Source organism: Oncorhynchus tshawytscha, unplaced genomic scaffold, assembly GCF_018296145.1.
Source record: "Oncorhynchus tshawytscha isolate Ot180627B unplaced genomic scaffold, Otsh_v2.0 Un_contig_1775_pilon_pilon, whole genome shotgun sequence".
NCBI lineage: Eukaryota > Metazoa > Chordata > Actinopteri > Salmoniformes > Salmonidae > Oncorhynchus > Oncorhynchus tshawytscha.
Genome location: NW_024609693.1, coordinates 1 through 230,000, shown reverse-complemented (window position 1 = coordinate 230,000; position 230,000 = coordinate 1). Strand labels below are relative to the sequence as shown.

General features: G+C 46.8%; 3 protein-coding genes across 3 annotated transcripts; 2 read left to right on the top strand and 1 right to left on the bottom strand.

Moving 5' to 3' along the window:
* The first annotated feature begins 8,970 nt into the window (after positions 1 to 8,970).
* On the top strand, positions 8,971 to 55,953 carry hgfa (hepatocyte growth factor a). The gene is made up of 18 exons (XM_042316984.1): positions 8,971 to 9,473; positions 13,182 to 13,335; positions 13,627 to 13,739; positions 14,323 to 14,437; positions 23,901 to 24,043; positions 24,693 to 24,813; positions 25,170 to 25,288; positions 30,911 to 31,076; positions 31,241 to 31,374; positions 34,159 to 34,252; positions 35,493 to 35,614; positions 37,373 to 37,408; positions 37,681 to 37,795; positions 45,040 to 45,114; positions 50,427 to 50,564; positions 50,745 to 50,851; positions 51,808 to 51,950; positions 52,110 to 55,953. The coding sequence occupies exons 1-18, from the start codon at positions 9,410 to 9,412 to the stop codon at positions 52,335 to 52,337; spliced, it is 2,187 nt and encodes a 728-aa protein (XP_042172918.1). The 5' UTR covers positions 8,971 to 9,409; the 3' UTR covers positions 52,338 to 55,953.
* A 2,772-nt stretch (positions 55,954 to 58,725) lies between these two features.
* On the bottom strand, positions 58,726 to 63,798 carry pax4 (paired box 4). The gene is made up of 10 exons (XM_042316985.1): positions 63,318 to 63,798; positions 63,017 to 63,147; positions 62,574 to 62,789; positions 62,376 to 62,466; positions 62,135 to 62,281; positions 61,807 to 61,889; positions 61,635 to 61,707; positions 60,031 to 60,110; positions 59,732 to 59,828; positions 58,726 to 59,444 (listed from the first exon to the last, which is right to left on the bottom strand). The coding sequence occupies exons 1-10, from the start codon at positions 63,349 to 63,351 to the stop codon at positions 59,104 to 59,106; spliced, it is 1,293 nt and encodes a 430-aa protein (XP_042172919.1). The 5' UTR covers positions 63,352 to 63,798; the 3' UTR covers positions 58,726 to 59,103.
* Positions 63,799 to 74,254: 10,456 nt separating this feature from the next.
* Positions 74,255 to 190,152, top strand: LOC112239099 (staphylococcal nuclease domain-containing protein 1). Its single transcript, XM_042316983.1, has 16 exons — positions 74,255 to 74,503; positions 80,751 to 80,900; positions 82,725 to 82,845; positions 83,133 to 83,214; positions 86,203 to 86,363; positions 87,266 to 87,357; positions 88,267 to 88,425; positions 88,731 to 88,837; positions 91,647 to 91,737; positions 103,935 to 104,039; positions 125,641 to 125,742; positions 136,707 to 136,813; positions 144,252 to 144,362; positions 144,975 to 145,047; positions 147,420 to 147,561; positions 189,905 to 190,152. The coding sequence occupies exons 1-16, from the start codon at positions 74,291 to 74,293 to the stop codon at positions 190,135 to 190,137; spliced, it is 2,049 nt and encodes a 682-aa protein (XP_042172917.1). The 5' UTR covers positions 74,255 to 74,290; the 3' UTR covers positions 190,138 to 190,152.
* The last annotated feature ends 39,848 nt before the right edge of the window (positions 190,153 to 230,000 follow it).

Below are 230,000 nucleotides of genomic sequence, written 5' to 3'. Positions count from 1 at the left end.
ACAGAGTGGGAGGGTCGTCACACAAATCAAAAGATATTTTATATTTGAGATTCTTCCAATAGCCACCCTTTGCCTTGACGACAGCTTTGCTCAGCCCGGCTCCTCGTTCAGCCCGGCTCCATGGCCGGATCCGTGTTCTGGGCGGAGCCGCCACCGACGCTAGTCACCCACCCTAACCCTCCCCATCTGGTTTCAGGTTTTGCGGCCAGAGTCCGCACCTTTGGGGGGGGGGGGTACTGTCACGCCCTGGTGTTTTAGGTCAGGGCGTGACTAGGGGTATTTCTATGTTGGTGTATTTTGTATGGTTCCCAATTAGAGGCAGCTGATTATCGTTGTCTCTAATTGGGGATCATACTTAAGGTGTCATTTGTTCCCACCTGCTTTGTGGGATATTGTTTGTTAGTGCATTGTGCCCTGTGGTTTCACATTTTTTATTCTTTGTTGTTTTGTGTAGTTTCACTTAAATAAATATGTGGAACTCTAATCATGCTGCGCCTTGTCCGTCCTTGTAAACAATCTGACAGCACACTTGGAATTCTCTCAACCAGCTTCATGAGGTAGTCACCTGGAATACATTTCACCTCAGATTACAGCCCAAATAAATGTTTCACAGAGTCCAAGTAACATACACATCTCAACAACTGTTCAGAGGAGACTGTGTGGATCAGGCCTTCATGATCGAATTGCTGCAAAGAAACCACTACTAAAGGACACCAATAAGAAGAAGAGACTTGATTGGGCCAATAAACATAAGCAATGGACATTAGACCGGTGGAAATCTGTCCTTTGGTCTAATGAGTCCAAATATGAGATGTTTGTGTGGATCCCACCGTGAAGCATGGAGGAGATTTAATGGTGTGGGGGTGCTTTGCTGGTGACACTCAGTGATTTATTTAGAATTCAAGGCACACTTAACCATCATGGAGATACGCCATCCCATCTGGTTTGCGCTTAGTGGGACAATCATTTGTTTTTCAAGAGGACCATGACCCAAAACACACCTCCAGGCTGTGTAAGGGCTATTTGACCAAGAAGGAGAATGATGGTACTGCATCAGATAACCTGGCCTCCACAATTACCTGACCTCAACCTAATTGAGATGGTTTGGGATGAGTTGGACTGCAGAGTGAAGGGAAAAAAGCCAACAAGAGCTCAGCATATGGGAAACTCCTTCAAGACTGTTGTAAAAGTATTCCTCATGAAGCTGGTTGAGAGAATGCCAAGCTGTCATAAAGACAAAGGGTGGCTACTTTGAAGAATCTAAAATCTAAAATATATTTTTATTTGTTTAACACGTTTTTGGTTACTACATGATTCCAGAAGTGTTATTTCATAGTTTTGATGTCTTCACTATTATTCTACAATGTAGAACATAGTAAAAATAAAGAAAAACCCTGGAATGAGTAGGTGTGTCCAAACTTTTGACTGGTAGTGTATATGGTCATTTCAGGGGAGAATGACTGCTCCCTAGTATTGAAGCCACAGATGTTCAAGACAGAAAACAGGATCCCCATTATAATGACTGGAAAAATGGCAATCTTTTTACCAATCATTTATTCTAATACACCAGATATATGTCCTTGAAGCGACTATTAAAAAATCAGACAAAGAAGTTATCAGGATAATTTACTGTATTTGCTAATGGCAGCCTGCAGTACCCCGGCCGGCCTTCAACTTGAGTTACACAATGAGAGGGTACAGCACTGAGCTCGCCTGCAACATCACCTCCTGGAGTAGCTCAAATTGATCATGTTGTCTCTATGAGACGCCCTCTTAACCAACTCCATTTGGCTTCAATGCTCACATAGGAATGAATGGGGTCACGTGATCAATGGCTTTGTCTGGCTGGTGCTGACAAGGTCTGTCCTTGTGGAGTCCAAGGTCCACCCTCCTTTTATCCGCCTGGTGAGGAACACCACCCATCCCTCCGGCTCTCTCCCTTCCTCCTCTCCTCACCTCTCCTGTCCACACCTCTCTGCTTAGCTCAGCACTCCTGGGCACTGTGTGTGTTGGTGAATGTCAGAGAGTGAGGGGGAGATGAATAGAGAGAGAAAGGGAGTAAAAGAGATAGCAGCAGGAAGGATATAGACAGTGTCGTCAGAAAGAGAAAGGAAGGAAGTGGAAAGGGAAGATGGGGGGGCGAGAGATAGAAAGAAAGGGGAAAGATGTGGAGAGAATCGGAGCGAGAGGTGAGTAGATGTGGGTAGAATGAGAGAAATATTAACGGAAGTTGTTTTCCAGCCAGACAACCCACTGGGCACAGATGTCAGTTCAACGTCTAGGTGAAAACATTGTTATAATCATTTTCGGAACTCAGTCATGGTCTCAACTTGGTCGTTAGCTGGCTAGACTATCTATACTTGTAGTAATCATGGCTGAATACCGATTGGGCATGCAGGGCATGTGCCCAGAGGCCCTGACCTCCAGGGGGGCTCATTGATTTTGTTAGTCTTTCTCACGCAGATATCATAATTTCATGGCATAAATTACTACAAAATGTGTAGAATGGCATGAAATGATCTGTAAAACTGCAACAAAAAATATCTCTGCCTCATAAAAATGCAGTTTTCTCTCCGCTCTACGGCAAAATGTGTAGAACTGCAGAAAACTTGCTTTAAAGGTTATCTTAATCTTAATATCAAATCATTTCTGGGTAACAGAATGTTTTCAATTCAAATCGTCAAAAAGAAACAAAAATTGGCAAAATTGGCAAAATTTGTAGAATTGCAGAAAATTCACTTTAAAACATACATTTTTCTCTCCACCATCAAGAGGGGGCCACTAAAATGTTTTTCTGTGAGGTGGGGGGGGGGCTCAAACAAATCTCTCTTAGGGCCCCCAAAAGGCTACAGTCTGCCCTGTCTCCATTTCTCATTTGACAGGTCCACTCATTATGTTGTATTGCATTTTAATGTTTTGAGCTTTTAGCCTCCCTCTCCGGGCCTAGAACACACGGACACTGTCACTGACTATGTCCTGATGAGGGGAGAGTGAGCCTAGGCAGTGGTAGGTGGGCCTATAGCAGGGAGAGCTTTGGCTCTGGGGCTGAGAGAGTTAGCTATGGGAGGGGAGTGAAGGACTGACTGATGGGGTTTTAATGGGGTGGTATATAACAGAACCTGATCTCGCGAGCTGGAAGGAGATCACACACATGGTCCCGGTCTAGCTCTTCCCGCCAAATGAACCGTAGTGTATCATAGCCAGGAGGCCGCATCTAACCGTGAGGTCATCCCAATTTAGGGAAATGGAGTGCGGAATGATGCTTTGTTTTCAGATGTTGATGTGATTCCGAAACCTGGCCCTATTCCAATTTATGTGGAGTAGGTAGCCTACAGAAGTGGATACTGGAACATACTATTAGAGGTCGACCGACTAATCGGAATGGCCGATTAATTAGGGAAGATTTCAAGTTTTCATAACAATTGGTAATCTGTATTTTTGGACACAGATTGTGTCCGATTTATTTTTATTTATTTATTTAATATCTTTATTTTATTTTATTTTACATCGTTATTTAACTAGGCGAGTCAGTTAAGAACACCTTCTTATTTTCAATGACGGCCTAGGAACGGTGGGTTAACTGCCTCGTTCAGGGGCAGAACGACAGATTTTTACCTTGCCTGCTCGGGGATTCATTTTTGTAACCTTCCGGTTACTAGTCCAACCATCTAACCACCTGCCTTACATTGCACTCCACGAGGAGACTGCGTGGCAGGCTGACTACCTGTTACACAAGGGCAGCAAGAAGCCAAGGTAAGTTGCTAGCTAGCATTAAACTTATCTTATCAAAAACAATCAATCGTAACATAATCACTAGTTAACTACACATGGTTGATGACATTACTAGCTTATCTAGCGTGTCCTGCGTTGCATATAATCAATGCGGTGCCTGTTAATTTCTCATCGAATCACAGCCTACTTTGCCAAACGGGTGATGATTTAATAAGCGCATTCGTGAAAAAAGCACTGTCGTTGCACCAATGTGTACCCAACCATAATCATCAATGCCTTTCTTTAAAATCAATACACAAGTATATCTTTTTAAACCTGCATATTTAGTTAATATTGCCTGCTAACATGAATTTCTTTTAACTAGGGAAATTGTGTCACTTCTCTTGCTTTCCGTTCAAGCAGTCAGGGTATATGCAGCAGTTTGGGCCGCCTGGCTCGTTGCGAACTGTGTGAAGACCATTTATTCCTAACAAAGACCATAATTAATTTGCCAGAATTGTACATCATTATGTCATAGCATTGAAGGTTGTACAATGTAACAGCAATATTTAGACTTAGGGATGCCACCCGTTAGATAAAATATGTAACGGTTCTGTATTTCACTGAAAGAATAAACATCTTGTTTTCGAAATGATCGTTTCCGGATTTGACCATATTAATGACCAAAGGCTAGTATTTCTGTGTGTTATTATGTTATAATTAAGTCTATGATTTGATATTTGATAGAGCAGTCTGACTGAGCGATGGTAGGCAGCAGCAGGCTTGTAAGGATTCATTCAAACAGCACTTTCGTGCGTTTGCCAGCACCTCTTTGCTATGCTTCAAGCCTATCAACTCCGAGATTAGGCTCGTGTAACCGATGTGAAATGGCTAGCTAGTTAGCGGGGTGCACGCTAATAGCGTTTCGATCGGTGACGTCACTCGCTCTGAGACCTTGAAGTAGTTGTTCCCCTTGCTCTGCAAGGGCCGCGGCTTTTTTGGAGCGATGGGTAACGATGCTTCAAGGGTGGCTGTTGTCGATGTGTTCCTGGTTCGAGCCCAGGTAGGGGCGAGGAGAGGGACGGAAGCTATACTGTTACACTGGCAATACACTGGCCTATTAGAACATCCAATAGTCAAAGGTATATGAAATACAAATGGTATTGAGAGAAATAGTGCTATAATTCCTATAATAACTACAACCTAAAACGTCTTACCTGGGAATATTGAAGACTCATGTTAAAAGGAACCAGCAGCTTTCATATGTTCTCATGTTCTGAGAAAGGAACTTAAATGTTAGCTTTTTTAAATGGCACATATTGCACTTTTACTTTCTTCTCCAACACTTTGTTTTTGCATTATTTAAACCAAATTGAACATGTTTCATTATTTATTTGAGGCAAATTGATTTTATTGATGTATTATATTAAGTTAAAATAAGTGTTCATTCAGTATTGTTGTAATTGTCATTATTACAAATACATTTTAAAAATCGGCCGATTAATCAGTATCAACTTCTTTGGTCCTCCAATAATCGGTATCGGCGTTGAAAAATCATAATCGGTCGACCTCTACATACTATAGTAATGATAGACCTAAAGTGTTTCAAATGTGTTTTGGGAAAATGTTGCTCTGACAGCAGGCTGAGTGAAAGAAGAGTTTGACTTGCAAGCTCACCTGCCTCCACCCATAATGAGATGTCAAAACGAACTTGAGGCAAAGTGTATGAAATCATTGGAGACAAGGCTGCCAGTGCTTCAAATATACCAACCTACAGCAATTTGCTCCCTGGCATGTTTTCAGAGCATTTCAGGAATCTGGATTTCTCCTTTTTCTGACATTGATTGACCTTGCCAGTGTGACATGTGCCCTTAAAGGCACACCTCCACTCCTGGCCTCCCCAGATCCCCCTGGCTAAGGTGCACGCATGCACACACACACACACACACACACACACACACACACACACACACACACACACACACACACACACACACATACCTGCTGGCGCTTTTCAGTGCTGCATTAAACAAACGCATACAGTAAGTCCACAGGCACCAAGAAATGGGACCCCAAAAAAGAATGAACCTGCACATGACTTAATGAGAGCAGACCAGGCTTCTGGCTTTTACCTAAGCCCCTTAATCCTTCTCTCTCTCACTCTCTCCCCACTTCCTTCCATTCTGCTAGCAAATGTGCAATCTATGGAGAATAAAATCGATGACCTAAACTCAAGATTAATCTACCAATGGGACATTCAAAACTGTAATATTGTCACAACTTCCGCAGAAGTTGTTCCCTCTCCTTGTTCGCGCGGCATTCGGAGGTCGAAGTCACCGGTCTTCTAGCCATCTGCTCCATCTTTCATTTTTCCATTTGCTTTGTCTTGTTTTCCCCACACCTGGTTTACATCTCATGATTACTATGTGTATTTAGCCCTCTGTTCCCTCCATGTCTGTGTGGGGTATTGTTTATTGTCGAGGTTGGCACGCTTCCGGCTGGGTTGCGCCGGGTTTCATTTGTACCTGTGATTTGTGACAGCCGGTACTTTGTACTTGGTTGATGTACTTTGTGGTGCCTCACTTGTTCTTTGGGCATTTGTTTTTGTGACACGGTTGAGTTCTGTTCTTTCAATTGCCTCAGTAAAGTGCTTCTTTGTTCACTCATCTCTGCTCTCCTGCGCCTGACTTCCATGCACCAGCTACACCCACCGTATGACAAATATCTCATGCTTCACGGCATTGTGGCTGAACCACGACACTATCAACATACAGCTGGCTGGTTATACGCTGTACCGGATAGAACAGCGGTGTCTGGTAAGACAAGGGGTGGCGGACTATGTATTTTTGTAAATAACAGCTGGTGCACGATATCTAAGGAAGTCTCAAGCTATTGCTCGCCTGAGGTAGACACTTCGCTGACAACTGGCAAGTGTCTTCACTGACATTTTCAACCTCTCCCTGTCCCGGGCTGTAATACCAACATGTTTTAAGCAGACCACCATAGTGCCTGTGCCCAAGAACACTAAGGTAACCTGCCTAAATGACTACCGACCCGTAGCACTCACGTTTGTAGCCATGAAGTGCTTTGAAAGGCTGGTCATGGCTCATATCAACACAATCATCCCAGAAACTCTAGACCCACTCCAGAAACCCTAGACCCACTCCAATGATGCAATCTCTGTCGCACTCCACACTGCCCTTTCCCACCTGGACAAAAGGAACACCTATGTGAGAATGCTATTCATTGACTACAACTCAGCATTCAACACCATAGAGCCCTCAAAGCTCATCAATAAGCTAAGGACCCTGGGACTAAACATCTCCCTCTGCAATTGGATCCTGGACTTCCTGACGGGCCACCCCCAGGTGGTGAGGGTAGGTAACAACACATTCACCACGCTGATCCTCAACACAGGGGCCCCTCAGGGATCTGTGCTCAGTCTCCTCCTGTACTCCCGGTTCACTCATGACTGCACGGTCAGGCATGACTCCAACACCATCAATAAGTTGGGGCGGCAGGTAGCCTAGTGGTTAGAGCGTTGGGCCAGTAACCAAAAAGTTGTTAGATCGAATCCCCGGTAAAAATCTATTGTTCTACCCCTGAACAAGGCAGTTAACCCACTGTTCCTAGGCCATTATTGTAAATAAGAATGTGTTCTTATGTGACACATATTAATGCCAAAATAACATGCAAAACAGGCTAAACTGGCGGGGCTAAACAGGTGGGGCTCTGCCCCACTTGCCCTGAATGGGGGGTTGCCAGTACCTCTCTCCTTCTCTCTCTAGAGCTCTTTCTTACGGGCTGCCCATTAATGGTCGAAGTATGGATTAAAGAAGGCGCCCCCCTCCACGGGTTTGTTTTGTGTCCAAAACTCAGGAACACTTACTGGTTAAACAAAATGCCCGGCTGGCTGGTACCTAAAAATGGAAAGGTTTCCAGCTGTGTTTGCCCCCCTCCCACTCGCTCGCCACACCAAGAGCAAAACGCCTTACTGTAAGACTGTAGATCCTATCACTGTCACCCAAAAGCGCTCCCGATGGGATGCCGCCATGAAACCCGAAAGGCAGCCTGAAGCTACTGTCTATGATGTGGGTCTGGGACCGAAATAACTGGCATGGCATTTTATTACTGTCCCAGAAATCTGATGGCAAGCCATTGCTTTGGGGGCAGCGTTCCAAGTTAAAGGTGGCCTGCCTCCAACATTCCTGCGTTCTCAACTTCTCAGTTCTTACTATGTTCAGTTTTTTTCGTATTTTGGAGCATTTCTGCTGATTATTTTAGTACATGCTGCGATTTAGAATGTAAGCAAGTAAACTAAATGATTATTTTAGTACATGCTGTGATTTAGAATGTAAGCAAGTAAACTAAATGATTATTTTAGTACATGCTGTGATTTAGAATGTAAGCAAGTAAACTAAATGATTATTTTAGTACATGCTGTGATTTAGAATGTAAGCAAGTAAACTAAATGATTATTTTAGTACATGCTGTGATTTAGAATGTAAGCAAGTAAACTAAATGATTATTTTAGTACATGCTGTGATTTAGAATGTAAGCAAGTAAACTAAATGATTATTTTAGTACATGCTGTTATTTAGAATGTAAGCAAGTAAACTAAATGATTATTTTCCCCCACTCATATTTTGTCTAAAATATTGCTTTAGCTTGGACATATATAAATATATATATTTGTCTCGTGGCATCTGTGGCATTTGCTGCAATATTCTCCAGTAGGCCTATATTTTGTTTCTCTCGTTTTTGAATTATCACTCATCTGTACCATTCATGAGCCTACCCTATGAGCAGACTTTAAAAAACGTCGAAAACAGGTTAAATACTTTGAAAATACATATTTCAACCAATTTTGCTCACTGGGTACATTCATTTAACACAAGCTATAGCCAACTACTTTATGGAACTTGCATTCCACAAATTCTCAATTTCATTTTGGGGAAGATAACTGAATCCATGTGTTCAGGAATTTAAAAAAATGCACTGTCTTTGTTATGGGTCACAGGAGTTACCTAGGCTAATCCCGATGCGTTTACGTGCCAGGCGGTTTTTTGCGCATTTTGCCAGCATTTAGGTCATTAGGGGCTGAATCAATGCGCTGCGTAAAGTTTCAACATGCATGTGCAAATCATCCCAGTTTCTTCTGCAACTGGGGGACACACACAAAGGGGAGGATCAAGCCTAGTTCTCAAACGTTTTTTCATATTTTATCATCAACCCAGTCCCGCTGAAGCATTGGACCCGGACACGTTCTGACCAGCTGTATTCAAATGTGCCAAATGAAACCAAAATGCATAAACTTCTACATATTAGCTCTCAGTCTATTACAAGGGAAATTACATGTATCCGGTTTGGCATCACCCCCAGCTGCTTAAGATAAACAAATTGACAAACGTACTTTGCGTGAGGCTGTGGAAACTGGCTGAAGAAGGGACGAGAGTGCGGTTAAAGTGCTGGTTAATTGCCGCGCAGCTGGGGGAGGGGAACCAGTTTGATAAAGCGGACTGGGGGGGTTGAACCAGGGACGGCGCTTTCCAGTAAAGGGGGGCATCGCTGGCTGCACTGTGGGCTCTTCCTGTTAATCCCAGATCGGACCATATAAACAGGTATAACGCGGAGAGGACGTTCAATCAATCCACGCCGCAAACCTTGGATTAGGATAATACACTCTACTCCATCAAAAATGAAGGCAGACATCATCTGGATTTACAAACTTCTCTTGTGTGTTGTGCTCGCTGTGAATTCAGGTAAATCTTACTAGGCAATATGACCTAACGGTAAACTATGTATAGCCTACATAGCCCGTCATTGATATTCGTGGTGGCTGTGCGTATAGGCTATATCATTTTCATAGGCGTGAAAGGGAACGATTCTCTAAATATATCACACAGATCCAAAGACTTGTAAGTGAAATGGATTGAAGTGTAGCACTTCCATAGACCAATCATTTATAACCTACGTTTAACTGGCCTGCAGACTTTTACTTTTGCGCAGAAATATTGCATATGTCATGAAGACCAAAATGTTTATTTGTATTGGTAGCCTAAACGTAAAACATTATTAAATTAGTGGTTGATACATTGATACGCTGCAACATCTATCAAAATCCACAGTGGTGATCAATGGCCTGAATTATTTCGAGGAATTTGATAATGGTTGATATTGTAATTGGAATGTGGCGAGGTGGCCATGTCTTTAGTTTGTCCCTATGTGTGCATTAGCTGGCTGGTGCGGCATGGAATGTGCCTGGCGCTTTGGCATGTAGGCTAAGGTAACACGATGATGCTGCTTAGTAGAGAGGATCATTTGTGAAACACTGATTTTTGGTCAAAATTTAACAGATATTCTCAGTTTCAAAGATTTTCTTTAAAAAAAGAGGCATATGTTGAATTTAACAGATATTCTCGGTTTCAAATAGTATTATTTTTTTTAAAAGAGGCCTATATTGATCGTTGCCTATATCAGTGTTAGGCTATATTCATGAATTGGGCCGAGTGGTTGAATTGACTCGTAAGAAAATGTGCATGTCAGTGAGAAATTACTTTATGTTTTCACTGTCATAAATACCTAATGTATGTAGGCCTAATGCACGCGTTACGCGCGGCCATCTGCGTAAAGGTAACTATAGTACACATCATAGATCCTCTGCGCTGCAGTCATGTTTTTGAAGTGCGTCTGCTGGCGATATAACTGCTTTGTCATTAACATTTTTTATAAGTCAAGTTCATTCATGTAATAGGCCCTTTACTGTCCCTGGAACGATAAATGCATAGCTACTGAAATAATTTCGTGCAGTTATCCACGCAACTGATATGTTGATATAATCAAGCTAGATTGAAAACGCCTAAATAGACCTATAACTAACTGCTCAGGGAAAATTACAAATGAACTTAATTTTAATTCCTGAGCTCAGTCAAGGTATATTTAATTGCTCTGGTTAAACCCAGTGGATGTTGTGCGCATGCCCGAATAGTCAGATTGTGAATCCTGCGTGTGCGCGCAGAGGTGAGCTGCGCTATAGCCACATCTGGACGCAGAGCCGAGTTCCATTAACTCCCTCGCAAATTTTCACTTACACAGATTGAATGCGTATGCAAATTCGATAACGAGACGAGACGCACCTTTAACCGGTTCCTTTGCTGTTTAAAGAGGAGATGCGTTTTATTGGATACAGGTCCTCTCCACTTTGGAAAAAGGAACGGTACCCGTTTTCCCACATTGACATGTTTAACGTTAATGCCAAGATAGTGGACTAAAACCTAATCCGCTAATACCAAACCGAAGTTTGTCTTTTGGCATCACTCCAAAAAAAAACTCGGACTATATCTGACCAACGTTGGTCAACTTTAAAAAACGAATACGCCTAAATCTAATATTGCGTCGGTGAGATAACGGTCTCTGTCTGAGGGAGAGGAAGAGTCTGAGTGAAGTGTAATTGCGCGGCGTGAGGAGTGATGCATGTTAGAACAGGGTGATGAGTCCCAGATCTAGTACTAATGCCGCCCAGGCATTGTGTCCTCCCAGAAACCATTCCCGACCACGGAGAGTCTCACAGACATCACAGTGAGCTGCAGAGTACAGACAGAACGAATTGTCTCTGATGTGGGCGCGTTAACATGTTTCTTACATTCAAAACTCCTAAGCACTTTTCAATTGGGAATTTTTCACTCTGGTCACAAATGATGAAGGAAAGACGGCACCACTAAAGTATATGCTCTTTAAATACTTTATTTATGGATTTTCAATAAGGAGAACTCTGAGAGACCATGTGATAACAAGTTTAATATCTTCAGTCCTATAAACCCCTTCACACCAAAAGTATGTCTAGTTGTAATTTCTCACATGTTCAATTGAGGTCCCTGTAGCTTTCTTATAGGTAACTTAATATCTGCCAGGAGACACTAACAACCCTTAAAAGTCTATGCCGTTGGGGAGGTCTACGAAGCTAACATATGGAATTGTTTTAAGATGGTCATACCATGGATCATTTAGCTATTTGATTTACAGTTTTAGGACCCCTGTAGGTATCAACAACATATCTTCAAATATTTAATTTGGCCTCTACTACTATAGCCAATAGAAACACATTGAATAACACATTCATAAATGGCAAAACCAACAGTCAGATAATACAAACAATGATGGTTCATTGGTTCTTGACCTATAAACAGCTGACTTCACTGTTTTAACGTTTAATGATGGGGCAGCTCTGGGCTTCATACACATTGATTGAGGGAAGCGGAGTTAGTGTTGTGTGTGTGTGTGTGAGATTGATAGCCGAGATTCTGTGTGTGCATGTCTGTCTACTCTCTTTCTGTTCACCGTCTGTCGGTCTGTTCCATCGGTCTGTTCACCGTCTAACTGGCCTGCAGACTTTTACTTTTGCGCAGAAATATTGCATATGTCATGAAGACTAAAATCTTTAATGGTATTGGTAGCCTAAACGTAAAACATTATTAAATGAGTGGTTGATACATTGATACGCTGCAACATCTATCAAAATCCACAGTGGTGATCAATGGCCTGAATTATTTTGAGGAATTTGATAATGGTTGATATTGTAATTGGAATGTGGCGAGGTGGCCATGTCTTTAGTTTGTCCCTATGTGTGCATTAGCTGGCTGGTGCGGCAGGGAATGTGCCTGGCGCTTTGGCATGTAGGCTAAGGTAACACGATGATGCTGCTTAGTAGAGAGGATAATTTGTGAAACACTGATTTTTGGTCAAAATTTAACAGATATTCTCAGTTTCAAAGATTTTCTTTAAAAAAAGAGGCATATGTAGACAGACATGCACACACAGAATCTCGGCTATCAATCTCACACACACACACGCACGCACACACACAACACTAACTCCGCTTCCCTCAATCAATGTGTATGAAGCTGTCCTGTCTCAGAGTGCAGGAAGCAGTCATTACAGAAGTATCATCTCTGTCCTGTCTCAGAGTGCAGGAAGCAGTCGTTACAGAAGTATCAGTCTCTGTCCTGTCTCAGAGTGCAGGAAGCAGTCGTTACAGAAGTATCATCTCTGTCTCTGTCCTGTCTCAGAGTGCAGGAAGCAGTCCTGTCTCAGAGTGCAGAAGTCATTACAGAAGTATCATCTCTGTCCTGTCTCAGAGTGCAGGAAGCAGTCGTTACAGAAGTATCATCTCTGTCCTGTCTCAGAGTGCAGGAAGCAGTCGTTACAGAAGTACAGTCTCTGTCCTGTCTCAGAGTGCAGGAAGCAGTCGTTACAGAAGTATCATCTCTGTCCTGTCTCAGAGTGCAGGAAGCAGTCGTTACAGAAGTATCATCTCTGTCCTGTCTCAGAGTGCAGGAAGCAGTCGTTACAGAAGTATCATCTCTGTCCTGTATCAGAGTGCAGGAAGCAGTCGTTACAGAAGTATCATCTCTGTCCTGTCTCAGAGTGCAGGAAGCAGTCGTTACAGAAGTATCATCTCTGTCCTGTCTCAGAGTGCAGGAAGCAGTTGTTGCAGCAGTACCAGAAGAGTGAGGACACCAGGCTGCTGTGTCCAGATTGCCCCCAGCCCTCCATGGTCAAGAACAGCCGCTCGCTGGAGCACTGTGCTCGCAAGTGCAGCAAGAACAAGAAAAACTTCACCTGCAGGTGCATCTCACACAAACAAAAAAGATGTTCATAGAGACAGATGCATGCAAAATTCACAACTGTTTCACACACGTTTCTCTCACTCACTCACTCACTCACTCACTCACTCACTCACTCACTCACTCACTCACTCACTCACTCACTCACTCACTCACTCACTCACTGTTTCTCCATCTTTCTCTCTCTCCAGTGACCTACATTTCCCTCTTTCCCCCTCCTCCCTTCATACAGCCTTCATATTTCTTATCACCCAGTGCTCATCTCTCAACTACTTCCTGTCTGTTCTTACAGGGCATTCTACTTTGACCATCAAAACAGGAAATGCCACTTGCTTCCCTTTGACCGCTTCATGGACAGTGCTCACAGGGAACACAGGGTGAACTTTGACCTTTATGAGAAAAAAGGTAAATATAACTGTTGACTTACACTGTCGCTTTTCCCCCTCCAAAGCCTGGTAAAATGTTGTCTTGGAAAAAACGCTGGATAACCGTTAATGTTGACTTAGCGAGATCTGTCTCAAACATGGCATTATACACTCTCTCTCTTTTCTCCGAAACGTTCTGAAATGTCAGTGGAAAGTTTATAGACGTTTATAGCAATGCAGATATGTTGTTTGTCTAGAGTGATGGTTCTTGTGGTGTGACGGATCCTTCGAGCTTGACTTTCTAAGGTTTAAGAGCTCTCGATGTCTGTTGACAGAACAACTGCCTTCCCGCTCTAGTTATGTAACTCCAGTGGCCAGAGATGTGCACACAAACATGTGGTGAACCAACCAGAGCATAAACAACATGGCCGCTGTTTACAGTTTGGACCCAAGGGATTGTTTAAGCTGTGGAGTCTCGCGCTTGAGAATTGACGAAACGCCCCAAAGTGACATTTAATTAACTTTAGGGAGCTATATCTTCCATGCAAATAATGACAGTGTTTTGCTAACTCTGACATGAATGTTTGTGTCTCTGTCTTTCTCTCTCGTCTTGGCATTTTTAGATTATGTGAGGGAGTGTATCATCGGTTCCGGGGTGAACTACAAAGGCAGGAGGGCGGTAACCAAGGCCAAGATTCCCTGTCAGTCATGGACTGAATCCTTCCCTCACGAACACACGTAATTTTCTCTATTTTACCAAATTTTTAAATGTTATTTTTCTGTGGGATATGCAGATTTGTCAGTCTGTGGTATTTCTAAGGCTTTTGTTAGAGTGTTGGGCCTTGTAGGCTAAAGTGGGATTGTTGGGTGACATACTCAGATGGTTAATGAGTTGAGCTCCTTCTGTGTAAAACTCTTTGAGACAGAATGTCTCCCCCTCTTCTCACAGCAGTGAATGGAAGAGCCAAACACTTATACATCACTTAACCACTGTAGAGTTATGACACACACACACACACACACACACACATACACACCTAACACACACCCACACCCACATCCAACCCCCCCTAGACCTATCCCGTCTTACATCGCTCTAGTTAAACAAAAAACAAACTGTCAGAGAGGGAGGGAGGGTTGGCAGAAAGGAAAGAGGAAAGGTCATCAAGTACAGTAGGTACAGCAGGAAAAGCTCTCAGGTTAAGCTAAGCGAGACCAGTGAATATCTAATGATGGTTTGGAGCCAGGTTCTTGTTAGCACTGCTCGTTAGCCACAAGACATTTTAACAGCAATGTTTGGGGTCGGAGAGGAAGGAGAGAGGAGATAATGGAGATGAAGTTAAAGAAGAGTGGAGAGAGAAAGAGGGAGGGAGGGAGTGAACGAAAGAGAGAAAGCAGGCAGGGAAAGAGGGGGAGATAGAGAAACAGATGGATAGAGAGAGAAAAAGAAAGAAACATAAGGAAGGAGAGAGAGTGAAGGGAGAGAGAGTAGAGAAAGAGAGTGTAGAGAGAGAGAGAAAGAGAGTGTAGAGAGAGAGAGAGTGTAGAGAGAGTGTAGAGAGAGAGAAAGAAAGAAAGTGTAGAGAGAGAGAGAAGAGAGAGAGAGTGTAGAGATGTATAGACAGAGGTAATGTGCTATGTGCTCTCCAGCTGAGCTCACTAAGCCACAGACATGAGAAAAATGCAAGCCTCTGACCCAGATGAAAATACAGGGCCCACTCTCACCTCCCCCAGGACACCTTGACTCTCCCCCTCCTCCCCTCCCCCTTGATCAGCTGCCGGATTATTCATGCAAACTGTCTGACTGATTGAATGAATCACATATGCACAGACAGACAGAGAGATGGATATGCACACAGACCCCAGCACAAATGGACAGATGTACAGACCTCTAAATATTCCTGCGTTTGATATACAGCCTAGTTCAGCGACCTTTTCTGACGAGTAACTGAATGCATCGTAGCACCCTCCAGTTGAACCACAACACAAGTTTGTTCCTCTCTCCTTAAGGGGTGAGAGTTGCAGCTGGTTAGCATGAGACTGTCCCGGTGTGTGAGAATAACACATAATGAAGCATGCATCATTTGGGTTTCATGTACCTATTATTGGAATGCTTGACTGATCACTGATTGCAGGTGTGACTTTTCAGGGCTTACATCTGCTGTCTGATGTTAGGACTTGGATTGTAATATCACTAAAGGAGTGTTTTGAAGTTGGTATAGTAGCTTGTTAGGTAAAGGTTGTGTAGTCAGTTGTATTAAAGTGTATTTGGAGGTTGCTCTATTGCAGGGTACTCAAGTCTTACCCTACGAGGTCCAGAGCCTGCTGCTTTTCTCTTCTACATGATCATGAATTGCACACACCTGGTGTCCCAGGTATAAATCAGTCGCTGATTAGAGGGGAATCACACACCTGGTATGTCAGGTATAAATCAGTCCCTGATTAGAGGGGAATCACACACCTGGTGTCCCAGTCCCTGATTAATCAGTCCCACACACCTGGTATTCAGGTGATTAAAATCACACACCTGGTGTCCCTGATTAATCAGTCCCTGATTAGAGGGGAATCACACACCTGGTGTGTCAGGTATAAATCAGTCCCTGATTAGAGGGGAATCACACACCTGGTGTCCCTGGTATAAATCAGTCCCTGATTAGAGGGGAATCACACACCTGGTGTCCCAGGTATAATTCAGTCCCTGATTAGAGGGGAATCACACACCTGGTGTCCCAGGTATAAATCAGTCCCTGATTAGAGGAGAATCACACACCTGGTGTCCCAGGTATAAATCAGTCCCTGATTAGAGGAGAATCACACACCTGGTGTCCCAGGTATAATTCAGTCGCTGATTAGAGGGGAATCACACACCTGGTGTCCCTGGTATAAATCAGTCCCTGATTAGAGGAGAATCACACACCTGGTGTCCCAGGTATAAATCAGTCCCTGATTAGAGGAGAATCACACACCTGGTGTCCCAGGTATAATTCAGTCCCTGATTAGAGGAGAATCACACACCTGGTGTCCCAGGTATAAATCAGTCCCTGATTAGAGGAGAATCACACACCTGGTGTCCCAGGTATAATTCAGTCCCTGATTAGAGGGGAATCACACACCTGGTGTCCCAGGTATAATTCAGTCCCTGATTAGAGGAGAATCACACACCTGGTGTGTCAGGTATAATTCAGTCCCTGATTAGAGGAGAATCACACACCTGGTGTCCCAGGTATAATTCAGTCCCTGATTAGAGGGGAATCACACACCTGGTGTCCCAGGTATAATTCAGTCCCTGATTAGAGGAGAATCACACACCTGGTGTCCCAGGTATAATTCAGTCCCTGATTAGAGGAGAATCACACACCTGGTATGTCAGGTATAAATCAGTCCCTGATTAGAGGAGAATCACACACCTGGTATGTCAGGTATAAATCAGTCCCTGATTAGAGGAGAATCACACACCTGGTGTGTCAGGTATAATTCAGTCCCTGATTAGAGGGGAATCACACACCTGGTGTCCCAGGTATAATTCAGTCCCTGATTAGAGGAGAATCACACACCTGGTGTCCCAGGTATAATTCAGTCCCTGATTAGAGGAGAATCACACACCTGGTGTCCCAGGTATAAATCAGTCCCTGATTAGAGGAGAATCACACACCTGGTGTGTCAGGTATAAATCAGTCCCTGATTAGAGGGGAATCACACACCTGGTGTCCCAGGTATAATTCAGTCCCTGATTAGAGGGGAATCACACACCTGGTGTCCCAGGTATAATTCAGTCCCTGATTAGAGGGGAATCACACACCTGGTGTCCCAGGTATAAATCAGTCCCTGATTAGAGGGGAATCACACACCTGGTGTCCCAGGTATAATTCAGTCCCTGATTAGAGGGGAACAATGGAAAAAAGAGGTCCAGAATTGAGTTTGAGGGCTGTTTTTATCTGGTTCCAGAGTTCTTCATTGTAACATTTTGAACTTGTTGTATCATTTCCCGCTGGATCATAATGCTGTCATTTCAGCATGCAGTTTTCCAGTTTCCAGTTTACTGGGGCTAAATCTAAAGACAAGCTGGTGTGTTTATCCTTGTCCAGAGAACGATATGGGGAGAGAGAGACACACACACAGAAAGAGAGAGAGAGAGAGAGATACACACACACACACACACACAGAGAGAGAAAAGACACATGAGAGACCCAGAGAGAGACAAAGAGAGGGAGACACAGTGAGAGAGACACACAGTGAGAGAGACGTAGCGAGACAGTGAAAGCGACACAGTGAGAGAGACACAGTGATGGATGTGGAGAAAAAGAGGGAGAGGTCCAAATAGAGAGCCAGACCTATGTGCATAGTGTTTGCCTGCAACACCATAGGGACCCCTCCTCGACAAGGAGATGAATAGTTGGCTAACATCTGTTAGCCCAACATCATTACTTTCTTTCCTCCTCTATACTGTATATACAGACAGACAGACAGGCAGGCAGTAAATCTTCTTACTGGCTCCACTCTCCTCATGTGGAGGTGGGGGTGCAGCTCACCAGATAAAGTGAAATCCTGTATTTTTTTTAATGACATTCTGATAGACTTTTATGACGTTAAAGGAACGTGTTGATATGTTAATAAGTAGGACTCAGCTCATTATGTTTTTTTGGCTGTTGGCAGGCAGTCGGTCAGGTCCAAGTTGAAGTCTGGCCCTGTCCAAAATAAGCTCCTAGATCCTTGGAACTACATGTGGATGCAACTTAATGGTATAGGTGCAAGTAATATGGTCAGATCTACACTAGTGTCTAGGGGGCTTATGGGCTTGTGGTTGTCTCTGGACTGGGCATTAGACTACCACGTGGATGGAAGGGTTTTGGTTCATAGCAGACTGGACTCCCACTATTTCACTGAAGACTCTCTCGTGGTCTAAGTTAGATCTCTGCGTTTCCTCTGGCAATGGGATGAGTGATGTTGTGCATTAGTGGAGTTCTATGGAGGTCGGAGGGCACAGGGGGGAGTGCCGAGCCGGCTCTCCCCCAAGAAAGGGCCCTGGCTTTGGGGTTGAGGGCTGAGCCGAGCTGCTGATAGGAAGGCGTTGGGGTTGAGGGCTGAGCCGAGCTGCTGATAGGAAGGGGTTGGGGTTGAGGGCTGAGCCGAGCTGCTGATAGGAAAGCCTTGGGGTTGAGGGCTGAGCCGAGCTGCTGATAGGAAGGCGTTCGGGGTTGAGGGCTGAGCCGAGCTGCTGATAGGAAGGCGTTGGGGTTGAGGGCTGAGCCGAGCTGCTGATAGGAAGGCGTTGGGGTTGAGGGCTGAGCCGAGCTGCTGATAGGAAAGCCTTGGGGTTGAGGGCTGAGCCGAGCTGCTGATAGGAAGGCGTTGGGGTTGAGGGCTGAGCCGAGCTGCTGATAGGAAGGCGTTGGGGTTGAGGGCTGAGCCGAGCTGCTGATAGGAAGGTGTTGGGGTTGAGGGCTGAGCCGAGCTGCTGATAGGAAGGCGTTGGGGTTGAGGGCTGAGCCGAGCTGCTGATAGGAAGGCGTTGGGGTTGAGGGCTGAGCCGAGCTGCTGATAGGAAGGCGTTGGGGTTGAGGGCTGAGCCGAGCTGCTGATAGGAAGGTGTTGGGGTTGAGGGCTGAGCCGAGCTGCTGATAGGAAGGCGTTGGGGTTGAGGGCTGAGCCGAGCTGCTGATAGGAAGGCCCCTCTGGTTTTCTTTATCTTCATTTTTTTATTCTCCATCTCTCTTTCCATGTCTCAGCATCTCTTCTGTTGTTCTCTTTCCATGTCTCAGCATCTCTTCTGGTTCTCTTGATATCTCCAGCAGCATCTCTTCTGTTGTCTCTTTCCATGTCTCAGCATCTCTTCTGTTGCTCTCAACATCTCTTCTGATGTTCTCTTTCCATGTCTCAATCTCTTCTGGTTCTCTTTCCATGTCTCAGCATCTCTTCTGAGGTTCTCTTTCCATGTTTCAGCATCTCTTCTGATGTTCTCTTTCCATGTCTCAGCATCTCTTCTGTTGTTCTCTTTCCATGTCTCAGCATCTCTTCTGTTGTTCTCTTTCCATGTCTCAGCATCTCTTCTGATGTTCTCTTTCCATGTCTCAACATCTCTTCTGTTGTTCTCTTTCCATGTCTCAGCATCTCTTCTGTTGTTCTCTTTCCATGTCTCAGCATCTCTTCTGTTGTTCTCTTTCCATGTCTCAGCATCTCTTCTGTTGCTCTCTTTCCATGTCTCAGCATCTTTCTGTTGCTCTCTTTCCATGTCTCAGCATCTCTTCTGTTGCTCTCTTTCCATGTCTCAGCATCTCTTCTGTTGTTCTCTTTCCATGTCTCAGCATCTCTTCTGTTGTTCTCTTTCCATGTCTCAGCATCTCTTCTGTTGTTCTCTTTCCATGTCTCAGCATCTCTTCTGTTGCTCTCTTTCCATGTCTCAGCATCTCTTCTGTTGCTCTCTTTCCATGTCTCAGCATCTCTTCTGTTGCTCTCTTTCCATGTCTCAGCATCTCTTCTGTTGCTCTCTTTCCATGTCTCAGCATCTCTTCTGTTGCTCTCTTTCCATGTCTCAGCATCTCTTCTGTTGTTCTCTTTCCATGTCTCAGCATCTCTTCTGTTGCTCTCTTTCCATGTCTCAGCATCTTTCTGTTGCATGTCTCAGCATCTCTTCTGTTCTCTTTCCATGTCTCAGCATCTCTTCTGTTGTTCTCTTTCCATGTCTCAGCATCTCTTCTGTTGTTCTTTCCATGTCTCCATCTCTTCTGTCTCATGTCTCAGCATCTCTTCTGTTGTTCTCTTTCCATGTCTCAGCATCTCTTCTGTTGCTCTCTTTCCATGTCTCAGCATCTCTTCTGTTGCTCTCTTTCCATGTCTCAGCATCTCTTCTGTTGTTCTCTTTCCATGTCTCAGCATCTCTTCTGTTGCTCTCTTTCCATGTCTCAGCATCTCTTCTGTTGTTCTCTTTCCATGTCTCAGCATCTCTTCTGTTGCTCTCTTTCCATGTCTCAGCATCTCTTCTGTTGCTCTCTTTCCATGTCTCAGCATCTCTTTTTTGTATTTTTGTTTCTCCATCATCAAATCAAATCACATTTATTTATATAGCCCTTCGTACATCAGCTGATATCTCAAAGTGCTGGACAGAAACCCAGCCTAAAACCCCAAACAGCAAGCAATGCAGGTGTTGAAGCACGTTGGCTAGGAAAAACTCCCTAGAAAGGCCAAAACCTAGGAAGAAACCTAGAGAGGAACCAGGCTATGAGGGGTGGCCAGTCCTCTTCTGGCTGTGCCGATTGGAGATTATAACAGAACATGGCCAAGATGTTCAAATGTTTATAAATGACCAGCATTGTCAAATAATAGGTCTGGGACAGGTAGCACATCCGGTGACCAGGTCAGGATTCCATAGCCGCAGGCAGAACAGTTGAAACTGGAGCAGCAGCACGGCCAGGTGGACTGGGGACAGCAAGGAGATCATGCCAGGTAGTCCTGAGGCATGGTCCTACGGCTCAGGTCCTCCGAGAGAGAGACAGAAAGAGAGAATGAGAGAATTAGAGAGAACATACTTAAATTCACACAGGACACCGGATAAGACAGGAGAAGTACTCCAGATATAACAAACTGACCCTAGCCCCCGACACATAAACTACTGCAGCATAAATAATGGAGGCTGAGACAGGAGGGGTCAGGAGACACTGTGGCCCCATCCGATGATACCCCCGGACAGGGCCAAACAGGAAGGATATAACCCCACCCACTTTGCCAAAGCACAGTCCCACACCACTAGAGGGATATCTTCAACCACCAACTTACCATCCTGAGACAAGGCCGAGTATAGCCTCATCTGTTTCATTCTCTTTCTTTCCCTCCATTATCCATCTGTTTCTCTATATTTTTTTCTCTCTTTCTCCCTCTCTCTCTCTCTCGCTCTCTCTCTCTCCTTTCCCCTCTCTCTCAGTTGGTGGGAAGGCAGGGGCTGTGGTAGGGCTGAATACGGAGGTTTTTAAAAGCCAGCTTTTCAGAAGATGAATATTACAGTGTCCATTTATCTGGCATGGCCCCATTGTTACAGGCTATATGCTTCACATGGGGATTTTACTCCCAAAAGGTGTGTGTGTGTGTGTGTGTCCATGTGTGTCTCCCCTGACCCTTCCGCTGAACTAATGTACACTGCTCAAAAAAATAAAGGGAACACTTAAACAACACAATGTAACTCCAAGTCAATCACACTTCTGTGAAATCAAACTGTCCACTTAGGAAGCAACACTGATTGCCAATAAATTTCACATGCTGTTGTGAAAATGGAATAGACAACAGGTGGAAATTATAGGCAATTAGCAGGACATCCCCCAATAAAGGAGTGGTTCTGCAGGTGATAACCACAGACCACTTCTCAGTTCCTATGCTTCCTGGCTGATGTTTTGGTCACTTTTGAATGCTGGCGGTGCTTTCACTCTAGTAGTAGCATGAGACGGAGTCTACAACCCACACAAGTGGCTCAGGTAGTGCAGCTCATCCAGGATGGCACATCAATGCGAGCTGTGGCAAGAAGGTTTGCTGTGTCTGTCAGCGTAGTGTCCAGAGCATGGAGGCGCTACCAGGAGACAGGCCAGTACATCAGGAGACGTGGAGGAGGCCGTAGGAGGGCAACATCCCAGCAGCAGGACCGTTACCTCCGCCTTTGTGCAAGGAGGAGCAGGAGGAGCACTGCCAGAGCCCTGCAAAATGACCTCCAGCAGGCCACAAATGTGCATGTGAAACAGACTCCATGAGGGTGGTATGAGGGCCCGACGTCCACATGTGGGGGTTGTGCTTACAGCCCAACACCGTGCAAGACGTTTGGCATTTGCCAGAGAACACCAAGATTGGCAAATTCGCCACTGGCACCCTGTGCTCTTCACAGAGGAAAGCAGGTTCACACTGAGCACATGTGACAGACGTGACAGAGTCTGGAGAGGCCGTGGAGAACGTTCTGCTGCCTGCAACATCCTCAAGCATGACCGGTTTGGCGGTGGGTCAGTCATGGTTTGGGGTGGCATTTCTTTGGGGGGCCGCACAGCCCTCCATGTGCTCGCCAGAGGTAGCCTGACTGCCATTAGGTACCGAGATGAGATCCTCAGACCCCTTGTGAGACCATATGCTGGTGCGGTTGGCCCTGGGTTCCTCCTAATGCAAGACAATGCTAGACCTCATGTGGCTGGAGTGTGTCAACAGTTCCTGCAAGAGGAAGCCATTGATGCTATGGACTGGCCCGCCCGTTCCCCAGACCTGAATCCAATTGAGCACATCTGGGACATCATGTCTCTCTCCATCCACCAATGGATGCTTTAGTCCAGGTCTGGGAGGAGATCCCTCGGGAGACCATCCGCCACCTCATCAGGAGCATGCCCAGGCATTGTAGGGACGTCATACAGGCACGTGGAGGCCACACACACTACTGAGCCTCATTTTGACTTGTTTTAAGGACATTACATCAAAGTTGGATCAGCCTGTAGTGTGGTTTTCCACTTTAATTTTGAGTGTGACTCCAAATCCAGACCTCCATGGGTTGATTCATTTGATTTCCATTGATCATTTTTGTGTGATTTTGTTGTCAGCACATTCAACTATGTAAAGAAAAAAGTATTTAACAAGAATATTTCATTCATTCAGATCTAGGATGTGTTATTTTAGTGTATCCTTTATTTTTGTTGAGCAGTGTACAATGCAGAAGAAATAGATTATGTTTCAATTTGCGAAGTTGGCGAAAACAAGAAATGCTTGAGCTGCTGTTTCTGATTCATAGTTGTGTGGTGAAATCCATGTTGTGAGACTGTGCATGTGTAGCAGTAACTGGCTGATTTACAGGTCAGACTGGAAGCATTTACTGGTAGATTAGCCTGAGGGCATGGAAAGAATGTGAAGGGAGGATGTACTAGAAGATAATATTTTCCATTTTCTATACATTTTTATTACACTTTGTCTATATTACTATGGTCCAAGATAATGTAGCGATGTAGCTAAGTTAGCATGTTGCGACTCTACCAACTGTCTTTGTTTTTGGCTCAGTTTTTAGCGTGCTAGCCTTCGGAGCTAAGGGCCCCCAATTCACGTCAATATCTAAGAGAAACCTACAGAAATCCCATCTTAAACAAAATGAAGTCCTACAACTTTATGAGTCCTAAAACAGAAACTCGTGCTTGTCACACACATTTGGTCATTCCCACTTTATGCTTAGTAGTGTTTTCTCCACATTTTCCCACAGTTTCCAGCCGGCGAGACTAGGCAAGAAGGACCTGAACGGGAACTTCTGCCGTAACCCCAAGAACGAGAGCAGTGGGCCCTGGTGTTTCACTACAGACCCAGAGGTCAGGCACCAAGAGTGTGGCCTGCCTCAGTGCTCCCAAGGTAACACCTCAACCAGCAGTGTCCAATTACACGTTGGGGCCAGTTTCCCAGACACAGGTTAAGCCTAGTGCTGGAATTAAGAGCACTTTCAATTGAGATTATCTTTAGTCTAGGACTAGGCTTAATCTGTGCTTGGAAAAATGGCCCTTTGGTTTGCCCAACATAGACATCTTTGAAATGTCAATGATATGTCATTTACTGGAGTGAAGCTGATTTGTTGTCGAAAAGCAGCCATGTTTTTGGAAGGTTTTTTCAACTGAACTCTGCTTGCTAATAGTGTACCACTACAGTCTGATAACAACCCTCTGTTATCCCAATAACAACCTAGAAAAACATATCTTGTGCTCTTGTACCCGAACAAGAATGTTGTTTTTGACGCACCAGGGAATACCAATTCACTACCGTGTCAAGAAATGTTTAGTATGCTAGTATCTTAGTTCTCATTGAATATTGTACAAAGATTGAGAGATAAGCATGTTGCTAACATTATTAAAGTGATCAACTTTACAATAAGATAAAAGTCAGACTATTATGTAGTCATCTTTAATCGTGTTTCCCTTTTTAATATAGTGTCAAAATATGCCATTTTGGGAAGGTTGTTCTATGCCATTTTGGGAAGGTTGTGCTAACGTTGTTTTTGCGTTTACAGTGGAGTGTATGAGGTGTAACGGGGAAGACTACAAAGGGCCGATGGATCACACAGAGAGTGGGAAGGAGTGTCAGAGATGGGATTCATCCAAGCCCCACAGACACCCCTACCAACCTAAAAAGTGAGTAAGGAAACCCATAGCCTTATGTATTTATAGCACAGTAAGTTATGGCTAACGTTACTTACTTTTAAATGAATTACTCCTTTTTATTACTTCAAAGTAAGTTGTTTGTGATCTTTGGATTAGCCCACTGCTGTTAGTTAGTCAACCTTCTGTATGCAGTGAATGTGGTGAAGGTCTGTGGATGAATGTATACTCAGACCAACCACACTGCAGTCCCTCATCAAGTTCTACACACACACACACACACACACACAGCTGCACAAACGCTCCCTCTATCCTAATACACAGGAGATGAACCCATGTAGCATAACTCTCTCTGTCTCTTTCATATTTTTTCCCGTCTTTCTTCACAGGTACCCTGATAAAGGGCTGAATGACAACTACTGTCGGAATCCGGACAACCGTTTGCGTCCGTGGTGTTACACCATGGACCCACAAACACCCTGGGAGTACTGCAACATCAGTGTGTGTGGTGAGTGTGGGCACTTTCTACTGTCTTCCTCTTTATCCCAAATAGTGAAAACTGTCTAATGATACTGGTATGGCATACCAACGCTTAGAGTGTGGAAGGACATCATAGTTCATCACAGACATGTTAGATAATCAGTCTGGTTTTGTGGTCTCAGCATATTGTTCTGTTGGGTTCTGTTGTGTTCTGTTGGGTTGGGTTGTGTTGTGTTGGGTCGAGGTGGAGCAGGAAGCACTCACAAAGTAAAGAAGAATAGTGGATGGTACACATTTTCCTACACACACACACACACACACACACACACACACACACACACACACACACACACACACACACACACACACACACACACACACACACACACACACCTCGTCCGGATCCTCATTAATGCAATGTCACAGCTCCCTCTATGGGAGAGGGGCCCCCTGTCCCTCCCAATACTTTACCATTCTCTCACACACATTCCCTATTCCCTTTCAATAAACTGTATATGCCCATACAACTTCACTAAACAAACCATCATCTCCCCATTAGTCCTTCCTAGCAGTGGAATAGAATACGAGACTCCCACAGAATTCAATAGAACTCTTCAATATTTCAATGTATTTATCTGTATGGGGATTCTACTGTGATCAGAGGGGAAGAGAGTGGACCACACTGAGTCTGTAGAGGGGCTTTCTAACTTTATTTAACCAGGAAAGAGCCTTGAGGTTAGAAACCTCTTTTGCGAGGGCAACCACTGTGATTGAAGTAGTGGTTTTAGGGAGGACCGAGTTGTGGTTTTGAGAGTGCCAAAGTTTTTTTTGATAGAGGGGCCACAATGGTGGTTTGGGGGGATAACGAGATAAGTATAGGAGCCTTCCAAAGGAGACTGGGAGAGGCTTTGTTTGGGATATTTAGTGTTTCATGTGTCTCTAAGCTGAAAGCTATTTACCTCAGAGTGAGGACAAGTGGGCTGTATTTGTCAACTGCAGAGGAGGGAGAGTTTAACGGTTTAAAACGCTTAATTCAGACCACTCAAACACAACAAAGCATTATGAAACTTTTATTATTGGTCAAATCCTAACTTCCACTTCAAATTTATACTGAGGCTGGGTTTACACAGGCAGCTTAATTCTGATCTTTTTCCACTAATTGGTATTTTCACCAGTCAGATCAGCTCCTTTTGCCAATAATTGGGCAAAAGATCACAATTGGGTTGCTTGTGTAAACTCATCCTTAGTCATGCATTGATGTCAATGGAAGACTAACTAGAAATGTCACTTTAAGTGGAAATTATGATTCACCCTTATGAAATATATTAACTGTATGGCTCAATAGCTACTGACACAGATAGTTCCAATAGATTGGGAGGCATTGGGAGTAATGTTCATCATCGTTATCAACAGAACACACAGACGCCACAGTTGTAACACCATGGATGCTGAAACCATAACAGATTGTCAGAAGTGTTGTAGAAAGCAAGGTCCACTGAAACCCTGGCACTACAACTGAGGACTTGACTAGATGGGGGGGGATGAGAGGGCGTGCTAGTGTGTTGGGGGGTTGGCTGTTTGTGTGTGTGCCTGCATACTTGCATGTGCGTGACATGACATCGTGTGTGTGTGTATATGTGTGTTTGTGTGTGTGTGTGTGTGATGAGAAAGAGGATAGAAACCACTTTTAGACAGTTTGATATTCTTCATCCAAAGGGATGTTCAACACTGACCTTGAGCCCACGGCCCCGCCCGGCTGAGGGCCGTGATTTACAACCGGGGAGTAAAAAATAATTTGTCCAGATGGATTCTGCGCTGCCTAACCTGTAGATAACAAAGGTGACCCGACGTTAGATGCCGGCATGCATTACATCAAGCCAAAAGAACATCCTCCTTCTGTCCTCCTCTCCAAACATTCCCTTCCTTTTTTTTCTGTTCGCGGCTCATTTCTCAAACAGTATGGAAGCACAAATCCCACAAATCCGGAGGGGTTGCAGAAATTCCGACAAATCCGTCCCTGTACACTGTAACATGAAAAAGCGGAGTTCAGAGATTTTTCAGGATCGTTTTTTGGAGGCCAGAGGGCCAGGAAGCCTTGTTAAGCAGGCTGAATGCAGGGTTGTTTGGCTTGGCGGTGAGTACCACATCCATCAGCCCTTCGTTACAGTAACCATCCTTACAGTCACACATGTAAGAGGCCAAGCTACCCAAGCAATAGGGATCTAGCTAGGCTCAACCCACACATGCATGTTCCTCCTGCCAAAATCTGGTATGGTACACTGTACACCATGAAGGAGGCCAGTACAGTATAGGATAGAGGGGATTCGCAGATGCTAGATAGTAGATATTCCCTTTTTGTAGCCTTTTGTAGAGCTTTGAGCGCTATGTTTGAAAAGTACTTTAGTACTTAACGGAGAAAGATATTAGATACCCAAACTAAACCTGTCTAAACTCTCCCAAAAATCTGTTGGATATCAGAAACTCAGATTTTCAGATACCCTTCATCTGTTTTTATAACCACTTTGTCCTGACACTCAGATATGTGATACCCTATAACCTACCCTGGCTGTCCAGTCTGTTTGTGCAATTAGCCTAGTACTCTATGTGTTCGTTTATTGAATGGCATGACAGAGATAGAGTTGGCTACAGCCCATTCCCATTAGTCTCATAATGTCAGTCTGTGGTCTGTGGTCTGTTGTAGTGTTGGTTTCAGTATGTCTCGTGGTGGGGCACCACTGTTTTGGATAAATAGACAGATTATAGACCATACAGTACTACAGATGTAGGCTGTTAATTTGATCACTCTTATTTGACTTATGTAAATCACAAACCTCTGCATTTTCCTGCACCGTGGAAAATGCAGAGGTTTGTGATTTACATAAGTTCAATGAAATCTTGCACACACAGTATATTAACAGTATTGCATTTTTCATCTTTTTTCAGCAAACGTTTACCCAACTAATAGCCTAACCACCGATCAAGCAACATTATGGACTAAACAGGATTATTTTGCTTCGATAATGCTGGTCAAATTAAGATCCAACATCTGTACTGGCTGTTTATGATCATTTGTCTCTAGGCTAAACATGACCCATTCTCTGAGATTCATCTTTCTTTTCCCTCTCTCCCTCTTTTCTTTATCCCTCCTTCCTGCCTCTCTCTCTCCCTCCTGCCTTCTTTGTCTGGTTTCTCTCTCTCTCTCCCTGCTGCCTTCTCTGTCTGGTTTCTCTCTCTCTCTCCCTGCTGCCTTCTCTGTCTGGTTTCTCTCTCTCTCTCCCTGCTGCCTTCTCTGTCTGGTTTCTCTCTCCCCCTCCTGCCTTCTCTGTCTGGTTTCTCTCTCTCCCCCCTCCTGCCCTCTCTGTCTGGTTTCTCTCTCTCCCTCCTGCCTTCTATGTCTGGTTTCTCTCTCTCCCTCCTGCCTTCTCTGTCTGGTTTCTCTCTCTCTCCCCTCCTGTATTCTCTGTCTGGTTTCTCTCTCTCCCCCTCCTGTATTCTCTGTCTGGTTTCTCTCTCCCCTGTCTTCCTGTCTTTCTCTGTCTGGTCTCTCTCTCCCCTCCTGCTGCCTTCTCTGTCTGGTTTCTCTCTCCCTCCTGCCTTCTCTGTCTGGTTTCTCTCCCCCTCCTGTCTTCTCTGTCTGGTTTCTCTCTCTCCCTCCTGTCTTCTCTGTCTGGTTTCTCTCTCTCCCTCCTGTCTTCTCTGTCTGGTTTCTCTCTCCCCTCCTGTCTTCTCTGTCTGGTCTCTCTCCCTGCTGCCTTCTCTGTCTGTTTCTCTCCCTCCTGTCTTCTGTCTTCTCTGTCTGGTTTCTCTCTCCCTCCTGCCTTCTCTGTCTGGTTTCTCTCTCTCCCCCTGTCTTCTCTGTCTGGTTTCTCTCTCCCCTCCTGTCTTCTCTGTCTGGTTTCTCTCTCCCCTGTCTTCTCTGTCTGGTTTCTCTCTCCCCCTCCTGCCTTCTCTGTCTGGTTTCTCTCTCTCCCTCCTGTCTTCTCTGTCTGGTTTCTCTCTCTCCCCTCCTGCCTTCTCTGTCTGGTTTCTTCTCTCCCCCTCCTGTCTTCTGTCTGGTCTCTCTCTCCTTCCTGCCTTCTCTGTCTGGTCTTCTCTCCCTGCTGCCTTCTCTCTGTCTGTTTCTGTCTGGTTTCTCTCTGGTTTCTCTCTCCCTCCTGCCTTCTCTGTCTGGTTTCTTCTCCCTCCTCTCTGTCTGGTTTCTCTCTCCCTCCTGTCTTCTCTGTCTGGTTTCTCTCTCTCCCTCCTGTCTTCTCTGTCTGGTTTCTCTCTCTCCCTCCTGCCTTCTCTGTCTGGTTTCTCTCTCTCTCTCCCTCCTGTCTTCTCTGTCTGGTCTCTCTCTCCTTCCTGCCCTCTCTGTCTGGTCTCTCTCTCCCTGCTGCCTTCTCTGTCTGTTTCACTCTCTCCCTCCTGTCTTCTCTGTCTGGTTTCTCTCTCTGTCTGGTTTCTCTCTCCCTCCTGCCTTCTCTGTCTGGTTTCTCTCTCTCCCTCCTGTCTTCTCTGTCTGGTTTCTCTCTCTCCCTCCTGTCCTCTCTGTCTGGTTTCTCTCTCTCCCTCCTGTCTTCTCTGTCTGGTTTCTCTCTCTCCCCCTCCTGCCTCTCTGTCTGGTTTCTCTCTCTCCCCCTCCTGCCTTCTCTGTCTGGTTTCTCTCTCTCCTGCCTTCTCTGTCTGGTTTCTCTCTCTCCCCCCCTCCTGCCTCTCTGTCTGGTTTCTCTCTCCCCCTCCTGCCTTCTCTGTCTGGTTTCTCTCTCTCCCCTCCTGCCTTCTCTGTCTGGTTTCTCTCTCTCCCTCCTGCCTTCTCTGTCTGGTTTCTCTCTCTGTCTGGTTTCTCTCTCTCTCCCTGCTGCCCTCTCTGTCTGGTTTCTCCATCTCTCTCCCTCCTGTCTTCTCTGTCTGGTCTCTCTCTCCTTCCTGCCTTCTCTGTCTGGTCTCTCTCTCCCTGCTGCCTTCTCTGTCTGTTTCACTCTCTCCCTCCTGCCTTCTCTGTCTGGTTTCTCTCTCTGTCTGGTTTCTCTCCCTCCTGCCTCTCTGTCTGGTTTCTCTCTCCCTCCTGCCTTCTCTGTCTGGTTTCTCTCTCTCCCTCCTGTCTTCTCTGTCTGGTTTCTCTCTCCCCCTCCTGCCTTCTCTGTCTGGTTTCTCTCTCCCCCTCCTGCCTTCTCTGTCTGGTTTCTCTCTCCCCCTCCTGCCTTCTCTGTCTGGTTTCTCTCTCCCCCTCCTGCCTTCTCTGTCTGGTTTCTCTCTCTCCCTGCTGTCTTCTCTGTCTGGTTTCTCTCTCTGCCTGGTTTGTCTCTCCCCCTCCTGTCTTCTCTGTCTGGTTTCTCTCTCTCCCTCCTGCCCTCTCTGTCTGTTTTCTCTCTCCCTCCTGCCTTCTCTGTCTGGTTTCTCTCTCTCCCTCCTGCCTTCTGTCTGGTTTCTCTCTCCCCTCCTGTCTTCTCTGTCTGGTCTCTCTCTCCCTCCTGCCTTCTCTGTCTGGTTTCTCTCCTGTCAACCTCTTTACATTCTACATTCTTCTTTCTGTCTATCATCTTATCTATCGCTCATCTCTCATCCTAAATCCTCTTTCTCTCTCTCTCTTGTCCCTATACCCACCCCCTCTCTCTGTTTTCATCCCTCTCTCTCAACTTCCTTCTTCTTCTCCCCCTCTCTGTCTCAGACCCAGGTAATGACTCTGATGTGGATGCTACATCGTCGTGTTTCAGGGAGCAGGGACAGAGTTACCACGGTACTGTGAGCGTCACCCCATCGGGCGTCACATGTCAACGCTGGGACTCCCAGTTCCCCCATAACCACACCTACAGCCCGCAGAACTACAAGTGCAAGTGAGTGATGTCATTCAATACCCACATGGGTTTTCTTTTGTGTCTGTCACTGGTACGAGAAATATAGGGAAACAGACACATACAGTCATATTATTACGTACAGTATGTCCACGTGGGAAGCAGCTATTTAACCGGTGTGTACGTATCTCTCTCTTACATCACAGAGACCTGAGAGAGAACTACTGTCGGAACCCAGATGGTGCAGAGATCCCATGGTGCTTCACTACAGATCCTAACCAGAGACTAGCCTTCTGCACCCATATACCCCGGTGTGAGACAGAGAACATCGACACAGAAGGTGAGACACAGTTTTGTTTTCCACATGCTCCTCCAACCCGGCACCGAAAGACTTTGATGAAGGACTATTGTGTTGAGCATACCAATTATTGATTCTACTGAGACACAACACCACACAGCAGACTGGCCCCATGCAATACATTAGAACCATCACCACCTTTATTCACTTAGTACACCCAGAATTACATGTTGTGTTATGGTTCTCCCACAGTAAACAGACTGAATAGACAGCAACATTTACATTAATAATAATATTGAATTTACAAAAATCCACATGCAGTGTGTACACATTAACCAGCAAAAAATGTATCCACATTTGAAGTCTGAAGTTTACATACACCTCAGCCAAATACATTTAAACTCAGTTTTTCACAATTCCTGACATTTCGTCCTAGTAAAATGTCCCTGTCTTAGGTCAGTTAGGATCACCACTTTATTTTAAGAATGTGAAATGTCAGAAAAATAGGAGAGAGAATGATTTATTTCAGCTTGTATTTCTTTCATCACATTCCCAGTGGGTCAGAAGTTTACATACACTCAAGTAGTATTTGGTAGCATTGCCTTTAAATTGTTTAACTTGGGTTAAATGTTTCGGATAGCCTTCCACAAGCTTCCCACAATAAGTTGGGTGAATTTGGGCCCATTCCTCCTGACAGAGCTGGTGTAACTGAGTCAGGTTTGTAGGCCTCCTTGCTCGCACACGCTTTTTCAGTTCTGCCCACAAATGTTCTATAGGATTGAGGTCAGGGCTTTGTGATGGCCATTCCAATACCTTGACTTTGTTGTCCTTAAGCCATTTTGACACAGCTTTGGAAGTATTTTTGGGGTCATTGTCCATTTGGAAGACCCATTTGCGACCAAGCTTTAACTTCCTGACTGATGTCTTGATATGTTGCTTCAATTTATCCACATAATTATCCTCCCTCATGATGCCATCTATTTTGTGAAGTGCACCAGTCCCTCTTGCAGCAAAGCACCACCACAACATGATGCTGCCACCCCCGTGCTTCACGGTTGGGATGGTGTTCTTCGGCTTGCAAGTCTCCCCCTTTTTCCTCTAAACATAACGATGGTCATTATGGCCAAACAGTTCTATTTTGTTTCATCAGACCAGAGGACATTTCTCCAAAAAGTATGATCTTTGTCCCCATGTGCAGTTGCAAACCGTAGTCTGGCTTTTTTGTGGCGGTTTTGGAGCAGTGGCTTCTTCCTTGCTGAGCGGCCTTTCAGGTTATGTCGATAGGTACAAAAGGATCTATATCCACAGTAAAACGAGTCCTATGTTTCCTCCAGCATCTTCACAAGGTCCTTTGCTGTTGTTCTGGGATTGATTTGCACCTTTCGTACCAAAGTACGTTCATCTCTAGGAGACAGAACGCATCTCCTTCCTGAGCGGTATGACGGCTGGTTGGTCTCATGGTGTTTATACTTGCGTACCATTGTTTGTAAAGATAAACGTGGTACATTCAGGCGTTTGCAAATTGCTCCCAAGGATCAACCAGACTTGAGGAGGTCTCTGAGGTCTTGGCTGATTTCTTTTAATTTTCCATTATGTCAAGCAAAGAGGCACTGAGTTTGAAGGTAGGCCTTGAAATATATCCACAGGTACACCTCCAATTGACTCAAAATTAGCCTATGAGAAGCTTCTAAAGCCATGACACCATTTTCTGGAATTTTCCAAGCTGTTTAAAGGCACAGTCAACTTAGTGTATGTAAACTTCTGACCCACTGGAATTGTGATACATTGAATTATAAGTGAAATAATCTGTTTGTAAACAATTTTTGGAAAAATTTCTTGTGCACAAAGTAAATGTCCTAACCAACTTGTCAAAACTATAGTTTGTTAACAAGACATATGTGGAGTGGTTGAAAAACGAGTTGTAATGACTCCAACCCTAGTAAACGTAAACTTCCGACTTCAACTGTATGTGCATGGCACGGATGTTTAAACAATATACTGTATGCTATGTGAATGACTAGATATGTGGTGTAATCGGGTGTATGGCTGCTATGTACTGAATTTGCAATTTACCTCTAAACTTCAGCTGCAATATATTGAGAATGAGCTGTGGTCGCTTACTGAAGCAGACGACTGGCATTCTTTTGGGCATGTTTGGTTTTGGTTTGTTTGCCCTACAAATTCATTTCCCTCAAATTACAAGAAGAAACAACAAATGGTCAGACAGCAATTCAACGTTTGCTGGAATTCTCTCTCACTCATACATGTCTATGCTTTGCATTTCAAAAGAGCTTTCTGGAGGAAAAGAGAGTGCTTTGGTCACTACAGGTACCTCTGGTTCCGCTTAGCAACAGCCGATATGGGGGAGAAATCTTCCTGGCTCTTTTATTCCATTTGGGAACCACCAATTATAGATTGGCACAACATGTTAAATAAATCCAAACCACAAATCAAGCCCGTTTCAACGTGATTTTTTTACGATGGCATCACTATCAGAATGTTGTCTCAGTGGACCTACGCACACAAAAACATGTTGATTCAATGTACAATTGTAAGGCAACCAGCTGCAATAGGATTGTGAGTTTTGCTCAACAACATTTCTGTTGAACAAACTAACAATCCTATTGCAGCTGGTAGCCTAACAATTTTACGTTGAATCAACACGTTTTGTTCTACACTGTGGGTATAGCTGTGTGTGTGCGTGCGTTCGTGTCTGTGGGAGAGAGCGAAAGAGACTGTAGATGGTCTCAATAAACCACATATAGGGTCGGTTTAAGACTACTCCGTGTTTTATCTTCTCCTTCTCTCTATCTCTGTCTGTCCCAGATTGTTATGAGGACAATGGAGGGAATTACACAGGCAATTTATCCAAGACCAGATCAGGAATTCCCTGCGGACACTGGGCAAATCATAGCAACAGGTACAGTAAACCTCATACATTACACACACTTACCAGCCACACACAACTGGAACTTACCTCTCAATCCATATTCACATGAGAAAAAGTAAAACTATGGGTTCAAGCAATGTATGGGAAGGTTTCGTTGACATTTTTTCAAATTCTCTGTCTTTTTCGATGAACTGTTTATTGACGAGGTATTTCCCGTTGCTTAGAGAAAATCCCCTTGTAAATGAATACATTTAAGCCGTGAAAACAAACAACGACAGGAAATCAGGGGCCCCACCCGGGTCAGTTCTGGGCCTGCTATTATTTTTCTAGCTGACAGAGAGGAAGCCTTACGGTGCTTCCAGAACATCCAGAACAAGCCACCCTGGAGGGGCGCATAGTCTTCCCCTCTCTCCACATCCGTGTGCCCCCCCATGCTAAAGTACCATAGCTAACGTTTGCCCTGGCTGTTAGAAATACTTAATTTAAAGGAATTTAAAAGCCAAAATGGCAGCGACAGATGGACATGTGCCAGAGCTGTCCTGTGACCCCAGGAAGTGCTTCCTCGGCCCGGCAGATCAAAGCCAATCAGCTTCCCTCCTGGGCCCGTAGCCAGCGAGTCTGCCCCTCGCACAAGGTCAAGGGGTCGGCGCAGAAAAATGGCGTAAAGGTCACAGCTTGTTTAACATTGGCGGGGGAAGTTAAATTATCTTCACACTGACTGACAAATCGGTTTCCCCCTCTCCTCACATTGTGTTTGTCTGAGGGTACCAGTCAATCCTGATCCAAGCCCTCCAACAAATTGATCACATCTAAAGATATTCCAATTATTTGAATGTATGAAACTGAAGGACTGGAATTGCTGTTTCAACAAGACTACCGAAGGCATCTGTTTAGGCTCGGTTTAGTCTATGTGCAGTGAAGTATACGACCAGATCGTGAGTCCACGTTTACAGTGTTTGGACTGTATCTTTGAGTTGAGTCTGTAGCGTCTTCCTTGTGATTGCTGGGATTACATACTTTAATATTCCCCGGAGCACTCTCCACAAAACTGCTTTGCTTCCTTGTAAGGCCTCTGCATAGCTGGAACTCTGAGGATTCACTGCCCCGAAAGTAACAGCTGAGTCAAAGTTTCCAACCTGAATGCAGTTATGGCGTCAGACTTTTCCATGTGTATGTGTGCGTGTCTACATACAGTATATGTGTATCTACAGTATGTGTCTCTGTGTGTATGTGCTTATGCATGTGTCCTCATATATGTTGTGTTTTCCAGTGGAGAATCCAGTGTGGGTCTGGAGAGGAACCTGTGCAGGAATCCAGACCAGGATATGCACGGTCCCTGGTGTCACACTACAGACCCCTCTATCCCATGGGACTACTGCAAGCTCAAACGCTGTAAGAATACAAAACACAGTCTTCATCCAATCTCTGTCTCATCCCCTATACACTCCTACATCGACCCTTCACCTACCCTACATCTACCCTACCATTCATCCAACCTACATCGACCATACATCTACCCTCAAACGCTGTAAGAATACAAAACACAGTCTTCATCCAATCTCTGTCTCATCCCCTATACACTCCTACATCTAACCTACATCGACCTTACATCTACCCTACCCTTCATCCAACCTACATCGACCATACATCTACCCTCAAACGCTGTAAGAATACAAAACACAGTCTTCATCCAATCTCTGTCTCATCCCCTATACACTCCTACATCTAACCTACATCGACCTTACATCTACCCTACCCTTCATCCAACCTACATCGACCCTACATCTACCCTCAAACGCTGTAAGAATACAAAACACAGTCTTCATCCCCTATACACTCCTACATCGACCCTTCATCTACCCTACATCGACTTGTCAAGTAATCAATAATGGAGATGGTTGAGTCAGCCATGCTCGTGTGGTGAGTAACATCGTCTTGTGTTTGCTTCCTGAGCTAGTGCCTAGGCTTTAGCTCAGACAGTTAAAAAAGTATTGTCGTGCACAGGAGACCTGAGTTCCGACCAGTAGGTCTCATCAGCGGCCCAATCATCAGATGATGCTTCGTCTTCAGTTAATGAATGTCATTTAAGAAAAGTCCAGTGAAAAGTCTAGCCACACTCATAACTCTGTGTTGTTCAATCAATCTTATGGGACATCAACACAGCAATGATCTTAGTTCCATGAGTGTTACACACGCCTCTAGGAAGAGGGAACGCAACACCCTGCTACAACTCCACTCCCCGTGGAGTGAAAGAGGTCTGGGACTGTAGGTGCGAGTAAGGATGACAAAGGCAGAGATCGGTACCATTTACAGGGAATTTATTCCATAACACGGATATTTTTGGGAAAAGGGGCTGGACAGAACCAAAGCAAAGGGGGGCGGGGTCATCTCTCCAATTAGCAATGGGGGCTGACCAATCAGCTGCTTGAGGGAATTTCAGGAAGCCATCCTGAAACACACACATACATACAAATACACAAACCACAACACAGAAACTGGGGAACATGACAATGAGTAATACAGCTATCACTTTGTTTGTGACGTTTCCGTTGACGTGACTATTGCACATTTGTAACACTACAATGAATTACATAGTCTAACGACTGAAATTTGCTGCAAAGCTTCACTTACTCACATCACTTGTTACAGTTATGTTATGGCTTAGTGCAGTGGTTTCACTTAGCTATCTGGCACAGAATGGACACACTCTAACTCCCAACAGATGTCGAATCTCATCCAGACCGCTTTTATTATTTGCAAAGCCATTCACTGATTCAGAGTTTAGTGATGTGTTTTTGTTGTACCCTATATCATCTTGGCGGACTGTAATCAGTTCACATTGATGGGGACCTTTTTCAAGTGGCCTCGCGGTTACATCTCTGTAATGTAAACATGTCGATCCGTGAAGTTTTTGGGAGCTTGACTGGAGGAAATGTATTTGCTGTGGGTTCAATTCAATATAGCCGCCCAACTGCAATGCAGATAGATGCAGAGATCATTTGAGCTAGGACTAAATGGTAGGAATAGTTTTGAAGAGGGGAGTTGAGGTTGCGTACTTTGTATGTTAATTTTGAGTGGGTTCATGTGAAATATGTCATGTCCTGTCTTTGTGAGGTCCGTGTGTTGAATTGTTGAATTGTTTTGTTTCAGGTGATAAGTCTCCGAACATCTCTGCCCACCCAAGAAGTGAGTGTCATATTAATGTAGCATTCTCTTGCTTACTATTCACCTTCTCTCTCTCTCTCTTTGTATATCTCCCTCTATTCCTAACTTTCTCTTGTAGCTGTACAGTTTATTTATTACCAGGGTTCATGCTTGGCTGGATAACTGATCACTCCCGCTGCCGTTCAATGTAGTTGAACCTGGACCAAGTATACTCTCTTCTTTAGTAATAATAGAAAGTTAAAATATTTCCCCAGAGTCTAACCCAGATGAGTTGTCTTCTCTCTTACCCCAAGGCATCTCTCTCGTGTCTAAGACATCCTGCTTCATCCACAAGACCACCCGGATTGTTGGAGGGGCCCAGGTCCACAAGGCTAAGGATGGTAGCTGGGTTGTCAGCATCCAGAAAGGGTAAGAGCCCTCCTCTACACAGGAACACCACAGCTGAATGCACAGGAACACCCCTACTAAGTTCACAGGAACACCCCTACTGAATGCACAGGAACACCCCTACTGAATGCACAGGAACACCCCTACTGAATGCACAGGAATACCACAACTGAATGCACAGGAACACCACTATTGAATGCACCGGAACATCACTACTGAATGCACAGGAACATCACTACTGAATGCACAGGAACATCACTACTGAATGCACAGGAACACCACTACGGAATACGTGACTAACCTGGGTTTGAACCCATGTCTCTTGCGCAGGACAGTGTTAGCCAATAGAGCTAAAAGGCATTAGCTAGGGGAGCTAACGTGTCTTAGGTTAGCCAGCTGAGCTGAAGTCTAGGCATTGAGGTCTCAGGCCAAGTGACTCATCACATAAGCATGGTACACCTAGTTTGAGTCTTCTGTCGGTTTGCAAGGCAAACAAGTGCTCCTTCTTTATCATTTTACGCTAAACACTTTTCAGCAAAGTGCCATTTTGTTATTGCTCTGAAGATGAAGTCCTTAAAGTGTATTAGTTTTGGCAGCCCTATGTTTGTGCTAGAACACAGCTGTACATCCTTAGAAAAAAGGGTTCCAAAAGGTTCTTCAGCTGTCCCCGTAGGAGCACCCTTTTTGGTCCCAGGTACAACCCCTTTGGGTTCCATGTAGAACCCTCTGTGGAAAGGGTTCTACATGGAACCCATAAGGATTCTACCCTGAACCAAAAGTGTTCTACCTGGAACCAAAAAGGGTTCTGCTTCTGAAGAACCCTTTTAGGTTTTAGATGGCACCTTTTTTTCTAAGAGTTTACTGAACTTTGTCGTATGAAAGACTGAACATGCCCATGTGTTTTATGTGCTGAATCTGCATCCTTCTGTTCAAAGACAAATAGAGGGAAGACATGAATGTAAAAACATTGATGGAAGTTGAAGACTCATGTAACATAGGCATGTTAAACTTGGACACTTGAAAAAAATGAAATAATAACAAAAAATAAACCACAGAGACAAAATGATTGGCTGCTGAGCATATGCATTCTTCCATGTTCAAACTACCCATGTTACCGGATACTTCAACATCAATCAATATAGTTCTGGTACTGTTGTTATTCGCTTTTTGCTCTGGAACACTTTTCCACCTCTCATTACTTAGAGTCAAACTCTATGTCAGTGGTGACCAAACCTTTTTGAGCCGAGATCACTTTCTGAGTCAAAATGCAGGCTGAGATCTACCCCTCAGATTCAGTTTTAAATATGACTTTAAAAAATAAAACCCTATTCAACGTGAACCTATTAAAAACAGTCCAAGGAATGCCTTGGAGATCGACTTGTCCAGGGCCATCTGGCAATTCTGGCAAATGCCACATGGGCTGGACCAGTTTTTGGTCGAAATGGACAAATATTATCAAAAATAAAAACAGAAAAAGTGACATGGCCATCGGCTCATGGGCCTGTTTAAAGATTTTTGTGCAATTTATTTTTTATACAGTGGCCTCTTTACCAAGATGGGCCAGCCCGGTTTTCTGATTGGCTGTGCTACGGTCACAAAAACTCATATTCAAAATCAAACGCGGCATCAACAAAGAGACCTGCTCCTCCCCGGGTGAACATGTTGGTTTTTGCCCTAGCACTACCAACTCATCATAAAACTGTGATTATTTCAACCAGCTGTGCAAAAACCAAAATGTGTCCCAGGACCGAGTTTGGGAAACCATGAGGTAGACAGCCAAGATCATGGATCATAAAAAACAAAAGGGTGCTTATGAACATAGAAAGAACATATTCTACATTGTCACCTTGCTCAAAATGTCCTATTTTGGGGGGGGCGTCTAAAACCAGGATTTGGTCAAACAGTAAAGTGCTTTACATTATCCTCATGATTCCTGTAGTGAAAGTGTCTGCCATGTGCCTGTTTTGCTGTGATGAGCGAGCCATCAGAGGAACAGTTATAGTGGTGAGTTGTATCTCCAGACAGAGGAACAGTTATAGTGGTGAGTTGTATCTCCAGACAGAGGAACAGTTATAGTGGTGAGTTGTATCTCCAGACAGAGGAACAGTTATAGTGGTGAGTTGTATCTCCAGACAGAGGAACAGTTATAGTGGTGAGTTGTATCTCCAGACAGAGGAACAGTTATAGTGGTGAGTTGTATCTCCAGACAGAGGAACAGTTATAGTGGTGAGTTGTATCTCCAGACAGAGGAACAGTTATAGTGGTGAGTTGTATCTCCAGACAGAGGAACAGTTATAGTGGTGAGTTGTATCTCCAGACAGAGGAACAGTTATAGTGGTGAGTTGTATCTCCAGACAGAGGAACAGACAGAGGAACAGTTATAGTGGTGAGTTGTATCTCCAGACAGAGGAACAGTTATAGTGGTGAGTTGTATCTCCAGACAGAGGAACAGTTATAGTGGTGAGTTGTACCTCCAGACAGAGGAACAGTTATAGTGGTGAGTTGTACCTCCAGACAGAGGAACAGTTATAGTGGTGAGTTGTACCTCCAGACAGAGGAACAGTTATAGTGGTGAGTTGTATCTCCAGACAGAGGAACAGTTATAGTGGTGAGTTGTATCTCCAGACAGAGGAACAGTTATAGTGGTGAGTTGTATCTCCAGACAGAAGAACAGTTATAGTGGTGAGTTGTATCTCCAGACAGAGGAACAGTTATAGTGGTGAGTTGTATCTCCAGACAGAGGAACAGTTATAGTGGTGAGTTGTATCTCCAGACAGAGGAACAGTTATGGTGGTGAGTTGTATCTCCAGACAGAGGGACAGTTATAGTGGTGAGTTTTATCTCCAGACAGAGGAACAGTTATAGTGGTGAGTTTTATCTCCAGTGCTATTTTTTACATACAGTTGAAGTCGGAGGTTTGCATACACTTAGGTTGGAGTCATTAAAAGTCATTTTTCAACCACTCCACACATTTCTTGTTAACAAACTATAGTTTTGTCAAGACGGTTATCTACTTTGTGGATGACACAAATAATTTTTCAAACAATTGTTTACAAACAGGTTATTTCACACTCAATTCACTGTATCACAATTCCAGTGGGTCAGAGGTTTACATACACTAAGTTGACTGTGCATTTAAACAGGTTGGAAAATTCCAGAAAATTATGTCATGGCATTAGAGGCTTCTGATAGGGTAATTGACATCATTTGAGTCAATTGGAGGTGTACCTGTGGATGTATTTCAAGGCCTACCTTCAAACTCAGTGCCTTTTTGCTTGACATAATGGAAAATCAAAAGAAATCAGCAAAGACCTCAGAAAAAAATTGGAAACCTCCACAAGTCTGGTTCATCCTTGGGAGCAATTTCCAAACGCCTGAATGTACCACGTTCATCTGTGCAAACAATGGTACGCAAGTATAAACACCATGGGACCACGCAGCCGTCATACCGCTCAGGAAGGAGACGCGTTCTGTCTCCTAGAGATGAACGTACTTTGGTGCAAAAAGTGCAGATCAATCCCAGAACAGCAGCAAAGGACCTTGTGAAGATGCTGGAGGAAACAGGTACAAAGTATCAATATCCACAGTAAAATGAGTCCTATATCGACATATCCTGAAAGGTCGCTCAGCAAGGAAGAGGCCACTGCTCCAAAACCGCCTCAAAAAAGCCAGACTACGGTTTGCAACTGCACATGGGGACAAAGATCGTACTTTTTGGAGAAATGTCCTCTGTTCTGATTAAACAAAAATAGAACTGTTTGGCCATGATGACCATTGTTATGTTTAGAGGAGAAAGGGGGAGGCTTGCAAGCCCAAGAAGACCATCCCAACCGTGAAGGATGGGGGTGGCAGCATCATGTTGTGGTGGTGCTTTGCTGCAGGAGAGACTGGTGCACTTCACAAAATAGAAAATTATGTGGATATATTCCCAAAGATTGGAAAGCTGCCGCGGTCATCCCCCTCTTCAACGTGGGTGACACTCTAGACCCAAACTGCTACAGACCTATATCTATCCTACCCTGTCTTTCTAAGGTCTTCGAAAGCCAAGTAAACAAACAGATTACCGACCATTTCGAATCCCACCGTACCTTCTCCGCTATGCAATCTGGTTTCAGAGCTGGTCATGGGTGCACCTCAGCCATGCTCAAGGTCCTAAACGACATCATAACCACCATCGATAAGAGACATTACTGTGCAGCCGTATTCATCGACCTGGCCAAGGCTTTCGACTCTGTCAATCACCACATTCTTATTGGCAGACTCGACGGCCTTGGTTTCTCAAATGATTTCCTCGCCTGGTTTACCAGCTACTACTCTGATAGAGTTCAGTGTGTCAAATCGGAGGGCCTGTTGTCCGGACCTCTGGCAATCTCTATGGGGTGCCACAGGGTTCAATCCTCGGGCCGACTCTCTTCTCTGTATACATCAATGATGTTGCTCTTACTGCTGGTGATTCTCTGGTACACCTCTAAAAATGACACCATTCTGTATACTTCTGGCCTCTCTTTGGACACTGTGTTAACTAACCTCCAGACGAGCTTCAATGCCATTCAACTCTCCTTCCGTGGCCTCCAACTGCTCTTAAACGCAAGTAAAACTAAATGCAAGCTATTCAACCGATCACTGCCCGCACCTGCTCGCCCGTCCAGCATCACTACTCTGGACGGCTCTGACTTAGAATACGTGGACAACTACAAATACCTAGGTGTCTGGGTAGACTGACTCTCCTTCCAGACTCACACTAAGCATCTTCAATCCAAAATTAAATCTAGAATTGGCTTCCTATATCGCAGCATCCTTCACTCATGCTGCCAAACATACCCTCGTAAAACTGACCATCCTACCAATCTTCGACTTCGGTGATGTCATCTATAAAATAGCCTCCAACACTCTACTCAACAAACTGGATGCAGTCTATCACTGTGGTAAAGGTGTGGCCCCGCCTTATCTCAGCTCACTGGTGGCCATGACAGCACCCACTCGTAGCACGCGCTCCAGCAGGTATATCTCACTGGTCACCCCCAAAGTCAATTCCTCCTTTGGTCGTCTTTCCTTCCAGTTCTCTGCTGCCAATGACTGGAACAAACAGCAAAAATCTCTGAAGCTAGAGACTCATATCTCCCTCACTAGCTTTAAGCACCAGCTGTCAGAGCAGCTTACAGATCACTGCACCTGTACATAGCCCATCTGTAAACAGCCCATCTATCTACCTACCTCATCCCCATACAGTGTTTATTTATTTATCTTGCTCCTTTGCACCCCAGTATCTCTACTTGCACATTCATTTCCTGCACATCTACCATTCCCGTGTTTAATTGCTATATTGTAATTACTTTGCCACCATGGCCTATTTATTGCCTTAACTCCCTTATTTTACCTCATTTGCACTCACTGTATATAGACTTTTTGTTTTCTTTTGTTCTACTGTATTATTGACTATGTTTTGTTTTCTCCATGTGTAACTTTGTGTTGTTGTTTGTGTCGAATTGCTATGCTTTATCTTGGCCAGTTCGCAGTTGCAAATGAGAATTTGTTCTCAACTAACCTACCTGGTTAAATAAAGGTTAAATAAAAAATAAAACAAATTACAAATTGAAGCAACATCTTAAGACATCAGTCAGGAAGTTAAAGCTTGGTCGCAAATGTGTCTTCCAAATGAACAATGACCCCAAGCATACTTCCAAAGTTGTGGCAAAATGGCTTAAGGACAACAAAGTCAAGGTATTGGAGTGGCCATCACAAAGCCCTGACCTCAATCCTATACATTTGTGGGCAGAACTGAAAAAGCGTGTGCGAGCAAGGAGGCCTACAAACCTGACTCAGTTACACCAGCTCTGTCAGAAGGAATGGGCCAAAATTCACCCAACTTATTGTGGGAAGCTTGTGCAAGGCTACCTGAAACATTTGACCCAAATTGAACAATTTAAAGACAATGCTACCAAATACTAATTGAGTGTATGTAAACTTCTGTCCCACTGGGAATGTGATGAAAGCTGAAAAAAATCATTCTCTCTACTATTATTCTGACATTTCACATTCTTAAAATAAAGTGGTGATCCTAACTGACCTACGACAGGGATATTTTACTAAGATTAAATGTCAGGAATTGTGAAAAACTGAGTTTAAATGTATTTGGCTGAGGTGTATGTAAACTTCTGACTTCAACTGTATGTGTCAGCACTACTGCCTGTGTCTGAGTAGGGTGTGTTGGGTCAGGGTGTAGGGGGTATGGTGTGTTGGGTCAGGGTGTATGGCGTGTTGGGTCAGGGGGTAGGGTGTTGGGTCAGGGGGGTAGGGTGTGTTGGGTCAGGGTGTGTTGGGGGGGTGTAGGGGTGGGTGTGTTGGGTCAGGGTGTGGGGTAGGGTGGGGGTCAGGGTGTGGGTAGGGTGTGTTGGGTCAGGGGGTAGGGGTAGGGTGTGTTGGGTCAGGGTCAGGGGGTGGATGTGTTGGGTCAGGGTGTAGGGGTAGGGTGTGTTGGGTCAGGGGTGGGTGTAAGGGGTAGGGTGTGTTGGGTCAGGGTGTAGGGGGTAGGGTGTGTTGGGTCAGGGTGTGTTGGGTCAGGGTGTAGGGGTAGGGTGTGTTGGGTCAGGGTGTAGGGGGTAGGGGTTGGGTCAGGGTGTAGGGGTAGGGTGTGTTGGGTCAGGGGTAGGGGTAGGGTGTGGGTGTGTTGGGTCAGGGGGTAGGGTGTGTTGGGTCAGGGTGTGGGGTATGGGTGTTTCTGCATAGCTGGTGGCCCGACGGGGAGGGGCTGAGTCGGGGGATGTGGGCTAATAAAATACTCAGAGACTAATTATTGTTTGACTGTATGATCTTGATGCATGGATGGAAGAGTTTCGGCGGCAGACAGCCTATTGGCCCTAATCAAAGGTAGTGCACTAAATAGGGAATGGGGTGCTGTTTGAGACAGATCCATACACATTATGAAAGAATGTCCAGATGTTGAGGAGGACCTCAAGGTTTGACTGTATGACTTGACATGGATGGAAGAGGGCGGCAGACAGCCTAGCAGTTAGAGCGTTGGGCCGGTAACCGAAAGGTCAAGGTGGAAAATCTGTCTGTGTCGTTAAGCAAGGCACCTAACCCTAATTTCTCTTGGGTGCTTTACTCCTTTGACTGACCCTGTAAAACAACACATTTCACTGCACCTGTGTGACTGTAAAACATATTTATTTTTCTGTATTTTTTTATTAAGAGTTGGATACAGTACAAACAGCATCTATAGAGCATGGGACTAAGCTCATCATGATGTCCTGTTCCCTACCCAGGAACACTCACTGGTGCGGGGGCTCGCTGATCCGAGAGGAATGGGTGCTGACGGATCAACAGTGCTTCTCCTCCTGGTAATCTCTCCATACATCTTTTTCTCACTTTCTTTTTCTCCCTCATTCAAAGCAGAGGTGAGAGACAGTAGGAGGCATAGGGAGAAGAAGAGAGAGAGAAGAGAGGTTGAATGGAAACAGAGTTAAAACAAAGACCTGGGGAGTCTGTATAATATGTTCTCTCTGCTTCTCTATCAGTTCTTTATTCTTCCTCTTCCTCCAACTCTGTCTCCGTCTTTCCCTCTCCCTACTACTCTCTCCATCCCTGTCTGTCTATCTCTATCTCCATCCCTCCCTCTTCCCTCTCCCTACTACTCTCTCCATCCCTCTGTCTGTCTATCACTATCTCCATCCCTCCCTCTTCCCTCTCCCTACTACTCTCTCCATCCCCCTGTCTGTCTATCTCCATCCCTCCCTCTTCCCTCTCCCTACTACTCTCTCCATCCCTGTCTGTCTATCTCTATCTCCATCCCTCCCTCTTCCCTCTCCCTACTACTCTCTCCATCCCTGTCTGTCTGTCTATCTCCATCCCTCCCTCTTCCCTCTCCCTACTACTCTCACCATCTGTCTGTCTGTCTATCTCTATCTCCATCCCTCTCTCCCTCTTCCCTTCCTCTCTTTTCCCCCAATCCAATTCTAAGTGAAGATGCAGCCTGCCCATATCCTGTTTATGATAAAGCTAGTGACAGACCCTCTGCCCCAGCAGAGCTGAGATATGGCCCAGGATGCTCCAGCCTCTACAGATCTGTTTAGCGTCTGCGCCCGGACCGTGTCACTGTGTCCAGATCTGCAATAGCAGTGTGAATGAAAAGCTCCTTGATCCATGTAGTGTATTAATGGATGTATGGGCTTTAGATTGTTTTTGCGTTTCACCCATTTTTTCAATATGTTTTTGTTACTTTTTGCCGTTGTCTCAATCATAGTACACCAGAAATATGAGGTTGGGCCAGGCTTTTCTTTTCATACAGTAGTCAGAATGTTTTTGAGCCCAAGTTATAGGCCATAACAAAGAATTGGCAGGTAATATTAATAGTTTTAAAAAACATGTGATTTGTATAGTGCTTTTCGAGAACCTAAAGACACTTTACAAAGGAACAGTGTCTGCGGTAAGTAATATTATGGTCAGGAAAACTCCTGTGCCTTGTAATGACACACTGTGATAAGAGGGTCATTTAGAAGGAGCGTTTATTCAGTGAACTTACAATCACTTCATAGTCATTTGAGAGATATTTTGGCAACAAATCAAACCAGGCCTCATCCACAGACAATGAGAAGGCTTAAGTGCAGGAATCCAACTTTAAGATGAGTCTGTCAATCAGATAAGACTGAACTGTTTCCTCCCCATCTAGACTGTGTTAAGCTCCTAATGCATTCTTATCATTCATGGTTGGTACTCTAGTGAGTGGTTTAGTGGTACTCCTAGTGAGTGGTTTAGTTGTACTCCTAGTGAGTGGTTTAGTGTTCTCCTAGTGAGTGGTTTAGTTGTACTCCTAGTGAGTGGTTTAGCTGTACTCCTAGTGAGTGGTTTAGCTGTACTCCTAGTGAGTGGTTTAGCTGTACTCCTAGTGAGTGGTTTAGCTGTACTCCTAGTGAGTGGTTTAGTTGTACTCCTAGTGAGTGGTTTAGCTGGACTCCTAGTGAGTGGTTTAGCTGTACTCCTAGTGAGTGGTTTAGCTGTACTCCTAGTGAGTGGTTTAGCTGTACTCCTAGTGAGTGGTTTAGCTGTACTCCTAGTGAGTGGTTTAGCTGTACTCCTAGTGAGTGGTTTAGCTGTACTCCTAGTGAGTGGTTTAGCTGTACTCCTCATGCCGACATTACAGAACCTTGCTTTCATCAAGACAGTTTTGATAGCCTTTAGCCGCACCCTCATTCTACTCCTCCTCTGTTCTGCGGGTGATGTGGAGGTAAACCCAGGCCCTGCATGTCCCCAGGCACTGAGAAATCTGAGATTTCCATACCCAACTATAACATTTTCCGTCAAGATAGAACTGCCAAAGGGGGAGGAGTTGCAGTTTACTGCAGAGAGAGCCTGCAAAGTAATGTCATACTTTCCAGGTCCATACCCAAACAGTTCGAACTACTAATTTTGAAAATTACTCTCTCCAGAAATAAGTCTCTCACTGTTGCCGCCTGCTACCGACCCCCCTCAGCTCCCAGCTGTGCCTTGGACACCATTTGTGAATTGATCGCCCCCCATCTAGCTTCAGAGTTTGTTCTGTTAGGTGACCTAAACTGGGATATGCTTAACACCCCGGCAGTCCTACAATCTAAGCTATATGCCCTCAATCTCACACAAATCATCAAGGAACCCACCAGGTACAACCCTAAATCTGTAAACAAGGGCACCCTCATAGACGTCATCCTGACCAACTGGCCCTCCAAATACACCTCCGCTGTCTTCAACTAGGATCTCAGCGATCGCTGCCTCATTGCCTGTATCCGCTACGGAGCCGCAGTCAAACGACCACCCCTCATCACTGTCAAATGCTCCCTAAAACACTTCTGTGAGCAGGCCTTTCTAATCGACCTGGCCCGGGTATCCTGAAAGGACATTGACCTCATCCCGTCAGTTGAGGATGCCTGGTCATTCTTTAAAAGTAAATTCCTCACCATTTTAGATAAGCATGCTCCGTTCAAAAAATGCAGAACTAAGAACAGATATAGCCCTTGGTTCACTCCAGACCTGACTGCCCTCGACCAGCACAAAAATATCCTGTGGCGGACTGCAATAGCATCGAATAGTCCCCGCGATATGCAACTGTTCAGGGAAGTCAGGAACCAATACACGCAGTCAGTCAGCTAAGGCCAGCTTCTTCAGGCAGAAGTTTTCATCCTGTAGCTCCAACTCCAAAAAGTTCTGGGACACTGTGAAGTCCATGGAGAACAAGAGCACCTCCTCCCAGCTGCCCACTGCACTGAGGCTAGGTAACACGGTCACCACCGATAAATCCATGATTATCGAAAACTTCAACAAGCATTTCTCAACAGCTGGCCATGCCTTCCGCCTGGCTACTCCAACCTCGGCCAACAGCTCCGCCCCCCCAGCAGCTACTCGCTCAAGCCTCTCCAGGTTCTCCTTTACCCAAATCCAGATAGCAGATGTTCTGAAAGAGCTGCAAAACCTGGACCTGTACAAATCTGCTGGGCTTGACAATCTGGACCCTCTATTTCTGAAACTATCTGCCGCCATTGTCGCAACCCCTATTACCAGCCTGTTCAACCTCTCTTTCATATCATCTGAGATCCCCAAGGATTGGAAAGCTGCCGCAGTCATCCCCCTCTTCAAAGGGGGAGACACCCTGGACCCAAACTGTTACAGACCTATATCCATCCTGCCCTGCCTATCTAAGGTCTTCGAAAGCCAAGTCAACAAACAGGTCACTGACCATCTCGAATCCCACCGTACCTTCTCCGCTGTGCAATCTGGTTTCCAAGCCGGTCACGGGTGCACCTGCAGCCGTCTTCATCGACCTTGCCAAGGCTTTCGACTCTGTCAATCACCATATTCTTATCGGCAGACTCAGTAGCCTTGGTTTTTCGGATGACTGCCTTGCCTGGTTCACCAATTACTTTGCAGACAGAGTTCAGTGTGTCAAATCGGAGGGCATGCTGTCCGGTCCTCTGGCAGTCTCTATGGGGGTGCCACAGGGTTCAATCCTCGGGCCGACTCTTTTCTCTGTATATATCAATGATGTTGCTCTTGCTGCGGGCGATTCCCTGATCCACCTCTACGCAGACGACACCATTCTATATACTTCCGGCCCGTCCTTGGACACTGTGCTATCTAACCTCCAAACGAGCTTCAATGCCATACAACACTCCTTCCGTGGCCTCCAACTGCTCTTAAACGCTAGCAAAACCAAATGCATGCTTTTCAACCGTTCTCTGCCTGCACCCGCACGCCTGACCAGCATCACCACCCTGGATGGTTCCGACCTTGAATATGTGGACATCTATAAGTACCTAGGTGTCTGGCTAGACTGTAAACTCTCCTTCCAGACTCATATCAAACATCTCCAATCGAAAATCAAATCAAGAGTCGGCTTTCTATTCCGCAACAAAGCCTCCTTCACTCACGCCGCCAAACTTACCCTAGTAAAACTGACTATCCTACCAATCCTCGACTTCGGCGATGTCATCTACAAAATTGCTTCCAACACTCTACTCAGCAAACTGGATGCAGTTTATCACAGTGCCATCCGCTTTGTCACTAAAGCACCTTATACCACCCACCACTGCAACTTGTATGCTCTAGTCGGCTGGCCCTCGCTACATATTCGTCGCCAGACCCACTGGCTCCAGGTCATCTACAAGTCCATGCTAGGTAAAGCTCCGCCTTATCTCAGTTCACTGGTCACGATGGCAACACCCGTCCGTAGCACGCGCTCCAGCAGGTGTATCTCACTGATCATCCCTAAAGCCAACACCTCATTTGGCCGCCTTTTGTTCCAGTTCTCTGCTGCCTGTGACTGGAACGAATTGCAAAAATCGCTGAAGTTGGAGACTTTCATCTCCCTCACCAACTTCAAACATCTGCTATCTGAGCAGCTAACCGATCGCTGCAGCTGTACATAGTCTATCGGTAAATAGCCCACCCATTTTTACCTACCTCATCCCCATACTGTTTTTATTTATTTACTTTTCTGCTCTTTTGCACACCAATATCTCTACCTGTACATGACCGTCTGATCATTTATCACTCCAGTGTTAATCTGCAAAATTGTAATTATTCGCCTACCTCCTCATGCCTTTTGCACACAATGTATATAGACTCCCCTTTTTTTCTACTGTGTTATTGACTTGTTAATTGTTTACTCCATGTGTAACTCTGTGTTGTCTGTTCACACTGCTATGCTTTATCTTGGCCAGGTTGCAGTTGTAAATGAGAACTTGTTCTCAACTAGCCTACCTGGTTAAATAAAGGTGAAATAAAAAAATAAAGACTGGTCATTGGCATCAGCATTAGTTCAGTAGCTTGTTGCTCACTATGCAATGTGCTGTATGTGGGTCGTTGAACACAGTTAGTTGAGGAGCCAGATTGAGTGAGTTTGTAGAGTGCATGCTGAGGCGTTCTATAGTCTAGTGTCAGTTTAGTGATGCTGGTAGCTGTGGTTAGTATGTGGCCAATGATACGTGTTCATACAGAGAATAGAGTAGAATACTGCAGTACTGTATTGTATTATATTATATTATTTATTATAGTGTTTATACAAGCTGTGGCCAATGTTTTCTTCAGCGTATACCTCTTATACTATGTTCAGTTTATACTGACTGGTCAATGTGTGGTCAACCCTATTTGGAATGTGCCTGACAGTAGTCTCTGTGGTCCTCAGTGTTCCAGACCTGAGTGAGTACAGTGTACAGGTTGGCCTCCTTCACCTCAACTCGTCCTTGGACCACCCCAGGCTCCGCATCGCACACGTGGTCTGTGGCCCGGAGGGATCCAACCTGGCCCTGCTCAAACTGGCCAAGTAAGAATAGCATTCATTCATTCAGTGAGACAGTCAGTCAGCCATTTTACTTACCTGGTAAAATGAATGTTAAAAATGTAATCAATCCATCCATCCATCCATGAATTCCTTCTCAATCATGCATTGTAGGCACAGCAACCATTTATTTATTCATTCATGTGTTTATGTGTCCATGCCTAGGCCTGCCCCTCTCTCTGAGCATGCCTTCACCATCCAGCTCCCAGTAGCAGGCTGTGGGGTCACAGACGGAACCAACTGTCTCATGTACGGCTGGGGAGAGACCAAAGGTACTGCCCTACATGACTGTTCCTGTGTGGTGTCTTATCCCTGTGTGGTGTCTTATCCCTGTGTGGTGTCTTATTATCTATATACACTCAATAGCCAGTTTATTAGGTACACCACCCCATTCACAAAAATGCTTTGCTCCTACAGACAGTGAGTCACGGGGCTGTGGCTTGCTATATAAAGTTACTATTTGACTGAACGTTAGAATGGGCAAAACGAGTGACCAAAGCGACTTTGAGCATGGTATGATTGTTGGTGCCAGGCCTGCCAAGTCCAGTATCTCAGAAACAGCTGACCTCCTGGGCTTTTAACCCACAACAGTGTCTAGGGTTTACTGAGAATGGTGCAACAAACAAAAAACAAGAAGAAACGTCTCCAGTGAGCACGCGATCACCAACACTGGTGAATAAGGAGTGGAAAAACATAATCTGGTCAGATGAATCCTGGTTCCTGTTGCGTCATGCTGATGGCAGAGTCAGGTTTTTGCCTTAAGCAGCAGGAGTCCATGGCCCCAACCTGCCTGGTGTCAACGGTACAGGCGGGTGGTGGTGGTATAATGGTGTGGAGACCGTTTTCCTGGCACACTTTAGGCCCCTTGATACCAATTGAGCAATGTTTCCAATTCCCCAAAGAATTGAGGCAGTTCTGGAGGCAAAAGGGTTCTGATCCGGTACTAGATGGGTGTACCTAGTAAACTGGCCACTAAGTGTATTCTGTATGACCTTTGTTTCATGCTATGGTGTGGTGAAGAGATTGGGGGGTATTGGATCAAGTGATCCATGATATTTGGAAAAGAGGCCTTAGGAAATCATGTGTCGAATGTGTGAGTAAAGTCCCCCACAATGACACCATATAGACAAACATGTTGTCTAGGGTTATAGGTTTGGAACATGGTGAAATGGTGTTTGGACAGTAGACTGACTGTTTCCTGCTTTATTTCCGGCTACTTCCTGTTCAGGGACAGGATATGAGGGGGCACTGAAAGCTGTGAGTCTGCCCATGGTCAGTAACGACTGGTGTTCTGAGCTCCACAACAAAACCCTGCCTGTCACCGACAGCAAAGTGTGTGCCGGGGGCAGGAAAGACCAGGGAGTGTGTGAGGTGAGCGTCATAAACATTACTCTAAATTATCTGAAACATGCATTGACTCGACATTGTGTGACTCAGTTATTACTTCAAGCTATTAGTATATCTACCATAATGCCTTTTGATTGGCTGCATGAGCACCACGCTAACCTGCTATTGGTTTGTCCCTCTCAGAGAGACTACGGTGGCCCATTGGTGTGTCAGGAGCGAGAGAGCAAAGTCATCGTGGGCGTGAGCATCCACGGCCGGGGCTGTGCCCTGGCCCGGCGGCCCGCCATCTTCGTCAATGTGGCCTACTACTCGGGGTGGATCCACAAAGTCTTCATACACTACTCCAGGTTGGAGGAAAAACTACTGGAAGAAGCACAGACCAAACCGCTCCATTCAGGACTGTACCACTAGCCTGCAAGAGGATGGGTGGAGCATTCAGGACTGTACCACTAGCCTGCAAGAGGAGGGTTGGAGCATTCAGGACTGTACCACTAGCCTGCAAGAGGAGGGGTGGAGCATTCAGGACTGACCACAGCACTGTAAGAGGAGGGGTGGAATATTTAGGACTGTACCACAAGCTGGGAGGATGGAGAATGATCTCTCCAACAGAGGATGTCTAACTAACAAGACGGTTGGGAGATGTAAGAATGAGGAAACTGACTTTATGGAAAGTAGCCATGTTGGGGCTTCGTGGCTGGACGTCGCCTCAGTTTTGGGAGGGGAAAACCACCATGAATGGAAGAGATATTTTGGGATGTTCAGAGGCTGGGAATACAACGACATGTTCAGAGAGGGTGAAAAGGATATGAAGGATTCTTATAATATGCAAATTGATTAATGCAGGACCAGGTTGTTACGCCTTGATCACACTGATAGCGTCAATACACAAAGTAGTACCTAGCATCATTTGGATTGTGCGCAAGAAAAGTTCAACATTCACCTTCTGCTACCATTTCTGTCAAGCTGTCTATGCATACAATGTGATGCATAGCTTGATAAATCCAAGGTATGCACCACAAAGAACACACTGCAACTGCCTCTGCAACGCAATGCTGCAAGGCAAACGCAGCGTTCCATTGGAAATGAATGGATTTCTGGTGTACCAAAATGTATTGACGCTGTCTTTGTGATTGAGGCATTAGCTTTAATAACATTTCTAAACAATAGTTTCTAGGACATGGAAAGCTTATTTTTTGGGGTGAAATATATGAATACTCTTAAGCCATAAAGAGGGGTGAATTGATTCGTTCTCTCACTCCGCCCACAAGACAATAGGAATGGTATGGATGACTCAGTATTGTCTCCTGGAAAATACTTGAATTTGATCAGAACCAAAACCAGAGCCATGCGAGGAGAGATCCAGACAGGACTTGGTACGGTCCATGGCTACTGGGTCACGTTGAGGGCACATGATGTAATGGCTAGAAGTTCAGTCATTCTGAAGTTACCACTTGGTGAATGGTGAGAGTTAAAACCTGTATAGAAACAACCTCTAGCTCATAGCCGTAAGCTCATAGCCCTACTCCCTAGGTGCTGGTGTAGAGCAGTGTATACCAACTCCAGTCCTCCAGTGCCCCCAACAGCACACATTTCTGTTGTGGCCCCAGACAAGCACACCTGATAAAAATTTTCAGCTAATCGTCAAGCCCACCTCATGTTGAATCCGGATTGTCCAGGGTTACAACAAAAATGTGTGCTGTTGGGGATACTTGAGGACTGGAGTTGGTATACACTGCGCTACACCAGTACCTGGGGAGTAGGGCTATTAGCTTGCGGCTATGAGCAAAAGGTTGTTTCTAGACAGGTCCTAACTCTCACCATTCACCAAGTGGTTGTTTTTGGAAAGACTGTTCAGTAACTATTACCTAACTAATGCTAATGCTAACGGTTACTTAGCTAAACGTTAGCAGTTAGCCTACATGGCTAACATGTCTCCAGTTTTTGAGGGAACTCTACACTAGCCCCTGGTGGGCTGCGTGTGCGTTATGTGGTCAGAGTACACATTTAGATGTTTCTTATTGAGTGTATTTCTGGCACTCTGTGTTATTTAATAGGTCTTATAGATCTGGGCCTTTCCTTGGCTCACTCACACCAGACGTCAGTGGAGTTGCTTCCTCTCTACACTGTGTTTTCTATTTAAACGGATTAGAACGTAGTGTGCAGTCTATTTATTTATTTGTATACATCTGGCCCTCGTGAGAGGGCGCCAGCGATTGACGTCGACAAAGCGACACGTCTCGCTAATAGAAGAGGTGAAGATTATGGCGGCTTTTTATTTGGTACATGTTCTAAACTCAGTGTGTCAATCATTATTATTGGAGGTACACTGAATGGCCATACGGATTACATGAAACGTATATTGTGTTCCAAAACATACCACATGAAATGTATGGATTGTGTTCCAAAACATACCACATGAAACGTATGGGTTATGTTCCAAAACATACCACATGAAATGTATGGGTTGTGTTCCAAAACATACCACATGAAACGTATGGGTTGTGTTCCAAAACATACCACATGAAATGTATGGGTTGTGTTCCAAAACATACCACATGAAACGTATGGGTTGTGTTCCAAAACATACCACATGAAATGTATGGGTTGTGTTCCAAAACATACCACATGAAACGTATGGGTTGTGTTCCAAAACATACCACTTTGTCAGTCATTTGTCTTTTAACAATACTGACATGCAGTAAGTGTAATGACATAGGGGAATGTAATAATAGCTTTCTTTCAGTGCTGAAAACCAGTCATGACATCATTTTTATAATCACAGAAAGCAGATGTGTCTGTATGACTAATGATCTCTTCAAACTGGGCCCCTAAGAAGATTTAGAATTTCACCCAATTTCTATGTCCTAAAATATTCAGTGTGTTAGGTTAAACTATGTCACAGTATTTGACCTGTTCAGTGCCTTTTTTAGGTGGACAGGAATCAATAGTGTACAAAAGAATTGGCGCAGAGATCTATGAGTGTATTTTACTGTTATGTAAATAGGATGTAAAGTAGTGTGTGTGTAAAAAAAACTATTTTCCACTTCCAATGTCTTATTTACATAGTTTTTTTACTATATATGGTCACTCTGTTCATAAACTTGTATACTGTAAACTCTATAACAGCTGCTATTTTTAAAGGGTCGGGTTGGGTTTTAATATTATATACTATATGATTTTGTTATATTCACGTTTTAATATTACATTTACAGTGTAAATTACAGCTTGTTTCACTCTTTTCGTCTGTCTGTCTGTCTGTCTGTCTGTCTGTCTGTCTGTCTGTCTGTCTGTCTGTCTGTCTGTCTGTCTGTCTGTCTGTCTGTCTGTCTGTCTGTCTGTCTGTCTGTCTGTCTGTCTGTCTGTCTGTCTGTCTGTCTGTCTGTCTGTCTGTCTGTCTGTCTGTCTGTCTGTCACTCTCCTAAAGTAAACCTTCAGACAAAGATTCTTGCAGCAAACAGTTTTCTGCAACGCATACCGTCTCAACACAATTCAAGATATTCTCGGTCAAGTTCTTACTCTGGGTATTATTTTCCCACTTTCCATGTCAATCATATCAATAAGACCTCAGTCTATGGGTTTTGGATGGCCACCGTCCACCATGACCCAGTTCCTGACCAGAGGATTAGCGGCAACATTCGGTTAACGCTTACATAACGTTTGGGCAGCGCTAGAGATGTTCAGTTCACGCTTAGACAGCAATTGGGCAACACTAGACACCGTGGCATGCTTCCTCCGTCATGTGGGGTTCTCATTTGATACATGACCCCTCGGTGCTGAGGAGAAAATGGCCGACCTGTCAGCGCTGACCTCAGCCTCATCCGCGGTGGCTTGTCACGAACCAACCCCAAGGCTTTATGCCTCATCGTAACGGGATGTGAAATAGCTTTTTTCCTCGCTTTTGCCGGACTAACAGCCCAACAGTCAATAGGTCACGTCTGGTGCTTCTGGGAAATAAATCCATTTAAAAGATTTGTCTGTTGGGTAAATTCACAGTGGTGTAAAGTACATTAAATTACTACTTAAGTCATTTTTGGGGGTATCTTTACTTCATTTTTTTGACAACTTTTACTTCACTACATTCTAAAGAAAATAATGTACATTTTACGCCATACATTTTCAGATTACAGTATGAATGACACCCAAAAGTACTTGTTACATTTTGAATGCTTAGCAGGACAGGAAAATGGTCTAATTCATGTCCTTTTCTAGAGCACATCCCTGGTCATCCCTACTGCCTCTGATCTGGAGGACTCACTAAACAGAGAACATCCCTGGTCATCCCTACTGCCTCTGATGTGGTGGACTCACTAAACAGAGAACATCCCTGGTCATCCCTACTGCCTCTGATGTGGTGGACTCACTAAACAGAGAACATCCCTGGTCATCCCTACTGCCTCTGATCCCTGGTCATCCCTACTGGTGGACTCACTAAACAGAGAACATCCCTGGTCATCCCTACTGCCTCTGATGTGGTGGACTAAACATCTGATGTGGTGGACTCACTAAACAGAGAACATCCCTGGTCATCCCTACTGCCTCTGATGTGGTGGACTCACTAAACAGAGAACATCCCTGGTCATCCCTACTGCCTGATGTGGTGGACTGAGAGACTCACTAAACAGAGAACATCCCTGGTCATCCCTACTGCCTCTGATGTGGTGGACTCACTAAACAGAGAACATCCCTGGTCATCACTACTGCCTCTGATGTGGTGGACTCACTAAACAGAGAACATCCCTGGTCATCCCTACTGCCTCTGATGTGGGACTGGACTCACTAAACAGAGAACATCCCTGGTCATCCCTACTGCCTCTGATGTGGACTCACTAAACAGACTCACTAAACAGAGAACATCCCTGGTCATCCCTCTGCCTCTGATCTGGTGGACTCACTGCAGAGAACATCCCTGGTCATCTCACTAAACAGAGAACATCCCTGGTCATCCCTACTGCCTCTGATCTGGAGGACTCACTAAACAGAGAACATCCCTGGTCATCCCTACTGCCTCTGATCTGGAGGACTCACTAAACAGAGAACATCCCTGGTCATCACTACTGCCTCTGATCTGGAGGACTCACTAAACAGAGAACATCCCTGGTCATCCCTACTGCCTCTGATGTGGTGGACTCACTAAACAGAGAACATCCCTGGTCATCACTACTGCCTCTGATCTGGAGGACTCACTAAACTCACATGCTTCGTTCGTAACTGATGTTGGAGTGTGCCACTGGCTATCCGTAAATAAATAAAAATACAAGAGAATGGGTTGCTTAATATAAATCATTTATACTTTTACTTTTACTTATACTTAAGTATATTTGAGCAATTACGTTTACTTTTGATACTTAAGTATATTTAAAACCAAATACTTTTAGACTTTTACTCAAGTAGAATTTTACTGGGTGTCTTTCACTTTTACTTGAGTCATTTTCTATTAAGATATCGTTACTTTGACAATTGGGTATTGGGTACAATTTTTCCACTACTGGAAAAAATATATATAAGAATCTTAATGGGAAAGCATTCGAAAAGGAATTTGTGAACCTTGTGCTGGACTATTCCCAAAAGCAAGAGCAACATTGTAAACACAATGGGATCCTCTTGCAATAACCTTAATCAAACAATCAACCATGATGATTTATAGCATTTAAAAGCTTGTTGCAGTGACCTCAGAAATATGTAAGTAGTGCTATGGAGTTTATGCTCAGACCCTGTGTTGTGTTTATGTGTTGATCCTGCTCAGTCACCGTGCTGAAGTATGTCTGCTCCCTTCCAAAGCCTACAAGAGAAGGCCATCTTAAAAACTGAACTTGGATCGCTCTCTGAGCTAATGGTTCTATCTCAACTCATCTTTCTGCCATTTCTCAGACATCTCCTCGCCTGCTCAACCTCAATACATTTTCAGAGAGTGTGTGGGTAATCGAGGAAAGATTCATTAAAAAGAGCCACTGGAAAACCTCACAGAACTACAACGGTCTCTTGGCTTTGAGTGTTTTTGGGCAACTCTTTTGGTTCACGTTTCCAGTGGAGGGGATACAGTACAGCAGAGATGCCCAATCTTCCTCCTGTAGAACTACCCTCCTTCAGACTCTCGCTCCAATGATAATTTAACTCACCTGACTCTACCAATTACATTTACAGTAGGACCTTGATGAGCAGAATCACTGTTGTAACAACTTAGTCGGAGCAACAGACATTCATACCGTAATCTGGGCCCCAGGGTATACCATAGTCTTGGCCCCCAGGGATACCGTAGTCTGGGCCCCAGTCTACACAATAGACTTGGTACCCAGGGATACCTTAGTCTGGCCCCCAGAGATACCGTAGTCTGGGCCCCCAGGGATACCGTAGTCTGGGCCCCCAGGGATACCGTAGTCTGGGCCCCCAGGGATACCGTAGTCTGGGACCCAGGGATACCGTAGTCTGGGCCCCCAGGGATACCGTAGTCTGGGTCTCAGGGTATGACTCTTTCTTGTGGCGATACTGAGCACTGACAGAAAAGAGATACTCCACTGTCAGCATTCTTCTTTCTCTCAGAGAGATTGTTTGTGTTTGAGATGGATTGCATTGCAGAATCACTGATCTACCAAGCATCTTGCATCCAAAATAACTTTGCATTATGTGATCAAGATTAGCGATTCTGTGCCCACTCAAACTGATCCCCTCAAACAAGCTGATTAACTTGGCAGCGAGAGAAATAATGTATCCATAGGACTCTGTCTCCCTCTCCTGCCTAAAGATGGTAGTCTCTCAACTCTTCAGAGTTGATGATATGATACAATTCAGTGGGTATATCAACAATGGACTAATAACAACTATTACAAACTCGCTTTTTATTACTGAAAATACTTTTCAAAACAGAAAAAGTCATACATTTCACTGAGATATGTTGCAATAGCCTGTAGAAATTTAATTTTAAACACATTAGGTCACCATTGGAATGTCTCTGTACCCACTCTATTGCATACCCTGCCCAGGAGTAATCAGCAGAGCCTTAGAGGTGTGTGTGTGTGTGTGTGTGTGTGTGTGTGTGTGTGTGTGTGTGTGTGTGTGTGTGTGTGTGTGTGTGTGTGTGTGTGTGTGTGTGTGTGTGTGTGTGTGTGTGTGTGTGTGTGTGTGTGTGTTGAATGTTTGGCTCTGACATTCACTGATGCGAGAAAAGGGGAGAGACATTCTGTCATATAAGCGATGGACCACCAGTCCTCTCCCTGTGATGAGCCAATAGAATCCTTTCATCTGTTTGGTGATGAACAAATTGGAAATCTGACCCATCATCCCAATGATAGTTCAGTGAATGTCCCATCCTCTCAGTCTGATGAGCCAATGGGAAGACTGTCCTCACGTCTGTGTAATGATGAGCCAATGGGAAAATGAATCTCTCTGCATGGTGAGCCGATGGAGTCCTCTCGTCCTGGGGATGGACCAATGGGAACGTGTTGCTGCCTGAGTATTGAGATGCTGAGGATGGAAGCGGAATGGAGATGCCTCTATAGCCCAACACTTCTGTTCCTCCTATACCTGTAGGTGAGGTAGTGCATTCATTCACTCTACACATTGTGTTTTATAGGTACATCTCTGAAATGGTTAAAGCAGGGTTGGCCAATTATCCTGGAGCTCTGGTGAATGTGCAGGAGTTTGCTTCGGCCCTCCTATAACACACCTGCTAAGTTCTCTTTGAGAAACGGAGTAGTTGACTTGTGGAGTTGGCTGAGTTAGGGCAGGACTGGAGCATAAACCTGCATGGTAAGTGGCTCTCCAGAAGAAGGGCTTCTTATAAAAAACAAACATAATAAGCGCTTAATCACCTCTCTCTATTGTAGTAGCTGGACCATATCTCTGGGAGATTTCTGAGCATGAAGTGTCAAACTGTACTCCCAAACTCTCCCTCTGACCCCAGTGAGTCTAAACACAGTTGAAATGACACCACAAACAAGATAAACATAACATTTAGTTAGTCAGCTGGTAACTTGCTACAAGGTTATTAACACTTAACTACACATTAATTGTTTTTAATTGTAGCGGTATATACTCAATTTGCATAACAATCTGGTGTTAAAACTTGTGAAATGCTGCATGTTTCAGGGGGCTTAGCTTGTTTATGTACCTGTTGAGTCATTGAGTTGGTTGTTGTCATCGAATTCACTGAAGGGAAATCTTTGTTCTTTTGGTTGATCAGAAATGAAGCTTTAGAAAGAAAAGTGAACTGTTATTCTCTCTCTCAAACTGCTATAGACCACCAACTGCTATAGACCACCAACTGCTATAGACCACCAACTGCTATAGACCACCAACTGCTATAGACCACCAACTGCTATAGACCACCAACTGCTATAGACCACCAACTGCTATAGACCACCAACTGCTATAGACCACCAACTATAGACCACCAACTGCTATAGACCACCAACTGCTATAGACCACCAACTGCTATAGACCACCAACTGCTATAGACCACCAACTGCTATAGACCACCAACTGCTATAGACCACCAACTGCTATAGACCACCAACTGCTAACAGTCAGTATCTGGATAACGTGTGAAATATTTGATAATGTATGTGATATCAACAGAGGTACATTTTCTGGGTGATTTAAATATTGACTGGCTTTCATCACATTGCCCACTCAAGAAAATGCTTCAAACTGCAACCAGTGCCTGCAACCTGGTTCAGGCTATCAGTTATCCTACCATGGTAGTTACAAACAGCACAGGAATGAAGTCAGCAACATGTATTGATCACATCTTTACTAATGCAGCAGAAATGTGCTTTAAAGCTGTATCCAAATCCATTGTATGTAGTGATCACAATATAGTAGCCATATCTAGGAAAACCAACATTCTGAAGGCTGGGCCTAATATACTTTATGAGAGGTCATACAAGAGGTGTTGTAGTGATTCCTCTGTTGTTGATGTGAAGAATATTTGTTTGTCTGTGGTGTGGAATTATTTTACCTTTATTTAACTAGGCAAGTCAGCCACTATTTTCAATGATGGCTTAGGAACAGTGGGTTAACTGCCTTGTTCAGGGGCAGAACAACAGATATTTACCATGTCAGCTCAGGGATTCAAACTTACAACCTTTCGGTTACTAGTCCAACTCTCTAACCACTAGTCTACCTGCTACCCCAGTGTAATGCCAGTGTATTGAGGAGCAACCAGACGCTGCACTTGACACATTTATGAAATAGATTTTTCCAGTTACTAATAAGCATGGACCCATTACGAAAGTGACTGTAAAAACGGTTAAGTCCCTGTGGATTGATGAATTGAAACATTTGATGGTTTAGAGGGATGAGGCAAAAGGAATGGCAAATACGTCTGGCTGCACAACCAATTGGCAAACGTGGAACCTGATTCCACATCAGGTAACAGATACAAGCAGAATAATCTCTTTTTTTTAACAGATAAAAATACACCTTATGGAACAGCGGAGACTGTGAAGAGACACACACACACACACACACACATGATAAGACACTCACTCTACACACACATACACATGGATTTTGTACTGTAGAGATGTGATGGTAGAGTAGTATCTGAGGGAACACACTTAATGTGTTGTGAAAAGTGCTATTAAATATAATGTAATGTAATATTTTAAATAGTTTTTAACTGCCTTAATGTTGCTGGACCCCAAGAAGAGTGGCTGTTGCCTTGGCAGCAGCAAATGGGGATCCATAATAAACAAAAATACACACACTCACTATGTGCTCCGTGGACACTGCTCTTATACTTGGCTTCCCTCCTCCATTTTGCTCTTCTGTTTGAGAACCACACCTTCAAAGGGGAATGGCAATTATAACAGATGTAGCTCACTATTACAGGTACATTTACAGGAAATGACATAGGTTGTATGCATAGTTTGTGTCATGTAACCTTGATGGTGTCCTCTGGAAGTTGGATCTCAGATGCCAGTTTTTCCCTGGTGAACATGTCTGCATAGTGGCTCTGTGTGAATTCTGCTCCGTTTGGGAGGAAGAAATAGAATGAGAGAGCACTCAAAGCTTGAAAGGATAACAACTTTTCCAACTGTTCTAAAACAAGCCTTGTTGAAATAGGAATAAGTCCAATCAAACTAAGTCGTTTAAGCCTAATCATTAATGTATCCACTCCACATAAACACACAGCCTAAATGTACATAAACAGTTGTCGAAGTAAAAGTAGGACATTGTTCTGCCTAAAGTACAGTACTGTACAGGCCGACCTTGCTCTAACACTCTGCACTGCCCCAGGGTGAAGGTGGTGCGGTTGCGATGCTGGGGCCGGGGAGGCTGGAGATCGTTCACCTCAACTGTCTCCATCTCCTCCCTCTCCTTCACTACTGACTGCGTTGGGGTCTCCACTAGAAGACCTGGAATATGGCTATGTTTTTCAAATTGCGCACAGTGTATGTGGCATACATGTGTGTATTTCTCCCAGATCCAGATGTACGATGTGTAGCCTACCTGGGTATCTGGGGTGGTGCGCAGAAATCTCCACACTCAACATCGCAGAGTCGAGTTGAATTTTCCTGAGAATTCTGTTTACAGAGGATACCTTTTCACAAGGAGAAAATAATGCTTAAATTAATCGAAAATATAGTTATTTCCCTCACAGTTGTTCACACTTTGTATCATTCTGGTGTAGCTTGTGATCTCACTTACACTGGGAACTTTGGCCGATTTACAGATTCTTTCGGCCGCGAGCTTCTTTCTGATTTCCCAGGCGAATATTGTTGGGTTTTTCGTCTTGCATTCGATTATTTTCGAGATGACTTCGGGGGTGAGGAGTCGAGGTCTACTACCTCCGGTCGCCTTCGGGTCCAGGAGGCCGGTTTTGTGGTACCTGCTCAAAATCTTGCTGACGCAGCCATTTGACACCTGCCAGCGCGGAGTGCACATTTGGGTTTTCATGAATTGACGCACGATTTATATCCACCAATCAGAGCACAATAACAGAAGTACTACTCGATCATTGAAAGCACACCATTTAACAACTATTTAATGTATTAAGTTAAATTAATAATAAAATAAATTATGCTTTTCATGTATCGAATAATATCGAATAGGGCGCAAACACGAGCTCCTATAAGCCTGCTGATACGCACCTGCAGGATTCTGGAGATCTCGCATGGGCGCACACCTTCCGATGCCAGTTCGATCATCTTCCTCCTTTTATATGCTGGAAGCGGCCTCCCGTTCAGAAACACCCCACCAAGCTGATTGACACACCCGCTCCCTTAGAATAGAACAGAATAAAATAGCTTTTATAAGATTTAAACCTATTTTACCGCTTTATGCATCAACATGTCTTTGCATATTGTTGGAAAAAATGTCTCCACTCAATTCAATGATATAAGTAATCGAATAACACATTATAATTAGTCCTTCGTTTGAATATAGACCTACCATCGTTTGACAGGTCCACATTCGTTCCACACATGTCAATTGGTTCTTCAGAGCCGTATCAAATGAAACAACAAGATAATTCCTGTATAATATACAGCGCTGATGTTCCTTTGATAAACAAGAGAATAAACTGTTATATGAGGAACTTCATCCCCAAAATGCACTGACCTGATTGTAAAGTGCATAAAACACCTCACCTGTAAAATGTGAATATTCGGAATCTGAGTGGATGCCAATTCACACCTGTCTGTTGCACAGGTCACCACTGACAGGAATCACGCGCGACTTCACAAATATATACCCTATCAGCCTTTTCTGGATGACGTAGTGGTGTGATAGGAGAAATGTCAATATTGCATGTAGGCCTACTGTACCTGACTCTCAAGTAACCCAGTCTATTCAGACTCGATTGTCTGGAAGTCAAGCTGCGAACCACAATATTTAACCCCACACATTATAGGATATAAATATGGATGACCCTTATAAAGTGCCAATGTAACATTTGTTATCAACGTTGTGGTCAAAATCTTTGCCCCAAGATTAAAAAAAAAAAAAGAAGTTTATTATGGGTTAACTAGACCTATTGCAATTGTGAACTTGAAGCAGAAGAATGCAATGCCATGTAATAAATTGTAGGGCCAACAGGGGACATTTTTTATCTCACATGCAGTGTTTTTACAGTGGACTAAAGGCTTCCATCTAAACGGGTTTCAAGGCTAGTCCGTTAGGCTATTCAATTTCTGATAACTATTTGGTAAGGTACATAATATAATGGAATAGGAAGCTCGCATCCACTGCTCTCTCTAGATGATGCGTATATTACAGTACTGTATCCTGAAGATACACATATGCTGTGTCAAGAACAATCTCCATGTTTTCTGTTGGGCTACTGAAGATACTCTTTTTGGACTTTCAAAAACGATTTTCACACATGACACCAAAGGTAAATTAATTCCATTTACTGTATTCCATCTCCAAGCGACACGTCTCGGGTCACGTGACTTGAGCATCCTTTCCCAAGTCAGTGTTTAAGATTAGTCCGATCGAGTCTCCTTTTTTTAAAGCTAACATTTGAAAATCTGTCCCGATGTCGACTGCCATATGGTAAAGTGCTTCTGATAAATCATAAATCCATCATCCAGACTCTTTTATTACATTTTCTTTCAAGCATGAACAAATAGTCGGATAGGGCGAATGTGGGGGGACCAATTGGGACTTTCATTTAGAAAAAAAGGACGAGGAAAACCGTCGCAGATGTCTCTTGACCAGCCAGCAGATAAAATGTGCTGTAAACGTTTCAAAGAAAATATTTGACAAGCAAATATTAGCAAATGTGAAACCACACAAGGCTCGTCTTTTGGTCCTGTTTAATGACTAATTGGGCATCATTAGCTGGGTCCACACAGATCGAAGTGCCACTGAAATAAAGGGTGGATTTTAAAATGCCATATGGTCCAAATTATATATTAACCCACGAGTTAGCGCACGGTTATAGTTTCTGTAGAGGACGCATTGTATATAGCTGATAAACAACTCTGGACACCAGGGTATCCTTGCCAACAGACAGAGAAGACAAATAACATATTTATTTATTACGGCACAGAGTTCATGCCCCGATTGATTTGGAGTACTTTATTGCATATTTTGTGTGTACAACCCAAGGTTAATAAAACAGTCACGCCGCGGGCACGGAAATGGTTAAACATTCTTGTGTGCGTAAATGTTCGCAGGGCTCACCATTTCGGCCTAAGGAAGAATTCTAAACATAGATCGACCATATCTCAATGACACACAACATTCTATTTGGTTCTATCGACGTGAATTTGTGCTTTCTTGTGTCCCTAGGTGCAGAGAAACATGAACATTTTACCCGCGTAAAAGGGTACCATAAACCTATCCAAAGCGCACAGAGCTCCCTCATGCGTCTCAACGTGGGGTCATATAGCCTTCATTCTAGCGCATTTCTACACACTGAAGTATGACAAGAATCAATTTACCCTCACTTGGAAGGACTGTTAAAATTGAATATGCAATTCGATAAATATTAGCACAAAAGCACATTTAATGGTTTCCATGGTAGCCAACAGGCAGCGTTGAACACCAAATAATGCTTAGAGAAGTAGCCTATAATCTGTGTGAACAAACTGTGCGTCTGAGACCACATCATTGTATAGTTCAAATGCCAGTATGACTGAATCATTTGATCTGATTTGTGTACCCTACATTTGCTATATAACATATTTGACCCTATATATTCTATATATTGCTGATGTATTATGAAGTTATTGTAAATCTTTGTAATATTATACTTGTTTTACTGTATGCTTCTCTGTAGCCTACACACAACCAATTTGGGATGGAGAGGGCAGGCAACATGAGTTTGCTTGTGGATGGTTTTGTGAAATGATTAGCAAAATAAAAATAAAACAACTTGTAAATGTGTTCCTTGTCAAAGTCAATAAAAAACTATTTCAAATTCCCGAGTTTAAGGACCAGGCATCGAAATGGGTTTAGAATATTTATAAAGGAAATTGAATGGATGTGAGAATGGAAGGGATGAAGCCAAGGGCTGCAGGTGAAGGATCCAGGGGATGGACTCTGTAGAGATTGGCTTGGAGTCTCAGGTAGACATCATCATCAGGCCGTGGTAGATAGGCTGCTGGTGAAGGATCCAGGGGATGGACTCTGTAGAGATTGGCTTGGAGTCTCAGGTAGACATCATCATCAGGCCGTGGTAGATAGGCTGCTGGTGAAGGATCCAGGGGATGGACTCTGTAGAGATTGGCTTGGAGTCTCAGGTAGACATCATCATCAGGCCGTGGTAGATAGGCTGCTGTGGTGCCGCCAATCCCCCAGGAGATCTTTGGAAGAACGTCAGAGATCCTATATAGAAGGTGGAGAAGGTGAGGGATGCAACACTTGATAAGGCTAGTAAGGCAATGTGGTGCAACAGACATGCACTGCAGAACAGAGGCAGAATGTTAGTTTGGTCAGGTTTAAAGGGAAACTTCACAATTTTTCAACTTCATATTCATCATTTCTAGCATCACACCAACATCAACGTGTGAAAATGGTGATTTCTATGTTTTGTAGAGGAAGATAAGTGTTTCCAAATACATCATCAATGTGCATCATGTGATTTTGACCAATTGTGAGTAGATATTGCCTACCTACTGTCTACTAATCGGTTGATTCTGTCACTGGAAACACTGATCTTTATCTTTTTTTTCTACAAAACATAGAAACCTGCCATTTTTACATATGTTGATGTTGCAGTGTTGCAAACAGGCGTGGAGGCTGATTGTCAACGAGTAGAAGCTGGTGCTTGTTGAGTTCCAAGGGAGCTGCGTTCAAGGCTAGTTAAAGTAGTTGCGTTCCAAGGGAGCTGCGTTCAAGGCTAGTTAAAGTAGTTGCGTTCCAAGGGAGCTGCGTTCAAGGCTAGTTAAAGTAGTTGCGTTCCAAGGGAGCTGCGTTCAAGGCTAGTTAAAGTAGTTGCGTTCCAAGGGAGCTGCGTTCAAGGCTAGTTAAAGTAGTTGCGTTCCAAGGGAGCTGCGTTCAAGGCTAGTTAAAGTAGTTGCGTTCCAAGGGCTGCTGCGTTCAAGGCTAGTTAAAGTAGTTGCGTTCCAAGGGAGCTGCGTTCAAGGCTAGTTAAAGTAGTTGCGTTCCAAGGGAGCTGCGTTCAAGGCTAGTTAAAGTAGTTGCGTTCCAAGGGAGCTGCTTTCAAGGCTAGTTAAAGTAGTTGCGTTCCAAGGGAGCTGCGTTCAAGGCTAGTTAAAGTAGTTGTGTTCCAAGGGAGCTGCGTTCAAGGCTAGTTAAAGTAGTTGCGTTCCAAGGGAGCTGCGTTCAAGGCTAGTTAAAGTAGTTGCGTTCCAAGGGAGCTGCGTTCAAGGCTAGTTAAAATAGTTGCATTCCAAGGTTTTGCGTTCAAGGCTAGTTAAAGTAGTTTTCCAAATAGCTCATTCAAGGCTAGTTAAAGTAGTTTTGACAAGGGAGCTGCGTTCAAGGCTAGTTAAAGTAGTTGCCTTCCAAGGGAGCTGCGTTCAAGGCTAGTTAAAGTAGTTCTGTTACAAGGGAGCTGCGTTCAAGGCTTTAAAGTTTTGCGTTCCAAGGGAGCTGCGTTCAAGGCTAGTTAAAGTAGTTGTGTTCCAAGGGAGCTGCGTTCAAGGCTAGTTAAAGTAGTTGCTTTCCAAGGGAGCTGCGTTCAAGGCTAGTTAAAGTAGTTGCGTTCCAAGGGAGCTGCGTTCAAGGCTAGTTAAAGTAGTTGCGTTACAAGGGAGCTGCGTTCAAGGCTAGTTAAAGTAGTTGCGTTACAAGGGAGCTGCGTTCAATCATTGTCAGCAAATTAGCTAAAGTAATGTCATAGTCAACATAACTAATATAAATAACGCATTAGTAAAGCCGCAACAATCATGCAGTAAAGTTAGTGTACAGTCAGTAAGCAGTTTAGCACTTACACCGGCGGGTGAAAATTGTTAAAACCAAAAGCTTACCATGACTTGGAAGAGTTCCAGTGTTGTTTTGGATAGTCATAGCCAGCTAGCTAACGATGCAACCCTCTATGTGAATTTGCTAGCTAGTAAATAAAACTGAAAATGGGAGAAATGTCACACCCTGATCTGTTTCACCTGTCTGTGTTTCACCTGTCCATCAGCCCACAAAGCAATCCCTGGTGCCTACGAATGGAGGCTCCTTGGGAGATGGCATTGCACAGCTGGTCCGGGTCTGTGGGTCAGTCAGGTCCAGTTTGTGTTATCAGGTATGGAGGTAAGGCCCAGATGCAGACCACGTCGAAATAAACAATTGTTTACTGTTCCAACAGGGGCAGGCAATAGACAGGTCAAGGCATGTAGGGGTCATTAAACGCTGGTTGACTTAAACAAACAAGACGAACTGGCAACAGACAGAGAACTTGGGTATTTATACCTGCTCCTTCCCGGGAGCCCCGGTTACCTCCTCCGGAACGCTTTAATGGAGAGCTGAGCAACAGTTGGGCATTTTTAGGTTAGTGTGCCATCATTTTCAAGCTTCAGTCCTCCTCCTTCCCCTCGGATTGCTCCAAAATAGCCTACCTCATCACGCTGATGTCTGGAAGGGCTCTTACCTGGACTACCGCCGTATGGAAACAGCAGCCGGCCATATGTGTGAGCCTGGAGGGGTTCGTGGGAGAAGTGAGGAAGGTCTTTGATGCCCCGTTCTCCGGGAGAGAAGCTGCGCAGAAGCTAATCCAGCTCCGGCAGGATGCCCGCACTGTGGCTGACTATGCGGTGGATTTCCGTACGTTGGCAACAGTAAGTGCGTGGAACCCGGAAGCACTGTTTGACATGTTCCTGCACGGTGTCTCAGAGGAGGTTAAAGACGATCTTGCAGCTCGGGAGTTACCCACAGATTTTGACTCCCTCATTGCTTTGACCATCTGCATCGATGGGCGATTGCGGGAACGACGGATGGAGAGGAAATTCGATTTCACTCGCACGTCCAGGGATTCCACCTTGCGTCCGAGTCATCCAGGAAGTCCCCGATGGTCCCGTGGCCGAGAGCACCCGAGATTTCCCGACCTTCCTCGAGAGTCACAGAGGAGGGCCGAGGCACTGTTTCCCAAGCCCATGCAACTAGGCAAGGCTGGGCTGTCGCCAGCGGAACGGCAACACCGGATCAGCACAAGGAGCTGTCTGTATTGTGGAACTTTTGATAATTTTGTGTCCTCGTGCCTGGTAAATGACCAGGCTCACCGGTAGGAGCAAGTACTCTGGTGGGCCATATGGGGAACTTTTCTGCTTCCCTTACTCACATCAGTTTTCATGTCATTCTGCTGTGGGGAAACCAGTCCAAATCTCTCCGGGTCCTCATTGACTCTGGGGCCGATGAGAGCTTATTGGATGCCACACTGGCATCCCCACTTAGCCCCTCTCCGAGCTTTAACATCCACACTTAGCCCCTCTCCATTCCCGTGGATGTTAGAGCGTTGGACGGGCGCTCTATAGGTCGGGTCACCCATAATACCACACCCATCAACCTACGGGTGTCAGGGAATCACAGCAAGACCATTCAGTTCTTGCTCATCAAGTCCCCCGCTCCCTGTGGTTTTGAGATTCTCCTGGCTCCAGCGACACAACACTCATCAGCTGGTCTACGGGTGCCATCATGGGCTGGAGTCCGTTCTGCCACGTCCATTCTCTGAAGTCGGTGCAACCTGCCCTGGGTCGTCTTCCTGGGTCCTCGGAGGTGGTTCCAGACCTCTCTGCCATTCCCGCAGAGTACCAGGACCTCCGGGAGGTGTTCAGCAAGTCCCGGGCCACTTCCCTTCTGCCGCACCACCCCTATAAATGTGGGATTGACCTTCTCCCTAGCACCACGCCGCCCCGGGGTGTCTGTTCTCGCTGTCGGGACCTGAAACCAAGGCTATGGAGGACTACATTGGGGGCTCCCTAGCTACTGGATTTATCCATCCCTCTTCCTCTCCCGCTGGTGATGGATTCTCCTTCGTGGAGAAGAAGGACAAGACCCTGCGCCCATGCATTGACTACCGGGGACTCAATGACACCACTGTTAAGAACCGTTATCCGCTACCACTTATTTCCTAGGCCTTCGAGCCACTCCAGGTGGCCACTGTGTTCTCCAAGCTGGATCTACGTAACGCCTGCGGATATGAGAGGGGGACAAGTGGAAGACCGCCTTCAACGAGGCCACTATGGATATCTAGTCATGCCCTTTGGTCTCACCAACGCCCCTGCCATGTTCCAGACTCTGGTGACTGACATTCTCCGCGACATGTCTTCATCTACATTGATGACATCCTTGCCTTCTCCCGCTCCCCCCAATAAGACGTGCTCCATGTCCGGTAGGTTCACCAGCGCCTTCTGGAGAACCAGTTATTCGTTAAGGTGGAAAAATGTGAGTTCTATCACTCCACTATTCCCTTTCTGGGCTACGTCATTTCTGCTGGGATGGTCAAGATGGATCCTGAGAAGGTGAAAGTGGTGGTGGATTGGCCTCAGCCTATGTCCAGGGTGCAGCTGCAACGCTTCCTGGGGTTCACCTGCTTTTTCCGGGTTTACAGCACCCTGGTCTCCCCCGTCTGCCCTCACCTCTACCAAGGTTCTGTTCACTTGGTCCACGGCAGCAGACCGGTTGTTCCGGGACCTTAAACATTGCTTCACCCTGGCTCCGATCCTGGTTCATTCGGACCCTTCCCATCAGTTCGTGGTGGAGGCCGATACTTCGGATGTCGGATTGGGGGCTGTTCTGTCCTAACGTTCTGTCCTGGACCTTAAGCTTCATCCCTGCGCCGCCTTCTCCCACCGCCTCACCGCCACGGAGAGGAATAACAATGTGGGGAATCAGGAGCTTCTCGCGGTAAAGATGGCATTGGAGGCACTGGCTCGAAGGTGCGGAACATCCGTTCATTGTGTAGACAAACCACAAAAATCTGGAGTATCTCTGCACCACCAAGCACCTCACCTCCTGGCAGGCGAGATGGGCCCTGCTGTTTACCCGGTTCAACTTTTCCCTCTCCTACCGGCCGGGGTCCAAGAACATCAAGCCGGATGCCCTGTCTTGCTGCTATAACCCCACTGCTACCACCCCAAAGCCCGAGACCATCCTTCCCACCTCGTACCTGGCGACGGCACTCAGCTGGGGTATCGGTAAACAGTTCCGGTAGGCGCAGCGGTCCCAGCTGAACCCTGGGGAGGGCCCAGATAACCGAATGTTCATGCTTGACGCTGTCCGCTCCGCAGTCCTGGAGGGGGCCCATCTCCTCCAGGAACCTGGAGGAAAGCCCAGTCGGCCCTCCTCAAGACCACCACCAGGTATCGATGACAAGCGGATCGCCATCAGACCCTGGCTCCCCGGTATCTTCTCGGGCAGAAGGTATGGCTGTCCACCCCCGGTTTATCGGCCTGTTCCCGATCTCCAAGATCATTAGCCCCTCTGCTGTTCGTCTTCTGTTTCTCGGTACCCTTCGTATACATCCCACCTTTCATGTGTCCAAAGTCAAATCCATGTCTCATAGCCCTTTGTCTCCCATTTCCAGGCCCATCCCTCTTCCCCGTCTCATCGACGGCCAACCAGCTTACACGGTGAGGCGTCTCCTGAAGTTTCGACCTCGGGGCAGGGCGTTCCAGTACCTGGTTGACTGGGAGTGTAATGGCCCGGAGGGGATGTGCTGGGTCCCCACCAGGGACATCCTGGACACAGGCCTCATCGCAGATTTTCAGCATCGACACCCTGGTCGACCCGATATGCACCCAGGTAGGACTCCAGGTGGCACCCCTAGAGGGGGGGTACTGTCATCTGTTTCACCTGTCTTTGTGATCATCTCCACCCCCCTCCAGGTGTTGCCCATCTTCCCATTATCCCCTGTGTATTTATACCTGTGTTCTCTGTTTGTCTGTTGCCAGTTGGTCTTGTTTCTTCAAGTCAACAAGTGTTTGTCTCAGCTCCTGCTTTTTCCAGGTTCTCTCTTCTCGCCCGACAGGTTTTTACCCTTGCCTGTCCTCCGAGCTCGCCTGCCTAACCCCGCCAGCCGACCTCTACCTTTACCCCCTCTGGATTACAGACCTCTGCCTTACCCACACTACCAGTCAAAAGTTTTAGAACACCTACTCATTCAAGGGTTTTTCTTTATTTTTTACTATTTTCTACATTGTAGAATAATAGTGAAGACATCACAACTATGAAATAGCACATATGGAATCATACAGTAACCAAACAAGTTTTAAACAAATCAAAATGCATTTGAGATTCTTCAAATAGCCACCCTTTGCCTTGATGACAGCTTTGCACACTCTTGGCATTTTCTCAACCAGTGTCACCTGGAATGCTTTTCCAACAGTCTTGAAGGAGTTCCCACATATGCTGAGCACTTGTTGGCTGCTTTTCCTTCACTCTGAGGTCCGACTCATCCCAAACCATCTCAATTTGGTCGAGGTCGGGGGATTGTGGAGGCCAGGTCATCTGATGCAGCACTCCATCCCTTTCCTTCTTGGTGAAATAGCCCCTACACAGCCTGGATGTGTGTTGGGTCAGGCTGGTCTCATAGACGTAACATAGTAAACATAAATCCGGGACCCTCAAATTAGTATGATATGTCATGTTTGGTATGGTTACATAGGATAGAAGGACACTTAAGCCAAGAACAAAAGGAGGGTGGTTGGTTGGGTGTATAATGTGAACATCGAGCAACCCAAAGGCTGTGTGTTTATCTCATCACAGACAACTTTAGCGTTTTAGTTATTTAGCAACTTTGCAACTACTTAGTTTGTTAACTAACCCTTCTCCTAATACTTTTACCTAACCCTTCCCATTTAACCTAACTCCTAACCTTAACCCCTAGTGTTAGCTAAAGTTAGCATTAACAACACATTGGAATTCATAACATATAAGTTTTAAGAGATCCACAAATTAATACATACCATACGAAACATAACATATCATACTAAATGGAGTGTCTTGGATTTATGTACAGAAAAATATGAAATTCTCTGAGACCAGTAATTTAAACTTGTTAATTGATTGATTAAATTGATTGATTGGCCAGAGATTCCGCTTACCTGGTGTCCCCAGGATACGACAGGGGTGTCAAACTGGGGGCTGCATTCATTCTTCAACGAGGTCCGGAGGGCAGCACTGAACATTTGCTATATTTCCTTGTGTCAAAAATAGCAAAAAATAGTCCTCTATCCACCGTTTTGGGAATTTTCGATGCGCCCTGACTGTTTGGTGATTATTAGCGAGCTGGACAGTGAAGAAACTGTATGAATGTAGATCCATTGACTGTGCACAGTGATTATTAGTGAGCTGGACACATAGCCGAAGGAAGTAGGGGGTCTGAGGGGGGTGCAGCATCCTATGAAAAATTGGATTTCAAAAAAATATGACAAAAAAAAAACCTAGTGCACTGGGCCTTTACTAGTCCTGTATTAGGTGACCGATACGGCCAGCTGTAGTGCAGCCCCCCCCAAAAAATGTCAGCAGCTATGGCTGGACATTCAAGAAATGGTGTGAATGTAGATCCATTATAATTTCTTTATAATTTCCATTATAATTTCTTTTGATTTTAGTAATTTTAAAGTATATTCAGTTCGTTTCTCCCCCGCCCCAAAAAATATGTTAAAAAATACATGATCATTTTTTAAACCTTTATTTAACTAGGCAAGTCAGTTAAGAACAAATTCTTATTTTCAATGACGGCCTAGGAACAGTGGGTTAACTGCCTGTTCAGGGGCAGAACGACAGATTTGTACCTTGTCAGCTCAGGGGTTTGAACTTGCAACCTTCCGGTTACTAGTCCAGCACTCTAACCACTAGGCTACCCTGTTAAAAAAATAATTGCTTTGCGGGCAAATATGTTGTATGTTTGGTCTACGATTACATGGGATGGGAGGTATGCCAATATAGATTAAGGTACAGGCATTTTTGCCTTACAGTAAATCATTCCCCCCGTTGAAATAACCTACAATGGAACAAAGACGCATAGCCTCTCTCTGTAGATTAACAAATTCAGATTTGTTGAGCAGCTTTGGTTTATACAAGGTCACATTTGTATTTATTTTATTTCACCTTTATTTAACCAGGTAGGCAAGTTGAGAACAAGTTCTCATTTACAACTGCGACCTGGTCCAGATAAAGCAAAGTAGTTCGACACGTATAACAACACAGAGTTACACATGGAGTAAAACAAACATAGTCAATAATACAGTAGAAAAACAAGTCTATATACAATTTAAATAAATAAATCATTTGATTTGCATTGGGTGAATAGACCACATAACATTGTACTATTTGTGCATGTCTCGAGTTCGGGGCATCCACGATAACGTTATGAACCGTACCAGGGTAATACTATGCTGACGTGTATAACCTCCACATGCACCGGAAGATCTTATTTCACTCTGATTACGCGTCCAAGGAATAGCCCCATCTGCCCCATTCATTTCTAATCCTGTACCCGGAAAAGTAACTCTTTGACGTGTATGCATGGTACCGTGTGTTTCCGGTATAGCGTGTGTTCACAGTTATCCAGCCTTTTCCTCTTGGGTTTCAATAGAACAGTCACTTTGGATTCCCGGCTCCTTACCTGTTTCCCCCTAAACGGCGTATCTAACTTTGTGGACATGGCATCATCAGTTTCGGCACAGGCGAATCCTGCTCCGGTTGCGGCGCTCCAGAGAGGAATAGTCAAGATGGTAGGAACATATGGATGAAGAGTGTGGGACTAGGGATGATGCTAACAGCTTGTTAGCTTTCGATTAACGAGCTAGTTACGATAGCCAACTTGTGGGGGATTCAACTTCTCATTGTCGTGGAATTTTACTTGTTAGAAAAGTACTATTCAATGTCGTGTTCAATGACACTGTTGGCTAGCTTAACACCGTTAGCTAACTAGCACCACACATTGACTCAATGTTGCAGTTTAGGATTAGGAACGTACATTGAGGAGTTGACAGGGTTTGTGTAAAAGGTGCTAACTAACGGTACTGTAGTAAACATTGCATTGCGCAATGAAACTATTTTTGAGACAAACAAGCAAGAGGGAGTTGGTTGTCCTACAGAAGTGCTTGAATGATGTTTACCTTGACGTTAGAAACCTCTTTTGAGTATTTGAACTATCTGGAGCCAGTTTAAGTTGCAACAAGGCAACTTTTTTTGCACATTAATTGTTGGCAGATGTTAAATCATGACCCCCGTCCTAGCAAAATTGCTTGGTTGACCTCGGCTATGAGGTTCATGTAGCCAGATAAACCTGCACTAGCTTAGCTAGCTAGGAGTGTTCAAAGTTCGTGTCCTGGTGAGCGCGTGCAGCTGTATCGTGGCTAAACTCTGATTTATGGTTCTGGAACGGAGCTAGCTGGCATTATTTGATTCCAATCTCCACACACAACATCCAAATGGTTAGCTTAGCTGGCATTATTTGATTCCAATCTCCACACACAACATCCAAATGGTTAGCTTAGCTGGCATTATTTGATTCCAATCTCCACACACAACATCCAAATGGTTAGCTTAGCTGGCATTATTTGATTCCAATCTCCACACACAACATCCAAATGGTTAGCTAGCTGGCATTATTTGATTCCAATCTCCACACACATCCAAATGGTTAGCTAGCTATCATAGCTAGCTTTCACGTTTGAGTATGTCCGTCAACTCGAACAATTGACACTACTATCAAAATAATATTTTAGTTTGAGGCGAATTAGATAAGTTACCTATTTCCAAAAAGTGTGGCAAAAATATCAAACGGGTGAAACATTTTGCCTTCAGTGTAGTTTGGCCAGCAAGTCCTGCTGCACAGAAGAGACCACGAGAAACTGACACGTATTCCTCGCCCCCCTTAAACTCCCTCGGTAGTGGAAGCAAGCAGAAGCAGTTGTAGTATCTATAGCTACAGTGGCCCAAAGTAACCCCAAATGATTTAGCATGCACAGTCTCATTCTACATCTAAGCGATTTCTAGAGGCTAGTATTCGGCTTGCTAAATCATTTGGGGTTACTTTGGGCCTTGCATTTAATCACATTCCCGATTTTTGACAATTACTCATTTTACTTCCTCTCTTGGTGGGCCAGTCTATACCGTTTCCAGTTTGTATTCGAGGTGATACATGTTCTGTGTGTCTGTCATTTCCTGAAAAGCATTTTCAGTGCTCAGATTCAGGCCACAGTTGATCTAATCTAGTGTGATATGTATTGGCTAGCTACAGCAGATATGGCTACAAGCTATTATACAACACTCGGACAATTCAGAGCTGTTTGATTCTTCTCCCACCCACTGTAGTTACTGACTGAAAGGCCTGTTTTTTTTAGTATACAGTAATTATAGACTGCCTGCCACTGCCTACATGTCCCCCATAGACTTATGTTTCCTCTGGAGAGGGTAAACAAGTGAGTGGTCACCTTGGGAATAAGGGAAGTGTGTGGTATGAGACAGTTACAGTAAGGGATAGATTGACATTTAAAGGATGGTTGGTTACCTGGAGGAAAATGGGGGAGGGTCATGCTTTTTCAATTTCAGTCAAGTGGAGGGTTTAGTAATAAATATTTTTTTACAAAAGTGTAGTCTAGGGGAGGGTCATGTAATTGATGAAATATCAATAGTTCTTGGTGTTGTAGTATTAGTTGCTTATTAGGCTATATATTGATGTGTGCCCTATGTCACCCCTCATCTCTGATTTTCTCCAAAATGCACCATCTTGTGTGCAGACTAGCCTATAGATTATGTTCTGCTCAGTTTGAGTGTGAAGATGAGGACCGGAGGTCAACTTTGATAGCTTGCCACTACTATAATTGATTTTGTTAAAAACAATCTGTTTATTTATGTATTTGTCAGTTATTGACCTCACAATAAGACGGGTTCAAGTAACTTTCGTTGTGGTGCTAAAACTTGAAGTTGCAGCCGCGGAAATGGACAGCTCACGGTGCTGAAAGTGGGCAAATTCAACTAGGCATAATTAATTTGAACCGTCTTCATTTAATTAGACTTTACTAACAACTAGGGCTTTGTATTGTAGCCTATTTCTTCCTATTTAAGAAATAAGAGGTTTGACAGATGAAATTAGGCAATTGCTCCACCCCCATGCACCCCTTTTACATTTTTTTTTATTTCACCTTTATTTAACCAGGTAGGCTAGTTGAGAACAAGTTCTCATTTGCAACTGCGACCTGGCCAAGATAAAGCATAGCAGTGTGAACAGACAACACAGAGTTACACATGCAGTAAACAATTAAAAAGTCAATAACACAGTAGGAAAAAAAGGGGAGTCTATATACATTGTATACATTAAATAACCTACCCCCGTGTCAGTGATGGGCTGTTAAGTTAAAATCTAGAATTGAGAGGGTATGCCATAGGCCTACCCTTAATTAAAGACACTGTGGAAAAAGTACAGCCTACGCCTTGTTAGCTTCATTTTGAAGGAAATAAAACTGATCCGGTGATATAAACTGATGTATAACAATGCTTTGATCCACAATGCTTTATGCTAGAAATGAGCTGTAAAACACCTGGGAAAGACGTGATGGTGATGCATATGGGGATATCATTGTTTTGTTGCTCTGACATTTCGAGACGGAGCTACAACCTATAGCCGAGAAGAAGAAAAAATTGACTTTGTTTGGGAAGAAATCAAATTCTGTCACTATCAATTGATTAAGCTATTCACTTTCTGTAGAAGATAGACAATAGACAATAGAAGATGTTTAAACCCGGACAGCTTTCAGGGAAACACTTGTGACCTTCTCTCACTGGGTTAAGCCATGGAAGAAAAGGAGCCAGCAGTTAAAGCTGACATTTTCTCTGTTGGTTGGCCTTCTCTGTCTGGGGTGGAAAGGTAGGTCGAACTTTTGAAAGGACCATGCTCAGATTCCTACTGACGTCTCAGATTTAATTATTTGCAAGCAGGGACAGTTTAGTTGCGAACAAGACACATGGATTTGGCATTGGAGAAATATAATAACATTGATCAAATGAACACATCGGCCTATCACTCTCTGTCCTTCGTCTGTCATTTTGGTAATTTATATTGTATTCAAAAAATATTCAGCAAATATGTAGAATTCCATGAAATGTTTAAGGCATTTTTTTTCTCTGGCCTGCAAATACGATGATAGTCATGCAATGCTTTTACTAGTGAGGAGATCTTTCTTCCTTCGCTCTTGTCCACAGTGGTCTGCGAACACACAGCCTTCTGGCCTGCGCTATTAAAATTCCTGCATTGCCATGTAATACTTCAAGGACAAAGAACAGTTTCTAAAACTGCATATCTGTCCAAGAAATGAGGGTAAATGAAAGACACGTTCTCTGCTATCCACTTTGTTTTAATTATTATTTTGGGTATAAGGGAGGGTTACTTGTTTTTTCCAAGTGTTCTAGGAGGGTTTAGGTCAAATATGGGGCTCCCGAGTGGTGCAGCGGTCTAAGGCACTGCATCTTATTGGAAGAGGTGTCACAACACTCCCTGGTTCAAATCCAGGCTGTATCACATCTGGCCGTGATCAGGAGTCACATAGGGCGGCGCACAATTGGCCCAGCGTCATCCGGGTTTGGCCGGGGTAGGCCGTCATTGAAATAAGAATTTATTCTTAACTGACTTGCCTAGTTAAATAAAGGTTTAAATTAAAATAACTCCCTAAAGAGGTATTTTTAGAGGAGATGATTTGTTGTGCATCATCTGGCTGGGTCAGATTGAAGAGCATAGAGAACAGAATTCTGGGTGTTGAGGGATCTTCCCTGAAGACTTGGCTCTTTGTCACATATGGCTTATAGAGTCAGTCCCACTAGTCTTGGTGTAACCTTTGTCTCCTGTTCTTCACTCCTTTCCTTCAAGACCACAAACCTGAGCAGAACAGAGATATTAGCCTATTTCCACTTATCCAACCCTTTCAAATGTGTGTCTGGGAGGAAAGGACATGAGGAGGCAAGCCAAAACCACTGTGTGGATCGTGAACACAGCCCTTGAAATAATAATAAATAATGCAAAATCAAAGTGTTGGAGAAGAAAGTAAAAGTCCAATATGTGCCATGTAAGAAAGCTAACGTTTAAGTTCCTTGTTCAGAACACGAGAACATATATTGCCAGTGTAACAGTATAGCTTCCGTACCTCTCCTCGCTTGAACCAGGAACACAACGACAACAGCCACCCTCGAAGCAGCGTTATCCATTTTATTTATTTTCCCTTTTATTTAACTAGGAAAGTCAGTTAAGAACAAATTCTTATTTTCAATGACAGCCTAGGAACAGTGGGTTAACTGACAGATTTGTACCTTGTCAGCTCGGGGGTTTGAACTTGCAACTTTCCGGTTACTAGTCCAACACTCTAACCACTAGGCTACCCTGCCACCCCATGCAGAGCAAGGGGAACAACTACTCCAAGTCTCAGAGCGAGTGACGTTTGAAACGCTATCAGCGTGCACCTGCTAACTAGCTAGCCATCTCACAGCACATCGTTACACCAGCCTAATCTCAGGAGTTGATAGGCTGGAAGTCATAAACAGCAGCGCTGCTGGCAAAACGCACTAAAGTGCTGTTTGAATGAATGCTTATGAGCCTGCTGGTGCCTACCATTGCTGTCAGACTGCTCTATCAAATGTTATATATTTGTCTTAATTATTAAATGTTATAAAGTCTAGTTCGCAACGAGCTAGGCAGCCCAAACTCTTGCATATACCCTGACTGCGTGCAATGAACGCAAGAGAACTGACAGAATTTCACCTGGTTAATATTGCCTACTAACCTGGATTTCTTTTAGCTAAATATACAGGTTTAAAAATATAAACTGTGTATTGATTTTAAGAAAGGCATTGGTGTTTATGGTTAGTTACACGTTGGAGCAACGACAGTCCTTTTTCGCGAATGTGCACTGCATTGATTATATGCAATTCAGGACATGCTAGATAAACTTGTAATATCATCAACCATGAGTAGTTATAACTAGTGATTATGATTGATTAAGTTTAATACTAGCTAGCAACTTACCTTGGCTTCTTACTGCATTCGCGTAACAGGCAGGCTCCTCGTGAGGCAGGTGGTTAGAGCATTGGCCTAGTTAACTGTAAGGTTGCAAGATTGGATCCCCCGAGCTGACAAGGTAAAAATCTGTCGTTCTGCCCCTGCCCAAGGCAGTTAACCCACCGTTCCTAGGCCGTCATTGAAAATAAGAATGTGTTCTGAACTCACTTGCCGCCTTAAATAAAGATTAAAGTTCTAAAGAAATATATTTAAAAAATACAGATTTCCGATTGTTATGAAAACTTGAAATCGGCCCCAATTAATCGGCCGACCTCTACTCGCTACTATCGCTGCCGTTACCACCACTCACTACTATCGCTGCCGTTATTACCACTCACTGCTGACGTTATTACCATTACCACTATTACTTTACCACTACTGCTATTATTACTATTACCACTACTACTACTATTGCTATTACTACTGCTATTGCCACTACTTTTTCTATTACCACTACTGCTATTACTATTACTACTACTATTATCACTACTGCTACTACTATTACCACTATTACTACTACTATTACTACTACTACTATTTTCCCTACTGCTATTATTAATACTGCTATTACTCACTACTGCTATTACTGCTATTATTACTATTCCCACTACTGCTATTACTACTGCTATTACTATTATCACTATTACAACTGCTACAACTAGACTATATACAGTCATTCTCTTTCACCACAACTGTTTTTCCTCCACCTCCATGGAATACTGTTGAGTTCTGAGAGAATTTGTGAAAATTATAAGCACTACCAAAACCTCTACTTCCATATCAGCCCATTTAACAGTCTTCGATTAGCTTATCTACATTCTAATAATTGTTGTGTGTGGTCTTACCTACCACTGCTATAATGCAAATAACCCTGGTCTTTTCCCTAATAGCCTAATACTAATATTTACTGTGATGTTCCTCTCTTCCAGGTCTTGTCAGGATGTGCAATAATCGTGAGGGGCCAGCCACGGGGAGGCCCGCCCCCGGAGCGTCAGATCAATCTGAGCAACATCCGTACCGGAGCGCTAGCTCGCCGAGCCCCCCAGAGCCAGCCCGACCAAAAGGACACCCCTGACGAGGTGAGTTGAAGCACTTCAACCAATCGCTGACAGTGGGCTGGTCCATTCATGAAGAAGAGTGAGGGGGGTAGACGTTGTATTGAGATTCATAAGGGAAAAATGAATTTCAGGTGGCTGCATGGAGATGATTCTTTCACTTTCGAGAGCAGCATAATTAGGGTGGAGTGTTGTCTATGAAAACATGTTGGGTGTCCTTCGATCAGGTTCCACCTGCAGTGACAGTTATGTAACCGCTGATCTATGATACTTGTTGTCTAGTAAAGCATATACAGTGCATTCAGAAAGTATTCAGACCCCCTCCCCTTTTCCACATTTTGTTACATTTTGTTCTAAAATGGATTAAATAAAAATAAATCCTCATCAATCTACACACAATACCCCATAATTACAAATAAAAAAAAAGCGTATCAAACTGAAATGCCTTATTACGTAAGAGTTCAGACCCTTTCCTCTGAGTCTCGAAATTAAACTCCGGTGCATCCTGTTTAAATTGATCCTCCTTGATGTTTCTACAACTTGGTTGGAGTCCACCTGTGGTAAATTAAATTAATTGGACATGATTTGGAAAGGCACACACCTGTCTATATAAGGTCCCACAGTTGACAGTGCATGTAAGAGCAAAAACCAATCAATGAGGTCGAAGGAATTGTCCGTAGACCTCCGAGACTGGATTGTGTTGAGGCACAGATCTGGGGAAGGGTTTCAAAAAATGTCTGCAACATTGAAGGGGACCAAGAACACAGTGGACTCCATTATTCTTAAATGGAAGAAGTTTGGAACCAGCAATATTTTTACTAGCGCTGTCTGTCAGGCCAAATGAGCAATCGTGGGAGAAGGACCTTGGTCAGAGTTTTCAGCAGCAGGGACTGGGAGACCAGTAAGGATCAAGGGAAAGATGAACGGAGCTAAGTACAGAGATATCCTTGATGAAAACATGCTCCAGAGCACTCAGGACCTCCGACTGGGGCAATGGTTCACCTTTCCAACAAGTCAACAACCCTAAGCACACAGCCAAGGTGACTCAGGAGTCTCTGAATGTCCTGTGCAGCGACGCTCCCCATCCAACCTGGCAGACCTTGAAAGGATCTGCAGAGAAAAATGGGAGAAACTCCCCAAATACAGGCGTGCCAAGCTTGTAGCGTCATTCCCAAGTAGACTCGAGGCTGTAATCGCTACCAAAGGTGCTTCAACAAAGTACTGAGTAAAGGGTCTGAATACTTATGTAAATGTCATAATTCCGTTTATTTTTAATAAATAAATAATCTTTCTGCTTTGTCATTACGGGGTATTGTGTGTAGATTGAGGGGGGGGAAACAATTTAATATATTTTGTAATATAACAATGTGGAAAAAGTCAAGGGGTCTGAATACTTTCCGAATGCACTCTGTGTCCCATCTGCCTTCCTTTTATAAGGGAAAATAAGAAATGGTTGTTTTTGGTCAGGGTCATAGAGCATGATAGAGGCTGCTTGTGGACGAAAGGCTGTGTTAGCATGGGAAGCGACATTTGAGGCCTTCCACCATTTTAATGTAGTCAACTGGGTGGTACATCCAACTTCATTGGCTGATCCCTCCTGGTGACTATGTTGGAGTCATGTCCAACTGGGTCATCAGGAGGGATCAACCAATTGTGTAAAAGTGAAATTGACTACATCAAAATGGAGATTGCGCTACCCTTGCGGTCACAGATGCAATAATGGCAAAGATGATTCATATCTCTATGGTCTTGGTCTGTAAATGAATTGTGGGTGATTGATTATTTGGTGCCCGTAGTGGTATAACATTGACCCGTTGATCATGGCTATCGGTCTTCTTTCCCTTGCAGCCCTATGCCTTCCAGGCCAGAGAGTTCCTGCGCAAGATGCTGATTGGGAAGGAGGTATGCTTCACAGTGGAGGTCAAGACTGCTCTGGGCAGAGAATACGGCATGGTGTACCTGGGCAGAGGTGAGAAGACCAGCAGACATTTTCACAGGCCTAGCCACAAATAGAGGCCAGAGTTACTACTAGTCGGGGGAAAACCTCACTACATCACTGGTGCACTATTTGTCTATATCCCACAGGGATATTTTTCCATTCAGGGATAGGATTTCAATTCCCTCCTTGAATTGACTGCATTTGCGTTGATTGAGTGAATGGACTCTTTTTCATGCGTGAACCCTCATACAACCCACTTTGTCCTTTACTAAAACTCTCTATTTATTTAGTGTTAAAACCTCTGTCTCTCTCTCTAGACACCACCGGTGAGAACATTGCTGAATCTCTGGTGAACGAGGGCCTCGCCACCGTCCGCAGGGAAGGAATCCGGGGCAACAAGTAAGACTCAGCAGTGCTGTGATATCACAAGCAACAGGGTGCATCAGTCTTTTAACAGGGTGTTGATTGACTTAAAGGCTTTAATCAGCCCCATGGAGATTTGAAGTGGTGGTAACCAAGGGAAACACAACACAGTCAATTTGTCACAGTAGAATTTGCCGTTGTTACATGCTTATGATGATGGTGTAGACATCTTTGATTCTTTCCCTATTGTGACATCGGCACACTCTCTACTTGCCGTGATGCCACAATTGTGACTTGCACTATGACAGAGATGAGAAAATAGTGTGACTATCACTGCGCTACCTGTTGTCACAATGGGCTGCATGTATTATTGATTACACAATGCCACTGCACATAGAATCCCCCCCCCACTTGAGGGTTTCAGTTCAGGTGTGAGTCCAGGTGGTGGCAGTGTTGCCCTGCAGTAACATTGAGGCTTTCCCACTGATCGGCAGTCTCAAAAGCCTCTGTCATACATAACATAAAGCTCTCCGGTCTAATAACTGTCCCAAAACACCCTTTCACCTCTGAGTGATTGATCGCCCCCTAGTGGGCTTGACTGGGCGCTACAAGAGTTCAGTGCTGTGAAACCGTGTTTTCACTGTGGGTACCAGATGAATGAATAAATAGTCTGCCTGCATAGTTTGGACCTAATGACTCGTTTCAAGCATTCCACGCAATGGCTTTGAACAGGCTTTAATGTAAACGCCTCTCCGCAGGCTGTCGTTTGGCCCAAATGGGGTGGCTATTATGGTGGGAGGGCTGGGAGAGGAGCAGACCCTTATTCATTAGCCTGGCGATTGCTCTTGACGATCACCCCAATCGGAGGGCGATGATGATGATTTGAAAAGGAGCGGGCGAGCACATGTTCCGAACCTGGCTGTCCGTGGCGCCCAAACTATGCCAGGCGCCAATTAACAGAAGGCCCGGGCCGCATGCCAACCATCCTCTCCTTGCTGCTACGGCAAGCTGCTGGGGCACACTCACACACAATTCCACTACACAGATCTCCTCTTCAAACACTTTCTGTGTCTTCCAAGGGAACCCGACCATGGGGCCACCACCACTGCCTGAGGATTTTGGCAGGCTCCTCCTGGCCAATGAGAAAGTAGGTTGTCTCTCAGTAATTTAACAAAACAGCCACAGCCAGAAAGGGGGAAGGGGGGCGTTGTGGTTTATGTAACCACACCGACCGGCGGTGAGGGAATCCAAATTAGCATTGGGACCACTGCTTCACAACTATTGATCCTTTAAACTGCGATCCCCAGTGGAGTGACTAAACTCTTCTGAACCACGTTCTTCAATGTCCAGTGCTTCTGTTTCTGTCTGCTGTATTTGTCAGATTTTCGGTGCCAGATACACTTGATTTGACATGATCTCATCACACAGTACCAGGTAGGCCACCTCCTGTGTCTTCATTGATCTCTGATCGTCAGCCTAGTCGCATTCTCGCAGTATCTCACTGTGTCCGTTCAGTATCTGGGCTTGCCTCAAGATGCATCCCAAATGGCACCCTATTCCCTACATAGTGCACTACTTTTATCCAGAACCCTATGGGCCCTGGTCTAAATAAGTGCACTACACCATAGGGAATTGGCACAGCCTCAATCTGTGGTTTGTGCTGTTAGTCCTAAGTAGCTTAAGTGCAATTGACTTTCTGTAGGCTTTTTAGTCTGGCCCAGAAAGTTAATGTTCTCTATTCTTGCTTCGGTAAGCAAGAAACAGTTTTATTTCAGTTGGGATTTGTGTCTAGAACAGTCGAAGGAATGGGGGGAGACGTACTGGTGGTGTTGGGCGCCAGTCCAATGCTCCAATTAGGAGCTGTTTCAGAACACTCAGACTCTCTCTTTGTGTGTGAGATGTGTTTTAATTGAGTACCACTTTGTGCCGCTTTCTTTCTAAACCTAGCACCCACTCTCCCTTTCAGACAGCATCAATGTAAAAAGGCTCAATTTACACAGTGCACATTTCAACAAAGAACCCAGTCCCACTATCTCACTCTCCATTTCTCATATCAGTCATGGGCAAGCCTCACTTTTCCACTCCATAAAAAACTTGTTAAAAGTCTTCACACGACGAAGGAAAACAATTAAGAAAAGGGGGGAAAAATGCGGAAAAAGCTGATGGTCTTTCAAGATAACGGTCGCCATTTTTGTTTTGAACCAGCGTGTAATTAATTGAGACATATCACCCGCCTTGCCTGCTTGAGGGAGTTGTTGAGTGCCATGTTGTTTTCAAAGAGCCCTCTGATCTTTGCTAGAGGCCCAGTCTGACTATCGACAGGCTGAACCTGAAAGCTCATGCAGATGGAAGTGAAACTGGGGAGTTGTGTACTTGGCCATCTACCAGGTGTCTGAAACTCATGTTTGTGTTTAGGCAAATGGAGGAAGTTGTGGTGCCTAAAGTTTCCCCTTGAATCTCCCTTATGTTTTTGGTTGATCAACCATTGCGTATCCCCCAAGTATTACGTGGCCACTGGCCCTCGTGTCACAGCTAAATGCTAATTTTGTGGCTCTAGAAACACTGTTTTTATTGAATTGGTGTGGCTCATGGAAGCAGAACCATTGCTCTTTTTGACCCTAATTTATCTGAAAGGATTTAAAAAGCACAACATAGCAGTGTGTTGTATGTCCACCTAGCCAGTCTCATCAGTTTAGCCTGAGGGGCGGTAGTAGAACTGCCAGTTCAGCTAGAACTGCTATCTAGTGGCCATGCAGTTCCAGGACTAACACACCCTGAGAGGCAGGCAGTTACCCCCTAAGGCCAAGCTGATGATGCAGAGAAGTGGACTAGTAACGAGAGGTTAGCATCAGTAGAGGTGTCACCTACTGATGCCCTAACAAGGCACTGTGCTTGGACTGGGCGCTGTGTCAGTAAAAATAACAATTTCAATTGTCTCTAAGATCTGTTCCACCTACTTTACTATAGTTTGAAATGTCAGCCTGTGTGTTCTATACTAACCACTTCTTGTCTTGGTGTGTGTAGTCCAGATCAGGCTAGACTGTGTGACCTGGAGGACCAGGCCAAGGCCTCCAAGAAGGGCATGTGGACGGAGGGCGGTGGCACCAACACTGTACGCGACCTCAAGTACATAATCGAGAACCCCCGCAACTTCGTTGACTCCATGCACCAGAAACCAGTCAATGGTAGGGCTAACACAGACTCATACATCATCATTCCTTTTTAGAAGCCCCTGTACACACAACACACAGCTGCATAATGCACCGTTTTGGCTCGAGTTTACCCCCTCCGATGCCTCCATATCTATATCTGACCTGTAATGGCTCCCTAGATGGCACCTCGTGGGCTCATTATGTGACTTTCACCCCCTCTAATGCGTTTTTCTCCATTCTGTCCGCGCCACCGCAGCTAACAGCCACTCCCTTTAATTGAGTGGAGAAATGGTGTGGAAGGTTTTTTTACCATTCAGCGAGACCGCCCCTGCTGTTTTTAAATGGGCAGTAGCAATCCAGCCGAATCGCTTTTAATGTTCCCTTCATTGTGTTCTGGGGGCCCGGAATCAGAATACTAATTTCCCCGGTCTGGATTATGGCGGATCACCTCATCAGACTGCGCTCGTTCAGCCCCCAAACACCCAAAACACGATTTACAGATCAAATTTAGCTGGCTTTCACACCAAAAGTGATTTTTGGGGGTCAGGGCGACAACAGAAGAAGAGTGACAGAAGACATTCTGTAACCCACCAGAGCAGGATGTAATCAACATGTACTGTTAACACCCTCCATAGAGTAGAGGAATGAGGTGAAGGTCATCCTGTTGATGGATACATTTGACCACTGACTTTTAAGGCATAATACAGTATAGAACTGAGAGATCCTATTAGTGTCCTGATTCTATGAATCTACTGTAGCACTGGCTCTGTGTAGAACTGAGTCTGCTTTCCTCTAAAGATGGTAGAACCTATAAAACTGAATGATGAGGTCATAGTAAAATGTTTCCCCTTGTGTAAACAGATGGTTTCATCGTATTAAAAGTTTAAATTGAATGTACGAATACTTTATTTCTGACCCTCGTCTCTCCTCCTCAGCCGTCATTGAGCACGTGCGCGACGGTAGTGTGGTCCGTGCCCTGCTCCTGCCCGACTACTACCTGGTCACGGTCATGCTCTCTGGGGTCAAGGTCAGTCTCTTTGATCGTACTATGACCATAGGATATGTGCTTGTGTGTGTCGTCAACGTTTATAGACTATAGCATATATTCCTTCTGATTTGATTAGCGAATATCCAGTAGTGTAAAATACTTGAAAGTACTACTTAAGTAGTTTTTTAGGGTATCTGTACTTTACATTACTATTTATATTTTTGACAACTTTTACTTCACTACATTCCTAAAAACAATTATGTACTTTTTATGCCATATTTTTCCCTGACACAAGTATATTTGAAACTAAATACTTTTAGACTTTTACTCTAGTATTTTACTGGGTGACTTGAGTCATTTTCTATTAAGGTATCTTTACTTTTACTCAAGTTTGACAATTGGGTACTTTTTCCACCACTGGAAATATCCCTGTATGTTTCTGCAGGGGTTAACTAATCATACTACATCTATCACTTCCTGACTCATAAGGTATGTGAGATGGATGTGATGTTGGGGATTTTCCTTTGTTACTTCCCTATTTGTCCATCCATCTTTTTCTATGACTCAGAGTCTTTACCAACGGCCCACTGCAGATAACCAGTCTTTCCCTTCTCACACCTAAGATGTTACAGCTGTTTGAAGCTGTTCTCCTCTGTCTGCTTGGTGTTTTAGTGCCCAGTCTCCCAGCTCTGCTCGGTCTCCCATATCTAGTGTTTGTACTAGAAGGTCTATATGTCATGAGTGTCTCTAGTTTCCCAGATATGTACTCTATTTTCTGTATTCTCCTTCTTGGTCCTGTGTAGCTCAGTTGGTCAGAGTAATGCCAGGGTCGTGGGTTCCACTTCCGCTCTGGTCACATACGCAAATAAATGCACTCCCTGTACTAGAAGTTGCTTTGGATAAGGATCTACTAAATGGCATATTACATTCTATATATCCTCTCTCCAGTGTCCGACGTTCAAGCGTGAGGCGGACGGCACGGAGTCGCCAGAGCCCTTCGCTGCCGAGGCCAAGTTCTTCACGGAGTCCCGTCTGCTCCAGAGGGACGTGCAGATCATCCTGGAGAGCTGCCCCAACCAGGTCATCCTGGGTACCGTCCTCCACCCGGTGAGACTGACTGACCTCTCCCCTATAACCCCTGAGCATTGTACTATACGCAAAGGCTGGTAGCTCGGACTGTCGCTGAAAGCCAGAGGGCGAGGAAGGATAATTTTGAACGTTGCGGAAGTCTGAGGTTGTTGCACTTAACTGTACTCAAAACCTCACATTGTATGAGGTTCTCTGAATGTGTGTGAGGGCAGGCAATGTATCTCTTTCTGTCCAGCTTACTCTGTTATCTTTGTCAACTCTATAAATAGTGTATCATATAAAGTATTGTACTTTATTCTATGTTCTTGTTGTTTCATCTCCAGAATGGGAACATCACAGAGCTGTTGCTGAAGGAAGGGTTCGCCCGCTGTGTGGACTGGTCCATGGCCGTCTACACCCAGGGGGCAGAGAAACTCCGGGCCGGAGAAAAGTCAGTCCCTTCCCCAACCAAAACCACTACCGCAACATGCGTCACAACAATCTGTGAATAACGATGGTTGTGAATGTGACCACAACCATCGTTATCCTCAACCGTTTTATTATCCAACCAGTTAGGGCATGTGGCTAAGTGTGAATACTTTACAAATGACTCAATTCTTTCTCATTTGAAGTGAGACTGACAACTTTGTCAGTGTGTTCTGACAAAGGTTTGATTGGAGGACACAATAGCATGCTCACCGGAAAAAGGCCTGCAGTGTAAAATATATGCACACACACACACACCGTTTGGGGTCACTTAGAAATGTCCTTGTTTTTGTCCATTAAAATAACATCAAATTGATCAGAAATACAATGTAGACATTGTTAATGTTGTAAATGACGTTTGTAGCTTGAAACGGCAGATTTTTTATGGAATATCTACATAGGCGTACAGAGGCCCAATATCAGCAACCATCACTCCTGTGTTCCAATGGCACGTTGTGTTAGCTAATCCAAGTTTATCATTTTAAAAGGCTAATTGATCCTTAGAAAACCCTTTTGCAATTATGTTAACACAGCTGGAAACTGTTCTGATTTTAAAGAAGCAATAAAACTGTCCTTCTTTAGACTAGTTGAGTTTCTGGAGCATCAGCATTTGTTGGTTTGATTACAGGCTCAAAATGGCCAGAAACAATGAACTTTCCTCTGAAACTTGTCAGTCTATTCCATGCGAGAAATTGCCAAGAAACTGAAGATCTCGTACAACGCTGTGTACTACTCCCTTCACAGAACAGCGCAAACTGGCTCTAACCAGAATAGAAAGAGGAGTGGGAGGCCCCGGTGCACAACTGAGCAAGAGGACAAGTACATTAGTGTCTAGTTTGAGAAACAGATGCCTCACAAGTCCTCAACTGGCAGCTTCATTTAATAGTACCTGCAAAACGCCAGTCTCAACGTCAACAGTGAAGAGGTGACTCCGGGATGCTGGCCTTCTAGGCAGAGTTCCTTTGTCCAGTGTCTGTTCTTTTTTCCATCTTTCTTTTCTTTTTATTAGCCAGTCTGAGATATGGCTTTTTCTTTGCATCTCTGCCTAGAAGGCCAGCATCCCGGAGTTGCCTCTTCACTATTGACGTGGAGACTGGTGTTTAGTCATTTACAACATTAACAATGTATTTCTGATCAATTGGATGTTATTTTAATGGACAAAATTAGCTTTTTTTGCAAAAACAAGTTCATTTCTAAGTGATCCCAAACTTTTGAGTGTGTGTAGATTATTTTTTGAGAACTAACAATCACCAAAATAAAGGTTAGACAGTCAGGGAAAATTGCAAAAACAATGAATTTAGCATTGTTGATTTTATTATTACGTTTGAGCAAAAGAACACAGCATTAGCCATGGCAAAGTGCAGAGAATTGTAAGAATTTAGCTTTAAAACCGGCCATTTTTCTCTCAGCTGCCATGCCCCCTGCTACACCCACCACATGAGGCTCTTTTTGATCCAGAAAAAAAACCCTGAAATGTCACGTAAGTGTATGTATGTACGTACGTGTGTATGTACGTACGTGTGTATGTACGTACGTGTGTATGTACGTACGTGTGTATGTACGTACGTGTGTATGTACGTACGTGTGTATGTACGTACAGATCAGTGAGTACCCCGAGGGAGGCAGGAAATTGGAAGTAATTGACCAGGCATAAATCAGTATTGTAGTTGGTCTGATTCCAGCACAGCTGGAGATGTGGAACTTTCACCCTCAGAATATCAATTGAGACGTCTTTATCATTATCCTGAGTCGTTTTAGCATGGATTTGATTTCATATTCTGGTTTTAAACACATCATGAAAATGTTTAATATCAGATGATGGGAAGTGCTTATTTCTTTTTATGTTGACCAATTGCCTTTATATTTTTTTTTACATATGAACATGTGTATTTGTATTAATTTTTATAAGGAATTATATATATATATATATGTGTAAACGCAACATGTAAAGTGTTGGTTTCATGAGCTGAAATAAAAGATCCCAGGAATGTTCCATACCCACAAAGCTTTTCTCTAAAATGGTGTGCACAAATGTATTTACATCCTTGTTAGTGAGCCTTTCTCCTTTGCCATATCAAGAAGCTGACAATACAGCATGATCATTACACAGGTGCACCTTGTGCTGGGGACAAAAGGCCACTCTAAAATGTCCAGTTTTGTCACACAAAACAATGCCACAGATGTCTCCAGTTTTGAGGGAGAGTTCAATTGCCATGGTGACTGCAGGAATGTCCACCACAGCTGTTGCCAGAGAATTGAATGTTAATTTCTCTACCATAAGCCACCTCCAACGTTCTTTTCAGAATTTGGCGTCCAACCGGCCTTGCAACCGCAGACCACGTGTAAACACGCCAGCCCAGGATCTCTGTAATAAAGCCCTTTAACGAGGTTCTCCAGTGGATGGGCCTGGCGCCCAAGTGGGTGGGCCTATGCCCACCCATGGCTGCGCCCCTGCCCGGTTGTGAAATCCATAGATGAAGGCCTAATGAATTTATTTCAATTGACTGATTTCCTTCATATGAACTACAACTCAGCAAAATCATTGAAATTGTTGCATTTTATATTTTGTTCAGTATATGAAAGGATGTTTTGATATTTACTGAGGATTTTATGAAAGGATGTTTTCTCCACCTTCATTTTTCTTTTGAACAGATCTGCTTTTCACATTACCCAAGGTCGTCACATCTTCATTGATGATTCCTCTTCTGTTTGTTTCCTCTCCTCTTTTTGTTGACATATCTCCCTTCTAACTGAGTCATCCTTTTGTTTATCAGATCTGCTAAAGAACGTAAAGTGCGTATCTGGAAGGACTACGTAGCCCCCACAGCCAACATGGACCAGAAGGACAGGCAGTTTGTGGCCAAGGTAAGAAGACCCTGCAGGCCTGCATACTACATGGCTTCAGGAGGGTTAGGACTGGGGTTGCATTCCAATCCAAAAGGTTGTCCCCTTCCCTTCTTTCCTTGTTCACTCCCTTTCATGAATTTGGAAGCAAGTGACGGTAGAGGGAAAAGGAGATGCTTTCTTAATAGTACACAGTCTCATGGATTGAACACAGACTAACTTTGCTTTGGTTGTTAGGGGATGTTTCCCTGGCTACCTCCATGGCTATGCTTACTGCAGTACTTCCACAACTGTTTATTTCATATTTTTGTCATAGCACTGCACCAAAAGCAGGACCAGTCCTTGAGAGCTCTGACAAATTGTGCCCCCCCCCAACAAAAAAGTCCCAGCACAGAGGTACAAAGAGGAAGGGCTTTAGCAGTAACCTTGAACACTCCCTCCCTAGCCAAATGACGGCAGAATCGCCTGCCGTTTCTCCAACGTTCCTAGAACGTTCCGGCTCCGCTCGGAGACACGGGACGGGATATTAGTTCTGGATGTTATTGGTATACGGCAGAAGAAATGATTGTCTTAATATCACAGAGGAAACTGCCTTTGAATCCCAGACCTGGCCTTGTCAGAGTCCATTACTTCCTACTAAGTAAGACGGAGCCACAAATGGAGCCTCCAGTAATGTAGCTTGGCCTTATTGCTGTTATAAGAGGACACATTATAGACTCTCTTATTGTTTTAGTGTTACCCTTAAAGCTACAGTCTGTGATTTCAAAAACAGCAAAATCCTTTAAAGGAATTTAAATGACCTTTTGAACAGCTTCCAAAATTCCAGACACTAGCTTTAAGTACTCCCAATATTCAGAAGTTAGGTGTCTTACATAGTTTGTTTATATTCTGAATTGAGCCTGCGGTATGGTCTTCCTTTGGACAATCTATTTTCTTTAGGTGACACAAAGCAAGTTGATTTAATTCGCTGAAGTAGTAGCTTTTATGATCTGCTTAGATTTTTTTCAGATCCGTTAGCTGGACTTCTAAGTCCTTGAAATATTCACGGCTAGCCTTTGGTTACATAAAAGGTGTTGCCGTCGCAGCAATCTGCTTACAGAATGAGTTTGTGAAAGAAATCTACACACACACACACACATGCAAAAACTAGCTAAGTTAGTGCATTTTCCCCCTGAGTCAGAGAGAAGACTCTTGTGCTGAAAAAAGGATCAAACATTTATGCATTGGCTTCGGCTGCCCTCAGATATCCCCGAGTCCAGGGCAAGGAAGCTGACATGGGGGAGGAGTGAAGTGTGTAGAGGGAGAGGAATGGGGGAGAGAGAGATATGGGGGGGGGTAAAGGGGAGTGACAGATAGCGGGGTAGACAGACAGAAGGGATAAAGGAGGGAGGGGAGGGGGGTGGAATTGAGCATTTCCTTCCCTGTGTATTGTTTTTGCAGACAGGCAGGTTCAGTTCCCCAGTAGAGGGATGAGCCCTTGTGCCGGTTCCCAGCATGGTTCCCCATCTCTTCCTCCCTTCCTGCTGTTCTCAGAATGGGAGTAGTCGGAATAACACTGAGGCCCACCGCCTCAAGTCAGCAGCATGTTAGCATTTGTTTAGGGATTAGTGAATGATTGGGTTGCCTTTTTGAGGCAAGCCCCGTCGGCGACGCTGCGTTTGTTGTAAAATGTCACCGTGGCCTTTTCAAACTGCCATTGTTGACTACCTCCAAATGGTGTGGTGGGATAGATAGGTGTTGGTTTTGTGGCGACTTTCATCGTTATGTTCGGTGGTCAACTGGTACAATGTTTTGTCACGTTGTCAGCTCCCTGAACTGTCATTGGCCAGTTGGGCTCGCTTAACATCCTCATTGGATTGTTTGGTTTGGGCACCTTGAATTCTCATTTGCTGACCTCTCTTTGTTCTATTGGTCCCATGATATTGCAGCCTGTCAACTTTCCTGTCATGCTCTCCTTCCCAGTCCTTCTCCCCTTTTCCCTCATTATTTTCCTGGGAAGGGATGGATAGAGTTCAGAGAGAGAGCAGCCCAGAAGGGTATCATACGAAGCAGGTTTGAGAAGTTGGCGAGCTAACTTTGGTCACTTCGGAGTTCAACTCGAGAGAACCAATAATACAAAAGTAACTCAACTTTTAGCCAGGTACGTTTCTATGGCAACAGATCCTTCAGAACTAACCTGCTCCGGGGCAGGCTAACTTGGGGCTAAATCCATTTATCCTGAATGAAATGTCTGCGCTGCGAGCCTAAGGACCAATGAAGTCAGATTCCTGCTCTCTTGCAAAGATTTAATTTACTTTTTTAAATGTATCTTTTAAATAGTAATGTTAAAATATATTACAGAATGCATTTGAAACTTTATGCAATGTAACACTTTTGTTTGACTTGATGAACACATTGATAGGCGTGTGGGGGAGTGGTTGTACATTGATAAGCACACCAAGGATGGCTTTAACGATATGTCATAAAGACGGCTTCTAAAAACCCTATTTCACACCATAGCCTGCTGAATTAGCAAGAATTCTGTTGTATATTCTTTGGGCACAAATCAAAATGTGGCACTAATTCGCCCATGGATTGTCTCAATGGAGAGTCTGGTGTTTGACTTGCTATGTGCGACATGCATGTGCAGTTACAAGCCTGTTAGTGGCAGGTGGACGAGCAATATCCATCATTGTAGTACGGATGAAGCCTGACCTGGAATGTGAAGCTAACTGAAGCTGGTTATCTTTAGAAAACCCTGAGTAAATCTAGCTCGCTTCATAGGATACCACTCCCATCCCCAGAGTCAAACCTGCTGACTCATCCCCCACTCTCTCATACCCCCTCTTTCTCACTAACCCTCTATCTCTCTCACCTTCTATTTCTCCTTCTCTCTTTCACATTGTCTCTGCTGGGACTGGTAGGTAGGCTACGTCCCAATAGGCTGAAACTGCCTCCTCTCTTCTTCCTCTGGTCTCCCTTGTGACCAGCTGCCCTGAGAGAGGACGTGGTGGATGAAAGTGATGGGGTGGAAGGCTGGTCTCCATCAGAGGCCTGTCACTGTCAAGGAGGGACAGGGGACAACTGGCTGCATGGCAATAGTCAAACACTTTCTCACATCAGTGTAGATGGTGAGGCCATTCTAGTGTTGTAAATGCCCTTTAAAGCCTCAATATGTCACTTTTTGGGTGACCTGACCACATTCACATTGAAATGTTAGTTCTAGATCTGTCGTTGAAAGCAAGTCTAAGAAGCGGTAGATCAGTTCTATCTGTGCTATTTCTATGCTTCCTGTTAGTTTTTGCATCTTTTACTTTCGGTTTTGTACACAACCCAAAGTATTGTATTTCAGCTGATGTAAAAGACGTTTCGCAGCGGTTTAGATGGCACATTGATTCTCCACACTATAGTTCCCTGTTTTGTCAAATAAACAAAATTAAGCGAACTATTCGAATTTTAACAGCCAGGAAATGGCGGCGTGATTTCTACATAGTTCATCTTTATTAAGGAAAGGATGGTATTCCTGAGTATTGGGTTAAAGACTGGACAATATCAGCTGCTTATCTGTAGGTTACTATTGACTAGGACCAACCTTCACATTCATTTGTCCTAACAATGGAAGTAATGCGAATGTGACGATTTGTTTCTTGCACTTGTATGCCAGAGTAGGGCTATCTGCACACCTGATGACGTAGCTACTGCATGTGTAGAGGCAAGAGAGGACGTCTCTGGAAAGACTACTCTGCATTTGATGCAGTTCTTTTCACACCTATATACCTAAACATTATTGGTGTTGCTGTGTCACATCACCACCAGTCTTTTTAAAACGAGATGAATGACAAGTAAATGCAGTGGTCCTGATATGTATCCTGGACAATGCAGATGTCATGCTAGTAGTGGCCACCAGGTGACAGCACCTCTCTACCACCAGGGTCTGTGCTTAGAGCAGGGGCCTCCAACCTTTTCTAGCATGAGCCACTTAATAAAAAAAATGGAGCTGTTTTTTTCCTTCTAGCTTCCCAATAGGTCTGTTCTTCTCCTCTCCCCTGCAACTCTTCTCTGTGTCCTTAGTACACTACTTTCTCCTGTACACCGTTTTCTGTCAATATACCTGGTAAAATATGGGGGGGGCAGATGTAAATGTTTTGTCTGCACTACAGACGGCTATATCGGTCCACTAATACAGGACTAGTAAAGGCCCAGTGCGCTACTTTTGTGGAAAAAATAGAGCATTTAGTATATTTACAGATTTTTCAGTGGGGAGCTGCAGCACCCTCAGCACCACTCCTTCCTGCGGCTATGACTGCTGCTGATCATTTCATTGTGAAGTTTGCAAATAATAAATACAAATGATATACTGGGGCGGCAGGGTGGCAGTGTAGTCTAGTGGTTAGAGCGTTGGACTAGTAACCGAAAGGTTGCAAGTTCGAATCCCCGAGCTGATAAGGTACAAACCTGTATACTACTTTGCAGTTAACATTTAGTTGAAGGTTTTGGGGAAAGTATTTGTCAACCCACCAAACAATCATCACGTCAACTGGCCACACACAGAGTGATAGACACAAACACGCGCACCAGACGGAGACAATGTTGCTTAATACTTTGGCAGATATTGTTAGGTGAGACTCATATTAAACATATCCAATCCAAAATGAAATCTAGACTCGGCTTCCTAGTTCGCAAAAAAAGCCTCATTCACACACGCCGTAAAACTGACCATCCTACCGATCCTCGACTTCTTCGGCAATGTCATTTACAAAATAGCCTCCAACACTCTACTCAGCAAATTGGATGTAGTCTATCACAGTGCCATCTGTTTTGTCACCAAAGCCCCATATACCACCCACCACTGCGACCTGTATGCTCTCGTTGGCTGGCCCTGGCTTCATATTCAATGCCAAACCCACTAGCTCCAGGTCATCTATAAGTCTATGCTAGGTAAAGCTCCTCCTTATCTCAGCTCACTGGTCACCATAGCAACACCAACCCGTAGCACATGCTCCAGCAAGTATATCTCACTGGTCATCCCCAAAGCCTACACCTGCTTTGGCCGCCTTTCCTTCCAGTTTTATGCTGCCAGTGACTGGAACGAATTGCAAAAATCGCTGAAGCTGGAGACTTACATTTCCCTCACTAACTTTAAACATCAGCTATCTGAGTAGCTGAACGATCGCTGCAGCTGTGCATAGTCCAACTGCAAATAGCCCATCTATCTACCTCATCCCCATATTGTTTTTATTAAATGTACATTTCTGCTCTTTTGCACACCAGTATTTCTACTTGCACATCATCTATCACTCCAGTCTTAATTTGCTGAATTGTAATTACTTTGCTACTGTGGCCTATTTATTGCCTTCTCACACCATTTGCACACACTGTATATAGATGTTCTTTTTTTCTATTGTGTTATTGACTGTATGGTTTGTAACTCTGTTTGTGTCGCACTGCTTTGCTTTATCTTGGCCAGGTTGCAGTTGTAAATGAGAACTTGTCCTCAACTGGCCTACCTGGTTAAATAAAGGTGGAGTAAAGGGTTTGAGTGTTTAAGCCATAGTGGTTAACCAGGGGTGGGATAATGTCAGTGCTGCATTAGATAGTAGCTGGGAGCTTGCGTTGTCGGAGACCTGAGATTTGTTTATGACAGTTTGATGTAACGCATGAATAATTTAATATACTTTGGGAATTGTTTGGCGAGCTACTAGTAGCTGGTGATCAACCTTTTGTAGACCACTGGCCTAGAGTGACTCAGCCTGGACATACCTCTTGTTGGCATCCACACAGAGTCGAAATGCTCACTGTTTCTCTTTCGCTCTCTCTGTCTGTGTATTTCTCTGTCCTTTCTCTATATCGCTCTCTCTGTATTTCTCTGTCCTTTCTCTCTACATAGCTCTCTCTGTATTTCTGTCCTTTCTCTCTACATTGCGCTCTCTCTGTATTTCTCTGTCCTTTCTCTCTACATATTGCGCTCTCTGTCCTTTCTCTCTACATCTCTCTCTCTATGTCCTTTCTCTACATCTCTCTCTTTCTATGTCCTTTCTCTCATCTCTCTCTCTATTTCTATGTCCTTTCTCTCCATCTCTCTGTATTTCTATGTCCTTTCTCTCTCCATCTCTCTCTGTCTTTCTATGTCCTTTCTCTCTCCATCTCTCTGTCTTTCTATGTCCTTTCTCTCTCCATCTCTCTCTTTCTTTCTATGTCCTTTCTCTCTACATCTCTCTCTTTCTCTGTCCTTTCTCTCTTTCTCTGTCCTTTCTCTCTACATCTCTCTCTTTCTCTGTCCTTTCTCTCTTCTCTCTCTTTCTCTGTCCTTTCTCTCTTCATCTCTCTCTTTCTCTGTCCTTTCTCTCTTTCTGTCCTTTCTCTCTTTCTGTCCTTTCTCTCTTTCTGTCCTTTCTCTCTTTCTGTCCTTTCTCTGTCCTCTCTTTCTCTGTCCTCTCTTTCTCTGTCCTCTCTTTCTCTGTCCTTTCTCTCTCTAATAATTACCCAGTCTAAATGTGCTGGCCAGCCATTTTCTGCTTCTCTTAACATAACTGTTGATTTATTTATTTTGGGAGAAAGGAAGGAGACTTACATTTTATTTTGTGGTGCCAGAGCTAGAGAACAACCTTGTTACAATGTTGAGGAGTGTGTAGGTTGGTACAACATAGATTAGATTTTTTGGAAATGGAGAGATGGGTAGTGTAGCGCTTCGAGTCCCCCGCACTGGGACCATGGGACTGAGGTGTTAGGAGTCCTCTCTCTCTCTCTCGCTCGCTGTCTGTGTGTTGTGTATGTGGGCAAGTTAATTTCTCCCTCCGTCCCCAACGGTAAAACTATTTGCAGATGTATTATTTCTTACGTCTGCCTCTCCTCTTCTCTCCCCCCAGTCAGCTTTGGGACTAACTGAGCATCTCAGAATGCCTCGAGGGAGGTGCTTATGTGTTCAGGATTTCTCTAAACTTGGTCTAGCTCCAAGCCCGATTCCCAATAGCCTCCCACACAAGCTTGACTGGTATCCAAGAGTGGTTGTCTCCCATGTATATCTCAGCAATTGGGGCCTGTTCAAATACTAGTCATCCTTCCCTCATCCTTCCTTCTCTTAAACAGTGTAAGATCTGATGGGGTTGCATCATTGATCCGACCAAGTGTGTGTGACCCGTGCGTGTGTGCTTACTTCCAAGTGAGCTTGATACGTTTGCCCACCCTTCCAAGTGTGCCTGATGTACAGCCCATGTTTGCTGTGTATGTCACAGGTAGCCCTGAGTGGGTGTGTTTGTGCCTTTCCCAAGTGATCTTGATGTACAGCCCATTTTTGTTTATATCACACATTGATCTCTCTGTGTGGGCGGGTGGGCCTAAACTTGTCCACTGTTCCCCAGCTGAGCTTGAAGTAGACTTCATGTTTGTGTGTGAATGTCACAAGTGGGTCTGTCAGTCATTTCTCTTTGTTTTGGCAGCCGTCCTCTTCCTCTCCATCTCTCCAGTCCCAGCACTCTGTCTCTCTCTCTCTCTCTCTTTCTCTTTATTTACCAATCTGTTTCTCCTTCTGCGTTGGAGAGGAAAAAACATTTTTGTTTGTAATACGGAGAGCGATTTCTAGACATTTTCACTGGAGTGGGATGGATCAGTCACGGTGCTAATCCTGACTGATGTCCATCTCTCTGTTCCCTCCCCTTCTCTCCTGGGAATCCCCTCTCCATGTGGAATGTGTGAATATACAATTCGCAGACTTGTGTGTGTTTGAGGCTGGAACTGTGGAACAAACAGTTTAGCAGACGTTAAAAGGACTGGCAATGGATCAATGTGATGCTCTACAATGTGTGATGATGCAGAGATAATTGTGACAGTAGGATGTATAGTTTCAGTGTCTTTTTACAATGTTTGGGTGGTACATTTTGTCGTGTTGTATTACATAATGTTATCGTTTATCTAAAAGTCATCACAAAACGGCCATGTTAATAATCGTTCATTATAATATACTTGACTTCTCCCACAATTGCAATGTGAATATATTAAGGTCGTTCAGTACGTGGAGTGTTGCTGCAGATTACACCTCTTCTCTCCCTCTGCTCTGTAGATTACACCTCGTCTCTCCCTCTGCTCTGTAGATTACACCTCTTCTCTCCCTCTGCTCTGTAGATTACACCTCTTCTCTCCCTCTGCTCTGTAGATTACACCTCGTCTCTCCCCTGCTCTGTAGATTACACCTCGTCTCTCCCTCTGCTCTGTAGATTACACCTCTTCTCTCCCTCTGCTCTGTAGATTACACCTCTTCTCTCCCTCTGCTCTGTAGATTACACCTCGTCTCTCCCTCTGCTCTGTAGATTACACCTCTTCTCTCCCTCTGCTCTGTAGATTACACCTCGTCTCTCCCCCTGCTCTGTAGATTACACCTCGTCTCTCCCTCTGCTCTGTAGATTACACCTCGTCTCTCCCCTCTGCTCTGTAGATTACACCTCGTCTCTCCCCTGCTCTGTAGATTACACCTCGTCTCTCCCTCTGCTCTGTAGATTACACCTCGTCTCTCCCCACCTGCTCTGTAGATTACACCTCGTCTCTCCCCTGCTCTGTAGATTACACCTCGTCTCTCCCCTGCTCTGTAGATTACACCTCGTCTCTCCCTCTGCTCTGTAGATTACACCTCGTCTCTCCCTCTGCTCTGTAGATTACACCTCGTCTCTCCCCTGCTCTGTAGATTACACCTCGTCTCTCCCCTGCTCTGTAGATTACACCTCGTCTCTCCCCTGCTCTGTAGATTACACCTCGTCTCTCCCTCTGCTCTGTAGATTACACCTCGCTCTCTCCCCTCTGCTCTGTAGATTACACCTCGTCTCCCTCCCCTGCTCTGTAGATTACACCTCGTCTCTCCCCTCTGCTCTGTAGATTACACCTCGTCTCTCCCCTGCTCTGCTCTGTAGATTACACCTCGTCTCTCCCCTGCTCTGTAGATTACACCTCGTCTCTCCCCTGCTCTGTAGATTACACCTCGTCTCTCCCCTGCTCTGTAGATTACACCTCGTCTCTCCCCTGCTCTGTAGATTACACCTCGTCTCTCCCCTGCTCTGTAGATTACACCTCGTCTCTCCCTCTGCTCTGTAGATTACACCTCGTCTCTCCCTCTGCTCTGTAGATTACACCTCGTCTCTCCCCTGCTCTGTAGATTACACCTCGTCTCTCCCTCTGCTCTGTAGATTACACCTCGTCTCTCCCTCTGCTCTGTAGATTACACCTCGTCTCTCCCCTGCTCTCTCTCCCTCTGCTCTGTAGATTACACCTCGTCTCTCCCCTGCTCTGTAGATTACACCTCGTCTCTCCCCTGCTCTGTAGATTACACCTCGTCTCTCCCTCTGCTCTGTAGATTACACCTCGTCTCTCCCCCCCTGCTCTGTAGATTACACCTCGTCTCTCCCCTGCTCTGTAGATTACACCTCTCTCCCTGCTCTGTAGATCTCCCTCTGCTCTGTAGATTACACCTCTTCTCTCCCCTGCTCTGTAGATTACACCTCTCCCCTGCTCTCTCCCTCTGCTCTGTAGATTACACCTCGTCTCTCCCTCTGCTCTGTAGATTACACCTCGTCTCTCCCCTGCTCTGTAGATTACACCTCGTCTCTCCCTCTGCTCTGTAGATTACACCTCGTCTCTCCCCTGCTCTGTAGATTACACTCTGTAGATTACACCTCGTCTGCTCCCCCTGCTCTGTAGATTACTCCCTCTGCTCTGTAGATTACACCTCGTCTCTCCCCTGCTCTGTAGATTACACCTCTTCTCTCCCCTCTGCTCTGTAGATTACACCTCGTCTCTCCCCTGCTCTGTAGATTACACCTCGTCTCTCCCCTGCTCTGTAGATTACACCTCGTCTCTCCCCTGCTCTGTAGATTACACCTCGTCTCTCCCTCTGCTCTGTAGATTACACCTCGTCTCTCCCCTGCTCTGTAGATTACACCTCGTCTCTCCCCCTGCTCTGCTGTGTAGCTCTAGTATGTGGTGCTGTAGACTGACTTTATTCATAGTGATGTACATATCTACTAGGGCTGGGTGATAAATCAATATCAATAGTTATCGAGGAAATTACTTCCCTCAATAACCATATAAAAACATTTAGATTCATTTCGTTAATGTCGATATAGAATAATTAGGTACAGCAGTCCATTTCACCTCTGACGCAGCAGGAACGTGCGGAGAAGTGACAATATGCACGTGGAGAGGTACACGCCCACTAAAAACCACTCAGCACCTGGAGTGATGGAGTAGCCACTATTAACCAGGAAAAATGAGTGATGTAGGCAGAAACAGTGGCAGTGATAGCCATGGAGAAGGAGCAGCTTCCAACAAAGAAATGAATGATTTTAAAGGGTTTCAGTAATTTGGAAGTGGTTTGGCTTTTTGAAGTCCGACAAAGAGCAGAACAATGTTCGGTGCAAATTGTGCCATAGACATGGGGCTACGAAGTCTGGTAATACGACAAACATTTTTCAACACCTGAAGCAAAATCATTCCTTGGAACATGCAGGAAGTTTGAGTTTGCAGCACGGTGTTGATAAACGCCCCTCTAGCACCAGCCAATCTAGGGATGTTTGCCCGAAGCAGTCAACACTGACAGCGTTTATGCCCTACAAGCAAATATCGAAAAGACAGACATCACAAATGCTATTATGCATTGCATTGCTAAGGACATGCTACCAATTAGCACAGTCAAAAAGGAAGGTTTCAAGAGGCTTATCAGTTTAATTGACCCCAGGTACGTGCTCCCTGGCCACAAACATGGAACAATTTTCCTTAAAGTATCATTTTGTGTAGCTCACATAATGAAAACAAATGTAACCTTTATTTAACTAGGCAAGTCAGTTAAGAACAACTTCTTATTTATAATTACAACTCACTGTTCCCCGGTAGGCCAACTGCTTTGTTCAGGGGTAGAATGACAGATTTTTACCTTGTCAGCTCAGGGATTCCATCTAGCAACCTTTCGGTTACTGGCCCAACACTCTAACCACTAGGCTACCTGCTGGTTACTGGCCCTACACTGTAACCACTAGGCTACCTGCTGGTTACTGGCCCAACGCTCTAACCACTAGGCTACCTGCTGGTTACTGGCCCAACGCTCTAACCACTAGGCTACCTGCTGGTTACTGGCCCTACGCTCTAACCACTAGGCTACCTGCTGGTTACTGGCCCTACGCCACTCTAACCACTAGGCTACCTGCTGGTTACTGGCCCTACGCTCTAACCACTAGGCTACCTGCTGGTTACTGGCCCTACGCTCTAACCACTAGGCTACCTGCTGGTTACTGGCCCTACGCTCTAACCACTAGGCTACCTGCTGGTTACTGGCCCTACGCTCTAACCACTAGGCTACCTGCTGGTTACTGGCCCTACCACCACTAGGCTACCTGCTGGTTACTGGCCTTACGCTCTAACCACTAGGCTACCTGCTGGTTACTGGCCCAACGCTCTAACCACTAGGCTACCTGCCGCCCCTACGCTCTAACCACTAGGCTACCTGCTGGCCCTACGCTCTAACCACTACCTGCCCAGTGGTTTGTTCAGGCATTAGGCATTCTTGAGTCTGAAGCAGATATGCACCTTTTTAAACATTATTTGATTAATATCGTGATAATTATGGATATCAAATGAAAAAAATATATAGATATCGTGATAATTTATTTGCCATGTCGCTCAGCCCTAATATCTACCTCAATTACCATGTTCCTCAGCATGTTGACTCTGTATATAGAGCCATGTTACTGTTACTCAGCATGTTGACTCAGTACTGTTACTCTGTGTATAGAGCCAAGTTACTGTTACTCTGTATTTATTATTATTTTTTTACACATTTGACTTTTTCTATTATTTCTGTTTTCTGTGTCTTGTTAGGAAGGGCCTGTAGCTAAGCATTTCACTGTTGGTCTACACCTTGTTGTTTACGAAGCATGTGATGAATACCATTTGAATTGTTTGTTGTCGGACTAAAGCCTTCTCTCTGTGCTCTGCTCTGTTTAAACTAGGCTCAGTTCAGCTCAGCCCACAGAGCCAATTCTCTTGAAAGCAGCTGTCCTCTCTGTCCTCCAAATGGAGCCGCGATGCCTTCCTCACTAACCTCTCTCTCCTCTCTCTCCTCCTCCTCCCCACTCTATCCCACCATCTCTGTGCCCCTTCCCTTCTTTCTCCCACAATATTTCTCCCCCTTCTCTCTCACCCCTCCCTTTCTACCTCCCTCTCACCCTCCCCTTCGCTCTCTCTCTTTTCTCCCTCTCTCCCAGGTGATGCAGGTCGTCAATGCGGACGCCGTCGTGGTCAAGCTTAACTCTGGCGAGTACAAGACCATCCACTTGTCCAGCATCCGACCCCCCAGGATCGAGGGCGAGGTATGCACACCGCCCCTCCCGTCGCTGTATCTTTGTGTGTTGGTGTCGTGTCCTTGGCTTGGCCACCCTGACACAGAGGATCATTACCAGCTCCATAGGGGCCCCTGCTGTCAGAGCCACTGTTTGGAAAGCGTTGATGTGGGCCCTTTCCCTCCCCCAGTCTTCTTTGAAAAGGCATTCCTTGTCTGTCTCTCTGTCTCTTCTCTCTGTGTGTCTGTCTCTGTGTCTTTCTCTCTCTCTCCCACCCACCTCTGTGTGTTTGATTGCTGCAGAGAAGTGGGCTGATCCATCCTTTCCCTTACTTGCAGCTCGCCGCGTGCACACAATGAGAGACAAATGCACTCACTGTCATTCACCTCTCATGTACTCCCAGTCACCACTGTAAGACGAGCATGCACACTCACTGTCACCAGGCACGCATACTTAACCGGTCACTACTCTGTCACACTCATGGTATCAGAACACAACTTTCAGTCTGTTCCCTTCTTGTACTCAACAAACACACAGCCCTACCACATCCATATGTCTGTATATCTCCACTCCTCCATTTGTTTCCTCCCATCTAAGCCCTGCTAGAGTCCTAATCAGATTTGTCTCTCTCTGGTCGGGTATAAATTGAAAAGAGAGAGATGGACAGTTAAAAAGTTTTTTAATGGAGCCCTTAATGATGGAAGAAGGAACAGTAGCTAAATATAGTCATGTGGCCATCGCCAGAACAACCACACTGGAATTAGCTGGCGACCCCTGACCCCGTCTGCTATTGGCCCCATGATGATGATTCGGCACTCAGTGTAATTGGAGGAGATGGCACTTCCTGGTAATTTTTTATATTTTTTAAACCTTTTATTTAACTAGGGCAAGTCGGTTAAGAACAAATTCTTATTTACAATGACAGCCTACCCCGGCTAAACCCGGCCGACGCTGGGCCAATTGTGCGCCACCCTATGGGATTCATAATCACGGCCAGATGTGATGCAGCCTGGATACGAACTAGGGACTGTAGTGACGCCTCTTGCACTGAGATGCAGTGCCTTTAGACCGCTGCGCCTCTCGGGAGCCCGGGTTGCCCCTTATTTCCTCCCTGATGCTGGGATTTGTCTGAAATGGCACCCTGTTCCCTATATAGTGACTGCATGGTACCCCCTTAACACTGATACCAGGCCAGTTTACCATCCCCTCTAATGGTGAAAGTTGTGGGTTGGGTAATCTGATCCTAGATCAGTGTTGAGGACCAGAAACAACTTCTACCTAGACTATGATTGCGTGATGGTTCAGCACTAACCGAGACTGAGGAGGCATTTCCTGTTTCCCTTTCTCCCACCTGTATTGTTCCTAGTAGTACATTCAGTACGCCAGCCTTCTCTCCTGCTGTCCTTCAGCCTGCGTCAATAGGGAGTCGTTGGTATTGGAGAGGAGCAGTTAGCAGAAGAATTCTACTTCTATGGCCTCGAGCCCTGAGAGCAACTTAGAGGAGTTGAGTACCTCTTGTGGGCAGTAACAGGCTTTTTGTTTCTGACGCAAGCCAGTTCAATTTGGACTATTATCTCATAGAAGCCCTTTGTGGCTGGAAGACAAAGAAGAGCGATATACAAAAGAAAGCCTCATTGGTGAATTATTGTACTGTATTTAATGGTGCTGACAATGACTATTAGTCACCAATGTGTGACTGATGTATCTAAAACAAATGAATGAAAAATGTCTGCAGTCTCCTAAATGACTGAAATGTTAATGTGTTGCTGTAAGTGTTGGGTGTTCTGAGTGGGCTGGAATCCCTGTGAGGACAGAATGTTGTTTCCTACCAAGAGTGGCTCAATATCTTCTCATAGGCAGTTCATTATGTAGGATACATCTCATTGTACAACGGGGCCAGTGTGATTGCAGGCTTTTGTTCTAGCCAAGCAGCAACACGTCTACTTCAACTCATCAGTCTTGATTGGTGATGAGTAGAATCGGGTGTGTTGCTGCTTGGCTGGAACGAAAGCCTGCACCCCACAAACCCTGTATTGGGTGCTCAGGTGCTTTGGACAGATAGGGCTAAAGAAACACTTCACATGCGGACAAGGCAGTGTAGGAGCAAATATATGCTGCAGGCCTTTTGTCTGTTGGTTTTGAATAGCCTACCTTTCAATTAAAGGTCGACCGATTAATCGGAATGGCCGATTTAAATTAGGGCCGATTTCAAGTTTTCATAATCGGAAATCGGTATTTTTGGGCGCCGATTTGCCGAAGGAAGCTATACTGTTACACTGGCAATACAAAAGAGACTATAAGAACATCCAATAGTCAACGGTTAAGGAAAACAAATGGTATAGAGGGATATAGTCCTATAATAACTACAACCTAAAACTTCTTACCTGGGAATATTGAAGACTCATGTTAAAAGGAACCACCAGCTTTCATATGTTCTCATGTTCTGAGCAAGGAACTTAAACGTTAGCTTTTTTACATAGCACATATTGCACTTTTACTTTCTTCTCCAACACTTTGTTTTTGCATTATTTAAACCAAATTGAACATGTTTCATTATTTGCTTGAGGCTAAATTGATTTTATTGATGTATTATATTAAGTTAAAATAAGTGTTCATTCAGTATTGTTGTAATTGTCATTATTACAAATACATAAATGTTTTTACTTAAATTTTAAATCGGCCGATTTAATCGGTATCTGCTTTTTTGGTCCTCCAATAATCGGCCGACCTCTACTTTCAATACTTACTAGTCGGCAGATGGATTTGAAACTGTTTTCATATACCGAAATGGGCACAATAAACATCAAAATGAAGCGTATGCCTGGTTAAAGCTTTTTTTAATATCTTTATTTGTTTTTTGATAGCCTACTCAGAATGGCATAATCTTTTCTAATTTAGACTGGAGGTGTCTGAAGATCGTCATGGGGATTTCTATTCATATTGTAATGTGTAATTATTGCAGAAGGGAGAACATTAATCTGTCAATATAGACAATGTTTAACAGTTGGATGCTTATAGATTTTACACTTTCACTTTTTCATCTATTACCCTTCATGCTGCATCTTCCCCTCCTCACCCTCTCTCCCTTCCATTGTTAGCGTCTCAGATCATTAGGAGAATACTTTGTACTCTTGTCCCTCTCCTTCTTTCCCTCTGTTCCCTTCCCTTTCACACGTATTGCTTTCATTCTCTGTCCCCTGTCTCAATTCTCTGTCCCCTGTCTCAATTATCTGTCCCATGTTCTGTCCCCTGTCTCTGGTGCGTTGTCGTCTCTTGTGGATCAGTGGTATACTATGAAACATGCTAGATCTACTCCGGATAAATAAATATGTATTGTCATATACACCAGAGAGAACATATTTCACTGCACCTATTACAGGATCAGCCATAGTAGTACGGTGCCCTGGAGAAAATTAGCGTTAAGTGCCTTGCTCAAGGACACCTTGGCTGATTTGTCATCTTCTCGGTTTTAGTATTCTGACCAGGAACCTTTCAGTCCTGGCCCAACGCTCTAACCGCTAAGCTACCGCTAGCCTACCTGCTGCTCTTAAAAAGCTAACCAGATTCAGTTAGCTTCACATTCCAGGTCAGGCTTCATCCGTATTACTCTTGAAACTTGAAGAAGGCTTGAAACTGCTCGTGCATTGAGACGATGCTGAAACATCAATCCATGGGCATCAGAACTATTCATTGAAACAATTCTGAAACATCAATCCATTGGCGAGTCAGTGCCACATTTTATATTTGTGCCGAAAGAAAAGTTATCTTGCAAATTCAGCAGGCTATGGTGTGAAATAGACTTTTAGAATAGTTTTTATTTTATTACTTATCGTTAATGCCGTCTTTGCTGTGCTGATCAATGCACAGGTATCTTTTCCTCCCACCTCTCACTCCTTCTTTACCTTGTGGCCATAGACATATAATACATCAACTCAGCAAAAAAATAAACGTCCCTATTTCAGGACCCTGTCTTTCAAAGATCATTAGTAAAAATCCTACACAGATCTTCATTGTAAAGGGTTTAAACACTGTTTCCCATACTTGTTCAATGAACAAGCTGATCGTCCTCGCAGTGGCAGATCATATGTAACAACACCTGCACAGGATCGGTACATCCGAACATCACACCTGCGGGTCAGGTACAGGATGGCAACAACAACTGCCCGAGTTACACCAGGAACGCACAATCCATCCATCAGTGCTCAGACTGACCGCAATAGGCTAAGAGAGGCTGGACTGATGGCTTGTAGGCCTGTTGTAAAGCAGGTCCTCACTAGACATCACCGGCAACAACGTTGCCTATGGGCACAAACCCACCTTCGCTGGACCAGACAGGACTGGCAAAAAGTGATCTTCACTGACGAGTGGCGGTTTTGTCTCACCAGGGGTGATGGTTGGATTCGCATTTATCGTCGAAGGAATGAGCATTACACCGAGGCCTGTACTCTGGAGCGGGATCGAGGTGGAGGGTCCATCATGGTCTTGGGCGGTGTGTCACAGCGTCATCGGACTGAGCTTGTTGTCATTGTAGGCAATCTCAATGCTGTGCGTTACAGGGAAGACATCCTGCTCCCTCATGTGGTATCCTTCCTGCAGGCTCATCCTGACATGACCCTCCAGCATGACAATGCCACCAGCCATACTGCTCATTGTGTGTGTGATTTCCTGCAAGACAGGAATGTCAGTGTTCTGCCATGGCCAGCAAAGAACCCGGATCTCAATCCCATTGAGCATGTCTGGGACCTGTTCGATCGGAGGGTGAGGACTAGAGCCCCCCAGAACTTGCAGGTGCCTTGGTGGAAGAGTGGGGTAACATCTCACAGCAAGAACTGGCAAATCTGGTGCAGTCCATGAGGAAGAGATTCACTGCAGGACTTAATGCAGCTGGTGGCCACACCAGATACTGACTGTTACTTTTGATTTTGAACCCTCTTTTGTTCAGGGACATATTATTCAATTTCTGTTATTCACATGTCTGTGGGACTTGTTCAGTTTATGTCTCAGTTGTTGAATCTTGTTATGTTCATACAAATATTTACACATGTTACGTTTGCTGAAAAGAAATGCAGTTGGCAGAGGATGTTTCATTTTTTTGCTGAGTTTAGAAGGGTTTTGTGACCCCTGACCCTGGTAATTTGAATGTTAAACTCATGGGTACACTAGCAATGGCTGCCAGTCTTGTCTTGAATGGGAACTATCAACTATGGATTATGTCTCTGGTTGGTTGCGGCTGTCAGTTTCTATTTAGAAATTGGTGAAAACCATCTCAGGAAAGCAAATCCTTTACTAAATGTGTAATGTGATAGGTATTTTAACATTTAAAAAAATTATACAAAAAAATTTGATTTAATGAAATATTTAATCAGTAGTCTTCTTCAAATGAAGGAGATGATGATGTAATCTCTGCAAGAGGGAGGATATCTGATTTCATTGGTCCTCAACTCTTGGCTCGGACACTTCATTCAGGATAAATTGAGTTAGCTCTGAGGTAGCCTTTCAGTTCTGAAGGATTCTTTGGGATAAACATGTTTACCTGGCTAAAAGGCATCCGACTTTTGTAATACTGGTTATTCTAAGTTGAACTCAGAGTTGAGCAAAGTTACCTCAATAACTCCTCAAACCTGATTTGTAGTATAGGGCTCAGGTAGCTCTGTGTGTGTTTTCCACTCTTTATCCTTTGCAGAGTCATTGCTTCCCTCATTGGCCAGTGTGTCTGTACAGTATGCCTCTGCTTCCTTTGTTGTGACAGGCATGTCTGCATCTCTCTTCATCCATCCACCCACTCCTCCACCATCTCTTCAATCTCCCTGCCCTCTATCTCCCTCTTTTTCTGTAGCTCTCTCTGTATCCCTCTCTCTCCTTTTCTGTAGTTCTCTCTCTGTACCCCCCCTCTCTCTGTATCCCTCTCCCTCCTTTTCTGTAGTTCTCTCTCTGTACCCCTCTCCCTTTTCTGTAGTTCTCTCTCTGTATCCCTCTCTCTCCTTTTCTGTAGTTCTCTCTCTGTACCCCTCTCTCTCCTTTTCTGTAGTTCTCTCTCTGTATCCCTCTCCCTCCTTTTCTGTAGTTCTCTCTCTGTACCCCTCTCTCTCCTTTTCTGTAGTTCTCTCTCTGTATCCCTCTCCCTCCTTTTCTGTAGTTCTCTCTCTGTATCCCTCTCTCTCCTTTTCTGTAGTTCTCTCTCTGTACCCCTCTCTCTCCTTTTCTGTAGTTCTCTCTCTGTACCCCCCCCTCTCTCTTTCTCCCTCTCTGGCTGTACCAGATGCGTTGACAGCATGTACTTTGTGCTCCATTGCACGGTCGTATGTTTGGGGAAGGCTGGGAGAGGGGTTAAGACCAGCATATGGAGACAAAGATGTGCTTTCACTGCTGTATGTGGCTCTGTCTCTGTGTGGCTCTGGCTCTGTGTGTCTGTGGCTCTGTATGTCTGTGGCTCTGTGTCTGTGGCTCTGTGTTCTATTAGCTAACCCTAGTGTTACGTAAAGGCCAAAAGCGACGCCCAGAGTAGGAAGGATCCATGCATACTGACACACTACAGCATTTGTCCTTGAGAGAAAGTGTTTGAGAGTTGGAAGTGGAAGAAGGTCACCATGCAGTGTTGCTGGTCCAGTTGTCTGACGTGTTTCCGGGGTGACAGAAATGTCTCCACGTACGTGCAATATGTGTAGGGTGACATCTCTGCTAGCCCTGCTTTCCCTACTGCCAGATGTCTGCTAAATGCTAATCTCACTCCTGATCAGTTGCCTGATTTAGTTAGGAAGCCCACACATGTTCCCCTAAGCTGCCTGTGTCAGTAGACAGACTGGATTTGGCTTCTCATAAGTAGTCTTGCGCGCACGCTCACAGCTTGTGGCTACAGTGCCTTCTGTGACCTCCCTCAGTTCCACAGTAAAAGACAGGGCTTTCACTGCTGTCCCTCCAAGCTGAATTGGGACTTTGGGGAGTTTCCAGGGCCAGTCCTGTGTGTGTGGCCGTATGGGGAGTTTCCAGGGCCAGTCCTGTGTGTGTGGCCGTATGGGGAGTTTCCAGGGCCAGTCCTGTGTGTGTGTGTGTGGCCGTATGGGGAGTTTCCAGGGCCAGTCCTGTGTGTGTGTGGCCGTATGGGGAGTTTCCAGGGCCAGTCCTGTGTGTGTGTGGCCGTATGGGGAGTTTCCAGGGCCAGTCCTGTGTGTGTGTGTGGCCGTATGGGGAGTTTCCAGGGCCAGTCCTGTGTGTGTGTGGCCGTATGGGGAGTTTCCAGGGCCAGTCCTGTGTGTGTGTGGCCGTATGGGGAGTTTCCAGGGCCAGTCCTGTGTGTGTGGCCGTATGGGGAGTTTCCAGGGCCAGTCCTGTGTGTGTGGCCGTATGGGGAGTTTCCAGGGCCAGTCCTGTGTGTGTGTGTGTGGCCGTATGGGGAGTTTCCAGGGCCAGTCCTGTGTGTGTGTGTGTGGCCGTATGGGGAGTTTCCAGGGCCAGTCCTGTGTGTGTGTGTGTGGCCGTATGGGGAGTTTCCAGGGCCAGTCCTGTGTGTGTGTGTGTGGCCGTATGGGGAGTTTCCAGGGCCAGTCCTGTGTGTGTGTGTGTGGCCGTATGGGGAGTTTCCAGGGCCAGTCCTGTGTGTGTGTGTGTGGCCGTATGGGGAGTTTCCAGGGCCAGTCCTGTGTGTGTGTGTGCCGTATGGGGAGTTTCCAGGGCCAGTCCTGTGTGTGTGTGGCCGTATGGGGAGTTTCCAGGGCCAGTCCTGTGTGTGTGTGGCCGTATGGGGAGTTTCCAGGGCCAGTCCTGTGTGTGTGTGTGTGTGTGGCCGTATGGGGAGTTTCCAGGGCCAGTCCTGTGTGTGTGTGTGGCCGTATGGGGAGTTTCCAGGGACAGTCCTGTGTGTGTGTGTGTGCCGTATGGGGAGTTTCCAGGGACAGTCGTGTGTGTGTGTGTGTGTGTGTGTGTGTGTGTGTGGCCGTATGGGGAGTTTCCAGGGCCAGTCCTGTGTGTGTGTGTGGCCGTATGGGGAGGTTCCAGGGCCAGTCCTGTGTGTGTGTGTGGCCGTATGGGGAGGTTCCAGGGCCAGTCCTGTGTGTGTGTGTGTGGCCGTATGGGGAGGTTCCAGGGCCAGTCCTGTGTGTGTGTGGCCGTATGGGGAGGTTCCAGGGCCAGTCCTGTGTGTGTGTGTGGCCGTATGGGGAGGTTCCAGGGCCAGTCCTGTGTGTGTGTGTGCCTGTATGGGGAGGTTCCAGGGCCAGTCCTGTGTGTGTGTGTGTGTGCCGTATGGGGAGTTTCCAGGGCCAGTCCTGTGTGTGTGTGGCCGTATGGGGAGGTTCCAGTCCTGTGTGTGTGTGGCCAGGGGAGGTTCCAGTCCTGTGTGTGTGTGGCCGTATGGTGAGGTTCCAGTCCTGTGTGTGTGTGGCCGTATGGTGAGGTTCCAGTCCTGTGTGTGTGTGCCCGTATGGGGAGGTTCCAGGGCCAGTCCTGTGTGTGTGTGGCCGTATGGGGAGGTTCCAGTGCCAGTCCTGTGTGTGTGTGTGTGTGTGTGTGTGTGTGTGTGGCCGTATGGGGAGGTTCCAGGGCCAGTCCTGTGTGTGTGTGTGTGTGGCCGTATGGGGAGTTTCCAGGGCCAGTCCTGTGTGTGTGTGTGCCGTATGGGGAGGTTCCAGGGCCAGTCGTGTGTGTGTGTGTGTGGCCGTATGGGGAGGTTCCAGGGCCAGTCCTGTGTGTGTGGCCGTATGGGGAGGTTCCAGGGCCAGTCCTGTGTGTGTGTGGCCGTATGGGGAGGTTCCAGGGCCAGTCCTGTGTGTGTGTGTGTGTGTGGCCGTATGGGGAGGTTCCAGGGCCAGTCCTGTGTGTGTGTGGCCGTATGGGGAGGTTCCAGGGCCAGTCCTGTGTGTGTGTGTGTGGCCGTATGGGGAGGTTCCAGGGCCAGTCCTGTGTGTGTGTGTGTGTGTGTGTGGCCGTATGGGGAGGTTCCAGTCCTGTGTGTGTGTGGCCAGGTTCCAGTCCTGTGTGTGTGTGGCCGTATGGGGAGGTTCCAGTCCTGTGTGTGTGTGGCCGTATGGGGAGGTTCCAGTCCTGTGTGTGTGTGGCCGTATGGTGAGGTTCCAGTCCTGTGTGTGTGTGGCCGTATGGTGAGGTTCCAGTCCTGTGTGTGTGTGCCCGTATGGGGAGGTTCCAGGGCCAGTCCTGTGTGTGTGGCCGTATGGGGAGGTTCAAGGGCCAGTCCTGTGTGTGTGTGGCCGTATGGGGAGGTTCCAGTGCCAGTCCTGTGTGTGTGTGTGTGTGTGTGGCCGTATGGGGAGGTTCCAGGGCCGTAGGGGAGGTTCCAGTCCTGTGTGTGTGTGGCCGTATGGGGAGGTTCCAGTCCTGTGTGTGTGTGGCCGTATGGTGAGGTTCCAGTCCTGTGTGTGTGTGGCCGTATGGTGAGGATCCAGTCCTGTGTGTGTGTGCCCGTATGGGGAGGTTCCAGGGCCAGTCCTGTGTGTGTGGCCGTATGGGGAGGTTCAAGGGCCAGTCCTGTGTGTGTGTGGCCGTATGGGGAGGTTCCAGTGCTAGTCCTGTGTGTGTGTGTGTGGCCGTATGGGGAGGTTCCAGGGCCAGTCCTGTGTGTGTGTGGCCGTATGGGGAGGTTCCAGTGCCAGTCCTGTGTGTGTGTGTGTGGCCGTATGGGGAGGTTCCAGGGCCAGTCCTGTGTGTGTGTGTGTGGCCGTATGGGGAGGTTCCAGTCCTGTGTGTGTGTGGCCGTATGGGGAGGTTCCAGTCCTGTGTGTGTGTGGCCGTATGGGGAGGTTCCAGTCCTGTGTGTGTGTGGCCGTATGGTCCAGTCCTGTGTGTGTGTGTGGGCCGTATGGTGAGGTTCCAGTCCTGTGTGTGTGTGCCCGTATGGGGAGGTTCCAGGGCCAGTCCTGTGTGTGTGGCCGTATGGGGAGGTTCAAGGGCCAGTCCTGTGTGTGTGTGGGCCGTATGGGGAGGTTCCAGTGCCAGTCCTGTGTGTGTGTGTGTGTGTGTGTGTGGGCCGTATGGGGAGGTTCCAGGGCCAGTCCTGTGTGTGTGTGTGGCCGTATGGGGAGGTTCCAGGGCCAGTCCTGTGTGTGTGTGTGGCCGTATGGGGAGGTTCCAGGGCCAGTCCTGTGTGTGTGTGTGTGGCCGTATGGGGAGGTTCCAGGGCCAGTCCTGTGTGTGTGTGTGCCGTATGGGGAGGTTCCAGGGCCAGTCCTGTGTGTGTGTGTGTGTGGCCGTATGGGGAGGTTCCAGGGCCAGTCCTGTGTGTGTGTGTGTGTGGCCGTATGGGGAGGTTCCAGGGCCAGTCCTGTGTGTGTGTGTGGCCGTATGGGGAGGTTCCAGGGCCAGTCCTGTGTGTGTGTGTGTGTGGCCGTATGGGGAGGTTCCAGGGCCAGTCCTGTGTGTTCCAGTCCTGTGTGTGTGTGGCCGTATGGGGAGGTTCCAGTCCTGTTCCGTAGGGAGGTTCCAGTCCTGTGTGTGTGTGGCCGTGGTGAGGTTCCAGTCCTGTGTGTGTGTGCCCGTATGGGGAGGTTCCAGGGCCAGTCCTGTGTGTGTGGCCGTATAGGGAGGTTCAAGGGCCAGTCCTGTGTGTGTGTGTGCCGTATGGGGAGGTTCCAGGGCCAGTCCTGTGTGTGTGTGTGTGGCCGTATGGGGAGGTTCCAGGGCCAGTCCTGTGTGTGTGTGGCCGTATGGGGAGGTTCCAGGGCCAGTCCTGTGTGTGTGTGTGTGGCCGTATGGGGAGGTTCCAGGGCCAGTCCTGTGTGTGTGGTGTGGCCGTATGGGGAGGTTCCAGGGCCAGTCCTGTGTGTGTGTGTGGCCGTATGGGGAGGTTCCAGGGCCAGTCCTGTGTGTGTGTGGCCGTATGGGGAGGTTCCAGGGCCAGATGCGATGACCAGCACAGATGAACTGTGACAACTCTGCCACGCCTCTCTCTTCTGCACGCCCCAATCCCCCTCTTTTTCCCTTTCTGGTTGCTGGGACTTGACATGACATGTCCTTTGATTGACAGGCTGTCGGACAAATGGTGACTAGCCACAGTGAATCGTGACTTCATGTTAAGGGTACCAACCCTTTTTAGGCTTTGCTTCTTCTCCCTCTTTCTCTCCCCCCTCTGGGTGCCTCTCTGTTCTTTTTTTCACTCAACCATGTACTCTTCCCCTCTTACTTTCTCATCCCTCCCATCTGTCTCCTTCCCTCTCTCTTCTCCTCTGGTGTGGTAGTGGTGTATTTTCAGATGCAAGTTATTTTGAGCAGGCCGGGTTGGAGTCAGCTCTTTTCCCCTCCCTCTCTCTCCAGCCAGCCTCTGCAGCAGTAGCAGGCAGCAGGACAAGCCTGGAGAAAATGCAATAGTAGAGGGGGGAGATGTCAGAACAGCTCAATGAGTCACTGTTATACCCACTCCCTCCCTGTGTGTGTGTGTAATGGGGGCTTAACGTATAGCATAAGAGATGACGACAAACCGTCGTCTTTATGTAATGGGAACATACACAGGAAGTGTCTCATCCTTAGGTGGAATGTATAGTTCTGACTCTTTGCTGTAGCTAGTGTGTATGTCTCATACTTATGCGGACAGAATAGCTCCTTTCATCTCTACAGCTAAACTGTGTGTGTATCATGCTTCTGCGTACAGCATCTATTTTGCCATCAAAGTGCCTGGTGTTATTTTGCAGTCTGTTTGTATTTAGTGGAAGATGTTATTTTCTGTAGTTCTTCCCCTCTTTGTTTTGCTCTGCTCAAGCCCTCACCCCTCTTGTTCTCTCACCATCTATCTCACTCCCTCATGCCCTCACCCCTCTTGTTCTCTCACCATCTATCTCACTCCCTCATGCCCTCACCCCTCTTGTTCTCTCACCATCTATCTCACTCCCTCATGCCCTCACCCCTCTTGTTCTCTCACCATCTATCTCACTCCCTCATGCCCTCACCCCTCTTGTTCTCTCATGCCCTCACCCCTCTTGTTCTCTCACCATCTATCTCATCCCTCATGCCCTCACCCCTCTTGTTCTCTCACCATCTATCTCACTCCCTCATGCCCTCACCCCTCTTGTTCTCTCACCATCTATCTCACTCCCTCATGCCCTCACCCCTCTTGTTCTCTCACCATCTATCTCACTCCCTCATGCCCTCACCCCTCTTGTTCTCTCACCATCTATCTCACTCCCTCATGCCCTCACCCCTCTTGTTCTCTCACCATCTATCTCACTCCCTCATGCCCTCACCCCTCTTGTTCTCTCACCATCTATCTCACTCCCCTCATGTTCCACCATCTATCACCCCCTCACCCCTCTTGTTCTCTCACCATCTATCTCACTCCCTCATGCCCTCACCCCTCTTGTTCTCTCACCATCTATCTCACTCCCTCATGCCCTCACCCCTCTTGTTCTCTCACCATCTATCTCACTCCCTCATGCCCTCACCCCTCTTGTTCTCTCACCATCTATCTCACTCCCTCATGCCCTCACCCCTCTTGTTCTCTCACCATCTATCTCACTCCCTCATGCCCTCACCCCTCTTGTTCTCTCACCATCTATCTCACTCCCTCATGCCCTCACCCCTCTTGTTCTCTCACCATCTATCTCACTCCCTCATGCCCTCACCCCTCTTGTTCTCTCACCATCTATCTCACTCATGCTCCCTCATGCCCTCACCCTCACCCCTCTTGTTCTCTCACCATCTATCTCACTCCCTCATGCCCTCACCCCTCTTGTTCTCTCACCATCTATCTCACTCCCTCATGCCCTCACCCCTCTTGTTCTCTCACCATCTATCTCACTCCCTCATGCCCTCACCCCTCTTGTTCTCTCACCATCTATCTCACTCCCTCATGCCCTCTCTTGTTCTCTCACCATCTATCTCACTCCCTCATGTTCTCTCACCATCTATCTCATCCCTCATGCCCTCACCCCTCTTGTTCTCTCACCATCTATCTCACTCCCTCATGCCCTCACCCCTCTTGTTCTCTCACCATCTATCTCACTCCCTCATGCCCTCACCCCTCTTGTTCTCTCACCATCTATCTCACTCCCTCATGCCCTCACCCCTCTTGTTCTCTCACCATCTATCTCACTCCCTCATGCCCTCACCCCTCTTGTTCTCTCACCATCTATCTCACTCCCTCATGCCCTCACCCCTCTTGTTCTCTCACCATCTATCTCACTCCCTCATGCCCTCACCCCTCTTGTTCTCTCACCATCTATCTCACTCCCTCATGCCCTCACCCCTCTTGTTCTCTCACCATCTATCTCACTCCCTCATGCCTTCACCCCCCTTCCTCCCTCATGTCTCTCCATGCGTTCTCTTCATTTTGTTGTGCCTGTGGCCTCCAGCGTGGCGCACTGACCCCGTCATCTGGGGTCGTCCCACTGCACGTCCCCCGTGACTCACCTCACACCCCATTGGCTGTTTGACATTTCCCCTACGCCGGTTGGACCCCCCGCTCCTTGCCTGCGATTGGCTGAAAGTTTTTGGCCCACGCACAACCTAGCAGCTCTTATGTCATCGCCTACGATAGAGTAGGCAGAGGAGGAGATGATGATGGTGATGATGATGATGATGATGTTCTCAGTGAGATTGACAGTGGAGTTAGCGGGGAGTGTGTTAGCTAGCTACGTCAATGGGTCAACCTGCGTAGCACTGTGTGATGGTGTAGTATGGAAAACATACCCAGACGCAAGAGAAACTGGGACGGCTGCTGTGACTTTAATAAATAAAAACATCTTACCTCGGGATACTTCACACGATGACTCTTCCAGAAACAGAAAAAGGAGCACTCGGATGTTAAATAAAAAAATACAAAATGTCTGTGGTTGTAGATCGTAGAGGGTGGGGATGTTGTGAAAGTGTGTCGGTGTGTGGAAAATGGATGACTGCTGCTTGGGTACCAGTCTCTTCAGCTAATCCACTTTCTATAGTCCATGTCATGTGCCAAAGATACTGGTCTCTCTGCTATCTTCAAATATAAACATTATCATTAATGAGTTCCAGGAGAACCCAGGAGTTGGGTGTAAGCACAGTGTTTGTTTGACATGGCTGGGGTGTGTTTTTGTTTGTGTTTGTGAGCTAGGACCGTGTATGTCTTGAATTAAAGCTTCAGGTACTGTGTGCTCCTCTTTCCCTCCCTCCGTCCCTCTCTCTCTACAACAGTTTCATGCTCATTTATTTAGGGAGGTCTTTACACATGCAGTCAGTCTTAAATGCAGGTCGTTTCTCTCAAAGTCCCCCAATGTACAGTTCCATCTTCAGTGTTCGTTCTCTTTCTCTACAGGCTAGCCAGCGTGCCCACGCCATACACACTCTGCGGCGTCTGCACACACAAAATGCACTCTACGCACAGCACCTTGCAAAAGTATTCAGGCCCCTTGGATTTCTTCAGTTTGTTACAAAGTGGGATTAAAATGTATTTAATTATTTTGTTTTTGTAAAATACTCTTCATTCATTTTATTTAAAAACAAATATACAAAATTCATAAAAGTTGCATTAATATTCATCCCCTTTGTTTTAGGTAACGCTAAATAGGAGTACGATGTGGCTTTCCATTGAACCTTTTATTAAACCTAAGCAAGTCGGGTCAGAACAAATTCTTATTTACAATGACGGCCTAGGAACAGTGTAACTGCCTTGTTCAGGGGCAGAAAGACCGATTTTTACCTTGTTTGCTCGGGGATTCGATCCAGCAACCTTTCGGTTACAACGCTCTAACCACTAGGCTACCTGCCATCCCAAAATCGAGACTGTGTGAAATAACAGGGGTTGATTTTTGAATGACTAACCCTTCTTCTGCTCACCCCCATCCCTACCCCCACACTACCCCTCAAAAGGTTTTAGAACACCTACTCATTTAAGGGTTTTTCTTTATTTTAATTGTAGAATAATAGTGAAGACATCAACTATGAAATAACACATGGAATCATGTAGTAACTGAAAAAGTGTTAAACAAATTGAAATATATTTGAAATTCTTCAAATAGCCACCCGTTGCCTTGATGACAGCTTTGTACACTCTTGGCATTCTCTCAAACAGCTTAACCTGGAATGTTTTTTCCAACAGTCTTGAAGGAGTTCCCACGTATGCTGAGCACTTGTTGGGTGCTTTTTTTGTCACTCTGCTGTCTGACTCATCCCAAACAATCTCAATTTGGTTGAGGTTGGAGGATTTTGGAGGCCAGGTCATCTGATGCAGCACTCAATCACTCTCCTTGGTCAAATAGCCCTTACACAACCTGGAGGTGTGTTGGGTCATTGTCCTGTTGGAAAAACAAATGACAGTCCCACTAAGCCCAAACCAGATGGGATGGCGTATCGGTGCAGAATGCTGTGGTAGCCATGCTGGTTAAGTGTGCCTTGAATTTTAAATAAATCAGTGACACCAGCAAAGCACCCCCACACCATAACACCACCTCCTGCATGCTTTACGGTGGGAAATACACATGCGTAGATCATTTGTTCACCCACACAGCATCTCACAGAGACATGGCGGTTGGAACCAAAAATCTCAAATTTGGACTCCAGACGAAAGGACAAAAACTGCTTGTGTTTCTTGGCCCAAGCAAGTCTCTTCTTGGTGTCCTTTTTAGTCGTGGTTTCTTTGCAGCAATTCAACCATGAAAGCCTGATTCACACAGTCTCCTCTGAACAGTTGATGTATCTGTCAATTGAACTCCGAAGCATTTATTTGAGCTGCAATTTCTGAGGCTGGTAACTCTAATGAACTTTTCTTCTGCTGCAGAGGTAACTCTTGGTCTCCCATTCCTGTGGTGGTTCTCATGAGAGCCAGTTTCATCATAGTGCTTGATGGTTTTTGACCATGTCTTAAAGTAATGATGGGCTGTCGTTTCTCTTTGCTTATTTGAGCTGTTCTTGCCATAATATGGACTTGGTCTTTTACCAAATAGGACTTCTGTATAACGCGCCCCCCCTGTCACAACACAACTGATTTGCTCAAATGCATTAAGGGAAAAAAAAATCCACAAATTAACTTTTTAAGAAGGCACACTTATTAATTGAAATGCATTCCAGGTGACTACCTCATGAAGCTGGTTGAGAGAATGCCAAGAGTATGCAAAGCTGTCAAGGCAAAGGGTGGGTACTTGGAAGAATCTAAAATATAAACACTTTTTTTGGTTCCTGCATGATTCGATTTGTGTTATTTCATAGTTTTGATGTCTTCACCATTATTCTACAATGTAGAAAACAGTACAAATAAAGTGAAACCCTTGAGTGAGTAGGTGTTCTAAAACTTTTGACCGGTAGTGTACATACATCCATTTGTAAGGTCCCTCAGTCAAGTATTGAATTTCAAGCACAGGTTCAACAAAGATCAAGGAAGCTTTTTGAAAGCCTCATAAAGAAGGGCAGTGATTGGTAGATGAGTAAAATCAGACACTGAATATATCTCTAAGCACAGTCAAGTTTATAATTATGCTGTGGATGATGTATCAAACCACTCAGGCACCTCGAAGATGCAGTCTTCCTTCTGAACTGAGGTGCAGGTGGGAATGGAAACTTCTCAGGGATGTTATCATGAAGCCATTGTTGATTTTGAAATGAACAAAGTTCAGTGTCTGTGATGGGAGAAAGCTGAGGATGGATCGATATTGTAATGACGCCACAATGATGAACGACATGACAGAGTGAATAGAAGAATACAGAACAGTCAAACATGCTTCTTGTTTACAAAAAGTCACGGAAGTAATCCTGCAAATATACACAGCAAAGGAATATCCTTTTTGGTCTAAATGCAAAGCCTTCTGTTTGGGGCAAATCCAACATGTCACAGAGGAACTGCCTCCTTATTTTCCAGCATGGTGGTGGCTGCATCATGGTATGGGTATGCTTGACATTGCCAAATACAGGGGAGTTTTTCAGGATAAATAGAAACTGAATGGAGTTAAGCAAAGGCGCAACATCCCTGCTTCAGTCTGCTTTACACCAGAGACTGGGAGAGGAATTCCCGTTCAGCAGGACAATAACCTAAAACACAAGGACAAATCTACACGAGTTGCTTACCAAGAAAGACAGTGAATGTTCCTGGGTGGCCAAGTTACAGTTTGGACCTAAATCTGCTTGGAAATCTATGAGAGGACTTAAATTGCTGTCTAGCCATGATCCCCAGCATCTTGACAGACCTTGAATTTTGAAAATAATAATGGGCAAATATTGCACAGTTCCAGGTGCGCAAAAACTGTCTTGATAGACTTACCCAAGAAGACTTACAGCTGTACGCAATGGCAAAGGTGTTTCTAACATGTATTGACTCATGAAGCTGAATACTTAGGCGATGACCAATTTTTTTTTTATAAAAAAAAAATCAATTTAATCAATTTGACCAATTTAAACCATTTGAATACCAGTAACAAGAAAATGTGAAGAAATCCATGGGGTCGGAATACTTTAACAAGGTACTGTACACACACACACACACACACACACACACACACCCCCAATCCCACACTCCTCCCCCATACCAGCACATTCCACACCACATGACCCCCATCCTCAGGGTCAGTAGGTTGTGACCTCTCGACTGTTTTTTTTCAATCCCCTATTGCTATGCAGCTCTTTACAAGCCAGCGTCATGTTTTTGTGCTAGTCATACATTTAGTCTCAACCAGGGGTCATTTATAGTGAAAGGAATTTACCCCAAATAGAGTAAGTCCCAGAGGGAATTATGTTGATATTAGTGTCACGTTGGGACTAAGTGCATCGCCATCAAATAGGACTTTCTCAACAACCTTCAGTTGTAGCATTGGATATACTGGTGGGGGAAAGAATGAGGGATCTGACTCAAATCAAATCAAATCAAATTTTATTTGTCACATACACATGGTTAGCAGATGTTAATGCGAGTGTAGCGCAATGCTTGTGCTTCTAGTTCCGACAATGCAGTAATAACGAGCAAGTAATCTAACTAACAATTCCAAAAAAAACTACTGTCATACACAGTGTAAGGGGATAAAGAATATGTACATAAGGATATATGAATGAGTGATGGTACAGAGCAGCATAGGCAAGATACAGTAGATGATATCGAGTACAGTGTACATATGAGTACAGAGTACATATGAGATAAGTATGTAAACCAAGTGGCATAGTTAAAGTGGCTAGTGATACATGTATTACATAAGGATGCAGTCGATGATATAGAGTACAGTATCAACGTATGCATATGAGATGAACAATGTAGGGTAAGTAACATTATATAAGGTAGCATTGTTTAAAGTGGCTAGTGATATATTTACATCATTTCCCATCAATTCCCATGATTAAAGTGGCTGGAGTAGAGTCAGTGTCATTGACAGTGTGTTGGCAGTAGCCACTCAATGTTAGTGGTGGCTGTTTAACAGTCTGATGGCCTTGAGATAGAAGCTGTTTTTCAGTCTCTCGGTCCCAGCTTTGATGCACCTGTACTGACCTCGCCTTCTGGATGGCAGCGGGGTGAACAGGCAGTGGCTCGGGTGGTTGATGTCCTTGATGATCTTTATGGCCTTCCTGTAGCATCGGGTGGTGTAGGTGTCCTGGAGGGCAGGTAGTTTGCCCCCGGTGATGCGTTGTGCAGACCTCACTACCCTCTGGAGAGCCTTACGGTTGAGGGCGGTGCAGTTGCCATACCAGGCGGTGATACAGCCCGCCAGGATGCTCTCGATTGTGCATCTGTAGAAGTTTGTGAGTGCTTTTGGTGACAAGCCAAATTTCTTCAGCCTCCTGAGGTTGAAGAGGCGCTGCTGCGCCTTCCTCACGATGCTGTCTGTGTGAGTGGACCAATTCAGTTTGTCTGTGATGTGTATGCCGAGGAACTTAAAACCTGCTACCCTCTCCACTACTGTTCCATCGATGTGGATGGGGGGGTGTTCCCTCTGCTGTTTCCTGAAGTCCACAATCATCTCCTTAGTTTTGTTGACGTTGAGTGTGAGGTTATTTTCCTGACACCACACTCCGAGGGCCCTCACCTCCTCCCTGTAGGCCGTCTCGTCGTTGTTGGTAATCAAGCCTACCACTGTTGTGTCGTCCGCAAACTTGACCTCCAAGACACTTTCACGTTGACTAGCTAGCCCATTCTATATGATTTCCTCTTTTGTGTTCAATCAGTGAATTATGGATAACTCTTGTTTAGGGCTGCAAAATTACGGGAACTTTTTCAAGAAATTCCCTGGTTTTCCATGGTAGGAGGGAATAAGAAGGAACTCCAGATTCCAGAAATCCTCTAACCAGGATTTCGGGAAACCAGGGAATTCATTGTATTTACAGTATCCGTACAGTTATATATCCAACTGTCTCAATCCTCTGAAATGCCTTCCTGTCCGTGTCGTCTTTCAATATTGTCACTGTTAATGAAGGGAATGACGGCTTAAATGGGTATTAGAACACGTCCCCTGTTTCTCTCTGCCCTGCGTCATTTATCACAGATTGATGCCATCCTTTGAGGCCTTAAAAGTTAGCTTGAGTGTGTATTGTACAGACATGCTACCTACCATGAACATCAATGGGCCTACAGGACTGTGAAATGGGCAGAGCAATGTTTTTGAGCATTTTCTATCATGCACTGTAAAAGGTGGAAGCAGGATGAGTCTGACGTTAGCCATCGCCAATTGTTGACAGTAGAACAGTATATTAGTTTATATGGCCAGTTTATGTGGAGGCTCAGTAGCTGGAGTCATACAAAATGCATTAGACCCATCATATGGTAAAATATTGTGTGGTTCCTGCGGATCAATGCCGCCTATCGATTCCCGGGCCTTGTGGAATCGTTTTATGGCCCCCTTTAAAAAAAAAGTGATTTGGGGCCTTTTCGTTCCATCTCTATCTCTCGCTCCCAGACCCTTTTTTTGTGTGTTCCATTGCCATGGTTACTGGGACGCGGTGTCCTCACACAAGGTGACATTAGATGCGTCCTTGGGTCACATGGGCTCGACGTGTCCGCTCTAGGGGATAGAATCTCTACACAGATATTTATAGTTTGAGATTTAGATGGATAGAGGCTGTCCTCTCTTCCCCACTCTTTTCCTCATCTTCCTCCTCAAATCTGTCTGCCTCGCTATCTGTCAGTCTTCTTTCTCTCCTTCCTCCTGAGGGGTTTCACACTCCTGTAGAACAGGGGAGACAATAGGTCTGTGTCCTCTCTCTCTCTGTGTGTGTGTCTCTCTCCTCTCTCTTTCTAATTGGCACAATAACAGTACAGCTGACATTTAGGTTTTTCCCCCTCCTGACTTGGATCCTTTCTTGAGCTAAACACCTCATTAACAAATGTTTGTGTCTTTCTGCGAGGTGAAGTAGTCTTGACCCAAGTATAGTTGTATCTGGGCATCAGCTGATAATGGGCCTTGGCAGGCACAAAATGGAGGAGTTTCAGAGAGTCCGCTCAGTGAAAGCCTATCAACACCCATGTAACCTCCTTAGACACATCATGGTGGATTCAGTCCCTAGGCAGTATACCAAAGACCCCCTCATCCCAAGGTAACTGAGCTTCAATGAAAGGCCTTTGTGATAAGCCCATGCGGAAAACAAAATGGAGGTCGGCGGCTATGGGAATCAGCAGGAGGGGAGTTCCATTGGCCATGTGTGAGATTAACTGCGCTTCACTGAGCTGGAGAGAGGGGTGGTGGAGGGGAGAGGGGGGCTAATCAACCCAAACATCATTACACTTTGGCCAAGGTTAACGGAAACCACATTAGGCGGTTAAGATTGTGATTTCTGCCATGGCTGGAGTCCCTCCTGTGAAGTCAGGTGCCTGGCTCACACGGTCAGGTCAACTCTTTTGAACAATGTTCTCTAATTGCTAAGGGCGCTAGGCTAGCGTAGGTAGGCACATGCAGAGGGAATCTATTCCAATGGAAATGGAGCGTGGGTGTGGGTGCAGTTTTGTAACGATGGTTTCTCTTTCTATAAAGTGAGGGGTGGGCTTCTCCACCCAAAGCCCATGCTCCTGTGAGACACTGCCCCCTGTTGCCTCTTCTCCAGAACTTTCCATATGCTCAGCTGCACAGCACACGTGTCAGCACCGACACAAGGAGAACGACTAGAACATCCCAAAGGAGGAGAGGAAAGGGCGAGCGCCGTGTGTGTGTGTGTGTGTGGTGGAGAGATAATAATGGTCTTTATAGAATGGGCGGCAAACACAGAGCTATTGTAATCCATAGCATTATTTCTTTTTGCATTTGTGCGTGTGTCATTTCTTTGTGTGGGTGTGTTTGTCATTCACTGTAATTGTTGTTGTGTTCCTGTTTCTGTGTGTCTGTTCCTGATACTGAAGGAGGACAAAAAAATAATAACGCTTTTGAAAATGCAAATGGGTTCTATTTATGTTCTGTTCCTGCCTTGTGTGTATTTGCACGTGTTTGTGTGTGTGTGATGCTGTCATTCATGCCGGGGTGTTTATGATCGAGATGGAACAATGGCACCAGTCCTCATCCCATCTCCCCAGTGACAGGACTCCTGAGTGGGAACGGTAAACAACAGTGCAGTGGGGATTCAGACTGGTGGGGAAGGAAGAAAGAAAGGGAGCCGGGGCCACGGCAGAGAAACAAGAAGGATGAGAGGGATGGCTGGAAGTCAGTGTTTGAATACGTTTTAATAACTATCTCTTTCTGTCCCCCTCTGCTTTCCCCTTCTCTCATTCTCATCCTGTGTTCTCGCTGTCTCTCTCTCTCTCTCTCTCTCTCCTTTCTCTCTGCAGGAGAAGAACAAAGACAAAGACAAGCGTTTCCGTCCCATCTATGACATTCCCTACATGTTCGAGGCCCGCGAGTTCATGAGGAAGAAGATCATTGGCAAGAAGGTAAGAGAACCACGCCCACAAGTCCCACTCACGTAGAGCTGTAGTTGACTAGATCTGCTCCAGAGGCTCTCCCTGAATATCTAGTGTAGTCTAGATCAGCGGTTCCCATCCCTTTTCCGTTACTGTACCACCACCTGAATTTCCCTCTGCCTGGAGTACCCCTGAAGTACCCCGTCATGTGCGTTTTAGTCTTCTCCAGTACCCCTGTGGATAGGCCAAGTACCCCCAGTGGGAACCACTGGTCTAGATCATCAGTTTTCTTTATTGCACTGTTGTCTTGAAAAACACACACACTCCTGTAATAACTCACCTGCTATTTTAACTTGTTTGATTCATGTCAAGTGACATGGGAGTTGTCCCTCCACTCCTACCTCATACACTGACTGACCATTTGATTTGAATCAGGAGATTCAATCTAGTCGCTCCCGATCTGGGCCTGACATCTCACTCCCTCTCTGGGTGGAAATCATGTGGCTCTGCAGATTTAAGCGGGTATTTTTGTGTGTTTGTGTCAGTAGTGATTTGTTGGGCCCATACATGCTGGACCAATGTAGTTTACATGGTTTTCACAGCAGGGACCGAAGTACTACACTTAAGACTGACTGCAGAACACGCAGGCACACACAATCCTCTGGGCTTTTCACAACACCGAGCAAGGAGACATGAGAGTTCAGTATTCAATAAGAGTTTGGAAACTCGTCACGCCCTTATATTCATTTGAATCATCAACGTTAATGATTTTTTAATGAGGAGATATTCTATATTCTCCTCAAAGCTAGTGTAGAGTGAAGCAACAGTAATGATTGCGGCGTGCTATTTGTGATTTGCGAAGACTGAATCAAGTCAGAAGTTCTTAGTCTGTCAACGTGCAAAAACACAGTTAAATGACCCCCCCCCCCAACATGGTTTAACTGAGTGAGATGATTTAGTTCTGTGTGTGGTATGGGGTGTAACGGTACATGTGTTCGCACCAAGCCGTTCGGTACGGTATGTTTTTTTAAACACTGTGCTTATAGGCTGTGCCTACACTACGTTGTATGCCTCGAGTAAATCTAAGCATCATTTTGTTTTCTGGCTATTCCATCAGACAACTAGAGCCAATGCACACATTGTAATCAAAATTCAAATCTTAATTGGCGCATTTCAAACTGTCCTTTTGTGAGGCGCAGTCGGGAACTAGTTCTGTACGATGTCGAGGGGTGGGGTGGGGTCGAAAAACCAGGAGGATTTTCCATTGGTTAATCTCCAGTTTAGGAACATTTTGGCTTCCCACAAGAGTACAACGGCGATGGACAGAAATTGTCTCCACGGCTCAACGAGAATAGCCTATGCAGCTGCCAACACCTCAAACATGAAACATGTTGACACATTTACGCCGACATCACCTCAGTATTCCTACCACTGGAGACAAAAAACCCAACAACTTCGTCTCCCCTCTGAATTGAAGCAGCCCCTCACAGTAGATTCTGACCAGGCAAAATAAATGATAAGAACGATAGGTCAAATCAAATAGCATTTTATTTGTCACATGTGCCGAATACAACAGGTGTGGTAGACCTTACTGTGAAACTCTTACTTACGAGGCTTTAACCAACGATGCAGTTCAAGAAATATAGTTAATAAACTAAAGTGAAAATTAAATAAAAAAAATAATCTAAAAGTAACACAAGAAAATGACATAACGATAACGAGACTATATACAGGGGGAACCGGTATCGAGTCAATATGCAGGGGTACAGGTTAGTCAAGGTAATTTGTACAGTGACTATGCATAGATAATCAACAACCAGTAGCAGCAGTGTAAAAACAACCGTCAGGGTGGCCATTTGATTAGCAGTCTTATGGCTTGGGGGTAGAATCTGTTAAGGAGCCTTTTTGTCATAGACTTGGCACTCTGGTACCTCTTGCTGTGTGGTAGTAGAGAGAACTTGGGTGACCGGAGGCTTTGACAATTTTTTGGGCCTTCCGCTGACACTGTCTAGTAGATAGGTCCTGGATGGTAGGAAGCTCGGCCCCAGTAACGTACTGAGCCGGTCACACATTACACCCTCTGTAGCGCCTTTAAGTTCAGATGCCGAGCAGTTGCCATACCAGGCGGTGTTGCAACTGGTCAGGATGCCCTCTGGTGCAGCTGTATAAATCTTTTTAAGGATCTGGGAACCCATGCCAAATCTTTTCAGTCTTCTGTGGAGGAAAAGGTGTTGTCGTGCCCTCTTCACAACTGTCTTGGTGTGTTTGGACCATGATAGTTATTGTTCTATAGTTATTGTTATTTTCCTATAGTCCACCATCAGCTCCTTTGTCTTGCTCACATTGAGGGAGAGGTGGTTGTCCTGGCACCAGACTGCCAGGTCTCTGACCTCCTCCCGTTAGGCTGTCTCATTGTTGTCAGGGATCATGCCTACCGTTGTTGTTGTGTCAGCAAACTTAATGATGGTGTTGGAGTCGTGCTTGGCCACACAGTCGTGGGTGAACAGAGAGTACAGGAGGGGACTAAGCACGCAGCCCTGAGGGACCCAGTGTTGAGGGTCAGCGTGTGGTTGCCTACCCTTATCACCTGGGGGCTGACCGCCAGGAAGTCCAGGATCCAGTTGCAGAGGGAGTTGTTTAGTCCCAGGGTCCTTAGCTTAGTGATGAGCTTTGTGGGCACTATGGTGTTGAACGCTGAGCTGTAGTCAATGAACAGCATTCTGAAGTATGTTTATAGCCGTGGATATGCGTCCATTCTTGGTGGTTGAGAAGAATTTTGGGTTTCAGCACCTCCTGAAAGTGCTCTCGAAGCTTTGCGAACTTTGCGTTCTCGCAACCATTTCAGCAAACGGGTAGTACCTGCTCTGTATAAGCAAGCTGAACCTGACGTTTGTCAGTGAATTGGCCAGTGGACCCTGTGTTGCGCTTACTACAGATGGATGTACCTCCATGGCTACAGTGAGCTACTTAACAGTGACATCACATTAACACCAGAGTGGGAAATGAGAAGTACCTTTTTTACGTCCTCCAGTGCTTCTGCTGGCATCCACTATAAACGTCCAGCACATTGACAGTCCAGGAGAAGCACTCTAGTGGTGCTGTGGTTTACGGAGAGACGTTGTACTCCTGGGTCTGTTAGAACACAACTCAAACATTCCTGTGCCTGGAGTGAGAGTTTGATTGGTGGTGGTCTGTGTGTGAGGGAGAGAGTTTGGTTGTGTGTGCAGCTGTTTCTGGTCTGTTTAATGAGTGCGTGTTCAGGGTATTTAGCAGGTTTTCCTCTCCAGCTCCTCGTTTTATAATCCATTGAAGGTAGAGATGTAGTCAGCCCAGAAGACCCAGCCATGGCGGTATGATTTGTTTCTGCATTTTTTAAATGTAATTGACCTTTATTTAACTAGGCAAGTCAGTTAAGAATAAATTCTTATTTGCAATGACTGCCTAGGAACAGTGGGTTAACTGCCTGTTCAGGAGCAGAACGACAGATTTGTACCTTGTCAGCTTGGGGATTTGAACTTGCAAACTTTCGGTTACGAGTCCAACGCTCTAACCACTAGGTTACCCTGCCGCCCCATTAACCACACTATTAATCACCCCGGCCTTGTGGTTTAGATTAGGCCTTGATTGAAACGTGTAGATGCACAGAGGCATCAGAATTAGTAGATGTATCTACAGTTATACATGCATCTGACTCTAAAATCATCGCACGTCGACTAGGTCTATATCTCAAATGGATTATATCATCTGGGAAGGTGCATGAGACTCCAACCAGACCTGGATTGAAACACTTTAGAAAGCTTTCAAATACTTTCAGCGATTGCTTTAGCCTTGCTTGGAGTGCCAGTTTGGCGGGGGTTGGAGCTTTTTGCGACTATTCAGTTGGTTCCATTGCAACAGGCATGCTCAATCAAGCCCAGCTAATATATGTCAAATGATTTTCAAATGTAATTTCAGTCCAGCATCGTCTTATTTATCCTCTCATTCTTCTTTGCCCCTCATCCTTGATTCGATTCCTCCACCTCTCCGATTCAGTCATTATAAAAGCTGAGAGTACGGCACTGTGTTCATCTATTGCAGTATATTCCTTTAGAAGGCTAGGCCCTCCCCCGTTTGTTCCTATTCTTTTGAAGTGATGACGGTTTATGTGTAGAGCTTCTGTTCGCTGTAGCCCAATCCATCCAGCATGAGACTAAAACATTCCCTCGTTCTTTTGATTTGATTTGTATTCACAATTTAAAGTTACAAAAGAAAAACGGTACAATATCAAGTCTGAAAGAAAATATTTTGCAACAGAGTATTTTCTATTGGTATATTGAGGCTCCCCAGCTCAAACGGGCAACAATGAAGTATTATTTTTTTTGAACCTTTATTTGAAACCCTGGCTTATCATTAGTTTCCTCCCGTTCTTTAATAACCTGTGTTTTTGCTAAGACACGGCTCAGCTGAGAATAGATAAATGTTGATACCCAAACTATTTTTACCTTGAGGGTAGGTTCACTGCCCTCGGCCGCCATGGCAACCAGAGTTAGAAAGCACGACAAGGAAGAATCTGAGATGATTAGCCGCATCAAGTGTTGTATTGATGGAAGGGTACAGTGGTGTGAGACGAGGGTGAATGTACCAACACGTACATGGAAGGAAAAGGGCTGTAATGCTGATCTTTGACTGCATATAGGCCTAATGTGCTTCTATTTTGGTCCCATTTTGACTGCAGAAAGGGGAAATGTCAGGGAACCCAGTTCACTAAGTAAGTGTGGAAGCTAAACCATCCAACGAGCAGATTTGACAGTCCTACCAATGCTTTTGTCCTGCTATGCAGAAGGACCAGTGTTTTGACTACAGCAACAATTAGAGAGGGAGTTCTCTGATCATGTCCAGTGGCTGTTTTTATCTCTCCTGCTTCGCTGGCCACCACAAACACCATCATTTTACCTCAGCAAACACAAAGGAGGACAGAAGAGATTTGACAGTACCGCAGGTGGCAGGTAGCCTAGCGGTTAAGAGCGTTAGGGCCAATAACACAAAGATTGCTGGTTCGAATCACCGAGCCGACTAGGTGCCCTTGAGCAAGGCACTTAACCCCAATTGCTCCTGTAGGTGGCTCTGGATAAGATGGTCTTCTAAATGACTAATGTTTAAATGTAGTACTAAAGCCTTTGAGCCTGGTTTAATTTGAGAACCTACACTGGGTTCTTTTAGCGCTCTTAACTCTGCTCGGCACCATCGCTTTGCTTCATCAGCGGGGTAATTGGGACTTGACACGGTGGTACTCTGCAGTATTTTCAGACACGTCTGGTGCTCGGGAGGGCACGGTACGCCCGAAAGCCCCAGCTCGGAGCCGCCCGCGCTCTGCCCTCGCCTCACACAGCACAGCAGACTACATTAGTTTAACAAGTTATTTTCGCTCCCTCGAAATCCGGTGGGACAGCATGCAAGGAGTGCTGCCATCCCCAAATTGGGTTCACCCGCTGGGTATCCCTCATCAGAATGTGCCCCTCTTCAGTCCCGAGTGGTCCGAAAGAGGGTTTCACATGACAGGTCAAAGGTTGTATCATACAGTCCACCAATGGTGGTTGTTGGGAATTGAACCAACTTTTCCCTGTGGGGAACACCATTGTCATCGACCTAAGCATAAAAGGCGTACAACGCTGAAATACAATAAGCTCAATCAATCAATCAATCAATCAATGTGTCTGTTTAGTAAGTTGGCAGACAGCCAGAGGAAGCCTCAAAGTGCTCCACTTTAAGAGATGTATAAAATAATGATGTCCCTTTGTCTTCATCTCTATCAAGATGGCTGGGATACTTTTCATCTGTTATGAAGCGTGTCCAATACTCATATTCAAAGGGTTTCTGTTATCAGAGGTTGGGTCCATATCAAATGGATGTCAGAGCATCAGTTAAGAGCTGTTAATGTGTGACTGAGGTAGTGGGTTATTTTTTTGACTTGCACAAGTGGAGGAAAATACCAAACTACCCTCTTAATGATTCTGGGCTACAATAAAACCTCTTTCAATACATTTTAATAACCAAGTTTCAGGGATTAGTCATATAAACAACAGTTTATATGACTAACAAGTTCAACAGAGAATTTAACCAGACTGCATTTCAATTCTAACGTTCTCTTGATGTGTGAGGAGAACATTTGTTTTGAATCCCAGTTATCGTTTTTAAAAATTCAAATGTGTCCAAGTGTTATTTGACCTCTTAACACCCACACACACGGCTCTGAAAGGAAATCAAGAGAGTGGATGGATACAGTCAGTCAGTGTACAATCTCAGGCCATAGACTTCAGGTTGCTAATCACAAGATTAGTGCTGATATAGGATCAGCTCCATATCATATATTTATAATCCGTATCATTTGATTGGTTCTGAATTTTAAAAGACTTATCCTCTATCAGCACTCCTACTATCAGCCGCTGTGAATATGGGCCCTGAAGTGCTGTACACAAGCCTCAGATGGTTAGACTGGACCGGAGTCCATGTCAGGTCGCTTCTCTTCCTTCTATCCCTCAACACACTGACAGAGACGCCAGAAAGCCTGAGAAGTTTATTCGTGTCGGGTAATGAAGGTAAATCTGCAGAGAAGTGTTTTCTGCTCTCTCTTTCTCTCTCCCTCTCCATCTCTCTCTCTCTCTCCTCTCGCCATATTGAAATAGCTGTTTCGCTCGGTGACATAATCCAAAGCTAGATTTGGTTAACTTTATAAGTAGTGCTGTTCCTCTTTTCTATGTGCCGGGTCTCAGCCTCAGCAGAAAAAGTCCAATGGAAACGTTGCATTAATCCACTTATCAGAGGAGAGCACATTCGGATAATCCCGGCCTGCTCAAAGTGGCTCCTGTTCTGCTGTGCGAGTGTAGTACAGTGAATGGCAGTTTTTAAAGATTTTTTTATAACGTGTGTGTGAATGTAAAGGAAGACACAGTGGCGTTTGTGTTGCCAGTTTGACTATAGTGGGAGCAGTCGGTGTGTGTAGCGGTATGCACACGTGTTTGTTTCTCTTTATACAGTGGGCCTGGACATGTACTGGCTTAAGCAGGGGGACACGTCTGGCACTGCAGGATTTGAGTCCCTGGCGGCGTAGTGTGTTACTGATGATAGGCTTTGTTACTTTGGTCCCAGCTCTCTGCAGGTCATTCACTAGGTCCCCCCGTGTGGTTCTGGGATTTTTGCTCACCGTTCTTGTGATCATTTTGACCCCACGGGGTGAGATCTTGCGTGGAGCCCCAGATCGAGGGAGATTATCAGTGGTCTTGTATGTCTTCCATTTCCTAATGATTTCTCCCACAGTTGATTTCTTCAAACCAAGCTGCTTACCTATTTCAGATTCAGTCTTCCCAGCCTGGTGCAGGTCTACAATTTTGTTTCTGGTGTCCTTTGACAGCTCTTTGGTCTTGGCCATAGTGGAGTTTGGAGTGTGACTGTTTGAGGTTGTGGACAGGTGTCTTTTATACTGATGACAAGTTCAAACAGGTGCCATTAATACAGGTAACGAGTGGAGGACAGAGGAGCCTCTGAAAGAAGAAGTTACAGGTCTGTGAGAGCCAGAAATCTTGCTTGTTTGTAAGTGACCAAATACTTATTTTCCACCATAATTTGCAAATAAATTCATTAAAAATCCTACAATGTGATTTTCTGGATTTTTTCCCCTCATTTTGTCTGTCATAGTTGAAGTGTACCTATGATGAAAATTACAGGCCTCTCTCATCTTTTTAAGTGGGAGAACTTGCACAATTGGTGGCTGACTAAGTACTTTTTTGCCCCACTGTACATGCCTGCTCAGTTCACAGGAGTCACTAGGTCCCCAGGTCCAGATCCCAGATGGGACTTTGTGTGGAGTTTGCGGTTCACCCCACTTCCCTAAATGATAGCCAGCTGCTTTTACTGTGTTAACAACACCAGGGCATCTGAGCACATCAACACTGTTATGAAGTCATGTCTCTCTCCACCCGGGGCTTTAAGACGCTGGAATTACAGCTGTGTGTTTGAGCAGAGCCGAGGCTCAGTTTTTAATCCATAAAATATGTATTAGACTTTCCCCGCTGCACCTAGCGCCAGACTATTAAACTCAACCACTCACACTGTGGTTGGTGTGGGGAGCTCTGCAGCAAAACAGCCCTGTGTCTGACCAAGCATGCTTTTTACTTATTGTACACCTACACTCTTATCTACGCAGACGCCCGCACACACACGCACACAGTAAAGCGAATCTCCGAGCCCCTGATCCCAGTCGGAACAAACACATTTCTTCCCCTCCTCCTCCTCATCAGATATCCCCCTCCAGTCCTCTCCTCTAGGGGTCTCTTCTAAATGACTTCTCTATCTCGAGATCTGCACACTGGTCTGTGGAGAATCTGCTGGATCCTCTAATCTACCATCGCTTTGTCAAACCTTTTAATCTATCATCACTTTACTTAATGGGGTCAGACTCTCTCCCTCTCTGTCGTGCTCTGCTGAAAATCTGCTCCATTCCTTTCCCGTCTCCTTCCTCCTTCTGCTTTTGTCCTCATTTTTTCCTCTAATCTTTCTCTTCCTCTTTCTCTCCATCTCTGCTCCTCTCCTCTTTCTCTCCATCTCTGCTCCTCTCCTCTTTCTCTCCATCTCTGCTCCTCTCCTCTTTCTCTCCATCTCTGCTCCTCTCCTCTTTCTCTCCATCTCTGCTCCTCTCCTCTTTCTCTCCATCTCTGCTCCTCTCCTCTTTCTCTCCATCTCTGCTCCTCTCCTCTTTCTCTCCATCTCTGCTCCTCTCCTCTTTCTCTCCATCTCTGCTCCTCTCCTCTTTCTCTCCATCTCTGCTCCTCTCCTCTTTCTCTCCATCTCTGCTCCTCTCCTCTTTCTCTCCATCTCTGCTCCTCTCCTCTTTCTCTCCATCTCTGCTCCTCTCCTCTTTCTCTCCATCTCTGCTCCTCTCCTCTTTCTCTCCATCTCTGCTCCTCTCCTCTTTCTCTCCATCTCTGCTCCTCTCCTCTTTCTCTCATCTGAAGTCATTATCCCTGCCCAACGATGCAGAGCCATTACAGAAGATGTGTAGATTGGGGAGGAGACGCGACACAAAGCACAAATGAACCAAAACCGTCTTTTATGGGGGGAATAAATGCCTTTATTTGTTGAGGCACAAAAAAGCTTACAGCCGTGTTCCGCTGTGGGAAAATGAGGCGCCTCGGCAGGAAGTCTTTCCATTATGCCGATCAGATTGGGTTGTTATGCTTATTTTCTGTCATGAAGTTTGTGTGTGTGTGTTTTTGCTAGCGGTAATATTACTAAGAGCATCTTATACCAATGTTATTGACAGTAATATGTTGTGTAGTCCAGGCAGTTTTCTATATTAAGTGGAAGTTGAGCCTTGTGTTTTGGTTTGTTATAGGGGAACTTTCCACTCATTCTGTTAGGTGCAATGGCCTCTGAAGACTTCTAGTAACAGTCACACACAATAACATTTAGGGTAGTTAGTAAATGCTTCAGCCATTTTGTAGAATTAAATATATTTTGTCACATACACTGGAGGAGTCAGTGAAATGTGTTATATTACAGGGTCAGCCGTAGTAGTACGGTGCCCTGGAGCAAATTAGGTTTAAGTGCCACATCGACAGATTTTTCATCTTGTCTGCTCAGGTATTCGAACCAGCAACCTTTTGGTTACTGGCCAAACTCTCTAACCGCTAGGCTACCAATGATAAACACTACGATTGTGCCCTATTGTTGTACAAAACGCTACATCGCTCCACATAGTCCTCAAATGTAGTATGACACCTTTTAGTCCCCTTTTACGGTTACACTGTAGCCCCAAACCCTCTTGTCGCTAGACCGTTCTAGCTTCTTCCTCTACCACTCTCTCACATCCCCATCTTACCACCCACCCTTGCCAGATGCCAACTTAGCAGAGAGCATGCTGGGACATCCATTTCCTATAATCCTGTCTACCCTCCATCACCGTGTCCTTGTCCAGCGTGGCCCTCAGATTAATGACAACGCCCCCCTCGTCTCCTCTCCCACCTATGTGACCCCACCATCTGGGACGGTTGGGACCCTCGCACCTCTCTCTGACGGAATAGCTCTTTGTTTGCTCAACTGTATGATGGAGTAAAAATGCAGGCCTGGAGATTCCCAGATTGTAGATTCCCTGTTGCTCCCATCCTGGGCTTAGGAAATGTCATTGCCTGTCCCCACCTATCCTATTCATCCCTGCTTCCCTGCTTCTGTTTGCTCTGTCGGCCAGGAAGGGAGGAATGGGGGAAATGGTTGTTCCCCATCTAAACACTGTTTTTCCTCCACCCGCTGTGTGCTGCTGGGCCTGTCCGTGTTTGATAGTAATCTGCCACCTCTTGGTTGTGTGGGCGCGTGCGTGTGAGTGTGTTTGTGAGCTTGGAGTTATAAACAGCCCCAGTGCTCCTCTGGGGAGATCCACAGTCCAGCCTGACATGATTCACACTGACTGGGGGTGACCTTGTAAACTAGCCCACACGCACACGCACATACGTGTCTGTCTATTGCATTTTCACGACCAGTATTTCTAATTATTTGAAAAACGTTGACTAGTCGATACCTTGATTTTATTACGACTTGATGTTCCAAACATACTGCTCACCATCTGTCTGCTTCAGAGGGACAAGAGAGTCATGAGAAAAACGAGTTTTGACCAGTCATGTAAATAAGGTGCTGAAAACAAATTGGCTTCCTACTTAAAATGATGGAGAACAAGCTATGAAGGAATTCCCCCCATCACTGTTAGTCATGAATGATAGGCTGACATAACGACAAAATAAATGACGTTGACACAAATTGACTCAATCTCCCCACGTGTGCAGTCATACGTTGTCTTCAACCCTATATTACATGACGGTGACAGTGAGGACCTGAGGTCTCTAGTCCACTAAAGACACGGTGGCTCTTCTAAATCAGCCTTCAGTTGTTTGACGTCATTCACCGGGAGAGTTGTCTGACATCATTTCCTGTGACATGCCATTGACATTTCCTGTGACATGGCGTTTCAGGTGAACGTCACGGTGGACTACATCAGAGCTGCCACCAGCTCCTCAGAGACCAGCACCATCCCCGCCTTTGCAGAACGCACCTGTGCCACGGTCACCATCGGCGGCATGTGAGTACACCTATCTGGACACCAACTTGTCCCCCTGCACCGTCGACCTCTGCTGACCCATAACATGTCTGTCACCCCGTCTGTCACCTTGCTTGTAGACAGGATGAGTAGTCCAGAAGAGCGTTTGTCAATCCTGGCTCCGGTAACACCTATAGTGCAGAGCTTTGTTCTAGTCCAGTAGGAACACAGCAGAGTCGGCTCAAACTTACTGTATTTCACCCATTGGAACGTTGAATTGGGTGTTAGTACTGGACTGGAACAAACATGCACAATATGCTATGATCGAAGGGGACTGATCTAGGCCATATATATCTATATTCCTTAGAATCAGTTGAAGTGAATATCTGTCTGTAGGCCACTGATGTAATGGACAAGGACAAGACAGTTCAACAAGAAATAAAAGCTCTACAAAGGCCCAATAGAACAGGTTAAATATACACAGTACAGGCCTACTGCATTAAAGAGCAACCAACGTGGGCAAGCCACACAGTTCATTCACACCCCTTCAGGTCAACATGTCGCCCGGCTACGCCCTCTGAGGTTGTTTTCACTCATACAAATGGAAGAAAGACCTTGTTACGACATGTTCTGGAGCTACGGAGTCCCTCTCCTTTCATCAGCTAGCCCCCCTTATCACACGGCACCGCTAGTTAGCAGCAACGCCCGGCCAGCGTAGGTCACCCAATTACCAGGCAGACTGCGGTGCATTGTGGGTAACAGGTGGCCTGGCCGCCCTCAGGCTCTGAGGTGCTGTGTGTGTGCGTGCGTGCTCGTCTTATGGCGCACCATATTTCTCTCCACGTGGTGAGCCAGACCCCTCTACCCGTTTAGCACAAGGCGAGGGAGAGAGGCACAGCAGGGGGGCTAGCTGGAGATAGCTAGTGCCAGCAGGCTAGCAGCCGACGTCCTAGATACCACAACCATTGAGATGGTTAGTATTGGAGTGGGGACTGGTGGAGAGGGGTGTGGAAAAGGCCTGTTTGACCGTACCCTGCTTTTAGGCTAATTTAAGGTTGTCTGATTTCCCAAGGACACGTCAACCTCATTTCCTCATACTTTATAAATGCATACAGTCAGGCAGGCTAGGTCATTCAGTAAATAAGAGTTTGTTCTTTAAACTGACTTGCCTTTATAAATGAAGTTAGAATAAATAGTCTTTGGAACAAGCACTAATCTGACAACCTGGGTGGGTCAAAGTGAAAGATCCACCATGTTGTTTTCACCCATCCCAGTCATGTGAGATCTATGAAATGAAAACAATATGCTTTTTCAACTTTTTTAAAGTGTCTAATTTGAAGGCAATTTGCAACACAGTCCAACATTTTTGCAGTGTTTGCTGATCTGCCTCCACATTTCCATTCAGAAGATGTGAAAGTCATTAAAGCCACTGTCATGATGTGATGCTCAATTTGTCTCAATTTATAAAAGACCGAGAAATGAAACCAAAGTGAGGACGGGGGAAATTACTTTTACAGTTTTTTCTCTTTTCTTTTTGATTCCACATCTCAATTGAAGGCAGTTTACTAGACTCGTCCTGTTTTTATTCTCTCTGCCTGCCGGCCTGCCTCTCTCTTTCTCTGCCGGCCGGCCGGCCTGCCTCTCTCTCTTTCTCTGCCGGCCGGCCGGCCGGCCTGCCTCTCTCGCTTTCTCTGCCTGCCGGCCGGCCTGCCTCTCTCGCTTTCTCTGCCTGCCGGCCGGCCTGCCTCTCTCTCTTTTCTCTGCCGGCCGGCCTGCCTCTCTCTTTCTCTGCCTGCCGGCCGGCCTGCCTCTCTCTCTTTCTCTGCCTCCGGCCTGCCTCTCTCTCTTTCTCTGCCGGCCGGCCGCCTTTCTCTCTTTCTCTGCCGGCCGGCCGGCCTGCCTCTCTCTCTTTCTCTGCCTGCCGGGCCGGCCGGCCTGCCTCTCTTTCTCTGCCGGCCGGCCGGCCTGCCTCTCTCCTTTCTCTGCCGGCCGGCCGGCCTGCCTCTCTCTCTTTCTCTGCCGCCGGCCGGCCCTGCCTCTCTCTTTCTCTGCCGGCCGGCCGGCCTGCCTCTCTCGCTTTCTCTGCCGGCCGGCCGGCCTGCCTCTCTCGCTTTCTCTGCCGGCCGGCCGGCCTGCCTCTCTCGCTTTCTCTGCCTGCCGGCCGGCCTGCCTCTCTCGCTTTCTCTGCCTGCCGGCCGGCCGGCCTGCCTCTCTCGCTTTCTCTGCCTGCCGGCCGGCCGGCCTGCCTCTCTCGCTTTCTCTGCCTGCCGGCCGGCTGGCCTGCCTCTCTCGCTTTCTCTGCCTGCCTGCCTCTCGCTTTCTGCCGGCCGGCCTGCCTCTCTCGCTTTCTCTGCCTGCGCTGCCTCTCTCGCTTTCTCTGCCTGCCGGCCGGCCTGCCTCTCTCGCTTTCTCTGCCGGCCTGCCTCTCGCTCTGGCTCTCGCTCTGGCGCTGGCCTGCCCCGCTCTCGCTCTCGCTCTGGCTCTGCTGGCTGGCCTGGCTCTGCCGGCTGGCCTGGCTCTGGCTCTCGCTCTGGCTCTAGCTCTGCCGGCTGGCCTGCTTCGCTCTGGCTCTGGCTCGGGCTCGGGCTCGGGCTCTGGCTCGGCTTGGGCTCTGGCTCGGGCTTGGGCTCTGGCTCGGGCTCGGGCTCTAGCTCTCGCTCTCGCTCTGCCGGCTGGCCTGCTTCGCTCGGGCTCTGGCTCTGGCTCAGGCTCTGGCTCGGGCTCTGGCTCAGGCTCTGGCTCTGGCTCTGGCTCTGGCTCGGGCTCTGGCTCTCGCTCTGGCTCGGGCTCTGGCTCTGGCTCGGGCTCTGGCTCTCGCTCTGGCTCTCACTCTGGCTCTAGCTCTGCCGGCTGGCCTGCTTCGCTCTGGCTCTGGCTCGGGCTCGGGCTCTGGCTCGGGCTCTGGCTCGGGCTCTGGCTCTGGCTCGGGCTCGGGCTCTGGCTCGGGCTCTGGCTCGGGCTCTGGCTCGGGCTCTGGCTCTGGCTCTCGCTCTGGCTCTGCCGGCTGGCCTGCCCGCCTCTGGCTCTGGCTGGCTCTCGCTCTGGCTCTCGCTCTGGCTCTCGCTCTGGCTCTCGCTCTGGCTCTCGCTCTGGCTCTCGCTCTGGCTCTCGCTCTGGCTCTCGCTCTGGCTCTGCCGGCTGGCCTGCCCCGCTCTCGCTCTGGCTCTGCCGGCTGGCCTGCCCCGCTCTAGCTCTCGCTCTTGCTCTGGCTCTGGCTTTGCCGGCTGGCCTTCCCCTCTCTCGCTCTCCCGGCTGGCCTGCCCCGCTCTCGCTCTGGCTCTGCTGGCTGGCCTGCCCCGCTCTCACTCTGGCTCTGCTGGCTGGCCTGCCCCGCTCTCGCTCTGGCTCTGCTGGCTGGCCTGCCCCGCTCTCTGGCTCTGCTGGCTGGCCTGCCCCGCTCTCGCTCTGGCTCTGCTGGCTGGCCTGCCCCGCTCTCGCTCTGGCTCTGCTGGCTGGCCTGCCCCGCTCTCGCTCTGGCTCTGCTGGCTGGCCTGCCCCGCTCTCGCTCTGGCTCTGCTGGCTGGCCTGCCCCGCTCTCGCTCTGGCTCTCTGCTGGCTGGCCTGCCCCGCTCTCGCTCTGGCTCTGCTGGCTGGCCTGCCCCGCTCTCGCTCTGGCTCTGGCTCTCGCTCTGGCTCTGCCGGCTGGCCTGCCCCGCTCTCGCTCTGGCTCTGCTGGCTGGCCTGCCCGCTCTCGCTCTGGCTCTGCCGGCTGGCCTGCCCCACTCTCGCTCTGGCTCTGCCGCTGGCCTGCCCCGCTCTCGCTCTCGCTCTGCCGGCTGGCCTGCCCCGCTCTCGCTCTGGCTCTGCTGGCTGGCCTGCCCCGCTCTCGCTCTGGCTCTGCTGGCTGGCCTGCCCCGCTCTCACTCTGGCTCTCGCTCTCGCTCTGCCGGCTGGCCTGCCCCGCTCTCGCTCTGCCGGTTGGCCTGCCCCGCTCTCGCTCTCCCGGCTGGCCTGCCCCGCTCTCGCTCTGGCTCTGGCTCTGGCTCTGGCTCTGCCGGCTGGCCTGCCCCGCTCTCGCTCTGGCTCTGCCGGCTGGCCTGCCCCGCTCTCGCTCTCGCTCTGCCGGCTGGCCTGCCCCACTCTCCTGGCTCTGGCTCTGCCGGCTGGCCTGCCCGCTCTCGCTCTCGCTCTGCCGGCTGGCCTGCCCCGCTCTCGCTCTGGCTCTTGCTCTCGCTCTGCCGGCTGGCCTGCCCCGCTCTGGCTCTCGCTCTGCCGGCTGGCCTGCCCCGCTCTGGCTCTCGCTCTGCCGGCTGGCCTGCCCCGCTCTGGCTCTCGCTCTGCCGGCTGGCTTGCCCCGCTCTCGCTCTGCCGGCTGGCCTGCCCCGCTCTCGCTCTCGCTCTGGCTCTGGCTCTGCAGGCTGGCCTGCCCCGCTCTCGCTCTCGCTCTGGCTCTCGCTCTGCCGGCTGGCCTGCCCCGCTCTCGCTCTGCAGGCTGGCCTGCCCCGCTCTCGCTCTGGCTCTCGCTCTCGCTCTGCCGGCCGGCCTGCCCCGCTCTCTCTCGCGCTCTCATCTCTCTCTCTCGCGCTCTCATCTCTCTCTCTCGCGCTCTCATCTCTCTCTCTCGCGCTCTCATCTCTCTCGCTCCAATTAATCTGAACAGAAAACCTAATAAAAACATTTCACCACAACGAGGAGCCACCAAACTTTCTCAATTACGGTCTTAGCATGCCGACAGGCTAACAAAACATTTTGGAAAGACAAGCATGCACCGAGTGCACTCACTCCCATCCACTTTAGCTGTTACATGGGCGCCTAAGGGCTCTGAGCTAACTGCAGAGCCCTTCCATCGAACTCTCACCTGTTATTTTTCTACTTCTCTCTCTCACCTTCCCCCCCTTTCTGTGGTTGTGAAATAACAATGCAGCCTCTGGTTGCTGTGGTTCGAAGGTCTCTCTCACCTCGCTATGTTGCCGGGACCTTGACTTGCTAGTCAGTTAGTCAGTCATCGTCTTTCACATTTTCTTTAAGCTTTCTTCTGTTGTTCTTCAGTGTTTCTGGGCTTGTGTTTCTGAGCTTGTGTTTCTGGGCTTGTGTTTCTGGGCTTGTGTTTCTGAGCTTGTGTTTCTGAGCTTGTGTTTCTGAGCTTGTGTTTCTGAGCTTGTGTTTCTGAGCTTGTGTTTCTGAGCTTGTGTTTCTGAGCTTGTGTTTCTGGGCTTGTGTTTCTGAGCTTGTGTTTCTGAGCTTGTGTTTCTGAGCTTGTGTTTCTGAGCTTGTGTTTCTGAGCTTGTGTTTCTGAGCTTGTGTTTCTGAGCTTGTGTTTCTGAGCTTGTGTTTCTGAGCTTGTGTTTCTGGGCTTGTGTTTCTGGGCTTGTGTTTCTGGGCTTGTGTTTCTGGGCTTGTGTTTCTGGGCTTGTGTTTCTGGGCTTGTGTTTCTGAGCTTGTGGTTCTGGGCTTGTGGTTCTGGGCTTGTGTTTCTGAGCTTGTGGTTCTGGGCTTGTGGTTCTGAGCTTGTGTTTCTGGGCTTGTGTTTCTGAGCTTGTGGTTCTGGGCTTGTGTTTCTGAGCTTTTGGTTCTGAGCTTGTGTTTCTGGGCTTGTGTTTCTGAGCTTGTGGTTCTGGGCTTGTGTTTCTGAGCTTTTGGTTCTGAGCTTGTGTTTCTGGGCTTGTGTTTCTGGGCTTGTGTTTCTGAGCTTGTGTTTCTGAGCTTGTGTTTCTGAGCTTGTGTTTCTGAGCTTGTGTTTCTGAGCTTGTGTTTCTGAGCTTGTGTTTCTGAGCTTGTGTTTCTGGGCTTGTGTTTCTGAGCTTGTGTTTCTGGGCTTGTGTTTCTGGGCTTGTGTTTCTGGGCTTGTGTTTCTGGGCTTGTGTTTCTGGGCTTGTGTTTCTGGGCTTGTGTTTCTGGGCTTGTGTTTCTGAGCTTGTGGTTCTGGGCTTGTGGTTCTGAGCTTGTGGTTCTGAGCTTGTGGTTCTGAGCTTGTGGTTCTGGGCTTGTGTTTCTGAGCTTTGGTTCTGAGCTTGTGTTTCTGGGCTTGTGTTTCTGAGCTTGTGTTTCTGAGCTTGTGTTTCTGGGCTTTTGGTTCTGAGCTTATGTTTCTGAGCTTGTGTTTCTGAGCTTGTGTTTCTGAGCTTGTGTTTCTGGGCTTGTGTTTCTGAGCTTTTGGTTCCGAGCTTGTGTTACTGGGCTTGTGTTTCTGAGCTTGTGTTTCTGAGCTTGTGGTTCCGGGCTTGTGGTTCCGGGCTTGTGGTTCCGGGCTTGTGGTTCCGGGCTTGTGGTTCTTCAGTGTTTCTGGGCTTGTGTTTCTGGGCTTGTGTTTCCGGGCTTGTGGTTCCGGGCTTGTGGTTCCGGGCTTGTGGTTCCGGGCTTGTGGTTCCGGGCTTGTGGTTCCGGGCTTGTGGTTCCGGGCTTGTGGTTCCGGGCTTGTGGTTCTTCAGTGTTTCTGGGCTTGTGTTTCTGGGCTTGTGTTTCTTCAGTGTTTCTGGGCTTGTGTTTCTTCAGTGTTTCTAGGCTTGTGTTTCTTCAGTGTTTCTGGGCTTGTGTTTCTTCAGTGTTTCTGGGCTTGTGTTTCTTCAGTGTTTCTGGGCTTGTGTTTCTTCAGTGTTTCTGGGCTTGTGTTTCTTCAGTGTTTCTGGGCTTGTGTTTCTGGGCTTGTGTTTCTTCAGTGTTTCCGGGCTTGTGTTTCTGGGCTTGTGTTTCCGGGCTTGTGGTTCTTGTGTTTCTGGGCTTGTGGTTCCGGGCTTGTGGTTCCGGGCTTGTGTTTCTTCCGTGTTTCTGGGCTTGTGTTTCTGGGCTTGTGTTTCCGAGCTTGTGTTTCTTCAGTGTTTCTGGGCTTGTGGTTCCGGGCTTGTGGTTCCGGGCTTGTGTTTCTTCCGTGTTTCTGGGCTTGTGTTTCTGGGCTTGTGTTTCCGAGCTTGTGTTTCTTCAGTGTTTCCGGGCTTGTGTTTCTTCAGTGTTTCCGGGCTTGTGTTTCTTCAGTGTTTCCGGGCTTGTGGTTCCGGGCTTGTGGTTCCGGGCTTGTGGTTCCGGGCTTGTGTTTCTTCAGTGTTTCTGGGCTTGTGTTTCTGGGCTTGTGTTTCTGGGCTTGTGTTTCTTCAGTGTTTCTGGGCTTGTGTTTCTTCAGTGTTTCTGGGCTTGTGTTTCCGGGCTTGTGGTTCCGGGCTTGTGTTTCTTCCGTGTTTCTGGGCTTGTATTTCTGGGCTTGTGTTTCCGAGCTTGTGTTTCTTCAGTGTTTCTGGGCTTGTGTTTCTTCAGTGTTTCTGGGCTTGTGTTTCTTCAGTGTTTTTGATTTTGCCCCCGCGCCCTTTTTGGTGTATTGATGGGCCGTGTTGCAGCCTTGAAGCTTTCTACTGTATAATAACTGGGTTGAGAAATAAACACGGGTTAAAATCACCTCGCTTTCTCTCTCTCTCTCTCTGTCGGTCTTTCTCTCTGTCTTCCTCTCTCTGTTTCTCTCACTCACTCTCTGTTTCTCTCACTCACTCTCTGTTTCTCTCACTCACTCTCTGTTTCTCTCACTCACTCTCTGTTTCTCTCACTCCCTCCACAGTAACATAGCCGAGGCGTTGGTCAGTAAAGGTTTTGCCACGGTCATCCGCTACAGACAGGATGATGACCAGCGCTCATCCCACTACGACGAGCTACTGGCTGCAGAGGCACGGTAAGCACAGTGCCCCAAAATGGTTTCTACTGCTGAAAACTAAACCTGACTGATTTAACCAGCTTGACTAAACCTCCCTTTAAATGAAAATGCTTTCTGTCAAGCTCATGCAACAACACAAGTGTTTTCCCATGCTACCCTTCTGTCTCTTTCTGGGCTCCTCAAACTCCTCTTCTCTTCTCTTCCCTTTCTCATTCTCCCTCATCTCTTACACGCACACATCACTGACCCACAGATGACACTGACTGCAACAATTTCCATCATCTTCGTCATCTTCATCTGCAGCACTCAATCCCTTTCCAGTAGGAATCTGAACAGGTGGTCATCACACCAGCGTCGGGGTCAGACTGAAAATGCACTCCCTCGTCCCCTCCAACCATTACAGTTTCCATTTAAGGGTATAGATTACACGTGAAGTGCCTCTGCCGCTGATCCTCATGGTGGAGCCTGGGAGCTTGGAAACTGTATCCCCCCTCTGAGTGTTTATTACCCACAGCTTCATTTCTCCTCTGCGGCTCAAAGACCTGATGGTTTCTCCTTAACTCGCTGGATGATGGGATGAACCGTAATGGTGGCCCCTCTGTCTCACTCTCTCCCTCTGATTGATCACAGGGCAATCAAGAACGGGAAAGGCCTGCATAGCAAGAAGGAGGTCCCCATCCACAGAGTGGCTGATATCTCTGGGGTAAGATGGATTAGTGTGAGAGTGTGGGTGGGAGAGAGAGAAATGTGGGTGTGTGTGTCTTTGAGGAATAGTTGTGTGTGTTTACTGTTATGTGACTAGGCTTATATCTTGTGTGTTTCCCCCCCTGCTGTGTGTGTGTGTGTGTGCAATGTTCATGCACTTTCTTGGGCCAACATTCTTCTTGATAATATAATTGCCAAACCTTGACCCACCAGTCTCAATGCCCTCCAGACTCTCCCAAGCCACTCCCCAGGACATACCTTGTCATCTGATCTATAGATGACTCACTCTAAGTAATATCCATAATACCAGCCCCCCCCCGTAACCCCCCATATTATAGCAATAAAGTCCCATCTAAATATAGTTCCCTCTGCGTTAATAAAGTCATCCAGGAAGTTTACGTGTTCCAGGGACAGCAGACAGCGTCTCTGCTTGTGAAAATTGATTGGGCTGCTCACTAAATGAAGATTAGATTTTACTCTGTGCCCATAAAATGTGTTAACGGGGAGTAATGAGATGCACGTACGTACCCACACGCTCTCCACACGCTCTCCACACGCTCTCCACACTCTCTCCACACTCTCTCCACACTCTCTCCACACTCTCTCCACACTCTCTCCACACGCTCTCCACACGCTCTCCACACTCTCTCCACACTCTCTCCACACTCTCTCCACACTCTCTCCACACTCGCTCCACACTCGCTCCACACTCGCTCCACACTCGCTCCACACTCGCTCCACACTCGCTCCACACTCGCTCCACACTCGCTCCATGGACCACGTGTGTTAAAGCACATAAAGGAATGACGGCTGGGGACACACACTCCCTCCCTCTCATTCTGTCCACCTTAAGTCTTTGTTTTACGAGAAGACTTGTCCGTGCTTTAATGGACTGGGCAGTCAGTCTAGGACGTGTGTTATTGTTTAACGCCCGCATAGACACACACGCTGTTCTCCAGTGTAATGAGGTGTGTGTTGATCTTGCCCAGCCCCTCTCTAAAGACTCTCCATCTCTCTCAGCAGCCCTCTCTGTGTTTCACTGCAGCCATACAGGGGATACGACACATTTACATGTCAGCTTGTTTCCCCGTCACTCTGAAGACTGACAGCCGCCCAGGAATAGATCCTTGATACCATGCCAATCTGTTGATGACTTCTGCCAGTCAGGGAGAACAAGCGCATGTGTGTGTCTCTTCCTCCATCTTAAAGTACTGCTCCCTCTTGGCTGGAGAGCTGGGCTGTGTAGGCTGTAGTGGCCGGGCTAATGTAATGAGCTTTCTAATAAAAACAGAGATGGCAGCTAACAACCCGATCCACCGCCCCCCTCAGCTCTCCGCCTGTGACACACACACACACACACACACACACACACACACACACACACACACACACACACACACACACACACACACACACACACACACACACACAGGGATATTACAGAGAGGGATTATGTAGATGAAGTGGGTTATATTGAGAAGAATACAGTGGGGATATATAATGGAGTACAGTGGGGTGTGTGTGTGTACAGTACATACAAAGGTGCTGAGTGGATATGGCACTCGCTCTCTCTCTTCACCCCCCAACACAGGTTACATAAACACAGTCCCTCCTGACTCCTGCCCCCCCAGCCCAGCTTGTATATATGTGTGTTCACCTGTTTCCCTATTCCCATTGCCCACCTTTCTCCATCCTAAGAGGTCATCTGAACGGAGAAATAATGTGTAGTGTAGGGCTAGATTCCTGCCCAGTAACTTTAATTACCACAGCAATGTTGACTTTGCACCCTGCAATCCTGAGCTACCTGGCGCTTGATGGAATAGTTCCACCTTGTCAACAACATATTTCCTCATCCTGCTCACCCAGTACATCTATCTGTTTTGCCAGAACACATCTCTCTTCCTCTACACACACCTCCCCACCCCACGTCATCTAAATCATGAGAGAGTGCTAGTGAGTCACTGCCTGGTTTGTTATGGCTGCATTGGCCTGCCTGCCTTGGCCTGCCTGCCTAGCTGTGTATTTATTAATATAACTCTCTCTCTCTGCCATTGATTCATCAGCCTGTCTGAATAGGCAATGATTTAGCCACGCTTGTAATTCTGGCCTTGGTGTACCCATCAAGCCAGTGACTCAACAGAAAGGGAGAAAGAGAGATGAGGCCTAGCAATGTCATGGTGAAATCATTAGTCCGTTCACCCTTACCGAGAAACCCCACGCAATGAACTTCAACCTAATTTACTCATCTGCATAAGAAGTGGATGGACTAAGACTGAGGTGTATGATCCACTATCAGACCATCCAATTGACATGAAGATCTGCATTTCTAGGGTGAAGCTGCTACTCTGAACATGTTTCTTTCTTCTCCAGGAAACACAGAAGGCCAAGCAGTTCCTGCCTTTCCTCCAGAGAGCTGGCCGCTCAGAGGCGGTGGTAGAATACGTGTTCAGTGGCTCCCGCCTCAAACTCTACATGCCCAAAGAGACCTGCCTCATCACCTTCCTCCTCGCCGGTAAGTAGTCCATCCGCGAGGGCCATTAGGCTACATCCTGGTTTAGCTAACTACATCCTGGTTTAGCTAACTACATCCTGGTTTAGCTAACTACATCCTGGTTTAGCTAACTTTCTTCCACCGTCCTTCCAGTTACTCACAAATCAAATGTATGGTTAGACTATTAGTCATCAGTCTTTTAACTCCGTAACCAACATTTGTTTTGGTTTACTTCCAGTTTAATAAAAACAGGCTAGTAGGGGAGTGTGTGTGTACAGTATGTGAGGAGAGGGGTGTGTACAGTATGTGAGGAGAGGGGTGTGTACAGTATGTGAGGAGAGGGGTGTGTACAGTATGTGAGGAGAGGGGTGTGTACAGTATGTGAGGAGCGGGGTGTGTACAGTATGTGAGGAGCGGGGTGTGTACAGTATGTGAGGAGCGGGGTGTGTACAGTATGTGAGGAGCGGGGTGTGTACAGTATGTGAGGAGAGGTGGGTGTGTGCCAGACATATCAAGCCGGGTGCAGCATCGCGGCCCCAGTTCAGAGGTCACGGTGTCTGATATCAGAGCTAGCGGAGCACCCAGCTGTTAGCAGTCATTCACTACGAAGGTCGACAGGGGTCTGGTGAAACCACGCCAGCCGCCCCTGGCACCATTGGAATGGCGTGTAGCTGATGTGACCTTTCACCTCATGCGGGCATTGACCCCCCCGCTGGATCCCAGCGACCTCCCCACTCTGCCTCGTCTGTCATTTTGTGCCAAGCCAGGTGAATGAACGCAAAACTGATTGCAAATCAGTGTCAAAAGCAGGGCTCTCCAACCCTCTTCCTAGGGAGCTACTGTCCTCTAGGTTTTTGATCCAACCCTCATCTAGTTCCCCTGATTCTAGAAAATAGTTGCTTGCTAAGATGAATCCGGTCAGTTACAACTGAGACTGGATTGAATGGTTTGGTGGCTCTCCAGGAACACGGTTGTAGAGCCCTGGTCTAGGGAGCATTTGGGGTATGAGGTGACCATTTTGTGCCCGGGAAACAAGCAGAGTGACAGTTGCAAGAGAAATATAGGCTACAATGTACTGTAGATTGGTTATGGTTGTGTTTATACTTTCTGTCTGGCAGCTCAGCTTTCTGTCTGGCAGCTCAGGTTGATTTGTGCAGACAATTTAGATCCAAATCGGTCGATAGCAGGAATGCTTGTGTGTTTTAGATTAGATGAGACTCCATTAACTCGACTAGCCGTAATAGAAGCATTACATCTAATCCAGGCATCTATCTATCGGTCTCTATTTCAGCTCTGTCATTGACCAAACAAAAGAAGAACCCACTTCATTCATTTCCCAACAGGACGCCACCATTTATTCATGATCGCATCATCCCCGGTTTAATTGTGCATGTCTTCCATTGTTAATGTTTTAATTAATTTGGTCATTTGTTTCTAAATGTCTTTTCCCTTTGTCATTGGTTTTTGTAATGAATAATTTTCTCTGCCAGGCATTTTGACTTGACCCTCTCTCTCCATCAAGACACCTAGGCCTTTATTAAGACTGGTTGGAAATCTGACATTATAACTTGACATACACGTGCGTGTGTTTTCTGTCATTGGAAATGATTTTATTCAATCAGTGGTTATTACCATATGACAATAAGCACATTATGGCACAGAGCCTGGGTTTATTTGATTAAGGCCGTTCCCCGGTAAAACGGTTTTCTGCTAGGAAATGACAGTTCATGTTGTCTTTAATAAACACATTAAGGCCAGATTAACGCTGATTGATACAAACGATCCCTGCTCCCTTTTTTAAACGATCCCTGCTCCCCTTCCTGGAACGGTTGGGGGTGTGTCTAATATGAGGTGCTTTTGCCTTCGATGCCGTGGTATCTTTGGTTAGCCACCTTTGCCTTCGATGCCGTGGTACGTCTTTGTGTGTGTGTGTGTGTGTGTGTGTGTGTGTGTGTGTGTGTGTGTTATCTGCCTGACCACCCTCTTTGTGTGTGTGTGTGTGTGTGTGTGTGTGTGTTACCCTTCCTGGAACGTCTTTGTGTGGGGTGTGTCTATTGCTGCCTGTGATAGTTTCTTCATTTATGTGTGTGTGTATGTTGTGTGTTATTGCTGCCTGTGGGGTGTGGTCATGACTTTGCCTTCGATGCCGTGGTACGTCTTTGTGTGTGTGTGTGTGTGTGTGTTGTGTGTATTGCTGCCTGTGGAGTTCATGTGCTCCTCTGTGGTTCTTATTAAGGTTAGAGACCCCTGCTATATGGGACTGTTGGCATACCATAACTACCCCCTGTTATCTTTTACCCCACATACCCGTATCTACTAACACTACCCCACTCCTATCTTCATGTCCTCTCAATGTGCCAAAGCCATGTTTTATCTCCCTCTGTATGTGTGAAGTGTCATACGGGCTGCATCCCAAATGGCACCCTATTCCTACTTAGTGCACTACTTTTGACCAAGGCCCTGATGAAAAGTAGTGCACTACAGTGCCTTCAAAGTATTCATACCCCTAGACTTATTCCACATTGAGTTGCTACAGCCTGAACTCAAAATGGATTTCATAATTTTTTTTTTCTCCCCCTCAACCATCTACACATACTAACCCATAATTACAAAGTGAAAATACATTTTTCAAATTTATTGAAAATGAAATACAGAAATATTTCACAAACACAAGTATTCACACCACTGAGTCAATACTTTGTAGAAGCACCTTTGGCAGCGATTACAGCTGTGAGTCTTTCTGGGTAAGTCTCTAAAATCCTTCCACACCTGAAATGTGCAACATTTGCCTGTTTTATTCTTGAAAAAATATTCAAGCTCTGTCAAATTGGTTGTTGATTATTGCTAGATTTTCAAGTAGATTTAAGTAAAAACTGTAACTTGGGAACATTCACTGTCTTCTCGGTAAGCAACTTCAGTGTAGATTTGGCTTTGTGTTTTAGCTTATTGTCCTGCTGAAAGGTGAATTAATCTCCCAGTGTCTGGTGGAAAGCAGACTGGACCAGGTGTTCCTTTTTTTAATAAAAAAAAAATCTCACCAGTCTTTAACAATTACAAGCATACCCATAACATGATGCAGCCAACATGTTGCTTAAAAATATGAAGAATGGTACTCAGTCATTTGTTGTATTGGATTTGCCCCAAACATAACATTTTGTAATCAGGACAAAAAGTTCATTGCTTTGCCACATATTTTTGCAGTATTACTAATAGTGCCTTGTTGCAAACATGATGCATGTTTTGGAATATGTTTTCTTCTGTACAGGCTTCCTTCTTTTCACTCTGTCAATAACATTAGCATTGTGGAGTAACTACACTGTTGTTGATCCATCCTTCCCGGCGACTGAGTTAGTGACTGGATGTATTGATACACCATCCAAAGCGTAATTAATAACGTCACCATGCTCAAAGGGATATTCAATGTCTGTTTTTTAATTCACGAATGGTTGCCCTTTGAGGCATTGGAAAGCCTCCTTGGTCCTTCTGATTGAATCTCTGTTTGAAATTCACTGCTCGACTAAGGTACGATACAGAGATGATGTGGTCATTCAAACATGTTAAACACTTTTTTTCTTTTTAACCTTTATTTAACTAGGCAAGTCAGTTAAGAACAAATTCTTATTTAAACACTTATTTCACACAGAGCCCATACAATTTGTGACTGAAGCACATTTTTCTTCTAACTTCTTTAGGCTTGCCGTAACAAAGGGGTTGAATACTAATTGACTCAACATTTCATCTTTTCATTTGTAATTCATTTGAAAAATAATCTAAAAACATAATTGCACTTTGATATTATGGGGTGTTGTGTGTCGGCCAGTGACACATCTCAAATGAATCCATTTTAAATTCCAGCTGTAACACAAGAAAATGTGTAAATACTTTCTGAAGGCTCTGTATATGAGCTTAAATATGCAGTCCTGGATCTTAAGCCCTTACAAATCAGTAAAAATTAAATTCATATTGGATATTGTAACATATCATACAAATTGCAAAAAAAATATTTACAAAATCATAGGAAATAGATGACTCAGTACACAATTGTGCACCATTTTCAGGGAACCTTTTTCACTTGTGAGCGCTACTTACTTTAATTTGACCTATATTGTCACAACAAAATCCTGCAACAACCGAAATGGAATATTAGTCTATAATGTTGGTTGATTGGTGGTTGTGGGCTACAGGATATTTGCAATAATGTAAATATAACCGTGTGTTAGTGAGGGTTTTCCGTGGATTTCACCAATCATACTTATTGACTCAAGGGATTTCAGCTTTTTATTTTTAATTCATTTGTAAACATTTCAAAAAGCATTCCACTTTGACATTCTGGGCTGTGTGTGTAGGCCAGTGACAAACAATCAACAAAATGTGGAAAAAGTCAAGGGGTGAAGACTTTCTTGAAGGGAATAGGAAGCCATTTTGATCTGTTGCATGTTGAACACCAGACGCCCGTCACCCTCCAGACCCCTTCATATAGGCTATTCACAATCACATAATGTATTGAAGGTTTCCACATCTCTAGAACATATGGATGGGATTGTCGAGGCCAGATGGGTGCGTCCGTGTAATGGCCAATCTGTTTGTAATGTCAGGCAGGAATTCAACTGGATTGGAAGGAGGTTCTCCAGAGAGGTTGTGTGCGTGTCTAGTTGAGTGAGCTTTCCTGGGCGCCATACTAAATGGACATAAATCCTTGTAGACAGAAGTGTTGTGTCTCTTGAGGTCTGCTTATTGTGGAAGTCTGATGCTTTACCTGTTGACACCAAAGAGCCCTGCTTTACCTCACGCTGCTCCTCCCCCTACCGTATTACCTCACGCTGCTCCTCCCCCTACTGTATTACCTCATGCTGCACCTCCCCTCTACTGTATTACCTCACGCTGCACCTCCCCTCTACCGTATTACCTCACGCTGCTCCTCCCCTCTACTGTATTACCTCACACTGCACCTCCCCTCTACTGTATTACCTCACGCTGCACCTCCCCTCTACTGTATTACCTCACGCTGCACCTCCCCTCTACTGTATTACCTCACGCTGCACCTCCCCTACTGTATTACTCACGCTGCACCTCCCCTCTACTGTATTACCTCACGCTGCTCCTCCCTCTACTGTATTACCTCACGCTGCTCCTCCTCTACTGTATTCCCCTCTACCTCACGCTGCTCCTCCCCTCTACCGTATTACCTCACGCTGCACCTCCCCTCTACCGTATTACCTCACGCTGCACCTCCTGCTACTGTATTACCTCACGCTGCACTTCCCTGTATTACTCACGCTGCACTTCCCCTCTACTGTATTACCTCACGCTGCACCACCTGCTACTGTATTACCTCACGCTGCACTTCCCCTCTACTGTATTACCTCACGCTGCACCTCCCTGCACCTCTACCGTATTACCTCACGCTGCTCCTCTACTGTATTACCTCACACTGCACCTCCCTGCACTCTACTGTATTACCTCACGCTGCACCTCCCCTACTGTATTACCTCACGCTGCACCTCCCCTACTGTATTACCTCACGCTGCACACTCCCCTACTGTATTACCTCACGCTGCACCTCCCCTACTGTATTACCTCACGCTGCACCTCCCCTACTGTATTACCTCACGCTGCACCTCCCCTACTGTATTACCTCACGCTGCACCTCCCCACGCTGCACCTACTGTATTACCTCACGCTGCACCTCCCCTACTGTATTACCTCCCTCGCTGCACGCTGCACCTCCCCTCTACTGTATTACCTCACGCTGCACCTCCCCTCTACTGTATTACCTCACGCTGCACTTCCCCTCTACTGTATTACATCACGCTGCATTTCCCCTCTACTGTATTACCTCACGCTGCACCTCCTGCTACCGTATTACCTCACGCTGCACCTCCCCTACTGTATTACCTCACGCTGCACCTCCCCTACTGTACCTCACGCTGCTCACGCTGCACCTCCCTACTGTATTACCTCACGCTGCACCTCCTCTACTGTATTACCTCACGCTGCTCCTCCCCCGCTGCACTCCCTACTGTATTACCTCACGCTGCACCTCCCCTCTACTGTATTACCTCACGCTGCCCCTCCCCTACTGTATTACCTCACGCTGCTCCTCCCCTACTGTATTACCTCACGCTGCTCCTCCCCTACTGTATTACCTCACGCTGCTCCTCCCCCTACTGTATTACCTCACGCTGCTCCTCCCCCTACTGTATTACCTCACGCTGCTCCTCCCCTACTGTATTACCTCACGCTGCTCCTCCCCTACTGTATTACCTCACGCTGCGCTGTATTACTCCTCCTCCCCCTACTGTATTACCTCACGCTGCTCCTCCCCTACTGTATTACCTCACGCTGCCCCTCCCCTACTGTATTACCTCACGCTGCTCCTCCCTCTCACTGTATTACCTCACGCTGCTCCTCCCTCTACTGTATTACCTCACGCTGCTCCTCCCCCTACTGTATTACCTCACGCTGCTCCTCCCCCTACTGTATTACCTCACGCTGCTCCTCCCCCTACTGTATTACCTCACGCTGCACCTCCCCTCTACTGTATTACCTCACGCTGCTCCTCCCCCTACTGTATTACCTCACGCTGCACCTCCCTCTACTGTATTACCTCACACTGCACGTCCCCCTACTATATTACCTCACGCTGCACGTCCCCCTACTGTATTACCTCACGCTGCACCTCCCTGTTCACTGAACCTTCTTCCAGCCAGGACAATGGCAATAGAGACAAAACACGATATACACAAAGCAAATGTTTTACTTCATAATTATCAACTAGGTATGTGAATAGTAATAATCTAGCTAGCCAGCTAGTTAAACATGCAAAAATGACCTAAAACCAATGTTATGCAATGCAACACAAATTTACATTTTCCATGGATAGCTACCAATTCTTTGTGGCTGGCTAGCTAGCTAGCTAGCCCTATTGATTTACTGTGGACTTACTCATTCACTGAATCGTCTTCCAGACAGGATAACAATGGCAATCGAGACAAAACAATATATACACAAATCAACCGTTTTACTTCACAACTATCAGCTGTGTGTGATTTGTAATAATATAGCTAACCAGATAGGTAGGCAACAACCCATCTGCCATGCTGACCCTCAACACTGGGGCCCCTCAGGGTTGTGTACTTAGTCCACTCCTGTACTCCCTGTTCACCCATGACTGCGTGGCCAAGCACTCCAACACCACCATTACATTTGCTGATGACACAACAGTGGTAGGCCTGATCACCAACAATGATGAGACAGCCTATATGGAGGATGTCAGAGACCAGGCAGTGTGGTGCCAGGACAACAACCTCTCCCTCAGTGTGAGCAAGATAAAGGAGCTGATCGTGGACTATAGGAAAGGGAGGACCGAACAGGCCCCCATTCTCATCAATGGGGCTGTAGTGGAGTGGGTCGAGAGTTTCAAGTTCCTTGGTGTCCACATCACCAACGATCTATCATGCTCCAAACACACCAAGACAGTCCTGAAGAGAGCACAACAAAACCTTTTCCCCCTCAGGATACTGAAAAGATTTGGCATGGTTCTACAGCTGCACCAACGAGAGCATCCTGACCGGTTACATCACCGCCTGGTATGGCAACTGCTCGGCATCTGACTGTAAGGAGCTACATAGGGTAGTGCATACGGCCCAGTACGTCACTGGGGCCAGGCTTCCTGCCACCCAGGATCTATATACTAGGCGGTGTCAGAAGAAGGCCCCAAAAATTGTCAGACTCCAGTCACCCAGAGTCACCCCATGGCAAGTGGTAATCTCCTCTTATGCATTCAGGACACTAATGGCCTGGTACTCAGCGCTCTATTGTCAATCAAAAATCACAACACATCATCAAAACAGTATCATGCTTTTAAAACTCACCTCACTGTGATGATCAATTCAAAGCAGTTCAACAACCGGTTAAAACTGAGGGGAGAACATGGTCGTTCTGGATGTTTCAAAGCCGAACACAATGAAATGCTGAGTATTAATTCAAAACACCATATGCGTATTGGAACATATGCATACGCATTAGGCCTATTTATCTCACCCCCCAAAAAACGCAATTAAAAATAATGCTTGTGCCGTTATATAATAGATAGGGTTAATAATAGCCTACGCACAGAGGAAAAACAGATTTAAGATGTCTTCGGTACTTAATTGGTCTAGCCTTTTGCGTGTGGACATTAATAATAAATTATTATTATTATTATTATGCATACTGGATGGACTGGTTACCTTGTGCTGCGCTCCAAACTTTCTATCCATGAGTCTGGGAGAGAACATGTAGGCCTAGGTGAGGCTGTTGGTTTGTTGATTGTGCAGGGCGTCTTCAATTATAGTCAATTTGTATTTGATTTATAATAGTCTAGTAATAGGGCATTTTTTATTTTCATAATTAATAGGCTGACTAACTTTAGCTACAGAATATCTCACCACTGTGCGTTTTCATCTCCTCTCTCCTTCATTCCTTTCTCCAGTGTGCAGAGAGAGGGGCTTTGAACAGTTTAATGAAATATGTTTTGTTGTGAAAACAAGTTACTATTGATGTTCCTGAACAGATTTCACTTTGTTTCCAAAGTTGAACTCTGGGTAGCTGCAGGAACAGGGTTGGAGAAGCCATGTTAGAGTTTAGGTGAAATATCACCTGTCGCTCAGCAAGAGGCTGCATGCTCCTCAAACAGTGGTTGATGTGTGGAGTGAAATAAGTCTTCCTATAAGCTCATTTTTCGATATGCAACCCTCTGTGAAAGCAGACTTTAAGGTTGCTACTAAAGAGGATCCCAGGTGCAACTATATTTATTTCTCAGTTGCTTATATTAAGCACACACTTCACTATAAAACCGGAGTAGCCTACCTGGCATGATTGAAAGGAAAGGGGCTCCATTCTCTATTTGAGTACATACGGATGACATCTCTTTTTTTCCCCTGCCCCAGTTCCTGCCCATTTTGATAATGGCCCATTCGAAATCGAAACAAATTGTAACTATTAATAAAGTTTTTGAGAATAGTCTGATGGGTGAAGTATGATCACTTGATTAGAGAACAGCATGTGCAGCCTGAGGCAAGTAACAGAGCGGCAACATTTTTTTGCAACTTTCTCAAACAATTTTAGGTTGGGTTTCTGTATAAGCACTTTGACAACTGCGAATGTAAAAAGGACTTTATAAATAAATGTGATTTGATGGAGGAGCCTCAATGCACACACACACTTTTTAAAATTAAAATTTAACCTTTATTTAACTAGGCAAGTCAGTTAATAAGGAAAAATTCTTATTTACAATGACGTCCCACCCCGGCCAAACCCGGAGAACCCTGGACCAATTGTGCGCCGCCCTATTGGACTCCCAATCGCGGCCGGATGTGATACAGCCTGGATTCGAACCAGGGACTGTTGTGATGCCTCTTGCACTGAGATGCAGTGCCTCAGACCAGACCCTTTGTGGATGTATTTTTATTCACCAAGAATAAGGGCCCCGTTCCTTTTCGCTAGCTGTGGGAGAATAGAGCTGGTTTCTAAAATACGTGTTCGATACGGACATGTCCATAAGCTGCATCCCAGTTGTCTAAAACAACGTTTAGCTCATAACCCTTTAGTGTGTGTACTTTACTGTGTTTGTCCATGTGATATCGCTATTCAACATTAATGTATATAATGCCTATAATCATTAATTCAAAAGTCCAAAAATGGATGTACCAATCCCAGTAGGCTTCTTTAAGGGATCTGTTTGCGTAGACTGTATAGACCCCGTTTAAGAGCTCTGACATGCAGAGTCATGCCTTGCAGGTAGGCTCATTTCTCTGCTAGGTGCTATTGGGTCTGCATTGTTTTGCGCTCTCTCTCTGTCTATCCCCTACTGTCTCCCCTCAGGTTAAAAACCTTTTTCTCTGAACCACGTACGCTTGTGAGCAGAGTTCCCCCTTTGATACTTATTTTAAAAGGAGGCTGGAGAGAGACTTGTTTTTCTCTCCCTTCGCTCCTCCTGTCTACTCCATGGAGGCACCTCAAAGCCTCCCTCTCCTTTCCTACTTGCTTTCCTTCCGGAGTTTTACGGGGAGTGCTCCTTTCCCTAAAAGAACCAAGAGTAGAGGGAGAGGGGGAGCGAGAGAGGCCGGAGGGGTGCTCTGGGGAAGAAGGGATGTTCCTCTCCTCTCATTCACATGCAACTTTCATGAGATGGAGTGGGTTTCTTCTTTCGTAGAGATGGAAAAGAGAAAAGAACAGAAGGCCTAGAAGTGTGTTGTGTTCAATACGACAACAAAATAGGATGAAAGGAGACAACAGGGATAGTCCCTCGTGGAAGGAAGTTTCACAGTGGCCACGCCCTTCTGGTGGGGTATGAATGTAAAAATCCCTCAATCTGCTGTTGGCGCCTATAAAAATTAGCCCCAAGGTTGCTTTAAGTCTTTTACATTCTCTTAAATTAAATACTGTGACGGTTTTCTCATTAACTGGGAATGTTGTTTGAAATTACCTATACAACATACTTTGGTGATATCGTTATCGACCTACTGCATACCCCTTAACTTCTTGCGTCGAGCCATCCCGGATCCGGGATCGTGAATACAGCCTCAAGCTCATTACCATAACGCAACGTTAACTATTCATGAAAATCGCAAATGAAATGAAATTAATATGCTAGCTCTCAAGCTTAGCCTTTTGTTAACAACACTGTCATCTCAGATTTTCAAAATATGCTTCTCAACCATAGCAAAACAAGCATTTGTGTAACAGCTAGCGTAGCATTTAGCGTTAGCATCAGCAGGCAACATTTTCACAAAAACCAGAAAATCATTCAAATAAAATCATTTACCTTTGAAGAACTTCAGATGTTTTCAATGAGGAAACTCTGTTAGATAGCAAATGCTCAGTTTTTCCTGAAAGATTATTTGTTTAGGAGAAATCGCTCCGTTTGGTGCGTCACGTTTAGCTACGAAAAAAACCTGTATCCAGGAGTGTAATTATCCCCGCAGCTCATTAGCATAACACAACGTTAACTATTCATGAAAATCGCAAATGAAATGAAATTAATATGCTAGCTCTCAAGCTTAGCCTTTTGTTAACAACACTGTCATCTTAGATTTTCAAAATATGCTTCTCAACCATAGCAAAACAAGCATTTGTGTAACAGCTAGCGCAGCTAGCGTAGCATTTAGCGTAGCACTTAGCGTTAGCATCAGCAGGCAACATTTTCACAAAAAACAGAATCATTCAAATAAAATCATTAAACTTTGAAGAACTACAGATGTTTTCAATGAGGAGACTCTCAGTTAGATAGCAAATGCTCAGTTTTTCCTGAAAGATTATTTGTTTAGGAGAAATTGCTCCGTTTGGTGCGTCACGTTTGGCTACCAAAAAAAACGAAAATTCAGTCTTCAAAACGCCAAACTTTTTTCCAAATTAACTCCATAATATCGACTGAAACATGGTAAACGTTGTTTAGAATCAATCCTCAAGGTGTTTTTCACATATCTCTTCATGATATATTGTTTGTTGAAAGCCTCCTCTCTCCTCTCAATCACTGGATGACTGCGTGCAGCTTGTAGATTACGCACCAATTTAGACAAAGGACACCGGGCGGACCCCTGGTAAATGTAGTCTCTTATGGCCAATCTTCCAATGATATGCCTACAAATACGTCACAATGCTGCAGACACCTTGGAGAAACGATAGAAAGGGCAGGCTCATTCCCGGCGCATTCACAGCCATATAAGGAGACAATGGGAAACAGAGCTTCAAAAATTCTGCCAATTTCCTGGTTGAAGTTTCATCTTGGTTTCGCCTGTAGCATGAGTTCTGTGGCACTCACAGATAATATCTTTGCAGTTTTGGAAACCTTAGAGTGTTTTCCTTCCAAAGCTGCCAATTATATGCATAGTCGAGCATCTTTTCGTGACAAAATATTGCGCTTAAAACGGGCACGTTTTTTTATCCATAAATTAAAAGAGCGCCCCCTATATCCAAGAAGTTAATATACAAGTATACATTTTAGTGTACGGGGTTTGCTATTAGCATGCTAACACTTATTAAGAATAACTGGTAGAATCACTAGCATAGCTTGCCATCGATAGCATTCACTGGTTGAATTTGAAGTAACTTTTGAGTGTAATGGAGTTGACTAGTGACTGACATTAATCAGGCTTTCCATTATGAACCTGACATTTGACTGTCAGCATTTTAATTTACCGGACATTTGAGAAGTATACCGGACCCACATACATTGGCTGTGTAGTGTGATTAGGGTCTCCACCACGGTGCTCAGAATGACAGAAATCACATTTACATTATGGTCATTTATCTTAACAGAACATGCAAGACGAGGATGCAATGAGTAGGCTAATTGGGAGTAGGCTAATTGGTGTATATCATTTTGACAATTTAATTCCTAGCCTTATGGACACGCCGCCTATGAGCCTATTTCAATCTACTATCCCCAATAGTAGTAAAGTTGACCAATTTATATTGGTCAGCTTGTCGAGAAAGAAATAGCCCAAACAGACTTTGGGACAATGGATCCCAAATTCAACCAGTAGACCTACTGTAGACGACATACTTAAATAAAATAAAAAATGTTTTAATTAATAATTTAAGCAACGTGTCTGATGCAATAGATCAGAATGTTTATCTTTAAAATGTTTGGGAACTATTATTTCTTAACAGTATTAGCACAGCGATGCCTACAAGGCAGTAGGCTACACGTGAATGTGCACTTGGCTACTGGACAAACAAAGCAAGTTGAAAACCAGTAGAACATGAGAGAAATAGGCTGCTGGTTTCAATGGCATATTGAAAACAGAAACACCATTTTCACTAATGTTGATGTTGTGGTGATGCTAGAGATGATGAAGTAAAAAAAGAAGTGATGTTTCACTTTAGCTTAACTGTCTCTCTCTGTGGCACTGCAGCTTATGGAGATTCACTCACTTCCTGGAAATTGGGAGCTGAGAGATTGAGCAGCTTTAGTCCAGAGACGTGTGTGTGTGTGTGTGTGTGTGTGTGGTTGTGTCTTATTGAACTAGCTGGCAACCAGGCAGTGGGTGTGTGTGTGGTTGTGTGTTACTGAACTAGCTGGCAACCAGGCAGTGGGTGTGTGTGTGGTTGTGTGTTACTGAACTAGCTGGCAACCAGGCAGTGGGTGTGTGTGTGGTTGTGTGTTACTGAACTAGCTGGCATCCAGGCACTGGGTGTGTGTGTGGTTGTGTGTTACTGAACTAGCTGGCATCCAGGCACTGGGTGTGTGTGTGGTTGTGTGTTACTGAACTAGCTGGCATCCAGGCAGTGGGTGTGTGTGTGGTTGTGTGTTACTGAACTAGCTGGCATCCAGGCAGTGGGTGTGTGTGTGGTTGTGTATTACTGAACTAGCTGGCAACCAGGCAGTGGGTGTGTGTGTGGTTGTGTGTTACTGAACTAACCGGCAACCAGGCAGTGGGTGTGTGTGTGGTTGTGTGTTACTGAACTAGCTGGCATCCAGGCAGTGGGTGTGTGTGTGGTTGTGTGTTACTGAACTAGCTGGCATCCAGGCAGTGGGTGTGTGTGTGGTTGTGTGTTACTGAACTAACCGGCAACCAGGCAGTGGGTGTGTGTGGGTTGTGTGTTACTGAACGAGCTGGCATCCAGGCAGTGGGTGTGTGTGTGGTTGTGTGTTACTGAACTAGCTGGCATCCAGGCAGTGGGTGTGTGTGTGTTGTGTGTTACTGAACTAGCTGGCATCCAGGCAGTGGGTGTGTGTGTGGTTGTGTGTTACTGAACTAGCTGGCATCCAGGCAGTGGGTGTGTGTGTGGTTGTGTATTACTGAACTAGCTGGCATCCAGGCAGTGGGTGTGTGTGTGTTACTGAACTAGCTGGCATCCAGGCAGTGGGTGTGTGTGTGTTACTGAACTAGCTGGCATCCAGGCAGTGGGTGTGTGTGTGGTTGTGTGTTACTGAACTAGCTGGCATCCAGGCAGTGGGTGTGTGTGTGGTTGTGTATTACTGAACTAGCCGGCAACCAGGCAGTGGGTGTGTGTGTGGTTGTGTGTTACTGAACTAGCTGGCAACCAGGCAGTGGGTGTGTGTGTGGTTGTGTGTTACTGAACTAACCGGCAACCAGGCAGTGTGTGTGGTTGTGTGTTACTGAACGAGCTGGCATCCAGGCAGTGGGTGTGTGTGTGGTTGTGTGTTACTGAACTAGCTGGCATCCAGGCAGTGGGTGTGTGTGTGTTACTGAACTAGCTGGCATCCAGGCAGTGGGTGTGTGTGTGGTTGTGTGTTACTGAACTAGCTGGCATCCAGGCAGTGGGTGTGTGTGTGGTTGTGTGTTACTGAACTAGCTGGCATCCAGGCAGTGGGTGTGTGTGTGTTACTGAACTAGCTGGCATCCAGGCAGTGGGTGTGTGTGTGGTTGTGTGTTACTGAACTAGCTGGCAACCAGGCAGTGGGTGTGTGTGTGGTTGTGTGTTACTGAACTAGCTGGCAACCAGGCAGTGGGTGTGTGTGTGGTTGTGTGTTACTGAACTAGCTGGCATCCAGGCAGTGGGTGTGTGTGTGGTTGTGTGTTACTGAACTAGCCGGCATCCAGGCAGTGGGTGTGTGTATTACTGAACTAGCCGGCAACCAGGCAGTGGGTGTGTGTGTGTGGTTGTGTGTTACTGAACTAGCTGGCAACCAGGCAGTGGGTGTGTGTGTGGTTGTGTGTTACTGAACTAGCTGGCATCCAGGCAGTGGGTGTGTGTGGTTGTGTGTTACTGAACTAGCCGGCATCCAGGCAGTGGGTGTGTGTGTGGTTGTGTGTTACTGAACTAGCCCTCAACCAGGCAGTGGGTGTGTGTGTGGTTGTGTGTTACTGAACTAGCTGGCAACCAGGCAGTGGGTGTGTGTGTGGTTGTGTATTTCTGAACTAGCCGGCAACCAGGCAGTGGGTGTGTGTGTGGTTGTGTGTTACTGAACTAGCTGGCAACCAGGCAGTGGGTGTGTGTGTGGTTGTGTGTTACTGAACTAGCTGGCAACCAGGCAGTGGGTGTGTGTGTGGTTGTGTGTTACTGAACTAGCTGGCATCCAGGCAGTGGGTGTGTGTGTGGTTGTGTATTACTGAACTAGCCGGCAACCAGGCAGTGGGTGTGTGTGTGGTTGTGTATTACTGAACTAGCCGGCAACCAGGCAGTGGGTGTGTGTGTGGTTGTGTGTTACTGAACTAGCCGGCATCCAGGCAGTGGGTGTGTGTGTGTGGTTGTGTGTTACTGAACTAACCGGCAACCAGGCAGTGGGTGTGTGTGTGGTTGTGTGTTACTGAACTAGCTGGCATCCAGGCAGTGGGTGTGTGTGTGGTTGTGTGTTACTGAACTAGCCGGCATCCAGGCAGTGGGTATGTGTGTGGTTGTGTGTTACTGAACTAACCGGCAACCAGGCAGTGGGTGTGTGTGTGGTTGTGTGTTACTGAACTAACCGGCAACCAGGCAGTGGGTGTGTGTGTGGTTGTGTGTTACTGAACTAGCTGGCATCCAGGCAGTGGGTGTGTGTGTGGTTGTGTGTTACTGAACTAGCTGGCATCCAGGCAGTGGGTGTGTGTGTGGTTGTGTGTTACTGAACTAGCTGGCATCCAGGCAGTGGGTGTGTGTGTGGTTGTGTGTTACTGAACTAGCTGGCATCCAGGCAGTGGGTGTGTGTGTGGTTGTGTATTTCTGAACTAGCCGGCAACCAGGCAGTGGGTGTGTGTGTGGTTGTGTGTTACTGAACTAGCCGGCAACCAGGCAGTGGGTGTGTGTGTGTGGTTGTGTGTTACTGAACTAGCCGGCATCCAGGCAGTGGGTGTGTGTGTGTGGTTGTGTGTTACTGAACTAACCGGCAACCAGGCAGTGGGTGTGTGTGTGGTTGTGTGTTACTGAACGAGCTGGCATCCAGGCAGTGGGTGTGTGTGTGGTTGTGTGTTACTGAACTAGCTGGCATCCAGGCAGTGGGTGTGTGTGTGTTACTGAACTAGCTGGCATCCAGGCAGTGGGTGTGTGTGTGGTTGTGTGTTACTGAACTAGCTGGCATCCAGGCAGTGGGTGTGTGTGTGGTTGTGTATTACTGAACTAGCTGGCATCCAGGCAGTGGGTGTGTGTGTGTGTTACTGAACTAGCTGGCATCCAGGCAGTGGGTGTGTGTGTGGTTGTGTGTTACTGAACTAGCTGGCATCCAGGCAGTGGGTGTGTGTGTGGTTGTGTGTTACTGAACTAGCTGGCATCCAGGCAGTGGGTGTGTGTGTGTTACTGAACTAGCTGGCATCCAGGCAGTGGGTGTGTGTGTGGTTGTGTATTACTGAACTAGCCGGCAACCAGGCAGTGGGTGTGTGTGTGGTTGTGTGTTACTGAACTAGCTGGCATCCAGGCAGTGGGTGTGTGTGTGGTTGTGTGTTACTGAACTAGCTGGCATCCAGGCAGTGGGTGTGTGTGTGGTTGTGTGTTACTGAACTAGCTGGCATCCAGGCAGTGGGTGTGTGTATTACTGAACTAGCCGGCAACCAGGCAGTGGGTGTGTGTGTGTGGTTGTGTGTTACTGAACTAGCTGGCAACCAGGCAGTGGGTGTGTGTGTGGTTGTGTGTTACTGAACTAGCTGGCAACCAGGCAGTGGGTGTGTGTGTGGTTGTGTGTTACTGAACTAGCTGGCATCCAGGCAGTGGGTGTGTGTGTGGTTGTGTGTTACTGAACTAGCTGGCATCCAGGCAGTGGGTGTGTGTATTACTGAACTAGCCGGCAACCAGGCAGTGGGTGTGTGTGTGGTTGTGTGTTACTGAACTAGCTGGCAACCAGGCAGTGGGTGTGTGTGTGGTTGTGTGTTACTGAACTAGCTGGCAACCAGGCAGTGGGTGTGTGTGTGGTTGTGTGTTACTGAACTAGCTGGCATCCAGGCAGTGGGTGTGTGTGTGGTTGTGTGTTACTGAACTAGCTGGCATCCAGGCAGTGGGTGTGTGTGTGGTTGTGTGTTACTGAACTAGCTGGCATCCAGGCAGTGGGTGTGTGTGTGGTTGTGTGTTACTGAACTAGCCGGCATCCAGGCAGTGGGTGTGTGTGTGGTTGTGTGTTACTGAACTAGCCGGCAACCAGGCAGTGGGTGTGTGTGTGCCTGTTTATGGAGCAGTCCCATAAACCTGCAGAATGAAAAAGGATCCTGTGAATTTCTCTGGTTGTCTGATGAGGCAGTTCATTAAGGAGTTCTCCTCCTCTTCATGTTTTTGATTAGCTCTGTTGTAGAAGGAAAATATTCACCCTTTGTAAAATGTTAATGAATGACAAAACAATAAGGTTTTTTTAGTTGCATTTTCCTGTTTTTGTCCCGACTAAAAAAAAACATTGAATCTCTTTTCAATATCAGTCACTCATTTTTTCACATCGTCTCTCTTTTATTCACTGTCAGGCCTTTTCTCTCTTGTTCTCTTGTTATTGCTTTCTCGTTCTCGCTCAATCTCTTTTTGTCCTCATGCAATTCTTTCCTTTTCCTCCGTTAACCATGACAGTGGTATGCAATGTTTACTGTTAACTTCCCTGTTGTGAGTGAAGTTGGGGGAAATGGTTTGTATCAGTCATCCATTGTAGATAGTGAATCAATGGGATGAGTGTCTGACCTGGATAAAGGGACATGGTGAAAGATCATTCATTTACTGCCCTGTTGTACCTCAACTCCTCTCGTCTGGCTCACCTGTATGTGGCTACAGTCAGTCACATCCATCGAGATGGAATAAGAATATGTGAAACGTGTTATCACTAGTTTAACATCTATGACCAAACCCCCCCTATTCTGACTGACTGTTTTGTCAGACCTCCACACCATCCGGACAGGTCTCAGGCAGTGAGGGTTGGAGAACACTGAGATGCGATCAGACAAGACGCATGGATTACAGATTACATGATGCTGATATGCTTTTGTGCAATAAGGGTTTCTCTAGGTCAGGGATAGGCAACTGCTGACCCCCTTTTGTAGGCCAGCGGATCAATTCCCCTCCACCACTCAGGGTCTCAACTTACTGTTGAGAGTTAGAATAGTAGAATACACAAGATGCAAGTTGTTTGTGCATCAGAAGTTTGTTTTGTATTTATTTTTTTGTTTTTATATTTTTTTAAATAAATTGTTGTATTTTACCCCCTTTTTCTCCCCAATTTCGATCTTGTCTTATCGCGGCAACTCCTCAATGGGGACGGGAGGCGAAGGTCGAGTCATGCTTTCCCCGAAACATAACCTGCCAAACCGCGCTTCTTAACACTCGCTCGTTTAACACGGAAGCCATCCACACCAAAGTGCCGGAGGAAACACAGTTCAACAAACGACGGGGTCAGCCTACAGGTGCCCGGCCCGCCACAAGGAGCCCCTAGAGAGTGAGGAGCCAAGTAAAGCCCCCCGGCCAAATCCTCCCCTAACTGCGACGCAGTGCCTTAGACTGCTGCGCCTTAGACTGCTGCGCCACTCGGGAGGCCCTGCAGATTTTCTCTTATGTCAGTTAATGTCCATGTACTCTTATAATCTCCACAGAAGAGGACTGGCCACCCCTCAGTGCCGGGTTCCTCTCGAAGTTTCTTCATAGGTTCCAGCCTTTCTAGGGAGTTTTTCCTAGCCACGGTGCTTCTAATCTGTATTGCCTGCTCTTTGGAGCATAGGCTCGGTTTCTGTATAAGCACTTTGTGACAAAGTAAAAACATACAATTTGATTGATTTGACTGACAGTCACTCAATTAGCGCATTTCAGCAAAAATATTTTTGAGGGGTTAAGTTAGTCTAGCTGCCAGCTATCTAAACTTGTAGGAATCATGGTCGAATTACCAACCGAGGGGCCCCCATTGATTTTGTTAGTCACTCACTCAGATTAAAAACTGCTAACATTTATTTCTGCCTCATGGCAAAATGTGTAGAATGGCAGGAATTGAACTCTAAAATGTACATTTTGCTCTCTGCTGTCTATAGGGAGTCCACTAAAAAAAACATTTTGTTTAGGGCCCTGAAAAGGCTCCGTCAGGCTCTGACTGCATGTGTGGGAAAACAGACCTGCAAACCACTCCGGCCCCTCATGAGCCCAGATTTTTTGTGGCCTTCATCCCCATCATAGGTAACCATCCTTGGTCTAGGGTAATGTTCCCTAGATGAGAGATCTGAGGGGAGGAGGGGGAGGAATGACTCGCCCAGCAGGAAGCGGCTCCGTGTGGTGCGTTTACCCCCCGCTCAGCCTCCCGGGCTCCATGCCATACCAGCCTCCCGGGCTCCATGCCATACCAGCCTCCCGGGCTCCATGCCATACCAGCCTCCCGGGCTCCATGCCATACCAGCCTCCCGGGCTCCATGCCATACCAGCCTCCCGGGCTCCATGCCATACCAGCCTCCCGGGCTCCATGCCATACCAGCCTCCCGGGCTCCATGCCATACCAGCCTCCCGGGCTCCATGCCATACCAGCCTCCCGGGCTCCATGCCATACCAGCCTCCCGGGCTCCATGCCATACCAGCCTCCCGGGCTCCATGCCATACACACCCATTCCTCAACCACTGGGTGCCATACAACAGGGAACTGACAGGAGGTAAGAAAGGAGAGGGTGCAGAGAGAGGGAAGGAAGGAGAGAAGCAGGGGGAAATACAGAGACCGAGAGAGGTGGGGAGAGTTGGCGAATCCACTTTTTCTATCTACAAGTTCAATGAATTAAATTCCTGAGTGAAATGAAGTAGCAAAGGGAAGAAATCGACACTGACCTGCCGCCCACGTGTTTTTATAGTCAATTCATTAAATGGAGCTTTTGGTGAAATTTATGTATTTTCTGGCTGTTGACCGGTAGGTAATATATATATCTTGTAATCAGTTTTTGGGTCCTTTCACGATATAACAATGCAATTTAATTACATTTAGCACTAAACAATAACTTGTCAGATTAATATACAGTACCAATCAAAAGCCCGGACACACCCAGCCACTCATTTGAATGGGTGTGTCCAATCCCCCGACTGGCACCGGACAGCAAAGAAGATGGGAAAAGGAAACAACCTTATCGGTTTTCACCCACATAACAACTATTATAACGGAAGAAAAGGCCGTACCCCTATCAGTCGTCTATGTATGTCTGTAGTCTATCAGGCCTTTACAGATTGTAATCTCTTTCTATCTCTGAGAAAATGTCCCTAGAGTTATTGAGTTGACCATTCATTTTATAAAATGAATCTTTCATATGAAGCTGTTTCTGCCAAGGCTATGTACCATTCCTTATACGAGGGTAAGTCCTTCTCCCTCCAGCGTCTCATTATGACTCTTGGCTGTGGCTAGAGCAACTTTTAGCCAGTTTAAACATGAGCTTCTCAGTCGATCATATATCCTTAGTGATATTCAGTAAAAGCAAAGCAGGATTTGCAGGTATACCTTATGCCAAAAGGTATGTAAGCTTGGACAGTCACAGAACAAATGGATCATAAAATCAAATTTTATTAGTCACATGCGCCGAATACAACAGTTGTAGACCTTACAGTGAAATGCTTACTTACGAGCCCCTAACTGACAGTGCAGTTTAAAAAAATACAGATAATAATACGAGATAAAAGTAACAAGTAATTAAAGCAGTAAAAAATAATATATACTGGGGGGTGTCGGTACAGAGTCAGTGTGTTAGTTGAGATACTATGTACATGTAGGTAGAGTTCATTAAAGTGACTATGCGTAGATGACAACAGAGAGTGAGAGTGGTGTGGAGGTGGGCAGCAATGTGAATAGTCTGGGTAGCCATTTGACTAGATGTTCGGTAGTCTTATGGCTTGGGGGTAGAAGCTGTTTAGAACCCTCTTGGACCTATACTTGGTGCTCCGGTACCGCTTGCCGTGTGGTAGCAGAGAGAACCGTCTATGACTAGGGTGGCTGGAGTCTTTGACAATTTTCAGGGCCGACCTCTGACACTGCCTGGTTTAGAGGTCCTGGATGACAGGAAGCTTGGCCCCAGTGATGTACTGGGACGTACGCACTACCCTCTGTAGCACCCTGCGGTCGGAGGCCAAGCAGTTGCCATACCAGGCAGTGATGCAACCGCTCTCGATGGTGCAGCTGTAGAACCTTTTGAAGATCTGAGGACCCATGCCAAATCTTTTCAGTCTCCTGAGGGGGAATAGGTTTTGTAATGCCTACTTCATGACTGTCTTGGTGTGTTTGGACCATATTAGTTTGTTGGTAATGTGAACACCAGGGAACTTGAAGCTCTCAACCTACTCCACTGCAGCCCCGTCGATGAGAACGGGGGCGTGCTCGGTCCTCTTTTTCCTGTTGTCCACAATCATCTCCTTTGTCTTGATCACGTTGAGGGAGAGGTTGTTGTCCTGGCACCACACGGCCAGGTCTCTGACCTCCTCCCTATAGGCTGTCTCGTCGTTGTCGGTGATCAGGGCTACCACTGTTGTGTAATCGGCAAATTTAATGATGGTGTTGGAGTCGTGCCTGGCTGTGCAGTTATGAGTGAACAGGGAGTACAAGAGGGGACCGAGCACGCACCTCTGAGGGGCCCCTGTGTTGAGGATCAGCATGGTGGATGTGTTGTTTCCTTCCCTTACCACCTGGGGGCGGCCCATCAGGAAGTCCAGGATCTAGTTGCAGAGGGAGGTGTTCAGTCCCAGGGTCTTAGGCAAATTAATGAGCTTTGAGGGCCCTATGGTGTTGAACGCTGAGCTATAGTCAATGAATAGCATTCTCACATAGGTGTTCCTTTTGTCCAGGTGGGAAAGGGCAGTGTGGAGTGCAAATAGAGACTGCATCTGTGGATCTGTTGGGGCGGTATGCAAATTGGAGTGGGTCTAGGGTTTCTGGGATGATGGTGTTGATGTGAGCCATGACCAGCCTTTCAAAGCACTTCATGGCTACAGACATGAGTGCTACGGGTCGGTAGTCGTTTAGGCAGGTTACCTTAGTTGTCTTGAGCACAGGCACTATGGTGATCTGCTTAAAACATGTTGGTATTACAGACCTGGACAGGGAGGTTGAAAAATGTCAGTGAAGACACTTGCTAGTTGGTCAGCGCATGCTTGCAGTGTACGCCCTGGTAATCCGTCTGGCCTTGTGAATGTTGACCTGTCTAAAGATCTTAGACTGTGACCACACAGTCTTCCGGTACAGGTGGTGCTCTCATGCATGTTTCAGTGTTATTTTCCTCGAAGCGCGCATAGAGGTAGTTTAGCTCGTCCGTAGGGTTGTGACACTGGGCAACTCTCGGCTGTGCTTCCCTTTGTGGTCTGTAATGGTTTGCAGGCCCTGCTACATCCGGTGAGCGTCACAGCTAGTGAAGTATGACTCGATCTTAGTCCTGTATTGGCGCTTTTCATGTTTGATGGTTCGTCGGCGGGCATAGCGGGATTTCTTATAAGCTTCCGGGTTAGAGTCCCGCTCCTTGAAAGTGGCAGCTCTTGCCTTTAGCTCCGTGCGGATGCTGCCTGTAATCTATGGTTTCTGGTTGGGGTATGTACGTGCAGTCACTGTGGGGACGACATCATCGACACACTTATTGATGAAGCCAATGACAGATGTGGTGTACTCCTCAATGCCGTTGGAGGAATCCCGGAACATATTACAGTCTGTGCTGCAAAACTGTAGTTTAGCATCTGCTTAATCTGACCACTTTTTTATTGATCTGGTCATTGGTGCTTTCTGCTTTCATGTCGCCTGTACTTGATGGACAGCTCCAGCAGAGACTGGATTCTATCAAACCTATTCTGTTTGACCTCAGATGAGTTCTATGAATCCTATTAAACACTTTCAATTAGAGGTTGACCGATTAATCTGAATGGCCGATTTCATGTTGACATAACAATCAGACTTCGGAATTTTTGGGCGCCGATTTGCCGATTTAATTTGTACTTACATTTTTTTTTTATTAGTTTTTAAAAAAAATATATTTTTTATACCTTTTATTTAACTAGGCAAGTCAGTTAAGAACACATTCTTAATTTCAATGACGGCCTAGGAACGGTGGGTTAACTGCCTCGTTCAGGGGCAGAACGACAGATTTTCACCTTGTCAGCTCGGGGGATCCAATCTTGCAACCTTACAGTTAAGTAGTCCAACGCAATAACGACCTGCCTCTCTCTCGTTGCACTCCACAAGGAGACTGCCTGTTTTGCGAATGCAGTAAGCCAAGGTAAGTTGCTAGCTAGCATTAAACGTATCTTATAAAAAACAATCATAATCATTAGTTATCTACACATGGTTGATGATATTACTAGATATTATCTAGCGTGTCCTGCGTTGCATATAATCTGACTGAGCATACAAGTATCTTAAGTATCTGGTAGGCAGAAGCAGGCGCGTAAACACTCATTCAAACAGCACTTTCGTGCGTTTTGCCAGCAGCTCTTCGTTGTGCGTCAAGCATTGCGCTGTTTATGACTTCAAGCCTATCAACTCCCGAGATGAGGCTGGTGTAACCGAAGTGAAATGGCTAGCTAGTTAGCGCGCGCTAATAGCGTTTCAAACGTCACTCGCTCTGAGCCTTCTAGGAGTTGTTCCCCTTGCTCTGCATGGGTAACGCTGCTTCGATGGTGGCTGGACAAGAGGAATACCTATGTGAGAATGCTGTTCATCGACTACAGCTCGGCATTCAACACCATAGTACCCTCCAAGCTCGTCATCAAGCTCGAGACCCTGGGTCTCGACCCCGCCCTGTGCAACTGGGTACTGGACTTCCTGACGGGCCGCCCCCAGGTGGTGAGGGTAGGCAACATCTCCTCCCCGCTGATCCTCAACACTGGGGCCCCACAAGGGTGCGTTCTGAGCCCTCTCCTGTACTCCCTGTTCACCCACGACTGCGTGGCCACGCACGCCTCCAACTCAATCATCAAGTTTGCTGACGACACAACAGTGGTAGGCTTGATTACCAACAACGACGAGACGGCCTACAGGGAGGAGGTGAGGGCCCTCGGAGTGTGGTGTCAGGAAAATAACCTCACACTCAACGTCACCAAAACTAAGGAGATGATTGTGGACTTCAGGAAACAGCAGAGGGAACAACCCCCCATCCACATCGATGGAACAGTAGTGGAGAGGGTAGCAAGTTTTAAGTTCCTCGGCATACACATCACAGACAAACTGAATTGGTCCACTCACACAGACAGCATCGTGAGGAAGGCGCAGCAGCGCCTCTTCCATCTCAGGAGGCTGAAGAAATTTGGCTTGTCACCAAAAGCACTCACAAACTTCTACAGATGCACAATCGAGAGCATCCTGGCGGGCTGTATCACCGCCTGGTATGGCAACTGCACCGCCCTCAACCGTAAGGCTCTCCAGAGGGTAGTGAGGTCTGCACAACGCATTACCGGGGGCAAACTACCTGCCCTCCAGGACACCTACACCACCCGATGCTACAGGAAGGCCATAAAGATCATCAAGGACATCAACCACCCGAGCCACTGCCTGTTCACCCCGCTGTCATCCAGAAGGCGAGGTCAGTACAGGTGCATCAAAGCTGGGACCGAGAGACTGAAAAACAGCTTCTATCTCAAGGCCATCAGACTGTTAAACAGCCACCACTAACATTGAGTGGCTACTGCCAACACACTGTCAATGACTGTCAATGACACTGACTCTACTCCAGCCACTTTAATAATGGGAATTGATGGGAAATGATGTAAATATATCACTAGCCACTTTAAACAATGCTACCTTATATAATGTTACTTACCCTACATTATTCATCTCATATGCATACGTAGATACTGTACTCTATATCATCGACTGCATCCTTATGTAATACATGTATCACTAGCCACTTTAACTATGCCACTTGGTTTACATACTCATCTCATATGTATATACTGTACTCGATATCATCTACTGTATCTAGCCTATGCTGCTCTGTACCATCACTCATTCATATATCCTTATGTACATATTCTTTATCCCCTTACACTGTGTATAAGACAGTAGTTTTTTGGAATTGTTAGTTAGATTACTTGTTCGTTATTACTGCATTGTCGGAACTAGAAGCACAAGCATTTCGCTACCCTCGCATTAACATCTGCTAACCATGTGTATGTGACAAATAAAATTTGATTTGATTTGGTGTTGCTGGTTCGAGCCCAGCGAGGAGAGGGACGGAAGCTATACTGTTACACTGGCAATACTAAAGTGCCTATATGAACATCCAATAGTCAGAGGTATATGAAATATAAATGGTATAGAGAGAAATAGTCCTATAATAACTACAACCTAAAACTTCTTACCTGGGAATATTGAAGACTCATGTTAAAAGGAACCACCAGCTTTCATATGTTCTCATGTTCTGAGAAAGGAACTGAAACGTTTTGCATTATTTAAACCAATTTCCACATGTTTCATTATTTACTTTATGGCTAAATTGATTTTATTGATGTATTACATTAAGTTAAAATTAGTGTTCATTCAGTATTGTTGTAATTGTCATTATTACAAATACATGTAAAAAAAAAATGGCAGATTTGAATCGGTATCGGCTTTTTTGGTCCTCCAATAATCGGTATCGTCGTTGAAAAATCATAATCGGTCGAACTCTCGGGCATCTCTCATAGGGAGGAGCATCTGTTGTACTATTATATTCCATTTCTCTGCTCCAAAGGCTACATCCAGGTCTTTCCCCATACAGCTTTTACGCCCTTACTAGTTCCATTAAATCCACCTATAAGGTGGCTATATATAAACCCTGCTGTATGTGGTAATTTGCAAAGGATTTCTATGTTAACACTTATCGGAATGTACAGGGAATTTGTTGTTACTCTGTCCTACCTTAAACATACAATCTCTGAGCTGGAGATGCCTCCAAAAGCCTTGTTTCTATAAATTATACTTGGACCTTATTCAAAAGAGGTAAACAAGTTTTCTTGATATAGACAACCAATGTTCTTTATCACCTTTCTATACCAACCTTTCCAGAAAACCATGTGTCCCCCTGTTTTCAATGTCAGGTTGTTCCATAACGAAGCAGAGTTTGTCAGGAAAGGTGAAGATTTCTCTCTGTCATGTATCTGACTTCATATATTTTTTGTTTGTGACATTATGGGATTCTGCAGTCCCACGTTTTGTTAGCTCAAATAATTTGATGTTCTGAATGGGGCATTAACTTCTTCCTCCATGTCCACCCAAATTGGCCTCTTTAGAGTTCTCCTTAAAGAGAGCCTATTTGGGCAGCTACAAAGGCTTCTTGATATAATTGCATGTCGGGGAGCTTTAAATCTCCCTTGTCAGTCGTTTCCTGTAATCTCTCTAGTTTTAATCCTCCCTTGTCAGTCGTTTCCTGTAATCTCTCTAATTTAATCCTCCCTTGTCAGTCGTTTCCTGTCATCTCTCTAGTTTAATCCTCCCTTGTCAGTCGTTTCCTGTAATCTCTCTAGTTCCATCCTGACCCTTTTACCGGCCCAAACAAACTCCGTAATCACTTTCCTTCTGGATATAAAGGTATAGGCAGGTATGGACAGTGGTAACATGCTAATGACCACCTTTATAACCTGTATCCTACACCATAATAAGATTTGTAGCTTATCCCAGCTCTTAAACTGGATTTGAATTTTGTTCAGTAGTGGGTCAAGGTTTTCAGAAAACATCTTCTCTAGACCAGGATTTAATGCGATCCCCAGGTACCTCATGTTTTTAAGGACCCATTGAAACCTCCAGCTGAGGAAGTCATTTCTCAGACAATTTTTTGATAGCGGCATTACTTCAGATTTGGTCCAGTTGACTTTATAGCCTGATGTCTCTGAAAATGTATTTATAAAGTCCAGTTAAGGCCATATGTTGGGAGCCTGACATTATTAGTAATATGTCATCTGCGTAAAGCAGTGGTTAATTCTCTATCTCCCATATTAACCCCTTTTATTGACTGATGCAGCCTAATGGCTTCGGCTAATAGTTCTAATGCTATAATAAATAGGAGTGGAGAGAGAGAGTCACCTTGTTTCGTGCCTCGTCCTACTGAAAATGGAGATGATCGTAGTCCGTTAGTGACTACTATGGATTTGGGGTCATTGTACAGAAGTTTAATAATATTCTGAAAGCATTTAAATGCATTTATAGTATAATGCAGGTAGTTCCAGCCCACCCTATCAAAGGCTTTCTCTGCGTCTAGGGATAAGGCTGCCACTGAAGTATCCAGATATTTTGCCTTCCAGATGACATGCAATAGATTGTTAGATGAAGTTCTGCCTTTCACAAATCCTACCTGGTCTGGATTTATGATTTTCTTAATGATATGATTCACCCTCATAGCCAGAATTGACTTTATTATGGAAATTGGACAGTATCTCCCGCACTCATGGGGATACTTTCCCTTTTTGGGGATTAGGATGTTTGCTGCATCACTTGCGACCTTCTGCATCACTTATAGAAGGTGGGAGCTCACCATCATTTATTTCCAAGATGGCATAGCAGTTCAGATATATATATATATATATATATCCATCCTATGCTATATATATATATATATATATATATATATATATATATATATATCCTATGCTAGCTTGCTACCGATGGCCTGGCTAGCTGTCTAAATCGCCGTGACCCCCAACCAACCTCTCTACTCACTGGACCCTTTTGATCACTCGACTAAGCATGCCTCTCCTTAATGTCAATATGCCTTGTCCATTGCTGTTCTGGTTAGTGTTTATTGGCTTATTTCACTGTAGAGCCTCTAGTCCTGCTCACTATACCTTATCCAACCTATTAGTTCCACCACCCACACATGCAATGACATCTCCTGGGTTCAATGATGTTTCTAGAGACTATCTCTCTCCATCACTCAATACCTAGGTTTACCTCCACTGTATTCACATCCTACCATACCTTTGTCTGTACATTATACCTTGATGCTGTTTTATCGCCCCCCAAAAAACTCCTTTTACTCTCTGTTCCAGACGTTCTAGACGACCAATTCTTATTGCTTTTAGCCGTACCCTTATTCTACTCCTCCTCTGTTCCTCTGGCGATGTAGAGGTGAATCCAGGCCCTGCAGTGCCTAGCTCCACTCCTATTCCCCAGGCGCTCTCTTTTGACGACTTCTGTAACCGTAATAGCCTTGGTTTCATGCATGTTAACATTAGAAGCCTCCTCCCTAAGTTTGTTCTATTCACTGCTTTAGCACACTCTGCCAACCCGGATGTTCTAGCTGTGTCAGACCACCAAAAATTAAAATTAAAATTTTAATCCCAAACTACAAACTACAACATTTTCAGACAAGATAGAACTGCCAAAGGGGGCGGTGTTGCAATCTACTGCAAAGATAGCCTGCAGAGTTCTGTCCTACTATCCAAGTCTGTACCCAAACAATTTGAACTTCTACTTTTAAAAATCCACCTCTCTAAAAACAAGTCTCTCACCGTTGCCGCCTGCTAAAACCACCCTCTGCCCCAGCTGTGCTCTGGACATCATATGTGAACTGATTGCCCCCCATCTATCTTCAGAGCTCGTGCTGCTAGGCGACCTAAACTGGAACATGCTTAATACCCCAGCCATCCTACAATCTAAACTTGATGCCCTCAATCTCACACAAATGATCAATGAACCTACCAGGTACCTCCCCAAAGCCTTAAACACGGGCACCCTCATAGATATCATCCTAACCAACTTGCCCTCTAAATACACCTCTGCTCTCTTCAACCAAGATCTCAGCAATCACTGCCTCATTGCCTGCATCTCTAATGGGTCAGCGGTCAAACGACCTCCACTCATCACTGTCAAACGCTCCCTGAAACACTTCAGCGAGCAGGCCTTTCTAATCGACCTGGCCGGGGTATCCTGGAAGGATATTGATCTCATCCCGTCAGTAGAGGATGCCTGGATATTTAAAAAAATGCCTTCCTAACCATCTTAAATGAACATGCCCCATTCAAGAAATTTAGAACCAGGAACAGATATAGCCCTTGGTTCTCCCCAGACCTGACTGCCCTTAACCAACACAAAAACATCCTATGGCGTTCTCCATTAGCATCAAACAGCCCCCGTGATATGCAGCTGTTCAGGGAAGCTAGAAACCATTATACACAGGCAGTTAGAAAAGCCAAGGCTAGCTTTTTCAAGCAGAACTGCAACTGCTTCCTGCAACACTAACTCAAAAAAGTTCTGGGACATTGTAAAGTCCATGGAGAATAAGAACACCTCCTCCCAGCTGCCCACTGCACTGAAGATAGGAAACATTGTCACCACTGATAAATCCACCATAATTGAGCATTTCAATAAGCATTTTTCTACGGCTGGCCATGCTTTCCACCTGGCTACTCCTACCCCAGTCAACAGCACTGCACCCCCCACAGCAACTCGACCAAGCATTCCCCATTTCTCCTTCTCCCAAATCCGTTCAGCTGATGTTCTGAAAGAGCTGCAAAATCTGGACCCCTACAAATCAGCCGGGCTAGACAATCTGGACCCTTTCTTTCTAAAATTATCTGCCGAAATTTTTGCCACCCCTATTACTTGCCTGTTAAACCTCTCTTTCGTGTCGTCTGAGATTCCCAAAGATTGGAAAGCAGCTGCGGTCATCCCCCTCTTCAAAGGGGGGGACACTCTTGACCCAAACTGCTACAGACCTGTATCTATCCTACCATGCCTTTCTAAGGTCTTCGAAAACCAAGTCAACAAACAGATTACCGACCATTTCGAATCTCACCATACCTTCTCTGCTATGCAATCTGGTTTCAGAGCTGGTCATGGGTGCACCTCAGCCATGCTCAAGGTCCTAAACGATATCTTAACCGCCATCGATAAGAAACATTACTGTGCAGCCGTATTCATTGATCTGGCCAAGGCTTTCGACTCTGTCAATCACCACATCCTCATCTGCAGACTCGACAGCCTTGGTTTCTCAAATGATTGCCTCGCCTGGTTCACCAACTACTTCTCTGATAGAGTTCAGTGTGTCAAATCGGAGGGTCTGCTGTCCTGACCTCTGGCAGTCTCTATGGGGGTGCCACAGGGTTCAATTCTTGGACTGACTCTCTTCTCTGTATACATCAATGAGGTCGCTCTTGCTGCTGGTGAGTCTCTGATCCACCTCTACGCAGACAACACCATTCTGTATACTTCTGGCCCTTCTTTGGACACTGTGTTAACAACCCTCCAGGCAAGCTTCAATGCCATACAACTCTCCTTCCGTGGCCTCCAATTGCTCTTAAATACAAGTAAAACTAAATGCATGCTCTTCAACCGATCACTACCTGCACCTGCCCGCCTGTCCAACATCACTACTCTGGACGGCTCTGACTTAGAATACGTGGACAACTACAAATACTTAGGTGTCTGGTTAGACTGTGAACTCTCCTTCCAGACCCATATCAAACATCTCCAATCCAAAGTTAAATCTAGAATTGGCTTCCTATTTCGCAACAAAGCATCCTTCACTCATGCTGCCAAACATACCCTTGTAAAACTGACCATCCTACCAATCCTCGACTTTGGCGATGTCATTTACGAAATAGCCTCCAACACCCTACTCAACAAATTGGATGCAGTCTATCACAGTGCAATCCGTTTTGTCACCAAAGCCCCATATACTACCCACCATTGCGACCTGTACGCTCTCGTTGGCTGGCCCTCGCTTCATACTCGTCGCCAAACCCACTGGCTCCATGTCATCTACAAGACCCTGCTAGGTAAAGTCCCCCCTTATCTCAGCTCGAGCAGGCTCCAGCAGGTATACGCTCCAGCAGGTACACGCTCCAGCAGGTATATCTCTCTAGTCACCCCCAAAACCAATTCTTTCTTTGGCTGCCTCTCCTTCCAGTTCTCTGCTGAACTACAACGAACTACAAAAATCTCTGAAACTGGAAACACTTATCTCCCTCACTAGCTTTAAGCACCAACTGTCAGAGCAGCTCACAGATTACTGCACCTGTACATAGCCCACCTATAATTTAGCCCAAACAACTACCTCTTTCCTTACTGTATTTAATTAATTAATTTATTTAGCTCCTTTGCACCCCATTATTTTTATTTCTACTTTGCACATTCTTCCATTGCAAATCTACCATTCCAGTGTTTTACTAGCTATATTGTATTTACTTTGCCACCATGGCCTTTTTTTGCCTTTACCTCCCTTATCTCACCTCATTTGCTCACATCGTATATAGACTTGTTTATACTGTATTATTGACTGTATGTTTGTTTTACTCCATGTGTAACTCTGTGTCGTTGTATCTGTCGAACTGCTTTGCTTTATCTTGGCCAGGTCGCAATTGTAAATGAGAACTTGTTCTCAACTTGCCTACCTGGTTAAATAATGGTGAAATAAATAATAAAACCTGTGTCAATCGATGTTTTCAATATTCCTGGGCTTTGCTGCTCTGCAAACCTTTTGTAGAAATCACTGGGTATCCAGTCCAACCCTGTGGGTGCTTGTCTTATCGTTTCGGTCAATTCCTCCAAAGTAATTGGATGGTCGATCCAGTTCCTGTCTTCCTCTTTTAGTTTAGGAAGGTTCAGATTCTGAAAGAATGCCTCTGCTTTGTGCATATCTAAAGGACTGTCTGAAGTAGAACGTTCCTGATAGAAGTCTCAAATTATATTGTTTCTTTATGATTGGTAATCAGCTTGCCTGTCTTTTTCTGATTGCAACGAATTGCCGATCTGTTTCTCTAGATTTCCATTGACTGGCCAACGGTTTTCATACGGATTCATACCATCTCTGCTTCAACCTGTACAGGGAATTTTCAGCCCGTATTTGGTTTTCGTCAAGTTTACCAGAGAAATGTTGTTCGGATTGGACCAATATTCCCTCTCCAGCGTTTTGAGCTCTGTTTCAAGTTCATCAATTTTCTGTTCATCTTGTTTGTTAATAGTAACTGATCATTGTATTATTGCTCCACATATGTATGCTGTAAAAGCTTCCCAGACATGTACCTGTTTTTCAAAGAACATTGTAATATTCTAAGCATAAACACTCAGTGAGAATGTTACTCGTGTAGCAAAGCAACCCCCGCCTCTTCCTCGTTAATCCAATCGCACCTTTTCTCAATGCCCATTTACATGTACATTTAAAAGCTCTAATACAATTTCCAAGCCTCTCTGATCGTCCTCTCACTTCACTGTTTGTGACTTGCAATTGAAGAAGAGTGGGAGAGAAGGGAAGGTAGAGGGATGTAGGTGGAAGGAAGAGAGGGGGAAGTAGAGAGGGATGTAGGTGGAGGAAGAGGGGGAAGTAGAGAGGGATGTAGGTGGAAGGAAGAGAGGGGGAAGTAGAGAGGGATGTAGGTGGAGGAAGAGAGGGGGAAGTAGAGAGGGATGTAGGTGGAGGAAGAGAGGGGGAAGTAGAGAGGGATGTAGGTGGAGGAAGAGAGGGGGAAGTAGAGAGGGATGTAGGTGGAGGAAGAGAGGGAAGTAGAGAGGGATGTAGGTGGAGGAAGAGAGGGAAGTAGAGAGGGATGTAGGTGGAGGAAGAGAGGGGGAAGTAGAGAGGGATGTAGGTGGAGGAAGAGAGGGGGAAGTAGAGAGGGATGTAGGTGGAGGAAGAGAGGGGGAAGTAGAGAGGGATGTAGGTGGAGGAAGAGGGGGAAGTAGAGAGGGATGTAGGTGGAGGAAGAGAGGGGGAAGTAGAGAGGGATGTAGGTGGAGGAAGAGAGGGGGAAGTAGAGAGGGATGTAGGTGGAGGAAGAGGGGGGAAGTAGAGAGGGATGTAGGTGGGGGAAGAGGGAAGGGAAGTAGAGAGGGATGTAGGGGAGGAAGAGGGGAAGTAGAGAGGGATGTAGGGGGAGTAGGGGAAGAGGGGGATGTAGGGGAGTAGAAGTAGGGATGTAGGGGGAAGTAGAGGGATGTAGGGGGAAGGAGAGGGATGTAGGGGGGGATGTAGGGGGAAGTAGAGAGGATGTAGGGGGAGTAGAGAGGGATGTAGGGGGAGGAAGAGGGAAGTAGAGAGGGATGTAGGGGGGGGGGAAGTAGAGAGGGATGTAGGGGGAAGTAGAGAGGGATGTAGGGGGAAGTAGAGAGGGATGTAGGGGGAAGTAGAGAGGGATGTAGGGGGAGGAAGGGATGGGAAGTAGAGAGGGATGTAGGGGGAAGTAGAGAGGGATGTAGGGGGAAGTAGAGAGGGATGTAGGGGGAAGTAGAGAGGGATGTAGGGGGGAAGTAGAGAGGGATGTAGGGGGGAAGTAGAGAGGGATGTAGGGGGGAAGTAGAGAGGGATGTAGGGGGAAGTAGAGAGGGATGTAGGGGGAAGTAGAGAGGGATGTAGGGGGAAGTAGAGAGGGATGTAGGGGGGAAGTAGAGAGGGATGTAGGGGGGGAAGTAGAGAGGGATGTAGGGGGAAGTAGAGAGGGATGTAGGGGGGAAGTAGAGAGGGATGTAGGGGGAAGTAGAGAGGGATGTAGGGGGGAAGTAGAGAGGGATGTAGGGGGGAAGTAGAGAGGGATGTAGGGGGAAGTAGAGAGGGATGTAGGGGGAAGTAGAGAGGGATGTAGGGGGGGGGGAGAGGGGGATGTAGGGGGAAGTAGAGGGGATGTAGGGGGAGGGGGAAGTAGAGAGGGATGTAGGGGGAAAGAGGGAAGTAGGGAAGTAGAGAGGGATGTAGGGGGAAGAGAGGATGTAGGGGGAAGTAGAGAGGGATGTAGGGGGAAGTAGAGAGGGATGTAGGGGGAAGTAGAGAGGGATGTAGGGGGGAAGTAGAGAGGATGTAGGGGGAAGTAGAGAGGGATGTAGGTGGAGGAAGAGGGGGAAGTAGAGGGGAAGTAGAGGGGATGTAGGGGAGGAAGAGAGGGGGAAGTAGAGAGGGATGTAGGTGGAGGAAGAGAGGGGGAAGTAGAGAGGATGTAGGGGAGGAGGAAGAGAGGGGGAAGTAGAGAGGGATGTAGATGTAGGGGGAGGAAGTAGAGAGGGATGTAGGGGGAAGTAGAGAGGGATGTAGGTGGGGGAAGTAGGGGGATGTAGGGAGGGGGAAGTAGGAGGGATGTAGGGGGAAGTAGAGAGGGATGTAGGGGGAAGAAGAGGGGGAAGTAGAGGATGTAGGGGGAAGTAGAGAGGATGTAGGGGGAAGTAGAGGGATGTAGGGGGAAGTAGAAGGGGATGTAGGGGGAGTAGAGAGGGATGTAGGGGGAAGGAAGAGGGAAGTAGAGAGGGATGTAGGGGGAAGTAGAGAGGGATGTAGGGGGAAGTAGAGAGGGATGTAGGGGGAAGTAGAGAGGGATGTAGGGGGAAGTAGAGAGGGATGTAGGGGGGGAAGTAGAGAGGGATGTAGGGGGGGGAAGAGAGAAGGGGAAGTAGAGAGGGATGTAGGGGGGATGTAGGGGAAGTAGAGAGGATGTAGGGGGAAGTAGAGAGGGATGTAGGGGGGGAAGGGAGGGATGTAGGGGGGAAAGGGGAGAGTGATGTAGGGGGAGGAAGAGGGAAGTAGGGGGGATGTAAGTAGAGAGGGATGTAGGGGGAAGTAGAGAGGGATGTAGGGGGAAGTAGAGGGATGTAGGGGGAAGTAGAGAGGGATGTAGGGGGAAGTAGAGAGGGATGTAGGGGGGAAGTAGAGAGGGATGTAGGGGGAAGTAGAGAGGGATGTAGGGGGGGGAGTAGAGAGGGATGTAGGGGGGGGGGAGTAGAGAGGATGTAGGGGGAAGTAGAGAGGGATGTAGGGGGAAGGGGAGGGGAAGGGGAGAGGGATGTAGGGGGGAAGGGGAGGGGATGTAGGGGGAGGAAGAGAGGGGGAAGTAGAGGGATGTAGAGAGGGATGTAGGGGGAGGAAGAGAGGGGGAAGTAGAGGGAGGTAGGTGGAGGGGGGAGGGGAAGTAGAGAGGGATGTAGGGGGAGGGGGAAGTAGAGAGGGATGTAGGGGGAAGTAGAGAGGGATGTAGGGGGAAGTAGAGAGGGATGTAGGGGGAAGTAGAGAGGGATGTAGGGGGAAGTAGAGAGGGATGTAGGGGGAAGTAGAGAGGGATGTAGGGGGAAGTAGAGAGGGATGTAGGGGGAAGTAGAGAGGGATGTAGGGGGAAGTAGAGAGGATGTAGGGGGGAAGTAGAGAGGGATGTAGGGGGGAAGTAGAGAGGGATGTAGGGGGAAGTAGAGGGGATGTAGGGGGAAGTAGAGAGGGATGTAGGGGGAAGTAGAGGGATGTAGGGGGGAAGTAGAGAGGGATGTAGGGGGAAGTAGAGAGGATGTAGGGGGGAAGTAGAGAGGGATGTAGGGGGAAGTAGAGAGGGATGTAGGGGGAAGTAGAGAGGGATGTAGGGGGGAAGTAGAGAGGGATGTAGGGGGAAGTGTAGAGGAGGGATGGGGGGGAAGTAGAGAGGGATGTAGGGGGAAGTAGAGAGGATGTAGGGGGAAGGGAGAGGGGATGTAGGGGGAAGGGGAGGGGGATGTAGGGGGGAAGAGAGAGGGATGTAGGGGGAAGTAGAGAGGATGTAGGGGGAAGTAGAGAGGGATGTAGGGGGGAAGTAGGGGGAAGTAGAGAGGGATGTAGGGGGGAAGTAGAGAGGGATGTAGGGGGGAAGTAGAGAGGGATGTAGGGGGAAGTAGAGAGGGATGTAGGGGGAAGTAGAGAGGGATGTAGGGGGAAGGAGGGGATGTAGGGGGAGTAGGGGGATGTGAAGTAGGGGGATGTAGGGGGAAGTAGAGAGGGATGTAGGGGGAAGTAGGAGGGGATGTAGGGGGAAGTAGAGAGGGATGTAGGGGGAAGTAGAGAGGGATGTAGGGGGGGGGATGTAGGGGGAAGTAGAGAGGGATGTAGGGGGAAGTAGAGAGGGATGTAGGGGGGAAGGGAGAGGGAAGGGGGGAAGAGAGAGGGATGTAGGGGGAAGGGGAGAGGGATGTAGGGGGAGGAAGAGAGGGAAGTAGAGGGATGTAGAGAGGGATGTAGGGGGGGAAGGGGAGGGGGAAGGGGAGAGGGATGTAGGGGAAGGGGAGAGGGATGTAGGGGGAGGAAGAGAGGGGGAAGTAGAGGGATGTAGAGAGGGATGTAGGGGGAGGAAGAGAGGGGGAATTAGAGAGGGAGGTAGGTGGAGGGGGAAGTAGAGAGGATGTAGGGGGAGGGGGAAGTAGAGAGGGATGTAGGGGGAAGGGGAGAGGGATGTAGGGGGAGGGGGAAGTAGAGAGGGATGTAGGGGGAGGAAGAAAGGGGGAAGTAGAGAGGGCTGTAGTGGGAGGAAGAGGGGGAAGTAGAGAGGGATGTAGGGGGAAGTAGAGGGATGTAGGGGAGGAAGAGAGGGGGAAGTAGAGAGGGATGTAGGGGAGGGGGAAGTAGAGAGGGATGTAGGGGGAGGGGGAAGTAGAGAGGGATGTAGGGGGAAATAGAGAGGGATGTAGGGGGAGGGGGAGTAGATGGATGTAGGGGAGGGGAAGTAGAGAGAGGGGATGTAGGGGGAGGAAGAGAGGGGGAAGGGGGAGAGAGGGATGTAGGTGGAGGAAGAGGGGGAAGTAGAGAGGGATGTAGGTGGAGGAAGAGAGGGAAGTAGAGAGGAAGAGGGGGAAGTAGAGGGATGTAGGGGGAGTAGAGAGGGATGTAGGGGGAGTAGAGGGATGTAGGGGGAGTAGAGAGGGATGTAGGGGGAGGAAGAGGGAAGTAGAGAGGGATGTAGAGGGGGAAGTAGAGAGGGATGTAGGGGGAAGTAGAGCAGGATGTAGGGGGGGGAAGTAGAAGTAGAGAGGGATGTAGGGGGAAGTAGAGAGGGATGTAGGGGGAAGTAGAGAGGGATGTAGGGGGAAGGAGAGGGATGTAGGGGGAAGAGAGAGGGATGTAGGGGGAAGTAGAGAGGGATGGGAAGGGAGGGAAGTAGAGAAGTAGAGAGGGATGTAGGATGTAGGGGGAAGTAGAGAGGGATGTAGGGGGAAGTAGAGAGGGATGTAGGGGGAAGTAGAGAGGGATGTAGGGGGAAGTAGAGAGGGATGTAGGGGGAAGTAGAGAGGGATGTAGGGGGAAGTAGAGAGGGATGTAGGGGGGAAGTAGAGAGGGATGTAGGGGGAAGTAGAGAGGGATGTAGGGGGAAGTAGAGGATGTAGGGATGTAGGGGGAAGTAGAGAGGGATGTAGGGGGAAGTAGAGAGGGATGTAGGGGGAAGTAGAGAGGGATGTAGGGGGAAGTAGAGAGGGATGTAGGGGGAAGTAGAGAGGGATGTAGGGGGGAAGTAGAGAGGGATGTAGGGGGAAGTAGAGAGGGATGTAGGGGGGAAGTAGAGAGGATGAGGGGGAAGTAGAGAGGGATGTAGGGGGAAGTAGAGAGGGATGTAGGGGGAAGTAGAGATGAGGGGGTAGGGGGGAGTAGAAGTAGAGGGATGTAGGGGGGGAAGTAGAGAGGGATGTAGGGGGAAGTAGAGAGGGATGTAGGGGGGAAGTAGAGAGGGATGTAGGGGGAAGTAGAGAGGGATGTAGGGGGAAGTAGAGAGGGATGTAGGGGGAAGTAGAGGGATGTAGGGGGGAAGTAGAGAGGGATGTAGGGGGAAGTAGAGAGGGATGGGGGGAAGTAGAGAGGGATGTAGGGGGGAGGGATGTAAAGTAGAGGGATGTAGGGGGAAGTAGAGAGGGATGTAGGGGGAAGTAGAGAGGGATGTAGGGGGAAGTAGAGAGGATGTAGGGGGAAGTAGAGAGGGATGTAGGGGGAAGTAGAGAGGGATGTAGGGGGAAGTAGAGAGGGATGTAGGGGGGGAAGTAGAGAGGGATGTAGGGGGAAGTAGAGAGGGATGTAGGGGGAAGTAGAGAGGGATGTAGGGGGAAGTAGAGAGGGATGTAGGGGGGAAGTAGAGAGGGATGTAGGGGGAAGTAGAGGGGATGTAGGGGTAGAAGTAGGGGGAAGTAGAGGGATGTAGGGGGGATGTAAAGTAGAGAGGGATGTAGGGGAGGAAGTAGGGGGAGAGGGATGTAGGGGGAGGAGGGGAAGTAGAGAGGGATGTAGGGGGAGGGGGATGAAAGTAGAGAGGGATGTAGGGGGAGGAAGATGAGGGGGAAGTAGAGAGGGATGTAGGGGGAGGAAGGGATGGGGGAAGTAGAGAGGGATGTAGGGGAGGAGAGGGGAAGTAGGGGGAAGTAGAGGGGCTGTAGGGGGAAAGAGAGGGGGTGTAGGGGAAGAGGAGAGGGGGAAGTAGAGAGGGCTGTAGGAGGAGGAAGAGGGGAAGTAGAGAGGGATGTAGGGGGAGGAAGAGGGATGGGGGGAAGTAGAGAGGGCTGTAGGGGAGGGGAAGTAGAGAGGGGCTGTAGGGGGAGGAAGAGAGGGGGAAGTAGAGAGGGATGTAGGAGGAGGAAGAGGGGGAAGTAGAGAGGGATGTAGGGGGAGGAAGAGAGGGGGAAGTAGAGAGGGCTGTAGGGGAGGAAGAGGGGGGGAATGTAGGGGGAGGAAGATGAGGGGGAGGGGGAAGTAGAGAGGGCTGTAGGAGGAGGAAGAGAGGGGGAAGTAGAGAGGGCTGTAGGAGGGAGGAAGAGAGGGGGAAGTAGAGAGGGCTGTAGGGGGAGGAAGAGAGGGGAAGTAGAGAGGGCTGTAGGGGGAGGAAGAGAGGGGGAAGTAGAGAGGGCTGTAGGAGGAGGAAGAGGGGCTGTAGGGGAGGAAGGGGGGAAGTAGAGAGGGCTGTAGGGGGAGGAAGAGAGGGGGAAGTAGAGAGGGCTGTAGGGGGAGGAAGAGGGAGGGAACAAGTGATTGAAAGGAAAGAAGAGGGCAAGGAGAGATGGAGAAAGTGATTAAAAGAAAGAGCGGGTGGGAAGGAATTAAAGATTTAGAGGGGAAGGGAGTGAGAGAGGGAATGATAGAGAAAGAGAGTGTTTTCATCAAAGGGGTGAAGTTGTCTGCTTGCATAAAACATGGAGCTGTCTGAACCACAGTGCTCAGTAGCACATATGCTCTGGCCACAGGTGATTTGTAGAGCAGCTATTCCAGGGCACCTGTGTGTGTGTCTTTTTGAGAAAGTGTGTGTGTAAATGACTGTGTACGTTTGTGTGTCAGGGAGGATTGGGCAGAGGAGGCTGGGATGGGCCGTATTTCATCCAGCGCATCGCTCCCCGGGATCACCGATTTTAAAACATTACATCTTATGCGCTTGGCTAGCCAGCACTACTGAGCAGAGCTGCTTGTGTGTCCATACGGGGGCTGGGTAAAGGGTCTGGCCCCATAGGGTAGCCCAGCACTTCCACCTGCCTCAGCTAATCAAAAGCTTGGTGATTTAGTTGATACGTTTAATTGAAACCGTTGTTTTAGTTTGGATTTGATCCACATTGAAAAACGCAGATCCAGGATTTTATTGTCCCTATGGTGCCCCTGTGTCTCTCCCATCCTCACCCTCTGTCCTAGAGAGAAGGACATCCCTTAGTGAAAGCAGTTTACTTAAAGCTTGGCTTTCTCTACCCCTCTCTCGGTCTTATACAGTACTGGCCCAGCCACTCACTCGGTCAATCCCAGGCCAAAACATGTCTAAAAATACTGGGGATGCTGCTGGACTGAAATAACTTTTTCCTTCCTCCTTGGAGCCGGGGCGGAACGCACACTGGGCAATTTAAATGCTAATCTAGGGACTATTTACTGGCTATTAAGAGGTAATTGAGTCTTCATCCTCTGTGGCTCTCGCCATGCCGCGGGTTCAACAGAAAATATGTTTTTGTTTTGTTAGAGGAGGGGTGAGATGAGAATTGTCAGTGTGTCCTTGTGTGTGGGAAGTTTTGCTAACACAGCATTTCTAGGAAATGTGTGTGGTTGTGTGTTTGCGCGCTGGTTAGTCAGTCAGTGCCAAAATGAGGACCCAATCATCACAAACTTGACCCCCGGTCCACCTTTTCCCCTCTCTCTTCTCTAGTCCAATCATGTCGGACGTGGTTAGCATAAAGACCAATCAGGATTGGCGGGAGCCTCCAGATTACTAGAAGATGACTCTGAGGCTTTTTGGACAGGAGGCTGATGTTGCTTTGTTAGCACAATGTTGTTGGGTGTAGCGCCCAGCAGAACCAACCAACTCTGAGTTTACATTAATCAATGCAACAGGGTGGAGAGAGGATAGGGGGAGGTGTGTGTGTGTGTGTGTGTGAGAGAGAGATGCTGCACGCATTGGATAGAGGGATACAATGAGTGAATGTGTGATGGAGTTTTCATGGGTGTTGAGTGTGTATGATTTGCTTGTGTGTAGTTTGCAAAATTGACTTAGTTTACGTAGATATGAGGGTTCTTGTCAGCAGCCACAGAGGAGGAATGCTGTTTGCTTGTTGGAGAGCCCTGCACCATGCTCACTCCTCAAGTGTGTGTGTTTGAAGTAGAGGTCAACCGATTATGGTTTTTCAATGCCGGATACCAATTATTGGAGGACCAAAAAGTCGCTACCGATTATTGGAGGACCAAAGCCGGTGCCGATTAATCGGCCGATGTTGTTAAAATATTTGTAATGCTGACAATTACAACAATACTGAATGAACACTTATTTTAACTTCATATAAAATACATAAATAAAATCAATTTAGCCTCAAGTAAATATTGAAACATGTTCAATTTGGTTGAAATAATGCTAAAACAAAGTGTTGGAGAAGAAAGTAAAAGTGTAATATGTGCCATGTAAGAAAGCTAACATTTCAGTTCCTTGCTCAGAACATATATGAAAGCTGGTACTTCCTTTTAACATGAGTCTTCAATATTCCCAGGTAAGAAGTTTTAGGTTGTAGTTGTTATAGGAACTTTAGGACTATCTCCATCTATACCATTTGTATTTCATTAACCTTTGACTATTTTTCTTATAGTTCTATCTCCATCTATACCATTTGTATTTCATTAACCTTTGACTATTTTATGTTCTTTAGGCACTATTGCCAGTGAAACAGTATAGCTTCCGTCCCTCTAGTTAGCGCACGCTAACTAGCTAGCCACACTGCTCCTCACCACACTGCCCTCACCTCACCACACTGCCCCTCACCTCACCACACTGCCCCTCACCTCACCACACTGCCCCTCACCACACCACACTGCCCCTCACCACACCACACTGCCCCTCACCACACCACACTGCCCCTCACCGCACCGCTCTTCATCTCACCACACTGCCCCTCACCTCACCACACTGCCCCTCACCTCACCACACTGCCCCTCACCTCACCACACTGCCCCTCACCACACCACACTGCCCCTCACCACACCACACTGCCCCTCACCTCACCACACTGCCCCTCACCACACCACACTGCCCCTCACCACACCACACTGCCCCTCACCTCACCACACTGCCCCTCACCTCACCACTGCCCCTCACCTCACCACACTGCCCCTCACCTCACCACACTGCCCCTCACCTCACCACACTGCCCCTCACCACACCACACTGCCCCTCACCACACCACACTGCCCCTCACCACACCACACTGCCCCTCACCACACCACACTGCCCCTCACCACACTGCCCCTCACCACACTGCTCTTCATCTCACTGCTCTTCATCTCACCACACTGCCCCTCACCACACCGCTCTTCATCTCACCACACTGCCCCTCACCTCACCACACTGCCCCTCACCACACCACACTGCCCCTCACCTCACCACACTGCCCCTCACCTCACCACACTGCCCCTCACCACACCACACTGCCCCTCACCACACCACACTGCCCCTCACCACACCACACTGCCCCTCACCACACCACACTGCCCCTCACCACACCACACTGCCCCTCACCACACCACACTGCCCCTCACCACACCACACTGCCCCTCACCACACCACACTGCCCCTCACCACACCACACTGCCCCTCACCACACCACACTGCCCCTCACCACACCACACTGCCCCTCACCACACCACACTGCCCCTCACCACACCACACCGCCCCTCACCACACTGCCCCTCACCACACTGCCCCTCACCTCACCACCCCTACTTGCTCACACATTATCTATTCAAAAACACACACACACATTATCTTTCAAACACACACACTCTTTCAAACACACACGCTCTCTTTCAAACACACACGTTCAGCCAACTCTGAGTGGAAGAGATAAGCATGCATCGCCTCACAGCTTTCCTATAACAAGCCCCCCTATAGCCCTCCTGCCCTCCAACCCTCCCATCCTCCCCCAGGCTGTTATTTTAATCCACTACCCAGTGAAAAGACCCACTGCAGTTAATAGTCATGAATAGCAAGGTCAGCGCCAGGGGACGGCCAAAGAAAGGATGACGCTGCCGTCATTGAAGCACAGCAATTTAGAGGGTGTTAACTGTTAACCCAACATGACCACAACACTTAGGATTGACCAGCGATTACCAATTATCCATTTAGCTGTCACGATAATGCTTAGCTCCACTAATCTCTAGTGCCACTTCACCTGTCATGGTGGCATCGTTGTATCGTAACTGTCCTAATGCTTGGTCGTTACGGGGTTGAAATAAATGTCTGATTTTGACTCATGTATCAGTTGTTAGGGGCAACTTCAACTTGTTGGACCGGAACATTCTAACTGGTCTAAATGTTGTCTAACCTCGTAGTTATTTTTATTGGCTGTTTTGCTGACCCTTGTTCTGTGTTTCTCATTGGCCAGGTATTGAGTGTCCGCGCGGCTCCAGGAACATGCCCGGCGGCATGCAGGTGGCTGAGCCCTTCAGCGACGAGGCCATGGCCTTCACCAAGGAGCTGGTACTACAGAGAGAGGTAAGCTCAACATTAATTTTGGCTCCAATTTCTTTGATTTCAGTGGTTTTACTTGCGACTGCATGTTTGGCTGGTTTTGCGGTCGGACATATTGGATCACATTCGACCTCCAGTTTCATTTAGTCTGGTTTTTGATGACTCTGGGTGTGTTCGTAAATTCACTCTGCAGTGCCAGAGTGTGCTCAGTGTGCTCTGGGCATTCGTAAATTCAGAGTGTTGTCAGATTGTCCCTTTGCAAATTCAGAACGTGTCTTTCTCTGAGGGTTCAGAGACCACACTGGACGTAGGGTTGATCCGAGCGTTCTGACCTCACAACGGCAGTCAGGCATACAAGCTAACGTTGGCTAGCTTGCTAGATACTTCTGGACACACCTCACTCTGACCATTTTACTCACCGTAGTAGAGCTGGTTTGGCTGTTTTCATGTTCATGTTTTCATGTTATTTAGAGTTGGTGATTCTAACTGTGCTGCTGGCAACAAATTAATGATGCTTTTTTGCCAACGTTTACTGACACCGGCCATATTCAACGGGTGTTTAACGTTTGTAAATTCATCAGTTATTCTGCGCTTTAGCACACTCGACGAGTGCTCTGAAATCGGAGTTGATAACCAGAGTGCATTTACGAACGCACCCTCTGAGTTGCGTGGAAGGTCGACAATTTTGGATCATGTTTGACCTCCATTTAGGTTCATCTATGGAACTCTGGTGCCTAGTTTCCCTTGGTGACTGCCATTCTAAATTGACGATAGGAGTTGTTTGTGTTAACTGTGAACCGAGGCCTAGTCTTCCCTCCCCTCATGTCCTTCTGCCATACATCCTTTTCTGACGGTCCGTGGAGAGATGATTCGGTCCTCCACTCCATCAATTGACCAAATCCATAGAACGCCTCAGTTGAATAATGGTAGAGCAGAAAGAAGGGGAGACTGGGAGGACAGGCGATAATTTAGGCTCCTCAAAACCACCCTCTTATGCCCCACTCTCTCTGAAACCCAAAACCTTTCATTGGCCGACTTCCCAACCCCTTTCATACTCTCTGGCAAATGTGGCCTTGTCGCACCCTCCCTCCAGATACTCCCTTTTACAAACTGATTCAAGGTCAGTTTTGTATCTCCCCACTAGTATTTAAGGGTATAATTTGGCACGGGTAAGCTGATCCTAGATCCTAATGTTTATTGACATGTTAAACAGAAAGCTGCTGAATTAACTGGAACCCATTGAAGCTAGCTCTGAATCCAAGGACAGCTAGCCTACTGTAACTCTCCTCTCCGTTGGCCGTTGGACCCGGTTGAAGGGCTCTGCGGGGGCATGCGTATCCCATGCTCCTTTGAGCCCCTCTAATTGTCATGGAAATGTGGCTTTGAGGCCAAATGTTTTGGCTGGTGTGGAGCTAGAAGGCTAGCCTGTGTAGGATGAGCTGAGCTAGCCAGATTGCTGCACTAGATTCCCAACTGAAAGCTTTGGAAGTGGAATTGAGGTTAGCAGGAGTATTAGTGATGGGGACTCAGACTGCTCTGGCTGACAGGGACACACATACATAACACCCCACGCATACATGACGCCCCGCGCATACGCGACGCCCCGCGCATACGCGACGACGCCCCGCGCATACGCGACGACGCCCCGCGCATACGCGACGACGCCCCGCGCATACGCGACGACGCCCCGCGCATACGCGACGACGCGACGATACACGATAAATACCGCGCATACGCGATAAATGGATGAGAGAGCTTCCTACTGCCTGAGCTATTTAGTTGATGTAAATTGAGAAGAGCGTGGGGCCTAGGATTGAGCCTTGGGATACACCCTTGGTGACAGGCAGTGGCTGAGACAGCAGATGTTCTGACTTTATACGCTGCACTCTTTGAGAGAGGTAGTTGGAATGGAATGGTTTACCGTATCTAAAGTTTTGGCTAAGTCAAGTCATTAAAAATAGCAGCACAATATTGCTTAGAATCAAGGGCAATGATGACATCATTGAGGACCTTTAATACGGTTGCAGTGACACCCATAAACCTGAGCGGAAACCAGATTGCATACCCGAGAGAATACTATAGACATCAAGAAAGCCAGTCAGTTGATTATTGACAAGTTTTTACAACACTTTTTTATAAACAGGGCAAAATAGAAATAGGCCTATCACAGTTAGGATCAGCTTGATCTCCCCTCTAAATATAGGACAAACTGTGGCTGCCTTCCAAGCAATGGGAACCTCCCCAGAAAGTAGAGACTGGTTAAAATGGTTGTAAATAGGCTTGGTGATGGTAGGGACAGCAACCTTAAAGAAGAAAGGGTCTAAACCATCTGACCCAGATGTTTTTTTGGGGTCAAGTTTAAGGAGCTCCTTTAGCACCTCAGACTCAGTGACCGCCTGCAGGGAGAAACTTTGTAGTTGGGGAAAAAGAGGGAGAAGCATCGGGGCTAGTCTCTTTAGAAGGGGTGGGAGATGAGGAAATGTTGGACGGGCAAGGAGGCATGGCTGAGTCAAATAGGAATCCTGACTTAATGAAGTGGTGATTAAAGAGCTCAGCCATGTGCTTCTTGTCAGTAACAACCACATCAACTTTAAGGGACATGGGCAGCTGTGAGGAGGAGGGTTTATTCTCCAGGTCTTTAACTGTTTTCCAGAACTTCTTGGTGTTAGACCCACAGAGAGAGAACTGCTCCTTAAAGTAACTAACTTTAGCCTTCCGGATAGCCTGAGTACACGTTTCTCATTTGCCTGAACGAGAGCCAGTCAGCCTGAGTGTGCGTGTGCCGAGCCTTTCGCCAAATGCATTTCTTGAGGTGGAGTAACTCTGCAAGATCATGGTTGAACCAGGGGCTGAACCTGTTTTTAATTCTCATTTTCTTTATGGGTGTGTGTCTGTTAACAATACCACTGAAAATATCAAAAAAGATGGAGGACGATAACACCCAGCAACAGTCAACAAAGAGCTATTTGGAAGTTTAATGCTTAAAACCAGCAAATCAAATTGTTTGGGGACAGACTTGGTGGAGACAACCGAGCACTGAAGGTGATCCTTGGTAAAGATTGCCACCCCCACCCCCCATTGGAAGGTCTGCCTTACTGAAAAAAGGTTATAACCAGAAACGTTAACATCAGTATTCAAAACACTCTTCCTTAACCACATCTCAGTAATGAACAACACATCTGGATTGGAGTTGTGAACCCACACTTTCAATTGATCCATTTTAGGTAATAAGCTTCTAGTGTTAACATGCAGAAAACCCAGGCTTTTACGAGAGCAGTAATCAGTGAAGCAGATATCAGAGCACAAGTCAGAATTGCGGCTAGCAACAGTAGGTGGGCCGGGGTGTACATGCACATCAAGGCACGGCATAGTACAGGGAGAGCTCTGCTTTGTTGATTTATGACATTTGAATGTGCATCAGATGGCAACAAGATCATATTACAGTAGTAGTACAGAAATTTCATCAGGTAACATGAATACAAAGCTTGTGATGTGATTAGAATAGGATGGGAGGCCAAAAGTCTGTGTAACCACTAGAGATTCCCTAGTGTGGGAACAAACAGTCTGTCCCACGGTTGGGTAAAGAAAGTTTGTAGTCTACAAAATATGCAGGAGTCATGAGGCAAATAGCGAATGCACAAGAAAAAATATATATACAATGACTTGGGGCCATTGTAAGTTCAGAGTAATTCGCCCCAACAGTGTGTGTGTGCTGGAGGCGAGCGAAAGCTCGGGAGAGAGGGGTGAGTGTGGTGGGGGTACCTGTACCAGACAGGGGGAGACAGACCAGGGAGAGAGGGGTGAGTGTGGTGGGGGTACCTGTACCAGACAGGGGAGACAGGCCAGGGAGAGAGGGGTGAGTGTGGTGGGGGTACCTGTACCAGACAGGGGAGACAGGCCAGGGAGAGAGGGGTGAGTGTGGTGGAGGTACCTGTACCAGACAGGGGGAGACAGGCCAGGGAGAGAGGGGTGAGTGTGGTGGGGGTACCTGTACCAGACAGGGGAGACAGGCCAGGGAGAGAGGGGTGAGTGTGGTGGAGGTACCTGTACCAGACAGGGGAGACAGGCCAGGGCAGACGGTGAACAGAGAGGGGTGAGTGTGGTGGGGGTACCTGTACCAGACAGGGGGAGACAGGCCAGGGCAGACGGTGAACAGAGAGGGGTGAGTGTGGTGGGGGTACCTGTACCAGACAGGGGGAGACAGGCCAGGGAGAGAGGGGTGAGTGTGGTGGAGGTACCTGTACCAGACGGGGAGACAGGCCAGGGCAGACGGTGAATAGAGAGGGGTGAGTGTGATGGAGGTACCTGTACCAGACAGGGGGAGACAGGCCAGGGAGAGAGGGGTGAGTGTGGTGGAGGTACCTGTACCAGACAGGGGGAGACAGACCAGGGCAGATGGTGAACAGAGAGGGGTGAGTGTGGTGGGGGTACCTGTACCAGTCAGGGGGAGACAGGCCAGGGCAGACGGTGAACAGAGAGGGGTGAGTGTGGTGGGGGTATCTGTACCAGTCAGGGGAGAGAGAAAGAGGGGGAAGGAGAGGGGGGTAGGTAAAGGGAGGGAGTAGGGTCAGGGAGAGGTTGAGGAAAGAGAAAGAGGGGGAGGTAGAGGGGGTAAAGGGAGGGAGTAGGGTCAGGGAGAGGTTGAGAGAGAGCGAGAAAGGGGGGAGGTAGAGGGGGTAAAGGGAGGGAGTAGGGTCAGGGAGAGGTTGAGAGAGAAAGAGGGGGAAGGAGAGGGGGAAGTAAAGGGAGGGAGTAGGGTCAGGGAGAGCTTGAGAGGGAAAGAGAAAGAGGGGGAGGGAGGGAGGTGTAGGGAGGGAGTAGGGTCAGGGAGAGGTTGAGAGAGAAAGAGGGGGAAGGAGAGGGGGAAGTAAAGGGAGGGAGTAGGGTCAGGGAGAGCTTGAGAGGGAAAGAGAAAGAGGGGGAGGGAGGGAGGGAGGTAGGGAGGGAGTAGGGTCAGGGAGAGGTTGAGAGGGAAAGAGAGAGTTGGGAGAAAAATCCTGTTATCACACTGTCCATCTCTCCATTTCCCAGGTTGAAAATGAGGGCCTTAGTCGAAGTGTCCCGATTACATTGTTTTCTTCCCAAATCCTCCCAGTGTCACTGCCGCTCCGCTCCAATGGATGCGAATGGAGCCCAGGTGAACTCCTTTTAGGACGTTTTCTGACTGAGTGCAGATCTCTTTTTCATTTAGTGAATGATGTTTGATTGAAGCTGCTCTCCAAGTGGTCCACTTTTCAGTGAATGGGGTTTCATTTTAGTTTAAAGGGAATTCTCCAAAGGCATTTTCACCGTTGTGTTTGTATTTTTCGGAATCAGACTGTCAATACCGGTAATTTGCAGTCTTAGCAGGGGGATTCAGCTTCAAGGCCTCGCGTGTGCCGAACCGACGCCACGTCAAACATCATTCCCTCTCCTCTGCCCCTTCTCTTACTTCCCCCTCCTCCTTTCGTCTCCTCTCTCCCCTTTCCTCCTTTGAGGAATGCTGTGTTAGTGCAGGCTTGATGGGTCGGCTGGTATGTTGGGGTGTCATTGCGCTCTTCAATGTTCTGGCTCTAAAGCACTGCGGCGACGGCGTCTTAATTTCTCCTGATCCAAACGCTCATAATTAAAGTGGCGCGGGTTTGAGAGGAGCAGCCATGATTTCTGCCACTATTTTTAAATCTCTCTCTTGCTCTCTACATCTTGGTGTCTACCGCTCTCCCTCAGTCTTTCTTTTTTTCTCTTTCTGTCTCTCTCTCTCCTGCTTCTTGCTCTGTCTTGATGTCTCTCTCTCTCCACCTTTTTTCTATCTGTCTCTTGGTCTCTCTCTCTCCACCTTTTTTCTATCTGTCTCTTGCTCTCTGTCTTGGTCTCTCTCTCTCCACCTTTTTTCTATCTGTCTCTTGCTCTCTGTCTTGATGTCTCTCTCTCCACCTTTTTCTATCTGTCTCTTGCTCTCTGTCTTGGTCTCTCTCTCTCTCCACCTTTTTTCTATCTGTCTCTTGCTCTCTCTTGATGTCTCTCTCTCCACCTTTTTTTCTATCTGTCTCTTGCTCTGTCTTGGTCTCTCTCTCTCTCCACCTTTTTTCTATCTGTCTCTTGCTCTCTGTCTTGATGTCTCTCTCTCCACCTTTTTTTCTATCTGTCTCTTGCTCTCTGTCTTGGTCTCTCTCTCTCCACCTTTTTTCTATCTGTCTCTTGCTCTGTCTTGGTCTCTCTCTCTCCACCTTTTTTTCTATCTGTCTCTTGCTCTCTTCTCTCTCTCCACCTTTTTCTATCTGTCTCTTGCTCTCTTTCGTCTCTCTCTCTCCCTCCCTCTCTCATCTCTCTGTGTGCAGTCTTAATCTCTGACTGACACTCGCTCCCTCTTCCCATGCGTACTTCTTTAAAATAGCTTGGCAGTATTTCAAGGCGAAGGCATTTTGATACAGCCCTAATAAGTTCCTCTTTTGATGTTTCCTCCTAGAACCCATATGTCTCCTGAGGTATATCGTCGGCAAACATTTATAATGTTCATTTTCCATCTTTCCCTATTTCACGCCAAGGAGGGTTTTTGTTCATGAATTGTTTGTTGGTGGTAATAGATATGAATTGTATTGCGTGCAGAGTTTTGCGTGGAGAGGAACAGGGGAGTGGGGAAACCATGGATCAGAGGTGTAGGAAACGGAAGATGGAAGTGTGAAAAGTGATATGCTGTAGGTCCTGACTGCAACAGAGTATTCTCTGCTCCATCACGACTGTCTGTGATAGACAGAATGAGAAAGAACAATAAAAGACTGAGGGAAGTGGGATTTAAAGAGGGCTGGTCTGCCTCCTACGCGTGGCTCTGACCTTGTGTACTGGTCCCACGGAGGTCCCTCTCTGCCCACCACCATGTCACGGCTTTAATCACCAAACACCCAACGCTGCCAGTTCACTTAGTGAGACCGTCAGACAGAGATGGACTGACTGACTGACGGACAGACACACACTCATTGGCCCCTGACCTTTCTCAGTCTATCCAGCCCTCTCTTATTCTTTCTGCCTCTCTCTTTTTAAATTCAACTTTGGTCTTCCATTCACTTGATCGATTCCCTCCACATGCTATTTATTTCTCTGTTCTTCTCACTCTCCTCCACTCTCCTCCACTCTCATCCACTCTCCTCCACTCCCTCCTCCACTCTCCTCCACTCTCCCCACTCTCCTCCACTCTCCTCCACTCTCCACTCCACTCCACTCTCCTCCACTCTCCTCCACTCTCCTCCACTCTCCTCCACTCTCCTCCACTCTCCTCCACTCTCCTCCACTCTCCTCCACTCTCCTCCACGCTCCTCCACGCTCTCCTCCACGCTCATCCTCCCACGCTCATCCACGCTCATCCACGCTCATCCACGCTCATCCTCTCACCTCTCATCCTCGCTCATCCTCTCTCATCCTCTCTCATCCTCTCTCATCCTCTCTCACCTCTCCTCTCTCATCCTACCTCTCATCCTCTCTCACCTCCTTTCTCCTCTCCTCCTTTCTCTACCTCTCCTCCTCTCTACCTCTCTACCTCTCTCCACCTCTCATCCTCTCTCTGCCTCTCTTCCTCTGCCGCTCTCCTCCTTTCTGCCGCTCTCCTCCTCTCTCTGCCTCTTCCTCCTCTCTCTGCCGCTCTCCTCCTCTCTCTGCTCTCCTCCTCTCTCTGCTGCCTCTCCTCCGCTCTCCTCTCTCTCTGCCGCTCTCCTCCTCTCTCTGCCGCTCTCCTCCTCTCTCTGCCGCTCTCCTCCTCTCTCTGCCGCTCTCCTCCTCCTCTGCCGCTCTCCTCCTCCTCTCTGCCGCTCTCCTCCTCTCTCTGCCGCTCTCCTCCTCCTCTCTGCCGCTCTCCTCCTCTCTCTGCCGCTCCTCCTCCTCTCTCTGCCGCTCTCCTCCTCTCTCTGCCGCTCTCCTCCTCTCTGCTGCCGCTCTCCTCCCTCTCTCTGCCGCTCTCCTCCTGCCGCTCTCTCCCTCTCTGCCGCTCTCCTCCTCCTCTCTGCCGCTCTCCTCCTCTCTCTCTGCCGCTCTCCTCCTCCTCTGCCGCTCTCCTCCTCCTCTCTGCCGCTCTCCTCCTCCTCTCTGCCGCTCTCCTCCTCCTCTGCCGCTCTCCTCCTCTCTGCCGCTCTCCTCCTCCTCTCTGCCGCTCTCCTCCTCCTCTCTCTGCCGCTCTCCTCCTCTCTCTGCCGCTCTCCCTCCTCTCTGCCGCTCTCCTCCTCCTCTCCGCCGCTCTCCTCCCTCCTCTCTCTCTGCCGCTCTCCTCCTCTCTCCTCTCCTCCTCTCTCTGCCGCTCTCCTCCTCTCTGCCGCTCTCCTCCTCCTCTCTGCCGCTCTCCTCCTCTCTCTGCCGCTCTCCTCCCCTCTCTGCCGCTCTCCTCCTCTCTCTGCCGCTCTCCTCCTCTCTCTGCCGCTCTCCTCCCCTCTGCCGCTCTCCTCCTCTCTCTGCCGCTCTCCTCCCCTCTCTGCCGCTCTCCTCCCCTCTCTGCCGCTCTCCTCCCCTCCTCTCTCTGCCGCTCTCCTCCTCCTCTCTGCCGCTCTCCTCCTCTCTCTGCCGCTCTCCTCCTCTCTCTGCCGCTCTCCTCCTCCTCTCTGCCGCTCTCCTCCTCCTCTCTGCCGCTCTCCCGCTCTCCTCCTCCTCCTCTCTGCCGCTCTCCTCCTCCTCTCTGCCGCTCTCCTCCTCTCTCTCTGCCGCTCTCCTCCTCCTCTCTGCCGCTCTCTCCTCTCTCTGCCGCTCTCCTCCTCCTCTCCTGCCGCTCTCCTCCTCTCCTCCGCTCTCCTCCTCTCTGCCGCTCTCCTCCTCCTCTCTGCCGCTCTCCTCCTCTCTCTGCCGCTCTCCTCCTCCTCTCTGCCTCTCCTCCTCCTCTCTGCCGCTCTCCTCCTCCTCTCTGCCTCTCCTCCTCTCTCTGCCGCTCTCCTCCTCTCTCTGCCGCTCTCCTCCTCTCTGCCGCTCTGCCGCTCTCCTCCTCCTCTCTGCCGCTCTCCTCCTCTCTCTGCCGCTCTCCTCCTCTCTCTGCCGCTCTCCTCCTCCTCTCTGCCGCTCTCCTCCTCCTCTCTGCCGCTCTCCTCCTCCCTCTCTGCCGCTCTCCTCCTCTCTCTGCGCTCTCCTCCTCTCTCTGCCGCTCTCCTCCTCCTCTCTGCCGCTCTCTGCCGCTCTCCTCCTCTCTCTGCCGCTCTCCTCCTCCTCTCTGCCGCTCTCCTCCTCCTCTCTGCCGCTCTCCTCCTCTCTCTGCTCTCCTCCTCTCTCTGCCGCTCTCCCTCCTCTCTCTGCCGCTCTCTTCCTTCCTCTCTCTCCGCTCTCCTCCTCTCTGCCGCTCTCCTCCTCCTGCCGCTCTCTCCTCTCTGCCGCTCTCCTCCTCTGCCGCTCTCCTCCTCCTCTCTGCCGCTCTCCTCCTCCTCTCTGCCGCTCTCCTCCTCTCTCTGCCGCTCTCCTCCTCTCTCTCTGCCGCTCTCCTCCCCTCTCTGCCGCTCTCCTCCCCTCCTCCTCCCTCTCTCTGCCGCTCTCCTCCCCTCTCTGCCGCTCTCCTCCCCTCTCTGCCGCTCTCCTCCTCCTCTCTGCCGCTCTCCTCCCCTCTCTGCCGCTCTCCTCCTCTCTCTGCCGCTCTCCTCCTCTCTCTGCCGCTCTCCTCCTCTCTCTGCCGCTCTCCTCCTCTCTGCCGCTCTCCTCCTCTCTCTGCCGCTCTCCTCCTCCTCTCTGCCGCTCTCCTCCTCCTCTCTGCCGCTCTCCTCCTCTCTCTGCCGCTCTCCCTCCTCTCTCTGCCGCTCTCCTCCTCTCTCTCTGCCGCTCTCCTCCTCTCTCTGCCGCTCTCCTCCTCCTGCCGCTCTCCTCCTCCTCTGCCGCTCTCCTCCTCTCTCTGCCGCTCTCCTCCTCTCTCTGCCGCTCTCCTCCTCCTCTCTCTGCCGCTCCCTCCTCTCTCTGCCGCTCTCCTCCTCCTCTCTGCCGCTCTCCTCCTCTCTCTGCCGCTCTCCTCCTCTCTCTCTCCTCCCTCTCTGCCGCTCTCCTCCTCTCTGCCGCTCTCCTCCTCTCTCTGCCGCTCTCCTCCTCCTCTCTGCCGCTCTCCCTCTCTCTCTGCCGCTCTCCTCCTCCTCTCTGCCGCTCTCCTCCTCCTCTCTGCCGCTCTCCTCCTCCTCTCTGCCGCTCTCCTCCTCTCTCTGCCGCTCTCCTCCTCCTCTCTGCCGCTCTCCTTCTCTCTCTGCCGCTCTCCTCCTCTCTCTCTGCCGCTCTCCTCCTCCTCTCTGCCGCTCTCCTCCTCCTGCTCTCCTTCTGTCTCTGCCGCTCTCCTCCTCTCTCTGCCGCTCTCCTCCTCTCTCTCTCTGCCGCTCTCCTCCTCCTCTGCCGCTCTCCTCCTCTCTCTGCCGCTCTCCTCCTCCTCTCTGCCGCTCCTCCTCCTCTCTCTGCCGCCTCCTCCTCCTCTCTGCCGCTCCCTCCTCCGCCGCTCTCCTCTCTCTCTCTCCTCGCCTCTCTCCGCCCTCGCTCTCCCTCTCTCTGCCTCTCTCCCCATGTACAGTATTCACATCCTTTGACTTTTTCCAAATGTTGTTACAGCCTGAATTTGAAATGATTAAATGGGGATGTCACCGATCTACACACAATATCCCAGAATGTCAAAGTGGAATGATGTTTTTGGATGTGTTTACAAATTAATAAAAATGAAATGCAGAAATATCTTGAGCCAATAAGTTATTCAACCATTTTGTTATGGTAGCGTAAATAAGTTTGAGTAGAAATGTGCTTAACAAGTCACATAAGTTGCATGGACTCACTGTTTGCAAAAATAGTGTTTATCATTATTTTTAAATGACTACCCCATCTTTGTACCCCACACATACAATTATCTGTAAGGTCCCTCAATCGAGCAGTGAATTTCGCAAACCTATTCAACCAGTAAGACCAGGGAGGTTTTCAATGAATCGCAAAGAAGGGCACCTATTAGTAGATGCAGACATTGAATATCCCTTTGAGCATGGTGAAGTTATTAATTACAGTTTGGATGGTGTATCAATACACCCATTCAGGAAACAGGCGCCCTTCCTAACTCAGTGGCCAGAGAGGAAGTAAACTGCTCAGGGATTTCTCCACAACTAGCATAAATGACAGCGTGAAAAGAAGGAAGCCTGTACAGAATAAAAATATCCTGATGGCATTAAAGTAATACTGTAAAAAATGTGGGAAAGAAATGTACTTTTTGTTTGGGGCAAATCCAACACATCACTGAGTACCACTCTTCATATTATCAAGCATGGTGGTGGCTGCATCATGTTTTGGGTATGCTTGTCATCGGCAAGGACTAGGGAGTTGTTGTTGATAAATATAAACTAAATAGAGCTAAGCACAGGCAAAATTGTGGAGGAAAACTTGGTTCAGTCTGCTTTCCAACAGACACTGGGAGACAAATTCACTAAAACAGAAGGCCAAACTGGAGTTGCTTACCAAGATGACATTGAAAGTTCCCGAGTGGCCTAGTTACAGTTTTGACTTAAATCGTCTTGAAAATCTATGGCAAGACTTAAATGGCTGTCTAGCAATGATCAACAACGAACTTGACAGAGTTTGATGAACTTTTTAAAGAATAATGGGCAAAAATAGCTCTTAGAGACATCAAGATATATTAGTTTTGTTTTCCATATAAATTACAAGATAAATATATTTCTTCCACTGACATTACAGTATTTTGTGTAGATCGTTGTCAAAAATGACAATGAAATCATTTTAATCCCACTTTGTAACAACATGTGGGCAAAGGTGTGTGAGGGTACTGTATGTGTGGACAGTTGATTTTATCACTGCAGTATCTAGTAGGCTATACAGTATCAGAGCTGAATGAAGTCATCCCAGACACATCAGGTCACTCTCTCTCTCCTGGCACCTCTCTGGCCCTTCCTGTTCTCATGTCCACCTTTGGTCAGTGACAGCACTGTACCCAGTCATGTGTTAAAGTTAGATGGCCAGCGCCCCTGTTCCCAGGCTGACACGGGGTTGGCAGCACATCCCGACAGGACAGCTGGGCAGGCGGGAATGGGGGCAATGACTCATGTGGCCCGCACAGCAACATTCACTCAGTCAGTCACCACAGATTACCGGGCACAGACTCCCTCGCTGCTCAAGAAGCTTTAATGCTAATGTCTGTTATTGGGCCCCCCACAGAGTGTCGGTGGGTTTGTGGGTGTCTGTGATTGGGGACCCGACAGAGTTTCGGTGGGTGTCTGTGATTGGGCCCCCACAGAGTGTTTGTGGGTGTCTGTGATTGGGGCCCCCACAGAGTTTTGGTGGGTTTGTGGGTGACTGTGATTGGGCCCCCACAGAGTTTTGGTGGGTTTGTGGGTGACTGGGATTGGGCCCACCACAGAGTGTCGGTGGGTTTGTGGGTGACTGGGATTGTGCCCCCACAGAGTTTTGGTGGGTTTGTGGGGGACTGGGATTGGGCCCACCACAGAGTGTCGGTGGGTTTGTGGGTGACTGTGATTGGGCCCCCACAGAGTTTTGGTGGGTTTGTGGGGGACTGGGATTGGGCCCCCACAGAGTTTTGGTGGGTTTGTGGGTGACTGGGATTGGGCCCACCACAGAGTGTCGGTGGGTTTGTGGGTGACTGGGATTGTGCCCCCCACAGAGTGTCGGTGGGTTTGTGGGGACTGGGATTGGGCCCCCACAGAGTGTCGGTGGGTTTGTGGGTGACTGGGATTGTGCCCCCACAGAGTGTCGGTGGGTTTGTGGGGGACTGGGATTGGGCCCCCCACAGAGTGTCGGTGGGTTTGTGGGGGACTGGGATTGGGCCCCCCACAGAGTGTCGGTGGGTTTGTGGGGGACTGGGATTGGGCCCCCCACAGAGTGTCGGTGGGTTTGTGGGAAAGCCTGTCCACCCTTTCTGTGGAAGTTTGAAAGAAATTGCAGTATTGGAAATGGTACCTGCAGCATTCTGAACCACCTGCCCAACCCTGTAATTTATCCAAGCCTGCCACCGCAGGGTGATGGCACCTTCATTGGGGAGGATGAGCTCGTGGTAATGAGTGGAATTGGTGGAATGGTATCAAACACATTGAACACATGGTTCCCAGGTGTTTGATGCCATTCAGTTGAATCTGTTCCACATTTATTATGAGTCGTCCTCCCTCAGCAGCCTCCTGTGAAGCCAGCCTGTATGAGAATCACCCACTATATGCATTTGGAGGTGGCTAGGCCTGTTTAACATTCTCCTGCTCACCAGGTTCTGGGTGAGAAAGTGCATCCTTCATGTGTTTTGAGCCTTTTAATGTCTATTTTGCCTCTCACTCCAAGACCGTATTGGATTTCTCCTTCGTCTGGCGCTTTGCATTGATTTCCGTTCACGTCTGAATTATTTGGCGTGAGTCAGATTACACAAGTGCCGCACTTCCATCTCTCATCCCTCTCTCCTCCTCCCGTCTCTCTCTCTATCTAGCGCTTCCATCTCTCATCCCTCTCCTCCCGTCTCCCTCTCTCTATCTAGCGCTTTCATCTCTCATCCCTCTCCTCCTGTCTCCCTCTCTCTATCTAGCGCTCCCGTCTCTCATCCCTCTCCTCCTGTCTCCCTCTCTCTATCTAGCGCTCCCGTCTCTCATCCCTCTCCTCCTGTCTCCCTCTCTCTATCTAGCGCTTCCATCTCTTATCCCTCTCCTCCTGTCTCCCTCTCTCTATCTAGCGCTTCCATCTCTCATCCCTCTCCTCCTGTCTCCCTCTATCTATCTAGCGCTTCCGTCTCTCATCCCTCTCTTCCTGTCTCCCTCTATCTATCTAGCGCTTCCGTCTCTCATCCCTCTCTTCCTCCTGTCTCCCTCTCTCTATCTAGCGCTTCCATCTCTCATCCCTCTCCTCCTGTCTCCCTCTCTCTATCTAGCGCTCCCGTCTCTCATCCCTCTCCTCCTGTCTCCCTCTCTCTATCTAGCGCTTCCGTCTCTCATCCCTCTCCTCCTGTCTCCCTCTCTCTATCTAGCGCTTCCATCTCTCATCCCTCTCCTCCTGTCTCCCTCTCTCTATCTAGCGCTTCCATCTCTCATCCCTCTCCTCCTGTCTCCCTCTCTCTATCTAGCGCTTCCATCTCTCATCCCTCTCCTCCTGTCTCCCTCTCTCTATCTAGCGCTCCCGTCTCTCATCCCTCTCCTCCTGTCTCCCTCTCTCTATCTAGCGCTTCCATCTCTCATCCCTCTCCTCCTGTCTCCCTCTCTCTATCTAGCGCTTCCATCTCTCATCCCTCTCCTCCTGTCTCCCTCTCTCTATCTAGCGCTTCCATCTCTCATCCCTCTCCTCCTGTCTCCCTCTCTCTATCTAGCGTCCTTCCATCTCTCATCCCTCTCCTCCTGTCTCCCTCTCTCTATCTAGCGCTTCCATCTCTCATCCCTCTCCTCCTGTCTCCCTCTCTCTATCTAGCGCTTCCATCTCTCATCCCTCTCCTCCTGTCTCCCTCTCTCTATCTAGCGCTTCCATCTCTTATCCCTCTCCTCCCGTCTCCCTCTCTCTATCTAGCGCTTCCATCTCTCATCCCTCTCCTCCCGTCTCCCTCTCTCTATCTAGCGCTTCCATCTCTCATCCCTCTCCTCCCGTCTCCCTCTCTCTATCTAGCGCTTCCATCTCTCATCCCTCTCCTCCCGTCTCCCTCTCTCTATCTAGCGCTTCCATCTCTCATCCCTCTCCTCCCGTCTCCCTCTCTCTATCTAGCACTTTCCATCTCTGTGTGTACATTCACATGTTCATTTGTATGCACAGTCAGGTCTCGGTGAGCTGACATGCTTGTGCCGATATACAGTGCATTCAGAAATTATTCAGACCCCTCGACTTTGACATTTTTGCAAATGTATTAAAAATAAACACATCACATTTACATAGAGAGAGGGCTCCCACGCTGAGGTCTGTCCAACGCTGGTCCGACCAAGCTGACTCCACACTCCAAGACTGCTTCCATCACGTGGACTGGGAGATGTTTCGTATTGCGTCAGACAACAACATTGACGAATACGCTGATACGGTGTGCGAGTTCATTAGAACGTGCGTTGAAGATGTCGTTCCCATAGCAACGATTAAAACATTCCCTAACCAGAAACCGTGGATTGATGGCAGCATTCGTGTGAAACTGAAGGCACGAACCACTGCTTTTAATCAGGGCAAGGTGTCTGGTAACATGACTGAATACAAACAGTGCAGCTATTCCCTCCGCAAGGCTATCAAACAAGCTAAGCATCAGTACAGAGACAAAGTAGAATCTCAATTCAACGGCTCAGACACAAGAGGTATGTGGCAGGGTCTACAGTCAATCACGGACTACAGGAAGAAACCCAGCCCAGTCACGGACCAGGATGTCTTGCTCCCAGGCAGACTAAATAACTTTTTGCCCGCTTTGAGGACAATACAGTGCCACTGACACGGCCTGCAACGGAAACATGCGGTCTCTCCTTCACTGCAGCCGAAGTGAGTAAGACATTTAAACGTGTTAACCCTCGCAAGGCTGCAGGCCCAGACGGCATCCCCAGCCGCGCCCTCAGAGCATGCGCAGACCAGCTGGCCGGTGTGTTTACGGACATATTCAATCAATCCCTATACCAGTCTGCTGTTCCCACATGCTTCAAGAGGGCCACCATTGTTCCTGTTCCCAAGAAAGCTAAGGTAACTGAGCTAAACGACTACCGCCCGTAGCACTCACATCCGTCATCATGAAGTGCTTTGAGAGACTAGTCAAGGACCATATCACCTCCACCCTACCCGACACCCTTGACCCACTCCAATTTGCTTACCGCCCAAATAGGTCCACAGACGATGCAATCTCAACCACACTGCACACTGCCCTAACCCATCTGGACAAGAGGAATACCTATGTGAGAATGCTGTTCATCGACTACAGCTCGGCATTCAACACCATAGTACCCTCCAAGCTCGTCATCAAGCTCGAGACCCTGGGTCTCGACCCCGCCCTGTGCAACTGGGTACTGGACTTCCTGACGGGCCGCCCCCAGGTGGTGAGGGTAGGCAACAACATCTCCTCCCCGCTGATCCTCAACACTGGGGCCCCACAAGGGTGCGTTCTGAGCCCTCTCCTGTACTCCCTGTTCACCCACGACTGCGTGGCCATGCACGCCTCCAACTCAATCATCAAGTTTGCGGACGACACAACAGTGGTAGGCTTGATCACCAACAACGACGAGACGGCCTACAGGGAGGAGGTGAGGGCCCTCGGAGTGTGGTGTCAGGAAAATAACCTCACACTCAACGTCAACAAAACTAAGGAGATGATTGTGGACTTCAGGAAACAGCAGAGGGAACACCCCCCATCCACATCGATGGAACAGTAGTGGAGAGGGTAGCAAGTTTTAAGTTCCTCGGCATACACATCACAGACAAACTGAATTGGTCCACTCACACAGACAGCATCGTGAGGAAGGCGCAGCAGCGCCTCTTCAACCTCAGGAGGCTGAAGAAATTCGGCTTGTCACCAAAAGCACTCACAAACTTCTACAGATGCACAATCGAGAGCATCCTGGCGGGCTGTATCACCGCCTGGTATGGCAACTGCACCGCCCTCAACCGTAAGGCTCTCCAGAGGGTAGTGAAGTCTGCACAACGCATCACCGGGGCAAACTACCTGCCCTCCAGGACACCTACACCACCCGATGCTACAGGAAGGCCATAAAGATCATCAAGGACATCAACCACCGAGCCACTGCCTGTTCACCCCGCTGCCATCCAGAAGGCGAGGTCAGTACAGGTGCATCAAAGCTGGGACCGAGAGACTGAAAAACAGCTTCTATCTCAAGGCCATCAGACTGTTAAACAGCCACCACTAACATTGAGTGGCTACTGCCAACACACTGTCAATGACACTGACTCTACTCCAGCCACTTTAATCATGGGAATTGATGGGAAATGATGTAAATATATCACTAGCCACTTTAAACAATGCTACCTTATATAATGTTACTTACCCTACATTGTTCATCTCATATGCATACGTTGATACTGTACTCTATATCATCGACTGCATCCTTATGTAATACATGTATCACTAGCCACTTTAACTATGCCACTTGGTTTACATACTTATCTCATATGTATATACTGTACTCGATATCATCTACTGTATCTTGCCTATGCTGCTCTGCACCATCACTCATTCATATATCCTTATGTACATATTCTTTATCCCCTTACACTGTGTATGACAGTAGTTTTTTGGAATTGTTAGTTAGATTACTTGCTCGTTATTACTGCATTGTCGGAACTAGAAGCACAAGCATTTCGCTACACTCGCATTAACATCTGCTAACCATGTGTATGTGACAAATAAAATTTGATTTGATTTGATTTAAGTGTTCAGACCCTTTTGTTGAAGCACCTTTGGCAGTGATTACAGCCTTGAGTCTTATTGGGTTTGATGTTACAAGCTTGGCACAGCAGTATGGGGAGTTTCTCCCATTCTTCTCTGCAGATCCTCTCAAGCTCTGTCAGGTTGGATGGGGAGCATCGCTGCACAGCTATTTTCAGGTCTCTCCAGAGATGTTCGATAGGGTTCAAGTCTGGGCTCTGGCTGGGACACTCAAGGACATTAAGACTTGTCCCGAAGCTACGTTGGCTTGGCTGTGTGCTTAGGGTCATTGTCCTGTTGGAAGGTGAACCTTCGCCCCCGTCTGAGGTCCTAAGCTCTCTGGAGTAGGTTTTCATCAAGGATCTCTTAGTACTTTGCTTTGTTCACCGTTGGCCCGATCATGACTAGACTAGACTCTCAGTCCCTGCCGCTGAAAAACATCCCCACATGATGCTGCCACCAACGAGCTTCACTGTAGGGATGTTGCCAGGTTTCCTCCAGATGTGACTCTTAGCATTCAGGTCAAACAGTTCAATCTTGGTTTCATCAGACCAGAGAATCTTGTTTCTCATGATCTGAGAGTCTTTAGGTGCCTTTTGGCAAACTCAAGCGAGCTGTGATCTGCCTTTTACTGAGGAGTGGCTTCCGTCTGGCCACTCTATCATAAAGGCCTGATTGGCAGAGTTGTCCTTGGTTGTCCTTCTGGAAGGTTCTCCCTTCTCCACAGAGGAACTCTGGAGCTCTGTCAGAGTGACAATCAGGTTCTTGGTCACCACCCTGACCAGGACCTTCTCCACAGGAACTCTGGAGCTCTGTCAGAGTGACCATCGGGTTCTTGGTCACCACCCTGACCAGGCTCTTCTCCACAAAAGAACTCTGGAGCTCTGTCAGAGTGACCATCGGGTTCTTGGTCACCACCCTGACCAGGCTCTTCTCCACAAAAGAACTCTGGAGCGCTGTCAGAGTGACCATCGGGTTCTTGGTCACCACCCTGACCAGGCCCTTCTCCCCCGTTTTGCCGGGCGACCAGCTCTAGGAAGAGTGGGTCCAAACTTCCATTTAATAATGATGGAGGCCACTGAGTTCTTTGAGGCCTTGGACTCCAATCAAGTTGTAGAAACATCTCAAGGATGATCAATGGAAACAGGATGCACCTGAGCTTGATTTCGAATTTCATAGCAGAGGGTCTGAATACTTAATGCTATTTCTCTTTTTATTTGTAATACATTTGCAAAAATGTCAAACCTGTTTTCACTATGTCAGTATGGGGTATTGTGTGTAGATTGCGGAGTTACTTTTAATTTTAAAAAATCCATTTTAGAATAGGGCTGTAACGTAACAAAATGTGAAAGTCGGGCTCTGAATGCTTTCCGAAGGCACTGTAGCGAAAGTGTGTGTGTGTGTGTGTGTGTAGTTAAATAATAGATGGTATGTTTTATAGGCCAGACAGACTTGGGGACACTGAGAATTCTCCCCTGGGGACAGTTTGTTTGTAGGGTCTTTAAAGCATTAAACCACCAATACTATTCTCAATATAATTTCCTGATATGATTTATATAGAATACATGGATGTCTTCATCCATCCACTGCTTTATTCAGAACGGTTTTGCTTTAGTAGTATTTACATGCATCTCATGCCAATATGGTTTATTTAATTAAATTCAAGCACCGGAACACTGCCTCTGCAATAGGCGACAACCTAACCATGACCCAGTCCCCTGCACTTACCTAGTGCCAGTGTGTGAGAGATGGCGTTATCCGTGGCCCTCTTTAATAGTAGTGACTTATAGGATGGAGGAGACAGGAATGTCCCCCATAAACTCCTCTACGACACGGCAGAGATGGAGGAGACAGGAATGTCCCCATAAAGTCCTCTACGCCACGGCAGAGAGATGGAGGAAAGGAATGTCCCCATAAACTCCTCTACGCCACGGCAGAGAGATGGAGGAGACAGGAATGTCCCCATAAACTCCTCTACGCCACGGCAGAGAGATGGAGGAGACAGGAATGTCTCCCATAAACCCCTCTACTCCACGGCAGAGATGGAGGGAAAGGAATGTCCCCATAAACTCCTCTACGCCACGGCAGAGATGGAGGAGAAAGGAATGTCCCCCATAAACTCCTCTACGCCACGGCAGAGAGATGGAGGAGACAGGAATGTCCCCCATAAACTCCTCTACGCCACGGCAGAGAGATGGAGGAGACAGGAATGTCCCCCATAAACTCCTCTACGCCACGGCAGAGAGATGGAGGAGACAGGAATGTCCCCCATAAACTCCTCTACGCCACGGCAGAGAGATGGAGGGAACGAGAAAGAGGTATGTGCTTTATCATCCCCAGACGTTTATGAATGTGACCTTGTGTGTGTGAAGAAAACGCTGATAAGCTCTGGCTAACAACTTCACCATCCATTCTGATGAGACCCACGGTACTCCATACACCCTGGTTCTCTGAAGACACATACACACACACACACACACACAGACACACACACACACAGAGAGAGTCACCTATGTGCTTGAGAATGTAAAATGTATGCTCTCATGCCTGTACGTCGCTTTGGATAAAAGCATCTGCTAAATGGCATACATTATACTGTATATACATTAGATGGAAGTGGAGCAGCCATTTTGATGGTGATAGATCAGGGTTGTGTGTGTGTGTGTGTTGATGTGAATAGACAGCCTATAATTAGCTCTGCTCCATGACCTTTCATGAGGCATGATGTGTTATGACTGGTCACGCTGTTCTTACCTCCACACACACAGTGGTGGGACAGAGAGGGTGTGTGTGTGTGTCTATCTCCAACTGTGAGTCTGGACCCGGAGGGCGGTGCTGTTATGCTAAAGGGACTAGCTGTAGCATCTTAATATGTCTTACCCTTCATGTCAAGGGCACTGCACCATGAAAGACCTCAGTGACGTGAATAATACATGTTCTGTGGTGCTCTCTGCTTCTCTTTAGCTTCTGTCTCTGCTTCTCTCTATCTCTCTGCTTCTCTCTATCGCTCTCTGCTTCTCTCTATCGCTCTCTGCTTCTCTCTATCGCTCTCTGCTTCTCTCTATCGCTCTCTGCTTCTCTCTATCGCTCTCTGCTTCTCTCTATCGCTCTCTGCTTCTCTCTATCGCTCTCTGCTTCTCTCTATCGCTCTCTGCTTCTCTCTATCGCTCTCTGCTTCTCTCTATCGCTCTCTGCTTCTCTCTATCGCTCTCTGCTTCTCTTTATCTCTCTGCTTCTCTTTATCTCTCTGCTTCTCTATCTCTCTGCTTCTGTTTATCTCTCTGCTTCTCTCTATCGCTCTCTGCTTCTCTCTATCGCTCTCTGCTTCTCTCTATCGCTCTCTGCTTCTCTCTATCGCTCTCTGCTTCTCTCTATCGCTCTCTGCTTCTCTCTATCGCTTCTCTCTCTCTATCGCTCTCTGCTTCTCTCTATCGCTCTCTGCTTCTCTCTATCGCTTCTCTCTATCGCTCTCTGCTTCTCTCTATCGCTCTCTGCTTCTCTCTATCGCTCTCTGCTGCTCTCTGCTTCTCTCTATCGCTCTCTGCTTCTCTCTCTATCGCTCTCTCTGCTTCTCTCTATCGCTCTCTGCTTCTGCTTCTCTATCGCTCTCTCTGCTTCTCTCTATCGCTCTCTGCTTCTCTCTATCGCTCTCTGCTTCTCTCTATCGCTCTCTGCTTCTCTCTATCGCTCTCTGCTTCTCTCTATCGCTCTCTGCTTCTCTCTATCGCTCTCTGCTTCTCTCTATCGCTCTCTGCTTCTCTCTATCGCTCTCTGCTTCTCTATCGCTCTGCTTCTCTCTATCGCTCTCTGCTTCTCTCTATCGCTCTCTGCTTCTCTCTATCGCTCTCTGCTTCTCTCTATCGCTCTCTGCTTCTCTCTATCGCTCTCTGCTTCTCCTCTATCGCTCTCTGCTTCTCTCTATCTCTCTGCTTCTCTCTATCGCTCTCTGCTTCTCTCTATCGCTCTCTGCTTCTCTCTATCTCTCTGCTTCTCTCTATCGCTCTCTGCTTCTCTCTATCGCTCTCTGCTTCTCTCTATCGCTCTCTGCTTCTCTCTATCGCTCTCTGCTTCTCTCTATTGCTCTCTCTGCTTCTCTCTATCGCTCTCTGCTTCTCTCTATCGCTCTCTGCTTCTCTCTCTATCGCTCTCTGCTTCACTCTATCGCTCTCTGCTTCTCTCTATCGCTCTCTGCTTCTCTCTATTGCTCTCTGCTTCTCTCTATTGCTCTCTGCTTCTCTCTATCGCTCTCTGCTTCTCTCTATCGCTCTCTGCTTCTCTCTATCGCTCTCTGCTTCTCTCTATTGCTCTCTGCTTCTCTCTATTGCTCTCTGCTTCTCTCTATCGCTCTCTGCTTCACTCTATCGCTCTCTGTATCGCTCTCTCTGCTTCTCTCTCTCTATCGCTTCTCTGCTTCTCTCTATCGCTCTCTGCTTCTCTCTATCGCTCTCTGCTTCTCTCTATCGCTCTCTGCTTCTCTCTATCGCTCTCTGCTTCTCTCTATCTCTCTATCGCTCTCTGCTTCTCTCTATCGCTCTCTGCTTCTCTCTATCGCTCTCTGCTTCTCTCTATCGCTCTCTGCTTCTCTCTATCGCTCTCTGCTTCTCTCTATCGCTCTCTGCTTCTCTCTATCGCTCTCTGCTTCTCTCTATCGCTCTCTGCTTCTCTCTATCGCTCTCTGCTTCTATCTATCGCTGTCTGCTTCTCTTTATCTCTCTGCTCTCTGCTTCTGCTCTATCGCTCTCTGCTTCTCTTTATCTCTCTGCTTCTCTTTATCGCTCTCTGCTTCTCTCTATCGCTCTCTGCTTCTCTCTATCGCTCTCTGCTTCTCTCTATCGCTCTCTGCTTCTCTCTGGCTCTCTGCTTCTCTATCTATGCTTCTCTCTCTCTCTGCTTCTCTCTATCGCTCTCTGCTTCTCTCTATCGCTCTCTCTGCTTCTCTCTATCGCTCTCTGCTTCTCTCTATCGCTCTCTGCTTCTCTCTATCGCTCTCTGCTTCTCTCTATCGCTCTCTGCTTCACTCTATCGCTCTCTGCTTCTCTCTATTGCTCTCTGCTTCTCTCTATTGCTCTCTGCTTCTCTCTATCGCTCTCTGCTTCTCTCTATCGCTCTCTGCTTCTCTCTCTGCTTCTCTCTATCGCTCTCTGCTTCTCTCTATCGCTCTCTGCTTCTCTCTATTGCTCTCTGCTTCTCTCTATCGCTCTCTGCTTCTCTCTATCGCTCTCTGCTTCTCTCTATCGCTCTCTGCTTCACTCTATCGCTCTCTGCTTCTCTCTATCGCTCTCTCTGCTTCTCTCTATCGCTCTCTGCTTCTCTTTATCTCTCTGCTTCTCTTTATCTCTCTGCTTCTGCTTCACTCTATCGCTCTCTGCTTCTCTCTATCGCTCTCTGCTTCTCTCTATCCTTCTCTCTTCTTCTCTCTATCGCTCTCTCTGCTTCTCTCTATCTGCTTCTCTCTATCGCTCTCTGCTTCTCTCTATTGCTCTCTGCTTCTCTCTATCTGCTTCTCTCTATCTCTGCTTCTATGTGAGAAACATGCTCTCTCTGCTTCTCTCTATATCTCCTGCTTCTCTCTATGCTCTCTCTGCTTCTCTCTCATGCTCTGTACTTCACTCTATCGCTCTCTGCTTCTCTCTCGCTATTGCTCTGCTTCACTCTATAGAGCTCTCTGCTTCATCTATCGCTCTCTGCTTCTCTCTATCGCTCTCTGCTTCTCTCTATCGCTCTCTGCTTCTCTCTATCGCTCTCTGCTTCTCTCTATCGCTCTCTGCTTCTCTTTATCTTCTCTTTATCTCTCTGCTTCTCTCTATCGCTCTCTGCTTCTCTTTATCTCTCTCTGCTTCTCTCTATCATCTCTGCTTCTCTCTATCGCTCTCTGCTTCTCTCTATCGCTCTCTGCTTCTCTCTATCGCTCTCTGCTTCTCTCTATCGCTCTCTGCTTCTCTCTATCGCTCTCTGCTTCTCTCTATCGCTTCTCTGCTTCTCTCTATCGCTCTGCTTCTCTCTATCTATTGCTCTCTGCTTCTCTCTATCGCTCTCTGCTTCTCTCTATCCCTCTCTGCTTCTCTCTATCCCTCTCTGCTTCTCTCTATTGCTCTCTGCTTCTCTCTACTCTCTGCTCTCTTTATCTGCTTCTCTCTATCCTCTCTCTGCTTCTCTCTATCGCTCTCTCTGCTTCTCTCTATTGCTCTCTGCTTCACTCTCTACTCGCTCTCTGCTTCTCTCTTCGCTCTCTGCTTCTCTCTATTGCTCTCTGCTTCTCTCTATCGCTCTCTCTGCTTCTCTCTATTGCTCTCTGCTTCTCTCTATCGCTCTCTGCTTCTTCTCTCTCTGCTTCGCTCTCTCTGCTTCTCTCTATGTCTCTCTGCTTCACATCTGCTTCTCTCTATCGCTCTCTGCTTCTCTCTGTCTCTCTGCTTCTCTATCTCTCTGCTTCTTCTCTGCTTCTCTATCGCTCTCTGCTTCACTCTATTGTCGCTCTCTAATGAATTCTCTCTTCATCGCTCTCTGCTTCTCTCTGTCTATTGCTCTCTGCTTCTCTCTATCGCTCTCTCTCTCTATCGCTCTCTCTGCTTCTCTCTATCGCTCTCTCTGCTTCTCTCTATTGCTCTCTGCTTCTCTCTGTTGCTCTCTGCTTCTCTGCTCTCTGCTTCACTCTGCTCTCTGCTTCTCTCTATCGCTCTCTGCTCTCTGCTTCTCTATTGCTCTCTGCTTCTCTCTATCTCTCTGCTTCTCTATTCTCTCTATCGCTCTCTCTGCTTCTCTCTATCGCTCTCTGCTTCTCTCTATCGCTCTCTGCTTCTCTCTATCGCTTCTCTGCTTCTCTCTATCGCTCTCTGCTTCTCTCTATCTATCTGCTCTCTGCTTCTCTCTATCTATCGCTCTCTGCTTCTCTCTATTGCTCTCTGCTTCATTCTATCGCTCTCTGCTTCTCTCTATCGCTCTCTGCTCTCTCTCTGCTTCTCTCTATCGCTCTCTGCTTCTCTCTCGCTCTCTGCTTCTCTCTATCGCTCTCTGCTTCTCTCTATCGCTCTCTCTGCTTCTTCTCTCTATCGCTCTCTGCTTCACTGCTTCTCTCTATCGCTCTCTGCTTCTCTCTATTGCTCTCTGCTTCTCTCTATTGCTCTCTGCTTCTCTCTATCGCTCTCTCTGCTTCTCTCTATGCTCTGCTTCTCTCTATTGTCTCTCTCTCTCTATCTCTCTCTGCTTCTCTCTATTGCTCTCTGCTTCTCTCTATTGCTCTCTGCTTCTCTCTATCGCTCTCTCTGCTTCTCTCTATTGCTCTCTGCTTCTCTCTATCGCTCTCTGCTTCTCTCTATCGCTCTCTCTGCTTCTCTCTATTGCTCTCTGCTTCACTCTATCGCTCTCTGCTTCACTCTATTGCTCTCTGCTTCTCTATCGCTCTCTGCTTCTCTTTATCTCTCTGCTTCTCTCTATCGCTCTCTGCTTCACTCTATTGCTCTCTGCTTCTCTCTATCGCTCTCTGCTTCTCTCTATCGCTCTCTGCTTCTCTCTATCGCTCTCTGCTTCTCTCTATCGCTCTCTGCTTCTCTCTACTGCTCTCTGCTTCTCTTTATCTCTCTGCTTCTCTCTATCGCTCTCTGCTTCACTCTATTGCTCTCTGCTTCTCTATCGCTCTCTGCTTCTCTCTATCGCTCTCTCTTCTTCACTCTATTGCTCTCTGCTTCACTCTATCGCTCTCTCTGCTTCTCTCTATCGCTCTCTGCTTCTCTCTATTGCTCTCTGCTTCTCTCTATCGCTCTCTCTGCTTCTCTCTATTGCTCTCTGCTTCTCTCTATCGCTCTCTGCTTCACTCTATTGCTCTCTGCTTCTCTCTATGTCGCTCTCTGCTTCTCTCTATCGCTCTCTGCTTCACTCTATTGCTCTCTGCTTCTCTCTATCGCTCTCTCTGCTTCACTTTATTGCTCTCTGCTTCTCTCTATCGCTCTCTCTCTGCTTCTCTCTATTGCTCTCTGCTTCTCTCTATCGCTCTCTCTGCTTCACTCTATTGCTCTCTGCTTCTCTCTATCGCTCTCTCTGCTTCACTCTATTGCTCTCTGCTTCTCTCTATCGCTCTCTGCTTCTCTCTATCGCTCTCTGCTTCACTCTATTGCTCTCTGCTTCTCTCTATCGCTCTCTGCTTCTCTCTACTGCTCTCTGCTTCACTCTATTGCTCTCTGCTTCTCTCTATCGCTCTCTCTGCTTCACTCTATTGCTCTCTGCTTCACTCTATCGCTCTCTCTGCTTCTCTCTATCGCTCTCTCTGCTTCTCTCTATTGCTCTCTGCTTCTCTCTATTGCTCTCTGCTTCTCTCTACTGCTCTCTGCTTCACTCTATTGCTCTCTGCTTCTCTCTATCGCTCTCTCTGCTTCACTCTATCGCTCTCTGCTTCACTCTATCGCTCTCTGCTTCTCTCTATTGCTCTCTGCTTCACTCTATTGCTCTCTGCTTCTCTCTATCGCTCTCTGCTTCTCTCTATCTCTGCTTCTCTCTGTCGCTCTCTGCTTCTCTCTATCGCTCTCTGCTTCTCTCTGGCTCTGCTTCTCTCTATCGCTCTCTGCTTCACTCTATTGCTCTCTGCTTCTCTCTATCGCTCTCTGCTTCTCTCTATCGCTATGCTTCTCTCATCGCTCTCTGCTTCACTCTATCTGAATATGCTTCCTCTCTATCGCTCTCTGCTTCACTCACTATTGTGCTCTCTGCTTCTCTCTGTCGGCTCTCTGCTTCTCTCTATCGCTCTCTGCTTCTCTCTATCGCTCTCTGCTTCTCTCTATCGCTCTCTGCTTCTCTCTACTGCTCTCTGCTTCTCTTTATCTCTCTGCTTCTCTCTATCGCTCTCTGCTTCACTCTATTGCTCTCTGCTTCTCTCTATCGCTCTCTGCTTCTCTCTATCGCTCTCTCTGCTTCACTCTATTGCTCTCTGCTTCACTCTATCGCTCTCTCTGCTTCTCTCTATCGCTCTCTGCTTCTCTCTATTGCTCTCTGCTTCTCTCTATCGCTCTCTCTGCTTCTCTCTATTGCTCTCTGCTTCTCTCTATCGCTCTCTGCTTCACTCTATTGCTCTCTGCTTCTCTCTATCGCTCTCTGCTTCTCTCTATCGCTCTCTGCTTCACTCTATTGCTCTCTGCTTCTCTCTATCGCTCTCTCTGCTTCACTTTATTGCTCTCTGCTTCTCTCTATCGCTCTCTGCTTCTCTCTATTGCTCTCTGCTTCTCTCTATCGCTCTCTCTGCTTCACTCTATTGCTCTCTGCTTCTCTCTATCGCTCTCTCTGCTTCACTCTATTGCTCTCTGCTTCTCTCTATCGCTCTCTGCTTCTCTCTATCGCTCTCTGCTTCACTCTATTGCTCTCTGCTTCTCTCTATCGCTCTCTCTGCTTCTCTCTATCGCTCTCTCTGCTTCTCTCTATCGCTCTCTGCTTCTCTTTATCTCTCTGCTTCTCTTTATCTCTCTGCTTCTCTCTATCGCTCTCTGCTTCACTCTATCGCTCTCTGCTTCTCTCTATCGCTCTCTGCTTCTCTCTATCGCTCTCTGCTTCTCTCTAATCGCTCTCTGCTTCTCTCTGTCGCTCTCTGCTTCTCTCTGTCGCTCTCTGCTTCTCTCTCTGTAATCTCTGCTATGTCCTGTTGCTCTGCTTCTCTCTATCGCTCTCTGCTTCTCCTCTGCTCGCTCTCTGCTTCTCTCTATCGCTCTCTGCTTCTCTCTATCGCTCTCTCTGCTTCTCTCTATTGCTCTCTGCTTCTCTCTATCGCTCTCTCTGCTTCTCTCTATTGCTCTCTGCTTCACTCTATCGCTCTCTGCTTCTCTCTATCGCTCTCTCTGCTTCTCTCTATTGCTCTCTGCTTCACTCTATCAGCTCTCTGCTTCACTCTATCGCTCTCTGCTTCTCTATCGTAATCTCTGTAGCTCTTTATCGCTCTCTGCTTCTCTCTATGCTCTCTGCTTCTCTCTATCGCTCTCTGCTTCTCTCTATCGCTCTCTGCTTCTCTCTATCGCTCTCTGCTTCTCTCTATCGCTCTCTGCTTCTCTCTATTGCTCTCTGCTTCTCTCTATCGCTCTCTGCTTCTCTCTATCGCTCTCTGCTTCTCTCTATCGCTCTCTGCTTCTCTCTATCGCTCTCTCTGCTTCTCTCTATTGCTCTCTGCTTCTCTCTATCGCTCTCTCTGCTTCTCTCTATTGCTCTCTGCTTCACTCTATCGCTCTCTGCTTCTCTCTATCGCTCTCTCTGCTTCTCTCTATTGCTCTCTGCTTCACTCTATCGCTCTCTGCTTCACTCTATTGCTCTCTGCTTCTCTATATCGCTCTCTGCTTCTCTTTATCTCTCTGCTTCTCTCTATCGCTCTCTGCTTCACTCTATTGCTCTCTGCTTCTCTCTATCGCTCTCTGCTTCTCTCTATCGCTCTCTGCTTCTCCTCTATCGCTCTCTGCTTCTCTCTATATAAATCTCTGCTTCTCTCTGCTCTCTGCTTCTCTTTATCTCTCTGCTTCTCTCTATCGCTCTCTGCTTCACTCTATTGCTCTCTGCTTCTCTATCGCTCTCTGCTTCTCTCTATCGCTCTCTCTGCTTCACTCTGTTGCTCTCTGCTTCACTCTATCGCTCTCTTTGCTTCTCTCTATCGCTCTCTGCTTCTCTCTATTGCTCTCTGCTTCTCTCTATCGCTCTCTCTGCTTCTCTCTATTGCTCTCTGCTTCTCTCTATCGCTCTCTGCTTCACTCTATTGCTCTCTGCTTCTCTCTATCGCTCTCTGCTTCTCTCTATCGCTCTCTGCTTCACTCTATTGCTCTCTGCTTCTCTCTATCGCTCTCTCTCTGCTTCCTTTTTGCTCTCTGCTTCTCTCTATCGCTCTCTGCTTCTCTCTGTTGCTCTCTGCTTCTCTCTATCGCTCTCTCTGCTTCACTCTATTGCTCTCTGCTTCTCTCTATCGCTCTCTCTGCTTCACTCTATTGCTCTGCTTCTCTCTATCGCTCTCTGCTTCTCTCTATCGCTCTCTGCTTCACTCTATTGCTCTCTGCTTCTCTCTATCGCTCTCTGCTTCTCTCTACTGCTCTCTGCTTCACTCTGTTGCTCTCTGCTTCTCTCTATCGCTCTCTCTGCTTCACTCTATTGCTCTCTGCTTCACTCTATCGCTCTCTCTGCTTCTCTCTATCGCTCTCTCTGCTTCTCTCTATTGCTCTCTGCTTCTCTCTATTGCTCTCTGCTTCTCTCTACTGCTCTCTGCTTCACTCTATTGCTCTCTGCTTCTCTCTATCGCTCTCTCTGCTTCACTCTATCGCTCTCTGCTTCACTCTATTGCTCTCTGCTTCTCTCTACTGCTCTCTGCTTCACTCTATTGCTCTCTGCTTCTCTCTATCGCTCTCTCTGCTTCTCTCTATCGCTCTCTGCTTCTCTCTATCGCTCTCTGCTTCTCTCTATCGCTCTCTGCTTCTCTCTATCGCTCTCTGCTTCTCTCTATCGCTCTCTGCTTCACTCTATCGCTCTCTGCTTCTCTCTATCGCTCTCTGCTTCTCTCTATCGCTCTCTGCTTCTCTCTATCGCTCTCTGCTTCACTCTATCGCTCTCTGCTTCTCTCTATCGCTCTCTGCTTCACTCTATTGCTCTCTGCTTCTCTCTATCGTCTGCTTCTCTCTGTTGCTCTCTCAACTATTCTCTCTATCGCTCTCTGCTTCTCTATGGCTCTCTGCTTCACTCTATCGCTATCCTATTTCTCTCTATCACTATCTGCTTCTCTCTAATAAATCTATGGAAATCTATCATGCTCTGCTCTCTGCTTCTCTCTGTATCGCTCTGCTTCTCTCTATCGTCTTTGGCTTCTCTCTATAAACATATATTTCTCTATCGCTCTCTGCTTCTCTCTATTGCTCTCTCTGCTTCTCTCTATCGCTCTCTGCTTCTCTCTATCGCTCTCTGCTTCTCTCTATAAACTCTCTGCTTCTCTCTATCGCTCTCTGCTTCAATTGCTCTCTGCTTCTCTCTATTGCTCTCTGCTTCTCTCTATTACTCTCTGCTTTCTCTCTATCTGCTTCTCTATGCTCTGCTCTCTATGCGCTCTGCTTCTCTCTATTGCTCTCCTGCTTCTCTCTATTGCTCTCTCTGCTTCTCTCCTATCGCTCTCTGCTTCTCTCTATCGCTCTCTGTTGTCACTCTATTGCTCTCTGCTTCTCTCTATCGCTCTCTCTGCTTCTCTCTATACATGCTCTCTATGTAGTATCTCTGTTGTCTCTCTATGCGCTCTCTGGCTTCTCTCTATCGCTCTCTGCTTCTCTCTATTAATGATACTCCTGCTTCTCTCTATACGCTCTCTGCTTCTCTCTATCATCTCTGCTTCTCTCTATCTCTCTGCTTCTCTCTATGGCTCTCTACTATCTCTATCGCTCTCTGCTTCTCTCTATCGCTCTCTGCTTCTCTCTATCGCTCTCTGCTTCTCTCTATGGCTCTCTGCTTCTCTCTATCGCTCTCTGCTTCTCTTTATCGCTCTCTGCTTCTCTTTATCTCTCTGCTTCTCTATCTATCTGCTTCTCTTTATCTCTCTGCTTCTCTCTATCGCTCTCTGCTTCTCTCTATCGGCTCTCTGCTTCTCTTTGTCTCTCTGCTTCTCTTTATCTCTCTGCTTCTCTCTCTCTCTGCTTCTCTTTAATCTCTCTGCTTCTCTCTATCGCACTCTGCTTCTCTCTATAAATCTCTGCTTCTCTCTGTCGCTCTCTGCTTCTCTCTATCGCTCTCTGCTTCTCTCTATCGCTCTCTGCTTCTCTCTATCGCTCTCTGCTTCTCTCTATCGCTCTCTGCTTCTCTCTATCGCTCTCTGCTTCTCTCTATCGCTCTCTGCTTCTCTCTATTGCTCTCTGCTTCTCTCTATCCTCTCTCTGCTTCTCTCTCTATCGCTTCTCTGACAATCTCTATGTGCTCTCTCTGCTTCTCTGTCAGTATGTCTGTGCTTCTCTCTATGTCTCTGCGAATATCTGGCTGTCTTTATGCTTCTCTCTCGCTCTCTAGCCTCTATGTGAAACATGTCTGTGAATATATGAACATGTCTATGGAAATATATGCGATATACATGTGGCTAGTAATAATAGCTCTCTCTGCTTCTCTCTATCGCTCTCTCTGCTTCTCTCTATCGGCTCTCTGCTCTCTTTATCTCTCTGCTTCTCTTTATCTCTCTGCTTCTCTCTATCGCTCTACTTCACTCTATCGCTCTCTGCTTCTCTCTATTCTCTGCTTCACTCTATGGCTCTCTGCTTCTCTCTATCGCTCTCTGCTTCTCTCTATCGCTCTCTGCTTCTCTCTATCTCTCTGCTTCTCTATGGCTCTCTGCTTCTCTCTCTATTATCTCTGCTTCTCTCTATCGCTCTCTGCTTCTCTCTATCGCTCTCTGCTTCTCTCTATCGCTCTCTGCTTCTATCTCTCTTAACTCTCTGCTTCTCTCTATTGCTCTCTGCTTCTCTCTGTATCTCTTCTCTCTCTGCTCTCTGCTTCTCTCTATTGCTCTCTGCTTCACTCTATCTCTCTCTGCTTCTCTCTATTGCTCTCTCTGCTTCTCTCTATTGCTCTCTCTGCTTCTCTCTATAGGCTCTCTGCTTCTCTCTATCGCTCTCTCTGCTTCTCTCTATTGCTCTCTGCTTCTCTCTATCGCTCTCTGCTTCTCTCTACTCGCTCTCTGCTTCTCTCTATCGCTCTCTGCTTCTCTCTATCGCTCTCTGCTTCTCTCTATCGCTCTCTGCTTCTCTCTATCGCTCTCTGCTTCTCTCTATCGCTCTCTGCTTCTCTCTATCGCTCTCTGCTTCTCTCTATCGCTCTCTGCTTCTCTCTATTGCTCTCTGCTTCTCTCTATCGCTCTCTGCTTCTCTCTATCGTCTCTCTGCTTCTCTCTATCGCTCTCTGCTTCTCTCTATGCTCTCTGCTTCTCTCTATTGCTCTCTGCTTCTCTCTATCGCTCTCTCTGCTTCTCTCTATTGCTCTCTGCTTTACTCTATCGCTCTCTGCTTCTCTCTATGCTCTCTCTGCTTCTCTCTATTGCTCTCTCTTCACTCTATCGCTCTCTGCTTCACTCTACTCTCTCTGCTTCTCTATCGCTCTCTGCTTCTCTCTATCGCTCTCTGCTTCTCTCTATCGCTCTCTGCTTCTCTCTATCGCTCTCTGCTTCTCTCTATCTCTCTCTGCTTCTCTCTATGCTCTCTGCTTCACTCTATTGCTCTCTGCTTCTCTCTATCGCTCTATGTCTCTCTATCGGCTCTCTGTTCACTCTATTGCTCTCTGCTTCACTCTATAATCTCTCTGTTCTCTCTATCATCTCTCTGTTCTCTCTATTACTCTATCTTCTCTCTATCGCTCTCTCTGTTCTCTCTATTGCTCTCTGCTTCTCTCTATCGCTCTGCTTCACTCTATTATCTCTGCTTCTCTCTATCGCTCTCTGCTTCTCTCTATCGCTCTGCTTCACTCTATTGCTCTCTGCTTCTCTCTATCTGTTGCTCTCTGCTTCTCTCTCTGTCTATCTATCGGCTCTCTGCTTCTCTCTATTGCTCTCTGCTTCTCTCTCATTCTCTCTGTAGCTTCACTCTATTGCTCTCTGCTTCTCTCTATCGCTCTCTCTGGCTTCACTCTATTGCTCTCTGCTTCTCTCTATCGGCTCTCTGCTTCTCTCTATCATCTCTGCTTCACTCTATTGCTCTCTGCTTCTCTCTATAGCTCTCTGCTTCTCTCTACTGCTCTCTGCTTCACTCTATTGCTCTCTGCTTCTCTCTATCGGCTCTCTCTGCTTCACTCTATTGCTCTCTGCTTCACTCTATATCGCTCTCTGCTTCTCTCTATCGCTCTCTCTGCTTCTCTCTATTGTCTCTGCTTCTCTCTATTGCTCTCTGCTTCTCTCTACTGCTCTCTGCTTCCTCTATTGCTCTCTGCTTCTCTCTATCGCTCTCTGCTTCACTCTATCGCTCTCTGGAACTCTGTAAATGTCTGCTTCTCTCCTATATGCTCTCTGCTTCACTCTATCGCTCTCTGCTTCACTCTATCGCTCTCTGCTTCACTCTATGAATCTCTGCTTCACTCTATCGCTCTCTCTGCTTCATCTATTGCTCCTAGTTTAATCTCTATCGCATGTCTCTGCTTCACTCTAAATTGCTCTCTGCTTCTCTCTATCGCTCTCTGCTTCTCTCTATCGCTCTCTGCTTCACTCTATTGCTCTCTGCTTCTCTCTATCGCTCTCTGCTTCTCTCTACTGCTCTCTGCTTCACTCTATTGCTCTCTGCTTCTCTCTATCGCTCTCTCTGCTTCCTCTATTGCTCTCTGCTTCATCTATCGCTCTCTCTGCTTCTCTCTATCGCTCTCTCTGCTTCACTCTATTGCTCTCTGCTTCTCTCTATTGCTCTCTGCTTCACTCTATTGCTCTCTGCTTCTCTCTATTGCTCTCTGCTTCACTCTATTGCTCTCTGCTTCTCTCTATCGCTCTCTGCTTCTCTCTATCGCTCTCTCTGCTTCCACTCTATCGCTCTCTGCTTCTCTCTATCGCTCTCTCTGCTTCTCTCTATTGCTCTCTCTCTGCTTCACTCTATTGTATCTGGCTTCTCTCTATCGCTCTCTGCTTCTCTCTATGGCTCTCTGCTTCTGTCTATCGCTCTCTGCTTCTCTCTATGCTCTCTGCTTCTCTCTATTGCTCTTGGTATCTCTATTGCTCTCTGCTTCTCTCTATTGCTCTCGCTTCTGTCTATGGCTATCTGCTTCACTCTATCGTCTCTGGAATATCTCTCTATCGTCTCTGCTTCTCTCTATCGCTGTCTGCTTCTCTCTATCGCTCTCTGCTTCTCTCTATCGCTCTCTGCTTCTCTCTATCGCTCTCTCTGCTTCTCTCTATCGCTCTCTGCTTCTCTCTATCGCTCTCTGCTTCTCTCTATTGCTCTCTGCTTCTCTCTATCGCTCTCTGCTTCTCTCTATCGCTCTCTGCTTCTCTCTATCGCTCTCTCTGCTTCTCTCTATCGCTCTCTGCTTCTCTCTATCGCTCTCTGCTTCTCTCTATCGCTCTCTCTGCTTCTCTCTATCGCTCTCTGCTTCTCTCTATCGCTCTCTGCTTCTCTCTATCGCTCTCTGCTTCTCTCTATCGCTCTCTGCTTCTCTCTATTGCTCTCTCTGCTTCACTCTATTGCTCTCTCTGCTTCACTCTATTGCTCTCTGCTTCTCTCTATCGCTCTCTGCTTCTCTCTATCGCTCTCTGCTTCACTCTATTGCTCTCTGCTTCTCTCTATCGCTCTCTGCTTCTCTCTATTGCTCTCTCTGCTTCACTCTATTGCTCTCTGCTTCACTCTATTGCTCTCTGCTTCTCTCTATCGCTCTCTGCTTCTCTCTATCGCTCTCTGCTTCTCTCTATCGCTCTCTGCTTCTCTCTATTGCTCTCTCTGCTTCTCTCTATCGCTCTCTGCTTCTCTCTGTTATCTCTCTGCTTCACTCTATTGCTCTCTGCTTCATCTATTTAATCTCTTCTCTCTATCATTCTCTGCTTCTCTCTATCGCTCTCTGCTTCTATCACTCTCTGCTTCTCTCTATTGCTCTCTGCTTCTCTCTATCGCTCTCTGCTTCTCTCTATCCCTCTCTGCTTCACTCTATTGCTCTCTGCTTCACTCTATTGCTCTCTCTGCTTCTCTCTATTGCTCTCTGCTTCACTCTATTGCTCTCTGCTTCTCTCTACTGCTCTCTGCTTCACTCTATTGCTCTCTGCTTCTCTCTATCGCTCTCTCTGCTTCACTCTATTGCTCTCTGCTTCACTCTATCGCTCTCTCTGCTTCTCTCTATCGCTCTCTCTGCTTCACTCTATTGCTCTCTGCTTCTCTCTATTGTCTCTGCTTCATCTATTGCTCTCTGCTTCTCTCTATTTAACTCTGCTTCTCTCTATCGCTCTCTGCTTCTCTCTATTGCTCTCTGCTTCTCTCTATTGCTCTCTCTGCTTCTCTCTATCGCTCTCTGCTTCTCTCTATTGCTCTCTGCTTCTCTCTATCGCTCTCTGCTTCTCTCTATTGCTCTCTGCTTCTCTCTATCGCTCTCTGCTTCTCTCTATCCCTCTCTGCTTCTCTCTATCATTTCTCTGCTTCTCTCTATCGCTCTCTGCTTCTCTCTATCGCTCTCTGCTTCTCTCTATTGCTCTCTGCTTCTCTCTATCGCTCTCTGCTTCTCTCTATTGCTCTCTGCTTCTCTCTATCGCTCTCTGCTTCTCTCTCGCTCTCTGCTTCACTCTATTGCTCTCTGCTTCACTCTATTGCTCTCTGCTTCACTCTATTGCTCTCTGCTTCTCTCTATCGCTCTCTGCTTCTCTCTATCGCTCTCTGCTTCACTCTATTGCTCTCTGCTTCACTCTATCGCTCTCTGCTTCTCTCTATCGCTCTCTGCTTCTCTCTATCGCTCTCTCTGCTTCTCTCTATCGCTCTCTGCTTCTCTCTATCGCTCTCTCTGCTTCTCTCTATTGCTCTCTCTGCTTCTCTCTATCGCTCTCTGCTTCTCTCTATCGCTCTCTGCTTCACTCTATTGCTCTCTGCTTCAATCTATTGCTCTCTGCTTCACTCTGTGCTCTCTGCTTCTCTCTATCGCTCTCTGCTTCTCTCTAATGCTCTCTGCTTCTCTCTATCGCTCTCTCTGCTTCTCTCTATTGCTCTCTGCTTCATCTATTGCTCTCTGCTTCACTCTATTGCTCTCTGCTTCTCTCTATCGCTCTCTGCTTCTCTCTGTTGCTCTCTGCTTCACTCTATTGCTCTCTGCTTTGTCTCTATTGCTCTCTGCTTCACTCTGTTGCTCTCTCCCATCTATTATCTCTGCTTCTCTCTATCGGCTCTCTGCTTCTCTCTATCGGCTCTCTCAGCTACTCTCTATCGCTCTCTGCTTCTCTCTATCGCCTCTGCTTCTCTCTATCGCTCTCTGCTTCTCTCTATCGCTCTCTGCTTCTCTCTATCGCTCTCTGCTTCTCTCTGTTGCTCTCTGCTTCTCTCTATTGCTCTCTGCTTCTCTCTATCGCTCTCTGCTTCACTCTATCGCTCTCTGCATTTATATCTATCGCTCTCTGCTTCTCTCTATTGCTCTCTGCTTCACTCTATGGCTCTCTGCTTCTCTCTATCGCTCTCTCTGCTTCTCTCTATCATCTCTCTGCTTCTCTATGAATCTCTGCTTCTGTCTATCGCTCTCTGCTTCTCTCTATCGCTCTGCTTCTCTCTATTGCTCTCTCTGCTTCACTCTATTGCTCTCTCTGCTTCACTCTATTGCTCTCTGCTTCTCTCTATCGCTCTCTGCTTCTCTCTATCGCTCTCTGCTTCACTCTATTGCTCTCTGCTTCTCTCTATCGCTCTCTGCTTCTCTCTATTGCTCTCTCTGCTTCACTCTATTGCTCTCTTTTCTTCACTCATTAATATCTCTGCTTCTCTCTATCGCTCTCTGCTTCTCTCTATATCGCTCTCTGCTTCTCTCTATCGCTCTCTGCTTCTCTCTATTGTCTCTCTGCTTCTCTCTATCGCTCTCTGGCTATCTCTATTGTCTCTCTGCTTCACTCTATTGCTCTCTGCTTCACTCTATTGCTCTCTGCTTCTCTCTATCGCTCTCTGCTTCTCTCTATCGCTCTCTGCTTCACTCTATCGCTCTCTGCTTCTCTCTATTGCTCTCTGCTTCTCTCTATCGCTCTCTGCTTCTCTCTATCCCTCTCTGCTTCACTCTATTGCTCTCTGCTTCACTCTATTGCTCTCTCTGCTTCTCTCTATTGCTCTCTGCTTCACTCTATTGCTCTCTGCTTCTCTCTACTGCTCTCTGCTTCACTCTATTGCTCTCTGCTTCTCTCTATCGCTCTCTCTGCTTCACTCTATTGCTCTCTGCTTCACTCTATCGCTCTCTCTGCTTCTCTCTATCGCTCTCTCTGCTTCACTCTATTGCTCTCTGCTTCTCTCTATTGCTCTCTGCTTCACTCTATTGCTCTCTGCTTCTCTCTATTGCTCTCTGCTTCTCTCTATCGCTCTCTGCTTCTCTCTATTGCTCTCTGCTTCTCTCTATTGCTCTCTCTGCTTCTCTCTATCGCTCTCTGCTTCTCTCTATTGCTCTCTGCTTCTCTCTATCGCTCTCTGCTTCTCTCTATTGCTCTCTGCTTCTCTCTATCGCTCTCTGCTTCTCTCTATCCTCTCTGCTTCTCTCTATCGCTCTCTGCTTCTCTCTATCGCTCTCTGCTTCTCTCTATCGCTCTATGCTTCTCTCTATTGCTCTCTGCTTCTCTCTATCGCTCTGCTTCTCTCTATTGCTCTCTGCTTCTCTCTATGCGCTCTCTGCTTCTATCTATCGGCTCATCTTAGCTTCACTCTAATTGTCTCTGCTAATATTGCTCTCTGCTTCACTCTATTGCTCTCTGCTTCTCTCTATCGCTCTCTGCTTCTCTCTATCGGCTCTCTGCTTCACTCTATTGCTCTCTGCTTCACTCTATCGCTCTCTGCTTCTCTCTATCGCTCTCTGCTCTCTCTATAATCTCTCTGCTTCTCTCTATCGCTCTCTGTCTCTCTATCGCTCTCTGTGGCTATATCTATCGGCTCTCTCTTGGCTATGTCTGTGGAATATCTGTGGCTATAATGTCTGTGGCTCTCATTCATCTGTTGCTCTCTGCTTCACTCTGTCGCTCTCTGCTTCTCTCTATCGCTCTCTGCTTCTCTCTATTGCTCTCTGCTTCTCTCTATCGCTCTCTGCCTCTCTATCGCTCTCTGCTTCCACTCTGTTGCTCTCTGCTTCACTCTGTTGCTCTCTGCTTCTCTCTATCGCTCTCTGCTTCTCTCTATTGCTCTCTGCTTCCAAGTACGGTTTGATATGTAGGCTTATGTCTGTGGATATGTGGCTTATATGCAATATGGCATATGGCTGTGTCTATCGTCTCTTGGCTATGTAGTAATATGTAATTTATGTCTGTCAATCTCTGCTTCTCTCTATTGCTCTCTGCTTCTCTCTATTGCTCTCTGCTTCTCTCTATGCTCTCTGCTTCACTCTATCGAAAATCTGCTTCTCTCTATCGCTCTCTGCTTCTCTCTATAGGCTCTCTGCTTCTCTCTATCGCTCTCTGCTTCTCTCTATTGTCTCTGCTTCTCTCTATCCCGCTCTCTCTGCTTCTCTCTGTCGCTCTCTGCTTCACTCTATCGCTCTGCTTCTCTCTATTGCTCTGCTTCTCTCTATCGTCTCTGCTTCTCTCTATTGCTCTCTGCTTCTCTCTCCCCATCTCTTCTGTTATCTCTGTTGTCATCTTGGGTAAATATGCTATATGAATTCTCTCTGTCGTCTCTTATTCATCTGTTGATATCTCTGTTGCTCTCTCTGTTCATCTATTGCTCTCTGCTTCTACTCTATTGCTCTCTGCTTCTCTCTATAGCTCTCTGCTTCTCTCTATCGCTCTCTGCTTCACTCTGTTGCTCTCTGCTTCTCTCTATGCGCTCTCTGCTTCTCTCTGTGCTCTCTCTGCTTCACTCTATTGCTCTCTGCTTCACTCTATTGCTCTCTGCTTCATCTCTATTGCTCTCTGCTTCTCTCTATTGCTCTCTGCTTCTCTCTATGCTCTCTGCTTCTCTCTATTGCTCTCTCTGCTTCTCTCTATCGCTCTCTGCTTCACTCTATTGCTCTCTGCTTCACTCTATCGCTCTCTCTGCTTCTCTCTATTGCTCTCTGCTTCACTCTATCGCTCTCTGCTTCACTCTATCGCTCTCTGCTTCACTCTATTGCTCTCTGCTTCTCTCTGTTGCTCTCTGCTTCTCTCTATCGCTCTCTGCTTCTCTCTATCGCTCTCTGCTTCTCTCTATCGCTCTCTGCTTCTCTCTATTGCTCTCTCTGCTTCTCTCTATCGCTCTCTGCTTCTCTCTATCGCTCTCTGCTTCTCTCTATTGCTCTCTCTGCTTCACTCTATTGCTCTCTGCTTCACTCTATCGCTCTCTGCTTCACTCTATCGCTCTCTGCTTCTCTCTATTGCTCTCTCTGCTTCACTCTATTGCTCTCTGCTTCACTCTATCGCTCTCTGCTTCTCTCTATCGCTCTCTGCTTCTCTCTATTGCTCTCTCTGCTTCACTCTATTGCTCTCTGCTTCACTCTATTGTCTCTGCTTCTCTCTATCGCTCTCTGCTTCTCTCTATCGCTCTCTGCTTCTCTCTATTGCTCTCTGCTTCTCTCTATCGCTCTCTGCTTCTCTCTATCGCTCTCTGCTTCTCTCTATCGCTCTCTGCTTCTCTCTATTGCTCTCTCTGCTTCACTCTATTGTCGCTCTCATGCTGCTCTCTCTATCGCTCTCTGCTTCTCTCTATCGCTCTCTGCTTCTCTCTATCGCTCTCTGCTTCTCTCTATCGCTCTCTGCTTCTCTCTATCGCTCTCTGCTTCTCTCTATCGCTCTCTGCTTCTCTCTATCGCTCTCTGCTTCTCTCTATCGCTCTCTGCTTCTCTCTATCGCTCTCTGCTTCTCTCTATCGCTCTCTGCTTCTCTCTATCAGCTCTCTGCTTCTCTCTATTGCTCTCTCTGCTTCTCTCTATCGCTCTCTGCTTCTCTCTATCGTATCTCTGCTATCTCTCTATCGCTCTCTGCTTCATCTGCTATCGCTCTCTGCTTCTCTCTATCAGCTCTCTGCTTCATCTCTATCGCTCTCTGCTTCTCTCTATCGCTCTCTGCTTCACTCTATCGCTCTCTGCTTCTCTCTATCGCTCTCTGCTTCACTCTATTGCTCTCTGCTTCACTCTATGTAGCTCATCTCTGCTTCATCTCTATCGCATCATCATCTGCTTCTCTGTCGACAATATGTACAATAGATATGTAGTATAATATGTGGATTTATGTCTCTGTCAGAATAATATGGTACATGTCTGTGGATATATGAGAACATGTGCGTATGTCTATCGACTGTAGTAATGTCTATGCTTCTGGCTATATGTCTGTCGACAATCTCTGTTCTCTCTATCATCTCTGGCTTCACTCTATCGGTCTCTGCTTCTCTCTATCGCTCTCTGCTTCACTCTTATTGCTCTCTGTTCTCTCTAATGAATATCTGCTTCTCTCTATGTCTCTGTATTCTCTGAATATCATCTCTGCTATCAATCTATCGCTCTCTGCTTCTCTCTATCGCTCTCTGCTTCACTCTATTGCTCTCTGCTTCTCTCTATCGCTCTCTCTGCTTCACTCTATTGCTCTCTGCTTCACTCTATTGCTCTCTGCTTCTCTCTATTGCTCTCTGCTTCTCTCTGCTTTTTAACCTTTATTTATCTAGGCAAGTCAGTGAATAACACAGTCTAGGAAGACAGCCTAGGAACAGTGGGTTAACTGCCTTGTTCAGAGGCAGAACAACAGATTTTTACCTTGTCAGCTAAGGGATTCGATCTAGCAACCTTTCGGTTAGTGGCCCAACACTTAGGCTATTTGCCACCTACCTACTTTCTCTCTACTTCTATCACTCTACTTCTCTCTATCGCTCTCTACTTCTCCATCTCTCTCTCTCTTCAACTGCGGGTTCATAGATTTTCAGCTTACGACTCAAAGGACATAAAAAGAGATGTTCAGGAGAGGGAGACGACGGCAGCCTGCCTTCCCGAGAGCCACGTGCTGAGAAGGTAGAAGTCCACATTTTCTTTCTGTCCCTCCCTCTCTGTGTGTGTGCAGACAGCAGTTATCTCAGTGAACCAGTGTGATTCACCTGGCCTATTTAGAAGATCCAGTTGGTCAAATTCTCCTCCCGTCCTCCTCGTCCTCTCTGCTTTCTCTTGTTTCTCTCCGTGTTTTGCACCAGCCTTTTGT

Coding starts and splice junctions, on each gene's coding strand:
- LOC112239099 (XM_042316983.1), top strand. CDS start 74,291: ATGCATGGTACCGTGTGTTTCCGGTATAGCGTGTGTTCACAGTTATCC. Junction 82,846..83,132: donor CATGGTGTACCTGGGCAGAG/GTGAGAAGACCA, acceptor CTCTCTCTCTAG/ACACCACCGGTGAGAACATT. Junction 104,040..125,640: donor CCCCCAGGATCGAGGGCGAG/GTATGCACACCG, acceptor TTCTCTCTGCAG/GAGAAGAACAAAGACAAAGA.
- hgfa (XM_042316984.1), top strand. CDS start 9,410: ATGAAGGCAGACATCATCTGGATTTACAAACTTCTCTTGTGTGTTGTG. Junction 25,289..30,910: donor CTGCAACATCAGTGTGTGTG/GTGAGTGTGGGC, acceptor TCTCTGTCTCAG/ACCCAGGTAATGACTCTGAT. Junction 31,375..34,158: donor AGAGAACATCGACACAGAAG/GTGAGACACAGT, acceptor TGTCTGTCCCAG/ATTGTTATGAGGACAATGGA.
- pax4 (XM_042316985.1), bottom strand. CDS start 63,351: ATGTGTGGAACGAATGTGGACCTGTCAAACGATG. Junction 62,282..62,375: donor GCACCACCCCAGATACCCAG/GTAGGCTACACA, acceptor GCCATATTCCAG/GTCTTCTAGTGGAGACCCCA. Junction 60,111..61,634: donor CAGTGTCCACGGAGCACATA/GTGAGTGTGTGT, acceptor TTCTTTCTAAAG/CTTCATTTCTGATCAACCAA.